At 39.1% G+C, this 252500-nt stretch overlaps 16 protein-coding genes and 1 pseudogene across 21 annotated transcripts in view; 5 read left to right on the top strand and 12 right to left on the bottom strand.

Moving 5' to 3' along the window:
• Window positions 1-7325, top strand: part of LOC140952482 (coiled-coil domain-containing protein 81-like) — a 16287-nt gene extending 8962 nt beyond the window's left edge. Inside the window, exons 7-15 of one of the 2 annotated variants that reach the window (XM_073401916.1) lie at window positions 1-195; window positions 1167-1341; window positions 1647-1721; window positions 2108-2140; window positions 2289-2372; window positions 2977-3062; window positions 3754-3832; window positions 5349-5575; window positions 6459-7325. The exon at window positions 1-195 is cut by the window's left edge and continues 94 nt beyond it. In XM_073401916.1, the coding sequence (XP_073258017.1) occupies window positions 1-195; window positions 1167-1341; window positions 1647-1721; window positions 2108-2140; window positions 2289-2372; window positions 2977-3062; window positions 3754-3832; window positions 5349-5575; window positions 6459-6723 (1219 nt within the window). In that variant the 3' untranslated portion in view covers window positions 6724-7325. Of the gene's footprint in view, window positions 196-1166; window positions 1342-1646; window positions 1722-2107; window positions 2141-2288; window positions 2373-2976; window positions 3063-3753; window positions 3833-4377; window positions 5037-5348; window positions 5576-6458 lie in introns of those variants that run through there. The other variant, XM_073401910.1, reaches the window with a different exon arrangement.
• An 11036-nt stretch (window positions 7326-18361) lies between these two features.
• On the bottom strand, window positions 18362-47893 carry LOC140952472 (WD repeat-containing protein 3-like). The gene is made up of 35 exons (XM_073401899.1): window positions 47686-47893; window positions 47148-47224; window positions 46439-46501; window positions 45250-45319; window positions 44447-44496; window positions 44119-44187; window positions 43905-43983; window positions 43344-43538; window positions 42668-42772; window positions 39574-39659; window positions 39310-39340; window positions 38733-38818; window positions 37893-37932; window positions 37374-37486; window positions 36312-36383; window positions 35015-35108; window positions 33926-34027; window positions 33216-33301; window positions 32682-32750; window positions 32164-32236; window positions 32025-32081; window positions 31304-31404; window positions 30251-30266; window positions 29739-29834; window positions 28863-28916; window positions 28315-28395; window positions 27901-27951; window positions 27146-27211; window positions 26284-26367; window positions 26077-26121; window positions 25757-25800; window positions 23158-23236; window positions 21629-21678; window positions 20235-20328; window positions 18362-19063 (listed from the first exon to the last, which is right to left on the bottom strand). Exons 1-35 carry the CDS (start codon window positions 47869-47871, stop codon window positions 18917-18919), a joined length of 2811 nt encoding a protein of 936 aa, XP_073258000.1. The 5' UTR covers window positions 47872-47893; the 3' UTR covers window positions 18362-18916.
• Window positions 47894-50168: 2275 nt separating this feature from the next.
• LOC140952463 (uncharacterized) lies at window positions 50169-57550 on the bottom strand. The gene is made up of 8 exons (XM_073401890.1): window positions 57403-57550; window positions 57193-57266; window positions 54773-54904; window positions 53934-54018; window positions 53025-53130; window positions 52503-52567; window positions 51814-51875; window positions 50169-51408 (listed from the first exon to the last, which is right to left on the bottom strand). Exons 1-8 carry the CDS (start codon window positions 57431-57433, stop codon window positions 50827-50829), a joined length of 1137 nt encoding a protein of 378 aa, XP_073257991.1. The 5' UTR covers window positions 57434-57550; the 3' UTR covers window positions 50169-50826.
• A 3649-nt stretch (window positions 57551-61199) lies between these two features.
• LOC140952448 (transient receptor potential cation channel subfamily A member 1 homolog) lies at window positions 61200-89906 on the bottom strand. Of its 2 annotated transcripts, none has more exons than XM_073401883.1 (21): window positions 89795-89906; window positions 88637-88848; window positions 85024-85201; window positions 84094-84290; window positions 81692-81859; window positions 79409-79908; window positions 78335-78518; window positions 77501-77608; window positions 76660-76748; window positions 75734-75880; window positions 74042-74153; window positions 73333-73469; window positions 72598-72713; window positions 71361-71641; window positions 70265-70555; window positions 69125-69246; window positions 68514-68724; window positions 66623-66829; window positions 65002-65070; window positions 63895-64062; window positions 61200-63271 (listed from the first exon to the last, which is right to left on the bottom strand). In XM_073401883.1, the coding sequence occupies exons 2-21, from the start codon at window positions 88784-88786 to the stop codon at window positions 63089-63091; spliced, it is 3618 nt and encodes a 1205-aa protein (XP_073257984.1). In that variant the 5' UTR covers window positions 88787-88848; window positions 89795-89906; the 3' UTR covers window positions 61200-63088. The 2 variants fall into 2 exon arrangements, with proteins under 2 accessions (XP_073257984.1, XP_073257977.1); XM_073401876.1 differs by lacking the exon at window positions 89795-89906 and adding an exon at window positions 88941-88957.
• Window positions 89907-95101: 5195 nt separating this feature from the next.
• LOC140952440 (aldo/keto reductase slr0942-like) lies at window positions 95102-130530 on the bottom strand. The gene is made up of 9 exons (XM_073401866.1): window positions 130396-130530; window positions 128098-128150; window positions 126828-127010; window positions 118426-118513; window positions 115517-115618; window positions 114710-114827; window positions 113315-113371; window positions 96029-96159; window positions 95102-95372 (listed from the first exon to the last, which is right to left on the bottom strand). The coding sequence occupies exons 1-9, from the start codon at window positions 130396-130398 to the stop codon at window positions 95154-95156; spliced, it is 954 nt and encodes a 317-aa protein (XP_073257967.1). The 5' UTR covers window positions 130399-130530; the 3' UTR covers window positions 95102-95153.
• Window positions 130531-132252: 1722 nt separating this feature from the next.
• Window positions 132253-141003, bottom strand: LOC140952429 (aldo/keto reductase slr0942-like). The gene is made up of 9 exons (XM_073401856.1): window positions 140945-141003; window positions 137965-138020; window positions 137245-137427; window positions 136618-136705; window positions 135936-136037; window positions 135271-135388; window positions 134545-134601; window positions 134082-134212; window positions 132253-132985 (listed from the first exon to the last, which is right to left on the bottom strand). Exons 1-9 carry the CDS (start codon window positions 140945-140947, stop codon window positions 132767-132769), a joined length of 957 nt encoding a protein of 318 aa, XP_073257957.1. The 5' UTR covers window positions 140948-141003; the 3' UTR covers window positions 132253-132766.
• A 10802-nt stretch (window positions 141004-151805) lies between these two features.
• LOC140938889 (peroxiredoxin-4-like) lies at window positions 151806-163414 on the bottom strand. The gene is made up of 7 exons (XM_073388418.1): window positions 163194-163414; window positions 158795-158875; window positions 157726-157762; window positions 156450-156566; window positions 154693-154815; window positions 152567-152627; window positions 151806-152164 (listed from the first exon to the last, which is right to left on the bottom strand). Exons 1-7 carry the CDS (start codon window positions 163360-163362, stop codon window positions 151985-151987), a joined length of 768 nt encoding a protein of 255 aa, XP_073244519.1. The 5' UTR covers window positions 163363-163414; the 3' UTR covers window positions 151806-151984.
• Window positions 163415-166654: 3240 nt separating this feature from the next.
• On the top strand, window positions 166655-182001 carry LOC140952407 (uncharacterized). The gene is made up of 13 exons (XM_073401839.1): window positions 166655-167414; window positions 170258-170296; window positions 171751-171903; window positions 172434-172640; window positions 173093-173131; window positions 174493-174614; window positions 174765-174890; window positions 175253-175744; window positions 176683-177159; window positions 177389-177608; window positions 178146-178481; window positions 179265-179517; window positions 180672-182001. Exons 1-13 carry the CDS (start codon window positions 166935-166937, stop codon window positions 180833-180835), a joined length of 3108 nt encoding a protein of 1035 aa, XP_073257940.1. The 5' UTR covers window positions 166655-166934; the 3' UTR covers window positions 180836-182001.
• On the bottom strand, window positions 181891-184089 carry LOC140952418 (uncharacterized). Its single transcript, XM_073401848.1, has one exon. It carries the CDS (start codon window positions 184072-184074, stop codon window positions 182644-182646), a length of 1431 nt encoding a protein of 476 aa, XP_073257949.1. The 5' UTR covers window positions 184075-184089; the 3' UTR covers window positions 181891-182643.
• A 5132-nt stretch (window positions 184090-189221) lies between these two features.
• On the bottom strand, window positions 189222-206296 carry LOC140952401 (solute carrier organic anion transporter family member 4A1-like). The gene is made up of 10 exons (XM_073401830.1): window positions 206250-206296; window positions 204248-204391; window positions 203106-203297; window positions 201952-202325; window positions 200176-200578; window positions 198736-198913; window positions 197939-198086; window positions 196081-196259; window positions 191936-192150; window positions 189222-189688 (listed from the first exon to the last, which is right to left on the bottom strand). Exons 2-10 carry the CDS (start codon window positions 204369-204371, stop codon window positions 189534-189536), a joined length of 1968 nt encoding a protein of 655 aa, XP_073257931.1. The 5' UTR covers window positions 204372-204391; window positions 206250-206296; the 3' UTR covers window positions 189222-189533.
• Window positions 206297-207009: 713 nt separating this feature from the next.
• Window positions 207010-233592, top strand: LOC140952387 (solute carrier organic anion transporter family member 4A1-like). 2 transcript variants are annotated; one of them, XM_073401817.1, is made up of 9 exons: window positions 207010-207126; window positions 221551-221742; window positions 222948-223312; window positions 225044-225446; window positions 226279-226459; window positions 228746-228890; window positions 229460-229638; window positions 231113-231327; window positions 232130-233592. In XM_073401817.1, the coding sequence occupies exons 2-9, from the start codon at window positions 221553-221555 to the stop codon at window positions 232279-232281; spliced, it is 1830 nt and encodes a 609-aa protein (XP_073257918.1). In that variant the 5' UTR covers window positions 207010-207126; window positions 221551-221552; the 3' UTR covers window positions 232282-233592. The 2 variants fall into 2 exon arrangements, with proteins under 2 accessions (XP_073257918.1, XP_073257912.1); XM_073401811.1 differs by lacking the exon at window positions 207010-207126 and adding an exon at window positions 220814-221019.
• Window positions 208452-212457, top strand: LOC140952377 (uncharacterized; annotated as a pseudogene).
• Window positions 209936-212185, bottom strand: LOC140952367 (uncharacterized). The gene has a single exon (XM_073401791.1). It carries the CDS (start codon window positions 211312-211314, stop codon window positions 210367-210369), a length of 948 nt encoding a protein of 315 aa, XP_073257892.1. The 5' UTR covers window positions 211315-212185; the 3' UTR covers window positions 209936-210366.
• Window positions 212474-214137, bottom strand: LOC140952358 (uncharacterized). The gene is made up of 2 exons (XM_073401782.1): window positions 213146-214137; window positions 212474-212946 (listed from the first exon to the last, which is right to left on the bottom strand). Exons 1-2 carry the CDS (start codon window positions 214005-214007, stop codon window positions 212474-212476), a joined length of 1335 nt encoding a protein of 444 aa, XP_073257883.1. The 5' UTR covers window positions 214008-214137.
• Window positions 233593-237098: 3506 nt separating the features above from the next.
• On the bottom strand, window positions 237099-242681 carry LOC140952342 (SH3 domain-binding glutamic acid-rich-like protein 3). Of its 2 annotated transcripts, XM_073401773.1 has the most exons (4): window positions 242513-242681; window positions 242347-242429; window positions 239157-239324; window positions 237099-237295 (listed from the first exon to the last, which is right to left on the bottom strand). In XM_073401773.1, exons 2-4 carry the CDS (start codon window positions 242392-242394, stop codon window positions 237230-237232), a joined length of 282 nt encoding a protein of 93 aa, XP_073257874.1. In that variant the 5' UTR covers window positions 242395-242429; window positions 242513-242681; the 3' UTR covers window positions 237099-237229. The 2 variants fall into 2 exon arrangements, with proteins under 2 accessions (XP_073257874.1, XP_073257867.1); XM_073401766.1 differs by having other exon boundaries at window positions 242347-242681.
• Window positions 242682-242791: 110 nt separating this feature from the next.
• LOC140952334 (SH3 domain-binding glutamic acid-rich-like protein 3) lies at window positions 242792-245501 on the top strand. Its single transcript, XM_073401757.1, has 3 exons — window positions 242792-242886; window positions 244367-244591; window positions 245259-245501. Exons 1-3 carry the CDS (start codon window positions 242836-242838, stop codon window positions 245322-245324), a joined length of 342 nt encoding a protein of 113 aa, XP_073257858.1. The 5' UTR covers window positions 242792-242835; the 3' UTR covers window positions 245325-245501.
• Window positions 245502-246567: 1066 nt separating this feature from the next.
• The window catches only part of LOC140952320 (uracil phosphoribosyltransferase homolog), a 9432-nt gene continuing 3499 nt past the window's right edge, over window positions 246568-252500 (bottom strand). Inside the window, exons 2-8 of one of the 2 annotated variants that reach the window (XM_073401742.1) lie at window positions 251276-251318; window positions 250913-250982; window positions 250210-250272; window positions 249830-249924; window positions 248988-249054; window positions 248554-248655; window positions 246568-247809 (exon numbers count right to left, since the gene is read on the bottom strand). In XM_073401742.1, coding sequence (XP_073257843.1) covers window positions 247703-247809; window positions 248554-248655; window positions 248988-249054; window positions 249830-249924; window positions 250210-250272; window positions 250913-250982; window positions 251276-251318 — 547 coding nt within the window. In that variant the 3' untranslated portion in view covers window positions 246568-247702. The remainder of the gene's footprint in view (window positions 247810-248553; window positions 248656-248987; window positions 249055-249829; window positions 249925-250209; window positions 250273-250912; window positions 250983-251275; window positions 251319-252500) is intronic. The other variant, XM_073401748.1, reaches the window with a different exon arrangement.

The raw sequence follows: 252500 nt of genomic DNA, 5'->3' as shown, positions 1-252500 counted from the left end.
TGAACGTACTTTGACGCCACCTCCACCAGCTCCAAGAAGCAGCTTCAAGGCAACTCCCCCCAAAGGAATCAGGGGATCTACAGTGTCTAAGAATGGTAGAAGTCCTAGCCAAGATGCAAGCAGACGTGAACAGTCCCCTGGTGAACAAAATCTGGACTCTCTTCAACCTCCAGTTTCTCCATCTAGACTGTTAAGGTAGAGTGCATGTCTCTTCTGCATTCTGTTCAAAGTTGAAGCGTTACAGCATGGACAGGAAAGCAATATTAAGATAATAAATGGCTTTTCTTGTCTTGGACATGTTAAAAAAGCGCTATATAGGTTTAATTAAGTCCCGTGAGGACTTTTTTTTAAGTACAAAACTAAAACCGTCAAGATAGAACAGAATAAGTTACCAGTTTTGTTGTTGTTTTTTTTTTTTTCACTCGGAGTCTTCTGTTCAAGAGTGTACAGTACGCAGTTTACAGTGCATGCGATAAGCCAGTGCCCCGTTGAAAAACTGGTGCGGACTACTCCTCTAAAAGGATACGTCATATGTCCAATTTTTTGTCAATACGTACCCTTTAAAAATTTTAAAGTAACATTGTTCACTAAAAATGCAGCAAGACCTTTGCTGAAACAGGCTATAAAAGGATGGAATTACAAAGCCTTCCACATGCAACGCGCCCTACGCAACGCTACTCCTATCCCCTTGAGTTTTGTTTATGGGAAGTTGATGACCGTTGTGATAGAAGAGTCGTGGTGAATAAAAGTGATTCAGTGTATATAAATAAATCTCTTAATTTTAAATGGGTCTTTATACAAGCGCTTTTTGTTGACAATTTTTACAACCATCATGCCAGATGATTTTGAGATTTAAACTTTATTGTGTACATGTACATAATGTCTCAAAGTTCTTTGTCTACCTGTATGGGTAGTCTTTCAAATTGGGACCATTGAAATTGCTTGCTTTTGGTAACCGTTATTTTGTTGGTACTTGTAAATTTACAGCAGCTTGCAGAGCTCCGCTTTTTTATTTGCCTCACGCGAAAAGAAAATCACGTTTCTAGGTGAAACAAAGAAATCTAATGGGAGACTTCTGCTCACTAGCCCAGTGGCTGATAAATAAATGTTAATTCTTTGTTTTAAGAAAACTGCCAATAATGAAGTTGTAAACTTTGGTCTTACAGATGCAGTCACAGTGATAAGGCAGGACAAGAGCTGTGTTACCTGTGCCACCAGCGTTCGCAGAAGAATATTCCAGTTTACTTTACTGAGGAGCGCCGTCAGCGTGAACTTGAGCAGGACCGTCTTTTGCAACAGTACCAGCAGCAGAAGGACACTGAGGCAATTTTAAAAGAACAGGTACTTACAGAACTCATCTATCTGGTAAAATCATTCAAAGGACAAAAAGAAACTGTTAGACTGCAATTGATTTTTATTCCCGTGGAAGTCACTTTTTGCAGGGCATTAAGCCCAAAGCGCTGGTATGAAACTTTCGCGCGAAACGCGCAGCTGAACGCGTGAGCCTCGTGCGCCCGTAGCCCAAAGTTTGGGTGCAGCTGCTCAGTTTCTTCCGCTCTTTTTGTGAATTATCTGGCAAGTAATAGATTATATTCGGTTTGTCATTTACTTCAAGTAGACTTAACAGACATTTTATTCTCCTACAGGCGAAGAACTCTGAAAATCGTCGTTACAACCAGAAGGTCGCCGCCTTTAACCTTGGTGTGTCTGAAGCAATTAAGGTAACTAGATAACAATTTTACTACTTTAATATAGTCTGTAAACAAAAATTTCATAAAGTGACTTGTTACAATTGCGTTTGTGTTTCATAACTGATTGTCTACGTGATCAAATTTATTATTCTCTCGTAGTGTGGTTCGTTAACTTGTTTGATAGGTGCTCGAAAGAGAGGTGAAAGTGAAACATTCTAGGGTGCGCGGGAACGCGTAGATCGCGCGAGGGAGATTCTCGCGCGCCCGACTGTTCGCTTTCCCCTCTCTTTCAAGGGAAAACAAAGAATCTGATAGAGTGGTGTTTTGTGCAATGGTCCAGTTTACTGAAAGACTGACAAAACAAAGAGAAAACTGAAAGTACCGTTGTAGACTGAATTTTGGTTTGTTTGTCACAGGGTAAACTTGGCGCAAGATCCTCAGAATTCTGTGTAAGTATCCACTATCGTATTCTCAATAATGTTTTACTGAATAGCTACTGTTATAATTTTCCAAACTTTTATTCTTTTTGCTTCATTTGCATCTTTAAACTGGAGATGTGACTAAGATGAACGAAAAGCTTATAACTTTTTTCCACAGAGATCATACTTATTCCAGAACAGGCCCTTGACCCCTCCTCGGTACATTAAACAGGATGAATACTCTAAAGATTTGGGTGGCCAGGTGAGCGTCGATTTCTTTGGTTTATTTAAAAGTAAAGGTAATGTTGAGGGAGAGTAGCTGAGAGTAATGCGAAGCAGCTGTCATCGGCTGGAGGATTCCGTTACAAGGACGAGTTAACAAATGTTTTTTTACCTCAATAAACCGTGTTCGTGGAGTCAAGCTCGTAAATGTGGTTACGTAAGATTTCCTTTTTAAAGGTGATTTTTATTGATGTAGTTGGGAGATGCCCTGCATGAGACTTAGGTCCCGTTTGCACCTTACCTTTTAGTCTTTCTCTTTGTCTCTCTGTCTCTCTCTTTTTTTCTTTCTTCTCGTTCTTCGTTTGTATCAGTTATTTAGAGATACATTTAGACCAATAAAGCGGACAAAATTTGTGGTGAAAAAACCTGCCTCTCACCAGTATGGCCAGGGTCCATATTCCACAAGCGGCTCCATAAGAGTGGGTTGAGTCTGTTGACGGTTCTCTTTCTTGTCCCTTGAGGATTTTTCCAGTGCTGATATCATGTTTCTCGCTCTAGTTATATCTTATTGAGAACCGCTTTCGCTAGATTTGTAGAAAGTAATATAAATGCATCCACTAAATATAAAATGCATGTCTCGCCAGGTGATGTCAAAATATAACAAACTCGCGAAATTGAAGAAAGAACAGGAGTTCCTTGAACGATTGGAGCAGGTGCAACTGGCAGAAGAGTAAGACGATGATTCATTCTTTAAAGTGAAAGTTCGTGTTTTATAGCATTAAGGACTTCGAAAGTGAACATTTTTCATTATTAGGTAGTTGTTGTGCCCAAATTTTTAGGTAAATCGTCTCTATAAGAGCACACAAACTTAGCCATTCAAATTTGGTAGCGTCAAGGCATATTGAGGCAAGGTGTCACTTCCGGTTGCCTCCCCGTAGACGTCCTTTGGGGTCCATTCGTCACGCATTCATTTCTCCGCCCGGATCGTGGGGGAGAAATGAATGCGTGACTAACGAACCCCAAAGGACGTCTGCGGGAATACTACACTTCCGGTTGAAGTGCCTGACTTAAAAAATCCTTATTAGCCCTTTTGGTTTTCTTTAAACTACTTCAGTTGGGTCAGTCTGAAGATGAATTCCTAAATAAGATGAAAAATACCATAAAATGCTATATAAGCGTTGATGGTCTCGTACTGTTGCCCGTTGATGCTTCTGAATAGTGGTTGTTAAGAATTACGATAGGGGATACTTCCTAGCCTGTTCCAAGCATTCAGATAGTAGAGAGCGGTGCGAAGTAAAGAAAGCGATGAAAAGTAGAGGGGGACTGGGGAGAGATTATTATTTAGACGTGTAGGTCCTAAAATCTTCTAAAAAAATCTTCTTAAAATTTTCTAAGTTACAAAAAATCACTTCTTTTTTCAGTTTGGCCATGCAACGTGAGCAGTACTTGAGGGAGAAGAAAGAAGGTAGTGAAGCTTATCGTAAAGCACTGGATACACAGGTGAGATGAATGAAGACCTCTTTTATTTACCGTAAAATTCAATGCCAAAAGAATCAAAGTGGTTCGGATTCTTGCAACTTTTATTGTCTCTTGTTACATTAATATGTACTACATTGTCGCTGTAACTCGTCTTTTCCGATTCTCTACGGTCTAGCTGCTTCGGTAGTCTTGGTTACAATCGGCTTGATGTGGCTATGATGCCCGGGCCATGATGTTCCTTTCGGGTTGTCGGCTTTGTACAGTTTGAATTTTAGCAACTTTTTAAGAGCAAAAGGGGTTTTAGCAATATATTATTCTGTCGAAGAGTTGGTAATAAATGTATGCGATGAAAAAGCTAGAAGAGGTGCTGCCAAAAAGACATACAGAGTGACGGAGAGGCAGACAGGTGAAAATAGAAAGGCAGAACAGCTGTTGTTAAAAAAGCGTATTTTGTCCGGATGCTTCGAGATGTAGCAAACCTAGAGGTAACTCTAAATACAGGGAAAGCTTTGAATCGTGGTCTGTTTGTGCTACTACAGCTGCTGAATAATATGATCTTTGTTTAGATTGAAATTAGGAAAGGTATCTCGCTGCGGGTTTCACCTGAATTGTTGCGCCTACCAAAGCCCAAGATCATTGTACCGTTCTCGCACACATTAGAGCTGCGTCTACAGGGAACTCCAGGAGGACGAATGGTACAGATAGTTTAGCTAATGCAGTTAGTTAAGTTAGTAATAAGTCGACTTGAAGCACAGGAAGATAGCAGCTTATGTTGTGTACATGTCCCTCGCTACTAAGTCAGTCTTCGTTACTGGATATTTTGGCATTTGTAGGGTGGTTTGCGGAATTTAGTTAGATAGTACAGGTGTATATAGTGAGCTAGATTTTTTGTTTTATGGGTTGGTATCTAGGTTATAGGCTAATTGTGGTGGGTGCGACTAAATTGGCTAACCATGATCCCGGTGCCGGATAATTATGGTACAACAGTGTCAACTGTATAGTTTTTCGCAAATTTCGCGAATGTTAATCCTGCCTTAAAGAATCATGAAAGAGACATTTCTTTTTTATTTGTTTTTCATTTTGGTACTATACATATTGAAGATGCTTTGTTTTGATCCGTTGCGCTGTGCGGGTCTGATAATGGTTTACTAATAGAAGCAATATATTTTAAATTTTAACGCAAACAGTACAACAGTTAGGCAAAAGCAAGTTTCGAAAGGTTACAGGAGGGTAAACATGATGTCATTTAGCTTGTGACACCTTTGGAAAGCTAGTCTCCTTTCACACTAGTTTGTAGGTTGTTCCAGGCGTTCATATAGTGGAAACGGAGCAAGTATATGTGAGAAGGAAAAACAGCGAGGGGGTGTGCCGCGCGCACTCCACTACATGAACGCCTGGCACAGGCTACACTAGTTTCTATTCACACCTCTACGATTGTGCTAGACGGTAAACAGAGTCATGCAGAGTTTGTGAGGTCACCAGGGCCAAGCACTTTGCAGTCATTTTGTACATAATATAATGTGAAGCATGTTTATAGGTGCGTTGCAAGCCCCTTCCCATCCCCGCACTAGAGCCAGACTCTAAAGCACCAATCTTTGGCGTCTCGGACGCAACAGATGAAAAGTTGATGGAGCGGAAGGCACGCGCGCAGCAGCTGTATCAGGAACAACTTGAAATGGTGGCACAGAGAAAGAGGGATGCTATTCTTAAGGATCTACGTAATCAAAAGGAAGAGTCTGATATGCTGGAGAGAACACGCAGAGAGTAAGCCTTGATAATTATCCTATTTTCGTATGTCATGGGCGCAAGTATTAAGCGTTTAATGCGTATAAGAATTCTGGACATCGCGCATAGAGAAATTTTAACAGAATTTGAGTAATAGAACTTTCCCGCATTCCTGTAAACAAAGGCTTCAACTCGAGTCTTCGGTGACAAAATACAGTGATTGGTACGAAATTGTCCACGCGAGCCTCGACTTCATTTTTTAATGTTTGCTCATTGGAGCGGAGTGCGGGAAGGGTCTATTTCCAGTGAAAAATAGCAGAGAAGCAAATTCCAGTAAGGAAGCGAACCTTCAGTAATTTTTTTGAAAACCCCCTTTAGTAGTCATGTTGATAAGACATCTTCCCAGAGATCAAAGCCCATCCATGGGTGATGAAGCACACAGATAATGTTTACGAAACTGACCACCAGACTGAGTTAATATAAATTTCACTTGAGGCTTTGACTGGGAGGATTAGGAAGGAAGAGGGGTGAATAGGGTGAAACCAAAGTTAAAGTGCGATGGGTGCATAGTCCGGCAGACTTCTTTATCTGTTTTTGTTATTTTTTATTTATTTATTTGACTTGCCCGTGCAAGTAGCAATCCTATCAATTTGAACTGACTTACAGAAACGTCCCAATAATTCATTCACTCACAATTTGTGACCCAACAAACCAGAGGATTGTGCATGGTCAGGGAGCCCTCAGCATAACGGCTTCAGCAATTCCAGTCTCATATTTGATTTTTGCCTATTTTCATTGTCAGTCTCCTGTACTTGCTATGGTGAACTACTAAAAAAATGCCAGTGACATAATTATTTGGCTTGCTCGATTTTAGCTTGTTAACTACATTTGGAATATTAATGTCTTCTCCATTCTCTTGCAGTATCATTTTGGACCGCGCCCTCCGACATCAAGAGCGTTTGGATGCGCGTCGCTCTCTGGAAGATTCCTGGGCTGTAAGCGTGAATCGTAAAAGAGATCTGGAGCTAGAGGAGTACCAACGTGCCCAGAGTCCCGGCATGTTAATTCACGAACAATGTGATAAATATCGCCGCTGTAAGCAGTGCGGCCGGCGGCCACATAATTGCGGGGAATCGAATGTATGGAGCGAATCACGGTACATCCCTGGATCTAGACTCATCGTTTAAAGGGCCCCCATCCCCCGCTGTCTATCAATGTCTTAAAACAATTTCCATGTCTATAAACACTACCAGGGCGCGTCGCCTTAACACTTCAGGAAATGCATGAACTATTATTTATTATGTAACTTTATTTGTATTATTGTGTAAATGCGGTTGATAATTGTCTACTGAACTCGCATCAACTGAAGATAAGAGGCTATGAAGTTCTTGGTCAATTTTCTAAGTCGTCAGAACTTATTTCTGATTTCTAGAATTTCCTTGTTTATTATTTCGTTTTCTACTTCCTTGAACGTGCCTTTTTCACAAAAGAAAAAAAATATTGAAAATGTAATTAAAACCGGTAAAAGTAATCTATTTGGTGAGCATTTCAGATGTGAAATAAACAATTTAGAGTGAACTTAACATCTGAGTTAACACTGATTACACAGCAAAATATCAAGTGCACCTTCTACAATGGGTATGTCTACAATATTGTAGTTTTGATAAACGCTTAGTCTCAAATGGATTATCTTTTAGAATTCTTTTCTAAAGATCTTGAGCACCGTGTGATATTAAGTTTTTTCAGCATGGGGTAAAATTGTAAATACAAAAATAAAGCAATTGACTTACTTGTCGTTTCGTCGTCTTTCAGTTTAATCTGCGTTTCTCTGGTTAGTAACCGGCGGAGGTACGAGTACTTCGGGGTAGCCATTGGGGTCCTAGTTGAGCAGGGTTTCTCAACATTTTCGGTTCAATTAAAAAATCTTAGTTATGATCCGATAGCAATCTTACCACATCCCGTTGAAGCCCCGATTTATGGCCGATTTATGGGTTTTTATTTAAAATAATAGAGAAAACCGTTTACATAAAAACCCATAAAACGGCCATAAATCGGCCCGTGGACCACACAGGAGAGACGTAACACACATTCTAAGTAAGGTAAGCTGTTTTTTATTGAAATCCTTTCATATTCGTAGGTTACAGAAACAAACGATAGGTTTTTTTCCGGTTCCTATACAAATCCTTATATTTTGAATGTTACGCAACAATGCCGATGCTCGCCAATGCTCATATTTCGAGCTTGGGCGACCTGTGGTCTTACACCTATGTTTGATCCAAAGTGGAATGTACACCGTAATGCTTTGAACGTTTAGATATGGGAAGCGCTTAATTAGTGACTACTGTTCTTTTTCGCCGAGGGGAGGAGGCACGGCGGGCTCCAAGTGAAAGAATCCAAGATATTGAACCTCTTTCTAAATTACATGTAAAGACAACTCCCGCTAGTGGTACCTGTGGAAACCTGTGGTACCTCCGCTGTGCCTGGGGGAGCTGTAATTCTCCTCTAACACAGTAAATATTATTCAAACATATGCTGCTAAGTGCCGGAATTCCTACTGCAGTTTCTCCTCCCCATAAATGGAATTATAACATTATTTTACACCACACCTAGGATTTACAAGGGGGTATTAACAATACATACAGAGCCTAGGGATATGGAGTTTGAGGAAGAGGATGTTTTGTCCACCATGTCTAAAAAACGCTCGGTAATGTAAAATGTGTTCACGAATCGTCCTTACAACTGGTTATCGGTTGATCACACGTCAAATGTGATGAGTTTCTTCTGTGACAATTTTTATACTTGCGTTAATTTATTTACAAAAAAATCATTAGTGTGTTTGAACTCACGGCTTTGAAAAGGCCAGTAACCTTTAAAGTAAGAACTCTTCTACTAAGCAATTCGACAAATTTCGGACGAGACAACGTGGGGCGGCGTATTGACGATCTCTTTCATTACGGGATAAGGCATTAAAAACTTATCAAAGGTTTCCAGATAGGAAATCTAACCAAAAAAAAAACACTTCAAAGGAACGATAAACATTTCTTTTGGTTCCGTTAAACTTAAAATTCCTGCACGGAAACTCTGAAAACTGATTTACTGGCGTAACTTGTGCTCTTATTGGTCTATTGCCGATGCCAAATAGTTTGTTGGGAATGTTTATCCTTTTAGTGCAACATCGATATGTTTAACTGTAGGATAAGTCTACAGCCCCTATTCAACATTTCTCTTTCTTAAGGACAATCTCATGTTGACAACTTCCGATTGTTATTTGACCAACTGAAATAGTATTGTACGGGAAGCTGAACCACGAGGATTTAACTGAGATGACCTGAAAACTTGCACTGATTGAGCTGAACGACTATTCTTCGGGAGGATCGCATATAAAAATGATTTCTTTCCGTCTAGCAGGTCCGCTGCAAATTGACGAGTGTGGGAAAGATTCAATTCATAACAAAACAATAAAATTAGAAGGGGATCCATATCTGACAGCCCTCAGAAAATAGGGGATTAGAATAAATTAAGATATCATTTAACCCAAACAGTCCAGTGGTGACTTCGTAGATTGATATCTCAGGCCAAGTATCGGCATGAACAAAGGTAGGCTCGATTTCCGCCATGAGTGCGGGCTCATTTTCCCGAACAGCGTCTGGTAATCGAGCCTAGAACAAAGGGAGAACAGGGCAAGTAAAAGACAGTTTTCGTTCGAAGATGGCAGAGAGGAGTCGAATACAACGCAGCAAGATCCAGAAAAACAAACGAGAGAGGGAAAGGATAAAGGCTTTAAATAAGCATTTTGCGAACTTAAAAGTGTATCTTCCAAACAGGAACCAAATCACAACGAAAGCAGAGATTCTGAAAAGTGCTGTAGAATATATTGATTTTCTAGAAGACGTGGTTCAAGATTTTCAGGAAAAAGAGTTGGAAAAAATTGAAACATCGACCGAGCCAGAAAATCGTCCGAGTTGCAGATATTCGAAGGTAAGCTTTCATGCGAGAGAAATTTTTCAGTATTCATTTACAAACCAAAGGCTTTAGGCAACAGCTAATGCCGCCTGACTCAGTTTAGACCATTGGTCCACCATGCATGGAAGTAAAACGTAGCATTACATACGTGTATTAAACAGTACTACAGCAATGTCTTATTGCTTAAGAGCTTGTATTTGAGGCGGTCACCAGAATTACGATCTCATCCACAAAGTGTATAATTAGCTAAAATTACCGCTCTACAGGTGAACAGCATATAAACCACATGAATGCTCAAGCTATGTAGGATTTCAACAGTGGTGATGTTCCCACAAAGCTTGCTCTAAAACTCGGGCGTTTATCTCTGAGGGGCGGTGCAACATTTAGTTAGACCCACATTGTAAAGTGTAGTAAACAAACTCTGAGTAAAGCGATAGGCCACTGGGTAAATGCCGAGAGAGAGATTTGAATTATATATAGCAGCTTGAGATTTGATTCTCAGACTCATAGCTGTAATAAATTAATAAGCACCGCTGTTTATACACTAAGCCTTTCTCGTAAAGCAACCTCTGTTAAAGCTGATGATAGAAAGATGAGGCACAGAAACTAAACCTAAACTCACCATAATGTAAACTTTAAAAATAGTGTAGTATAATTTGTCGCTTAAGATTTACCTGCTAGTTGGTTCTATTTGTTGACACGTCAAACCGCACCCATAAAATCTAGCATCAGTGAACAGCGAAACTCCTCGCTTTACGATTTTAATGCAAACTATAAAATAGATGGAATCTCCTATCAAATGACTTTGCATCATCAGTCTCTTTCCTGTAGGCATAGTGCACGACTTTTCAAGTTATCGTGAATGCTAAACATTCCAAGTTCCATTCATGAAAAGACGCGCTTCAAGCCATTAAGTTACGAAACAGGCAAGCAGAAATCAGTGGCGGGCGAGGCAGGAGGGTGGGACGATTTTTGTGACTAGGCATTTCGTGTTAATATGTCATTCAAAGTTTTGCTTCTTCATGACCGTGTAGTGCCCCTGATTGAGTTCAGTGGTGTGCCCCACTCTTCCAGCAGAAAAGGCGACAATAAGGAGGGGGAACTCCGTTAAAAGTGGTCTATATGACTTGGCTTGCGGCAAGTTGAACTGTTTTTAGGCTGCCCATTTCGAAAACGAAAGGGGGTTTTCATGCACCATTTTTAGACCTAAATATGATCAAACCTGGGATTACCCGGTTGGACAACTGACGTACAACAAGGTCAGTTTCAAGGAGTAAATTCTCGATAGCCATCGGCTGCCATACATTTTCAATATTTTTGTAATTCGCTACTTTTAGAACCTTACATTCACATTCAATTTCATCTGAAATTTACGTGTTCCTGTTGCTTAATATTAATTAATCATTCGGGCTTCTTTTTCACTTAATGACCCCACTCCACCCTCTTAGTAACAAGGTGACCCTTCTGTCATCGCTTGATTACGTGTTAATAAGATCTAATTGCCGGACAATAATAGGGTGTCATCAGCTTAAAAGATTTAAAATTATTTCCTCTTGATTGCGGATCATATCAGAAGATTTGTTTTTCCAGCGGTGCATATACAAGACTCGAACTTCCTTTCAAACATACACCCATTATGAACAGACCAGTCAAATTTTCGAGGCTTATCGAAACGAGACGCGTCCCGGCACTGGCTTGTCAGGACTTTTAAGGCGTTAACCTCGTAGTGGAGTTTGCTCTGTGAGTTATCCAGGCCCTTGGCGAAGTTTGTAAATAAAATAAAACCAACTAACGATGGCAGTGCTCATGAAGTACATCTATCAGAATAGACGTGGAGTAAATTCAAATTTCTTTTCTTTTCTTATTTTGTTTTCTTTGTTATTCATCTATCATTTTTGGAACGATGTCAGTGGTCATACCAGTATCTGGTTTGTAAAAATGTCTCGAGTCTTGCACAGTTTTCTTTCTTTGGAAAAAAATCTTTCCGCATACTCTTACCTCTGAACAGGTTCGTCTGGCTGCAATTTCGTTGTTGCTTCACTCGAATGAGCGACTCAATCTGCATCGCTTCTGTACAGGGACCGCGCAGCACGTTTTCGAGTGGGGGGGCTAAAGAAGAATGCGTGAAGGAAATTTTTTTGGGGGGGGCCGGGGGGGGGGGGGCATGCTTGTGGATTTCTATTCAATTTCTCTAAAGTGACGGAGAATGTGAATAACGATAAAACTATTGATTTTTTCCACATCTTCAGTGATGTTGCTATCGGGTCTGAAAATTCACCATCACTAAATTAAAATATCATAGATTGTTATGTTATACTACTGATATCAATGGGGTTAACCGATAGGCGTAAAATGGCCAAAAATTTAGTCGATAGCCGTAAAAATTGAAAAATTTTAACCGTTAGCCGTAAATTGGGTAAAAAAGAGTTAACCGTAAAAGTAATTGTTCCCTAGATTTGTTAATTTTAAGGGAGGTGCTTAACTCGCTTATGGTTGCGTTTTTTATTTTCCGGCTACTTTGACTCCGTACGCACGTTAGGCGAAAAGCCTTTTAGGTAATGACCAAGACCTAGGCTCCATTTCCGCCGCTATCTCGGGAAACTAATTTTTCCTATAGCGAAAGGGGGCTTCTTCCTGGGAATTAATATTTGCGATTTTCAGAACGTCGTGCTCTCGAAACACTAGTGAAACAACACGCAGAGCTGTTTGTAAAACACGTTGCCGATAAACAACATTTTCCTGTTTTTCTCTGACGCTACGGTAGACATCAGGGCGGATAAATGTTGGGCGGTGAAACGAGCGCTCCGCTCTTCATTTAATGTGTGATGCGGAGTAGGACTGGCACGAGCGCTCTTTCCGCGCTTCCGGTGCGCTTGAAGGCCGGCGAAATTTTCCTTTTTGCAAACCGGAAATCCTATTTTCTTTCTGTAATTTCAGGCTACAATGTTAAATAGATAAATTCGTTTCATAACAATATCAATAAACAGTTTCATATGTTTGTGTCTGTACGTCTATAAGTCAAATTTGTTGGTCGTATAATGCTAAAATTTTAGTTTAATTTGAAAGTGTTGAATACCTCCTCCTTCCACTAAATATCACCTAATCGTCTTTCGCCGTTTCGTTTGCAAAAGCTTAACACTTCTTAACCTCAATTTTTACATATGTTAAAGAAGGATAAATTTTATATAACATAACAAAAAATTGGATTGATATATATTGATATAGTAGCGTTGTACTTCTGCAAACTTTGCTTCTCGGGTGCAACGCGCCATGGCGATTCGCGCAATGCGTTGCAAATCCGGCACCCGCAGGTAAACAAAATTTATTGAGGTTAGTTGTAAGGTTTTTCGCCGTTTTTCTCTCTAAAACAAAACAAGGTAAACAGTAAAAACTGAGGGGAAACTAATTTTGAAGTTTCGAAGAAACAGAAAGACGTAGATGTTTTTTTCAAAATTAAAAAGAAGGATGATGGTGATTGAAATTAGCATAATTTCACCTTGCACGAGCTGCACGCATTTATAAAACACACGTCATCTAGTTATGAAGCACGATCTGCTGTCTTTTAGTTTTGCCATGGATGACATGGATGAGATTTTCCTTCGTGTTTTAGACAATACTTAGTTGTTTTTGTTTTGGAATAACATCGACATTGGCGAGTAGCAGAAGGAAAATATAATTCAGTGGTAGAGTCATGGAAGTAATAAAGAAACCCTTTGAAAGAGATATTTGTCTACTCCAACTAAACCTCCCGCAAAAAATAGCAACATTTGCCTCTCGGAGACAGTGTACCAGCACAAAGGAACGAGAAAGAAGTGCAAGAAAACAAATCAAGCTGCCATAATTCAGTGACAGCGGCAGTGTCTAATGTACAAACCACATCGCAAGCCCTGACCGAAGTCGAAAACAAACGACATTTCTAAGCAGAGTCCCAGTCCACTGCATCACACCTTTTTGCTCGGACGCGCTCGTTTCACCGCCCAACCTTTATCCGCCCTGGTAGACATTGCCATGCCTAGTCCCTGCATGTACGGCGTCTTGCCACGCAATCTCGGTCAAGGCATTTCGGTGGCGAACTCGCTCGGACCACGTGACCAGAAACGCATTAGCCGCGCGGAATAATGAGGTCTACCGACAAGGCAACGACAGGCAGTCGTTTTGTACAGTCCTTCGCTATCATTAAAAACACTGGACACGGAAATTTTGTTATTGGCCTTTTTCACACGAGAGCTAGAAAGGGATTATCCAGACTAGCCTGTGTACAGTCGCCCCCTCCTCCACAGCTTTAGACACCCCTTCTCCGATTTTTTCTGCGGGGAGGTTGCGGCTGTACACAGGCTACCTGTAACGGATAATCCATCTTCCGTCTTTCAAAATTGACGGATAAAGTCAGGGGGATTGTTCATTTCAATATTAAAACTATTCCATTTTCAAATTGAGACGTATTACCTATCTGACGCGAATCATCAAACGGATAACCCGTCTCACACGAATAAGCCGTCTCTAGTGTGGAATGTCGCGCCCCGGCCTTGAGTTGGGCGTTCGCGTGTCTGCTTACTGTTGGCATTTCTATGTGTAAAATAATATTAGAAGTGGAATACTTTATAAAAGTATATTGATCTATCAAATGTGAAAATTTTTCAATAGAATAGCTTATTTTATCCCGAGATGATCCGAAGGCCTTTATTTTGCTTTAAAGATACAAAAAATACAGGTTAATTAATATTTAACTTTTTGAAACAAAAGAAATTAATTTTTAACTTTTTTGTTAACCGTAACTGAAAAAAATTAACCGATAGCCGTAAAAGGGCCAAAATTTTAGCCGATAACCGTAAAAGCCACCACCCCATTGAGACCCTCTTATTACTATAAATAAGCCAGAAATCCAACGATTTTGCTTGAGCTGCCTTGAACTCAAGGCTGTATAATTACTGAGCAATTATTGCACGAGGCTGAGTATGATATGAAGAGTTATGCAGATCGAGGGGGTTATCCGCCAAAGCCTAAGGCCTGAGCCCGGTGGATAACACCCTCCGAGATCTGTATATCTTCATATCATACGAAAGCCGAGTTCAATAATTGTTTAATTATTCATTCAAAATATTTACACGGCAAAACAAAACAGTAACTGAAAATAATTTAGTGAATTAAAATTCAATTATAGATTCAGAAAAAAGTAGCAAAAATTATGGAGAGTTTACTCACCAGATAAAGAAGGTTTTCCATTTTGTTTGGAAAAGTAATCAGAAATTTTAAGAGATCTCTTCTTTGCATTACTAGTGGTATGTGAAGTCTCGTCGTTCGTATTTATGTTGCCGTGTACCATGCACTTCTTTGTTCGTAATAACCGCCGGATTGAATGTTCCTTGATGACCAGAGCTATACACAATTCTGCGGTTTAAGTATTTTCGATGACAAAATGTTTTTAAAAACAGACCGCGTTCAACAAAACTTGCAATTGGAATGCTCAACGAGCCGTGAAGCCTGACATAAAAAGACGGACTTCGCGCTGATCGAGCTAAAATCAGGACGCACAATAACAAGAGAAACAATAACTTCATGATCTTCCAAAAATCAAGGTTGAAACTCATAATGTGTGAGAATCGCCCACTAAACTAAACCCAGTTATTACTTCGGATCGAAATTGACCAATACGAAACAACGCGTTTTCCTGAGAGGTTCGCAGGAAAAAGAAGCCATTTAAAAGACGTTTACCTCTGCTAGGTTAGAAGCGAAAAAATATTTTACAATTGTAACGACTACTGCTTCATTCTGTCTATTTATCTGCTCGTTTGTCTTTGCCAGTAACTCTGGTCACTTTCGAATTAACGATTTTTTGCTATTTTTCACTCCGTTACTTTTGTTAAATTATTTTTGTTAAATTTATTTTTATTCTTGCAAAAAAGTGGGGGGGCTAAAGCCCCCCCAGCCCCTCCCTCTGCGCGGTCCCTGCTGTACCGAGATATTTCACACAATTTCTGACAAGAATGAATCGATGGCTATCCATTTACACACACAACTGTTTTCATTTCAATTTAGAACTTCTGAACGAAAGCTGAAAAGAAGCATGAGTAAATGTGACTCTTCTTTCATCGGACCGATATCTGCGGTATCCCACGTTCGTTCTGCTCTCTGTTGTTTACAGGTTAAATCGATCTTAGTATAATTCTTAAGCCATTTGTTAATATTTCCTTTTATAAAGAACAACTTATGTGGATAACTTCCGTAAATAATTAAACCTGAGGAATAGTATTGCAAACTCAAAATGGAATTCAAGAGAAGAAGGTGGGGATGGTACTCTATTGAGCTCCGCATAAAACACATTTTTTTGTTTCTCTGTGCAGTGTCACATATCGTTAAGAAGTGTGGGAAAATTTCACTTGCTTGTATTTATAGTATCTAATCAGAAATCCATCAATTTCTGATTGCCGTTGAAAAGGAAATATTTGTAAATTAAGACATCTTTCAACCTTAACAGCTCAGAGGTTTATCTGGGGTTATGATCAGCTAGATATGAGGAATGCTTAAAGGCACACTAATAACTTGAGGTTTGGGGCTAACTAGAAACCACTCGCGGCAGAATGTTACCAATGTCCCTTGGCGTGGCTGTCGCAGGGTCACTCCTTGTTACCATTTTCAAATTCTAAGGTCGCTGTTTCACAGCCATATCGCCTGTGGGAATTTTTTTACAATATATATTTTTTTTCATCAGCCCTATATCAACTTTGCCAGAGAATAATTTCAGTCCGTGCAATTTCACCACAAATTTTGACCCTCATTAAGACAAAAGACTTCAGACGCCTTCCGAAACAGGCTCACTCAGAGAGTTCATAGAAAAGAAGTGAGCCTGTACAGTATGTTGCCCAGTATCCGGACACTTCAGTTTAAGATTGCAATAACTTTCCTTAGTTAATCGTAAGAGCTCTGAAATTTGGCCCAGAGAAAATCTATCTAGTCCTTAATATGACGAAAGACAGTTTAACTTTTTTGCCTTTGTTTCCATCGCGAAATTAATATTTTTGCAGAGCTCCTATGTTGCCCAGTATCCGGACAGCTGGCCCAGTATCCGGACACAACAATAACAACGTAACTGTACATAAATTTCGACAGGCAAGCGACTTATAAGCTTCTCTTGCACTTGCAAAGTAGTCTGGCAATCGATTTCAAAAATATAACTTAGCATCGTGAAATAAAACATAACAAATGACTGGGGTATGGTGGGGAACGCTAGCGGCTGTTTAAAAAATGGTATAATTCTTACTTCCTTGTCTAGGAACTTTTTCGCCGATTTAAGGAAGGCATCCGTGGACATGCCGAAGCCGCAGTTTGCAAGCTCAATTAGCCAGTCTGCAAACGACTTTCTTTCTTCATTTTTTATTCAAAGAAAAGCTTGGGGAAGGGACCTCAACCCGACGGTCAAAGGTCACTCTCCTATTTAGTCTGACGTGCAGTGATGATTTCTTCATGCTCAGTTCCCACAATAAGCCTGCTTTTCTAGCACTAATTCCTCCTTCTTTCACATCTCTCAATCCCTTTTTGACATTTTTCAGACCGTTGCAACCCCGTTCTAGCAGTCACAACTGGGGAAAGTATGAGAATTCCAGGTTCAACTCAGACGCTTTCAGTTATATACAGGAAATGCAGTCACGCGAAACAAGCCGTGCTCACGAAATCAAGTCGCCTCTGAATGAGTGAAGAAAATTTCCATACGGAGTTCAGTAGAATTACATTTTACGACTATATCATATATCCTAAGCCTTAATTATAGTTACTGATATGAAATAAATCTAATCCGGATAATGCACACAGCTAATTCATCGATTCTGTACAGCAAAGAAAAAACTGTCCGGATACTGGGCACATGACATCAAAACTTAGTGAATGTTTCTGACCTCCGTTATTCCAAACAAATCGAATTTCAAGAAGAATTAATAAACTTTCTGAAAACCTAACTTCGTTAAGTAGCTTCACTTTAAAAATAAAACATTTTCTTTGAAAATATCACACATTACCCTCCCTTTTCTGAGCAGCACTAATTTTACTGCGCAGTAAACAACGTAAATATTAACCATGAAAAGTTTACTCACCTGAACAGAACGGCGTCTTCCTCGACTGTTTCGCAAGCTTTCAAATCGCCAAAACTTTCATGTTAAAGCTGAAATGTTCAGCTTTCATTCGAAATACTTCGTTTACCGAAAACTGAAAAGGGCGCCTCAAAAATTGAGTTTTTGTTTCAAGTGTCCGGATACTGGTACCGTCCGGATACTGGGCAACATACTGTACTGAGCAGGAAATTAAAATATAGATATTTTGGACATTTTTAAAAATTGAATTCCTACTGACACTGATGTGTTTTTTTTCCAGGAGCCAGCTGCATCATACTTAAAGCCACACGACACAAAGTCTTTGCTTGCTGACCAGTTTGCCGAGAGTAAGTAAAACGTCATGGACTCCACTCTTACACAACCAATAAGAGTTACTGGGGAGCTTAAGCAATGACGGCAGGGAAAAAGCGTCTTTCAAATTCGCTGTGATTAAGTAATGTCAAGGGGGTGAACGTTCCTGGAGTTGAATTTTTTGGGAACCGCACCTTAGTTTAGCTTCGCTTGCCGATCTTTATTTGTCGTTTCACTCCGTCTTTTACTTTTTTTCCCCACTGCCGAGCTTGGTCCTAGGCTAAGTTTAGAAACAAAAAGAAAAATTCTTATTCGTTCGTTTTGCGCATAAAAGGCGACAAACATTAAAGATAAAAACACCAGTGCTACAGTTTGTTAGAAGCTCCATAACGGAGCGCAACTTTGTCTTCTGTCCACAAATTATGACAAAATAAATTAATGAGACGTTTTTACTTGTCGATAAGATCAAAATGATTAGTAGCGGGAATGTTATTGAACGTTCTGTTATTGTACCGTCAGCTCAGAGAACCTTTATTTTTCTATTTCCTAGCACATCAAGAAATCCACTTTGAAAATGAAGAATGGAGGACACTGCTGGGAGAATGAACGAAGCAGTTTTCCACTGGAAAGACATTTATTGCCCCCACAACGAAACCGTTATTCCACAGTGGGCTGACAGGGACGAACAAGGAGCCGCCAGGAATGTTCATCTGCTAGCAATGTTGGAGGGAGAGGGAAAAACAAACTTTTCTTGTTCACCCGTATGGATATTCCTTACACAAGTCTCGTTTAATTTCCGCTAACAAATCCCAAAAAGGTAGTGTCGTTGAAGAGAATACCAGAAGTTATGGTCGCAGTCCTCTCTATTTGCCTTGCCAAACTCGTTTTTCTTCCTTATGTCTCAGGCAAAAGTTGGTTTCACCGATGAAGCAAAATACAGGACTAGGGAACGAACCGGGTCAACGAAGAAACAAAGCAAACGAACACATATTGCTGTCAGAAGAATCTCAGTACAGCGTCAAACTCACTTCACAACTTTAACGACAGCAGATTTGTGTTTCTTTCGAATTTTTTTCACTTTTTCGGTCGCGTCGGCAAAAAATGTCTCTTGTTTCGCTTCCATTTCGTTTTGAATAAAATGTAAACCAGCCAAGTTAAATCCAATATTGTCCTACAAGAAACAAGAAAATAAAAATGAACACTAACATCTACTCCCGAGAGAAGTAAGTTCACTGGCAATCCAATCCAAGGAAAGCCATTAGTACACCAAATATGGAAACAAAAAGTCAACACAGCGTCTTACTTGTACACAGTCAAAGACTTTTGGCTCATTTTACTGTCAAATGTCAAGAGACCTCGAAGTAGCTAATAAGAGCTCACTTTTTGGGGAAATTTCTACATCATAGAATGTAAAATAGTTTCACGTCCTCCAAGGGGGAGCACTTGCGTTTTTGTTCTATTGACGTTTTCATGACCGCTGCCCTTTGAACACCAAAGAGTAAAAAATTTAACACGCCCTGCTGCGAAGTCAATAAATTAATATGTAAATAAAATTTCGTTTTGTTTTTCTTTTCTTTAACAGGATGGCGTCCAGCTCTTCCCCCCGTAATCATTCTATCACTCCTTGAAGATTCCCAAAAAAACAGCTAGAGAATAAAATTTCACTTGAATAGACAACAGTCACAAGTGTGATAACAAAATCTATCGAGCGCTTAAAAAATTACAAAAATGTTTACAAAACCACTAACAACAGCGCCTCGATACATCCTAATCAAATCCTTCTTTCTACCAATCAGCTGAAAATTTCCTCTCCTCTAGACCCTTAGGAAGGCCTGATACTGGGGCTACCGTATGCACAAATTGAATTCAAAAGTTGAAACAGTCGGTTAATTTCAGCAATTTGTGCAATTTTCAGCTCTTTGCAAGCTCTTTACAGACTGATTTAGCAACAAAACGGGAACGTCAGTTGACGACGGCGCGCGCAAATTAATCAACTGGCTTGACCAATGGCACAGCGACCAATTGGGTACCGGAAGTCGTGTTTAGTACTTTCCGCGCGCTTTCCCGTCGCCATCTGACGTTCCCATCCTCAACATCGTGAGCACACAATATGTTCCTAAACGCAACCCTTTCAATCCCCTGAAAATACAAGGTGGTTGTAACTCTTGATTCCGAGGACCAACTTCGAGGATGCTACCATTTGAGATGAACAGTAGTTTGGGATCAGGAAAGTATGTTTTAAAACCACACGTTGGATTGTTTTGAATTTTGAGTTGGTCATTCTACGGGTCAAGAGGTACGAGGGGCTAAAAGAAGGAAGAACACAAAGAGGACGTACTAACCCTTAGCTGGTGGACACGAGCTTTAGCGTGTTCGCGAAGAGAATCAATCACTGGAACAAGAACTTTGTTTACGACGATTTGATTGTGATGAATCCTGTAAAATTAAAGAAAAGCAACTGATACGGAGTGATGGAGTCTTTAATTGGTGTATCTACATTTGTACCGAAAAGTACACCCTCTGATAGCCTATACGGGGAGGCTCCGCCCAAAGAAGTACCTCTTTCAGGCTTCAGGCGTATGAAAGGGTAGCGAATTCACTAGTTGAAGTACACGAAAGGGTAGCAAAATCTGTCATTACGATCCGAAAGGCCTGAGAGGGCTATCAGACGCATTTTGTGGCCATGGAAAAGTCGGGAAAACTTTCTTGTTTTGTGACTTATTCCTATTTAAAAGACAATGCATTTTCAGCAGTTAAAAGGGGTGCAAAATTCTAAACTAGGAATATGAAAGGGCTACCTTCACTGACAAAAATCGTACATAAAAGGGTGGGGTATATAAAGGGGTTGGGCTTCAGGGCGGAGCCTCCCCATATAAAACTTTGTTGAGTACCCCAGGCTTTTGTTAAATTTCTGTTTCACTCGAGTGTTGAATTTTATTGCAGTAAGATTTGGCCGTATTATTTCTCGTTTAATATTGCAGAGGTGAAACTACATTGCTAAATTTGTGAAAAAAAGGCTAATTTCAAAGCCAACAATGACATTTTATAGGCAGCAACAAAGAATAACGTTATTGCTCATCAAAACCTACTTTTCCTTGGCACCTTTCATTATAATGTACTCTTGGTTGGAGTGACCGTATTGAAGAGTTAATTGAATAGAGCGTTTTCACATGACGTCACGGCGCCCATATTGGTGTTCCAAAACAATGAAACGGCGGCCATGTTGGTGTACCAAGAAAATCCTCTGAGAGTTGAACTCTTTTCTCATGTAAATAATTTCTTTTGTTCCAATTAATTAGCATAGATACTGGCCACGTGAGTGAAAACGCTCTATAAAGGCAACATGTGGCGAGGACACATCAACAAGTTTATATTTTTGCTACGAGAACAAACCAAGGTGGCGCTAACAACAAGGTGACCGTATGGCATACTGTAGTCTGAAGTTTTGTATCGTTACACATTTTTATTGTTTTCCAAACTAGCGCGACTTTCTTAACCTACTTGGAGTAAACCCACTTATCAACCGTGACTTGTTCATTAACATTTTTATGCGCCTAACGCCTGCCAGATGAATTTTCTTTTAGTTGCGACTGGTTTTTTAAATTGCCATTGCCTACTTAAATCTGATTCGGTTAAACACTTTAACATTCAATTTACGATCATCGATATAAAAGCGCTCCATGGCCAAAGACAACCATCTTGAAGATCAGCTCGCACTTGTCTGGAATTTACTCACCGCAATAGAAATGAAAGGCATCTACAGGACAGCTCCACTTCCCAGCCACTCTAAATGAATTAAGACAAAACAAAAAAAAAATGATTGGACGCTTGGAGCTAAAGGGACTATACCACGAGGATATGGCTGTTTTGGGTCAATTCTTGGCTAAAATTATCACTTAGTGCCTTGACCCATACAGTAAAAACCCGCGGGTAAGTAAGAACCTACATTTTCTGGAGTCAGCCTACACAGGTTCTTATTTAAATGGTGGTTAACACAATTTTAGGCTATTTAGGTTCTTAAATAGGTTCTTATTTCTGTAAAAAAAAAATAATAATAAAAAAAAAAGCTACAAAAAAGGATGGTAATATCAAAAATAAGCCTATTTTTCAATCATCCCCACCCCCCTCCATCACCAGCACCACCACTCTCAAGAACATTAACATATACAACAGGATTCTTGCAGAGCTTTGCAGCTGCATTTCACTAACATGATTTTAAAAAATAAGAATCTTTTTTTCATTTTTTAGGCTTAACAGGTTCTTAATTTCCAGGTTCTTACTCGCGGATTTTTACTGTATACAAAATGCTCTTGTAGAGTTATGGAGAAGATAGTCAAACAAATTTCATCAGGGAGTACTAACCATAATAATGTTTGGTGATTTTTGCAGGCATAGATTAACAATCGAAGCGGATGTAGCTGTTTGCAGGGCAAAGGCAGTACCTTCATTTCTCAGTTACTTTATGACCCTGAGTATTGGTTCAGTATTGAACCCGCGACCTCCCGCTCTGCAGTCAAGCGCTCTACCGGCTGAGCTAATCCTGTACACTAATAAATGAGCTTTACGGGTATATTCTTGCACAATCTCGGTTAAGTATTATGAGATAGAAGAATTCTTGACAATCTTTCAAGTAATATATCAAACATGAGATGCAGTGTTTCATCACCAGATGAAACATCGAGAAGAGAGTTGAAAATACGACGCGCAGCGGAGTATTTTTGACGAACTTCGAGGTGTTTCATCTGGTGATGAAACACTGTGTCGAATGTTTGATATTTCTTCTCAAACAAAATCATTTTTGAAGGAGAAATTAAGGATGCAAATACTAAGCAGTGTTTCATCCGATTTCCAAACACTCATTAAACATTAATTTCCTTTGTATTTTCTTAATGAATTATTAATGAGTTTGAGAAGACATTTTCAAGATGAACGTGGAATGGTATTGCGCATCGATTTCCTGCAAAGGTATAAGAAGCAATTTCTTTTCGCGATCAAAAGACGTTTTCATAGATATTGCCCTTTCGAAAAATAAGAAAGAGGATGAAACCCTCTGACACACTGAGGGTATAGGCAAAGTATAGGCCTTTTTCAAAAATACCATAATACTCTTTGTTGTCCCTCCAAACTTTTGTGTAAGCATTGTTTTCAATTTTTCTTGGGACTTACAGTCGCCTCAGGAGAAATTGAAAACAATGCTTATTCAAAATTTTGGAGGGACACTATTATGGTATTTTTGATAAAGGCCTATTGTAATGTCGTAATTACCTGTAGCCAGTGATTAATTAACGTCATCATATCAGTCACAACACTAAAGGGGAGAACTATGAGAGCCTCATCTAATTCACTGTAAAAATAAAAGAAAGCTTATAATTTAATGTCATTATGATTTCAACGTATGAAACGTTACCAAATTAAGTCATAAAAATTCAAACTTGCGAGGGAAGAAAATGAATCCAACAATTTGTACATTAAGGTGGCTCCGTAATTAATACAAGAGCATTTTGCTGTGACAAATTTTCGGTCATAACTTTTTGGTTTTTAACGCGATGGCTGCGAAACTTCGCAAAAAACAACAGATATCATTCGGTAATAATACGAAATATTCCGATTTCATTGCTGGTAAATATTTCTTGAGAAATTAGCGCTTAAAAGAACCCTACTGTTCAAAGAAAATCGCGTCTAGTAAAAAAATTTGCTGATATTTTTTACTGAAATTTCTGGTATCGGCTTTAATTGATATAATAAATATGCCAGAGAAATTTCAGAAAAATCGTTGGAGCAGAAGTCCGTAACTAAAAGTCACTCAAAATTCAGCTGTGAAATTGTTTTGGAATTTCAAAAATAAATTACTATCAGGTAGAAGGAGCCACCAGTTTGAATTTTTGGGACAAGTAAATTCAGCGTTTGCTAATTCTGAAAACAAAAGCCGATTGCCTATCGTGCTATTCTTTAAAAGGTACTTTTTAGTTTTAGAAGCACTATAAATTGCTCCCAACCTTGGTCTGAAGTAGAATGACTTGTTCTTCGACAGTTTTAAAATATCCCTTGGCAGTTTTGGCTCAAACTCCCGCTGCATACATTTTGATTTATTGCAATGCATTTTCAACGACTTTTACTGCTGTTCGTTGCTTCCAAATCAGGAAAAAAGTATTCAGATTGGACGCTACCTCGTATCAGAGCTCAGAAACAACTGTCCAGCACCTTTGTTTATGACTATAAAATGAGCACGAGCGGCAGTTCTGCGAGGAATTCGCACCTCACCCAGGGGGGACGAACGACAATGATGACCATGCCTGTAAACCGAATAACATCACAGTGCAAGATAAAATTATCCCAAAAATACTGCCCGTGAATAAATTTACAACTCTGAAATTTTTGTCGTTACTCCTTCCTTCAATGAATGGGTATTTTTTTCTTGATTATTATGTTTTGCTCCGCAATACATGTTTATACGGATCGGTTCACATACATGGGCATCATTGTCATTCGTCCCCCCTGGCTGAGGTGCGAATTCCTCGCAGAGCTGCCGCTCGTGCTCATTTATGGGGTCATAAACAAAGGTGCTGGACAGTTCTATCTGAGCTTCGATACAAGGTAGCTTACAATCCCAATACCTTTTTCCCGAATTGGAAACAACGTACAGCAGGAAAAGCCGTTGAGGATGCATTGCAATACATCAAAATGTATGTAGCAGGAGTTTGAACCAAAACTGCCAAGGGATATTTTAAAAATGTCGAGGAACAAGTCATTCGACGTCAGAGCAAAGTTTGGAGCAATTTATAGTGCTTCTAAAACTGAAAAGTACCTTTTAAAGAAAAGCACGATAGGCAATCGGCTTCTGTTTTCAGAATTAGCAAACACTGAATTTACTTGTCCCGAAAATTGAAACTGGTGTCTCCTTCTTCCTGATAGTAATTTATTTTTGAAATTCCAAAACAATTTCACAGCTGAATTTTGAGTGACTTTTAGTTACGGACTTCTGCTCCAACGATTTTTCTGAAATTCCTCTGGCATATTTATTATATCAACTAAAGCCGATACCAGAAATTTCAGTAAAAAATATCAGCAAAATTTTTTACTAGACGAAATTTTCTTTGAACAGTAGGGTCCTTTTAAGCGCTAATTTCTCAAGAAATATTTACCAGCAATGAAATCGGAATATTTCGTATTATTGCCGAATGATATCTGTTGTTTTTTGCAAAGTTTCGCAGCCATCGCGTTGAAATCGAAAAAGTTATGACGGAAAATTTGTCACAGCTAAATACTCTTTTATTAATTACGGAGCCACCTTAATATCCTCTTTCCACACGGTAGAAGACAGGCCAAGCTGAGGCACTAATAACAGCGAGGGCCGCACTGGGCCGGAAAATTGTGCGCATAAGAAGGCGAGAGGACTCCCTCTTGTCTAGGCGTTTTTTAGTCAAGCGCCAAACGGAAAACAAGTCGGGCGCGAGATGAAGGGAAGATATTCTACTACGTTTCAGCGCTCCACGTTTGTCTCTGACACGTCGTGATCCACTACCTTTTCATAAAAAAACAACAACAGCACACCCCTTCGTGTTGGAAACAGTCGTTTTGCTTTCTCCCGCAACTTAAGTCACTGTTCACAAGGCGCCAAGTCACCGTTTTGACGCTCGCTCTACGCGCGCATTCTATTCCACAACCACTTCAACGAATCTACTTCTGTTATTAAGGTTTTCCCAACTAAAACACTGAAACGTGAATAAATTATTTTGTAAGGAAAGTGAGAACAGGCATGGCTCCAGAAAGCTTCAGTCTGCGAAAAATTGGAGAATTTCTGGCGACTTAATTTTTTATTTAAGGACCAACTGACCGACTGCCTAAAAAAAAACAGATACAATACCTTGAACGAATCTTCTTCAAGACTTCGAGAACATAACGAACAGGCTAGAAAGAACAAAAGGAAAGAAGAAGAATTGTAAAGGATCATTAGTTCAGACTGGCCCTTAAGAAAATTAAGACAGGAGAACACGAGAACTTATGTGATGTCACATGGTTTAGCGTGAAAATGAGGCTAGTAGCTTGCGTGAAAACGAGATAAATTTGTGATAGAAAATGGCCGCAATGCACTGTCGATTTTTATCATTCCAACTTAGACAGCGGTCTGTCCACCGCAATCAGGATCGTTGTTCTTTTAAAATAAATGTTGCACAACATTCTTACCGATATATTTCCATATGCGATAAGGACTGGGTTATTAGACGGTACCTAGAAAGAGGGGAAAAAATGCGCATTTTCACATGTGCTGCACTGTTCTTAAGTCGATTCTGTAATAGAACAGCAGTTCTTAAGTATGTTAACACTAAGCGGTGGAAAAATTAAGACCTTTGCCAACAGTTACTGCAAATGATAATCAGTATAACAAAATACCTGCTTCCTTCCACTGGCTTTTAATTCAGCTGCCTTCATTGTTTCTTCTTTGTAAAGCTCAATGGCCTCCATTAACCTCTCCGCCTAAGAGAAAACACACACACAAAGTTTGGTGCATTCTATAGCAAGTCGTAGAGAACTATGTTAAAAAGAATAGCATCATTATCATTATACACTTTTAATTAAGAGAGACGTATACAGCTTCCAAGAGAAGAACTGCTTTATGACGGTAGCCGTCAATAATACTCTAGGCACCATTGACCCTTTGATACCCATCGCGAATGACTGAGTTTACTAAGGTGGTTCTCACTGTTAAATCTGTGGTGACAATCCTATGTTGTTAACATTCATATGAAACCTCCTCACGGGAACTTTAACTTGGTACTACTTGCTTTTAAGCATTTTACAAAATGAAATTTGGAAAATTTGTTGAAAATTTTTTGAATTTTGTCACTCTCCTCAGTCATCTTTAGTACTATCAGAGACCTTCGGAACCAAGGCCATTGTCTGTAATATTGAGAAAGTGTAACGGCGAGATAGGAAACACACCTTCAGGATTAGCAACTGGATCGAGTGTGTAATAACTAGAACTGGACGCGAAGTTTGGAAGTTCGGTAACATGAAATGCAGAGAAGATCACAGTCAAACAGGTAACTTATGCAGTTGCGAAAATAAAGCCTGAAAATTTCAGGCATGCCGGGATTCGAAAATTCTTCACGCCAGAGTCAAATATATGACATTCATATATTCATCATTTCGGTCATATTGCCTGTCAGAATCTGACATGGAAAGATTCTAACTTCAGAATCGGAATTTGGTGGAACATTTTGAATAACAAGTCAATCTAATTCTGTATTCCTACCGCCTTAACGGTTTCCATTGTTGTTTTGCCAGCCTTGACCGCCTCTGCGTCTGTTTCACCTGGTATCTAAGGACAAGAAAATAAGGAAAATCCAATAAGACAAGACATCGCTCCATGTAACGGAACCCGGATACCGGAATCAGAGAAAAGTTTAGTTGGGGATTCCGGATTTCTGGGCTTTGGAATCCGGAATACAGCTCAAGGAATCCGGAATCCCACTGCGATAGGAATCCAGAATCCAAGTTCCACTGACAGAGAAGGAATCCAGTACCTTGAATCCACGGCGTGAAATCCATGCGTGAAATGATGGGTTTTTAACAGTGTGTAGGGCTGCTACCTCGTGTTTATGGAATGCAGTTTTTGTACACGTACAAAATAAATACAGCTGCTACTGAACAGACCATTTTTCAAGTCCCAGGGAGCCAGCCTCCTAAGCAGATGCCCTTTTGGCTTGTCACATAGACTGTTCACAGTCTCCTATTTTTCCGTAAGATCGTCGAGTTCGAAGACTGTGTTGACTACAGCCATCTTGGATGATTTTTTTTAAAATCTACTTTCTCGCCTCCCCCCCCTCCCCCCCCCCACCGACTGCTATAACCCCGACGCCCGGCCCCTCGGTACATATGAACCAAGATGGGCGCCCTTAACGGTAACCGCTCGATCCTGACGATTTTACAAAAAAATAGGGGACTTGTGAACAGTCTACTGCATGCGTAACCCTCAGCGGCGTTAACTGAGAAGATGAAGTTACTTACTATTTTTTCGGCGTTCTGTGCAAGACTTTCTTCATATTCTTGTTCTCGTTCCTGGACAAAAAAAAAAAGACAAAAACAATTCTTTTTGGAATTACATAGACGAGAAGACCTACACTGCGTGTCACATACACGACCAGTTACACTTCAAACACCACTTGAATTTAATGCTTGTGACTGGATTACAACATTGTCAGAACAACAGTATAGCTAAACAGGTTTTTTTTTTGTATTTCTAAAGTTTAGTTGTAGCTGGGCAAGCTCCTGTTAGCGGCCATTTAACCCTAGTGGCCACTTATGAGAACCATTGTCATAAGTGGCCAGTTCCAGTTACGGACACCTTTTTCGCGTCCGGAGGGTGTCCCCTAACGAGAACTTCCACTGTACTCTTTTACTCATTTAATAAATAAATCCAACCTGTTCTCTTTCTTCTTCAACAAACAATGGTTCATCTGTCCTCTCCCAGAGCCTCAGAGATCTGTCATGTGAGCCAGTTACCTAAAAAACCACTACAGCTTAGTAGAATGCGGCAAGAGAGCTATTCCCTTGAATTGAATACTTCTTTTGCTAAAATTTCTGCGTTTCTGTTGTTCTCTCTTTATATCATCGAGGTGTACGAATACATGGTGACAACCCTGTGATGGACCAGCATTCCATCCAGGGAGAGCATTAACCCTTTAAGCCCCAGTAGTGATCAGCATCCAATTTCTCTTGACAACAACACTGCCTGATCAAACATACACGTCATGAGAATGAACGAAATGATCACCAAAGATGAAATGTCTTGATGTTTGAACAATTCTCTCAAGCAGTGCCATACGAAGTGTATGAAGAATGGTGATGATAATGGGGCTTCAAGGGTTAATACTCCTAGTAGGCGCCTCATACAAGTAAAAACTCAATCAGCCAAAGCCATGCCGGCCTCGATGGGTTGCTGTGAGCTTTTTTTATAATGAAATACTCACCACAAAATCTCCATCTGGGCTGATGGCAAGACACCATACTTCGGCATGATGACCCTGTGAAAAGAAACATAATACTTCATACAGTCGAACCTGTATTAAGCAGTTACCCTTTGGAAATGGCTTACTGACTGCTTAATACAGGTTTGACAAACGTGAGAGTTATTCAAGAAATATCTATCCCACGACAAATTGTCCTTCACCTTTTGTTACCTCTTCTTGGGCAAAAAGAAGAAAAGCTAAAAAACACTTGACGCCACACACAGTGTGACCTGTTGCATTAGTATGGTACATCTTCTCAAAGTGACCGTTTAATAGAGGCGAAGTTGCGACCTCGGAAAAGGTGACCGCTACAGCTTAATACAGGTGAGTTTTACAGTAATTGAGGGAAATGAATTCCGGGACTTTGTTAAGTGATCACTTAATAGAGGTACGCTTAATACAGGTTTGACTGTAGTACTATCATAACGAGAAGAGGACGAGCCTTTTACTCTCCCTTACACTTGATTTGCGGTCATCAACAAAATCACAAGAGCCCGACACACGTCGAAAAAATTTATTCCGTACAATTTACTCTTTTAAAGACGTAAGATGCTTGACTGTTAATTGTATAAAAAGAATGTTAATGACTTCTCTCCAGGAGAAAGACCTGTTACATGTTCAAACTTCAAACATTTGTGTAGACTACACTTTCATTTCCAGAGTAATTATGGAGACAGGTGAGTAATTCAGCGAAATCCTGTGATGTGACCATTTAAATAAAGTAATCTCTTTGGCAGTGCTTTAATATAATACTATTAATAGTTCAGTTTATAAAACTATGACATTGTCATCTTGCTTGGTTTAGGAGAGTAACTAAGTAAAGGAACAGTTCTCCACCTGAAGTGTTGTGATGTGCTCAAACTTGTCAGCATCCCAGTATTTTAGTGTTTTGTCCTTACTCACTGAGAAGAAATAGTGGGTCTTGGGAACAAACTGCAAAAGAATGAGACATGAAAGACCCTGAGCACGATGGTGAGAATGAGAAGGCAGCGTGACAAGTGATAAGAGAACTGCCTGGACTACTCTTAATCTGGATGTCTGGGGACCAAGTCTCGTTCTAAAAGAAACTTAAAATTTGATCATTTCAAGTTGTTCGTAGTTGACTGAGAACGGCAAAGATTTGCGCCGTGGTTGCGTAAGCTTGCTAGTTTCGTGAATTCACGAGTGTTTACCGAGGAACCAAAACGTTCCTGGCCAGGCGGGAGACCGAGGGAGGTTAGAGTTAGAAAATCTTCACGTGGCGAGGAAGGAAAAAAAATGTCCCCATTTGACTTGCCAGATATTCTCACCGGAGCAAAATGATTTTAAAAATACGTCAAATATAAAAAAAAACCGAATAAGCAACCTACCTGAAGACCCATGATACTGAGAGAAAAAAGAAAAAAAAAACAGAGTCAGTTAAACGAGAACAAGAACTTGAAGTCTATAATGTGAAGTCTACGTGAACGTGAACAAGTCTATAACGCTGAAAAGGTTCCAGGTTACAACAACAAAAACACAGACTGGGATGAAACTTGAATAGTGCAAGGAAAAGTAAAAACATCCTTGGAATGGCTTATAAAAATGCCAATATCCGCTCATTATCGAAGTAACTGGGACTCAAACAAATAGTATCTTGAAAAAAGTCACATCATCATCGTCACCATCAACATTTTGTGGAGTAAAGGGATGAAACAGTCAGCTGGTGATTTAGGCACTATGCTGGCGCATGACTAAGGTATAATGGCTTGATTCTTCATCCTGATGTTAACCCACTAGTCCCCTTTTCTAAAAGGTCCCATTAACTTCTTGGACCGTAAGCCATACAGTCCAACCTCTCTACTGAGGCCACCTTGGCGACAGAGTAAGCCGCCGTTGTGGAGGTTAAAACGGATCGCCAGGTCGAAAAAAAGGCCGTTGTGTAGAGGTGGCCGTTAGTAGGTTTGATTATCATTCAGATCTCAAAGTATAAGAACTGGTTTAACGTTAAACAGTTGTGTCACGAAGTTTATCAAAATTCAAAATGAGGGAACTGTCGCCAAACTGAGTGAAACAAAAATAACTTCGCAAAACATGAAAAGAAGGAATAATTAGCACAGCAAGTACAAAAGGAGGCACAGATGGACAAACTTGAAGAAGATTGAACCGGATTACAATAAGTAGTTTTTGAAAACCGTTAGCCTAACAGCTTTTAAATGTTCAGTTTTGTTGTTTGTAACGTTTGATATTATGTTTATGGGACATTTGTTCGACAAGAACCTGTAAATTTTGCCATTCACGAGTAATTTCTCAAGTTCCATCGCGAATAAGGACGTGCAACTAGCAATATTAATAAGATGAACTAGACAGCAGCAGTGACACATGCAGCCCCTTTAGGGATATCATAAAAAGTCACAGGCATGCCCTGCTAATACTGTACTCACCTGTCGTCATGGCCAAATATAGACTTGTGACAGTCACCATAATCCAGACCCCATATCTTGATGTTTTTATCAGCTGATCCAGTGATTATGAGATTACTGTCCTGTGTTTAAAGATAGCAGCACTTTACTTACAACGCACATGTACTCACTACGTGTATAGACCAAGTCCTCTTTACGGCAGTGTACAAGGAAACCAATCCCCCCACCCCTCCTACCGAGAGTCGTTAGTGATCCCAGCGGAAATAGCGTTGCCTCTAAAGTAAATCGCGAAAAGTATCTCTCCATTTTCGAATAACCTTTGGGCGTCTTTTTCAAAGTCAGTCCTGCTGCCCTTGTTTTCATATTCACCATTTCATACTGCACATCATACACCTTGTGAACCCTCACAACCAAAATTGAAGACAATACTTGAGCAAAATTTTTGGGGGGTAAACATAGTACCTTATGGTCATTATGAAAATGGTGAATGAAAACGGATATTTATTCGTGTTCAAACAAAACTCAGTCATTTTATGTGAACGATTATGCACCAGTTGTCACTTTGATAAAGAAAGCCTCGTATTTCCTACTTTCCCTAAAAAGCGACCACAAGTTAACCATGGCCTGAAGGTAATGGTTATCTAAAAGTTGCGGTCTCTTTAGTCTGTTAAATCTGACGATGACGGGGCCATTGCGTCCGGAATTCAAGAAATACAAGATCGTTAGTAGAGTTAACACTTACCGAGGAAATGTCTAACGTCATCACCGGGAGTTTGTGACCATAAAGTGATAGAAAAAACTGTGGAGTGAACAAGAAATATTATTACACAATACAAGATCTACGACACATTCTGTTCAAAGGACTCGTTTTTTACACTAACCTTGAGCGTGTCAGCAAAGAAAATTTTAACCGTGCAGTCAAGAAGGCTAATAGCAAGTAGTCTTTGGTTCGGGCTGAAAATAAATAATGTTTTCAAGAAAATTCAAAACCTCATGAATACTTCATAAAGAAAATACATCGGAAATTAATAGTTCACGAGTGTCCCTATATCTGATATTCATGCGGGTAAAATTTTATTGGCAAATTAACTACAAATCTAAATATGTGAATGCAATAACGAATCAAAAGTTTGTGGCATACCTGTGAACTAGCTGGTGAAGTTTTTAAACTAATACATATGGCTAAGTGAATGTGCCACTTCAAATACAGTATTGTATTATGAAAAAAAGTATTGTATTGTATTGTATTGTATTGCGAACTCAGACATCATGTTTTATTAAGCATGAAACACTCCGCCTCGTGTTTTTGTCACTCCTGCACATTTATTAACCTACACTTAACATCCTCATTGTGCAGTAGAAGGACTAACTGTGATTTACATTTCAAGAGATGAAATACCTGTATTTAACACACAGCACTTCTTCTTTGAGCTTTAAAGTCTGCACGTGAGAGACACTCAATCTTTTGCTGTTGTCAGAGTGAAAAGAAAAAGAAGCGTTAGAACTGTCATAAGCCTGGAGAAACCAAGGGTTTTCTGTAACCACTGTACAGGCAGTTAGAGCCTAACAGCGATGACCTCATGAATGCAAAGACTCTAGTTGGCTATCAGATCTTGTGCCTTGATAGGCCTGGCCTTCCCTTTGCAGGAGTGGTATAAAGCGCACTAAATCTACCACTTTTTTGAAATAGAATATCATTAAACAAAGTGTCCAGTTTAACACATTAACGCTCATGACGGCATAGCCTTTTGCCTTTATCTCATGAATATAAATGCATAATAAATACCTGTGAGATTGATGAAAAGCTAGGGTTATTGATGAGTGTAAGTTTCTATCAACCAGATACCTAATCTGAGGGGGTATTGGGGTGCTTTTGTTGGTTAATTGCAGGGGGACCTAAGCTCCTTGTGAGTACAATGACTACGTTGATCACCTGACTTGAGAGTGCCCAGCATCAGACACAAGTTCAAACTCCCAGAACTTCACAGTGGAGTCACCACTTCCAGAAACAAATCCCCGCTAAACAAAGAAGCATATATTAGCTTACTGGAAATGCGGAACAATCATTGCAAGTAAGAATAACTGCTATATTAAGGTTTTTAGTGCGGTGGACTGTTGTACAATGGTCTCATGCGGCATACGTGATAAAAAATTGGCTTGAACAAAAAGGCTTGGACAACAAAGGCAAATTAGACTACTTTGCTGACAAATTGTCAAGCCAGTTTTATGCACAACAACTCGGACCCCCCACCCCAACACTTTCGTGCTCTAGCCGCTACCTGCATTCTTTACAACAGAACAGAGCACAGTCAAGGCTTCTTTATTTGTTAAATCAAGTATAAAGCTTAATTTGGACACTGTGTATTAACAAATACCATGAAAAAAGCAAGGTGCAGACTACGAGCAGCCTCTCTTTATTCTTGGTCCGTCGAGGAAAAAGGCGCGACACGCAAATTACCACGCGCAAGACTGAAGGCGTGCTCGTTTCTCGCATCTCGCAGCGAATCAACGCTGTCGCGCGCACGCACTCCCCTCACTAAATCTGAAGAAAAAGAGAGACTGCTCGCGGTCTAAGTAAGGTGTGAAAGGTGTGACAAGAAAAGGATTTGATTTTCCCACCTTTCCAAAACTATTTACAAGTACCTTGTCAGAAGCTAAAGAAAGGGACCACAGAGGACCATCATGCGCATCAACTGACTCCAAAAGCTGGCCAGATGATATATCATATATCTCGAGTTTCCCAGCCTACAAATACATTGCAAATAAAGAAAAAGGAATGATTTGCCTTCATAGCTCATAGTGTTATGCATGCAATGCAGTTAAGTGACTTTGTACAGTGCAGCTTATTTGATAGCCTGAAACAGCTATGCTGGCCATATGGTCCATTGCAAAGTATAACACTCACAGACTACTCTACTGGGAACCATCAGAGAAAAGGCACCAGGGAAGACAATGACGGAAACAGAGGTATGTTGTACAAAGAAGATCTAAGGGGGACTTCCTATTTCTTTTCACAAAGAAGTGACGGAGACTTGTATTAAGAAGATGGTATGAGTTCTGACCTACGCATAAAACGCGATGCAATTTGCGTCTCACAAGAGGGAATGGTACTTTACTTTTGACCGGCACTATACCGTATAAAGGATTGACCAGGAACTTAGAAATGTTGTTTTTTGATGAGGAGAGGCAAAAACTGAGGTGCGAACAGGAATACCTACGTACTAGAGCGACAGGGAGAATCAACAACAAACTCAATCCACATTAGCATCATCTCCAAGATCCCATTTAGCCTGGTTTTCACTAGCGCATAAGCATAAGGACATACGCACATGCAAAATGACATAATTAACTCAATTCTCAATACCAGCTCTCCTCAACGGATCCCCATGATAAACAAGATGGCGGATGAAGACGATGTCTTGTGCTTATCCTTGTGTTTATGTTGACTCCATTCTCACTAGTCAAAGCTACGACTTAAGCATAAGCACAAGAACAACGAACATGTCCGTTCTTCTTGTGCGCATGCTTATGCTTATGTCGCCGGTGTTCTCACTTGTTTACACATGTGCTTGCGTTTATGCTTAAGCGCTAGTGAAACCAGGCTTTAACCCGACCCACATGGAAGGTAAGCACTCTCACTGCTGCACCTCAAGTGAGTGACTTAAAGCTGGTACATGCCCTTTCTCATCTCTGACCAAATAGTAAAAAACTGTCTCATCTAAATTGATATACCTTAGTTCCTACAACAACATGTCTGTCACCAGGAACAAACAACGAACTTAGTGCATATCCTGTTGTAAGTGTTCTGATTGACTGCTGTGATGATCTGAAAAGAAAAAAAATCACGAATTGTTATGAAGTGTAAGGTATCACAAATAATTAGACAGTCATGTCCTGGTTACATAGGGTTGAAGATGGCCAAATCAGTCTTTCAGTAAAGAGGAAGGACCAGTTACAGCAAAGTACTCATAATACTGATGGATGCGGTGTGCATTAATTCACAAGCACATAAATCACTCACATGTGCTTGACTGAGTTTTAACAATGCCGTGAGAATTCAGTTAGTACAATGAAAAAGTACACAAAGTCAGCAAGTCATAAAATACGCTATTGACACTCTCTTTTCCTTGGGCGATTTAAGGGTAAAATGGCCTGCTAGGTGTAAATTGGATCTCAGATCCAGAACTACAGGTTCAAGATTTGGCAGTGTCATCATATTGTTTCAGAAGATACATGTAAGTCACTTTGCTTCATGCTGTCTTTCTTCACTCTGGTGTACAATGGTTACGTGGATAACCCTGTGATGGAGTAGCAACATTTCCAGAGTAAGCAGCAGGGTGTTTCAAAAGAAGCTAGCTAGAGCGATGTACCACCTGGCCACCTACTTCACCTCCCAATACTGGTCACTATCACAATAACTAAATTTCAACTCATAAACACAAAAATCTGGAGCAATGACTTCAATCTCAAAACAATAATCAAACGTGCTATTAAAATCTACCAGACGGATTAAATTTTAAGTGTTTTGGCTGTCACAAATTTCACTCAATTTCATGTCCAGATGGCTAGAAATTGCATTTCCAAGCCTGTAGTTAACAATTTTTCTGGGCAGGGGTGGGACATGCCTCCTTCTTGATAAATTTGAGGTCACAGCAGTCTACTTCACATCTTATTGAAACTCTAGGCTAGTACCAAACACATCTAAGAGCTGTGCTTATGTGTTCCTTTTATCTTGCTTTTACCCTTTACTGTAATGACAGGTCTAGGGTAGCCAGTTCCAGACTCTAAGATAGTGGGGAAGATGTGAAAGTGAAAGGGCTGCAAAAAGTTGGTGGGGCGGGAAAAAGGAAAAAGGAAGGGATTTCATGTTCGCTCTTTCTCAATTCACCTGACTATCCCGGAGCTGGGAACAGGCTAGGTCTAGGGCAAACTAACACTTACCAGAGGGATGAAAGACATGTTTAGGTTTAATGTACTGTAACAGAAAAGATAGCTGATAAAATCAAATAATCTTGTTTTAGGGATTTACCTGTTCCATATTTTAATTGATTCCTGGGCACCAGACATGAAACAGGAGCCATCAGAGTTAAAGCAGAGAGTTCTGCAAAAACAAAAACAAAAAATAAACAACAACAAAAACTCCATCTGGTTTAAAGTGTTTAAAGTAACATATATAAGCTGTTGTTACATAATACTATGGTGCAAGTCCTTGTGTGGGAGAAAACCTTTTTATAAAGGTTATAGAGTGTTCTATCCCAATCTTGCTATCTGTTGCATTGGGGATTAGAGGGCTAAATCTGCTCAATTGTAGAGTTTGAGTGGTTACTTATCTTAGTTCATAATCATCAGGAGAAAAATATCAAGGTGCCTCAATCCACACTTATCTCCTTACGGGCTTATTCATCTTCCAAGTTTTCCTTTCCCAGCAAACAAACATTAATTTTGTGTTTAATTTCAAGATAACTATCATTTGCAAAACAATAACTCCAAATATTGACCAAGCTAGTAGTATAGGAGGGTGTACAATGAAAACTTACAGGTATTGTATTAATGGACTTTCCAAATAAGAAATAATTCTGCAGTATTTTTGAGGGTATGTTAACATGGTCAAAAAGAAATGAAAAGACTGTACTAGGAACGCCATTCCCAGGTTGCCCCTAGCCTCCTTCTCAAATTGAGGGTAAGTGCAAAAAATGAACTTTGCCTTGTTTTCAAAGTCAGTGTTTTTGGAACTTGTAAATGGCCTACATGTAATGTACTCATAATGTAAACATACAGGTTTGATTCCTTTTAATACTGCTCTCTATCAGTATTTCAATCGTGGACAAAAGTCCTACCCAACAGTGATGCAGTATTCATAATTTTCTGTAATTTCTGGGCGCCTTCATAAAACAGTGCAATTTTTTGGAAAATATCTTGCACCCCACCCTATACAATGTTGAAAGTCAGGAAAATTCTGGATATATGCATCCAACGTTGTTTGTGGGATGGAGGGAGGGTTACTGCTTGGGCATGTGTGATCTGAAAAAAGCACCACAAATGAAAATTTTTCCCTAGACATGTCGGCGATTGCAGAAAGGACCATACAAACCTGATATCTGATCTGTGACCAGGAAGTGTTACAGATGACACACAAGATGAATCCACTGGCTTAAGGGTTACTGAATGAAACTGGATGGAATTATTTTGAAGTGATAACAGCACCTGTGTTAAGACATGGAAAATCATAAAATGATGGACAGTTTGAGCTTTGTTTGTTTTGTATCAGTAAAACAGGTATCTACAGTTGTCCATGACATAGATTGTTTGAAAAATCTAAAGCCCAGAGTTTTCAGTAATTTTGTAAATGAGATGATATCTTTCTAAATACACCCCTCAATCTTAAGTAATGTTAATTACAAAGTAGTGGCAGCAACTCAATTCCTAGGGAATGGCTAAACACGTAATTCACATGTTTGACAAATAACAAAATTAATTATACATTTTGTAAAGCATGAAATTTATACTTTTATATTTCTCCACGGTTTATACAATCGTATTTGGTACAGAGGAACTTACAGTGAAACATATGATACATATTACCTTACTGGAAAAAATGACCAACAATTACCTTTAATTCACCGGCCTTGTCATAATGCAAGTCAAAAGATCTATAATAATAAAACCAGTGATTGATATTGGTAATTGAACTGAGTGGAGTGCAATTTGGTCTGAAATCATACATGTGATTTTAAAATTGCACGCATTCGATTTGAAATAACAACTATGATTTCAGACAAATTGCACGACACGAAGTTCAGTTACCATTTTATTACAGCCATTTTGAAATCGCAGAATTCAGTCAGTACCAATATTCATTTGACCAAGTAGCTGGTTTGTTGTAAAGGGGAAACAAAAAGGCTTTTACATCTCATTTTGTATCCAAAACAGAAATGACACAATATAGAGCAAAAATAGGTGCGATTTAAAACAGAAATGACATGATTTAGAACATGAATGATGCGATTTAGAGAAGAGGTGATTTAGAACAAACAGTGTGATTCGTGAATAAATCACACTGCTGAGAGCCAATCAGATTACAGGGATCACCAGTGATTTCAAAATGGATATAATAAATTCAATAGCTTTTAATAGCTCCAGTAGTCAGGCCATTACTCAGCAAAGAGTTGAATTGTTTGTTTCTAACTTTAAGGAAATATTGATGTAATTATAAGAGTTTCTGAGAGGACAGAGCAATTCTGGATTGAATTGTCAATGACTTTCTGTGAGGTACATGTTTCGATATAATTATTCATTATTTCAGGGACACAAAAAATTACTGCAGAAAAATGACATAATGATGCCTGTTTTAGAATACAATGTATAATGTTATTGCTTTGTTTATTTTGCCTTTTTAAATTTCTCACAAACCAAGTTTATCTCACAATATTGAGTTCAACATTATTCTTACTTGATCTTTGAGCGTACTTTCAAAGAATGTACTCTTTGTATTTCATCCTCTACAGTTCTTGTAACTTCTGGTTCTGTTTCTGTCTCCTATCAATCAAAAACATCAAAATAATCACAACATTTATGTAAAGCAACAACAAAAATACAACAGATTTATACTTAATGAAGCATTCAGGAGAAAAGACACAACTGAAAGTGACATGCCTTGTACATGTATTTTCATTGCAGTTAACAATCTGAGCTACCAAAATTTACATTCCTTGAAGTTCTAATTTCTACAATCATTGGAGCTTTCTTTGTTACACTATCATGATGACTGTGGAAAAACCTCTCGCTTTTTCTTAAAAATTTTTAGACTAGGTTCCATTTTTTTTTCTGTGCCTTAGATCATGGTAGTAAAGCCAAAGTCACAAAAAAACCCTGAAAACATAAATTGTTTGAATGAAACATTTTACCCACAAAATTAACATTTGTGTGATGATACATTGAAGAAACAGTAGAACATTATTAGTTACATGTACTCGCTAGTTTTCAATTTACAACAAGAATAAACTTAAAACCATCAACATAAATAGTACCTGATTTGCATCTTCTTTTTTTGCCTTTTTTCTAGTGAAAGAACAAATTAATATTTGTTTATAAGGATAACACACTTCTCTCTGTTCATGATTACTTAAGGATGAAATTTAATAAGGAAGTTTATAGAAGTCATACACATTATTAATACGGATTTTCACAGAGCTGCAAATCACTGTTGAAAAGGTTAAATCATACAAATGATATGTAATGTGTAATGTGAATATGTACATTCAAACATTTAAATAAGGCACTCAAATGCAAACCTTAGCTTTTTCAGTTTCTTTTGTAAGTGCTTATGGATTTCTTCATCATTCAAAATTTTGAACAATTCCAGCTGGGAATCATTTCCCTAGAAGGTGGCAAAAGAATATACATGTAAACTACACAAAATTATTTCAAACACTAGGAAAGCATAATAGGATGTGTATAAATTGTTAATAATAGCCATTACCTGTTAATAATATTATATATTTCCCACATTCAAACATGGTATATGTCACTAACGAAAAATTCCTCACATAGGCCAGGTTTACCAGATTAACTACACATGTACATTATTAACCAAGAGTGAGGCCATAACATGGAAATCTCAGACTGAGGCCTTGATGTATTGACAGATACAAGGCTGAGGTCTGAGATTTCCCTGCAATGACCAAACAGACGAGGTTAAAAAGTTATTTATTATACGCCTTTACCGCTATTCTTAAAATGAATAATGAAAAACACAGGAAGTAATTTTCAACATCCACGCATAAGAGGTCATTCAAGGTTGTGTTCACTGAAGCAAAATGAACCTGGCGATGCCATCGAAACCACATGCAAGACACAGTTTCTTTGACAATGGGAAATTTTGGAACCGAGCCCACAATCAATTGAAAACCAACAACTGGTCTGTGGATAACTTTACAAAACACATCACCATTCATTCATTCAATTCACCATTGTCACATAGACCATAATGCACCTTGTTTACCCCCCAAAATTTTACATAACCATTGGCTTCGATTTCTCTTGGGATGACTGTAATACCCAGGAGGAATTGGAAACAATGGTTATGCAATTTTTTTTTTGGAGGGGGGGGGGGGTAAACAAGGTCCAAGAGCCTGGAATACAATCATGTGACACTGGTCAGCAGATAGCCTTTTTTGACAGCTGTCAATTGACCATAATATGAATATCGACTATCACGTTTTGTGTTTATGAACACAAATTGTATCTGCCTTGGACACGTACAGAAGCTAGCAAGTCCAGGTCATTATAAGAAATCTTTTTAAGCAGCCAATCATGGTGCATGTACTATTGGGTTGTTCCAGAAAAAATCCACACCCCCCCCGACGGATGGGATTCTGGAAATTCTCACGGGAGGGGGGGGGTTGAAGACTCCGGAAATCCAGGCGGGAGGGGGGGTTGACCTTAAAAAAGTCTTCTGCAGGGGTCATTTCGACCGATAGTTGATACAAATCAAACGTTTAGTTCGATGACACTTAAGCGCTTTCAGACCCTGAAAATAGTCAAAATGTTTTGTTCATATATTTCTCACCTGACATAAATGATAATCTAAGTTGCTTTACAGGTCCTTTTATAGCAGAAAACGCGAACAAGATACTAAAGAACGGGCCTGAAGGAACTCATCGCAACGTTGTTGTCACGAAGAGCGTCAAACGCCTGACACATTTCTACTCGTACCCAGAGCCCGCGCGAAGAGCGTGAAACGCCTGACACATTTCTACTCGTACCCAGAGCCTGCACGCCACAGTGTATAACTTTGAAATCTCGGTTGTTTGGTGTAAATAAAAATAAAAAAACAACTGATTCACGTTCACGCATTCGCACTTTGTATTTTTTAAGGTTTACTTTTTAAATTATCAGCCTAGTTTGCCTCTTTTTCAAATATTTAAAAAGTCCTTGAAAGAAAAACGTCAAATTCCAGTGTCTTTGTTGCAAGGTTTGTTTTTCTGGCTAAATAATTTCCCTCAGGTTTGTGTATTTGACCCCTCCGAGACCTCTGCTGCCGTACTAGCTTCTGCTTTAACAGATGCTTATTACTTACAGCCACAATTTATTTCGTATTTACCTTTACCAGAAAATAGAGGTTCCGCTGCGTTTACTTACTGGTCAGAGAATTCTCAGTTAGGTTGTAAATTCCGCATTTCCTATTTAGTCTAGTTCAAAACACCATTACAACTTGTTTTTTTGAGATTTTTTAAAGCCTTATGAAAAAATGTCCCCAAAAATTAATAGTTTTTTTGAGAGAACAAAACAAACAGGCGCCAAATCTGCAAGAGCCTGGTGAAGAATTTGTTCATAGCGGACTTTGTATTTGGATGAATCTGAAAGCCATCTTAATCCGGTTTTAAAATAATTCGTTGGATGAACATGTTAAAATTTCATTTCGTGAATGGGAGCTATTTCAAGTGCTTTTGTCTTGGCTGCATTCTCTTCAGCATGACTGTTGCCTCCCCGATTTAAACGAAAGCGAAACGACCTTTGTAACTATGGCGGACTAAGAAAGCTGTTTATAACGCGAATTTGAACTTCCCTTCCAGTGCACAGTAGAACTACAGATCTTGAAGGTAGGATGTGCAAATGAAGTCATCCATTCTTTAAGTTAGAAAATAATTGTAACGATTAACAAATGTAGACTTTCGTTCTTTGAAAGATTTCGTTGATTTATAACAGTTACAAAATCTCGATCTTCAGTGGACGAGACTGACACGCATGCTGCCGGCTGCCTTATGTCTCGTAAAGGAATGGATATTCATATTTAGCGCAAAGAAAGAAAAAGGTCACTGATTTTTATAAGCTAAGAAATTATGTAAACACTCGTTTAGGTGTCGTTCGCATTTTTGTTTTTTGCTCCTTTCGTTTTTAGTTCCACGCGATAGAATTCTTAGTTTAATATAAGCTGAAGCTTTAGAAATTAAAACAAAAACATTTAGACATGTTTGCGTGTATTTTCCATTAAAAATAAATTAAATTTAAGCCTTTTATTTTTTTCCCGGAAATCCAGGCGGGAGGGGGGGTCTTCCACCTTGGAAATCCAGTTGGGAGGGGGGGTCTTGTGCTTCAGGAAATCCAGGTGAGAGGGGAGGTTAAAAAAGGACCCCATCCGTCGGGGGGGTGTGGATTTTTTCTGGAATAACCCATTGTAGCCATATGATAAAGGAAATTAAAGCTTCAAGAAATTTCGGCAAATATAAAAAGTTTATGTTAATTTCTGTTAACATTAACATTTGGTTGGTTGTTATGGAGTTCGCTAGGGGAACACGCATGAGCATCCTCAAAATTTCTCCTTTCACCCTCAAAAAACCAGTACCTGCTACACAGGCTAGACTCTAACAGGAATTTTACACTTACCAGGCAGCCAAGAAATGTTTGTGATAAGTCAGTCATTACTGATACCACCCTTTCATGGCTGTGACGAAAAATGGAGCCAATAAGTGTACAGGACAGTTGGCTTCCCTGAAATAAAGATAAATACTAGAGACTTACAACCTAAGACAAAGTCTATAATATGTAATGGAAACATACAATGTAATCTGCATGGTTTGCTTACGGAGATTGGCCATTGGTGTAGAAACTGTAATTTGTGAATTTTGCGCCAAAAAAAACAGACGACTAGAGCTTTCGAATTTCTTTGAATTCCACCAAGTTTTCAGGTTCATTTTGTACACTGTATGTTTGCAACCAACATAGCGCTGTTATTACTTTTTGGACCACAACCACAGCTTGCTATAACATTTTATTAGATATTCTACCATTATTTTTTGTTCAATATGGAATCCTAGCATTTGCAAAATATTTCAGCGTGTAGATAACACTAGATTGCATTCAAGAGTACTTAAATTTTCAAAATTTTTCGGGGGGAATGCCCCTGGATCTCCCTAGCATGTCACACCTTCGGCACTCCCAATGGGTTCTAAGGCGCTGATAATGTACTGTACACTGTATCTCCCCTTAATATGCTCCACCACAGCTTACAAATGGAAAAAGCCTAGGGACACTCCTGTTAAAGGAGGTGATTGCTAGATACCTCAGCTGCATCTTCTTGGGGTTCATCATGTAACCCTGCTTCTTCGGCACTGCGTTTGCTGTTTTGTTTTTCAGTGTCTTTTGTTGATTCACTTGTTTCATTCTCAGCAGAACTTATTTTCCAGACTCTCAATTCACTATCTGAGCATCCAGTGACCAACCTTCTTTCATCTTGGACAACAGCAAATCCCCACACCTTCAGAGAGAGATATGCAGAGACATACATTGTTGAGTACATGTTATTGTGATACTCTTTCAACCAAGGCAAAAAATATTTATCAACTCATTAATATAATATTATTAATGAAGCTATTGCAACATGAAACTGTAAAGTCTTCTTCTTCTTATAGAAACGGACGCAAAAAATTCCCTGCTACTTTTTAGCTAAAAATCAATCTGCGAGCCAGCAAGTGTGAGCCTAACTAATAGAACTTACTATGCAAGCCTATATTTCTACCCCTCATAATCTTCCTGTGGTCCTATCCAGTTTTGCATGAATATACACGCATAAAATACACACAAATGCAGACACAGTTATACATATGTACATGTAGCTCCTTACCTCACTTCTGTGCCCAACAAGAGTAAGAAAACAATGCTGAGTATCAAGATCCCAGAACTTTACAAAGCTATCTTTAGAGCTGGGAAAAAAAGACAACAAACTTACTGCATAATTGACAAAGTATTTAAAAAAACATAAACATTAGAAAAAAGAAGTATTTACATATGCAATAGAGATGAAATGGTATTAAGTGTCATCATGTTTGCAAACACACCTTGTGATCAGGATGTTCTGGCTTTTCATGAAATAACACTGTGTTATTAATCCCTTGTGGCCTTTAAATCTATTTGTAAATTTAAAATGATCAAATTAATAATAAAACAACCAGGAGCCTTTCTATTCTCACAAAAGAACAAGGCATGCATGACATGGAAGCCCAAGTGTGTCTTTTGTTATTGTGTTTGCAAAAACTTTCTGTGTTTTACTAGCATTTACATGTGCTTTTCCTATGATCACTGAATTTACAGCAATTCTCTGAAAATTTTAGCCTGAATTGTATTGTCCAGGATACTGTAACATGCATGTGTACAGTGTATACCTACCGGTATAAACCAGCCTCATTAACAGTGTCCCAAACTATGACATCAGTATCCTAGAAAAGCGGGAAAAACAAGAGAATAAAATAACAGTAATTTGGTACATGAACTTGCTTGCCAATGGAAAATAAGGCCCCATGTGACTATGTTTCACACAGTCAAAAACGAGGTTAATTCAGTGAGATCTGTGAACAACAATGAACAACATCTTTAATGTATATCTATCCTGTAATGATATGTGACCTATCTGTGATAATATGTGACCTTCTCCAGGAAAATGCACCCTAATGGTTTTCTTTAGTAAAAACTAAGGGCTAACAAACAGCTTGTTAATGACTTTTCTAACACCTTGAACTGGTTGGCTAATGTTTTGAAAGAGTAGGCAGAAATTTCTAACAACTTACAATGTTCAAAAGCTTTGAACAGACTGCCTTGATTTTCCTAATGTCTTTTTTTAACTTTTCTAATGGGCAGACTAACGGCTTCATGATGAAAAAGCTATTTAACGGATTAAGAGAATGGTTCATGCAAATATTAATTAAACACTTTGAGTAACAGTTTAATATCATTCCTCTAAAAGAACAGGCCCATCCTCAGTGTAAAAACCTGCAAAACAGTTACAAGTGATGGAAAACAAACAAAACAAAGTCAACACAATGAAACCCAGGAAAACAAAAGGTGCAAAACAAAGAAAAAGTTCACAGGTTCTTACACCGAAGTAAACCTAAAAAACAGGATACAAATACCATCAAGTATATCATTAAGTCCACTATCTCTTAAATATAAGAAAGAAGAAGCCATGAGATTACCCTTGATCCAGAGACAAGCCTTCCACCAGAGCCATCAAACCTCAGAACAGACACTGCTGACTTGTGGCCGCTATTGAAAGAATAAAAAACATGTATCAAACCCTAGTCCAATAAATTTGTTTATACAAGTTTTAATGAAGATCTGTCAATACTGAGATAAAAATGCTTGGTTTCCCTTTTATTCTTTGCACACCTACAGACTCATCTTTCAAGTTAATGCTACATCATTTTACTCTCACAGGCTTGAGACAATAATTTATCAATACCAATGGAGCTGGAATTGATTTTTTTTGTGGGTTACACAACAAATCACCTATCGGATGGTCCCTTAGAAAACTACATTGTACAGATGTACATGTAGTCAATTTTGTTTCCCACAACACTAAATTCTTTACATGTGACAAAAAATGTTCCCAGGGACTGGTCATTAATTTATTATTTATTACTTCACATTTTCTCAGAGTTATTTTGAAACCCTAAATAAAAATATAATACTTTGGGAACAAAAAGGGAGGAAGGGTGGTGCAGTGGTGAGAGCACCTGCCTCCCACTTATATGGCCTAGGTTCGAATCCTGGCGTTGACGCCATATTGTGCATATCGTTGACGCCAAGTTTGTTGTTGGTTCTCTCCCTTGCTCCGAGAGGTTTTTCTCCAGGTTCTCAGGTTTTCCTCTCTCCTCAAAAACCAACACTTCCAAATTCCAATTTGATCTGAAATGAACGGACACATTTCAAGGAGTTCTTTGGGAACTCCTACAGTTGTAAGTTCTCCGTGGGTACACAAATTACAAATTTTACCATTATTACAATTTCAACTACAACCCTGAAATGTTCAGCTTTACTACAGACACCCTAACTATTATACCTCAACTACAAGTGTGTGTTTTGGGGTGTCCTGTTTGATGGCCAGGATGGAAACAGATTGCAATGTTGCAATCATTCAATATCTTTGTTTAGATTTTCAAGTATGAGAAAAGATGGATGAGACCAAAAACATGTCAAACTCACCATGACATACATGTACTAAGCCCTTTCAACGACAACCATTAAAGCTGATGACATCATTTTTAGTGCTACAGGAATTGCGATTTCACATGGTTGTGTGTTTAGAGGATTTTAGGTATCAGTATTTTGAGTATACAATGCACATATAAGGGAGTAAAAGTGATGGTAGACTGACTGATTTACCTGAAGGTCACTTGACAGAGGCTATCTTGTAATTTCCACAGTTTGACTGTTCCATCTTCATATCTTAAATCACACAAAAAAGACTATTATTCATCCAAATATTTCTACATTATATGTTTCTCCAGATTGGCTCAAGTGCCACAGCTCATTCGTCATACATGTAATAGCCAGTTAGCATTCACTATAAAATGTGAAAGACGTTTGCGATATGTGAAAAAAATGTTAATATTACAGTGTAAAAGCCAGAAAAATGGACAGTAAGCTACATGTAGTACCCCTGAGGATGAGGTTACATGGTTTTGGTAAATCAGTACAAAATGGCAAAACATTTCAAATGTTTTTCAAAGAAGAAATAGCCAAACTAGTACTACGTAAAAACATAGCAACAACAGCAAGAATGCAAGTTAACGCATGACATTTGCTATTTGGCCAACAACTGCAGAAGTAAACATCCTTTAGTTTACATGTATCTCCTGCACTTGCTGAGAAACAGACAAATGATGACCAGAACTTACATTGACCAAGGTAAGCATGTTTTAGCTTGTTTTTAAACTAGGAATTATTTTGGGTGAATAATAAAACTTGTAATTATTGGATTGAACTTTTGCATGATCTGAATAATAAGAGACCTCAGAGGGTGTTTTCCACCTTAGCTACACCCTCCTTCATCACCATAATTTTAAAGATCACACACATGTATGTGCCTTACCCAACAGCTAAAACTTGTTGGTCAGGGCTGACTTGTAGAGCAGTCACCTCATGTTTGTCACCCTTGAGCATAGCAACCTGTTTAATTTTAATTTTGCAAAAACAAACAACAAAGTAAAGTTTTACAAAAAAGATTATACGTCACTGGACGTCTCAGAAAAAATTAATAAGAGGTAATTAATAAATATAAAAATGAAGATTTTTTAAAGAAATTAGAAGAAATTGGACGTCAGATCAAAATCTTATTGACTTTGAACTGCATTTTTCTCAAACTGTGATACTGTGATACCAATGGCTTCATAATGTGGTTTGAAAAAAAGGTTGAAACGTGTATTCCAATTTTGTTGATCAGAAGTAAGCTTAAATTAGGTACATGTGATTTGTTGTATAGCCCACAAAAAGGTATATTTTTAACTTGACCCTCTTAATACGGACACCCTGATAATAACGACACATTCTATGGTCGACTCAGTGTCTTTATTAACGGGGTTCGACTGCATCTCGGCCGAGCAAGGACTTCAAACTTATTTCACACTTACCTTTTCACCTCTCCTGACATCCCAAACAATGACGCTCTCAAGCGCCGGGCATGCTGCATATTGAATGACTTGCTCCTTTGAGTTGCCAGTCCTTTTCCTGATGAAGACAACGTTGGCCTTTAGACTGCAAACAACACCAAAACAAGCGGATTGTACATATCTGAGATAAGCTTTCGTCAACACCATATTTTTCCACGTGAAGTTTTTGCTTTGGCAGTCTTTGTAACCTCTCCTAAGTCTGGAAAGAATCAACTCGTTCCAGGGATCACGGACGACGGGCGGGACGCATTTTTGGACGCGGGAAGCGCGGGAAACTAACTACTGGTAGCTGCAGCCAGCTTCAAGATGGCCGAAAAACCTTTTTGACTTTTTCAACGTTTCCACAGTTATCAAAAGGAGCTGTGTCACGAGATTTAGAAAAATTCAAACAGTGGTACACAGCAAATACAAAGGGAAGCACGGATGGACGGATTGGCGGAAATTGATTGCAATACAGTCGAACCTATTGTCCACACTTTGGGACAGAAGCGGGGACTGAAGAAAGTGGCCGTTATGGGGAGGTAGGGGTGTAATATGAAAATTTTTTTAAGGGAGTACCACGTGTTTATTGTGCTACGGTTCTTGCTTACTGTATCCCATAATAGTAATCCAATCATATATAATATACAGAAATGAATACAACCTCGTCCCAAGGCGAAGAGCGCGCTGGGGACGAGGTTGAGGAAGTACTGACCGTCTGAGATTCAGGCTACTTCTGGAAGGAGATATCGAAGTTTTCGATATGGAGTGCCGGCCCTGGCCTGTGAGCCTTGTCCTAAGCATTGCACCGACAAGTTACTGGGCTTTTTTGAGTATATAAGGAAAGTTCTATGGCTTATTTATGCCAGAACTGGAGGTAGTCACGTACACGGCTTTAAGAGTCCTTTAATTTTACAGGTAAAATAAAAGTCCTTGTACAGCGGGAAACTGAGCCAAGGGTCAGTGTAACCGCATTTAATTACTTGGTAACAAACTTGAGTTTTATTTAATAAAATCTGTCAATGTTGTTTTTTTCTTCAACAACAACAATAATCAAAGTGGAAAATTAGAAAAACCGCCAAATTTCTGAACCAAATTACGTCGGACATACATTACATCGTAATTAAATTACATTGAAAGATATTGAGATGCATATCATTTTCATCTGATACAGAAGCATAACCCTGTTCAGGGTTATACGCCGAAGCCACCAGCTACCAGCGACTAAATTTTCGCTAGGGTCTCTACAAAGACGACCGAAACAGGAAAACAGGCCTGAAAAGTCTCTGGCACCCAGAGTACTAGTCAAAATTCCTACGGACACCTCTGTCAGACAAATATCTAGGATGGCCCAACCGCTCTTTAATAATTTTCTTTGCCTCTCTGTGAGGCAGACACCTCTCTAAGGTACGATTTTTACTTGCGACTATCTTGCGTGACTAGCATACGTCATGACTTCACGACAGGTCCGACGCACGACATCCATACGACACATGTGGATGTCGTAAGTGAGAATTGTGCGCGTGTGGATGGTCGCATCCTCGGAGACCCAGGCGCAGATAATGGGGGCGAGAGAAAGTCTAAACGGGCGGGAAAATATGGCCCGTTTAGACTTTCCTTCGCCCCCACTATCTGCCCCTGGGTCTCCGAGGATGGGATGGTCGAAACTCACAGTGAACTCATGATGTATGCTAATCGCGCACTATAGTCTTGAGCAAAAATCGCACCGTCTAAATCGGCCTTAAATTAAGACGAACAAATTTTTTGTCTTGTCAGAGATAGCTGACTGTAAATTCAGTAAAACCCCCCGACTAAGAACCTGTTAGGCTAAAAGTTGCCAGTTAAACCCCCTCTATATAAGCCCCTGTTTAGCCTAAAATTTTAAAAAAATTCTTATCAGTTTCTAAAATCTATACAAAAAATTCTGTGCACTTGGGCAAATAAGTCAACATTCAGCATCCTCTTTGGAGACACAGCTGCCTTATCACTCCAATTTGCAATGTAAATGCCAATGTTTAAAATCAACCGAAATTGTTATTGATACAATAAATTTATTAGAATGGATGTATGTTAAGTTCTGAAGAAGGACTTCAAATTTCTTGAGGTCAGTGCATTAGTTTTTCTTTTTATGGTCATTTTTTACATAACTTCTAATTTGGATTCAGATTTAAAATAAGGAATAAGCTGTACAACTAAATATTCTTAGCTATACTGTATTTTTTTCTTCAGAATATAAGAACCTAAATAACCTAAACTTGTGCTAACTACCATAATATAAGAACCTGTTTAGGCTAACTTCGGAAAATCCAGGTTCTTGGTTGCAGGGTTTTACTTTTACCTTGCGGCAAACTTCTCTTTTTGAAAGCAATGAGTTGTTGCGGAATTGAAAATGATTTGTAAAATTTAATAAACCAGTTTTATCATGACTGTTATTTCACTTGTAAGACAGAAACAAAAATACCATATTTCCATCCAGTGACAATGACCATCACTATTTGTATTGCTCCCAAAGGGTGCAATCAATTCAAAATAATCATTTCTTCCCCAGAAGTTGAAAACCCAATATGAATAATATTTTTACAATTCATATCAAACTCTGAAAGCTTACAGTCAAATAATGACCTAAAAATACTAATAACAGACCCATGCAACGTAAAATTTTGTTCCCTATCTATGGAGTCATTGAATGGAAACAAGCTATGGTGTGACCATTCAAATGAAACTTGTTCAACAGTAATCTCAATGTTTGGTAATAAGTCAATGTCAATTACCTGACTCAACCTTACCACCATGAGAGAGGGAAGAGAAATAATCGTAACATTCCAATGTGAATTATTACTTTCATTTCTTTTCCTTTCTCTCATTGACATAAATACCTCAAACTACTTTCTCAAATAATCTGAGGTTAAACCAAAACTTTGCTAGCATTTTTTTTTCTAGATGAAACTGGCCTGTATTAGCTTGAAGCTGCATTATGGCTTATTAACACCGGATTGTCCACAACTCAATTATCTGCCAAAGCAGTTGCTATACACTTAAGTTATGTGGAATACGCCTAATAAAACAATAATATTGTCTTAACAGAACAGAAAACAACAGCTATAGCAACATTTTTCAGGAACATCAAGAAACCACAAAAAGTCTTCTACAGACCAAAGCAATAATAGACACTGCTAACAACCAAAGAAAAATTAGCGAGAACATTCCGCTTTGTGATATACGCGGTTGAGTGTTAACAACAACAGAATGAGTCTGTGGTACATCTCCTGCAACAGATGCAGGCTGGGTATTTTGAGTTGGAAAAGACTGATTGGTAGCAGTTCTCTGACGAATACCACCAGCTCCTGCGTTAACACTACTGTTCTGATTGGTTGCTGGAGCACTTCCAGCCTGACTTGATGAGACGGTATTGTGACTAGTCACTGGACCTGCATACGATGCATAACCCTGTGCAGCTGAGGGATTTGCAGTCATCATGTTGTACATTGGGTACCCTGTGGCATAGTAAGGGTAAGCTGATTGATATGCAGCATAGTATTGAGGAGGCACACCCATTGAATGAACACCCCATGGTGAAGCTCCAGTGGGCAATTCTGCCGTAGAGTTCACTTGACTTGGTGCTGAAGTCTGTGGTTGGCTAGTCCCACTGCCAGAAGTTGGTGTTTCTGTCCTTTCACCTGTTGCTTTTTCCTTTTCATTCTCTCCCTGTAAGAAAGTAATAATGATAAGTATGATCTTAATTTCACTCCTTGGAGAGTGTTTTGGCACGATATTAACTTTTAGATCTGTGCACAAAAACCTATTCATGCAATGTAATACCCTGGGTACCAGAGGTTCTTTCTTACGTGTGCTTGCTGCCGGCCAACAAATCTTCAGCCAAAGGCTAAAACCGCAATCAGGTGACACTATAAAGACTTACCGAAACCCAGAAACCACACATGAAAAGTCTCCAGCAGCTAGGGTAATAATGTAAGCAATCAAAAACCTCTTCAGTAGAACTTTTATATTTTTGTTCCTTTAGATAATTACAGAATTTGACTAGTGGCAATGTAAGGAGTTAAAAGAATCCCCCTTTGGATTCTAAGCATAAAATATGCCAAGTAACAGTACCTTAAAGGTGATCTGTGCTGCTAACTCAGCTGCTTCCTTCTCAGCTTCTTTACTTGATTCGCCTACAAAACAAAATAATTGCAAAATTAGACAAAATGTCTATACTTCACCTGTGGCTTAAGAATAAGCTACGAGACAAAAGGTAACTTGAAGATGACGTTTCAGCCTAAAATGATTAATGCAGACACTTCTAGTAAAGAGTAAGACACTTCAAGTAAAGAGGTCAAGATCTCTATTGCTATGACAGAAAGTTAACTCAAGGTTTTTTTGCAAAAAAAAGTTGCTCAGGGTTGTGGAGAGGTGGCTGATAGCAGAGGTTACAATGTATTTTAAAACTTCTGTAGGCAGGTGTGAGCTGCAGTACAAAACCATGCAGTTTGCTACATACATCAGTACTACAGGTACCTACAGGTACTAACAGTTACCAAAAATTTATTGACTGAGAGCAAAAAAATATAGATTCCCAGCTGACCTGACTCTAAAAAAATTTCTTTTGAATATTAATAGGCACAACATTGTTTGGGGGGGAGGGAGTGGGGGAGGGGTGGTTGATTTCTTTCCCTTTGAAGTATTGAGTGGGAAGTGCCCCTTAGGGAATTGTTTCTCAAATAATTTTTAAAACCAGATATAGGTATATAAACACAGCTATATCATCTTCAATCATCAAATTATGGTTAGAACCTGCCTACCAGTGGTTTCTAGTAAAACAGTCTTTATACACACATCACAGCCATTACATTTCCAGTCTATTGATCTAGAATTAAAAAACATTGTAAGTCTCACAAGACTACTTTGGAAAAGGAGAAAAAGCTCCTTAGATGTTATCCCTAAACTAATTTTTAAATAATTTTTTTCATTGTTTCTGGAAATGAAACAGAAACTTACAAAGTTACAGCCAGCCATTTTAATCTTTGGAAGCATCAAATACATTTTATGTATTATTTTCTTACTTTGTGAGACCTCTGTCTCCCTAGATCCCAGGGGAGGGGAGGTACTTCCTTATAAGAGGCTAATGGGGATATGCTGCTGGACGGGGGTAGGGGCTCTGAGAGGCCAGAGGCACATACACAGCGAAATATAACCCAAGTAATTCCCGCTAGGCCCTAGATGTGTATGCTCTAAATGCTCATGTGATGTTCTAAAATGTAATTTTCAAGTTGTGGTAGACAGGTAGTTTTAATTATAAATTTAATATAGTACATGCTCCTTACTTTTTAGCCAGGACCTTTCTTTCTTGTGGAGTGTAGTCAAGAGACCCTATTGCTCCTGCACCCTGGGTTGGCATGAATCCAATTATTGCCATAAGCACAGTACGAACTGTCAATAAGAACACACCCATAACAACAAATTATGTATTATTACCCTCCCTCAGAGAATGTCTCTTCGCAGCAGTAAATTTGGATGGCACCGTCTATCTTCAATTTTCCAAAATTTTGCATACATTAAACTGTTTTTTTTAAAGTAAATTTTGGTTGAAAGTGACAGTTATCATTATCTTCACTTAACAGTCAGTATAATTCCTTATGGCTGCACTTAATACACAGCCTTACTCACTGCACTGTCCTTCACTTCTCCATTTTTTTCATTTTCTGTAACAATAACCACTCAATCATCCAACACCAAATCTCAAAATTTGGCCAGGCCAGCTTAACCCATTCTCCCAGAACTGCCCGTAACCGCCCATGCAGATCCTAAAAGCTTTCCTAATCACTTTTCCCACCAAAACGCAGCCTACAGAATGCCCAGCAAAGGAAAAACATGACTTAGGCAAGAAATGCAAAAGAAGAGGGAGGAAGAGAAGAAAAAAAATAGGACTGCTGCGTCACTTTTAAACCCAAAATTGGAGAAATTATCTCAAAATTTTGCTTTTTACACATGCCCGAGCTTTGGAAGCTAATATTTTGCATCTGGATCAAAAGGCCACCAAGAGTATGACCTGCATGTAAACAGCTTTGCGGTAAGTTTTAACTCTTTATAGCCAGACAGAGACCAGAAAACAGCTGGACTAGCTTAAAATGCAGTTTTTCAGAAAAAAATTCCCCGGAGTGAATGGGTTAAGTCTTTTAGTCAAACACTTGAGTTTCAAGCACAGTATACAGTCACGATTTCAGGACACTTACTGCTCCATGATGGCTGCCAAGTTTCAGGATGATGTGCTGACATGCTAAGGCAAATTTTCTTCCCAACTTCAAACCGACCATTTGGCTGAAGACAAGAAGAGGGAATAATTTATAGCTTTCAACCATAAGTGACCAAGAAAAAAAAAATTTTAAACAAAGTTGGGATATGGTTAGCCGTTTGTAGCAAAATTCAAGAACATAGTATTTTCATTCAAGGATTTATATTTGCATTCAACAAATAAACATTCATTCAACTTCAATGCCATGTACTTTAATTCAACACAAATATTCATTCAACTTCAACTCAAACTATTTTTCTTCAACACAAATATTCATTCAACTTCAACTCAAACTATTTTTCTTCAACACAAATATTCATTCAATTTCAACTCAAACTATTTTTCTTCAACACAAATATTCATTCAACTTCAACTCAAACTATTTTCATTCAACAAAAAAATATCCAGTCAACTTCAACTCAAACCATTCTTCTTCAATACAAATATTCACACATAATTTCTGCAGTCCACCATTTCTCAAACATTTTCGTGGGCAAACCATTTGTGGCATCGTTAAATGTTGGCTGCTTTTTCAGGCCAATATTCACCTCCCCTGTGGGAAACAGTTGTATACTCAGGACTATCATTAGTAGCTGGCTTCTGTAAGAACATTACTGAGCTGTCTATTGTAGATTTTAAATTGAGTCAACCATAAAAAAAGAGGAGGATTTGTAGGGTGAATGCCTGGCTACTTTTCCTGAGAGACCAGCCACTGACAGTCCTGTATACCATTGACTCTAAGAGAGTGAACAGAATAAGTAAGTTTTAATTTAGACTCACAGTTAATAACATGATACTGGGTGGCTTCATGGGGTACTCAGGAGGCAATGTTATTCTACCATGGTAACGTCCACCTGCAAAATCGCTGTCGGGGGGGCCACGCACAGTGAAATGCCACTCAAACAAATTATCCTGCCAATCAACAACATATCTTGAGTAACCAGACCATATTGTGGTTCAGTTCTATCCTTAATGCAAATTAAATTTTTCTTTAGGTTGCCTTTCTTGTATGATGATTACTGAGATGATAATGATATTCAAACAAGCAAGATATAATTTTTACTAGGATTATAGGGTTAATTCATAACATATATCATGCAACATTCTTTGATGATGCAATATTAAACTACAGAACATTGGTAAGTTTGAAGCTAAGCAGGAATTAAAAAAAAAAACATGAGAGAAAGGATATAAGAATATAACTATCCCACCAAACTGACCCAGGTTTCCACTTTGCCCAAGTTTGTACAATTAGTTGGTCAGGTCTATTGTAAATAGGTGCTGCACAAGGGATGTTGCTACAGAAAGAGCTGGCTGCAGGCTAATTTGAAAAACATGTAGTACTGTGTCATTCACAAGTGAGAAAATTTATGTAACAGCAGCCCCAGAACATAAGCACCACTCTCAATTAAGCACCCCACTGAAAAGTAAGAAAAAATTACTGTGCATTTCACAAACATGCGAACTTTGAATTTCAAAAGCCAACTGACGATTACATGTTTCGCTGCCATCAATCATCTTAACAGACCTCTTAGGAAACAACTTTACTTTAACGGGTTCAAAAGGTTAAGTGATTGGTGGATTTCAATCTGTTTTGTGTGTTTCTGTGTTTCAAAGTTTGTTGCTTGTGATCGTAATTATGATTGACGGCAGCGAAAAACGCAATTGTGCAGGCGGCTTTTGAACTTTAGAGTTCGCATGTTTGTGAAAAGAGCAGTAATAGGCATGTGTACATTGTAATTAGGCAGTCTGATTTTGGTGCATATAACAGATAGATTTTCATGCCTACACCAAAAGCTATACAGTATAGCATAAAGGTAAAGTTTGACTGGTTTCAAACTTTGCATGACAACATGCAACAGGGTGTGCAAACAGATGCAACATATAACATCCAACAATGCTGGGAGTTGCTACAGCACAGAACTGGAACAAGCTGTTCACACACATAGAACATCAAGCTAGGATGGTTGACCAAGAGAGTTTGGTGAACTAATTCCCAGTTCTCAATCCCTTGAAACTTCCATCTCAGTGGATTACAGTCCTCGCTTCTGTTTATTCATTTCCACTACTGACAGTCCAAATACTGCACAAAAGTGTGGCACAAGACTTATCCAATATGCGATACTTCACTTTCGAGATTGGTGCCACTGAGCTTCACAGCAGCTTTAAGGTACAGTGTCAACATAGCCTAAGATTACAACTGAACATGGTCCGGTCAAACCTAAGTTCCAGGTCTTAAGCTTAGTCTGAGCATCTGTCCTGCAGGAATTGTCTTAAAACAAGTTTTTTTATACTGCCCTGATCTTTTCGTATTGGATCATTTTTGTTGTTGATGTTGTTGTTCATGAGAGATTTGAATGCTTTAGCGTGTGTTTGATTGGGAAATCTGTATTTAGATTTTAAAATCCCGATTTCAACACTGAGATCATGCTACATCATCCATTTTTACCATTCGATTGGGAAATCTGAAAAAGGATTTGAAAAACTGTCCTTAAGAACAGCAGTCTTACAAACGCATGCATAATTAACAAAAAGAACACCACTGTTCATGAGAACAGTTTTGCAAATCCTTTTTCGGATTCCCAATTGAACGGTAAAAAGGAAATCCATGAAATCCCGATTTGGATTTTTAATTGAAATCCACCCTGAGGACGGATTTCTCAGAGGTGAAATCCATTTTCGGATTTCGTGTTCGATTGCAAAATCTTAAATTTGAATTTCAAAATCAACATCTGGATTTCCCAATTGAACGCAACCCTAGTAGCATGTATCTGGATTGTTGCAATCACGATACTGAACACTTTGCCAGCTACATCAAATTGGGCTAATTGCATTCCCCAGCAGGTCGAGGAACCATTGAATTCTTCAGGGATAAGTTTATAAAGATTGAAGATTTCTTTAGGGGTTGAGTAATAATGATGGAATTCTTTGGGGTGGAGCTTTAATTTTTTCGAAATACTTCATGGGTAGGACCCTTATTCTTCAGGGGTAAACCCATATTTTATGGAAGTCTTCAGGGGTGGATGCAAAAGTATTTTATCTTCAGGAGAAAGAACAAAAGGTAGGTCCTTAACCGGGGGGGGGGGGGGGGGTACAGATATTAAATGCAATAGCCCATTCTGCAAACTTTTCAGATTACCTGTGTATTTATAAGCTCATTATCAGCTTGTGTGAAGTGTAGAATGACGGGAACTGCTTACCTCCAAAGGCTGGGCAAAATACAGCTCTGTCGGTTGACTTAGTTCCTTAGCTTCTCTCATCAAGCGTTTGACGCCTATTTTGGACGAAAATAACCAAAACAACACCTCGAATTACCACATGAATGTACGTCGACAGAAACTTTAGCAGATCTTTTCTTTTTTTCAGAGCTCGTAAGGACGGTTTTTATTCCTCCTCGGATTGACACTTACCTGGACTTCGTAGATTATATTTTGCTTCCATCTCCTAACTGATCAGAAAAGGAAAATTTACTGATGAAACAAAGTAACTTATAGAGAACCTTTCATTTTCACTTCCCAAACAAACTTCCTTCCCCCTGCATACGTGTCGAACACTACGACCAACAAGTCAGCGAACATACTCGACCCAGTCTTCCCGTCGTGTATTTGTCACGCAATGTATCACCCGCAGTCTTGAGCGAAGGTTTTTTTTTCTGTTTGCTTTCTCCATGGATAATAGAAAGTCTTTCTATTATCTATGCTTCCTCATTTCTTTTTTACATACTTCATCAGTTTGTCCTTAAACATCCGACGTTCCATTCGCTGGGTGGATAACTGAAATATTTTTGGCTCAATTTTTTAGTTTACATCGGCACGTTTTCCAGGCACCGCCTTATTTTACGATAAATTCTGGGAGAAAACGCTCTTTTCTCAATGCTATTTTCTTTGCTTTCAGGAGAAACGGTGCGCTATTTGACTTGTATGATCTAGATGGCTGGATATTGGTCGAGCCAATAAAGGCAACCCAAGGCCAAACCAACCTTCTTGACTATAAACAATCTAGTTGATTTACAAACTTTTTTAGTAGTTGGGCCCAAGAAAACTTTTTCTCGCGTCAAGGTGATGTTGCACGGGACGATTCGCAGCGACGATTTTCGGCGCAATCCAGCGTTATAATGTACTGGAACTGAATGCTGTAACCATTCGAAACATTGTCGCAACAATGTTGCAACGCTGTGTTGCGCTAAAAATCGTCGTTGCGAATCGTCTCGTGTAACATCACCTCAAAGAGCGGGAATTTCGTGCAAGATGGCACTGGCCGGCACATCGCTAACTCAGAACAATTTTATAAAATGATTTGTCTTGATCTTGCCCACCAGCGGAGCCAGCCCTATAACAGGGAGATAGCGCTCTGACCGAAAGGGATACCTTTTCAGGCCTCCGCGTCGATCCGGTATATGAAAGGCAAGGATTTCACAGCTCAAGTATATGAAAGGGGTATGTGAAAGGGTAGGAAAAGCTGTCTCTTCGGTGTCCAAAAAAGCCCAAGAGGCCTTGCTAAAACCAACCTGCGATCAGGCGTTTTCTTTTTCCCTCTTCTCCCAAACAAAAAGGGAAGAAGGACACCTGATCACAGGTTAGACTAAAGGATGCATTTTATGTCTATGAAAAAGTCGAGAAACCTTTCTTGCTTCGTTGTTTATTCATCATTTTCAAAGACAGCGCCTTTACAGCGGTTACTTTCGGTAAAGGGGATGCAAAGTTCTAAACTTGGTTTGTGAAAGGGGTACCATTTGTCAATAAAAGGTATACGAATCGGTACCTTTTCCGTCAAAAATGGTTGTATAGAATATAATAAAAAGGGTAAGGGGTTGGACCTCGGGGCGGAGCCTCCCCTGATAAAACTTAGTTGAATATCCCTGCCCCTCAAGACAATAACACGAAAATTGGCTGTTTCTAATACGGACTTCAGACAGAAGATATTTAAAAGCCGTGAACTATACGTAATTATTACGCAAAATCGCAATTTAGTTTCTGGCAACTTCAAGCACGACTATCACGTTGCGTTCCATTAAAAATTTTATTTCTTTAACGGCCCCTAGTCATAGAATGTTTTTTGCTATCACCTTAATAGTCTATAGTAGGTGATAAAACGAAAGGATGTCTAGTCAAAGCTCGGTACGAAACCGCGCAGGTTCGCGCGGAAACCAGCGTGTAGCTAGCCTGTTCCAGGCTCCGAGATGGTGGTGGAAAGTCGTTCAGTAATAAGAAATGCGAAAAACGCGCCACCGCCCCCTTTCCCAAGTGGTGCGCGTCTTATTTTCGCTTTGCTCGTTTTAATACGTTCCCACTATACTATCTGAGAGCCTGGCACAGGCTAGCATGTAGCCTGCTCGACAGACGCGCGCTCGAAAGGCCGGGAGGCTAGCAAACTTCCAGCGAAAACTCGCCTTCTCGTGCTTGCGTTATAAAGACTCGTAGCTCGATTATACCCACTTACAATAACTGCTGGACTATATCACGCATTTGCACGAAACAAAAAACGAATAAAATAAATAAAGCAACCAATTAGAGAACTGCTCAGAGCGCGCGCATCCTCTTGTTACGTTCAAGCTAATTAGTTAATCACGTGATTCAAATGCCCTTCGCACAAATATGCAGAATTTTATAAGAGAAGCATGTAACAAATAATCAAGTAGTGCGAGCGCTTGCAACATGTTACCAAGTTTATGGAATCAGAGTGGACATTCCTCTATGCTTCACAGGCTTTCGGGTAGTAATGGAAACATGCAGATTTCCACCAACAAAAAATTATCGCCAGAAACAAGAAAAGCGCAGCAGAGGGTTTTAGACTCGATGCTTGATCCTTGTTCCGTTGAAGGAATGGCAGCGATGACAGTTCAAGAGCCATGCAGGTCATCATGTTTCGCCAATCTTCAGAAACTTCGGGCTGAAATATCTAATGAGCCCGCGGTTGCAGCCACAAATAATTTTGGTAAGACAAATAAAATAATTAATGTTAGGCCAACAGAAACTGTTACGGAACAACGGAAAGATAACATCAACACACCAGAACAAGAGAAGGATAGCCGCCCGCTAAAATCTCTTCATTGGAAGGCACTTACTAGGTCCACAACAGAATACAAAAAACAACACAAGTGCGAAGGAAATTCTTGGACCTGTGAGAAATGTAGGCGTGTCAACGAAATAAAGAAGGCCACCGAAAGGTTTGAAGCAAAAAGAGCCGCTAAACAAATACTGCAAGAAAACAGAAGCAACATAAAGATCCGCAACGACGCGGAAAGTGACGAAGCTGCAGACAGAGAGCAGAAAATCAAACGAGAAGAGCGATTTTGCAGAATCTCTGCGCCTAATGCGCGAACCGTGGCTCAAAGGTCAAAAACCGCTCCGGTCGAGGGTGTTAGCTTCTTTCCAGCTGGTGGAAGCTTAAAATGGGCCCAGCCTGTCCTTAGCGAGATGCCAAAGGGTGTGCTTACAGGACGCCCTATAGACAACGACAGCCACACCGAAACGACGGTTGATGAGGATATCAAGTTAGAACGGGATGAGCCAGGTGCTCCAAGCTGCATGGCTGAACTGAAGTTTTCGCGGGACTATTTAGATGACGAACCTGATTTTGAATCCGAGAAGATAGAGTCGTGGGAACTCGCCCCTAGATCCCGAGCAAATGTCGTGTTTATCCCGCCTTGCTGGTGTGAAGAGATGTATGAGGCAGGCGGACCCCCTGAACCAAGAATTCGAATAATCGACACGAGTGATGGCGATAACGATGCTTCTTCAAACACTACTGAGGGTAGAGGTATTGCGTCGCTTCGCAAGCTTCTCTCAGGCAAAACTCAAGCTACAGAAGTCTTACAGCTCCGAACCACTGGGGATAAGGAAAGCTGGAGCGATGTTGTCATAACTTTAAAACAGTTGGACGAAACGGATAGAGTAAGGTTTGAATGCGACTCTGAGGAAAAATCTCATTCTGAGGAAAACGCACTCTGTTAAATCTGTTAAACTGCCGTAACTGCTTTGCAGCAGTAAGCTAAGAGTCTTTTTGGTAGTAAACGAATGGTTCAACTTACGCTTTTCTTGTCAATAAAAAAGAATTAAATAAGAAATACTGTGCAGTCATCTTTGTCCATTAACCATTTAAGCCACGAAATAAATAACGTACAAATTCTCTAGAATGATCTTCATACATTTCCTTAAAGAATAATCGAGAGAATTTGCTTCGAGATCAACAATTAATGCAGTTTACCTAAAGGTGATCATTTTATTAATTCTTACAGCCTTTTCTTTTTTTATACTGTTGACAAATTATTGATGTTGGTCACTCTTGCGACTTTTTTAAGGTTAAACCAGGAGAGCATAATGGGTCAGAAAGCGAATCTCAGGGCGTTGGCCGGGATATGCGAAATTCACTCAAGTTATTTTGAGAGGTTGTATTTTTACGGGTCTAATTCCTGAGACGTCCGCATTTTTGATTATTTGCAATGTCATCAAGTAGCCTCAAAGCAAACAATGCAGAATGTTGTAATGCCGAAAGTTGAATTCTCTCTTGACAACATTGAATAAAAGTTTGCAGACCGATTAATTTCAAGCGTTTTATTGGTCTAAAAATAACTTGGGAGAAATTCTCAAATCCCAAGGGCTAGCCTGGGCGTTTCCCGCCCGGCGCTTTTATTCTCTTTCGGCTCAACAGAATTTGCGAGTTGTTATGGTAACTAACTGTCATCAACTCGTCCTGGAGTGACGTAACAGGAACGATCAATGGACTTTACTCTCAGAGACGAAGCATAGAATACAATCTAAACCTCCTTTAAACACCGCGGGTGATGTGTATAAATAAGTTACGATAACTATTTCTGAATATTAAATAATTTAGAAGCACAAAGCACAACCAACGCTACTTCCGGCATGGCATGATTGTTTTAAAAACTGCACAAAAAAAGGCTTACATTATTCAGCGTATGCAGATAACTACAAACTACCTTTTGTGATTTTCTCAACAAAAGACCACAGTTAAACCTGTATTAAGCGAACCTGTATTAAGGGGTCACTTATCAAAGTTCCGAAATCATTTCCCTCAATAACTATAAAACTGACCTGTATCAATCAGTCACCTCCCTCCTATTAAGCGTTACTTAATTAAGTCCCGGGAATCATTTCCCTTCATTACAGTAAACTGAACTGTATCAAGAGGTCACCTTCATTTAGCAGTCGAGGTCACCTTTTCTCAGCTCCGAACGAGATATTCTCGCTTTTACCTCTATTTAACGGTTACTTTGTCAAGAAGCACCATTGTAATGCAAAAGATTCACTGTGTATGACGTTTAGTGGTCTTTAACTTCCTTTCTTTTGGCACAAGGGATATTTAGCTTTGACCAAACGTGAGGTCAAGTTGGCTGGATATACGCCAAGTTTTATTTTTGCGTTCTTATGCACCCTTTGCGTTCTTTTTGAGTTCTTATGAGACGAAGTCGAGGTCAATAAAAACGCAAAAAAGAACGAGGCCAATATACACCCATCTTGACAGAACAAGCTTGGTCAATAAGAGATTTATTACATGGCCAAAAAGAACTTTTTCGTGCGGTCAAATACTACCAGAAATCAGTTGAAAAAAAGCAAAAAGAGGCATCTTAAGGCCTGTATTGTTTGAAGTCTTAATAACGCCAACTACCTTTCAGTAATCGGACGTTTGTTGGCATTTCCTCGACTATTGAAAAACTTTGTAAGTTTACGACTTTCTAAACCGCAACAATTTTGCGAAACAATTTTCTGACCGCTGTCTACAGGGTGTATCGCTCTTTCTGAACCTACGATGGGCTTCTCCTAAAACCAATAGATAAAATCATCATCATTATCATTCAAGAATCCTAACTAGAAATTTCATAGAAACTAGACAGACTACCTACAAACTTGATACATTCGACTACCGCATTAATGCTCATTTACCTGTCAAAAGAGGCAGTATTATTGATATAAAATATGTCAAGGCATTATTTCTAACGACATAGCAGTAAGTGCAATTAGTAAAGACAGTTTAAGGCAGTCTCAAAAGTCTGCTTAAATTGGTCAGCAGTATCTTCTTTGAACGGAAGGTTTTGAGCCAGCTATCCTACCGACCAGCGGTAAAATGGTCAGGTGATCAAAACAGCTGATCATCATCATCGTCGTCTCCTTCCACGATAGCTTCCAGTTTCTTGACGATTCCCCCGAGCATCTTGTGCAGTTCCTCTTGATTACACTGCATTGTTTTCAAGCGGCTTTTCATAGTTTCCACAGTTTCTTGAAGTGCCTCAGTTCGATCGTTCAACTTTTCGAGAGATGACTAAACCGAAAATAAAACGAGCAAACAAGTTGAGAGAGGAACATTAATAACGTCACAAGTCTGACTGAAAACTAACCACTCCTGAAATGCCAGGAGCGAAGAACGCCTGGAGTCCTTTTTCTACAGTCTAGACACCTAACAGCTTAAAGAGTAAATGGCAGGGAATTGTTTAAGACTGTTTTTGGTCTTAAAATAGGTTTCAATAACACTTTCTTGAATTTTGGCCGTCCAAAAACTGTTTTTGCCCTTCCGAAAAGTCCCAGAGACTGGGAACGAGTAAAGGATCAAAGAAAGGCTGATGACCTCATGTGACGTCAGCTTATTTGCTCAGCCTTCGCTTTCGATTCTGGTCATTACTTTGTGTTTTGTGTATTTGACAGTAAGAAAGGTATAGCGAAGCAAACGAAGATTCTGAAGATGACTAGGGAGTTGTCGATAACGACAATCCTTCGCATTTGTCGCTATCTTGTTAATTATTCTACATTCTTGCAAATCACTCAACGTTATACCTGTTATTACTTGAATAGCGTTACTTTCCGTAATATACAAACCACAAACACTATACAACCCGTAATCCCTTGCGAAAGCGATCAAAAGAACTCTGCAATGCTTCTCAGGCCTACCTTGTTTGGTTTAAGAGCAGTTTTGACATCTTGCGCTGAGACGGGTGGCATATACCAGTAACGCTTAAACCCCGTGTATTGGTTTGGCCGAATGACTTCTCTATCCGGGAGAAGTCTCTTCCTGAATTTTCTCGGCAACGCTTTTTCTACGTCCATCGCTAGGTCAACCTTGAAGCAATCAAAAGGTAAGGTTATGATGCGATGAAAAGAATTGAGAGGCTACAACTGACCGCGCAACAAATTGAGAGCAAAGAAAGTCGGTGGGCCGGGGTCACTATATTTTTAACCTGTGAATTTTCAGCCGTATATTAGCGATTGCAGCGGCCGCCGAAAATTAGAAGGATTTGTAGGCTGGGTCTAAAGTACAGGTCACATTCCACAGGTCAAGAGTACAGGTCACTGCTCCATCGCTAAATTACCAAGCCACACAGATTCCCCTCGATCTAATAGACCATTTGATCGTGGTAGAGACTCAAAAAATTCCTCGAGAGAGTTGAATTTCTCATCATCTCATCTAATCTCATTAAATTTTCGCCCAAAAAGTTAGGGGGCGGGGTACGGGTCCCCCTCTCCACTCATACGGCCCTGTGACAGGCCAACTAATGCAAAAGGCCCATTTATATGCTATCTTGAATGGTCAACGTTGTGAGCCCCCAGTGCATGCTTAGAAGAGGGCTGCAATTGCAATTAGACTGAAGCATACAAGTTGTTAGGCGCTCGCCTAATAGAGCGGTTTTCACTTGACTGCCGAGCCAAAACCAAAGTAAATACACTAGCCAACCAAAGGGCGTAGTAAAACCAAAACCACAACCAAAACCAATAACTTTCGACAGTCAAGTGAAAACCGCTCTAAGGAACCTAAGAACGCTTACCATTAGTCATAACTGGGCGACCAGACCAGTCCACTCAAAAAGGGAATTTAATTATTAATCAGGACTGTCAGCCAGATCAGTCAACTCATGAAAGTCACGCAGTGATGAGTTTTTTCGCGAAAACTCCCGCGAAAAGCCCATTTCATTTCAAAACTGACAAATCCGGCCAGGCATGAAGAATTAAGAATCAAAGATCAAATTATCAACCGGACAGTCAACGAGACAAAGTACATACCAACATAGCTTGCCGCTCAAGGACTGCCTGGTCTTGGACACCTTTAATGTCATCTACAGCTAAACCGATCTACAGACAAAATGAATTAATAAGCATATTGAGGGTTCTAGTGCCATGAGAGTTGAAGCTTCGTCCACAGAGCTCTTATGCTCATATATAATCCACAAAGACAATACAAAGATCTTTAATTATCCTGGCAAAGTGTGTTCGCTTCAACGAGTCGAGGTTCCTTTATATCATGGTTTTCTACCATATGTTTTACTATTGCTGGGGTGAAGAACATCGCATCGTTCGTTATACCAAAGACTTCGTGAGGTTTTACTGTATAATTAGCAAGCATCGAATGAGGTTGAGTATGATGTGAAGAATTATGGAGATCGAGGAGGCTGTTATCCACCGAGGTGAAGGCCGAGGTGGATAACAGCCTCGGGAATCTGCATAATTCTCCATATCTGTTGTTCAATCAACAAGCTTACCTCCTAGACTTTCTTCTAAGCTTTGGCCTATTTCTCGGCACGGTTTCAGGATATAAGCAGATGTTTTTTTTTTCTTTCCGATACTCCTCATAAAGTAGATAACATTTATCGAGCAATATGTTTGCGTATTCTTCTTTTGCATTTCATCTGTTTAGTTTTCAGTTTTCGTCAGAAATTCATCTGCGGTCGCCGCGCCTGGAAACTAGGCTGATCGATGGTCTATTGTCCATTCCGCCTCGTTTCCAGGTAATCGATCAACCTCGTTTTCCAGTCAATATACCATCGAATAATATACCACTGATCGAATCTATGGTACATTGCTCGCTTTTTTCAAATTTGGTCAATGCTGGTTAGTTATGAGGGATTAGGCGGGGGCTTTGAGCCAATCAGAAACTGCGAAGTAGTTTGAGTGAATAATAACGAACGATACACTTCAGTAATAACAAAACATATGGAAAAGAACCTCGATCAGTATAACGAAACCTTGATATAGCGCAAACTACACGGTAAAATGGTCTATTTTCTTATTATCCTCAAATTGGCAACGGCCGTTCACGGACTGGAAATCTTCGCCGGCGACGCAATCGAGAAGAACTGGTTCGCTCAGATTACATGACCCAAAAACAAAAACATCAAAACAAAATGAGGCAAAAAAAGGAACAAGTCAGACGAGAACAGAACAATAGACTGTCAGGGCTGTCATATCTTGCTTGCCCGGGGCCACTTCTTGCTAGTCTTGGGTAATGATTTAGTTAGAGGATGACAAGCTGGACTTGCCTTGCCCACTGGGCAATTAAGGTGAGTTTTAAAGTTACTTGCCCAAGCAGGAAAATCTACTTGTCCTGGACTAGTTGACAGGACATTTTTTGAGCCCTGTCAAGGCCTGTAATATGAACGTCCCCCAAAGTCAAAGACATTTAAACACAGTGACCATCCTTTGAAGAGCTTACTCCCTAGGTATCAAGAAACACCTTCGCACCTTAGGAATAGAACCAGTGTTAGACCTCATATTAATACAGAACGCTTCAAAAGTAGCTTTTTTAATAGATTAATTTTTAAGTATAACTTAGCTATATTTTTCTGATGAATAAAGACAAAGCATAAAAAGTTAATGCATGTGAAATGAATGTCATAAAAAATCTTACCAACAAATTCATCAAGATGAGAGTCATGATAATCAAGAACACAATGAAAATAAACCATGTCACTCCAGGAACTTTCTGCTCCTGGTTCGGGTCCTGGTTCGGGTCCTGGTCCTGGTCCGGGCTGTTAAAAATATTGTCAAAATCAAACTCTCCGATCATCATAACTCCTGTTTTCACGATAGAACGGGCTGGATCTCGAAATGCCGGCTGAAAAAAATATACATATAACAGATCAGCAGGAGATTATTTTGCAAAAGCAATGACTTGTTGCTTTGTTGTATAAAGAGCTTAATTGCATGATATGATCATGCTGCTTCTATGCAAGCTAGTTAATGAAATTTTGGAAAATTACAGCACTTTCCAACCCAGCACTCAATTGACTAAAAAGTTAGTATAACCCCTTCAGAAATTGCAAAACATAACAGACAAATACAAAATGCAAAAACGGGACATGGACGAGGTAAAGGTCAAAGTTAAAGGTAAAGCTTTGATTATAGTCAGGGGCACCCAACGAGAATATAGTTCAAAACCACTTAAACATAGCATTAGTATTTAAACGGTGGATATGGGCATATTTTTATCCCCTATAAATTTTTCATCTGTTCGGATTTCCTAGCTGAAAGTCTAGTGATCCGAAAATTATAGGGATCAAAACTTACCTTTTCGAAAATTTCAGCCAGAAAAAAGGCTCCCGAAAATTTTAGGTGACCTTTTTAGGGTAAAAATCCGTTGAAAATGGGCAATTTTACCATTTTTTAGATGTTCGAAAATCTTAGGAGAGACAGGCAAGCAAGAAATTTTACAACAAATGTTCCGAAAATTCTACATCTCAAATCGTCTTCCGAACAGATATTTTTCCGAAAATTGTCGTTGGGTGCCCCTGTATAGTGGAAGTGTACTTGGCGTTTCCAGCTAGTTAATAGGAACTCCACTCAAATAAACAGAAATAAATAATCTGAATGAATCAAAACATTTTTAAAAACCCAACCCCATCTGACAGGAATCAATCAGTTTTGCTATTTATAAGCTTGGCCGAGGAATTAAACTTGGGGCTACCTAGTCTGCTACACAGCCGTTTTTAGTGTCGTCACGCAACGCTCCTCCCCACTATCGGCTGCTGAAAATCGAACCACTTTCCTTTCCCGCGATTAGCCAATTAGAATTCATCTTTGATGGGAGCATGCGCATTTATTGGTATCCAACACCTTGACGTATTCGTTTTCAAAAAAACTAGGTCCATCCTCACGGAGTGCAGAAAACGGCGTTTTAAAAATCTCGAATCTGCAGAACGTTTAGCCTGTTCCAAGCGTTCAGATAGTGGAGAGCGGTGCGAAGTAAAGAAAGCGATGAAAAGTAGAGGGGGACTGGGGAGAGAAGTGCGTTCCTTCTCTCACCTCTCCTCCTCCCTCGCTTTTATTTTTTCGCGCTCCTTTTTACTTCGCACCGCTCCCCACTATCTGAACGCCTGGAACAGGCTACAGAACGTTTTAAAAAAGATGTGTTTTCGAGATCATTTGATTAATACTCGTAACCAGTTCTCTTGACAACGTATTGTTAGGAGAAAATTGATGTTGGTCACCATTGGGACTTAAAAGGGTTAAGAACGGTAGGCCAAACCGGAGGAAATATCTCCGTTTTCAGTGGCGGATCCAGGGGAGGGGCCTGGGGGACCCGCCCCACCCACACCCCCACTTATTTTGAAACCAAACTAAGGCCCGAAGGGCCGATAAAAAAATTTTGAGACCGCCCCCCCCCCCCTTATCTCAGGGTCTGATTGACCAGCCCCCCTCCCTCCCCACCCACCCTTATCTGAAGGTCTGGATCTGCCGCTGGTTTTCAAACAAAAACAGATACGCGTGGACGGGACCTAAATGAGGCCCATGATACTGACCTGCTGGTCTTTCAACAAGGTGTAAAAGGCCAAAGCAAAAGCTACCAGGAACAGCACAAATATCAGGAAAAACTTCGTGAATGTATACATTATACTGGTAAACATCACAACGTATATTCCAAGCCTGGGAAACTTTCTTATGAACAACACCAGGGCCATCCACGCACAGAAAATTGATAATGCTCCAATGGTTTGTTTGTCTTCACTGCATCTGTGGAACACACAAGAAAATACATAAGACAGCGTCGTCTAGTTTCAATAACACCAACTTTGAAAATTCCACTAATTTTTTTTATCAGTGCCAAGCAAGTGAATAATAATGGGCAAAGTTTAAACTAAGCAGGTATTTGAGCACAGCAGAAACTAGTCATCATCGTCTAAGGTCATGGATTGCTAGGGCGCTTATTTGAGTTTGAGTGGGAGTGGGCGCTTATTCGAGGCTGGGCGCTTATTTTAACGTTTTCTGCCTTTAGGACGGGCGCTTATTCGAGGTGGACGCCAATTCGAGGTTGGGCGCTTATTTGAATAAATACGGTATGCGAGCAAATAATTATGGGGAGTTACCAGTTAAGACTGGGACAGCTTCACTGACCCATCAGTCGAAAAATTACCTGTTTACCAACGGAACGTCAAATTCATCCGCCACATAAATAATGGCCAGCACGTACACAGCCCACTCCAAAAGGTTTTCAAAAATAGAATATTGTCTGCGCTGGTAAAACATTTGGAATAACTGAAAGAAAAAAATAAAAGGCATTCCCATGTAACAATGTTAATCTAAAACATGAAAGACCACACACAGGAGAAAAGCCTAGTACATTTACTACTACGCCGGGGACACAGGCGAATCGGAATGAAAACATCTGTGACTATGATCTTCCAACAGGGTTTGAACCGTCTGCTTAACATTCCAGATGCTCTACCACTAAGCTACAAAAGACGCATCAAAGCGAACGCCAATGAACTACGTTCATATGACAGACATCCTGGGACAGGCAGAGGAAGGTATACTCTGTTTTATTACGTTTCCTGGGTTGGTTTAGATGAAGTACGTTTACCCAAGGCAGAAGGTTAAAAAGGCCACGTTCACAAATCATGAAAATAGTTCCTCTCTTCAGGTTGGGTTTTCTCAGAAGAATATCAAATATGTCGGGAAATTTTAGTACCTTTACCCGTCACCAAATGAAGAAAATATATCAAGATAATTAACGCTAACATATAAGAATACTTTAAAACGTATATGTAAGAATTACACAACAATCAGACCAAATAGCGTAATATTTCGGTTCTTATTACCAGGAGATTATTTGTTAATGGTCGTGTAATAAAGGCTGGGAACCGATATGGATTCAGTCGCCGAACCAAATGCTAAAAATCCTTATGATGTATTTAAAATCCAATGCGCATTTTTAACCTTTTGAATTATAAAAGTGTGAATAAAAATTGAATTGAATTGAATTGGTTCGGCTACAATACGGTGACAATAGAGTTCGGCGTCCGAATCAATTCAGCCGGCCTAACTCAATTTGGATCGGCCTAAATCGAATTCGATTCTACTCGTGTTTAGTAAGGTGTCTGACCCAGGCCTAACTTTCTTCATCAAGTACGATTAGTTGAAACTGTAGTCACAATACAGCGTATGACGACCTAGTCTGCTACACAGCCGCTTTTAGCGTCGTCACGCAAAGCTGGGGAGAAGCGTTGCGTGACGACTCTAAAAACGGCTATGTAGCAGACTAATGACGACCTACCTCAGAGAGTATGTGCCAGGATGCTAATGCCAAAATAACAATACGGCCAACCTCTATCCATAGAAAATACGGAACAGATTCTTTTAGGTCATTACTAACAGCAGCGTTTGTTTTATTGCAATTTGGGGCGTTATCAGTGGAGTAGACAGTATAACCAGTCAAGAAAAACAGGAAAATTATATAAAGAGAGAGCTTAAAGTAATAGATGTATCTTCCAAACGTCTGCCATTTGTAATGTAGCAGAAAGGTGACTAGGGGATGACCAAGCAACTGTTCTCTTTGGTTCTTTACCTGCAACAATGAGGAAAAACATTCGACTGTTATTCATTTTACACCATGGAGTCTTTAAAAATCGATTATGGAATTTAAAAGAGTTTGTTTTCGGGGAGATCGAGAAACGGTAGTACCAAGGAACAAAGAAAGACCCGCACGGATCACCGACGGGAGTCAACAACAAACTCAACCCACAAATGACCTCACCTCCGGCATATGAACCCAAGCCACAAAAATGGCCACACCCGGGGGTGGGGGTACAGCGGAGTGACGGGGATGATCTAATGGGGGAAAAACCGAATCCCTGCCCCCCTCCCCCCTCCCCACACACACACACACACAAATCCTCAGGACTTCAAAGGAAAACCAATAAATCACCTAGATTAAACATTTAATACCCCCAAAAAATCCCAATTTCCAAGCCCTAAAAATTTTCCATAAAGGAATAAATGATATGATACGCCACAAAAACAAAAAAGGTAGTTAAAAGTTTGGGGTTGTTTAGCCATCGTACCGCGTGAATTTTATATTTTTGTCATCTAGTAGTATAAGAACTACACGGCTGGAATACACGCGCGTTACTATACCAATCTTCAGATTGTTTCGAATAATCAAAAAAACCCTACTACATCAAGGCACCCAAAAATATATTTGCCAAATTTTCCCACCCGAAAAATCCCGGAAGGGAAAATTTCAAACCCCCAAAAATCCTTCGATCATACTTGTCCCTTTCACTCTGGACGAATCCACCTCCCCCCCCCCCCCCCCCCCACCCCCTCCACACACACACTAGGTCACAAATTATCAGAACACGTATTATCACCATAATCATCAGCGGATGGCTTTTCTTTTCTTCCAGCTGCTTAACAGCCTCTTCCATTGCAGATTTGCCTCTGAGTCTCTGATACATATCGTCTTCTGGAATTTCATCTTCCATGGAGAAACTCGCCACACTGGAAGTCTCGGATGCTGTTCCATCGTTGTCTAACCAGTCAGAGTACACGTCTTCCAAGAATTCATAATAGAGGGTGATCTGATAGTTTTCGTCTTCAGAATTAACACCACTTTCTTTGATACACCGGTTGAATACGATCTCTGCCACTTCTGAAGAGACCAGGACAAATAAAATGACCAAAAATTAGGTGCGTATAGTTTTCAGAATTTTACAGAGTAGGGAAGGAAACTCAAAGTCAAACTGGAACATCACAGGAATAGAGCCAAGGTCCGCATTTTGCATGATAGAGTTTGCTATCTTTGGGAAACAAAATCTGTCTGTGCCTGACAGGGTTCTATCTAGGATTTATCATTTGGGAGAGAAGTCCTGAGTGGCCGAAGGTTACAAGCCTCCTCGAGGGGTCCCCCCCGGAAATTTTTTGAAATAAATATGCACTGAGATGCAATCTGGTGCATTTTGAGACACAATTTTGAGAAATGTTACAGTGTGTGCACTAACCTCGTCGCGTCTTGATGATTTTTTCGATATAGTTACTTATATACTGTAATGATAACAATATTTTTTTTTTTTGGAGGGGGGGGAAGCTTCTAACCCTCAAATACCCTATAGAACCCTGCCTGAGTATCATAGACCTATTCATATGATGATTGTATGTCCTTTACTGCACAAGAAAAAGCTTGATAAGCCCGGGTACTGTTCCATCTTTCATCGATCACAAAACAAAATAGGAAGAGAATACATAAGAAATGGTGGGAACATCTCCTGTCTTTCAGTTAAAAAATGATGATTAGAGCAACTGCTCACATTATTGCAGCATTTCTTGAAAATGGTTTAAGGATCTTTAAAGAAAAGCAGTCATTTTAATTTATAATATTAAAATCCCCTCTTTACGTTAACCCTTTAAACCCTAAGATTAAAATTTGAATTCTCATTTGTTGCCTTTATCATTTCCTACAGAAGTGGTGGGGAGAGGTTGATAAACAACCAAATTCATCTTGTGTGATCATGTCCGTAATTCTCATGACCACTCTGTTTTACAAAGCATTGATATTAAAAGGAGAAATTTGATGCTGATTACTCCTAGGGTTTAAAGGTTTACACATACCAGGAAGTTTAATAATTAGTTTCCTCATTGGTGTGGTTACTCGACGTTGTTCCCAAGTCTTGTTCCGCATGGCTTGCATCCAGTTTTCGTCATTGACAATAGCGCGTGCTGCTTCCCTGAAACCAAAAAGACGCTTTAAGAAAGGATTGTGCAGCTTCATACAAAATTCAAAGAGCTGGCGTATAATTGTGAAACACAAAACAGAGGAAGCCAAGTTAGTGTACCAGGGTTAAATACTTTCAGCAAATGATACCTTTAGCAGATACGATATTGTATATCGTTGTAATGATTACGCGAGAATAGAACCGAAACACCAAAAGATTTGGAAGGAGGAAATTTCATGTTTAGGTGATATATTACACACGGAAGTGTTTTTACCCGAGGACAAAAATAATGTGATACCTAGACACTGAGAAGTAGGTTAAAATCGACATGTAGCGGCGTTTCTTTTTGCATACCACGTTCGAGTTGTCAGGGTATCGAGATGGACCATTGTATCGCGAGTATAATATAGCTCCTCAAACAAACAATCATAATTAAAGAATTCGAAGCTTAAAATTGCCTATACATATATTATAAGTTCCTTGGTTTCCCCTGCAAGACTAATTGACGAATTTGAGACCACACTCAAAAGTTATTGTAATCTATCCGATATCCACAAGACACCAAATGTTGGGAGACTGGGATCGGGTGTACTTTGCGGTGGTAACAGGTGTAACAACAATCACTTCATACTTGCGACCATTATCTATCGCTAAATCAAGACAGTTTCGTCCTGTGTGGTCTGTAAGCGTTATATCGGCTCCTTTGGACAGTAACAGGGATACAACTTCAGGGTGTCCCTCTCTTGCAGCCAAGTGCAATGGAGTAGTCTGTAAAAACAAAGACAAATTTTCATATAAACAGGGTACAGAGCTCTTACGTCAGAACTTGTCAAATCGAGAGTAAACTTCAAAACGCGACCAGCATTAGATTCGAGGACGAAAACGACTACGACTTCGAGATCTGATTTACCATTTCTTCGCGTATTGTCAAAAAATAGTTTTTCTCACCAGAAAAGTTGGCACTGTTATCTTTATTGGAGGAGATTAAACCCTCTCCCGATCGCAAAATGGTAAAACTTCTAACATTTGATAACTTATTTCCGCCACTTCGAGAATGACGACGGTTATCGCGTTTTCCGCCATAATGACGCTGGTTCAAGCGAGCGTACTACTTACTATTGAGAAAATCTCGCACTCGTGGTCGTCCTCGTTTTAGAATCTAAAGCTCTCTATTTACTCTCATATTACCACTTCGTAATAAAACTGACGCCTGGTAATTGCAGATTAGAAAGGGACGGTTGACTACTAACTAGAAGCAATAATATATAAGGGAAGATCATGGAAAATATTACTGTAACCCCAGAATACCAACAAGAAGGCATACATAATCGTTTGTTTACCTTTGCTTTATCTGTGGGATCAATAGGTGAATCAAACTCCAGCAACAGACTAGCCACTTTCAAATGGCCTTTGGCTGCAGCACAATCTAATGGGGTCCATAATGTCGAGTTCCTTCAATTAAACAGTAGAATGCAAAAATAGCGCTTATTAATGACTACTCATGCGCAACAGTTTGTCGGTATATAGGCATAAATAAAAAAATGAATTGTATTATATACATACAGCCGACTCCCGATAATTCGAACCTTCAAACGAAAAGTTCGAGTTCGAGTTATCGAGCGTAACATTGTATAGAAAACGATTTGATGGGAAATGAAAATTGCTTCGAGTTAGCGGAAGGTTCGAAATTAGAGGGTTCGAGTTACCGGGATGTCGACTGTATAAAACCTACAGTAGGCACATGCGAACAAGAGATAATATGCGGATTATTTGGACTTTTCTAAAGCACATATAACACCCGAGCAATGAAGCAATCAAGATAGTTTACTCTGTCAACCTCGTCCCCAGGGCGCTTTTCCCTGGCTTTGGAGGTGGGAAAAGCGCCCTGGGGACGAGGTTGTTACTCAATGTGACACTTGCAGTTATATTACGCCGACAGAGACAGCCATTCTTAAATAAATTCACCATTACTTAAATTAAGGTAAGAGAGAAGGAGCTAAGATTAGCTCATTATCTCTTAATTAAGGTTATATTCCTAAGCATTGCTGGAAATTAGAATTATAGCTTACCCCCCCTCCCCCCCCTCTTCAGAAGGCTACCTGGATTTAAAACAGGAAATTCAGCACGTCCTAAAGGCACTCGAGCGGGGTGACCTGCCCGTGACCCAATTTCTTAAGGACCGTCTACACACATAGACAGAATCCATCAACTACACAAAAGGGACCTTAAGATAAGATGACGGCGGCCGCAACGTGAACATCGAAAAGGCAATATGTTGACAAATGTAGATTGGCAAAACAACTACTTTGCACGTGCAGCACGTTTTTTTCTGTACGTTCTTTAGCGTCCCTGCACGACTGCGAAGTGAAAGAAGTTGAAAATGCCAAACTTAACGTTTTATTCTGGACATAAACAACCGCGACGAAATTTTCTTTCTCTTTCTGAACTTGGATATGGTTCTCTCTAGGAGAGCTCGCCTGACAAACTTAAAGCACATTAGGACAATCTTAATTAACACTGAATGAACGCAAATTGTCAAGCAACGTTTTCATCTCATCGCCGTCCTCGGATCTTAACATCCCTAATATCTGGCAGAAAGGTTACTAAACCAATACCGTTATGTGTTACAGAAGTTCTTCAGGCGCGGATCCACACCGGTTTTACGAAATCGGTCAGATTTTTCATAATATAGATATATTAAAGAAAAAACTTTCCCAGTTTTAAGGCTTCATCCGAGGAGAATAGAACTGGTTAATATCCTGTCTGAATGACTCAGAAACCCAGGAAAGGGGACTTAAGCAACTTAAAATCGAAAACATTTCTCTTGGGGGCATGCCCCTGGACCCTCCCTAGAAGCTTGCCCCTTCGGCGCTCGTTTAGGAAATCGGTCAGTATTTACCCTAGATCCGCGCCTCTTCTTATCTAAAACTAGCAAACATAACTATTGGAAAATTACTTCAATATGTTGTCTCCTTTAAACAATGTCCCAGGACCTTATTAGCTGGAGTTAAAGAAAAAACGCTCTAGCCAACCTTGCGTCCACTTCAGCTCCTCGCTCTAATAATTCTTTGCAGCACTTTAAGTGACCTTCAGTTGCCGCAAGGTGGAGTGCTGTGTTTGAGGCTTCATCTTCATCATTGATGATTGAAGGATCTTTTCTAAGGAGTTCAACTACAGTCCTGCGTAAAACATCAGCGATTTTGTTACAAATAGTTATGGTGAGTCCTGGGAATCATCTTGTGAAAAATCACGAGTCCCAGTCCAGAGCCAGTGAGTCCCAGTTAAAAAAAAACGAGTCCGAAATTGAAAATGCTGGGCCGGGGCCTTCATGTAACCAGACATTTAATCTGAAGACAGACTCCAAAACGCTGTATTGCAGTATACTGATATTAAAATATAGTCCTTCTATTTTAAAAGCACAACAAAGGCCGAAAGAAATATGCATAACTGCCACAGAAATCACACGAACGGGATATTTCTACAAATATGATGTTCAGATCTATCGTCCTACGGGACGCATGCCATGAATTATTTTGCGTCTTTGGGGATTTCTATGGATCAGGGACCCAGGACGCCAAGGTAACAAAATCACTGCAGATGAGTAACCTAAATCTGTGGAGCATTTAAATTTTGATATTATTTACTTTCTTCTCTCGTTTTAGAAACTCAGTAAATGTCAAACACCAGCCTCGTACCCAGGCCAGTTCGCGCTATCCGAGTTACCAAAGGAGGCTTGGAACCAAGTGCGAATTCTCTCGACAAGCTTGAGAGGTGACATCCTCACATCCGAAATCGCCGAGGACAACTGGGAGCGAGGCTGGTCAAACACATCAGAAACCACTTGATCGATCGCAATAATGATAAAGGTAACCTGGCGTTTATTGGAAGGTGTGCACTTAATCAAATGAATGATAGGTAAAGGGAGAAACCGGGTAAATAAAGCTGTATATAGCATTACCTTACTTTTCCATTTTCTGCTGCCAAATGCAAAGGAGTATTCTCATCCTCATTTCTTGCATCTATCCTGGCATCATGACTCAATAATGCCTAAAAATCACAATCAACAACCCAGTTTAGATGTCCGTAAAATGTTTCCCATAATCATCATTCAATGCAAACGACAATGTCACGACCTTTTTACTAATGTCAAGTAAAATTACAATTATTTTTAATGCCTTTAATTTCAACAAATTTAAAACAATTATTATATCTTCACAGATTGATTTGTTCCCAATAACACCAGGGGCGGGGGGGGGGGGGGTAATGTCTGCCCCATAACATGCCGTAAAACATTTCTTGTATAAAAATGAGCCATTTGGGCTCATCTTCCTGAGAACTTTTGCAGCCGCTTTTTGCTGAAAAATTTTCCATATTCAGTATGATAAACCAATCTATGAAGAAGTACGGTATTTTTGTTTTAAAAGCAAGAATTTAAAATTTTTATACTACTACATGAGAAACGTCTGCAATTTGATTGGTTTAGAGCAGTGGTATTTCAGCTTAATTTGAAATACCTACATGTGAAAATTACAAACCTTTTGCGGGTAGTAGTATAAACAATTAATAGCATGATTTGCACGTGATACTTGGCATAAATACCACTCGTGATATTTCAAAATTGTCTCAAATTTCACTCTCCTAACGGCTCGTGAAATTACGTACAACAATTTTGAAATATCACTCGTGGTATTTATGCCAAATATCACTACAAATCATGCTATTACCTATACAAATTTTGTGTCAAAAAGATCCATCTCACTAATATTACACGAATGCAAAAAATTTTGCAACTGTCCAACCTCAGTCACTAAGGCATATCCCTTTTTAGCAGCAACATGGAGAGGTGTATTTTCATAGAGATCGCACTCATCCACAAGAACTTTAGCATCACCGTGCTTCAGGATTTCCTGTAAAAGAAAAATTCAAAGTACTTTTCAAGCAATCATAAATTCCTTCACGGCATCCTTTTTTATTACGAAGGACTACCAAACATTTTTATTCTTTTGAAATTAATATTATATTCACAAATTTTTATAATTTTCAGCATTCTACAGTATCTCCACCATCATTTGTTGGCTTCACACTAGAGCTTCAAGTATAATGTAAGTGTACTTGGAACCTACTTTGAGTGTGACGGGCGTAAAATGTACCTACTTCAAATTTACTTGGTGACCATAAAAACGTCTGTAGTTCACAGAAGCCGAAGTTCGCCTCCAAGTATGGTCTACACCACACTTGAGAACACACTTGACCGAAAAGAAATGGAAGCCATGTGCACGATACGCACGTGTAGCGGTTCCAGGACAGCTTTTACTTCAAGTAATATACTTTGCTAACAAGTGGGAAGCCATGTTTTCTACAGAGCGACATAAGATTTCGAAGTGCACTTGAATCAGGTGCTTACTTGAACCTAACTACGCTTCTAGCGTGACGCCAACAACTGGCTTGCGGCCTTAAAGTCAAGAATTTGTCACTCAAGGTTCCACATGTTGTGGAATTATGTACAACTATGTATTGACAACGAAAATCTTTGACTAATAAGTGTCCAACCATTTGGATAAAAGGGATTGTCCACTATATGTTATTTGGTACAGTAAAAAGATAAGTACAGTCTCAAACTAAACACGTCATACCCTTAATGTATCAATGCAGTTTTCCTCGGCAGCTAAAAAAATTGCAGTTTTGTCTTGGGTATCCTTAGCCTTTAAGTTTGCTCCTCTGTTTAACAGAAGCTGTACAACATTTGTATGTCCCTCACTGGCAGCAACGAGCAGTGGAGTGTAGTTGTCTTTATCAAGGCATTCAATGTCGGCTCCTCTGCAGAAAACCAGTGAAAAATGCTTGATGTTGTAGAAATGTTATTTAACATCTCTGTCTTACTTTGTTTCCTTCTTTTTTTGGTCATGGGGGAATAAAAATTTTCATTGGAGTAAGATTCTTATTTCTTACCGACATGGAAATAACGTCTCTATTTATTCATTTTCAATTAAAGTTAATAGAAGTGCAGGGATTATTTTTCTTAAGTTTGTGCTCTATGGCCTCAACCAATAATTAACCATCTGAGCTAAAATCAAATAACTGTACAATACGGCCGGCTAAGAAATCTATATTTCTGTTGTTTGATTTCTGTTGTTTGATTGCCTTTCCTTGGCCCCTCGCTCGCGCGTTCTCGCGAGGCTCGCTTTGCTTGCCCAAATAGGAGAGCTTTCTCGCAGGCTAGCTAGGAGGAATTATGGTTAGCTTTCTAAGAAGCGTGACTCAATAGGCAAAGCAATGTAAACAGAGCATCCAAATGTACACTCCGGGTCTCTCTCAGAATTGCGCGGAATGAATGACATAAAAACTAATCGTAAGCACGTAGTCTGAAACTGAATGACAATCATTCCGTGCGCTCATTTTAGGCTAGTAAGCGCACCTTTTTTTGAAAATTTACTTTTATTTTTACCTGCTGCTTTGGAAGTACTTACATATGAAGTAACTCTTTTGCATCAGTATGACTCCACGATAATTTAATTTATGGTCAGAAAAGAATATTCTGATGTCAATAAGCAGCCTGGATTGAAAACTACTGGGCCCTTGCCCATTGGGCAAAAAAATAAGCTTTGCACTAGGTAACTTGCCCGGCAAAAAAATCTACTTCTCTCTAGACTACTGGACTTGAACTTCAAGCCCCGCTATTACTCTTACTTCACTGAATTCAGACTTACTTTTCAAGAAGGAGTTCCACCATCCTAGGTTTATTAGATGCTGCGGCTTTATGCAGGGGGGTCTCATGGTTGACATTCCGTGCTTCAATCTTGGCATGGTGTTGCATCAAGCATTTGGCAATCTCAACATGACCATTAATGGCGGCAATATGTAGTGGATGAGCAAGATTTGCTCTTCTTGACCTAACATTAGCACCCTTCTCTAAACAAAGCTGTACAATGTCAACATAACCCCCCTCCACTGCTGCATGCAGGGCTGTTTCACCATCTCTGTTCCTCTCATCTAGCATGGTAGATAGTTCACAACTTTTTTCTGCGTGTTCAAACAGAGTTTTCACGGTGTCTAGATTTCCATCAGTGCACGCAAAATGTATTGGTGTCATCTTGTCATAGTCCTTGGCTCTAGCATCTGCACCAGCCTCTAGTAATGTTTTAACAATTTCTACGGCACCATCTGTTGCGGCACAATGAAGAGCAGTACTGCCACTTGTGTCCACTGCCTGTTTTAATTATTGTAGATTAGATTTAGGAGTTAGCTCTTGGAGTTCCAGAAAAAAAAAAACCCTTCGGCAATATTATACTCCCAGTTTTCAAAATTAGAGATACCGGAATATGGGAGCATATTTGCAAAAGTCGGGAGGTTTCATTTGAAGGGTATAAACATTATTTATAGGAGACTTCGAAGTTAGAACTGCATACAGTAAACAAATTGTTCTATGTAAAAGAAGGGGTTTCACTCGAATAGTCACACCCGTGTAGGATTAAAAGTTAGAACTACAACTGAATACTGAATCAATAAAAGTACTATACCAAACTCAATAATAATAATCATCATCATCATCATCATCATTATCTTAGATTTACTCTCGGCAGGTATTTATAGCACTCATGCTAGTGGGGCCGAGCAAATGACTGAAACAAACAATTTAACTCTTTTCGGGACTACTGAGAACAAATCCAGCCAGTGTAGCGGTCATAGACCGCAAAACAGTCGGTTTTTTTCTCAAAATCAGTAAAGCGTGTCGTATTTTTAGCGTCTCTCCCCAGGTCTCGCTCTCTGTTTTCAGCCTCGTTCGAGATCTTTTGTTTGACTGCTCGCGCCTACATACGGACTGTTTTGCAGTCTATAGCGGTCAGGACAGGACTTGAACTCAGGGCCTGTGAATTGCAAGTCCAATGGTCTTATCGCTCAGCCACGCTGCCTCAGTACCGCTGATGAGGTTTCCTTTGAATGGTTAGCAACTCCATAAGATTTCATACACAGACAAAAGTTAGAACTTCATACATGTACTAAGTGAATAGTACCACGTGAAAAAATGTATTATTGTAATTTGTTTACCTACGAAGCACTTTAGGAGCTTTTAAACTCCTTTCATTTTCCAGATTGAATTGGAATTTGGAAGTGTTGGTCTTTGAGGAAAGGGGATAACCAGATTACCCAGAGAAATAAACTCTCGGAGTAGTGAAGGGAGAAAACCAACAAAAAAGTACTGTTGAAGACGTTTCATTTGAATGGTCACGCACGATAGGATTTCATCCAATTAATTTCATCATAAATAATTATTAATAAATAATATACTTATAGCTTTGGCTAGCAAGCTATTATAAATAATAATAATAATAATAATCACAATAATAATAATGATGATGATGAAAAATGATAATAATAATAAGAGTAATACAAAATGGTCTTTTGTAGATCATGTTACAGTTGAGTCGTGATAAATTTGAACCCTCATTATAACCTCACCCCTGTAAACTTGAACCAAAATTGATTTCCCCTGGATTTCCTCCATACATTTACTGTAATTTTACCCTCGGTAACTCGAACCCTCAATAACTCGAACCCCCTGGTAACTTGAACTATTTTTTTTTCCCTTCAGGTAATTTCTAAATAATTTTACCCTCAATAACTTGAACCATGTTTAATTAAGCATATGACAAGTCAAAAAAAAAAAAAAAAAAATTATATATATATATATATATATATATATATATATATATATATATATATATATATATATATATTACACTGCAGTTCGAAAGCTTTCTTGCTTAAATCCTTTTTCAAAATATCCATCAATATATCTCTTGCTGCCCTGGAAGTGAAATGTGCATGATACATGCATTCCTTCTGATCCCATTTGTTTATTTCCTTATTTCTGGTCATTTGCTTAGAACTCCCAACAAAACTCCCGATAACTTGAACTTTTTTCTATTTTCCTAGAAGGTTCAAACTGGAAATCGACTGTAATTTTTTATGTTATAGTTAAAACAACTCACATCAATTTTGATTCCGTCAAACTGCAGTAACTCTTTTACAGCAGTAAGATTTGCTTTGGACGCTGCATAATGAAGTGGTGTCATTAGATAATGGTCTCTTGCATTAACATCTGCTTTACATTGAACAAGGTATGATATCAAGGATTCAGATTCGTCTGCATCATTAACCTACAAGTGAAACAAAATGTAAAGAATTAGCACTACACAGAACCTGCATTTCCCCAAGTTACCCAAAATAGGTCTTTAAACAAAATTAACTTTTAGCAAAAATTTAGGTTCTCTCCTCCATAATAGACCAAGAGGTGCTTACCTGTTTTTCATAATTTTGAATTAACTACTAGCCAGGGAAAAGCTAAGCAGACATATTTATCAGTCAAGCAAGCTTTTTACTTAACTGTACCTAAAAAATAACCCCCATGTTTATAATTCATTGTCCAGCACAATTTGAGCTTGTTAGCTCTCATTCAGCTGGTGAAATTTGTCAACAGTTGCCTCTAAATACAGTGGAACCCATTAATACAGTCACTAATGGGCCAAAAAAATTTGGCCATATTAACGGGGTGGCCATATTGCTGGGGTAGGCTCAAATTTCATGACTTGAGCGCCATAAGACAAATACACCAGGAATACACTGCACATCACATTCACTGTACTGTTTTCATTATTCAACGACCAGAATGTAGATCTATATCGCATACAGTAATTGAAAAAACGTCTTAAAATTTTCCTTCAGTACATGAAACTCTTTTAAAATTTGGCTATAAATCGCCACAAGTGCATTTTAAGTGTACTGTAGTCTAAAAACAGTACGAGAATAAACTTAGATTAGGTCAATAAAATTGACATGTCACAGGCATTTTAATTTTCAAAATTTTGAACCAGTGGTCATTTTAATGGGGTGAAATTATAAGGGATTCTATTGTCTGGGATTTTAAAATCTGGCCGCAGGCCATATTATCGGGTGACCCTATTAACATTTTTTTTTTTTAAGTGAATGTATGGCCGTTTTGCCAGGCCGAAAAAAACTAGCAGCAATAACGAGGTGACCATATTAACAAGGTGGCCATAAGGCGGGGTTCTACGTTAGCTACATCCCAGTCAGCAGCTGGCTATCAACTGTACCTACAAAATTATACCCCCATGTTTTCATTTTCCAGCACAATTTGAGCTTGTTAGCTCTCTTTCAGCTGGTGAAATTTGTCAACAGCCCAGGGAGGGGTACCTTAAGGAATTTTTGGGTAGGGATGTGCCGCTGGGACCCTGGAACCCTTAGCCTATACTACAATACCCTTGCTACCCTATACTAGACTAAACTCCCCAAATCCCCCCTATCCTAGAGTAGCTGTTCTCCAGAAACTATTGGAGTCACTAGCAAAGTCCAGCCAAAACCAAATTGATTTTTTTGTATTTTTGAGTGGTAATTTCCGGTTTCCCTAGTCATCCATTGATCAGTTTCCTGGAAAATGATACCCTATTCTAGACCAAACCTCTCTAATAATTATTTATATACCCCATCCCAGAGTAAACTGCTCGAAAACCATACTCTCCACATTGGCACATTCCTATATACCATATATGGTAGCCCATTATGGCAACAGTTGCCTCTAAATAGCTACATTCCTGTCAGCAGGGCTGTCATTAAGATTTCAAGCAGCTGTATGTAGCAACTAAAGATTCACCCTTAACCTCGCACAAAAATTTCTAGTGCCACTTTCAAACGTGGCTTTTTACTTCGATGAATTGTAATGAGTGACTGACCTCAGCCGTAAACAGGTGTTTGTAATGGGCAGAACGAGTGACCTTAGCCATTACAGGTGTTACAGGTTAAGGCCCTTTAATTTCAGCTTGCCTGTTATTAGAATATGCCACAGGGATCCCTATAGAGAAGAAAGAACTAGGCCAGCATGCTATACAGTAGCCAGACTGTCCAACCATCCCGATCTCGTTGGGATTCTCCCAGTTTTGCTGGAAAATCCAGAAACCCGATCAATGTGCGATCGGGGTAGGAAAAATCCCGATTTTATCATCCGATTAATTCTTTTGATACTCAACAAGAACACCTAACACAGTGTTAACTAAAAAACTGATATCCAGCCCTTTAAAAGACTGCACTGTAAAAAAATAAAATAAAATCAAGTATTGGTACCCGAATTCATGCGAACATTGACAACCATGAAAATGACATTCGATTTCAGAAGCAAATATTTTAGACAAAACTTGTCCAAATAGAACACTAGAAATGGCATTTCAGAGCAAGATTTCAAAATTTTCTGAAAGAGCATGTCACCACACCCCGCTAGTGGCTCACTCCTTCGGCGCTCGAGTGATTCATCGGTCATTGAAAAATATCCCGATTTTACATACCCAAAAGGTTGGACAGTCTGTGTAGCTTTTTTCCAAACCTGCAATCCATTTTGACCTGCAATGAGACTGTTATTGCTTATAGCCTGTGCCAGAGGTGCTACAACAGAACTAACTTCACCATCAGTAGTATCTAATTGTGAGGCTTGCCGATTGGCAAGCTGTCGAGTGGCACTTGAACGAAATCTTGCTGCATAATGCAAAGGTAAAGCTCCATCTTCCCCTGGCTTGTCAATCTCTGAAAAAGTATTTTTAAAAATTCCTTCTAATCATCCCTACGTCTAAACAAGAAAAGCATGAAGAAACTAGTTGCTGATACTCTTGAAAATTATATGGTCTTGAAACAATGACAAATAAAATAATTGTTACAGTACATTTCAATCTTATTTTTCTTCCAATATACTATCATACATTAGAGCCAGATCTCAAAACAAAGGACAACTAGTCGCTTAAAGTCTTAAAATTAAAACTCTTATTATTTTAAGTTTACAAGACATGTTTCAACATACTTGTGTTCACACTGTTATGCTTAGAATATTTTGTCTATAAACTAAAAATTCAACCTATAAGGAACAGTTCAGTTCAACTGCGGATGACATGCGCAAGTCAATGTTTTTTAACTTAAAAATGTTGTTTTAATTTTGCAAATAACTTTTTCAATGGCTGTTTTCACAATCCTTGAAGGTCTTTGTACTACAGTTGATGTATGCAGACTACCCTAGCTCCACAGGTCCATTCTTGAAATACCTAGGATAACCCTTGAGCACGGTTTGATAAAGCTCAGGAATTAGGAAAGAAAGAAAAAACTCTGGCACCATGGGTAAAGAGGTCTTATCTTTGCACCAGTGCAGTCACAGCTGTTATTGAGTATTTTAAGATAATAAAATAAAATTCTTCAAAGATAACTTATAGTAGATTGGATATACAACTGCAGCACACACAACTTAACATAAATTGAAATCCTGGTTTACCTGCTCCATGCTCAACCAAGAGTTTGACAACATCTACATGGCCATATCGAATGGCATAGTGAAGAGGAGTGATGTCATGCTCATCACATTTATTTATTGCTTTCAAACGTCTTGTATTGTGTCTTCCAAATTTACGAAGCTTTTGTACAATAAGATCAATTTTGCCATCTCTTGCAGCCTATCAAAACAAACATTACCACAGAAACCATAACTAAATAGATTACTAACTGGGATAGAATGTTTGTCAGAACCACATTATCTGAGCCAGTCGTATAGTATAGTACTACTTATAGTATGTCTTTATTGTGCCTTACTCTACAAAGAGAGGCATTGGTCTAGTTACAAGGAACATTGAATAAAGCCCTTTCATGGAATAGACCCTTTCATGGTTTATTGAACTTTTGACTGGTCCCAGTTAGCGAAAATCTGTCAACATGGCTGGAAAGAACACCTTAAAATCATTAAATTTGCCAAGTTTGAAAAAGATTTGTTGAAAATTAACCAAGAGATAGTTCTGCAAAGTTGCTAAATTCTACAGACTTTGTATGGTGGAGTGAAATTTCAAGATTTTTATGGAGCAAAGTCTTTTCACTCTCTTCAAATGTATCCCCTTGAAACTTGGTAAGTTACTTTATTTTAACGCCCTCTTTCACTTGCTACTCTTTATCAAAAGTTAAAAAAAACACAGACGGGAAAATTTCCAACTGCATAGTTTACATTATTTATACGCAGAATTCTTAAATGTATAGGCAGCTGCAAATAACAGTGAACTCTACTAGAACTGCAAATTGAAATAATAATCCAAGTCTCTAGGCGATGAACACAATAGAGCATTGGATCCTTCTGTAAAATATCTGTTTGGAGAAGCAAATACTGCCTAGAATTTTCTATTACTTGAGGACGACTAAGAGTTTCTAGTTGACTCTTTCATTCAACTGCAATTTTCGAAGCTTATATCTTACAAATTCCCTACAATTTTCTGAAGTTGAATTTTTCACATTTCACTGCCCAGATTAATAAAATTAAAGGCACCCTGCCTAAAGGCCCACTTTTGAAGCAATGTTGACAAAAGAGGACGCTTTGATACCAAAAACAAATGGAACTCCAAGTTTGGAGAAACTACAAGTGGAAACAACAAAAGACACACATGCTGATACAAGGAAAATGTTATTGTAACTTAACTACTTGAAGTTAGATTGTAACATTTGAATCTGTTGGTCTGGCTTGAACGCATCAGTCCACAAACTCTATTGCTTGAAAGCGTTGATTACTTTGGAAAAAGTGAATACTTCAGTGGTCAAAAAAAAGAAGAGTCTTAATGAGCAAAACTTTGATGTTGAGGCTTTAGAATTAAGGTATCAGATCTGTTATAAACCCTTCCATTTGAAAAATTTATTTCTCAAATGATTAAGAATTTTGCAAAATAAAAATTAAAAAGGCCTATCAAGCGAGAGCAGAGCTTGCGGAAAATTGATATCGGAGGTGTCAATTTTCACACTTAAGGTGCTATTTCCGATTTATATCACAGGCTCAAAAATTCAATAATTCCACATTTCTGGCTTTCTCTTACCCCCATTTTCAAATAAGCGATTTTATAAGCATGATTATTTTTTGACTTTATAGCAGTTCTAATACCTTAAACTGGTTGGGTGTTGTAAACTTTCATTGTATGCAAATGAGTCTTGAGATGAGGTTTTTTTGGTGGTGGTTGAACTGATGCGCCATATTCATCACATTTTCGTTCTTTGGCAACGATAAAATTTATCTCAAATCAAGACCCTTGAATTTCATGTATTTATACACAAGTACTCAATCAGCTCAGAACAATTCGTCGAATACAATATAAAAAGTTAGTATCCTGAAGAACACTCGACCATCGATAAAGTAGAACGTGAAAAACTTTTAGCGAGGAAATCCTGTTTCACGTAGAATTTTTAAGAGTGTGCTTGTTATTTCAAGGGTCTTGACAAACTGCGAGCCAGCGAGCCATGCGAGTCATGAAAGGCATCAGTAAAAAAAAGGAAACACAAGTAAAAACTGCAAATTTACAGATAAGAAGTTGAGCACTCATTATACTGATTTAAGGGTTAAGCACTCATTGTACTGATTAGGGTTAAGCCTTCATTTTATGGATTAGCGTTAAGCACTCATTTTAGGGCTACGGTTAAGTGCTGTTTAGGGTTAAACATTTATTTACAATGGTTAGCGTTCAGTTAATGTTTTCTGTATTACTGTGTTCGATTTTAATGGTGTGTTTTTCAATGATTCTTTAATGGACTGCATGGCTCGCATGACTCGCTGGCTCGCATTTTATGCCCACTCTTATTTCAAGCATATTGTCTTGTGTCCAACCAGTCTGAGTACATACTTGTATGAGCTCAGTGCAGTAAGTCATACTGAACTGGGGATTTTCAGGCATGCAAGTGTACAGTGACCCTGTATGATTTTGTAGGCACACCGAAAAAATCTAGTGGCATGTTCCACCAACTGGTCGCTAACTTTGAGCGCTGTTATTTATTTCTGATTGTTTATAATCTTCCAAAATTAAGCAAAACTTAAAAAAATCACTCATTTGTAGTTTCATGTAAGTGCTAAAAGAAAAAAAATGCCTATTTTTTGCAATAATTTGGTACAGATCACAACCGTTGCTCTGTCCTCTGTATGTTATCTATTTTTATCAAACTCGACTTGCATATATTGTCCAAGGAATGTGTTTGAATGAATAATCAGCTGAATAATAATATTTAGGAAAATTTGTAACGTGAATTACCAAGGCGACCGATCAGCTTGCCATACAAAGCAAACTTTAATTACGATCGCGAAAACAAAAAAGCCGTTAAATTCTTAAACTTAGAAGAAATTAGAACGTTTTATATCGAAAACACAAGGTCCAGTATCCCACAGAGAGAATCCAGAATATTTTCCTCTCCTAGGTAAAATTTATGCATTTAATACATACAGCTACACGAAATTAATAACACTTCCAACTTGGTCTATTAAAATCAATATAGCTAATTTTGTAGCAACGGAGGATACTGGTCAATATTAGAGGAGTTGTAAACAGCAAAACAACGTTATAAAGAAAAAATAACCGTAGACTAGTGACTAATACTACATGTGAAGGAAAGACTTTACGCATTGTTTTCATTTCAATTCATTTCCCTACAGCTAAGAATTCAAGATAAACAACCAGACATAGATCATCTGGCTTGCGTAAATTCTTCCGTTAAACAGCAAGGTTAAAACTAGAAGGATGTCGACAAAAAAAGTCGAAGGATAGCAGTAAAGTACAATATTTGACCTATAGAGGTTTGTGTTTACATTTGTCTTTGCTTTATGTTAATTGCTTTTAGCTTGAAAATTCATTTCTTGCATATATTTAGATGGCAAAAATTGAGAATGATGAGTTAAATAAAGTTTTTCTGATACTGCCTGAAGACAGCATTTAAAGAAATCGAGAAAAACATTCGAGTATTCTAGGTCGCAAAGGGCAAACTTCGTACACGACATTGCCTCATGCTGTAATAAATTCTGCAAAACAGGAAAACATTAAAAGATTCATAGCAACTACAAAAAAAATTAACAGTTTAAGTAAATTGATTTTTTTTTTTACCTGATGGAAAGATATATGGGAAAAATCCTCGGTTTCTGGGACTTGCAATCCATCAATGGGTTTGGAGGGCAAAGCTGGTTCGGGGTTTACTTGGGTCATTTCGATCGGCGTGGTTCGATCATAAACATCTCCAACGAAATTGTACGACATACCGCCAAGCAAACAGGAGCCGAGAAAATAATGGAACTGAATATCTCCAGTGGAGCAGGCAACTAGGACAAATAAATGAGAACGCAAGATTATCAGCAAATCTGACAGCCTGAAAGACAAATATTGAAGGTAACGCAACTTGAATTTCACTCACTCCCTCCACAAGAAACATTTCACTCAGGTCCGGAGTGCCAACAATGCATTATGGGAATGTTATGACAAATTTTAAAAAATTTTGCGGTTGCGTTCTCATAAAATAAACGTTTCAAATTTGATTCTAAACCATCATTTTACGGATTAATGAATTATTTGGAAGTTCAAAGTATTTGAAAATGGAGAGGTCAGTTTGTTTGTCTCCGAGCAAGCGCGACAGGCTCGCATGCGAAGTGACTTCATACGCGCGCGCCGTAATGGCTTAAATTTTGGAAGAAAGGACCAACCAGCTTACCAACGTTACAAAAAAGAAGGACCGGTTCCTAATAAAGGATCTAATCAGCTATAAGTTAAAATATCGAACAAAAGAAGCAAGGTTAATTTTACAGTTGGGAATATATATTTTTTGTTACCATCGCTTGGTGCGTGAAAGTCCGAGTTACAACTCTACATGTATTATAATTTCCATCCTTTGCATTTCTACCTGGATTTTTGAAAACTGGGTTAGCAAAAAATATCAACTCATTCTACTACTTGGCAATTTAAAACAATAAAACTCATTCAAAGGCCGATTAAAAGCCTTTATCTGACGACGGGCAGTAAGTTAATGGTCCCTAGAAACATTCCAGCGAGTCCAAATTTTTAAAAAATGACACCAATTTTAGAACATTTATTCAGTAATCTGACTTCGTGAAGTTTCAAACCGGTGTCATTTTAGTCTAGAAAATGTTCAGTACAGTGAACTGCAGCGGAAGAGTGCCTGGTTGAGGCTAACATAACAACTGAAATAGTCGCGGTCCGATTAACGACAGGATTTTGCCTGGAATAGACAACAAAACTGACACAAATTATCACCTTCTTATCTCCAAAAACCGGTCTATGTTTCAATGCCATTAGAGCCCGCTGAAACTAGACCCAGATCCATGCAATTTTCCATAGTCGAGAGTTGCTTTCTCAAGGTACAATCAGCAAAGCTAAACACCGTCGTCTGGCTGGCACAGAATATTTTGGCGAAAACTGCAGTTCAACCACGCGATCACATACCTGTCAACACCATGCGGAAACCACAGAATCACACTTTCGCGGCACTGATATGACTATCCACAACCACGCATAATCTTCTCATCGAATAACTCATCATCTGCGAGCCCTATGAGAAGATGTGAGGACCTTATTTCTCAAGTTTTATTGAAAGAACTTTCCCGAGAATGTTCAAATTGTGGCACATATGTTTGCGAAACTAATCATTACCTGTCAGTCACGATCTGTCAGACGGTTGACCATTTCAAAGCCTCAGAAAAAATAAAATAAAAATAGACGAAATGTAAAGTTTATCATGTTAAAACAGAGGACGTGTGTAGTTTAGAAAGTGAACTTTTTAAGCTGAAAATTTTTCTTTTCCTTATGGCCAACAAACTATTTGGTGGCCTTACCGTCAGTGTTGTAAAAACAGGGGCACCCAGTGATAGTTTTCTGTAAAATATCTGTTCGGAGAAGTAAAAATTGCCCAGTAATTTCTATACCTTGAGGAAGGCTAAGAAATTCTAGATAACCGTTCCACTCATGTACAATTTTCGAAGCTTATCTAATAAGGTCCCTACGATTTTCTGAAGGTTGATTTTTCGCATTTCACTTCTTAGTTTCGCAGAAAAAGGAAACCTAAAATTTTCGGATTCAAAAATGCGATGGAAAGAAGAATAAAAAAATTCTCACTTTCGTCAAATTTAAAATTACATCTAAAATTTTCGGGAAAATAATACTGAAGCCCTGGTAATTTCGAAAAGACTCAAGTTTCCCGAGGATGACAGAACGGATATGAATTTTATAGTACAAACATTAACGACAAAGGACTGCAAACGAATATGCCGAATAAAGACCTGATCGGCAAAAATGAAAAGTTTTACAGCACCGATTAGAATGAATTTCTTAAAAACTAGAAGTTCTTTGAATAGCCTAAAAAGTGTTTTCAATGTATTTAGGAGGAAACTGTCTTTGGCTGCCCCTGTAAAAAGTAATCTATGTTGACATTTTTTTTAGCCTGTACACAGTAGAGTACAGTACAGTACTTTTCGTTCTTTTGGCAAACATCGGCGTGCGCGAGAGCGAGGCGAGCACGCGAGCGAGCGAGAAAGAAAAATAAATAACGACCGTCTATTTTCTTCTTCCCCCACCACTACCCTTTTGCGCTGGCGGTCAATAAATCCCCCGCGGTTTATTTTTATTCACGCGCGCTCGACGGACTTTGAAGAGAAAATAGAGGGGCTAAAAGGCTAACATTTTTCACCTTGGAAAATGGTTAACCGTCTGTTAAACCGTGAAAGATCAAATAACAGAAAGCTTTAGCAAAACGTAGAAAAAGTAGATAGTACTAGCAAAGTTATACCTCCATAGAAAGACCCGAAAATGGCCTTTCACATAGCAATATTTTGCAATCATGGTTGACCGTGTGGTTGACCGTCATAATGATAGCACGTGCGAAATAACACGTGATACGTGGCTGTGTACCCGAATGTTGAAAAATACTCTGGTTCACAACTCCAGCGTACCAATTCGGCAAGATCTATAGTGAAGAACAAGTTCTGAAAAACATTTTCCACAAGGCAGCACATTTACTTGTTCTTCTTGTCTTATAAGGTGGAAGAACGTAAATGGTGGAAGAAAGGAAGGTGGAATAACGTAAAAAAAGCTGGGTCACTTGCCAACGATTCTTCTCTTCTAATCTCCCAATGTTGTTAAGGAATAGGTTTTTGAGCTGAGTGCACTCATTTTCGGGGCCAACATTGGGGAAAAAGAAGGGAAGAACGTTGATTATTGTATGTGGGCGTTAATAAAATCATTGACCCAGGCTGTACATGTAAAGTGTCATAGGGGCGCACTTATTTCAAAGTGTTAAAGAGAAAATTATTGGTAGGAGGAAAAAAGGCCGAAAACTTGGGCGGGGGGGGGGGGGGGGGGGTAAGATAGTAATTCTGTCTACATCCACTTCTACACAAATCCCTAACTACAAAACAAGCCCCCCCTCCCCCTTGAACACCGTAAGCAAACTATTAGATAGGGGAGATTGAGAAAAATTACAAAATGTTTGCTAACCCGGGTTTTCACAACTCTAGGTAGATTTGTATTTGTGTTACCAATATTTCGGAAGGCACGGCCTTCCTTCTTTAGGTCTTACACACAATGATGAGGTTAAGCTAAGACGTTTCAATTTGAAAGAAAGGCTAGCGTAGCGTGCTTTATTACATTTCATCAATATATGAAGAACAGAAAGAAGCAAGGCTGATTTGACAGCTGGGAATATAGTTTTTTTGCCAATATTTTGAAAGGCACGGCCTTTCCTCCTAAGCGTCTTATAGACCACTTGCGTCAACTCACGCGAACTGATCTGAGGAGAAAGGGTAGGGGTCACAAGAACGAAGCCTGAGCTAACGACAGCTCGTTGTCTAGATTTAATACACTCACAGAGGGTTATTTTACATTTCGTTTCACATGTTTTCTCTTCCCGAGGGCGGTGAGCACGCCATAAGCCACAAGCCAAACGGAGTATCTAAGAATTGTATTGGCGTTGCCTTGCCTAACCCAAGAAGTACAAATTTCATCGAAACAAAGGTAGCTTTAGCAACCACGACGGCGACAGCAACGAGGACGGCAAAAAAGCAATAGGTTTAGGGCCTGTTTACATGGAGGTGCAGGACCCAAATAGGTGAGGTAACATGTGGCGGGTAACCCCACCTATCGTGTAAACATGATCAAACAAGACGCTGTGGGAGCGTATATTTGGGCGTAGATGTACAACGCGTGCGTGAAGCTTTTTTATGTGTATTAGGGATGTGAGAGTAGTGCAGTAGCGTTGTATATTTTAGGGGTTGGCTGAGATGCGTGAGGTGGAAGGCGTGGAGTTATATTGGACGTGAATTAATAATGCTGTAGTTTGTTAACGAGTGAAACTTTCTAGTAGAATTTAATATGAAGTAACATGAGAGGTAAAAGTGGTTTTAGGTGTTGCAGTGAGGTAGTTGTGGAAGTGCTAATTTGGTCATGAAGGGATAGTTTAGTTACAGTGTGTTGAAATAAAGTGGTATTTTGTATTGTTTACGTTTTCTTTCCTTGTAAGTTTTATTTGTTACTTACTTTTTCACCTTATATCTAATTCTGTAAAATATAACATTAAAGATTAATACTTTAACCGTCCTGTTTTAGTTGTCTGTCTGTTTGTTTGTTTTTCCTTTTCAAAACCATTGTCGATGTGTGCTAATATGTGCAATAGTTGATCATACTGACAAATATAGTTTTCGTCTGTTACCTTACTTTGTTTTGTAAAAAGAAAAAAAAGTTACTGATTTTTCATGGAGCATAAGCGTAAAGATAATTTAAATTGTAATTTTTGATAACTTTTGATCACTTTTATAAACTGTAATTTTGCTACTTTTTTCTAGCTTCTTTTACAATTTTTGTAATTTTTTCTTTGTATGTAAACGTGTAATAAAGTGTTGTTGAGGATAAAAAAATAATAATTATGAAAAATTAAAAAATTAAAATAATGGCGAAAAAGCTGTCGACGGCTGCAACACGGCTCTGTTTTGGGTTCTTTCGGTGTCGTGTTGATGTCTTGCAAAGTTTACTTTCACGTAGTACGATCAGCTTTGCAGAATTCAATTACCTTCTGAGAAATGGCCGAAAATTCAACTGACAGCTGAGAAATGTATAATAATTGTTAACTGAGATAGATAAATTTCCCCTAGCAATTACTTCGGGATATCGTTTAAGTTATTATTCTTACTGCGCTTTTCACAAACATACGAACTCTAAAGTTCAAGGGCCGCCTTCACAATTGCGTTTTTCGCTGCCGTCAATCATAATTACGATCACAAGCAACGAACCTTGAAACACAGAAACACACAAAACGGATCGAAATCTACCAATCACAAATCACAAACCTTGACCTTTTGAACCCGTTAAAGTAAAGTATTGTTTCCTAGGAGGTCCGTTAAGATGATTAACGGCAGCGAAAAACGCAGTCGTCAGTTGACTTTTGAACTTCAGAATTCGTATGTTTGTGAAAAGCGCAGTAATAGGCCAGTTTTAGCATTGTTAACTATAGTTAACTCTCATGGGAACACGTCGAACACCGCTATCCTTTACCTAACTTGCGCTATAAATTACATGGGAGTTACAACAAAGCCTTCCCTTTAGGCTTATTCGATACTCGCCATCTTTGCATGCACTTTAGGATTGACGTAATAAAGGCAATGTCGGCGGCAAACAAGTGAAAATCTCCATATAACGGCCCTGTATATAGCGGTAACCCTGTATGTTACGGTCACCGAGCGACTTCCGAAATTTCCAGTTGCCTTATATTATATCTTCTGCAAAGTTGACCTGTATATATAGCGGTCACCCTGTATATAACGGTCACCTTGTCATTCCCCAAGGGTGACCGTTGTACACACAGGTTTGACGGTACGAGTAATCGCGATCACGTTTGTTTACAAAACTGTATTCTCTCAAAACTAAGACGTCGATTTTAGTCAACCAACCACCCAACTGCGATGAAATTAGAAACAATAGGTACAACAAAGTAATGCAAAAAGTCTTGCAAAATGTACAGTTCCAGGTTCGACGAGTTTATTTTACATCATTATTGTTTGCTGTGAGAACATCGACTACGGGGGGGGGGGGGGGGGAGGTACTCCCTTACATAAGCCAAAAAGGTATGTGCCGCCCCAAAGGGTAGGGTTTTTGAGCCATTTTGGTCTGAAAACGGGTAAAGACTTTGCTCATTGGTCTGGAGTCGGGTATGATTTTCGAGGGACCTACGGGAGTGTATAAACGTATTTATGGTTTTAATTGGTTTCAATTACAAATGAGTAAGAATGAAAAAGAAATACGCGAATTCGAAATGGATTTCAAGAAATCGTTTTTGTAGCCGTTTAAATCTAACTAATGATGACACAATTTTTCACGGGCCAGGTCTGACAACGGGTGTGGATTTTAGAGGCCAGGTCTGAAAATGGGTGTGAACAATGCCATTTTTAGGTCTGATATAGGGTCAGGATCTGTAGAGCGGGGCGGCACACCCCCACCAAGAACTCCCAGGAGTACCCTCCCCCCCAGATCTACTATCACTCCACTGATCACTCCACTCATAATTAGCCAGTTACAGTAATTGTGTCCCATGTATTTGTCTATGTATCGCTAGGTGGCTTATTTTCTTGTCTCATTCCTCACCATCCCAGTAATTGTCAGGAACCTCCTCGGGTTTGTACATCCACCTCATAGTAAAATATCGGTGACATATCCCGATGTTTTCGATGGCCTTCATGTCATCATCATCTAGTTTTACATTAAGCGCGTCTAGGTTATCTTTAATGTGATTCTCAGAGACAGCTTTTGGAAGGACTGGAGTTCCACGCTTAATACCCCAGGCCAGAGCAACCTGCATGATGAAAAACCAATTACACCTTATTCAATTTTACTTGTTACCACCGTAACCGCGGAAATTCCCGGGACAAGTTCAGCCTTAGCTTTATGACTCGAGGCAAGGCATTTGTTTCAAGCGATCTTGTTCCGGGTGTAGGGGGGGTGAAACACATCGAGAACAACTTGGGTGTTCTTACAGTAAGTAGGGACTTTATGATCCGACGACGCGATGGCAACGAGAACGTCGGAATAGGTATCAACTTTGCGTCTGCATCACACTTTTTTTTACATTTCTTTGCCGTTTTCGAACGACTGCGATGTGAAATTGTTTAATTTTACATTAAATGGAGGACGTGAACAAGCGACGACGAAATTTTATTTCTCTTTCTGAGCTTGGATAGGATCCTATGATTCAACTCCAGGGGGTACTCCTAAAGTAAATGGGTAGGAATAGTCGCGATAAAGACTGGAAGAACGAAAATTCACCTTTCAAGCGTTTTTTTTTCACTGATATCGCGTCGTCGGATCGTAAAAGTCCCTAATAAGTCACGTTAGGCGCATCTCAGTTGATCGCGCTCCACTTTAACACTCCCGTCAGTTGGCGTAATACGAGAATCGAATAGAGCTGGGCTGAGTGCAGTTTATAAAAGATATAAATACTGTACAGCTCACCAAAGCGATCGTAGTTTTGTGTTTATCGGCGATTTTCTGCAACAGAGGATTGTCTAACACAACAGGCGCGTCTTTGTCGACAAACGGTCTATCAGGAGATCCAAGCGGAGAATAAGCAGTCACTACAATGCCTGGAATAAAACAAAAAAAACTTTGCTGGTAAATCTATCTTGAGCAAATTAAATTAACTTTCAACTAGCTACTAAAAAATCAATTATCACTGGTTTACTGCAACTCAGGTGACTGAATTACAGGTTCATTGCAAACTTATAAAGACTGTAAATATATATTGATATAAAACTTGGTAAGATTGGAATTTTAAAAACATTAAAGGTTAAAAACTTCTGCTAATAATAAAATGGTCATTTTCAAAATTACAGTCTAAAAAATGTTTATGTAATTCATTTTTAAATTTGGCCATGGTACTTAGACCTCTAATATTTCTAGCTAGATCATTCCCAAGTCTGGGGCCGTTTGCAAGAAATGTACGTTGACCAGTTTTGGTATTAAAAAAGGGACGGATAGTTCTACATTAGTTGACGCTCTAGTTTCATAATTATGCCTGGCATTGACGTAGCAAATACAATGATCGAAATAATCAGGACATTTACCATTAATGATATTGAACATAATACAAAGTTTCCTTAAGACTATGATATCATCAATGTGGATCCAGCTCAGCTGCTTGTTAAAAACGTTAACTGAGAAGGCATAAATGTTTGTGTCCAAAATTAGTCTTGAACAACGCTCTTGAATTCTGAGGAGCTTAATTGAATTATTTATTCGTAGCGTTTCCCCACACACAGCAGCAATATTCTAATATTGACTTAATCAAAGCAATGTATAATAATTTCCTAAGCGGAAGAGGCATGTATTTTAATTTGGTGATCATAGAATAAATATGATTAGTCCAGTCAAGATGCTTGTCTAGAATCACCCCAAGAATCTTTTCATTGACAGCTTCTTTAATTTTAGTTCCTCGCAAAAAAAAAAAAAAAAAGATTGAGCACCGGATTTGCACAATGAGAAATCTTTTGCTTAGTTTCAAGAAGTAACTGTTTTGTTTTCTTTGCATTTGGCATCATCTTGTTTCGGCGGGAGAACCAGTGATCTGCTTTAATGAGACTACTTTGAAGGCCATGCTGTATACTTGTAGGATCAATACTAGTCTTCCATAATGTAGTGTCATCAGCACAAATGTCTACATTGCAAGCTTTCTGATATACCAAGTGGAAGATCATTAATGTACAACAAGAAAAGGACGGGACCCAAAATAGAGCCTCGTGGGACATCTCGTGTGATGAATAATGCATAAGAAAGAGATCTATTGATACAACCCCGCTGTGATTGATCGTACAAATAAAATGCGAATAAGGTGGCGTTTGAAAAACATTATGTGCTTGTGGTCATTGTCCTGCTGGTTACCCCTGATTTTAAAGACACAATGGTAGATATAAGTACGACTAAATAGGACTGTAAGATAGAGTGGATAATACTGCTTTTCCAAGTGCCGCTTGAGGGAAAAGCCCTGGGGACGAGGTTGCAGTACAGAGTAACCGTTGAATGCTGATCGTTAAAAACATTGCGCAATTTTTACAAACACTATTAAGCGGACACTTGGGAAGGTCCCGAAGGTGTCCGCTTAATAGAGGTTTCACTGTATTTTAAATATTCTATTATTTTAATTATCTGGGCCCGCACTAATTGGCTCACGCTGTTGTGGAATCCTTGCCACTTTTTCTTTGTTATTTTGTTTGATTACCCTTATGTATTTGTATTTATATTATGTTGGCAAAGCTAATAAAATAAATAAATAAAATAAATCAATTTCGTACCGCGCTTCCATGGTTTAGTTTCAAACAGAGGTTTGGAGGCTACAAATATATATTAAAGAAACCCAATCGAACCACCCATTTAAATACATTGTTTGATTTTTTTCATATATTTTTTTTGCTATCGGCTTATTTCTCTTAATTCACACTGTTGGCCCTTTACACCTACCCTAGGTTTTGCAATAAACGTATTTTACATTTTGGAAAATACCGTAAAATTTCAAAAATAATCCCCAGGGCTTATATTTTTCAAAGGCCATTTTTGAGGGGCTTATTTTTGGAAGGGCTTATATTCGTAGAACGAAATTTACGTTTCAAAATCGCCTACGTTTATACTGGGAGGGAAATGTGTGTCTCAAAACCCATTGGGCTAGCTTATAGTTGGAAGGGTAATTTTTGTCGTTAATTTGTGGCACGTTTTTACTGAAACTCGTTTTGAGGACGTAGATCTTTCTAAAACTCAACCATGCAAGTACTTTGTCTACATGTACCGAGGAAATCAAAGCCAAGACTGAATACTGAACTGCGCAAACAGCAAAATACTGTGAAACCTTCTGACTACAATCATTTGGCACACGTAATACAGTCAAACCTCTCTAATACGGGCACCAAAGGGACAGAACCAAGTGTCCGCTTTACATAGGTGTCCGTATCATAGAGGTAGGGAATGTATGATGTTTGGTATTTCTGGGACCAAACGAACTGTCCGTAATAGAGAGGTGCCCGTAACTGTATTTCGTTGGCAAATGGAAACATTAATGTGTTACTCTACAGTTTTTGCTTTGTTTTATTTTGAATTTGAGGGCAATTTCCGAGTACAATCAATTTGGGGCTTTTCTTCGTTCCTCAAAAAAAACCTTTATTAAATATCAGACAATTGAGTACCCTGCGAGCAGTGGTTTCTCTAGGCCGGACGCTGCGCCACGAAAGGAGAGAAACCACCGCGCCACAAAACAACTATAATTCAAATATAATCCTCAATGATACGTCAGTCTTCCTCAAGCTGTTCGAGGTAAAAGGAGTAATGTGTGAATTTGAAATAGATCACATATACCATCACATAGCGTTAATACGAGTCGCTGATGGTTCATTGTTACTCCCAGTGCAACTCAATATAATATTCTCACTGCATACACAATTGGACCGTGACGTGGGAAATGAGTAACTCCTTAAAGTTTCGTCGTGTTGGGCCTGCGCGCTGGTGGGATAATGCATTGCTGCCCTTGGTTAGAATCGAACGATTTCTGCTCGCCTCTTGGCCAGTTCAACGGAGAAGTGACTTCAAAGTTTCGCCCCTCCCACCTCCCCTGGTGGCGGTTGATCTCGCATACTCTCAGTACTCTACTCTTGTCCTGGCAGTCCCTGTTTTCTCCCATAACTTAGTTCCCCGTGTCGGGACAATAGGTATGCAGTGCGAATATTATACGACAGGAACAATTTTCGCTCCCTTAGTTCTCTGCTGTTCCTTGAAGACATACTCAAGGATTATCGCGATTTGACCCCCAAATAAAAATAAATATTACTGTCGAATCTTCGTTTAATTCACCTTTCTTCTGTAAAGAATCATCCGGCCAGCAGAGCATTTCTTTCGCTTGCTCGATTTTGGCGTACTTGTGAAAGATTCTGCATGAATCGAGGAAGAGCTTTGTTGAGCATGCGCGGCACGTTGCTGAGATATAGTTTCTAACCCAGGCCTTTAGTCGTGCGCTTGCTTCAGCCGGCTGGGTTATGACGATTGGTTTAAATATAAATGGATGCTCACACTCGAAAAAAACTAGTTTGACGAGACAAAACAAGAATGAAGATTGTTTAGTCCAGAAGTTGGGGCTGCGGCGACCTCAAACCTCATTCAGGCAGAGCTTCCTTTTCTCCTCCTTAGCCAATGAGGCTCTGCTCGCGGGGTGTTGAGAACTACAATCCTGGACAAAAGGCCTGAGGAAAGCGATGCAATATTGAATTTCGTGATTCCTGTAATTTCTGGTTGTCGTAAATCGCCTTTAACGTCGCTTGTGGGGTGAAGGGAGGGGTTGGCCACATTCGACTTGAAAAAGCCTCACAACAGCAAATTTTAGCTGAAATTTGTCCCATGAACAGGCTGTTTACAGCTAGCGGTTCACGTGGTACAAAATTGCCATACTGGAGAACAAGAGATGTACTGGGACAACAAAAACAAAGAAAATTGCAATTTTCAATGATATCAGTTCTTTGTTTGTGTTGTCCCAGTACGTCCCTTGCTCTCCAACAGACTGAGACAGACTGATTCTAGACTGAGAAAACGCGACATTTCGTGACGCCACCACTGGCTTCCCTGCGAAAAGACGTTTAAGGAAAGACCGCAGACGACGCATCAGTACCCAGACCTAAGTAGTGCATCTCTTTGCGTGGTTCAAGCAAATTTCCCACGCTTCATGACCAGTAGTATTAGGTGGCCTGACGTCATCAGTATGGAGTTTCTGCAAGTCGTATACGGGAGTAGGCTAGATTACCAGTAGCCTCCCACGCAGGCGTTTTTAGGGGAGCTCGTTTTTCATCCCTCCCCACAAACGCCTGCTCAACCGAAAACAACGTTCCTTTCCCATTGTTTTATTTGCGCGGTAAGTGACCAATCAACAATTGTGCAATAAAGTGTTGACAGTATAAACACGACTGAACGTGACCCTAGAGTTACCGTTTTCCTTCTTTTCTTTCCTTCGCTATATAAGGTTATACAGTGCATGGAGTATTCTAAATTTTGACTAAATCTTATTTTTGCCGCTCTGAATCTAACATTTATTAGAGGTCAGAAAGCTTTCCCCGTGTTTAATGCAGATCGAGTAATTATCAGTCGAGATTACCTTGCGGTCAAGGTAAACTTTCCAGAATTTGGAAAGCACAATGTGATTGGCTAAGCTTGGGAAAGGAATGTTGTCTTCGCTTGAGCAGGCGTTTGTGGGGAGGGATGAAAAACGAGCTCCCCTAAAAACGCCTGCGTGGGAGGCTAGATTACCAACCTCGTCCCCAGGGCTTTTCCCTTAAAAAATGGGTGGGGTGGGAAAAGGCCCTGGCATCGGCTGGTCACGTGACAGCCTAAATATTCCTGAAAAGCTCATTTATATGCAACCCGCTGGTTTTGCGCTGACAGAAGTCGAAAACAATGGAAAATACTAACATCGCGAACTATGTCAATATTTTCGCGTGTGTGCGATTCAAAAGCTTAAAATCCATTTAATTGCGCATTATTCAAACGCTGCAAGTTTATGAAAAGGCGTACCGGCTCTACGTTATCACGTACAAAATATATCAGATGCTTCAGAGTTGAGACAAGCTGTTTATCGACTAGTACTTTGACTGAACTTCAACGTGACTGTGTAATTACTGTACGATCAAGCGGAAAGTGATTTTGTCCAATGTCAAACAAAAATACGGGCCTTTGCCTCCAGGATTCAACTTGATTGAAATAGAATTGTTCGTCAAAATGCTTTATGGAGTCTGGTCTTCTCTACAACCCGACCATGAAACAAACAAATCTCCGCACCGGATGCAAGTCACCCCTCCAGCCAGGAACGATAACAGGTCACGTTTATGAAACATTTGAAGACCTCTGATATCTTCTCTCTTCCGAGGATAAGTACAAATAGCTTGTTTTTCATTTATACCGCTCTATAAACAGAGGTTTTACAAATGTTACTCGCTGCCCCCTTCATAGAAATCGAAGGAAAGCAAAAATTACCGTGGCCAGTATCTGTGACGAAAAGGAAATCTTGTAAAACCTTTCGTTAATCATCAAGAGATATAAAAGGCCGCCCAAGATCGCGCGGTGTGAGATCACGCATAATTTTAGCTTTTCCCATAGCGCTAATTTATTACACCCAGGATTTTGGGGTGTACGAGGGGACACTTGACCAGCCGATGCCAGGGCCTTTTCCCGCTCCACCCATTTTTTAAGGGAAAAGCCCTGGGGACGAGGTTGCTAGATCACCAGCCGCTGTTCGTGAAATAAGCCCACGCTTGTTCCCGACCAGCAACCGGACGCATGAGTTTGCTATTGTCAATTTCCACCAATCAGATCGTTACCAGCTCAAATCGAGCAGGCAGCATAAGTTTGTTTTCCTGGAGCAGATTTAAAACAGCGGATGCAAGGGTGTTGTTTGATGTGGCGTGCAATCGCGTGTTAGGGCGTTTAAAGCTTAAAAAATTAAAAACATTTCCAAAGAAAAGTATTAGCTTAGAGAAACTGGCAAATGGTAGGTATGATTTTCCAGTTCAACCAACCGCAACCATGGTTGTTGACAGCTAACGTTAAAGAGACGACTGTGAAGTCCATCGGTAATGCAAGATCGATGCAAATACAATCCGTACGTGTTTCTGCTGATTTTTATGGCAAATACAAATGCGATGACGAGGCAAAGTACAACATTTGGTCGGTATTTAATGACATTTCCCATTTCCGATGCTTGGTAACGACGCATAAATTAAAATTTTGAATTTACGTCACAGACACGATAGGCCACTCAAGTGTCCAGCCGTCTCTTCTCGGGGAGGACCGAGAGAGCCGCGGAAATTGAGCCTAATACTCGAGGTCCTCATCTTGCAAAACCTCAACTGTCTCGTATGCCACTTAAGTTAAGTAACCCTTTTTGGGCGGGACCAGGAACTGGATGGGGTTCTAATCAAGAATATGTAGAGACTCCTAGTACTGTAAAAACAACGCCCAAGGTTGTGGGATTAATTTAATGAATTCAATGATCACTTTAGGCCCTAGCGTTCAAGCGCTATCCTCTGGAAAAAGATCTCTCTAGTGCATAGCGTAATTGTTTCCCCGAATATTTATCCGTTGGATAGTGATTTGTCTGGTAGAAAGCACTGGCAAACGTTTGGAAAACCAGGGGCAGGAAAATAAGCAAGGCTTTGACGATAAAAAAAAAACTGAAACGCATTTCCGATGCACACTCGTGGTGAAAATATTAACACTTTCTACGCTGTTTAATATGTAGAACATAATAGTCTAGAGAGCATTTTACATCAAACCAAACACTGTATTTTCCATTTTTGCACAAAATGAACATAACCACAAACATAAGCTAAAAGAGACTTAAAAACGGAACCAAAAAATATTTTTCTTCGTCACGAAAGCTACAGGTCTACAAGATAAGGGTACAATTAAAAATTTCAAGCGTCAAAGTTCCAAACCTAACACCGCTCCTAAATCTAAAAAAAATATATTAACAACAATGCTGCCTCAAAATTTCAGTAACCACTGATGTAATGACGCCAGCCAGCGATCAGAATCATCTATAATGACGTGATTACTGGGAAAATGACTGATAAAAAGAACTGCCTCAACACTATAACGGTTAATAGGAAATGCTTGCCAAAAAACTCAACTTATTATAAGGATAAGGCCACACAAATAGCTGCTTTGCGAGTAACGAATAATTCTCACTTCCGTGACGCCTCATCGCTAAAATCATTTTGTTACACATTCAAATTTCCTTTAAAGGCCACTCGTCAACAGAGAACGTTCTTACACACAACGCAGTATATTTTCAAACCATCAGTCTCCCGTACAACAGATCTAGATCCGCAATTTACGTTAGTTTTGCTTCGCTGTGCTTCGGCCACAAACTTTATGAGCCGAAAACAAAAAGGTTCCAAATGTAAACATTTTGCAAACGATTGACACCATAATAACTGTCTTGGTACCTTTTTCAATGAAAACAAAGCAAGAGATTCCTGAGGGTCTTCAATCCCTAAAAGCATCAATCGAACAAGCAACTAAAACTGAAATTTTTTGCAGATGATCGAAACCAAAAAAATTGACGCTAGACTGTAAATGTTAAGAAACTCTTTCCTTGTCTATTTACAGAAAACAGCTTAAGTGTCTTAAGTGTCCAAGGAGTCTCCCACCACTAAATGCACCAATCAAACCAGAAACTAAAACTGAAACTACGACCATACAAGGGTCGCGCGCTTACCAGAAATTAACTTGTAGTGGCGGTAAACGCTGCAAATGATTCGCTACAAAAAGCATAACTTTTGAACTTTTCTTAAAAGAAATCCTGGTTCGACTCCTGCTTGAAAAAACTTCCCACTTTTAACAAAACTCAGATAGTGTTTTGTGTGGAACCATTTTTTACACTCCACTTTCTACACGCCTTGAACAATAGCCTTCTAATAACATTTTACTTAAATTTTCGCGTTAGTTGAAACAAAGCAACTACGTTTTTGATACCCCCTCGTTACTGTTGAGAGTCGGTTCTAACATGCTATCAACTGAGAAGAACATTAACACTTAAAACAATTAGGAAAATTCTTTTAAGCAACCAGGAAAATTACCCAGATCCAAATTAATTTAACTTTTTGTTAATTAGCTTAAATTTACAAGGAAATATTTATAAATCATTATACAAAGTTAAGTCACAAATATTGAATACGTTGATTACATTTACGACGTTAGGTCCAGTAACCTCATATGGTCATCATAATGTTGACGAAGCAGCGGCTCGGTCTTAAACAGCCTAAGACAAATCCAACAACGGTGACTTTCTTCGTGTGCTTTAAGAGATGTGCTCCAACGAAAGGCCTTGTTACACTGCTTGCACTTGAAAGGTTTTTCACCCGTGTGTATTCGTTCATGTTCCTTCACATATCGTGCCCAGCGAAACGCCTTGTCACAATGCTTGCAATGAAATGGTTTCTCACCAGTGTGTATTCTTTCGTGTACTTTTAGATTTCCTGCTTGGCTAAAGGCCTTATTACTTTGCTTGCACTTAAATGGCTTCTCACCAGTGTGCATTCTTTCATGTACTTTTAGATTTCCTGCTCGGCTAAAGGCCTTGTTACATTGCTTGCACTTAAATGGCTTCTCACCAGTGTGTATTCTTTCATGTACTTTTAGATTTCCTGCTCGGCTAAAGACCTTGTCACAATGCCTACACTGAAATGGCTTCTCACCAGTGTGTATTCTTTCATGTTCTTTCAGAATTCCTGCTCTGCTAAAGGCCTTGTTACATTGCTTGCACTTAAATGGCTTCTCACCAGTGTGTATTCTTTCATGTTCTTTCAGAATTCCTGCTCGGCTAAAGGCCTTGTTACATTGCTTGCACTTAAATGGCTTCTCACCAGTATGTCTTCTTTCATGTACTTTCACTAAGATTTCAAGTTGCTTGGTAAATACAACAAGTAGGAAGGAAATAAAACAGCTACGGATTTCTTTTGGTTCTATTTCTCTTCTACTTTTCTATCAAAGTAGCCAAGGGGCCACGTTGAAAGTAGCTGGGGGAAATCCCCGACCCCGGCCCCGGCCCTGTAAATTAAGAGCGACTTTCTGTAAATACCACGGATAGGTGTGCAAGATGGAAAAATCGAAATCCCGCAAACTTTGTCACAAAAAAGCCCTTTGGAAACTGTTTTAGAAAATACAAGACTCATTTCGTTTGACTTAATATTTTCCAAAATAATATATATATTTTTTAATTTTCACCTTCGAGAGGCCTTGAAACCACCGAAAAATGTGCTTGATACCCTCGGTTCGTGAATGAAAACGGAAACTAATACCATGACTTTTCTTATATTAAATAATTTTACGATCCTTCCTTTCTACCTAAACGTTGTTACAATTTCAAAAGATTTCAATCTGATTTTTTCAAAATTACCCTCTAAATCAGCATTATCGGGACCATCAATTTTGCTATTTTTCAACGGCAAAAATGCCTTCCTGGTACATGGCTTTCATTGGAAAAATGGTATTCCAGAGAAAGAGCAATGCTTTCCCTATCAATCTGTGAAATAAAATTCTGGGGCAATTGAAACTGCGAGTTTTTACAACTGAAAACATTTACGGTACTCGCGTGATTTACGACCTCTGAACTTGCAGTTGTGTTGATGAATACATCGAAATACAACCGAGAACCTAGACAGCACTTGAAACACTGGCGCAAATTCGCCCCTTTTCCGCCAGTTTAAACACCAAAAACGATTTTAGATTTCACAGTGGTAAATTTTGAAAAAGGAAAAGCAATTTTATGGTGCGAAATTGTCACAGGTTGAAAAAAGGTGTTTCTGTTTCCTTTTTTTTGTAACGGTTACCTCACGGAAGCCTGAATATCCGCAGACGGAATTGTAACTAACTGTTGCGGGAAACACGTGTATACGTCATGTTTCAGTTTCCGCGGATACGCTTAAACGCATCCCTTATACTCGCGTTTCCGTCAGGTTTACTCTTGCGGAAACGCTAACTGCCGTCATGTTTCCGCATGTGCTATGAACTTCTTGACTACAAAACTTCCCTTACGTGCGTATTTGTTTACTTTTGCCGTACATATATGTACAAAACGGCTAATAGTGTCGGTAGCTAAACTTTAAAATGCTCTCATTTCTCATGAACCAAATCGTTATAGCTATAAAAAAAGGAAAACATTTTGACGTACCTCACATTATTTGACAACAGACCCGAATCCTTTACTGCCTTTAGCGAAACGAGGTTGCGTGACAAAGAACTTTGAGACCCAGGTTATACCGCGGAGACAGATACCATTCCGAAAAAGAAACACACGCGGCACCTTCTGTAGCTATAAAAGCGAAACATGTAAATAATCAAAATCCTTAGTTTCGTTGACTTATCCGCCAGAGCGACCCTGCAAACGTAACGCTAAAAAAATTTTTATACAGTGGAACCGCGATATAAAAAACCTACGAATGATTTTCTTTACCTCAATAATAGTAAAATATACCGTAAAACCTATATTAAAGCCCACTGTCAAATAAGCCCCTCCCTCTAATAAGCCCCCCTCCCCTTTTCAGGGGAAGATAAGCCCCCCCCCCCCCTCTATCAAGCACCCGCTTCCCACCCCTAATTATTCTTCACTAAATATAAATGAAAGACAGTATTAATCAATCACGACCGTAAAACTTCGTGTGGACAGATCCGGGACGGAGAACCGATATCATCGTAGTTTGCAAATTAAATATATTAAGCCCCTCCCCCTCAAATGGGCTTGAAATAAATAAGCCCCTCGGGGGGGCTTAATAGAGGATTTGCGGTATGAAAAAAAACCTCGATATAACGAAACCTCGTTATAGCGAGCAAATTTAATTTCAGGGGCACTCAGCGACTGTTTTCTTTAAAATATTTGTTCGGAGAAGTAGATATTGCCTAGAATTTTCTATAGCTTGAGGACGCTTAAAAATTTCGAGATGACCGTTCCGTTCCTGTTCAATTTTCGAAGGTTATCTTATAAATTCCCTACGATTTTCTGAAGTTTAATTTTTCACATTTTACATCCCAGGGTAGGCTAATTTTTCGTAGAAAAGAGGAAACCTAAAATGTTCGGATTCAAACATGTGATCGAGAGAGGAATCAGAAAAATTCTCATTTTCGTGATACGTTAAATTGTAAAATTTTTGGGAAAATAATACTGAAGCCCTTGTAATTTCGAAAATACTCAATGCAAGTTCCCCTAGGATGACCGAACAGGAACAAATTTTACAAGCCGCTTAGAATGCACTTCTAGAGATCTAAAAGTGCTCTGGGTACACCATTGAAAAGTGTTTTCAATGAATTTAGAAGGGAACCGTCGTTGGGTGGCTCAGAAATTTTTTTAGTCCCTTGGCCCTTCGTTAAATCGAGGCTCCACTGTAGTCTCTTGTTTTCATCACGCTCGTTTTGAAATACGATTATGAATTCCTCACTTGTATTCTTAGAAAAAAGACATTGAGGGGGAAAAAGTGCTAAGTCGTAGTCTGAAATGTCATCCGTCCCTTCCCTCCACCCCCAAGGGTCGGCAGCCCGTTTCGGGGTGGGGCGAAGACACGCATAACATTTCAGACTAGACATGGCGGGGCTAGAAAACCTGCATAACTTTAGAGCACCTCTTGTGTTCTGGCAAACTCGAACAAGTATTGCATTTCTGAGCAACGTTTTGCCAAAATATAGGTTATGGCACATGTCAAGCCAGAAAAAGTGAGCAGTTTGATAGAAAATGTCAAGTACGACTGAACCGCGCCCGTAAAAGCGCCCCTAATGACTCCGGCGAAAGGGGGAGGCTGGGTGGGGAGGGGAAACTCTGAAATTAAGCAAGGAGGACCTAGCTCTAAGCATACCGCCTGCTTTTTATTAGTTGAGCGTTTCCCTTGGCAATAAATTTTTCCTACAGTTTCGAGCAACTCTTTAAAGGAGATTGCAAGCCCGTATATGTGGGCCCGTCAGGAACGCTCAGCTGTGAAACCAAAGATCGCGCCTTCCAAAAACGTATTTGAACTTACTGAAAGCTGTTTTTTCTTGACCGATATAACCTATCGTCAGGAAAGAAGAAAAGGAATCTCATAATTAGCGTATGTATAAAACTATCAAGAAACCTTGAAATTCTGGATTTTCTAAGAGAACAAATACTTTATAAAAATTTAGGAGAAAGTCCGTGGACTGGAAATAACTCGCTATCAATTATCCGAATATCTCACTTTTCAACCCCACGTTATTAATACGCTTCATTTTTGAGGGGAGCCAACATTAGCAGCGCCACTGTTATTTTTTTGCCTCTAGGTATCTCTCACATTATGCTTACGCGTATCCGCAAGTGTGTCTTACATCCTACGCTTAAGTAAAGGTTATATACCTGGAACGATGGGGTATGTGATATATTCACCTGGTACCGCCGCGAGGGCTACGTGTGTAAGACTGTTCCTTTTCAGATTTTCAATAGCAATGCAAAAAGAATAGCTTTCAGTTAGTGCGAACCGTCTTTCCTTCTTTTTTTTTCTCAAAAAACGCGGGTTTGTTTGGTTTTTTTTTCAAGGTGTGAGGGGCGCAATCATTGGTTTCACCGCTTGAGCGTTCCAGACGGACGCAACTATACGGCTTGCAATCTTTTTTAAAGAGTTGCTCAAAAATATAAGCGAAATTCATCTCCAAGGCAGACTCACAGCTAAAGCGCAGACGGTATGCTTAGAGCTAGGTCTCCTTACATACATACATACATATATACATACATGTTTTATTTATTTGGAGTCTTATACAATAAATAGTATATCAACAAGAGACTATAAAGGGGACAGAGAGAGCATCTCCCATATACACCCTATTCCATAGGTAATTCGTCTCGAGTTATTTTTAGAATCGGGATAAAGTTACCTCGCGCGAGGCGTGGATGTTTCGTGGAGGTTTCGCATGACCAAACGCCGTGCAAAACATGTCGGGCGAGAGGCAATGAAAGCGTAAAAAGATCGAGAGCATTCCTGAATATTGAAGCGAAATGAGTCGGCGCTCACCTGGGAAAAAGGAATCGCTAGACTCTTTGACAACCCGTGAAATCAGTTTAACTCGAAGTTGTCGTAACCTCAGTGCTTTAATAAAATGAGAAATTTCGCCGGTCTATTGAAACCGGTCGTTTGTACAACTTAGGGAGTTTAAGATCCAACGACGCGGACGACAACTAGAACGTCAAAAAAACAATAGGTCTAATAAGCAAAACAACAACTTCGCACGTGCAACACACTTTTTTGTTCATTTCTTTCCCGTTTTTGCACGACTACGACGTGAAAATGCCTAATTTCGCGTTTTATGGAGGACGTAAATAAGCAACGACGAAATTTTATTTCTCTTTCTGCGCTTGAATATGGTCCCTTGAAATTCAGCTTTAGGAGGGTTCGCCTACAATTGACAAAGTAAGTGGGTAGGAATAATCGCTATAAAGACTGAAAAAAATAAACATCAAACCAGAAATTGCTCTCTCAAACTGTAAATTATAAATGATCCTTAGAGAATATTCAGTGTGTTAAGGATTTCCCTGCTCTACTGTTAGCTCTATAAAAGAGAGGAAGGGCGATTCTTTTTTAATTTCGGTTTCGCTGACACAGCTTTCGCAGAAATCTCGCTGTAGTCGTTTTCTTCGACAAAAGGAATAGCAAAATCGCTCTGTGCGTCTTCCCCCATTTTGTTCTGCGTCATTTCGTGAAGGACGCGTGGCTCTCAGCGTGGGTCATCCACGCGGAACACATTCGCGCCATGTGATTGCCTGTTGTGTAATCCCCCTTGAGATCTGTGGTGTTAAAAATAACTCGAGACGAATTACCTATGGAATAGCGTGTATATGGGGGATGCCCTCTCTGTCTCCTTTATAGTCTCTTGTATATCAACTATTTCCAAATAACTAAAATTACAAACAACAAAAAATTCCTAACCATATATGGCTAATAATAAATAATTAAGTCCTAGAGTATTTACTTTTTGCCGTCTTCCCCTTTCCTTTTTTCAAAGCATTCGAATATATGTTTTGCCACTGGTTTTTGCATTTTAGCATTTCCGCTAGGGGGGTTTATTAGACACATGAATATATTTTGTTAGGTGACATTTCAAAATCCCCCCCCCCCCCGCTGCCAGAATCATTAGGGGCGCTTATACGGGCGCCGTTCAGTCGTACTTGACATTTTCTATCAAACTGCTCACTTTTTTCTGGCTTGACATAAGCCTATATTTTCCCCAAACGTTGGTCAGAAATGCAAAAATTGCTCGTGGTTGCCAGAACTACAGAAAGCTTTGCTTTTAATACCAGAGGTGCTATAAAATTATGCAGGTTTTCTAGCCCCGACCTGTCTAGTCTGAAATGTTCTGCGTTTCTTCGCCCCACCCCGAAACGGGCTGCCGCCCCTTAGGGGGTGGAGGGAAGGGACGGGATGACCTTTCAGACTACGAATTAGCGCGCTTTTTTCCCCCTCAATGGCATTCTTCTAAGGATACATGTAAGGAATTCATAATCGTATCTCAAAATGTGTAAGCAGGCGTTTATGGAAAGTAAGAGACTATAAGGGCCCAACATGCACTTCACAGTCTCTTGTGAAAAACATTTTTTTTAGTCTTACATTTTCATAATCGCTCTAGCGGATAAGTCAGTGAAACTAAGGATTTTGATTATTTACATGTTTTGCTGTTATCGTTACAGAAGGCTCCGCGTGAGTGTCTTTTTCGGAATGGTTTCCGTTTTCGCCGTGTAACCTGGGTCTCAAAATTCTTTGTCACGCAATCGCGTTTCGCTAAAGGCAGTAAAGGATTCGGGTCTGTTGTCAAATAATGTGAGGTAGGTCAAAATGTTTTCCTTTTTTTAAAGCTATAACGATTTGGTTCATGAGAAATGAGAGCATTTGAAAGAATAGCTACCGACACTAAAGCCGTTTTGTACAAATATATACGGCAAAAGTAAACAAATACGCACGTAAGGGAAGTGTTGTAGTCAAGAAGTTCATAGCACACTTTCGTACAATAAAATTGCTTTTCCTTTTGAAAATTTACCACTGTGAAATCTAAAATCGTTTTTGGTTTTTAAACTGGCGGAAAAGGGGCAAATTTGGGCCAGAGTTTCAAGTGCTGTCTAGGTTCTCGGTTGTATTCATCAATACAACTGCAAGTTCAGAGGTAGTAAATCACGCGAGTACCGTAAATGTTTTCAGTTGTAAAAACTCGCAGTTTCAATTGCCCCAGAATTTTATTTCACAGATTGATCGGGGAAGCATTGCTCTTTCTCTGGAATACCATTTTTCTAATGAAAGCCATGTACCAGGAAGGGATTTTCGCCGTTGAAAAATAGCAAAATTGATGGTCCCGATAATGCTGATTTAGAGGGTAATTTTGAAAAAATATTAAAAAATCAGATTGAAATCTTTTGAAATTGTAACAACGTTTAGGTAGAAAGGAAGGATCATAAAATTGTTTAATATAAGAAAAGTCATGGTATTAGTTTCCGTTTCCATTCACGAACCGAGGGTATCAAGCACATTTTTCGGTGGTTTCAAGGCATCTCGAAGGTGAAAATTAAAAAAAATATTATTATTTCGGAAAATATTAAGTCAAACGAACTGAAGCTTCTATTTTCTAAAATAGTTTCCAAAGGGCTTTGTTGTGACAAAGTTTGGAGGATTTCGACTTTTCCATCTTGCACACCTATCCGTGGTATTTACAGAAAGTCGTTCTCAAGCTTACATTTAGTCGATGTCAACCGGAAACCACGCTGCTAGCTTCCAACGCTTTACTTTATCATGCTTTGCTTTGCAGCTGGTAATACAGCTTGGCAAGCTTGCTAAATATGTCTGATTTCTATACACTAAACTCTATTAATTACTTCACTTATATCTCCGGTTCGTAAAACGAACAACTAATCAGAACTAATACACGTACCTCTCAATGCCATCATCATGCATGTATAACTACCGTGTAACACGCATCAGCAAAGATGGCGACTTTCCCATGGCTTCCCATGCTCCTTTGTTTCTTATTAAAAACCCTCATTCCCAGTCCCCATCGCGTTCAAGCCGAAATATTTGTTTTATTTGAAAAGTATACACCATATTTCGTCGATTAAATGTAAACCCCCCAACTGTTTATAACATTTTTAGAGTTTCCGATACGAAGTTCATAAATCACTTACGAGAAAAAAAAAATTGAAACATTTGTAAAACAGAAAGATCTTTTAAGTTTCAATGTGTCGCTGTTTTGCTGAGATAGAATAGTCAATGTCTGGATGATGCAGATTAAAGTGTACCAAGTTTTTCATTCATAATCGTCGAATACACGCCGCATTGTTCTCATCCTCGGAGACCCAGGGGCAGTCAGTCGAGGCGGGAGAAAAGGCGCGACGAAAGTTTTCAAGCACGGGCGGGCGAGGGGCTCCTTCGTCCAGGCTTGAAAACGTTCAAAACATCGGTTCTGAATGGGCGCTGTGTTATAGGATTTTTTCCATCTGCGGAGTTTACAGTCAAGCCAGGTCAAGCGTAGCTTGTACGCCTAATCAGTCCCAACCTCGTCCCCAGGGCGCTTTTCCCTAGCTTTGCCCCACCTCCAAAGCCGGGGAAAAGCGCCCTGGGGACGAGGTTGCTGCGCAATACGAGACTCCAGGCCAAATAATGGAACGGGGTCTTGATATTTTGCTTTATAACATAACAAAAGTAAATTACGCGCTCTGATTGGTCAGATAGCCAACTACCATGCATTTGCACGTTGCCACACGCTTAGATTAAAAAAAACTCCTCTCCGGTGCGGTTTTAAATGCACCGATGAATATACAAATGAATAGTTGAATTTCAAAATAATACTCAGTTGCTGTTTTGAAGAAAAGTGTTTCTTCGCGGCTGGAAGCTCAAAAGAACAACCGATTGAGCGAGGTTTTTTGAACATTTAAGCCGGAAATCTAAGGTACATTTTGTGTTTTTATAGTAGAGAAAATTCTGTTCTGAAACGGAAATGCATCAGTTAGCATTGCGTTTTTGACTAGCTCAAGATAACTAGCAAAATACTTAAGCCAAGTGCGGAGTGGATTGTGAACAATATCAGCCAACCGATCTTGATCATGAGCTAGCCTCTATAATACCAAGTTTGATGTTTATAGGACAAATATTGGACGAGATACGAGAGCCGTATATGGTGATCTGATCAATAATCTTATTATTAATTAATTATTAATGTTCAATCTTTTCACTGAGTTTAACTCACCTTTGCTGGTACTGAACTCTAACAGCTCTGGCTGATGCAAGTATGGGTGGAGTTCCACTGTTGAATATGACACCAAACAAAAACATCAGAACATCAGAAATTTTGAAAGAGGGGTACTTGCCGTAGTATACAATAACGATGATTCAGTAGGGAGTATATGTACTATTATGGGGACTGTGCTCTTAGCATTGGCCAGTGGTCCCAGCTGGCACCTACTCTTACCCTTCGACAACCGCAAAGAAAACAAATCAGACCTCCTGAGCTCCCAGCGACAACAGGGACTCTAAAATACACCGTTTTCGCCTCCGAGTTTGACAGTTAGTAAAGCAAAAGGTTACCATGATCTCCCACTTTCGGTAATGGCACCATCATACCACTCCCGAGGGGGGTGGACTCTATTTGGCGATGTTCACAATATTGACTATTTTCAAATCCCCCATAATACTCTCTGTTTGCCCCCTCCCCCGGATTGTGCAATCGAACGCGAAATCCGAAAACGGATTTCACCTCCGACAAATCCGTCCTCAGGGTGGATTCCAATTAAGAAATCCAAATCCGGATTTCATGGATTTCCTTTTTACCTTCCGATTGGGAAATCCGAAAATGGATTTGCAAAACTATTCTCGTGAACAGTGGTCTTCTTATTGCTAATTATGCATGCGCGTGCATAACCGCTGTTCTAAAGGACAGTTTTTCAAATCCTTTTTTGGATTTCGCGTTCGATCTCAAATCCGAAATCCGGATTTTAAAATCTGAATCTAGATTTCCCAATCGAATGCACCCTTTGTTACTGTCTTCAACTGCTCTTGGGAAAATGCTCCCAGGAACATTTGAAAACAATGGTGTATGTAAAATTTGGGGGGCAAACAGAGTGTATTTTTAAAATCTACTTTCTCACCTCCCTTCCCCACCGCCACAACACTCGAACACGATAACACATAAGAACGTTACGATTTCCTTTTTTGCTTTCTGCAATGGAGCAAAGTTCCGCGCCGATTTCGCAGGTGGAGGGTCACATATCGGAGGTCCGGGGTTCAAGCCTCGCCCGTCACGTTGTTTCCTTAGACAAGGAACTTTACTCCACTTTGTGTCTCTTCACCCGGGTGTATAAATGGGTACCGGCGACATACTGCTGGGGGGTAACACCTGCGATGAACTAGCATCCCGTCCAGGGGGGAGTAGTAATACTCCTAGGCTTGCTTCATGCTACGCAAACCGGTATAAGCTCCGGCCGTTTGGGCCTTTGGCTCGTGTGCGCCTTTATGTTTTTCTTTACATATCGGATAGGTTGTGTGCTACACTTTGGTGCAGTGTAAACAGGTAATCGGACCGTTGATGAAGTGAATAAGTAGGAGCGAGGACTGGTTTTGTTGCCCAAGACACTTGGATTCGTACCTTGATTACAAGCTGGTATTATCTTGGCAGTTTCTAGAAGGGTATTTGTCTTCTTTATAGTGAAGTTTGAAATTCCAATGGCTTTACAAAGGCCTTGTTCTACAAGCTTCTCCATGGCCTGTAACAAAGAGTTTTTAAAATCACAACTACCTACTGAGACCTCTTTACTATTATCGCGATCAAACGTGTACACAGACAGCCAAGAAGTCTCTATTTAGGTTCGGTAGAATCTGAACTCTGTACTTTTTATGTATGGAAATGAACAAAGAACGTTTCAAACTCGCCCAGTCAAGAAAAAGATTGCACCTTGTTTTTTTTTTTTTCGTCTTTATTTGTTGTCTGTTTGTTTTTGGAGCCGTTTAGAAACCGTTTTGGCCATTTTTAGATAATATCGAGTTGTACTAAACAAAAGAACTTTGCTGTCTTACTTTTACCACTAACAATGACCGGCACCTAATTTCTCCTTAAAATGACACTGCTGTAGCAAATCGGCGAAGGCCATGAGAATAAATAAATTGATCCCTAAGTAACAATTGTAAGGTCCTGAATGTTAAACAAATTCGTCTCATCGCTAACCATGAAAAATGTACCGAACAGTCTAGAAAAAATACGTGTTGGTAGTAGACTTGCGTAAAAGGGCTTAGTTTCCAATCATATTAGGACAATAAATGGAGATGCGATGAAGGTCTTTAATTTAACTTCAGTATTTCAAGTCTATAAACAGTCTCGATAACAACTGCTTTGACAACACTTTTGCATTGCGCTATTTTTCATCTCTCTGAAATTTAAGGGATATATGTTTAGTACCTGCCAGGTTTGGGCAATTCCTTCAGGTGAGTAACCAATAGTCCCCTCTGCTTTACTATGAGGATAACGCACGTCTTTTTTAAACGCAATGGGCAAATGGATCTGTTGAAAGAATTAAGCGTGCAGCATGATCTTTAAATAATATTATTATTCATTCAAAATATTTCCCCGATTCTGATTGGGTAAAAGCACACGTTTAATTCACCATAGCCAGTTACTGATGACCAAATTTGGAAGAATTTTCTGTTTAACGAGGAAATGACGTCAAAAATGTAGCCCTCTAATGAACCGTTAACCGAAAAGACCTGGAGACGTCGTAATCATTAACTGACTCTCGTGAGACAAACAATGACACGCGAACCCTTTATATATCTGAATACAAGTCTTTACACGTGTATTTATGGTTGAGATGGCATCTATACATTGATTATAATAATTAATTATAATAATTAATCTAATCTAATCTAAGCGCCTTCTGAAATAATGGAGTTTTTACCATATTTACAAAATTGCTCGGTAACGAATTCTATTCTTAACTGGTTATGCAATAAAATTCGTTTCTATAGGCTTCATTCTTTGTAGTCCAGTCATTTTGTCGGTGGACCCGGAACTAATTGCAGTAGAAGCTTTCTCTGATCTTCGCCAATCATTTACTAAAAAGCCCAAAAGATTCGAGCATGGGAACAAAAATTTAACCTCATTTATTACGGGCACTTTTGGTCCCCCGGGACCTGGTCCGTGATTTCTTCTTCCTTCTATAGCTTCAACAGGATTTTGGCTATGACAATAAAAAACTGGGAGTCAATAGTAGACACGGAAGTCTGTAAATTCAAAGTGGGTCAAGTGGTAAATAACTCAGCAATACCATTTTTTTCGGACCGCCGCCATCTTGGATCCGCCATCTTGAATTAAAGCCAAGGGTAAATGATTTCAAATCGCCTCAAATTTAAACTACGTATCGGTGCTGAAAAGATATTAAGCTCGGTAAGATGATGGAAAAATAACTAACACGGTAATTAAACAGATAATTTTTTAAATCTGAACATTTGAGGAGGCTCATTTACATTACAGATACCTCCTAAGTTTGAGCATTTACTACGTCAGCATTAACAAAGATATTCGAAAAAAGTTACCACATCTGTATTGTATAGAGATGAAAGTTTGTTATGATTCATGTTTCATTGACATCGGAGTTACATTTTTTACTGCCCTTTGTATTTCGCATTACCAGGAGTTCAAGTTTCTCGAAAATCGCTTAAGGGAGCTTGTACGTCCTTTCGCTGCCTCGATTATGGCAAACTTTGAACAATTTCTATGAAAACATTTTGGAAATATTTTGGAAGGACGTTTTAAGGGGCATTAAAGCAGTGAATAACTATGCAATCGACATGATTGGCTAATATCTAAAGAAAACGATGAGGTCTGGAAAAGTAGTTCCATCTTGTAGTGGTTTCATTCCATCTCAAACTGTATAAGAAAAAAGAGGGGGAACGCTTTGGCCGATTTCGAGAAAGAACGAGAATTTGTTTAGTCTGCGTTCAGTTGCTTTTGTTATCATTTTTTGTATGCAATTTGGTCTACGTCGCAAAATTCACGATAGTTTAGAAACCGCTTGATAATATTTTTTTAAAAGCTTGTCAATCCCGAGATTAATCATCAATTTATACTGCCTCCAAGTTTCAAGCATTGAATACAAGGAAGGCTATTAAATTGGGCTTCTAATGTCACAAGTTTTCTCACCAGATTTTGTGTTCACGAGTCCTCATTATTCACCCAGGCATTGTTCTCAAGTTTTACATACACGTGTACAACTTAAGCAAAAAAAAATTCGCATTCAGAAGGACCCGTATATGCTAAATCCACACGCAACAATGACCGTTCAATAGGCCTCATTATTTAATATTTTCTCATGTAGATAACCCATCAAAGCATAAAAACATTAAACTAACTTCCATATTTTCCCTAAGTTCATCGGTTTTAGTGATCATACCACAAAAACGCCTTAAGCATAAGCGTAAAGGAAGACTTTTGACAAGCCTCGTTTCCATGCTGTGTATAGTAAACAAGGGACTCGGAAAGGTCTTCGATCCTCTCAATTAATACCGTTTTTAAGCAACTTCCCCTGCTGGGACTTTTGATACCGTAAAATTCCGAAAATAAGCCCCTCCAAATATAAGCCCCCTAAACCTGTAACGCAAGAAAACCCTCCGTTAAATCGCCCCTCCGAATATAAGCCCCCCTGGGGGCTGGTACTTGGAAATTGTCCTCAAAATACAAACTGAAACAAAGCAAAAATGGTAAATTTCCTTCTAACTATAAGCTAGACCAATCGATTTTGAAAAGCAAATTTCCCTCCGTACATAAGCCCCTCCAAAAATAAGCCCCTCAAAAAGGGCCTTTGAAAAATATAAGTACCGGGGCTTATTTTTGAAATTTTGCGGTATGTTATTAAGGATAGTGTTCTGCGTCTAAAACAATTGGAATATCTTCTTTCGCAATTAGTTCTAGGTAAGCCTACTATTTCCGCAAAATTACTGGACATGATTGCTGTTAATTCATTGAATCGAACTTGTCACTGTTGAAGGATTGTCCCTTTTTTGACATAGCTTGAGATTTCTAATCCTGATTCACCATGGATGACGAGCAGTTTTCCTTCTTTCTTGGAGAGGGGGCCAGTCCAAGTCATTAAGTAAGTTTGTGACAGTTCCAGGTGTTTGTTTCCAACAATTTTTAACAAATCATGCAAATCACCGTTGTACAGCTTCTATTTGCTTTAAAAACGTAAATACACTGTCTCCGAAAACAAACTACGTACGTAGCACTTTTACAATTATAATATTGATTTAGCTTGAAATTGGTGACTAACAACAGACTATATAGAGAAGCCCAAGACGAAAGTAAGAACTTACAAGATATAAATCAAGATAATCCAGCTGGAGGTTTTTCAGAGTAGTTTGGCAAGCAGGAAGTACTTCTTCTGGGGCATGACTGTTAGACCTGTGATTAAAACAAATAAAAAAGGCATACACGTAAAGATATGAAAGCAAACAGACCTGCGGTACTCCCCACCCGACCTTGTGTCAGCATCTTCAGAATCCACAATCATGGTGGCACATGGTCATAAGAGTACAGTAAGTCATCTTAATGAACATTTCAAAAATGTTCCTTTACAAAGCCTACAACAACAACAACAACAACAACAACAACAACAACAACAACAACAACGAACTCTCGTAATTGTCACTTTAGATTTAAAAAATTAACAGGGGCGCAGGTGTAGGTTGATCAAAGTTTTGCGAGGAAAGAAGTTTGATGTTTCGAGTCTTGCTTTCTCTTAACAAATGGGAAAGAGGTGAGCCCTGATATAAGAAAAAACGTGCAAAAGAAATAAGGAAAAGATTACCTATTCTAATGAAATTTTTTGCGGTAGTTTTAAATTAGTAGTTTTAGATCTCTCGAACTGAAAGTGTTTTGATCAAAGCGGCATGACTATAAATCAGTGCATGGAATCTTGCGTTTCCTGCTTTTATCTCACCTTACCTCAATATCAGAGTCTCACCTATACCGTGGAATAGTTATGAAAAACTTTAATACGAACCGATAGAAATAAAGAGCTACACAAAGACCAAGGACATAATTGACCAACAGCATAAACACCTATCGTGTATTACACTGAACAACAAATCACAGATCACACAACGGTTTTCGAATATGCGAGGGAAGTGTCATCTTGCCATTTTACCGTATTCTGGTATAATACCCCGAGACTCTCCAGCCGAGCACGTCTTAAAGCTTATTACTGTTTCATCATTGGTAGTAAAGGAAACTGGTTTAAAGATGCGGTAAAATTAAAAGACCGTGATTACAGCTATGCTACAGTTTATGTTAGGAGCTTCCTGGCTATGCGCCATGCATCTGTTTTGTTATTAGTTCAATAATCAATGGTTTGTTCGAAATGATAAGAATGCTTCTGAATGTTGTGCATAGTCAAGTCTAAAAAAGCTAACAAACACATATAACAAAGACGTCTGACGGGCATACCCATTTCACTTTATTAACTTTGGTTGAATGGGTGACGCTTAAAGCATAGTACCCGATTTTAAACTTTCGTAATCCGTCTCACCAGAACCCCATTGTCTGTGTGAGAGTAAGATTTAAATTTTTATTTCTCGCGGAAACTTCAGAGCAAGTACGTCTTTGTTATAGTAGTTTTTGAAACAATGGTTATGAAACCGAACGTTGGGGTCTGTCAGTCCGTCAAACAATATCGCAGACAATGCAGTCAGACATAGTGAGCCTAGTAACGCTCATAATAAAATAATAATTAGTCAGATAAGAATCGAGCACGGAACCCACGTTCGATATATTAAAATTCTAACATGACTCCGAGGCTTTCTGATCATTTTTCTATATTTGGTTTGGTTTTCTTTGTGCTCACGTCTCTTTTGGGAAAAAGAAGGCTTGAAAAATTTGCAATTTTGACCCTAAGGCCTCGAAGTCATGTTAGTGGGCTAATCCTTACACCGAAGCGTGCTTTGAGACAGTTTCTTATCAGTATAATTTCGAGAATACACCTTCAAAAAACGCCAAACGTTAAGATAAGTCGACTTTCGCACCGAAAGAGTTCCAAAGTTAAACGGAAAAAAGCTGCTCGCGTAATAGCAGACTCATCATGAATTATAACGGATTCTTCATGGTCGTTGTTTGTAGCTTGATATGGATTTCATCCGATGCCAAAGAGAAATCAAGCGAGCGAGTAGACTTACCCATACCAGGCCATAAAGACGGCCGATATCGACTAAGCGGAGCGTTTCTGTTTGTCAACTGGGATTCTTTTCAAATTTCTTGGTATCCTGAACTAACAACTATGACTGTTGGTGAACTATTTCGAAAAGCACACGCCTTTTTTCAAGGGTCGGAATTTAAGGGAAGTATCACCGTTAAGTTACCGAATGACGAAACGTATACAGTTTTCGACACCAACGGAAATTTCGAGTACTTCGAGTTTGCATCCGTTCGTTATTTCTCCGTTGAGTACACGGGTCCCTCAGCGAAGAACGTGGAAATAGCTTGTGACTTAACGGAGCAGGATGTCACATCGAAAGATGACATTGTTTGCAGTGGCGCCTACTCTTACCGCGTACGTCGAGAATCGACAGCTCAGCTGGTATCAACATTGAAAAATCAAGGATCGCTCGACATGTTAGCACTAGTTAAGCTCTTCATCAGTCGCCTTGGCTATCACAAGCTGTATGGTCCTTATGGCGCAAAGAACATGAGTGAAGTTATCGACGAGCTCCTCGAGTTTACGCAAAAGTACCCAGACATTTCAGGCGCTGACTGTATTTCTTTGATAGAAGATATACTTGGCATTTTCGTGGTTGGCTTGACTCTTGAAGAGATCAAAGATCCTGGTGCTCCTGAAGACTACAAAAGAGTGGATGATGCTTGGAGTATTTCGGCAAAAGGCTTAGGAGGTAACGAGTTATATGGCCAACTGTATCTCTTACCACAGGCCGAAATTTTTAAGGTATGTGCAGTGATGGAATCTCTAGGCATTACATGTCCTGAAACGGTGAAAGATCTCGAATTCCCGCTTATTCAAGGACCAGCATTCCCGCTATTTGACTTAAGCAGAGCTGAGAGTTCCAAAGTAGATTTTTCAATTAGCAGTGATGTAAAATATCCAGTTAGTGCATATTACAACAATAAGAAGGAACACAGTTACGTAATCTTCTCCAACCTGTGGGAAACGGACGGCGAAAGTGCACTTTCCTTTGACGACTGCTTGGCTAAAGGAAACGCTTTGGGTTTTGATCTTATTGACTGGAGTGCATCTAGCAAGCAAAAACTGAGTGAATGCTGCTTTCATGCCAACATGGGAATTTCTTTAACCAAGGAAGGAGATGTTATAAAAGATCAAGAAGCTGGCTTGGTAGAATACCAGCTTACAGGTGTGTTTGACTTTATATGCGATGATGACGGTGCAACGGGCGCATATGAACCTTACGGAACTTTCGCTGTCAGCATTGGCAACAGAGACGTCAATCAAAAATTTCAAGTATGGCACTGTGAAGCTAACGACATCTCGCTGAACATTCACACAAATTATCGTCAACCCTTTATGATCCGATTTCAAGAGAGCAAGAACTTCTTGAATAACGTCAACAGTAAAATAACTTTGCATGGACGGGTGATGGAGGACGACGACATCGACGATGACATAATCGGTAGTTTTGATGGGAAATCTTACCAAGCAAGTGAACTGAGGGAGTCAAAGCAATTAACTTTTGAAGAAGACTCGGCTGACAAAGTTACAATTACGTTACAACTTGGTCCCGTAATAGACGATGAAGAGCCCCCATCTTTAATAAACTACGTCCTCACCGTCAAATTTACGTTTTCATGTGACGATGATGGCTTGACACAACATTACTACGAACCATACGGGTCATTCTCAATAGACATTGGAGAAAGACCTCTGAATCAAGACAAACTAATATGGCAATGGTATCGCAAAGATTCCGGTTCACATGAAATACACATTGGTAAAAGTTATGAACATGAAACCGTTACAATAGACTTTATGGAAGAAGAAGGATTCATGTCCTCAGAGAGTGCAATCAACGGCAAGGTAATACTGCATGGAAAAGTGATGGAAGCAGATGGAAGCCAGTCCGCGGACGATGTTATTGGGAACTTTGATGGAGAGTCTATTGATGCGTGGACATTAACAGAATCCAAAACCTTTACCTTTTCCCACGATTCCGAGGACAGAGTTAAAATCACTTTACAGATCACGAAAGAAACAAGTGCATCAAAACTGCCGGGGCGAAAAATATACTCGGATACTGAAGCTGAGTTTGCGCGCAGGTTGTTGGCGCCAATTTTTCCCTTAAATGAGGAACCAGGCAATGATCAGGTAGCTACTGCCATGAGAGGAGAGGAATTGTAAGGAAAAGTTTTCTTTGAAACTATCGACATTTATTGAGCAAGAGTCCTCAAAATTAGTAATTTTCCTGATCTTTTCATACTCTTTCCGAATGTTGATGAGGAATTGTACTCGAAATGTTTATTTCTTGTAGAGAGTCAAGGAGTGTTTAACTTAATAAATGTTTAGCGACATGATTGAATCAGCAGTTTAGTTTTGCCACTTGTATTCAAGGCAGTTATGCTTTTTCAATACCTTTCAAATTTCGCCTTAGGGGCTTTGATTTTTGCCGCTTTGCTTTTCGATTCTGCGTTAACAATAATGAGTACACTATGCCGCAATCAGCCAAACACAAAGGCTGTTCAATTTTTTTTCATGATTTTTGTCCCTTAAAGTACTAATTGTAATGACTTTTAGAAGTACAAGTTTTTTGCATGAACACTAAGGGCCTGTTTACATGGAGTGGGGGATCCCGGTCTAGTGGGGTTGGTTTCTTTTGTTTTCACGCTCTAGGGGATACAAAACAAAAGAAACCTACCCGACTAGACCGGGGTCCCCCACTCCATGTAAACAGGGTCTAAGAAGTTGCTCATTTGAGTTCAAGAGATAATATACATTGTCTAGTTAGGAATATTCACATGTTCGCACATCTAATCGTATTTATTCGCTTGTATTCTTGTTGTATACTGTGTGTGAGATTAAAGCTTTTGATTCAGCAATTGTGAGTAACTATTGTCCTGTAGGTATAGTCCGAAGGAGTTAATCCCTTGTAATGAAATCGTGGCGTGCCTTTTTTCGTTGCAAATTTCTAGCTCACAAATGCGAAAGGCAAACAAGCAAAACTTTTCGTCACATCTTTTAGAAACGAGTTATACTTGCCCCAATACGTGGGTAAGGCCGCTTTTGTGCTTTAGATCTCAGCGAATGTACAAAAATTAATGTCCTAACAAATACTGGCTTGAAAAATGGTACCAAAAAGAAACAACAACACAAAAAATATTCGCTCGCGATGTTTATCAGCAAAGATTAAGGATCCGATGAGATTAAGAACAAGTCACTGGAGCCTGCGTCTCAACTAACCCACTTGAGATACCTCTAATATTAAATCAACATACGTACGTACGTACGTACGTACGTACGTACGTACCTACCTACCTACCTACCTACCTACCTACCTACCTACCTACCTACCTACCTACCTACCTACCTACCTACCATTCCTACCTACCTACCTACCTACCTACCTACATACATACATACATACATACATATGCTTTATTAGGACTCCATTTGCATGGCTATATGCCATAACTAATTACAATAGAGATACACTCCACTGTAAAATAGGTTTACAAAGTATAAAGTAAAATAGTAAAAAGTTTTAAAAATAGAAGATGCCAAAAACCATCACAAGAAAATGTGAATGGTTATGTACAAATATTGGGGGAAATATTAAATATATTTACATATTTCGAGAGTCTAAAAATCCTAATAATGGGTAAGGCCGCTTTTGTGCTTTAGATCTCAGCGAATGTACAAAAATTAATGTCCTAACAAATACTGGCTTGAAAAATGGTACCAAAAAGAAACAACAACACAAAAAATATTCGCTCGCGATGTTTATCAGCAAAGATTAAGGATCCGATGAGATTAAGAACAAGTCACTGGAGCCTGCGTCTCAACTAACCCACTAGAGATACCTCTAATATTAAATCAACATACGTACGTACGTACCTACCTACCTACCTACCTACCTACCTACCTACCTACCTACCTACCTACCTACCTACCTACCTACCTACCATTCCTACCTACCTACCTACCTACCTACCTACCTACCTACATACATACATACATACATACATATGCTTTATTAGGACTCCATTTGCATGGCTATATGCCATAATTAATTACAATAGAGATACACTCCACTGTAAAATAGGTTTACAAAGTATAAAGTAAAATAGTAAAAAGTTTTAAAAATAGAAGATGCCAAAAACCATCACAAGAAAATGTGAATGGTTATGTACAAATATTGGGGGAAATATTAAATATATTTACATATTTCGAGAGTCTAAAAATCCTAATCCTTCGTATTGAGGTGGGCGGACACCTTGCACCTGAATGTCTTTGGATCCTTGATAGATTTGATGTCTTTAGGGTGGGTGTTAAAACCCTATGAGCCACGGAAAGTAAAGGGGCGCTGACCAGTAGCCAATCTACATTCTGGTGGAAATATGGTCATCATACGTTAGGTTGGAGTCAATCCACACTCCCAGGTCCTTGACAAATCAAGAATTGCTATATCTTCGCACCAAAGTCTTTGCAGAAGGATCGAAGGTTAATAAGCTTCGACAGATAAAAATGCGTCTTTATCATGTAGGCTGGCTTACACCCGGCGCGTGAAAAACGAGGCTCTGAAAGAGAAGGTCGACCGCAAGGCTTCTTCCGTCAGGCAACCCGCCATCCACCGCGTCTTTAGAGCCTTCGCTGCCTTTTACTGTTGCCACGGACAACAAACGATCCTTGGTGCTGACTGAAAGGATCGCAGCCTCTGGGAACGAAGTTGAACCCAGCATGCAACGCAGACTTTAGCTACAATTTTGGAACATTGCTGAAAGACGAGCTGAATCGCGATGTTGTACGTTTTTCCACCCACGTTCGAACAATGGCAAAACGCGCAACATCGCTATTCAACTCGTTCTGCAGCAATGATGCTTAGCAAAACAAGTTGCACGTTTTTTGTTGCCCGTTTTACCGATCTTTAAGAAAAAGAAACAACAGCTACTGACAACAACAAAAACGTTCCGCATCAACCCCAGATTATTTCAGTTCTTGTGAAACAACTGCTAAAACGTAACTCAGGTGCACAAAAACGCAAAGCTTTATACAGGAGAATAAACCCTTCATTGATTTTAGCAGTTTTAATATCAGAACAAAACGTCAACAACTGTTTTGCGAACGCATAAGAGTTGTTCAGGAAGAGTCCTTAAACCACCTTAAACCTCTATTAGACTGCGAGCTCGCATTTTCGCGCGCGCGCGCGCTCTCACAGAGAGCCTGCTCGCGAGCTTCTTTTGTTATCCGGGCTGGCACGTTTTGCTTGGGTTGTCTATTGTCTCATTCTCCAATTAAAATTACCCTCCCAACCTCGTTCTATCGTTTCCTGTCACTTGCATTTTGTCAATTTGAGATGCAATTCGGCAAAGGACTATTTTTGTGACACCAGTGCGTACTGATCTATTTGCTCCTGCGGCTTTTTTGTTCCATAATATAAAGACTAGCCTGAGCTTTCGTGACGCCACCAGTGGTTTCCCCGGGAAATGACGTCGGAGAAATGGGCGCAGAAATTCCATACTGATGACGTGCCACTAACCAGATCTAGGTAGTGCTTCTGACTGGTTGGAAATTGGCTTCATCCAATCAGAAGCACCACCCAGATCTTGGTAGTGACGCGCCAATAGTAAGGAATCTCTGCGCTTGTTTCTCAGACGTTATTTCGCGGAGAAACAACCGGTAGCGTCGCAAAATATCGGCCGTTTTCCAGGCTATATTAGCCATTTCAGAGTTGCGTAGGGAACTGGGGCGAGTTTCATATTTAAACTAATCGATAAACTGACACCACCATATAAAAGGTCATGTTGAGATTGGTTATTTGACTAAGTTTGGTGCTCTAAAATTGAACAGGAATCAAGTTATGACTCTTGAAACATGGTTAAAGATCCATACAAACGTCTATAATTTTGTGACAGCATCCCACAAAACCATATAAACTCTTTAAAATTTTTCAGTTTTTCTTTTTAACTGTAAAATTCGTCATGCATCTACTACTTGGAAGCAACTAATTCGAAAATTACTGTGTTTGCCCGTTTTTAAGAACACAGAAATCGTGAAAAAAATTTTGGGGGGGACGCTGTCACAAAATTACAGCGGTTTGTATGGATCTTTATAATAACCATGTTTCAAGAGTCATAACTTGATCCCTGTTCAGCCTTAGAGCAAAACCAATCTTAACACGACCTTTTATATGGTGGTGTCAGTTTCTTGATTAGTTTGAATTTGAAACTCGCCCAGTTCCCTATGCAACTCTGAAATGGCCAATAGAGACAAAATTATCAAACCCGAGTATGAAACAGAAGCCCGTAACACCGTCACGTCTTGCAGATGTCTCTCCCACGAAACGTTCCTATATTAAAAACGGCGAAAAATGAGGCAAGAACGCTGTATTCGGAAGCTAGGAGGAGAACTTCAAATTAAAGACTTAAAATTTGTAAATAGCAGTGAGTGTACAGAGCATAAGTATCTATATGTACATTCCACCTAAGGACTAACTTAGATATAGTTTTGTAGAACGAAATTAACAAGTTCTGCTATATTTACCAGAGTTTTGATGTTATGAAAACATCTTCACGCTTAACTTTTCCTTCTTTAAATACATCAGTTAGAGTGTCGCCAATTTCATCTTCATTTCGATACGCCTCAGCACAATCAATGTGCCTGTAGCCATAGTGCAATGCAAGCTTTACAGCTTTTCCAACTTCACCTTTTTTAGATTTCCACGTCCTGCAAAGAGAAATGAAGATTTCATTCTCGTATCGGAAACAAGTCTAGGACAATAAGCCCTCAAGAATTTTCATTTTCTAAAAGGCATAACTACATAAGTTTTTAAGTACAAATATCCAAGAAAGGGCTTATTAAAAATAGATTTTATACTGATAAGTGATAACAAAAATGGTTATGGGGTATAACTTAGGGAAGTGTTCCAAATAATTGTGCACAGACAGGACCCACCAGTCCTAACGGAAGGACTTATGGTGTCCCATGGGGTTGGGGGTACTCCCTGTAATGGCAGGTGCCAATAATTACCCCTGTGAAGGGTGTTGTCTCTGTTTTGGGGGTAAATATTACCCCTGATAATGGCCTATATGGGGAAGCTCCGCCCAAAAGGGGTATGTTCTCAGGCTTCAGTTATATTAATGAACAGGGAAATCTGTCTTTGCAGTCTGTGAAAGGACCTAAAAGAGCTAAGAACCGGAGCATTTTATGGCTGTATAAAGACAAGAAAACTTTCTGGTTTAGTTATTTATTCAACTGTATTCGTACAGCAGTTAAAGAGATGCAGTGCCCTCCACCCGGGAATGGTGTCTTAATGTACCATGCTGACTGACAGACCCCCACCATAATGAAAAGGTGGTAAATACCACCATCTCTAAACCTGACTAGTATTTATAATTTCACCCATAGGAGTGATGTAATATCTCTCATACATGATCTCTCTATATATATACTGTCCCAATTCTATGGAAATACATCGATGTTGAATCTCTGCCTGCAAAGAGTTTTTCTTTTGAAAAAGGACAATGTCTGACCAGAGAGGTCACCATGTTAGTCCTGTGGACAAACCAGAAAATTTGTTGCATATATCTGGGTGGTAAATTATAATGTTCACAGTTTTATTGCTGTAATCATTAGAAAAAGTACTCCACCTCCAGTACTCCAAACTTTGCAGTGGTTAGGATTTTGTCAAACACTTGGCATGGGCAAATTTAGTTAGACATTGTAAATTGACCTGAGCCAGGTTATTTGCAACTCTAGCTTTGAATCAAAATATTAGAACAAGCAACAATATATATACAAAGATTCAACTCACCCCAAAGCAATTGAAGGCATAAAAGCACCATTGTTAAGTTTTACTGGAGATGCCTGAAAAAAAAAATCAAATTATTTTGAAACCAAATGTTTTTCTTTTTCTCAAGAAAATATCTATACTCTAACTGTGGAGAGCCCCCTCCCCCCTCCAAAAAATACACAAACATGACCTGAGGTCAAAACACAAGTCATAGAAAGCAGGTCACAGGAAAAAAATATACACCTTATTCCAACTGGTTCAACTTGAGTTTTGAACATATTATTGACATCATTTTGTAAGAGTATAGACCATGGAAGATCGTCATTGATATTTGTTTAGTAAATGAGATATAAATGCATCATGAGTCACCTAACCCTAACAGAGGCCTCCCAAGGGGAGCAGCAAACGAAACAGCTGCCCCCCCCCCTAAACTGGCAACAGTCCTCAGCTCAGAAAGCAGTAAGTCAATTGACAGAAAAGGAGGAAAGAATTGTGATGGCAACAATCCATTTTTTACGCACTGAAAGCGACATCTGTTCACTTTTGCATTTGGCTGTTTCGACAGTGAAGTACGTAACAAAATCTCTTCCTTGAGGGGGTGCAAGCGTATTTTCACGAAGCCGTGATTGACCATTGTTGGTGTCCGTGAATTGTGATGTACCAGAAGCATATAACCCCGAATTTGGGGTTATATGCTTCTGGATGTACTGAAAAACTGTTCTGTGAATTGTGATTGAAATACACTCCGTGAAACGTGAACTGCCAAAATCCTGTATACTGTTCACATCTCACACTTAAGATGAATATTGAAGAAATTAAATCATTAATTTGGCCAAACAATCTTAACTAGCATTGGCTTGGCAGCTTGACTAACTTCACTTTTGAGTCTTTTGATTGAACATCACAGTTCAGTGCACTATATAAGGCCTATCTAGTGCTGGCTCCCCTAGGGAATGTATAGCCGTGCAGAGATTACCCAAACACGTGGCCAAGATCAAATACACTACTTGTTTCATGAGTCATGAAATGCAAAATTGTTGTTTGTGAACTCGTGACGAGACTCCCCCTTGCCCCGCCTTCTCTTCCTTTAATATTCCCAAGGTTTTCTGTCATTAATTTTCTTTAGAATGTTTTCTTACAATATTAATAATTCTTTCCTGGCATTATATATACTCTAAACTGAGTATCACAAAAGTTTGTGCTGATTACCTACAGTATTATTTTTGTCCTAGCCAAAGTGTGACAGCGACATTTGTTCCTTACCTACCTGGTGACAAGCAGTCTCAGAAATGACCGACAAAGCAACAGTATACCCCCACCTCGGAAGGCCTCCCCCATAACCAATTTCAGAGTTGAATGCATGACCAGACGTACGTAAATCGCTTGAAGGTATCTTATCTTTTATCTGGAGGTCATGTGTGTTTTATTGAGTTATTTCTTGTGTTATTGACCTTGTATAGGACATGGCCTCTAGAGGATTTTTAAATTGACGCACCTCTGTTAAATTCAGTTTTAATTTTCCTATTGCTCTAATTTTCCCCCGGGGGGGGGGGTACTCCCATACATTACCTATACAGGTATGTGCCGCCCAACAGGGTCGTGATTTTGAAGCTCTTGATTTAGAATGGGGTATTCATTTCAGAGGCGTTTTCTAGAACGGGGTATAAAAAATTGTGGATCACGGCTTTATCTTCTGCTTAAAATTGTTGCTGATTATGAAGAAGCATTTATTTGATGTATAAGTCAAAGAAATAAAGAAATATCTTTTTAAAAAAACAAGGCTATTTCAATTTACAAACTTTCTGGAATGGAGTATAAAAAATTGGCCCATTTCTAGAACGGGCTATCAGTTTTAGAGCGAATTCTAGAATGGGGTATGAAAAATTGGCCCATTTCTAGAACGGGGTATCAATTTTAGGGGAATTTGTTTTTAGAATGGGGTGCCAATTTGGAGTCCCGTGCGGCACATACCCACCCAAAAAATACCCAACTGCCCCCCCCCCCCCCCCCGGGAATTTACCTTAAATTTAAACAAAGGCTTAATTTCGTTTTTTGGTTTTCTTCAACTGTCTGGATATGAAATGTTGGGTTGTCTGTAAATACTAGCTCCCCGCTATTTATGGAAACTACTGGAAATAATTCATATCCAACATTCATATCCAGGAGGCGCTGATTTTGATAAAATTGAAAACGATTCTAGCGTGCGTGCAAATTAAATTGACGCACAGCATTTGTCTGATTTGTGACGGCTAATATGGGACGGGAAAGTTTACACTCTCACCAAAAACATATTGTAGCTCAGTGTGAAATTTTACTCACCATCGTGATAACAGCGGCTTTGAATAAAGCGATCTGAGAATAGAGAACAAAGTGTAGACCAACAGACCCTAACGAATGCCACCATCACTGTGACTCAGCCAAATCGAGAGTCACGCAATTTTATCACCGTCTTTAGGAGTGGCAGAAAAATACGCTTTACAGGCGTGGGTGTGGGGGGGGGGGGATAAAGTCGATATACATAGGACTGGATAAAGTTGATATACATAGGACTGTATAAGACTCCAAATAAAACATTGTTTTGTCTTGTCTTGTCTTGTCACAAATAGAGGCTTTCTGAAGAATCGGCCACAATTGATGCTCCATATTTATGTTGAAGTTAATTTTTTCATCTCAGCTAATTTTTGTTTTTCTTTGTTTTAGGGTATGGTAATGTGTGCTAATGAAGTTGAAACAAAATTAAAAGTTCTCACTCCATACATAAGTAGCGCAACACGGAATGTGACTCTAAACCTTTAGATTCCTCCGTACTCTCATGTGTCCGAAGCGGGCATGATGCTTTGATGTCCTTCTGTTTAAATTCCGGTTTTTTCTATCTACAGGTGTATCGGTGATCATTTGGCCCGATTGGTCAAAGAAGCTTTCGTCGCCCCACCCTCCTCCCCTGGTGCCGGTTGACGGGGCCACCTTTGTCGCCCGCTACAGCGCATGCCTCTTGTTCTCAGATGCCGCCCAGGCCTCGAGTTCAACTTCGTAGACATGCCGGCGGCAAAGACCTGCGATGTTTCTTCGGGGTTTCTTGTTGCGGCGGCCTTATGTCCTCATATGTTGGAGTTATATCGCAGGCAGTTGTTGCTTTCTCCCCCTTCTTTTCTGTGTGCGGTAAATAAATATATATAGCAGAAATCGGTCACATTTCTTTATTTTTATATCCCATTTGTTTCATCGCTCTTCGCCGCTGGTGACGTTAACGTCCCCAGCGGCGAAGAGCGAGGAGGAACGGATGTATTCGCAGGCTAGCTGTGCAGGTGGTTAATATGGAAGTATAGGGCTGATTTTCAAGTTTACAGAGGCAATGAAAAAGTAGAACCTGTTTCAGTTCGTATACGCATACAAACCCGTTGTTAGGCCTTTCCGGTTTGTGCTCGTAAAATGCTGGAACATTGCTTACTAATGCCAAAAAGTTGTTAAAAAAATTGCCAAAAATCCAACAAGTTACTACTTAAATTGCAAAAGTTGCTATCGAAATTTCTGCATATTTTTTATATAAACGTCAATTTAAAGCCCTTTTTTTTCGTTCTTCATAATAATTTCTAACATCGGTCCAGAAAGTTAGCTTTAAGAGATGCTCGCAATTATGGGAGAAATCTTAAGGGCACTATTTAATTATTCATACGGCAACAATTGCCTTTTCAGGCCAGCGAAACGTTGTTATGTGTTTAAAGGTTGATAATCGTTTACAAGAGAATACAATCCTCTCGTAACTCTCGGAACGAATTCGCATGAATTGAATTTTTCTATGAAATCGTTGCTTGATATGTGCTCTAAACGTATATTTTGCTCAAAAATTGCTCAGAGGGCAACACAAAGTTGTCGAGCACAATCGGGACAGGCCTACCCGTTTTCTCTATAGTCTACATAAGAACGAGATTTATCCCCCTTGAACTTATCGGAAATTCTTAGCCGTTTTTTGACTGTTCACGAGTGGAAGCAAGCAATAAGCGAAAAAGTTCAGTTTGTATCCGAGACAAGGAGAAAACACCTTATTGCACTGAAAATGGTGGCAAAATTACTTTCCTTTTTCACTCACGTAGTTAGCTATTTTTTGCCACCACTGCATCCACTCCATTTTGATCAAGGTATATAGAAGAAAGGCACAGCAAGAAGTCAACAAGTAAATCGCACTGGATGTGCTCTGGTGGTCGTATCGTTTATTTTCTCTTCGCGCGTTCCCCAGTCTTGTCTGCATCCCTCAAATTAGCCAGTTACAATTTTAGACGAACAGCTTAATCAGTTCTTCTAATTGCATTCAGTAATTTTTTTGTATTAGTTATCCAGCTATATATTAAAAAGACAATTTTTTGCTGTCACTCTTCGCCATTCCAGTAATTTTCAGGAGCCTCCTCGGGTTTTTACATCCACTTCTGAGTCAGATACCGGTGACGTATCCCGATGTTTTCGATGGCCGTCATGTCATCATCATCTAGTTTTACATTAAGTGCTTCTAGGTTCTCTTTGATGTGCTTCTCAGAGACAGCTTTTTTTTCCCCAATCTTTGCTCTCAATTGTCTGCATCCCTCAAATTAGCCAGCTACAATTTTAGACGAAACAGCTTTATCAGTTCTTCTAATTGCATTCAGTAATTTTTTTGTATTTGTTATATAGCTATATATTAAAAAGACAATATTTGCTGTCACTCTTCGCCATCCCAGTAATTTTCAGGAACTTCCTCCGGTTTGAACATCCACTTCTGAGTCAGATACCGGTGACGTATCCCGATGTTTTCGATGGCCTTCATGTCATCATCATCTAGTTTTACATTAAGTGCTTCCAGGTTCTCTTTGATGTGATTCTCAGAGACAGCTTTTGGAAGGACTGGAGTTCGGCGCTTAATACCCCAGGCCAGGGCGACCTGTTAAAACAGCGAAAAATGCATGGCTCAACTTTACTTGTTATAATCTCACCCGGACAACCCCCGGGAAAAGTGTCCGGGGTTAGTGAATTGTCGCATGCAGCTTCTCTCCCCAGGGTACGGGGGCTAAACGAACGGGAAAAAAAACCTAATAGGTGTCCTTGCGTAAAATCAGGTAATGCCTAACCTCCTACGCAGACGTTCTTAGGGCTTAGGGCTTTGTCACCCGTCCCCCCAATCCCCCACGTGGGGTAGGAACGCGTGACGAACCCTTAAGATTGTCTGCGTGCGACAACTCAGCGCCTTTGAGAGAGAATTTTTCGAATTCGATACCACCTAGTAGGAAATACACTCTCAAAGGTAAAATCCGTATAAGAAGGTAATTTTTAGGCGTTTATTCAGAAGACAAAACTTCGGTTTAGCTATGCCGCACTGTAAGTATAAATTGTAGCGATATCTACAACAACTACTTCGACATACCGTATTTACTCGATTAAACGCCGCCCTCGAAATGCCGTAGATGAAAACGAAATCACCAATAAACGCCGCACCCAATCAGAAACAAGCCGCGTTTATTACAGCATTATAACATTAAAACTCAGTTCAACTTGGTAATCTACACCATCCAGGTAGAAAAGGTACAAAGACTTATACTTTTTACTGCCTTGCTACTTTCTTTGCAAAAATATGCGAAACATAGAACGCGACATTACGAATAAATTCTCGATAGCGAAGGGAGCGCAAATCACGAGGATGTATAGCCTGTGATGTCGCCAAGCCAAGCAAAAATAAGACACGAGTGATTTGGGCGAGGAGACGGTGGCAGAAGAAGGAGAGAAGCTCCACCGCCTCCTCTCTCACCAGACCCTGCGCGTCAGTTTTCGCATCAGTTTTCATAATCTGTGGACATTAAATCTTGAAGCATGGAACAGGCTAGATAGCGCGAGGAAGTACGCCGGAAGAGCGAAGATGTCCCTCTCGCCCAACCCCGCCCAAACCCATGGCTCTCCACTCTGACAGTCGCGTCATGATGTAAACATACGAGAACTGAATAGAGGGCTGTGAGCAGTCTATAAAAGATGTAAAGACAGCTCACCAAAGCTATTGTAGTTTTGCGTTTATCAGCGATTTTCTTCAACAGAGGATTATTTAACACAATAGGTTCGTCTTTGTTGACAGACGGCCTATCAGGTGATCCGAGCGGAGAATAAGCAGTCACTACAATTCCTGAAATAAAACAAAGACAATTTTTTTTGGCGAAAATTTGTAACTATTTCCTAACTACACAGTTACAATGAGGTCAAACCGGTACAAGAGAAGCTATTACCTCCTATAGGCCATTTTACATTTTAAATAGTGGTCGTCTGTAGAGTCTCCTGTAGCCAGGGGTAGAGCACCTGGACCTGAAGGTCTTAGGTTCGACTATTGTTGGAAGGATTAGGATTTTCTCTTCCAAGCCGTCGGTGTCAGTGAGGGAAGAAAACCTTTCTCAAGAACTATGAAGAGTCATCAATAAGACCTTCTAAATTAGTAACTTGTCCAACCTAAATTTGACTCACCTTTGCTGGTACTGAACTCTAACAGCTCTGGCTGAGGCAAGTATGGGTGAAGTTCCACTGTTGAACATGAAACCAAACAAAAACAAAAACAACACGATGATTTAATTACATCTTCAGAGCTGTGCAATAGCGACTCTAGATTTTTAAAAATGTTTTTACGCCTCTCCCTCTACTCCCCCCCCCCCCCCCCCCTCCGCGACGGCATACAGAGTCGGGTCATTTTAACTAAAGATAAATGAACTAGGTGTGAAATTCAGAACACCAAACGTCGAAATTTTCATGACACGAACCAAACTCTAATTTGAGTCGACCTAAATTAAGTTAAAATCTTCTGTTGGGCCAGACGTCGAACTTAGGACGCGTCGAGCCAATCAAATGAATCAGACCAAAAAGCAGTTTTAATAAATTTTCTCCCAAACGAGTCTAAGTATACATTATTATACAAATTTTTAATTTATTAGTTTAGTTCGTTGCATGTGAAGATCCACGTTTGTCCCGGAGACGATCTTCAGACGTTCTATCCGTCTGAAGCAGACGGATAGAACGTTTTGGACAATTCAGACTCTACGAACGTAACTGAGCCAGACGTTTAACTTTTCATGAACACTCGTGAAAATCTCGACGTTTGGACTAGGCCTAATAGAGTGTGAAAAGCTGCAAGAAATTAAGGAATTAATGAGTGTCTCTGCTAAACGTGTCCGAGAGACCTACAAGACGTGTACGTACCTTGGTTGCAAGCTGGTATTATCTTGGCAGTTTCTAGAAGGGTATTGGTCTTCTTTATCGTAAAGTTTGAGATTCCAATAGCTTTGCAAAGGCCTTGTTCTACAAGCTTCTCCATGGCCTGGAAGATCACAACAATTCTTTAGGTTCTATCGAGCGCATACATCAATCCCTGTAACAGTTCTGTAAGAGGTTCGGGGGGGATTTTATTGAAATGAAAATCCAACGATTCAAAATTCAGATCTGAACGTGTATTCATAACTAAGTGTAAGACTGCAAAGGTTATGTGTAACCCCTACATTGTATCAGTGATCTTCGTTGTTGCACGCTCATGGATTTCTGGGATGTGAACATGGGACACAGTCCTGAGAGAGCTCCTTCCACAGCACAATGCATATCAGAGTGACACTGACTAATTTGCAATGTTTGTCTGACTTTTGTTATTCCGTCATGTTAATGACAAAAGTCAGACACACATAACATTTTGATGACAAGAGACAAAAAAGTGAGGAATTCACTAATGTTAATAATTTTCAATTATTTTGTTTGTCTTATCTATAAATAGTAACTCAGTGTGCAGTTCTATAGTATAATTCTTTTGTACCATACTATTTGCTATTTCTATACTCTTTGAAGTTTAATGGTTACATGCCAGTACACTTAAGTACCTGCCAGGTTTTGGCGATTCGTTCAGGTGAGTAACCAATGATCCCGTCAGCTACACAACGAGGAAAACTTACATCTTTTTTAAATGCAAGAGGTATATGGATCTATTGAGAGAATAACAGGCAGGTGTTATTATTATTATCTCCATAGTTTAATAACACTCTTTTGGAAACACTGAATTAACTTTAATTATCTATTAGATTAAATTTAGAATGCAACTGAAGTATCGCTACTTATAAAACTAGAGAAACAAGATGCAGCTTATAAAGCATTCACTTGGGTGGATGTGATAACATGCCACAGATGGGAAGAATTAACAATAAATGAAAGGAAAATAATGTAGGGGCTAACACAAGGTTTTTAGACAAAGAAGTGCCAAGGAAGTCATGGAATTTTCAGCATTTCTACAGGTTTTGAACTATAACCATGCTGGCAAGTTGACCGGCAAAATTACTTTTCATGTGTCATTATGCATTTTTTTCACCATCAATAGTTTGTTAAAAAAACATAAAACTTATGTTATGGGGGTTACAGTACCTTCCCCTCCCCCCCCGGGTGTACATGTACAGTGGAGTTAGCAAATATTGTTACTTGTGGGCTAACAAGTGTCTTTCTTTAAAGGTGTTAGCCTCAATAATTCTGAGTAAACCTGAGCAGCTCACGGACAATGACATGACCACTTACAAGATACAGATCAAGATAATCCAGCTGGAGGTTTTTCAGAGTAGTCTGGCAGGCAGTGAGCACATCCTCTGGGGCATGACTGTTACACCTGTTCACAGTTAAAGCAAAAACAGGAAGAAGTTGGATAAGGAAGAATATATCCCGGAAAAAATGAATGTCATTCCGACACAGATGTCCCTCTCACAAAACATCCCTGTGAGGAGGGAGAAGAAACAGCTGTATCCATAGGCTAACTACAATAATGGTATTAAGCCTCTTCAATAGACCACAAGCCTAAGCTACATTTCACAATTTTTGGTTTCAAATGCATAAATATTGCAAACGAAGAGCTGCAAAGAAAAATTAATTCAACAACATCAACATGTATTTAATGTTCCAAATTCAAGTAAACATTTGAATTTACATGTACAAGGAGAATATAGTTTTCCAGAAGTAAATTGGGCCAGCAATTTTTTCCAAACACTCCTTCAAGAAGAGAGAAATTAAAAGGAGAAACTAATAACTCCTAACAGTATTATTTCACTTAGCTAATTGTAGATTAACACAAACCTCCTATGGAAATTGTCAATATACTGTAGACAATAAATAATTTGTCATTATTAGTAACAAGATATGCAAGATATTTACCATAGTTTGGAGGTAATAAAGACATCTTGACGTTTAACTTTTCCCTCTTTAAATACTTCAGTTAGCGTGTCACCAATTTCATCTTCATTTTGATACACATGAGCACAATCAATGTGTTTGTAGCCATACTGCAATGCAAGCTTTACAGCTTTTCCAACTTCACCTTTTTTAGATTTCCATGTCCTGCAAGATCAAAGGAAGATAAGTCCCCTCCCTCTGATAAGAACCCCCTTCTCAGGGGAAGAAAGTAAATAAGCCCCTCTCCCCTCCCCTGATTACTTTTCCCTAATAAATGATAGACTGTATTAATCTCTCCATTCATTTGGAACTTTGAACGGCTAGGTGTCTAAATGTTCATATGGTTAAATACAGGTCAGGTTCCACATTAAAAAAAGAACACAAAATGATTTTCAACCACAAGTCAAAAATTTGTTCGGTGCTCTGTAAACTTAGCCGTAAACTGTGAGTACAATAAAGAAACTTAAGGACATACATGAGTTAAATATTATCCACCAATAAAATTTAAATAGCATGGACTTTTAATGTGCTATTAGTCATTAGCCTAAATATTAAAATGGGAAATCGCTGCATGCCACACAATCCTGAAATATATGTAATATTATGCCATACACATACATGCATGCCAAATAATTCATACAGTTTTACATTAGAACAAGCCGCCACATACAAAGCTAGGACAACACTCAAGCCTCAACTCACCCCAAAGCAATTAAAGGCATTAAAGCTCCATTGTGAAGTTTCACTGACAGTGATGCCTGAAGGAAGCATAAAATGTACAAAACTTTAAAGGTACATGTACTGTCAGTGTCTATAACAAGCATACTGATGGAGGAAAATGAAGATAATTCCTGTAGTTTCCAAGAGATCACAGAGAGATTGTGTCAGGGGCTCTGCATGATATGCATGACATTCTAAAGCTACACATTACCTTAAATACTTGCCAACTTTTTTGAGTCAAAGGCAGTAAGGGGACTTTAATCTTAAGAGTGCCTGGATTTTCATAGAGGATCTGACTGTTCTATAGTTCTTGAGAAAATGCTTACACTGTATGCCAGCTGACTAATACAGTGTACTTTAAGGAAAACACCATCATTCACAACTGCACATCCCATGGACTTTACAGTGCAACCAGGAAAACCATGAACACTTGAAATACCTCAGGAATGTTTATTGTGTTATGACCAATCACAGCAAAGATTAGGACATGCAGACAAGCCACAAAACCACAAACTAATTAACTTTCTTGCTTGCAGTTCAGTTTTCTCATGCCTGATTGGCTTTATTCTTGCAACACAATAACACTCCAAAAATATTTCTGGTGTTCATGGTTTTCCCGGTTTGACTGTAATTCTCATACATCTGGTCTGTAGTTTACACTCCTATTTCCCTACCATGGCATGAGGTGTTCCAGAAGCACGAGACTCATGCCTTAACCCATTCGCCCCTGAACCGCCCGTAACCGCCCGTGCGGATCCAGGTCCTTTCTACCCATTGTGACATCATCAGTTTTAATGGTCAAGGACAACTTTCTTCGCTAACTTATACAGAGTGAAGAGATCTTTCAAACCATACCAGAATGAGCACAATTCAGTCAAGGACACCGGAGAAACAAGCAAAAAACCACGTGACATTGACCTGAAAATCTCCATGAAAATCTTGTTCCATTAACCACCTACCTTTCCTTTCGCCTAATCCTAAGATCCTAAAAGCTTTCCTAAAACCTCTTCCCACCAAAATCAAGCCTACTAAATGCCCAGCAAGAGAAAAAATAATGAGGCAAGAAAAGCGAAAAAAGAAGGGAGGAGAGAAAGCGAAAAGTAAAAGTCAAGACTGCTGTGTCACTTTTAAACCCCAAAACTATGTCGAAATTTTGCTTTCTGCGCATGCCCGAACTTCGCAAGCAGATATTTTGCATCTGGATCAGAAGGCAGCGAAGTGTTCGACCTGTAAACCAGTTTGTGGTAAGTTTTAGCCCTTCATAGCACGACAATGACCAGAAAACCACTCGACTAGCTTCAAAACGCGTTTTTCGGCAAAATCTCCAGGAGCGAATGGGTTAAGCAAAGGACCAAGCTTTTTGAAAAAAATCCACTTTTCAGCATAAAACAACCAAATCTGTCTATTTCATGTCAAATCAGGTGAAAAAGTTGGTAAAAGGCCATTTTTAGGTTTTTGGATTAACCCATTCGCCCCTGAACCGCCCGTAACCGCCCGTGCGGATCCAGGTCCTTTCTACCCATTGTGACGTCATCAGTTTTAATGGTCAAGGACAACTTTCTTCGCTAACTTATGCAGAGTGAAGAGATCTTTCAAACCATACCAGAATGAGCACAATTCAGTCAAGGACACCGGAGAAACAAGCAAAAAACCACGTGACATTGACCTGAAAATCTCCATGAAAATCTTGTTCCATTACCCACCTACCTTTCCTTTCGCCTAATCCTAAGATCCTAAAAGCTTTCCTAAAACCTCTTCCCACCAAAATCAAGCCTACTAAATGCCCAGCAAAAGAAAAAAAAATGAGGCAAGAAAAGCGAAAAAAGAAGGGAGGAGAGAAAGCGAAAAGTAAAAGTCAAGACTGCTGTGTCACTTTTAAACCCCAAAACTATGTCGAAATTTTGCTTTCTGTGCATGCCCGAACTTCGCAAGCTGATATTTTGCATCTGGATCAGAAGGCCGCGAAGTGTTCGACCTGTAAACCAGTTTGTGGTAAGTTTTAGCCCTTTATAGCACGACAGTGACCAGAAAACCACTCGCGTTTTTCGGCAAAATCTCCAGGAGCGAATGGGTTAAAGTTGTGAGAGTTGGCTAGACTATGTATGTTTTGCTAAAATTAAATAATGGAGATTTCTCACTGATTACTCTCTCATTCACAATTATTCCAAAGGGTAAAATAACACTTTTCTAGTGATTTTCTTTGTCCCCTCTCTTCCTGTCTTCTCCTTGTCTCTTTAGCTTAGCACCTCAGTGGTAGAGATATTGATAAGACAGATTTAAGGTTTATGCAATTGGATGCAGGAATAATCCCACCATTGCATGATAAGCAATATCTTAATCTCTATCCAAACTCAAGAATTTAATGATTGAAGCCTGGGTATAGCCCAATGGTCAAATCTTGCAAATAAAAATAATGCTTTACACAGCTCAGAATGGCAAAAAAACATTACAGATGACTAAGTTACAGGGTGACTTCTGTAACCCGGGTCACTTAGACAAAGATGACCAATCAGATTACAGGAAAATAACAATACATTCCAAGATAGAATCCAAGCTTTGAATAAGCTGTGTTGTAAAGTGTTGTTTGTCATCGGGCGAACTGACTTTAGTGCGAAACGACCACAATTCTTTTGTTCTTGGTGACGACTCCAGGGTCCAGTCCGGCTTTTAGGATAAGCATCGCTTATAGATCAGATTCACAGTTCTTCTACGAGTTTTGAATGCACAATATTTCACAAATTGTTTAAGATGATACTCGGAAAGTTTGCTTTATAAATTACTTTTTTGGGGGAGAAATATGTCGGGAGTATTGTGAAATTGCATAAAAAAGCACGCATGTAATGTGGCGGTCTTTTGCTACGTGCAAACTGCTCTGCAATGGTGACTGAGTTAATTAGAAGCGGGAAAGTTCACACACTCACACAAAACATATTATGGAAGCTCAGTGTGAAACTACACTTACCATTGCGAAGAAAAGTTTGCAGAACAAAGTAGTGAATAGCCCTCCGGCCTCCTAAAAAACCCCAGTGAAATGAACCAGTCTCACCGTGACTCAGCCTTAAATCAACAGCCGCTGTTTCGAACATATGAGCCTGCGCTCACTAGGGCTTGTCACGCAATCGTGAGATCCGGAGATTTCAGGCGATTCAGTTTTTCCATTCCTTTAAGAAAGTCTGTTCAGCTGATTTGGATATACGGTACTTTGTAGTGGGTTGCTCTCCCATCACGTCCAATTTTATAGTTGAAATGGAACAGATTTCCACAGGGGTGGTTTCTGTTAATGGTAAGGCCCGGATGTACCCCAGGTTTTGCTATAAAATAGTCCACTTAGTGGCAAAATAATTTGAAAGACTTCAACTTAGAAACGCAAATTAATAACAACATAAGAACCTCCGTAAGAAAAGAGTGTTCTTTATAGGAGCCAAGTGATGGGCTCCTGAGATCAAAAATTGGAATTACGAGCCCGATTACATTGGAATTGTACTCCACTCAGTCCTATTGCCAGTTAATTGTGTCAATAACAAAATAAGAGAATCTCAGTATTGGAATTAATGTAATCTAATGTTCTTATCACATCAGCTCACAGCTTCCAAAGCAACAGTTTTGGTGATATCGAAATTCACCACTTTTCACATTGCCCTTACCCATAATTTACTTGTTTACCATCCCCCCTCCCCACCACCACCACCCTAAAAAAACAACAACAACAACAACAACAACGAAAAACAAAAAAAACAGAAGCATTGATCTCGCCTTCTTTGGAGACAATTGTACCCTGGGTGCCAGGGACTTTTCTAGCGCGCCGGTTTCCGTTTTTTCTTCGGCCAACACCGAAAATTCCCGCCGCACGCAAGAAAAACCTCTGGTACCTAGGCCAAGACAATTGTTACACCCAGGAGAAATTCAAAACAATTATTGTGCAAATTTTTGGAGGCAAACGAGGTGCATTCTCTCTTGGTATTATATTATGGGCAATGAACTCAACCTCGTCCAAGGGATTTTAACGGCCCCTCCAATTTTCTAAGGGAAAAGCCCTGGAAACGAAGTTGTGTGAAAGTACATTGTGAATATGGCGGTCCCACTGCATGAACCTTTTTAAAATAATTTTTTTTACATCTTAATAATAAAAGTCATTGGGCTAGTCAATTTCGGCATTTTTCTTTTTAAGCTGAGACAGCGTGCTCACAGAATATTTTTTTCATCACTTATTTTGATTGGATATCAGAGGCTATGTCGCTGAACTTCATACAGTGTTGCATGTTGTAGCATTTCCTACACGATTTTCATTGGCTGTTTGACTGACCAATTTGACCTATCCGATTATAGATTCACTGTTCACGTGACCTATGGTATCCAATGTCTGTGTTCTTTTGTCATTTTATGTGGACGTCAGTTTAGCAATGTTCGACAATCCTCAGTTGATAAACCAACTTTAATGACACAAAACTTGTTTCATATATGTCAGGTAAAATCCGTTCTCGCTATAAACCAGTATTCAACATTTTTGTTTCAGAATTTTCTTTGTTTCTTAGCCCTGATTATTCAACCTACAGCAGCTTACGCGCTTATGTAGTTAAGAATAGTTACAATGTAACATGGATAACTCTTATGACCTCATATTTTTCGGAACAGAAAATAACTGCTTTTGCGTAGTACCCTGGACAAGCAAGATATTAGACGAAATGGAGAACCGATCCATATCGAAAATATCTCGATGGCCCACATTCATTATTAAATCTTCGACTTAAAATAAATAGATAAATATCGATATGTTAGATGTCAGCTTGGTATGTCAGTAACGTTTTCACATGACGTCATGTCCGCCAAGTTGCTGTTCCAAAACGGTTGTGACTAGAATGGATACCCCAAAGTAAGAATGTCATCTTCACTCAAAATGCATTATAGGAGTCTTATAATAACTTAAAGCAGTAAATAAGAGAAGAAAGAAAACAGAAGAAAACAGTAGTGGGTATGTAAGACTTGAACCTGCGTCATTTGATGTACAATCCATATTCGTATCCACCACACCATCAAGGGCTAACTGTCGACATAGTTAATTTTAACGTACTTTACATAGCACTGATCATTACATTATTGAAAGCTAACCGTTTTTAACGCAGTGCTTAACTCTAATCACTGTACTTCGGTGCTAAACCCTGTATTTAAAACTCTTTTCCTTGCACAAGAGTCTCCCTACTCTGATTTCCCATAGCGTTGTGTAATAAACCTGATTTTGAGGTACCGTAAAATTCCGAAAATAAGGCCCGGGGCTTGTATTTTCGAAGGCCCTTTTAGAGGGGCTTATTTTTGGAGGGGCTTATCTACGGAGGGATATTTACGTTTCAAAATCGATTGGGCTAGCCTTATAGTTGGAAGTAAATTAACCGTTTTAGCTTTGTTTTACTTCGTATTTGAGGGCAATTTTCCAAGTACAAGTCCCCGGGGTGCTTATATTTGGAGGGGCGATTTAACGGAGGGTTTTTTGCGTTACCGGTTTGGGGGGCTTATATTTGGAGGGGCTTATTCATGGATGGGCTTATTTTCGGAATTTTACGGTATCCATTCTAGTCAAAACCGTTCCAAAACAATAAAACGGCGGCCATGTTGGTGTTCCAAACCAATCCTGTAAGAGTTGAACCTTTTTCTTATGTAAGAACGGTTTTTTTTGCAGTAAATTTGCATTGCTGCTGGCCACGTGAGTGAAAACGTTTTTTGGGGGGGTGGAGATTGGGGTTTCTTTAATGTACTCGATCGATCAATACGCCGAACGCCCACATTCCTTTCAACAAGGAACCATCAGTATGCGACCAGGAAAAAGAAACCAACAAAAAGCGTTTGATGCGTCACTGCTAGTATTATAATAACGTCAAACACTAATCCATCTGTAAACATCGCAAAAAACAAGAATGAAATATAAAAAGAAATCTTCTGCTTACCTTGCAGTTGAGAATCAGGGGATAGGACTCCCCATATCTGGCAAAGTTTTCATCATCAGATTTTTGGTTACTGTTAAGTGTCGGCAACTTTCAGCTTACAAAATGAATGCACTTTCTTATTCTAGCTCAGGTGTTAAAACAGATACTATCGGGAACTCATTTTCACAGCAAGCGGCCACAAGCTCAGATTCTTATGTGGTGATCAGCAATGATCAAACCGTTCAAGGTTGGTACTGAAATTCTTACATTTTCTTAAAATTTTGACGTTGATGTTTTCTCCGGACATGTATAGTACTTGTTAGTGTTTTGCCTTATACATTGGTCTATAACCGTGTAACTAATTGTGTAGATAATTCCGGTGTGTAATCTTAGTTTCATACGAAGTATACTATAAAAAACGCAGAGGCATGTATGTACGTACAGGCTATTCATTTTCTCAGAAGTATACTTAACTACAACTGTTTAAACTTCAAACGCCATGTTTTTACCAAGCTTTCAAAATGTATACAGCTCATATTGTTACATGCTCACAGTCTCGCGGGAAACTTAAACTTCGCGAAAATGGAAGAGACAGATGGAACCGATGACTTAAAAACTGTTTTTTATAGGTTTGAAATCAGATGTATCGTTATAATCTTACAATCATGGTGCGAATTTGAAAGTACCAGTAAACAATCATTTTTAGCTGTTTGCGTTTAAACATAACCACTTTCTTTAAAGTTCGGCCAGGCAAATAATAGCCCAGTCGTAGCTGAGTACGACAAAAAGAGCATTAGAAAGAAGGTATAAAATTTCGCGTATTCATTAAATATACTCAATAATTTTTTTGCTCTGGCCTTTAAATTTCCTATATTTAGGCGTAGCGAAAATCGCGAAAAAAAGGTCCCTCAAATTTAGTGACGGTAAGGTATGTAAATTTCACCAGGGAAGGTGATCGATGGCGATGCTCATGTCGCTCGGCAAACCCTGACGGACGCAGTTGATATACATGACAACACGTTTCGGATGCAGGATGGTGCGGACGCCACTGTCGATCAAACACAGGGTAAGTCTATATAACAGAGGTTATCTTCTCTCGGGTAATCATAATCACTATTTTAATTTTGTTAAAGTTGCCATTTGGTATTTGCTCATTTTATAGAAATTTTTATGTAGACTCAGTTAATACCATGCATTATGGCTTACGCTCCCTTAAATTCACTGGTCCTCGCCTTTGGAACTCCTTGCCCACAAGTATAACTAATTCAAATTCTCTTAGAATATTTCGTAAAACCCTTAAGAACTCTATCTTCAATTGTTATTCTAATTAATTATCTGCCTTAGCGCATGAAGAAATACTTTTTATATATATATAAAATTTATTCTTAATTCTGTCTGTAACCGTATTTTATTGCAGGGGTGATCCAGTAGATTAGCCTTTGCTATTTGTATGATCCAAACTCGCTCTCTGTTTTGTTGTTACATTTTTCTTTTATTCCTTAGCTGTACTGTGTTTAGTTGCCTATGTAAATTTGATCTTTATGTCATGTAGAACTGAGCTGAGTTTAATAAATCCTCTTGTCTTGTCTTTTTTCTCACAAATAAAATTACTTTGGACCAAGGTTATCCTGGGTTGTGGAGTGGCACGTAAAAAAATAGATTTTACCGCGGATTAGAGCGGTTCATCTCGGAACTAAAAAAAATGACAAACGGCCTTGTAACACCCCCACGTGACAACCACGTCATTCCTTAGTGTGATTGGACAATTTTTCTTGGAGGGCAAAACAAACTTCATAATGGTCGTGTAGTTCGCTCAGATACAGATACATCTACATTTATTTCGTATTATCAGACCCTAATCAGGCCTCGACGAATAACAACCTCACATCATAAGAAAGCCGAATCCAAAAATTGTTTTTTTCATGATTTATTATTTAATCATCACAGGAGCCCATGACCACATGAGCATATGACTGAACCATGGTCATAGGATCCTGATCAAAATAATAATTCATACTTTAAGCTACTTTACAAACATGCTTTCACCAATCAATTTTAGTTCCCTTCTTCAATTGTCTGTTCCTCGTCTCTTTCTTGTTCCCAAAAGGTGTGAAATTGTCCGCTTTTTTCTCATGCTCCACTAAAACAATTGAGCTAAAGCAGCCTCATCCCCAGTGCTTCTCGGGTTGGCGCCCCTTCTCTGTTGATAGCATGTACTATTGACGTCATTTTACTGGATATCGCATTGTCTTTAAAACTTGATCAGCGTTAACTGGTTATGAAGAATTAGCCGGGGGATTTGAGTCAATCAGAAGCAGAGAAATATTTTTTAATGAATAATTATTTGAATTAAATCAAAATATCTTCTTTGATAGTACAATTTGGTAAATTATTCTTGAACGCCCCTAATGTGACAGGCTGACGCATTAGTAACCGGCCTCTTTTTGTCGATATATAGGTAGCACATTTTCCTTTTCACGTCAGACAACTACAGACGAACCAGTCAGTCGTCGACGAAGAACACGTTTTAATGAATACCAACTCCGCCAACTGGAGAGAGCTTTTAACGAGTCGCATTATCTTTTGCCCAAAAAGCGTCGAATACTATCACAAAGACTTGGGATACCAGATGAAGTTGTAAAGGTGTGTATCACAATTTACATGCACTCAACCAAATATACTAACAATCTCGGTTTGTCACTTTAAAGAAATTTGGAAGTTTATCCATTGTTGTTGTTGGTCCCTTTCTTTTTATCCCCTATCCCCTCTCTATTTTCCCTCCCCTTTCGACGCCTGTCACGCAACACGAAGGCTATAATGCGTTTTTTCCCAAAACACACCGCGGCAACAACGAACACCCTCGCCAACAAGTTTAAGTTTGATTACATTCAACTGCCGCATCAATCGCAGGGCCATCGAATGATCGATTTAATGTTTAATTCGATTCATGACTGATGGCGGGAAGACTTCCTTCCGTAGAAGTAGGAGGTGAGTGAAGGTTGCTTGAGTAGCTTACATGACGACGGCTATAACTTCTACCAAGACAGAATAACGGACAGAGAGGGAAACGCCCAGTCTAGCCTTTGGAAGATGTGAATTTCACTTAAGTTATTTTTTAGTTGATTAAAAGCTAGAAATTAATCAACAGATGGCTACAAGAGAGGTCCGCAAACTTTTATTCAGTGTTGTCAAGAGAGAATTCAACAGTCGCCTTTACAAAACTTTTACAACATGATATTCTGCATTGTTTGCTTTGACGAGGCAGTCGCGCGTGGACTTGATGAGGTTTCAAACAATCGATAAAAATGTGCGACCAACGCCCCGAGATTCACTCTCTGACTTATTATTCTCTCTTGCATCTACACAAAATCTGGCATAGACAACGGCATAATCGATTCACGACTGACCTGCGAGGATCATTTTGAACATTTTCTCTAGGGTTACTTACTAAATGTTTTTTTGTTGTGGGGAACCTGTTCTTAATACTCCTTCTCATTTTCCGTTATACCGTACGCGTTTAAACGCAAGAGCTCTGGTCCTTGGATCAGGATGCTAGCGCTGTACTGGTTAGATCTTGGGTCAGCTGGGGCCGGTTACAGCAGAGGACGTAAATAACTATATTTTAGTATAGTTTTATAAAAGACTTTATTTTTTATAGCTTAATAAAAAATAAAACAAAACAAGCGCTGATAAACATTGTGAACTTTCGCAGTTGTATATCAAGTTGACGTTTCGTACGCCGGTAGTATGAAAATTTATGTTAACTAGCATACGAAACGTCAAGTTGATATAACACTTTGAAAGTTCACAATAGGGCCATTTATACGAGGAAAAATCAGACGCGTCTTAAATAAGACGCGAACTTTCCGTATAAACGGCACATTTCGTCTAAAATAAGACGCGACTTAGGGCCCTTAACACCTGTTCTTAGATAAGCCGCGTCTTAGCTAAGACGAGAAAAACTTCGTATAAACGACCTTCGCGTCTTACATAAGACGCGAACGCATGGTACGCATGCGTTAATTTTTGGCGGGAAAATTTTCGCGCCTTTTTGGTTGCCGTTGGTACCGGCCGGTACGGGCAACATTCACATGAAAACGAGTCAAGAACAGAAATAAGACGCGACCCATTTATACGAGCTGTTCTCGTCTTAGATAAGACATGCTCGTATAAATGGTACAGTTCGCGTCTTATTTTTCCTCGTATAAATGGCCCTAATGTCTATCATCGCTCTTTGTGTTCAATTCTTACTTTCGTTTTGTTTAGTTGTCCTCGAAGTAGTCCGTCAAGCCCTTTGATGACTCTTCACAGTATTATTAATCATGTAACCAAGAAAAGCTTCAGAGTCCTTAAAAAATGTTCTTGTTACAGTGAAAGTTAAAATTCCATTCTAGAATTGGTTCAAGAATCGACGAGTAAGATGGAGAAAGGAGAATCATCCACAACAGGGACACCAAGATTTTCAAGATTACCAGAGACCGGCTGTTCCTTGTTTGTACCACTGTGGGTACACGTGTTCACATCCCGTTTTCATGCCGATGAGTGATCCCCAGATGTTGAGTAATACGTATCGCGGCATGCCTTATTAAAGGGGCTATGACACGCCACTGGATATCTTTTTAGAAGTCTAAAAATTGTCTCACATCAATTGAATTTCAAAAATAATGATCCAGTTTTGTTATTTAAGACTATAATTAGGCATTGAAACTGTTTCCTAACGCCTCTTGCAACGGATGGCAAAGATAAACACGGATTGAAATTTAAACCTTTTCAAGTTTTAAAGCAATGCCTCCCCAAATATCACCAAAAAAGTTGTCATGGTTAGGGCTTCCTGATGAAATTTGTATGATACTACAGAAGCACTTTGTGTATGGGTAAAGGAACTAAAAATGACTTCACCACAAAATTCAGGAGCACCCAACGACGATTTTCTGCCAAATGCATTGAAAACACTTTTTTAGACTATCCAGAGTACTTTTAGACCTTTACAAATGCATTCTAAGCATTATATCTGTTCGGTCATCCTAGGGGAACTTAAGTCATTTCGAAATTGCAAGGGCTTCGGTATTATTTTCCCGAAAATGTTAACTGCAATTTGGCGCATTACGAAAGTGAAAAGAATTTTGATTCCTCTCTCCATCATATTTTTGAATCCGAAAATTTTAGGTTTCCTTATTCCAGTACGAAAAATAGCCTTGCCTGAAGTGTGAAATGTGAAACATTAAACTTCAGAAAATCGTAGGGACTTTTTTAGACAAGCTTCGAAGGCTGTACACGAATGGAACGGTCATCTCGAAATTGTTAGCTGTCCTCAAGTGATAGAAAATTCTAGGCAATATTTACTTCTCCGAACAGATATTTGACAGAAAACTGTCGTCGGGTGCCCCTGAAAATTGACCTTAAACAACAATATCCTCGTCACCTAGCCCCTTTAAAACGACGGCGTTACATAAGAATTTTAAGTGTTTTTAAAAACATGTAAGATGAAGTTTTTGGATTTTGCGTTTTGATTTTGATCCGTAGAGATATATCTCCGACTTACACAAATTTATACCCTTCAGTGATATTTACAGTAATTCAACCAACAATAAAAGTTGAAAGTATAGAAGTTTGCTGCTCAAACAAAAATCACAAAAACTAATTGAGTCCCAGTAGAAATTTTAGGCCCAGTTCAAACGTTGATCTTTTCATGTACCGAACTTAATACCTAATAAAAAGTTTGACGATTGATTCAGACGTCGAACTTAATTTGTCGGGCTCAATTCATTTTCACGACGTTCAATGCTCTAAAACGCTTACAAGTGAAAATAAATTTTACAAATTTATGGATTAGGTTCGGCATATGAGAACTGAAGTTCGTCGTTTGTGACGAAGTCGCTCCACAGTCGAAATTCCCATGTGGGCTGCTCGATCTTAATTCATGAGTCGACCCAAATTAGACATTTGAACTGGGCCTTAGTCATCTCGAACGAAATAAGGTCTAGGCCAAACGTCGAACTTTTCATGAAACGAACCAAACTGTAATTTGTTTCGACCTAAATTAAGTTAAGGTGACTCGACCCAGTTTTTTTGGGGGGGTACCATCCTACTTTGAAGCTCTCTGGTATCCCCACCTTTACTTTTATCGTAAGTCTAACACATAGAATGGATAACATATAGATCAATCTACAATATAACGTAACATTTTTGGCGATCGGAGTAAATGCCACGTGGTTATAATGCCACGCCCCTTTGAGGTCTGAGTCGAAAATCTGCTGTTGCCGGCATTTTTTCGTGAAAATCTCTCGGCTACACATAGTGCACATTCGTGCCTTGCGCTGAACAGAGTTTCACCAAAATCGCAAAGACCCAATTCGAGAAATTCAGCGGTTTCCAAATTTAGCTCATAATTTATGCGAAAATGATAAGCAAACGGAACAGGATTATATCTAATAAAATATGAGATTGATCTCTTTATTTTTGGCATTGTTATAACAGATGGGTCCTTGCAAGTCAGCAAAACGCTTTAGGGCCTTGTAAATGCGCGCGATGTCGAGCAAAGCAAACATATAGAAATTATAGTTTTCGCTATTTGTTGACGTTTGTCAGCGTTTAAGAGTCCTTCTCACGAAAAAAGCATTTTCTTAAAAATTCGTAGTTTTTTTTTCCTTCAAATTTTTTCAGGGCCACAATTGATTAAGTAACTACCCGGACACTGAATTTCATTGTCATTGAAAAAGTGTGACATTATCTTCTATAAGCCCAAACTTGAGTAAACATTGAAGATTTTTAGCGTTTTGGCTGAGTTTGTGCTTTGGGAGTTGTCTATTGTTTCTAGTCTGTCATTATACAGCATTCTTGTTCAGCACGCGTGCAATGACCACGCTTGGATAACTTACTTCAGATCAGTAATAAATTTTCTCCCAAACGAAGCTAAATATACATTATCACACAAATTCTTAATTTATTAGCTTAGTTCGTTGCATGTGAAGATCGACGTTCGTCCCGCAGACGATCTTCAGACGTTCTATCCGTCTGAAGCAGACGGTTAGAACGTGCTGGACGATCCAAACTCATTCGGGCGAACTTAACTGAACCAGACGTGGAACTTTTCATGAACTTTAATTTTCTGTAAAGCTTGGTTCATCACCCTCCCCGCTCTTTTACTTGCGCCACTTTTCTCGCGATCTTTGACTCTCGTTCCTCGTTCTTTTCTCCTAAACCGCACAGAAACGCTTGCTACGCAGGCTAGGTTCATCTTATGAAAAGTTCGACGTTTGGCCTTGACCTAAATTTGTTCCCGCGAAACACACAACAGCGCCAATCACAGGCAGCGCAGACTCACAGAAAGTACATTTCGAAATTTAAAAAAAAACTCGTTAAAATGGTTACAAAGTGGAAAAGACACGATCATAAAATAACGTAAGTTTGCAAATGAGTTTAATTTACGGCTGGCCAATGGAGGGTTGTTTGCTATTTACAAAACGGTTGCAAAGTAAAAGGAACAAGACTTTTCGGGTCGTTCCGGTGGAAAATTTCTGTCAGCACCGGAACATCTAAAAAAGGTGTGCTGCTCCAAACGGAAATTCGAGTAAAATTCTTTGAAGGCAATCTTTAGTACCAGTTTCAGGCTTTCGGAGCCGTTTTTCAGAAATGATTTGCGCAAGTGGTAAACGCGATTCCGGTGCGAAATTTACCAGTCTCGAATTTTGCTAACCATTTCCGAGGGCACCCGGTGACCGAATGTTTTCAAGTTTGTCAGAAGTGTTATAAATGGTTTTCTCCATGATTTAGAAACCTGTTTGGCTAAATTTAGAGCTGTCCTAAAAACTCTTTATAAGTTCGAGGACATTAAGTGCCAAGCCGGGTACAGACTGTGTTAATGTTTTTATTACATCACTGTAAGCAGCTCTTTACGAGAACAAAGAAATACAATAAAGAGGTACTTGCCTTAAATACAGAGGACGTTATTCTAACTTTTTTCTTTTTTTTTGAAAAAACACTTCAAGACGGGACTCGCTTATAAACTGTGCGCACTAACGGAGCCACAAGTCTATTCATTCAATAAAATTTTTTAACTTCAACTAATATTTTTTCTGTAGCAAGTATTATTCCTTTTCCTTTTCGCCCTTTTCCGCTTGTTTGGCGAAGTACTTCTTCTTTTCTGTTGGGTCTGGAATGATTGTCTCTTTACCAGGCTTCCAGCCAGCCGGGCATACCTCACCGTGTTTGTCAGTATACTGGAAGGCCTGGACCAAACGTAGAGTTTCATCGACAGATCGACCGACCTAGACAATAAAAACCGTTTACGAAAGATAAATCTGCTGATGAAAAAAGTGTTGAATAACATTCAACTACAAAAAACTTGTATAGCGTAATAATCAGTAACGCGGAAAAGGTGTGCTATGTAAATGTACTGTAAATCATTTGTCAGATTCAAAGCAAGATGTGAATAGCAATAACTGTTCACTGTGGATTTATGGAAGCCTGCATTACGGGCGGTTATGTTCGTCCAACGCGCAAATGAGTGGCGAAGCCGCAAGGAGAATGGGGCGAGAAAAAAAATCGAGGTTTTCTTTTTGTCGTTCGCGCGCGTTTTGACAGCTTTTTTTCGGCCCTCGCCAAACAAACAGACAGCTACACAAGCGAGGTTTATGGTTTGAACAACATTTGATTTTATCTTGGCTTACCGGAAGGTCGTTCATGGTAATTTGACGAAGAGTTCCTCTGTCATCAATGATAAACAAACCTCTGAAGTAATAAAAAGAACAACATAAAAAACAGTAGTTAGAATAGGACAATATACCATTTCTGACGTGCCCTAAACCTGGGCTTCAAAACTAGATCACGAGTGGTCCCCCATTTTTCCTCAGGGATACTAGAGCCAGCGAAACGCGAGCGTGCGTGAAAATCACCCCACGCGAGAAGGGCGAGACGAGGGACTACTCGTAGTCTACTTCAAAACGAGGGTAATCATAACTCATTTCTACGGGAAAGATTTTGCACTTGGCCTCATAATTAAAGAAAAGACAGTGGTCCAAGTCAAACTTTTTTCAAAGGCGCCCTTTGCCAGCCTAAATTTTCATGCATAAAACGGTCGCCAGACAGTAAATATTGGTGGCCAGAAAAGACAAAAAAGACACATGGTGCAATATTCAGCGCTGCCAAACTTACAATCGAATGCTTAGAGAGTGCGTGCAACATCACAAGACTTTATTCCCAGACACAAGGGTGAAAGAGGCAAATTATATAGAAAATGGAGCGTAAGTTATATTTCATTCAAATGCTCAGAAATAGACATAGGGAGATAAACTGGGTTTCATTAAGTCACTTTGAATAATATACTGAATTGCAGAACTTTACAAATCTAAAAATATAATAAGCTAAAATATGATACATGTACGTAACATGTACAAGTAAACTGCAAGTCATGAATATATATCGCCATAGAGCTACTCTTGTTGATAAAAGTGTCCGCGAATCCCTTTGTTTTGGTTTTGTGTAGGTCGACAACTGAATCTTCTGTCCCCTTAAATAATTAATTGGCTTGCTGCACGTCTTTGGTAAAAAAATCAAGAATGTTGTTGGATGGGTTGTTAACAACTGATTGGAAAAGCCGAATGGCTATTTTCTCGTGATGGGCTCTCATCTAGTCGATACCAGCGAGACTTAAAGCATCACCGAGTGTAAGAAACCCAACGGAAGATACACGAGAGGGCTCTCTTTTGAACACCTCCAAGTTCGACTTGCAGGTACTTGGGTAACGCATAGTGGAAAATTGGCCCGCGTGCATGATTTACGGATGATCTAATACACGCGCAGTAGTACGCTACGAGATATTAGAGAGATTAAGACCCACGTTTACCGCAAACGGCAAACGTCAGAATGAAGTTGAGAATTTCTCAGAATAGAAAATGAAAAGATAAAAACAGTTCCGAACGATTCCTATGGTTAAAACTGGCATAAAACTACTTATTTCTGTGTAGAAGCAAAAAAGAGTACACGGAAAATAAGGGGAAAACTTGGTCACGCGGTACAAATTCACGTCTGCCTTTTGGCGTAAAAGTGAATCTTAATCTCTCTAATCAGAAGGAGCCTGCGCAAGTTTCAGTTGGACAAAAAAGTAGTGTTTTCCAGATGCTTTCTTCATCTCCCTTTAACTTAAGGAAGACCATAAACACTAACTATTAAAAATGCGGCGCCTTCGCCACGTTACTGCCGATCACAGGTCATCAAATGGGCGACTTTTACTGCAATTATTATTTTAGTCACCATTTCTTTTTTCTCCTCGCCATGGTGACAAAAACGGTTGCAGCTTGGAGAGCCGCAAGGTAGCAAGGTTTGGGATCACCGAACTGGCAAACTGAAATATTTCATGAGCAAAGAAAGATATTTCCATGTCACCGATAAAGGCAGTATTAAAATTAACAATATCTGTGATGTTTCAGTTCCGGCAACTTCAGTTAGTTTCTAAAGTTGTTGTTCTTGAGGTTATCAAAACGTTAGAAACAGTAACAGAGGGGCTAGACCACGAGGCTGTCAGAGTAAGGAATTAATGTAACATTCTTTCTTTTCTGCTACATCGGTAAAAGTGCTTTGTGAAGACATTTAGAATGCTGATTTGGCAAATCTTTGCTGGTATTTTAAAAACAACCGCAAGGAATGTCTTTCACCTCATCTAGTGACAGGCCGTCTTAATTAAACTACAATTATCAGATTGTACTGAAAGTAGCTGAGTATTATTCCACAATGTAACACGTGTCACTGGCAGAACAATCCGTTCACAACTTAACCGTGTACATGTAGATGGCCTTACCTCAGTGTATGACCTTCATTTTCCAGAAGCACTCCATAGTCTTTAGCAATCTGATGGTTTAAATCTGATAACAAGGGATACTGAAGCCTTCCTAGACCACCCTCTCTCCTTGGAGTGTTTATCCTAAAAGGACAGTAGGAACAAAATAAAAACAATTATAGTTATTGTACATTGTAGCTCTCCAATGTCCAAAATACAAATTCTCCAAACTGATCTCTATACATTTTCATAAAGAATGTGTTGAGAGGATTTGATAAGAGATCAAGGCACTTTCTCTTTGGTGATCATTATTAATTCTCATAACCTAATCTCTTGACAATGTATGGATATTGTTAGGAGAAAATTGATGTTGGTCACCATGGGGACTTGTCATACTTTTTGCTATCTGTTTGAAAAGTTAAAATGTGTCCTCACATCAATTGAATTCTAAAACTAATTGCTCAGTTTTGTAATTTAGGACTTTATTTAGACATTGAAACTGTTTCCTTTCATCTGTTGCCATGGATGGCAAAGATGGACATGAATTAAAACTTGAAAAAGCTGGGCTAATGGTTTCAAGTTTACATAATTTTAAATGCCATGCCTACAAAACTCTTCAAAAAAGTACTATGGTTAGTGCTCCCTGATGGAATTCGTTTGATAACTTCTTCATAATTCTACAGGAGCATTTTGTGTATGGCTAAAGGCAAAAAGTCATGACTTCAGCAGCGTTTCAAACTAACACAAAAATATCCTCATGACGTAGCCCCTTCAAAAATCTGGACACCCAATATAATAAATGTACATGTATGGACACATTTTTCAATTAATTTCTTTAAAATGTCACTACCTAATTAATTTGACACTTGGACACCTGGAAACCTTAGGCTAATGCCCTACACCTAGTGTAGTTTGCTTTGAGTCCCCCCATAGTTCAGTGACTGACAGTCCTTTTTTGGATTTAATTGCTCCTTCCTTCTTTACACCTCACAGGGGCAGATCTAGGGGGAGGGTGCAGGGGGTGCGCACCCCCCCTGAGATGGCCTGCGGTTTTCTAATACAACTTGTATTCTGCCAAAAAAAACTATGTGGTTTATTGGTGTTGAAGTAGAGCAAGAGACGAGTGCACCCCCTCCTAAAAAAAATCCTGGACCGCCCCTGCCTCAGGTTGAAATGGATTGTGTCAAGGATTCCTAGTTCATTTCGTCTATCGATGCCAATTAGGGATGGACCATTAGAAAAGTTATTGGGGAGGGGGGAATTTTCGAGCCACAGGAAATTTTTTTTGTCATCAAATTCTTGGTATGAATTTTTTTTTAGGCCATAGCATGAATATTTCTTAGGATTAATTGGCATGCAAGAATATTTTTTTCATTATTTTAATTTTCCCTTTCGCGAATATTTTTTTGTACTTCGCCCGCCCCTGATAAGTTTTCTAATGGTCTGAAATTATTTTTGAATGGGAAAATCACTGCTTTGAGTCAAGCAAATATGTTTCCCAGACACAATATCAAACATTACAAATGTACAAAACTGACCTTTGGAAAACTGGAAGGCTAACAAGTTTTCAAAAATCTCAATATTTATTGCAATCTGTTTCAATCTTCCTCTAGTTTGTATATACATACTTCCTTGTCTATTCATTATCTCATTGATAACTTCTTTTAACATTCTGAATGGTTATTTTGATGTTTCACTCAATTTGGTGGCAGTTTCCACTGTTCAAATTTTGATGAATTTCGGGACACAGCTCCTTTAAGTTAAGCTAAGATACATACCAAGCTAAATGGGTAAAAACTGAATCTACTGAGCAACCAACAACCTCTGTGTTGATTGCACGGAACTCTTCAATTCTGTCACTGAAGGCTATGATCTCTGTTGGGCAGACAAATGTACTGGAAACAAACAAAAGCTAAAGGTCATCATATCATTATGAGTGAAATGAACCATCAATTTTTCTTAAATTTAAAGAACGGGAGCATTACTTTACAATTTCAGTAAGTTTAGTTACGGAAAACATTATGGAAGATTACCAACATTTCAAATTGCAGTGCATACAGGTTGCAAATTAAGGTAGTTTTACAGCTTGGGTAAGCTGCTGCTATTTGCAGATTTCACTTTGTCAGATCAGCTGAAAAGCAGCCTTCAGTCCCACAAATTTATTGGGAATTTTCAATTTGACATGTGATACTTAAGTAAATTGGATTCCCCATAAGACTTAACTTGGCCATCGGGCAAGTTAAGAACAGAATTCACCAGCCTGATTGCAAGATCCACCAGTCCTAGCTAAAATACACTGTACACTGTATTGTACATGATGTTCGATGCATGCCGACAAAACAATATTGTTTAAAATAATAAAGCACAAGTCCTATTAGTTTTTTTTATATAATAATTGTGCCCCGTGCTTTAGTCTTAACTGCAGTTGGTGATAAGTTACTACTAACCAAATCTGCACTTAAAAAGTAATATCTTGAAATATGATGGGAGTGCAAAGAAATTTCAATCAGAAAGATTTGCATGAGACAGGGAAGTGTGGGATCCTTACAGACATGTACCAATTTCTGCGAGTGGCTTAAAAATTATTATTTATTATAACTGTTAATTACAGTCAACTCTCTCTATGAGGGAAATCATTGGGAAAGGCACAATGTCTCTATCTTAACCCTTTATGCCCCAAGATCCACATACAAATTCTCAAGACTGATCTCCATACATTTCTTTTAAGAATAGTTGAGAGGATTTGGTTTCAGATCAAAGCATTCTCCCTTTGGGTTTAGTAATTCTCATAAACTTTACTCTTGATGATCTGCCGATGTTGTTAGGAGAAAATTGATGTTGGTCACTCTTGAGACCTAAAGGGTTAATTTGGAGAGGTGTCTGCCTTGTAAAATGTCAAAAAAAAAAAAAAAAAACAGCTAGAAAACAGAAGGACAGTAGGTAGAGAGGAGTCCACCTAAAAGAGGTCTCTGTTATCAGAGCGTTGAATGTATTATTATTATTATTATTTACTAAGATCATTATTATTACATTTGCAACAACCAAGACACTTACAAGTCGAGTGGATAGAAGAAGAACACTAGGTATTTGCCTGTGTAAATAAATGAAGTAAACGAAAAATAAAGTACATGTACTGCACTGTGCACAGTGGTTGTTTGCTTAGCCCTCTATATTACCCTAATATGATGCACATCAAATTTCTCCTTCCAACAGTATTAATTAAACAACCAACAAGGTCACAAGAATTACCAAATGCTATTTGTTTACCCATGCAGGGCAAGGTGAAAAAGTTTAAAAAAATTGCTGGTCCTTTGGGCAACGTGTGGCTGAAGTTTACCAACTCAGAGTAGTCATGCAGGCCTACCAACCTCCTTTCTTGCTAACAGTTACTTTGTCACTTTTTCCAAGGAAATGTCGCTTGCATTGTGTCAGCAATTTTTAAATGTACAATAATCATTATTTTTCTTTACATTGGGGCATTAACTAGAAATTTGTGATGATGTGCTGCCTCTGAACAGGCCAACTTTAAATGCCATACAAATAAATTATGTTGGAAAAGGGATACCATACCAGCAACCCATAAAAATAAAGTCATACCAGTTAAAAGTATACATAGATTATGTGATAGTTATACTGTAGCTCGTGAGGTAACTAAATGTTCTAAGAGGGATTCTCTTGAAAAGTTCTGATGCAATGGAATTTACTTTCATTTGAGACCAATAAATTAATATTTCTAAACATACAATGTAGGCTCCCATGGGTTCATATACAGTTGTCCAAAGGGGCTGCTTAACCCTTTCAATCATAGACAACATTACTGCGGGAAAATTAGTCACTCCAACTCCAACTGTGGATGATATCCTGTGGTGTTACCATTTGCATAGAACTGTTTATTTTTTATTACTTTACAAAATGATATTTGCAATTTTAAAAGAATTTTACCACTTTTAATTCTAATTTAATTTAATTTAATTTAATTCTAATTTTAATTTTCACTATAGTGAAAGGGTTGAGGGAAGCTTTTTTTTGCATATAAATTTGGGAAGCATACAGTGTCCATGAATATTTGGAGGAGCTTATTAATGGAGGCGCTTATTTCCGAAATTCTGTGTTTATATCTCACCTTTAAAATCTGAAAGCTTTAGTTCTTTGAATTCTCCCTTAACCACAGCTGTTCCTTCCCAGTGAGGAGCGGGCTTTGAGACTAAAAAAGAAAAAGTTCAACCACCTGTTACACACTTCCTTTACCATAATTTTTTTTAACAGAATCACTTTTTGAATGATAGGATTTCATTCCTTTGAAGAGGGGGTAAATGGGGGGTCCTATGCACTTATCACAGACTATAAAAAGTAAAAATAATTCATTGCAGTGATTAAAATCCGTGTTGATGGATAGTACTAAAACGGAATGCCATTTAACCTTCCCTTGTCTGATTTACTATCCCAAAAAGAGGTAAAAGGGAAACTTAGAAGAAATTTGACTTGGCTTTGACCGTTCTTTTCTAGGAAGTGTAACTGCTCGCTGAAAACTCATTTCATCTTTATTGTTGTTGTTGTTTAATGCATAAGCTTTGCTCCCTTCTGCAGACTTTTCTTACAGAGTTTTATTTCAATCGGGGATTGTAGACCATGCTTTCTGGACTCAGATCTCAAATCAGTGTACTAAGAGATGAAACTTAAAGGGATGAATGCTTACTTTTTATGAGTATTTGAAATTATTCGTTCTTTACTTCCAAGAAAACCCATGGGATCTACATAATTCATTACTCCCTCTAATTTAAAAACTTGCTCATTCACTGTCGGCCGTTGCACCCGAGATTACCATGAAAACCCCATGCCTGTTAGCTCCAAGAAAAAAAGAGCTGAATTAGGATTGATTGAAAAATACTGACATCACGGAAATTGTTTCCCAGCTGGGGATCACAAGTACTCTTTTCTCAGCGGGTGAAACAAGAGCCAAAAAAGGGTCTTCTCTGGTAGGCTAAGTCATTTAGTACATGTATATAAGGGAATGTCTTTAAGTCCTTTAGGACTATTATAAACAAGTTCATCTGAAGGCCCACTGGCCTCAGTGTAAAATTTTTCTTCCGCTACAACTAAGTAACATATATTTTCATGAAAAAATTAGTTGAAAATCACGAATATCAGATAAAAGATTTTAAAGTTCACCTATCACGACAAGCAAACCATTCACAGTTCACGAATTTCAATTTTGTGTTTTCACCTTTCACGAAACTTAAAAACACTTCATCCGGTATCTATGGTCGTCCGAACGTTTCAAAATTCGCTAAACTTAAATTCGTTGTCGCTATCTTGAATTCGTTGTCGCTAACTTGAAGTCGTTGTCGCTAAATTCAAATTCATTGTCGCTAACTTGAAATCGTTGTCGCTAAATTTTATTTCGTTCTCGCTAACTTAAAGTCGTTGTCGCCAACTTGAAGTTGTTGTCGCTAACATTAAATTTTTCGTTGTCGCTAACATGAAGTCGTTGTCGCTAACTATCAAGGCGCTAAACTTAATTCGTTGTCGCTAACTATGAAGTCGTTGTCGCTAAAATTAAGTGAACTCGGTATCGCTAACTATACTAGGGCGCTAAAATTTACTAAGGGAGTGGAGAGAAGGGATTTATTTGAAATATCATAGGTGTTGACAAGCCTGACTCACGCTTTCCACCCACGTGTTTTAGCCTTTAAATCTCAGAGTTTAGCTTTTACGAGTATATCTTTCAGAGACCTTCCTCGTTTGTATGATATAATTGGAGGTTCTTTGTAGATCTGTCTAAGAAGAGGTTGTTTCTCTACCAGTTGTCAGTGTTTCATAAGAATGTTTTTGAGGCTGGGAACTGATGGTTGATACTGCGTGACAAAGGGCAAAATGGTTTTTTCTCTTGATGGTTTTTGTGGGAGTGCTTCTTTCCTGTTCTCAAAGTGTATTTCAGAGAGAGTTAGAGTTATTAAGTTTCGTGGATAACCTCTCTCTCTAAGGTGCTTCTGGAATTCTTCTAGTCGGTTTTGAAAGTTTTCTTTTGAGGAATTTGTTCTGAGTAACCGGAGGGCTTCGCCTTTTATAAAGCCCTTCTTGACCCCTAATTGGTGGCAAGACGTGAAATGTGTATATTGGAAAGTTTCAGTGGGTTTAAAATGCGTTTGTATGTCGAGAATTGACGTACTGTTAAACCGTATGCCTTTGTACACAATTGTATCCAGAAATGTGACTTTTTCCTCAGAGATTTCTGCTGTGAATTTAATAGTGGCGTGGCGATTATTTGCTTGTTCAATGAAGTGTGTTATTTGTTCTCTTCCGGTACCCCAGAGAGAGAAGATGTCGTCTATATATCTTTTCCAACAGATAGGCTTTATTACGCTCTTTTTAAATAACTCTGTTTCTACTTTCGCCATGAAGAAGTATATAGAGAAAAGAAATCAGAGCCGAAAACGCCGCTACAGTGAAACACTGTCAGAAGAAAGAATAATAGAACAATCAGAGGAGGCTCTAAAAGCCATGAATAGGCATTCCCAAAGAGGAACATGCCCAAAGACATTACAATACAAAGCACGAGCACGCATAAGGGCAGATGAAGCCTTTAAAACATTCTTAAAAATCGGGCAGTAAAAAGCGTAAAGAACGCAAAACCTCAAAAACACAAGCTTATAAAAGAACACAACTAGAAAGAAACAGGGGGTACATAAAGAACTTATCCAGTCAAAACATCACAGACCATGAAATAAATTTACTCTCTAAAGGGTTAAAATTCATACCTACACCATTAACAAAAGAACAACATATCAGGCGTCAACTTCTTCAGGATTTTGAGCAATTTGCGAGAAGAATGCGCCTGAAATATATCTTTCATGGGCAAAATAACAAACCACATCCTTATCACGTAAAATCAAACTGGATACCACAAGTTCAACCCTCGGTTGCACTCGAAAGTTATCTTGAAGAGGTTAAATTACAACTGGCAGAAATTAAACTGTCACAGCCAAGAAACAATCTGTCATCAAAAGAACGAGAAGCACTACAATCTTTAAAAAGAAACAAAGATCTTAATGTGAAAAAAGCAGACAAAGGTTCCTGTGTCGTTATTATGGACACAGAAAAGAAAATAAACGAAGGTCAAACGCTACTTGACAACTCGAAACACTATAGACCTTTAGATGAACCGATGGTTAAGGAAACTCAATATAAAGTGAAACAACTAATACAAGAACTACATGAAAATAACAACATTGATGACATTACAAAAAAATGGCTGTCACAAACACCGAGCCCGCCTAGAATTCCCATATTCTACACCCTAACTAAAATTCACAAGCCTACACCAGTAGGTAGGCCAATAATATCAGGCTGTGACGGACCAACAGAAAGAATCTCTGCATTTCTTGATAGGCTGTTGCAACCTATAGCACAAAGACAGGCTTCTTATCTTACAGACTCTACAGACTTCATTAATTTCATAGAAAGCACAGAAGTCCCAAAGCACGCGATCATTGTTTCAATGGACGTGACAAGTCTATATACTGCCGGTTGCTAATTTTAGCGCCTTGATAGTTAGCGACAACGACTTCATGTTAGCGACAACGAAAAATTTAATGTTAGCGACAACAACTTCAAGTTGGCGACAACGAGTTTAATTTTAGCGACAACGACTTTAAGTTAGCGAGAACGAAATAAAATTTAGCGACAATGATTTCAAGTTAGCGACAACGAATTTGAATTTGGCGACAACGACTTCAAGTTAGCGACAACGAATTTGAATTTAGCGACAACGAATTCAAGATAGCGACAACGAATTTAAGTTTAGCGAATTTTGAAACGTTCGGACGACCATAGGTATCACACAAAAACCTCCTTCACCCCTTCTTTGAATGTGTCCCGTGACTTGCGAGGCACGAAATGTAACGCAACGACTCGCCGTACCGTACACGATTTCTCGAACAGTTATCTTTTTTTGATTTTCGTTCGCCTTTATCGATGTCCATGACCTTTCAGGCGACTACACGCCAAATTAAGTCAATCTAATCAACTTCAACACCAAAACCGAAGCATTTTCCCCGACAAAAGCTAACGACGACAAAGAGATTTGTTGTTCCAACTCTACGGACGTATAAATATTCCTCGTTTGCGTTCCGTCTCACTGGTTCCCACACAAAAGCGAACATCGGTGGTCGGCTTAAACCTTTGACAGTTAAGTACTCATGAAATAAACAAGCAATGTCGGCTTTGATATCTTTGTCTTTGCAACTTCCTCTAACCAAAGACATAAATTCAGCAAAATCCGCAAAGAATATCGATTAAAATATTAACAAAAAGCTGGACTTTCAAAGGCCACGCGAATCACGCAAATCTCAATAAAAAAATTTGCAATTCAATCCAAGGCTCTATCATCGCTTCATTGCAACCCCCCAAAAATCAAGAATACGGAAATTTATTTTTTCAAAATGTTTTTCGGAGTCCATGCAAACACATGGAATTGATAATCACTGAACGGTGAAAGCGCGACATTGTGATTTGTGACTTACTTTGCGCTTTACTCCAGTGCACAGCGTGTTCAGAAATCGTTGTCTTCTCCGGATAAACTTGGCCATTAGCATAACGTCTACAAGTTTCTTCATCGTCTTCTACCTTGGTGGCGAAAATACCAGCGGGTAAAAAAGCCAAGACAACGAAAAACACAACTCCACAAGCCATTTTCCCAACAGAGGAAAATTTTACAGAGGAAATCAATCGCGTTCAGCGCCTGCGCGTTACTCTGTATTCCCAGACGTGGACCAATCAGATTTCTTTTACGATCCAGAAGGAAAAAGTGCCGCGAAGAATGACCCGCGAAGAATTTTTCAAAACTAAGGGACCGTTCATTTTTTATGAGAGAGGGGGGGCTGGTGGGATTTGGGGGGGGGGGCCACTCGAAAAAAATTGGCTTGAAAGGGGGGGCCAACCGAAAAAAATTAAGGAAAAGGGGGGGGGGCTCGGACGAAAAAATTAGATTAAAAATAGGATAAGAGATGTTTACAAATCGAAGAAAAATTGTGCTCTTTTATTTATAAAAAATATGCTAAAACAGTTCCAGGGTAACAAGAAAACTTCTCAACAGCTTTTATATTTTATAAGGACATCTCCTATAGGGAGATGCCCGAAACCATTTCCTGATCATGCCTGCCTTCTACAGTACCACTACCTTCCTTATCAGCAGACCCCAAATGAGGGGCGTGATCCAGACGATTGGCAACCAAGAGTCCAGTTGAAAAAGGCACATGCCAGTGGTAGCGTAGTTTTGTCTGACCCAGAGAGCGTAGCTAGATTTGGAGACAAATTCATTGTGAAACCAAAGTTTGTGGTTGACTATCTCCAGCATCTTGAGGTCATAGAGTTTAAAAAAAAGAAGAGACTGGCGGAAAGGGCAAGGGAAAGTAGGGAGGCAAGAGAAAAGTCCTATGATGATTATCATTGGGCTACTTTGTGCGAAGATGGCGCCAAGCTAAAAAAGCTCCGTGTGCCAGAATTGAACAAATACTTACAACATCATGGGCTATTAAAACAGCATCAGAAGAGCAGCAAGAATGACAAAGTGAAGACAATTATGGGACACTTCCTGCAGATGAATACTCTCAGAACAGGTCAAGCCGAAGTGAGAGGCAGCAATGAATCAGGTCAACTAGACAGCAGTGGTGAAAGCAGTGAGGGAGAAGAAACTGATGATGATTACAAGAGTGATGCCCCTGACTCTGAAGACGACTCAAATGATGTCGTTCTTGCTTTTATCGCCCAGACGAGGAATATGTAGACGAGCTGCCAGCTACAACACGCTCAGGACGAGCAGTAGCAAGAAGAGCTGAAATTGACTTTTCATTCTTTTGAGTGAGGATTTGTTAAAAACAGCTTTCTAGCTTTCAGCTTTCTTTCACTAAATTACGTGAAATGTAACAAAACGAAATGTTAATGCAGTAACTTTTTTAATACCTTATGTAGTTTTTTTTCATGGGGGGGGGGGGGGGGGCTTCCAAAAAATTACTCTGATGAGGGGGGGGGGGGCATGCGAAAAAAATCGGAAATTGGGGGGGGGGTCATACAATTTTCAAATTACACTCCTCCAAATCCCACCAGCCCCCCCTACCCCATAAAAAATGAACGGTCCCTAAAAGGCTAAAAGAAGACCAAAGTAGCGTAAGCATCCAGGAAGTCAGTAAAAATAGCTCGTCAGTGCGCTCTTGTCATAAATTTTCACTCATTAATTTATTTTACCTGATAGCGGGAAATCAACGCTTGTTTCTTTCCTCCAAACGACGGCTTCTTTCTGGTTAACTGCAGTCCGTGAGATCAGAGAATGAATTTTCTGACGCAGGGGAATCTCTCTTCTGGGACACCTCCAATCAGGGGAGACAAAATTTGGTCCCGGAAAAATGTTCACATACTCTTTGTAGTTAATTCCGCTGTTGAAGAAACACCTCTTTCCCGCCCAGGGACCAAGGAACACTTTTGCTGGGTCCCAAAGCCCTGGTTTGACCTCCATTCTGTCCAAGGGACACCTTAGCACTCAAAACATGACTGACCACAAAAATCTTTGATAATTTTAAAGTTACACTAGCTAGTCACAATGAGGACAATGAGGACAGCTTTCAAAACACGAACTATCGCACTTAAAGCGGTGTGCTACACTTGTGGGAATATATTCAACACACAACATCGCAGAGATACGTTAATCACGATTTTTTACACATTATCTAGCTACTTGAAATAATAACTGTACGTAGCACATTCCAAGGCAGAATAAGTAAAATATTTTATTTGTTGGTTAATTATTAACAAACCCCAGTACATATCAGACAACCTCCATTCAGGAGACACCTCTATTCAGGGGACACTTCCCTTGGTCCCGAGGGTGTCCCCTGAATAGAGGTTCCACTGTATAGTAAATAAGCCACCCTTAAGATGGGTTATTGGCTAGGGTTATGGCCTAAGACCTAATGCCCCTGGCCAGGAGGCTAACCTTCTGTTACCAGTATCCTGTGCTTGGTCATGGGGGTGCTATACAATGAAGCTGACTGACTGTTCTATTCAGTCTAGTCCCTTGAAAGGATCTGGGTCGCTCGATACCACTCATCCCTTTCACTTATTTTGCCGCTCATATCTTTCTTACATTGAAGAACACTACAAGAATTACTAGTCTTAGTAGTAGAAGAGGATACTTCTCCTTTTATCACAATAAATTGATGACGGTGTCTTGATTAATTAATTATTAGGAAGCACTACTTATAAGAGGGTCTCATTGGGGTGGTAGCCTTGACTGTTGACGGTTAATTTTTTTTCCATTTTTGAAAGCTGATAAAAATTTTACAGATTCTAACGGTTGACGGTTATTAAGTGAAAATTTAGCCCAAAAGTTAAAGTAAATATTACCTTCTGTATGAATGAATATCAACTATTGTGTTTTGGAGGTTGTTGAAAAAGGGGGACTATCGTAGTCTATGATTTTGGGGGTACTTATTGGCAATTTAGATCTCAATTTAGGGTACGTGGCTGGGTTCTTAATTTTAAGAAGGAAGATAATGGATTACCGAATTTATACAGTTTGGTAGAGTATGTTCTTCTTATTCTCAAAATTGCTTATCATAAATTAACTGTAGCCCACACATGATAAGAATCTGCTTGATCTTGCTTGTATTTTTGGGTGTGAAAGTGGCAAATTTCTGGTAAGAGATTCTTAATCCACAAGGTTCTTATTCGCGGGTGTTTACTGTACGGTGCGAGAAAGCCTGAAGCAGGAGCCCATCATAGGCTCCCGGCCTGCAGAGCAGGCGTCGTTTTTTTTTCTTCTTTTTTTTAACGAAAGCGCGACCTAGGGGTACTTTGCGTGAACCCACTTGCCATTCTTTCTTTCGGATGTGGATGCACTCTTTCAGCACGTCTCGACCTCTAAGTCCCTAGGGTCACTGAGCCGCTAATCATTTTGCGCGAGCAATTTTGTCCATTGTGATGCAAATGTTGCGCTAAAGACATTTACCGCGGCATTGAGCAATGATTACATTTTTTATTTACAAGTTTGTTTGACATCTTATTGCCCGCTAAGTACTGTATTTGCGTAAGACAGTTAGAATGAAGAGCGAAAGATGATGAAGAATGATGACCCCGCTTATCAACAGTACAGTATATCCGTCTCCGTCATGTCATGCAAGGAATCTATCCGGCAATTAGAGGAAACAGTGTATTGTTTTGAGTTTACTGTTGCCATGAGCTCATAGACTTGTCTTTTACCTTCATCTAAAATGACTAGCATCACTTCTCCCTGGGATTTCAAACATCTAGAAATCGTTGGCAGCAGAGTTTCGCGCCCAGCCGAATTATCCGATATTCGAGGCAGAATTCCTGAGTTGAAAGTCGAAACGCGTAAAAGGATCGCGGTCAAGAAGGAGCCCGAAACAGAACCGAGGAGGCCTCGCTCTCCAGCAAAGCGAGAAAGTTTGCTGCATTTTAAACCTAAGAAAGAAAAAGTTGTGGCTGTGAAAGTCGTGCTACCCAAGAAGAAATGTGAAATTACTGAGAGAAATTATTTATGCTCATGTGAACGCTATTCCAGCGGGTCCTCAAATGACGAAGAGAAAGAACCCGAGTGTGACATCGAGTTTTCACAACTTATGGACATTTTTACTAACTACAAGGAAAAACGCACAAATATAAGGAACCTTACCAATATCGCCAGAGGTTTTCATGAAAGGAGAATTTTATCTAACGACGAAGCAATAAAGGTAAGTTGAAGTGAAGTCACAATTTACCAGTACCATGATTCTGTATTCGACTGTTTCGCGGCGATTAAATCTTAAAGTGCATGTAATAACTCATGAAACTGTTAACGTGCACGTTTGGAAGATTTTGTTTGATTTTCGAAGTTTTACAAAATTTATATCTGATCATGTTTTGGATTTGGGTAGTTTGAAGGCAAGAGACTCCGCGTCTCTAACATTTTCGGTTTTATAACCTACATTGTGCAAGTGACTACATCGCAAGCTCTAGTTACGTTTTCAGTCATTTATCGTAGGGTAATGAAGTGTCAATTGGCTTTATTAACTTTTGATTTCACGATTTTGTTGACTTAAACGCGTTAACGCTTAATTTTATCATTGTGTCGAGTCGACTAAACATTTGTTCAAGCCAGACCTTGGTCAATATCTGTCTGAACAGGTCAAGGATTACAGTTAGCTAAGCAAGGCCTATAATTAAATCTAGTTATCATTATTACTTTTTTACGTTTCCTTTGTTGTGGGTATATTGTGCTTGAAATCTGGTTTGAATATTAAGTGGGGTCTTATAAATAGTTGATCGGGCCTCTGCGTGCTGCAATCGTATCGGAACCTTCGGCTTTTTAAATCCCGACAAAAAATCTCCCGCACCACTACGGTTTCGCATCCGCCAACCTACGCGGATCGGAAATGGAAATCCAACTTATTTTTTGTTCTTAATTTTCTGTTTATTACTATCACCTCCAGTTTCCAGTTGGTAGAAAAAATAATCCTTTCAGCGTTAAATACGGTGAAGAAGCGGTTTAGTGAGTTGCTTAATTGGACATGTACCTCCCGTTGGGAAGATCTGTAAGAAACGCATTGAATTTATCAGTAGGTATCTCTTCAAGCCAACACCAACCTCAATGTTTTGTCAGTGCCCAGATGTATTTTTGTGAAGTTCAATTCATTCTCTTCCGTTTGCAGAAATCAAACATGGCTCTCAATCACGCGAAAATAAATTAAAATTTGCGCTGCCCACACTGTGTCACTAATTTTATCAAGATAAAAAGGTGGGAAACGCTACCAAACAAAGTGAAACGTAAAACTAACTGCTCAAAAAGTGAAAAGAAGATATAGTAAATAAAACAGAAAACTGCCGGACGTGACACAGCCCCTTCACAGTTGTAGTCGCCCCTATCCCTATTTCCGCTATTGGTATTGGTGTCACCACTGTCTTTCCTTCCGTGCTTCTTCAGTTCTTCCTACTATATACAGGTATATCGAGAAAGGTTGTCGGAAAAAATGTGCACGCGACAATCCCGAAAGGTAATATGGGATGTGATCAATACACTGTTCCTAACGACTGTAGCTGTCGAACCTACTTTTGTTGCTTTCCTTAAGCAATCCCAAACATAACATCGCAAACATCCCGTCCCATTCTTTCAAATTTCTTTGAAGAACAGTGCACTGAAAACCACCCACAATACCTTTCGGGATTGTCGCGTGCACTTTTTCCGACAACCTTTCTCGAAATAGCTGTATACAGTATATAAACTAGACTTTCTGAAGGGTCCGGCATTCCTGTCATGTATGGTCGTGTACAGTATGTCGGCTCTCCCTCATCATTATGAGCCGGGGTGTCTTCCCGGTGGACACGGCACAAATCTCTCGGTTTCCCGTACGGATCACCTTGTCACCAAATCTCCCGAATAAAATCGACCTTTCAGCTTTTCTTTTCTTTCATTTGGAATTTCGCCCATTTTCTCAAAAGTTCAAAAATATTTTCGTTTCACAGTACGGTATAAAACGGTCTCTGCGGCGTTTTGGCAGGTCATCATCCCTGACAAATACTATCTTGTCATTACAGTAAAAAAGGTTTCTTTTTGTGGTCTTTTTTTTTCATGTACGACTTCATACAATGTTCCGAGCCACATGAATGTGGTCTCCAGAGGTTGCCATCGCTGACACCGAAGATTTTTTTATGTAATATAAAAGTGGGTGGTTTTAGGCATGACTTTGCCACTTTGCAGAGACTTCGCCGCGGTTTTATTGCTATTTTCTCAACCACTGAGTTACCCCTACATAGGTTTTATATCCTCGCGCCAGCTCTATACATGTATCAAGTAAGTCTTCCTGTCAGTAGTGGAGAAATTCGCCAAGAGAACATTCAAATGGTAGTATCTGACACTGTGTCATTCGGTTCTGTATAGTTTGTTCTTTTGTTCAAGTTTATATCAAGAGTTTCGAGTTATTGATGGTTAAGTTATAAAGAAAGTGCGACATGGCTTTATAATCGTCCTTGAAATTGTTCAATTCTTTAAGAGAGCACAAGGGAGTAAGGCATATACTGTTCTGATCCGTTAACAAAGACTGTGTTGATCTTTTTACTAGTTCCCAGGTAGGAATACAGGATTTTTAAAGGATTTCCTTGCAACAGTAAAATGAGAGAGGGTTTTAGGCAGGTGTTAGCGAGAGGTTCATGTACGTACGGTTTACCAGGGTAGGGTGGATTTGCACTGTCATGTAATTTTTTCATGCGGCACGGCAAGTATTATGCGACAGTGGAAATCCATAGTCAAGTACTAGGATCGAAGAGTATCAGACTGAACTGATTAACTACAACACGGTTCGAACAGTTCCGGAATGATTGAAAGTGTTGTGAACAGACGATTTTCTCGTGAGAACAAATAAGCAATCAAGTACCGACAACATTAAAGTAGTGCCATCGATAAAACGTTTTGGAAATAACAGTTTCTTATTATAGGTATTAGGCGGGGCTTCTTTGTTAAAAGATCGTACCACACGTTGTCGTACCACAAACTTGTTTTTTAAGTGATAAATAGTTTACAATGAAACTGTTTTTCATTTAGGTGTTAAAGTTGCTGGATGCAGACAACTGGGAAGTTAAGGTAAGTCTTCGTGTTTTCGTGTTGCGTAAAACGATGGCTGCCCTTGGTGTAAATTCACATAACTGGAATTTTAAGACTTCAATTAACAGCTTAGCTACTTTACAATCGTTAATTGTTTAATGAGTAAATTTGTAAAGGAAGCCATCAGCGACACATTTGTTGTTCTTTGTTACAATAATGCTGGTAGGACTTATCATAGCGCTGACTATAGCTTTATTATCGGCTAATTCCTTGAAGGGATTAATATATAGGGTGCCTTGTCAAACTAAGCACGACAATTGCTACAATGGCCTGGGAAAAATATTATCTTCCACTGTTACATTACAACAAGAACAAATGATTTATAACACAGATGTAAGAACTGCTACGAGATTTTGTGATGTGAGCGTGCGCATTTCTTTTTGTTTCAACATTCCCCAAGTGTCTAATTGAACGAGCTCCAGAGTAAATCTCTATGCCGCTTGAAAGGTTTTTGATTGTTTTCTTTCTTTAATGTTCTCACAGGGGAATGTCGCACCCATCTAAGATGCGCGAGATCACATCATCCATCTTTTACGTGATTTTAGCTTGCAAGAAGAAATTAGTTACTCATTGACAACGTTTAAATGCACTCATGTTCAAGAACATGGCCACTGCCCGTGCTCTTAAAGAGATGCAAGCTTCATTAACCATTTTGTGGCTGCGCAAGAGACTGGGTCTGTGTTGTGTCGAATTGCACTATGGGACTGTTTGGGGGACATGATTTTTTGACCAACCGGTTCCTGCGCAACTTCGTAATAATCAATAAAATGAGTAGCATTAGCGTCCCCAACATCTCAAACCATGCAGTCTTATCGTGTAGCGGACCTTCCACACGATATCCGCAATCTTTGTACTCACTAAAGGTGATGTTATACGAGACGATTCGCAACGACGATCTTTAGCGCAACACAGGGTTCAAATGTCGGAACAATATTGCAGCCATTAGAAACAATGTAACAACAATGTTATAACGCTGTGTTGCGCTAAAAATCGTCGTTGCGAATCGCCACGTGTAACATCACCTTAAGGACTGATCGCATAAAAGCAGTGTCACGTAGTTTCTCAGGGAAAAAAAAAAAAGAAGGACTTTTAATCTTAAAGACTATAACGGCAAATTATGGGTGGAGCTGATTACCGTGACTTTTTGGATGCAATTACGATCGTGCACATCCTCACCGCAAGCAGTTTTGATGTAAAACCCGACAAAAATCCATCTGTAAATTTTGCTTGACTACTGTAAGTTCGTTGTCTCATTTTGACGAAATAAACAAACTCGCCCGCTGTTTCTTGCATTGGCAGCTTTTAACAACAGTATGCCTCGTGAGAAACCGCATAACAAGGCTTTTATCCCATCAATCGTTAAGCGCGTGCGAAGATGGTGGGTATCATGGCGGTACTGGTTGAAACTGTCTTTCCTAATTTTGTTTAATTAGGAGAGTATCCTGTTGACGATAGGCCAACTATGTTCCAGTACGGTGAATGTCAAAAGATTCCTGGAGAATGGATTACTGGCCGAGTTAATAAATCTTATGTTGTTGGGCAGAGATGATGATATTAAGAAAGAAGCGGTGGTTTGTCTTAGCAAGGTTAGCTGGCTGTATAGCTTTTAATATTCTGATTCTAATTGAAATTCAGACTGTTTACCACTTTTCTATTTTTCGACGCAAACTAGTAAGCACGTGACAATCTAGCCTGCGTAGCTGGCGGAATTGTTACGCCCGGGTTACTTTCTTGCCTCGATCTTTGAATCTCCGAATAAGGCATGGCGGTTTGTTTATTATTTTTTTTAATTCAACTGTGAGAAGCGGACTTTTGATCGCTTGGTCTGTTCCAGGCGTTCAGATTGTGGTGACGGGGCAAAAAGACGTGAGCAGGAAAAAAAATAAGGGGATGTGGTGATGTGAGAAGTGACGTGGAGTGAGAACGCGATGTGATGTGATGTGGAGTGAGAGCGACGGAACTCTCTCTCTCTCTCCCTCTCTTCCTCCTTAATTTTTCCCCGTTCTCTTAAATCGCCTCACACTCCTCTATCTGAACGCCCAGAACACTCTTGAACGTTAATCGTTTGTTCTTTGATGCCACAAGCGGGTGAATCAGTAAAAACATGTTTTCGCAGGTTGTGGAAAAATCTGAACACGCACATCTCTGGTTGGAAGCAATGACCATATCAGGAGTTGGAGCACTCTTTGGTCTGCTGAATTCATCACCTTCTCTACAACACGCTGCACTTCTTGCAATCAAGAACCTTGCTTCTCATCCAAAAATGGCGCAGGTTTTTCTGGAGTATGGTCTTGATGGTGTCGCGCAGTTAACAACCTGCAAGGTAAGTATCTGCTAGCGTGGGACCAGGTTCCGTAGTGAGGGAAAAAGGCGAAAAAAAAAGCGATGAGCGATCGGTTCGCTTCTCTCGCTTTTTTTGCCGTTTTACTGCGTTTTTTCCTTTTTTCCCCACTGCGGAGCCTAGTCCAAGGCTCAGAGTATCTACTCTTGTTTTGCCCTGTTGTTTGAAACCAAGTAGAGTCCCTCGCTGGGGTAAAATGATAACTACAATCTTGGTCTTCATTTGAATTACGTCACAGAGCTCTGTATCAGGGCAAGTTAATTAGCAATACGTGTTGAGTATCTAGTATGACCTCGATAACGACTGATCCGCTTTGATTAGCCACTGCTACTTAAGGATCAGTCAGACTTGTAATTCAAAGTCTGGGTTTTTGTCAATCATAACTGACTCATCTCATTCGGCTTATTGCCTTCTTTCTTTTCTTTCTTATCTAGAACACTCAAGGAAAATACATTGGTGATACGGACATTCAGGTGGGTACGGGCGTTCCGATCGTTATCGGAACTGTAGGTATATAGTTATAGATTTATTTATACACGATCATGAAGCTTCTAGGGTCGTCTCTTTGGGCCATAGGTAGACGGATCGAGGGATTGAGCGTTTACCGTTTGCAGGGAGAAAACAATCAAACTAAAAACGGTCCAGTAAAACTGCTAGCCTTTATACAAACTTGAGCGAAAGCGCGCAGTAGTAGACTGCGGTAGACGTCGTGTGTGGATGGTTATATTTATGTAAGGGAATCCGGAATTTTTGGCTTTGGAATGCGGAATTTTTTGGCTTTGGAATTCGGAATATAGCTCGAGGAATCCGGAATCCCTCTTAACACTGGAATCCGGAATCCAATTTCCACCGATAAACAAACTGGATCCCATAAACCACGGCCTGGAATCCAGAATCCAAGACTGGTTAGGATTCCCTTACATGACCTTAATTACAGGGGGCGACGGTGGTGCAGGGACATAGAGCGTGACATAATCGGCAGTTATTGATTGAGGCTTGAGTAGGATATGAAGAATTCTGCAGATCGAGGAGGGTGTTATCCACCGAGGCCGAAGGCTAAGGTGGATAACACCCTCCGAGATCTGCAGAATTCTTCATATCCTACCAAAGCCGAATTCAATAATTGTTTTATTATTCATTCAAAATACAGTCGACTCCCGATAATTCGAACCTTCAAGGGAAGTGGAATAAAGTTCGAGTTATCGAGGGTAAAATTATATAGAAACTGATATGAAGGGAATTGCAAATTGCTTCGAGTTAGCGGGAGGTTTGAGTTATAGAGGGTTCGAGTTACTGGGAGTCGACTGTAATTCCAAGTTTAAAAACATGCTAAAACGTGCTTACCTCGGTCGATATTAAGTTCATATCGATAGCGCATCTTTATCGGCAATTTTAAGAGATAAAGGTCTGTTCAGGTCTGCAAATATACTCCGAATATCAAATGTCGTCCGTCGAGGTGTGTTCTTGCTGTTCTCGCTATGATTTTAGACAGTATTTCGCCGTGAAACGAGTAAAATGTTTCGTCGACTGTTCAGCCATTTTGTTCCAACAAACCTCGTCCCCAGATTTTCTCGGTTAACGGTTCAATAATCCGCAGCTTGGGCTGCACTTTTTGACGTCGTTGATTCAATATGACTAAATTCTTTCCAAATTTGGTCAACAGTAACTCTTTATGATGAATTATGCGTGTGCTTTTAGCCTATCAGAAATGGAGAAATAGTTTGAATGAATAATCCTTCCCAACAAACATGGGGAGGAACGCGTGACGAAGCCCTAAGATATCTACGTGGGAGGCTAGCTATTAACGTGATCTGATGAAACCTTGTTCTTTAAGGGCTTGGTTACTCAGGCGCTGACTAATTTGATATCCAACGACTCCTCTACTGTTGAGATGTTTCTTTCAAAGCACGCTGCTGTCATTGGAAACGTCTTGGATCTATTGCAATATAGTCCATGGTAGGTCTTTGATTACGTTTAGTTACTGTGTTTGGTAAAACGTAATTTCTGAATGGTCCAGACTCGTGTGTGACTGCGGAATACGCATACAGTGAATCAGTACAAATTACTTCATGTAATGCCATTGATTTTTTTCTTTGTATCTTGCAGTCCTCAACAACAGCAATCTGCTCGTTTCTTAGCGACTTTGGCTTATTACAAAACTGGTCTTACGTCACTGATATCTCATAATGCTACTGAACACTTGATGTGGGCAGTCACGTGTTCACAATGTAGGTAAGAGAGCAAATGGGAAAAATGCTTAGCCTTGGTCTGAATTATGTAAGCGATGTTTTCTTGACTTTGTTATTCCTCTATCCGAAAGTCCTTTTCGTATGATGCCCCGTGCACGGACGCTAGAAAGGTCAAGATTTGCACAAGTTAGACGTGGCAGTCGCAGAGTTAAAAACCAGGGCAAGCGCTTGATTTGCGCTCATGAACCTTTCTCGTTTTGGGTTGAAACCCAGGGAGCATTTTTCTGAAATTATTTAACTGTCTTGAAACTAAGCACTTAGTAAGTTTCATAATAAGGTTGTACTGTTAGAGTACAAACTTAAATTAACTTCACATATTCTAAAGATAATCTCTTTTTTCACCAGACACCTCAGAGAACAAGCAAGCATAGCCCTCAAGAATATATCCACAAACCCTGACAGAACATCCGCTTTTTCGGCTTTAAGCCAAGTAGCTACTGGAAAAGCAAACTTGGAACAAGAAGCAAGTTGCTATTCTAACAGTGCAGGGAGTTTCTCTTCTCCACCTCTAAAGAAGTCGTCACGAACCTCCGGTGATGTTGATACAGAGTTGGACAAACAGCTTACACTAAAACCCAATAAAGTCACCTCTGAATTGACTTCAGTGCTTACACTTGTTTTTCAAGGTGATTCTCTGGGGAGAAGTGGTTCCGAGAGACAATTTATGACACCTAGTTCTTCATTTCATCTGAAGTCGACAAGGCTGAAACGGTCTAATAATTTTAGTAAAAAGGAAACATATTTAAGTAGTCTACGTGTGTTAACAAATGCTCTGGTTGTGATGTCAAATCTGATACTGCTCAGTGAAAGCATGGAGGAGCTTTCTGTTGAAGACAGGTAGGAGTGTATACTGGCTCGGCAGCCGAAAATCAGAATACGTCCTTGTCTAGTCTATTGCTAGTCTATAAGTTTCCCCATCTTTAAGCCTACGTGAGTAATTATCGAAAGTTGGAGTTTACCAACTGAGTCGAAAGCAGCCGTCAAGAGATAAAAAAAATCAACGTTTTAGACTTTTCAGGAGAGGGTAAGCCATTTCAAGGATTTTTCAAGAAGAATACCTGCTTGACTTTCTTTTACACTTTCTTAGCAACTGCTCACTTAAAACGTGTATCAGTCGGTGAATTAAGGTACATGTTGCAAGTCAAAATTAAATTCGGGTTAAAATGTTTTAACCCAGGATGATACACTACATACACTATTTCCTTTGTCTTCTAGCCCTAATTATGTATGAATTAGGGCTAGGAGACAAAGGAAATAGAGAACCTAGGTTAAAAAATTTTAACCTGAATTTAATTTTGACCTGTAACGTATACGGATTAGTAAGGAACACCGATTTTGTCTCTATAAAAAGACAAGACGCAGTGTTTCATCTGATATCCACACAACAAAAATACTTTTATAGTTTGTCAAATAAAAAACAAAACTGGAAGAATATCAAAGCATCGCAATAACTAGTAGGTCCGATTATCAAACTACCTTCAAGGTAGAGATCAGCCTGTCCCAGACCCCGCACCTAGTAGGAGAAGTGGGCGTAAGAAAAAAAAACGGGCAAGGACTGGTGAGAAGGAGGGCACCCTCTCTGCTTCTTTTTCCCGCGTTTTTTTTTTTTTTGGCTTGTCCCGACTGATAATCTGGCACAGGGAAAGGAGTGATTACCTTTCTTTTATTTTATAAGTATTTCAATACTTCAAACTACTTTCAAGTAGTTTGACAAATAAATTACGCAACGTCCAGTTGATACTATGTTTTAGAATTTCTATTGTCGTTCCCTACAGGAGGTTAAACCATGTTGCGGTCATGATTCAGAATGGTGGACTTGCATTTCTTCGAGAGCTGGAGTTTCTTAGCAACAAACTGTTAAAAGTGAACCCTCCTCTGTTCCACAACATTGACCCAACCACTCTACCCCCGAAGGAAATCTCCACAACGCTGAAACATGCGCGTACAGACTTAATATTTGAGGCTGCAAATAAAAGAACACAGGATTCTACAAAGAAGTACGCGGATTTTGGATTTGAATCGACCGAAGTCGACTTTGTCAAGGTCGCAGTACAGCTGTTGTGTTTGTTTGCTCAAACAACTGCACCACAGTTTGATCCTTGTTTAGAGGACATGAAAGTGTTGGAAAGTTCACGGTCTAAGGATATCAAAAGACACATTTCGTTTCACAAGTCTGCGGTGTTAGTGAAGAACGCCTTAAGGTTGACCAAAGGAAGCGAAAGACGTAGGATAATACGGAGTAGGAGTGCTAGGTTTGTGTTCATTATATATTAAAGCGACTATACTATACCTTGTGACACATAAATGTCACATAAATGTGCGTTCCAGATGAATTGGAATTTGTTATTTACTCCTTTTAGGAACGAAATGGCTAGACTCGAACAGGTGGCAAAATGAATCGTTAAGAAGCAGATTAATTTGCAAGTAAAAATGAAACATCTCTTCTGTTGTCGTGGCTTAACTTACTCTGCTTTTTTACAGATCGTTATCAAGAAGTTTGTCTCAAGTCAGTGTAGATACTTCCACGTCATCAAATCCGTCCAAGCCCTCCTCGGCTACTGACATGTCAACACCCTCGGCTCAGGTTGCTGGTGCCCAGGATTCCCTTGAAACAACTCACTACGTAAAACAAAGCTTGCTTGACGCTAAAATCATTTACTGCTTAGCACCGTGGATAATGTGCGGCATTTACGACATCCAGGTAACTCTGATTTTTAAATTCTTAAATTTATATTACCAATTATACGAGGAAAGGGGTGAGTGTAACCCTGAGTATAACCTACACTGCAAAAGAGTCGGTTCTTTTCTCAAAATCGGATAAGTGTAGCTTAAGAATATCACACGCGCGAAGTGCGCGAGCCTCACACGCCCGTATTTTTAGTGCCTTTCCCTAGTCTCGCTCTTCGTTTTCAGCTTCACTCCAGGCCTTTTGTTTGACTGCTCGCGCGAACTTGAATACGCAAAAATATGGACTGTTTTGGAGTCTAAGAATAACCCAACCCAGATGTTTGATATGCCTTTACTATTCTACCGCCTTTTAGGCTCTATTAAAGGCTCCAGACTCTATTTGTGACTTCAATCCTTCGATTAATGCAAAACTGAAATCCTGAAAATAAAATTGAGTATTAGGGGCCGACCATTTGAATCACCCATACCCCCCCCTTCAAAAGTCAATTGGTTGGCCCCTTAGTCATTTTCTCTCCTCCTTTGTAACATTATCCTTTCTATTTCTCGTCAGAGTAACGTTTTGAAAACCATACGGTATCTTCAACATAATAAATACGCCTCATCTGGGCCAGGTACTTTCGGGAACCATGCACCGCGGGAAGCCTGGTCGTCAAAGCCAGCTCCAGCACTAATATCTCGCAGTAGCAATCTTAGCCAGCGGTCTTCAAACGCTGCCACGCCAGCTCGCATCGGCATGAACAAATCAAAGTATCTTGCAGTCACGTGTGTTCGACACGTCATTCAACACTGCGGGGGCTACTTATTGGATTCGCTAGGACCTCCTGTACCACCCACTTTAGGGATGACGACTCTGATGGTTTTACGAGAAGCTGTTATGAATGGAGAGGTGATAACACGTATATTAGGCTGATTTAGCAACAGAACGGGAACGTCAGTTGACGACGGCGCGCGCAAATCAAACAACTGGCTTGACCAATGGCAGAGCGGCAAATTGGGCACCGGAAGTCGTGTTTAGTCCTTTCCGCGCGCTTTCCCGTCGTCAAATGACGTTCCCGTTCTGTTGCTAAATCAGCCTACTATTAATTGCAGAACGACGCTGGTTGATTTCTTGAGCGCTAGCTAGTTGACCAATGTTTAGCACGCGAAACATTAACTTCAGCGACAGTCTATAGGATTAATCAACTCCTATGACAAAAGCATTCTTTGTTGTGTGGTATTATGTCTAGCTTAACAGACAATTTCTTTGTAATACGCAAGCTACAAAATATCTGTAAGGGGGTTATGTCACGAGGATATCGCTGTTTTAGGTCAATTCTGTGCTGAAGTCATTACTTAGTGTCTTTACCCATACACAAAATGCAGCTCCTGTAGATTTGTGAAAAAAATAGCAAACAAATTTCATCAGAGAGCACTAAGCATAATAATTTTTTGGGTGCAGGATAGCCTTGAATCTTAAGTTGGTCCTGGACCAATCCTTTCAAGTTTCAATCCATATCCATTCTTGCCATCCGTTGTAACAGACGACAGGAAACAGTTCGAACGCCTAAATACAGTCATACATAACAAAACTGGACCATTTTGTTTAGAATTTAATTGATAACAAATATCGTGGTATACTGCCCCTTTAAATATATCAACATACATCTCTTTATACATCTCTTACGTTTAGCACGACACGCGTCTTAAAATCATCAAGCTGGGATGTTTCGCTGAAGTGATCGACTACATCCGGGGACACGAAGATAACGAGAGACTACAAGCGCTAGGAATTGTGGTTATCAGAATCCTGGTTGGAAATGACGTTTCTTTTAAACAACTTTTTTTTGCTCATGGTGGAATGAACCTGATAATGGCTTTACATCAATATAAAGAAGGCATGGTGAAGGAGGAAGCTGCCCTTACAATGTCCGCATTCAGACGAGGTTAGTTTAGCGTTTATTCGTAACCATTCGAAAGATTAGAGACCTTTAGATTCTCAGATACGACGGCGAGGACGAGATTTTCTCAAATCTAAGTAGTGCGCGTGTGAACCAGCCTCATTTTGGCGGGAAAACGTCTGATAGCCGTCGTCATTCAACTACTACATTCAAGTACCAGTGTTGTAGCGGCGGAAACAAATTTGCTCAAACTCATTAATTATTTATGTGGTCAAACGCCAATAAATGACGACCATTTGGGACAGGTGGATGAATCTTGATACCTAATGAAACACCAGGTTTTCATGTGAGATAAAACATGTTCAAACACTTAAATCTTAATGAGATGTTTTTTTTCATTTTTTACGGCCTCGTGGTTTCATCTTTTGCTCGGTGTTTTGAACCCGTGATAATGCACTCGCCCTAGATTCTGACATATTGCATAAATGTTAGAAGTGTTATCTGTCATTTTTTCGATCGGGAGAGGGCGTAAGCTCCTTAATAAAAATAACCGTGGTAACTTTTCTGGTGAAAAAAGTACAGTGAAGCTTTCCGGAGTGTCTCTTTTGACATTATGTGAAAAAAAGTTAAATGTCACCCTTGTAACCGTCCTCGTCCTGGAATCTAAAGATCTCTATTGACTTGCTGAGTTTCTTGCAGGTGTCATGCCTAGAAATTTCTAAGGCTCGAGAAAGGCTAACCTTTCCATTCGTCTAGTCGAAGATATTCGAAGAATTAATTCAACTTACCCACAATTTTCGGAGGTTGTGTTTTCACTTTTTATTACCAAGATATTGCCATTATTTATTGATGAAAAAGATCTCCTGAAGTTTTCGGTAAGAGACAAAACATCTGATATTTTTTTTAAATAAAAGTACGGCTATCCCCTGCCCACGAACTTTCGACCGGACCGATAAGGGTAGCTAACAGTTGCGGATGAAACAAAAAAAGTCACCTTAAACTTTGGAGACGACCAAAGTTCTCCTAAGACATCTAAAGAGGGAATACTTTAAACTTTGAAGGCAGAACTAACTCAAGCAACTATTTGAGACACTTCTAACATATCTGGAATGGGTGCCCCTGTTTCTTGTTAATCTTTGACTTGTAACATTTTTTCCTCCGAATACTAACAAATGTTTTTTTTTTCTTGGAATATTGAGGTGCAAGCTCGCGAGTCCATCGAAGGTGCAGAACAGCGGATGCGAGAATCAAGAAACGACAAAAATCACATGACCATGGAGACATCTGGGACGAGGTTGGAGAGAAATGGAAAGGTCAAGATGAGGTGGTGAAAGTGTTGAAAAAATTCAACTTACGATATTAATATCTATCATTCAAGCGTCAAAATTGAAACGACAACTGGCTTGCATAGCATGGTAAACAGCGGCTGAGGAAGTTACTGCTCCGTAACGTTCGTTCAATTGAAATAGACAGTTTTACTAATAGTAAAAACCGGGAAGTTAGGTTCAGAATCTACAGACTCAAGCCTGAGGCCACGTTCACATTATGTCGAATGCTTTACGTGCCGATCCATTATCGTGTGAACAGCAACGACACAGAAGTGGAACAAGTCCTTATGATGCTAGCCTGAAATTCATCCGATTGCTTCGAGTCGTTTTCTCCTCTCAACGGGAGTAATAACGACTCGAAGTAATCGGATGAAATTCAGGCTATTATGATGCATAATTACGATTCACCACCAAACCTCATTTTGGAATAGTCCAGTTTCGAATTAAAAATTACCGCTGAATATAAACATTAACGACACATTCATACAGGGTTAGCCTCGACGTAAAGTAAAATATTCAGAAATTCTGGTAAGCAGGTGTTTGAAATTTGAATATACACAATAGACAGAGTAATAAACAGGTCTTTTTCTCGTGTAAATTTGTGAATATATTACTTCAGATTGAGGCTGAGGCTGTAGAAAATGCGTCTTCACTTCTTTAATTCAGCGGTCATAGCGAACTCGAAAATTGACTTTTGTAAACTGATCTCATGCGAAGTCAGTCTAGGATGATAACTGATGGAGTTCCCAATGCAGCAGAACTGAAAAGAAGTCTCATGCACAAACAGTGCTAATGACAAGGATTTTGTTTACAAACGGTGATATAGTGGTAAGATTTGCTCGTCTGCTGACGTAAATATTCGCAGAGGTAATATTGCCATGTCTTGTCATAGTCGATTGTACGGGGTGGCTTTGATTCCTTGATATGACTAAATATAGACTGCTCTAATTTCATTAGGAGTGCGATTGACATAGGGAATTTTACTTCTGTAAGAAAAAAATGGAAGAACTGAACCAACGACAAGAGGCAAGAAACGCAGATTAAGTCTCTCAAAGTATTATAATAGTTCAAGTTCGAAAAACTAAACAGGTCCTTGGAAATAGACGTTTATTTTTCTCTATAAACCATAGAAAAAATGCAAATGACAATAATTGTAATAATACGTTTTATAGATTAAAATAACCAGTCCAAAAACCTTTCACCAGCTGGAAACGTTTTCATGGAACGGGCTTAATAAATAGAATATACTGAGGTGTATCATGACAATACCCTGCTAGCCGGAATACTTCGGATTAATACTGAATTTAAATCAGCGAAGAATGTTTTACGTACCTTCTGATTGGCTAAAGTAAGGTATGTCGAGTAACACACAAAATTCATAAACTCCGGGTTCAGTCTGATTTTCTCCTTGTGCGAGAAACTCGAGTAACAACTTTCTCTCTTAAATTATAACTTTGGAACAAGCTCGGCACTTTATGCATCGACTGCTCTCCTGGAACAAAGGAGGCAATCTTTACGTTGTGTATTCGGGGAATTATATATAATAGTTCATTGACATCACTTCACCATACCGAAGAGTTTCGAAAGTAACCACCCTTGCTTCTTTCGGTTTAACAGCCTTTTCCTATAGCTACTTTCGGGACGAGGTTACGAAAATAATATCATGACATGTGAAAACATTCACAGTTTTTATTTGAAGAAACTTACTTCATGATATTGCTAACTATTAAGTAAAATTCAAAAGAATTGTTTGAATACTATATGGTTATTCACAGACGGATCCAGATCCTGTAGCAGGTACCCTGAGGGAGCCACAGATATACACTTCAAACGCGGCCTCTTATTATTCATCTTCGTGTTGGAAAATCCATTCTACAGGTGGAATCGGTGACTCAGGTACCCTTAAATACCGACATTTGCCTGTTCTGTCTTGATAGTACCATGAACGGTCTTGATTGATGAGATTTGAAGTTGATGGACACGTATCAGTGTTAATACAAACTCGGGGCGTGTACCGCCTCTCTTGCAGAGTGTAATTCGGCAGAAATGAGTTAGACTTCTTAGAAACCTTCACCTTTAATGTCTCTGGGCTCGCCATTGGCTGCTGGCTTCTTAAGAAAGCCTGAACCTTGCGGTCTATATCTTGCTCCGAGGTTGTAGTTAAAAGCGTTTCCTGAGAAGCTTCACCGTTCATGCTATTTGGTGTGAAGTTGACTCTTCTTGGCCGTGGACTTGCCCTTCCTTTTCTTTGTGTTACCTGCCTTCGTGACTCAGGTCCTCTTGTCATTTCCGCTTGACCCACGCTCAGACGTACAAGGTCAATATCCATACTTTGTTTTATTTTTGCTGACGATTTGGCATTATTCCGGGTTGATAAATCAATAAATTTTGAAGGAGCAGTATCATGTTGTTTGTTGTCGAAAGTGATTTCGATGATCTTGCTTTTATCATTCAATGTTTTTTTCTGTCCTTGATCATTACCCTCTGATTCCGAAGTTGGCGATGGGATAACACTTAATTTAGACTCGAGAAATCCAAGGTGAATTCCATCCGTAGATTTGTCTATGTCAAACGCTCTTGGCGACGGCGATTTCCGTGTTTTCTTTTCAAAGTTTTTTCCAACTAGTAAAAGCAATTGATTTTCATCAGTATTAGAACTTCCCAGTGATTCGTTAATTTTTGGCAAAGAATCGCGTGATTCGTCGGCCTCAGCATCGAAGTAGTTTTTCATTCGCACCGTGAGGTGTAATTTCCGCTTGGACCTCGCCATCCCTTTCGCAGTGCTAGTTCTTGAGAAAGCTCCAAATCGTTCTTTAAAAGAGACATCAGGACAAGACATTCGTCTGCTGGATATCGGGAATTTTTCGTTCAAAAAACGCTGTTCTTTAGCGTCTTTTTCGGGAGTAAGTCGACGCCTTTCCGCGGTGCCGGCTTCAATATCTCTACTCAATGTTCTCCCATTGATACGTGACCCTTTGGCGAAATCTTTGATTGGTATATGTCGTTTTGTCAATGATTTCATTGGCGATGACTTCAAGTTTAAAGCGCTGGCTGAATTAACAGGTACGTTCAAGTCTTCAGAAACGTACTCGACTTGTACGTCACTTTTTGTGACCCTGGCCACGGGACATTCTTGTGAACGGAATTGGCTCACGACCGTTGACTCATAGTTGTGGTCAGAAGAATTGCCAAATCCTGGCACGCGTATGAAGCTTCTCTTCGCCGCTATCTCCATTTGGCCGGTAGAAAACTGACGATTTCTTTCTTGATCCATTTTTGCACAAAAGACGTGCTTATTCGTCGGGGTGTCGTGAGTGATACGGAATATTAGTAGATCAAAAGTAATTATCGAAAGTCATGTAATAAATGAACCATGCGTGACTTCATCCACCGAACTTATTACCGAATTACGTAGGAAATGGGCGATGAAACCACGGAATGCTCATTTGTCATGCTTTGTCCTAATGAATAAAGTGTAATGAAAACAGTTTTTTGTTTGAAGCCAAAACAAATGCACCATCCATAGAAAGAAACTAATGCGCAACTTTAAGGTCAAATGTTTCAAATGATTTCAAACATCCAAAGGGTAATACCGTTCTGCATGCTCTTATTAGTGAAGGTCAATTTTGAAAAATTTGCATTTCATACTGGACTTAAAGCCTCTTCTTTGTACCTTGGTAAAGAAACTGTTATTAATTACTATTGCATCTCTTTTTAATTCAGTGTTTTTATTTTTTTCCAGTTTCCTTTTTAACATGACAAAAAATAGTTGAAAGAAGATTAAAATACTTGATTAATACTGGGGTGTTGGTGATAACAAGATTTAATAGAACGAATTAACTGAAGTCATATAAAACCTTATGTTTACTAATTAAACAAAAAACTAGCCCATGTCTCCAGTCACGCTGAGCCCTCAATAAACATAGGAGCTGGGTGGAGAAAGACGACTTAATAAGGAGCAAGGGGGCTGGGGTGGTAGTGATGTTTAGGGACACTTCTAGTCAAATTTGTAACTGAGAGTTATTTCTTCGAATTCCGTCTGGTCTTATCTTAAAGCCTCTCGTTTCGAAACCTACTGAACGACGCTAGTGAGATCTGGGTACCCAAAAGTTATGAAATTACGAATTAAGTTTGTAGATCCAGTTTTTACAGTTCTTCAGACACACACTGGAATTGGAGGGGGGAGGGGGGGGGGGGGGTGGATTAGAGTGTTGAGTACGGTCAAGCGCTATTCACGTCTCCATATTCGGACCTTTTCAGGAAGGATTTTGCTTGATATGATATGCCGTTTTACGAAAAACACTAATTCTTAATATCCCGTTAACACGTTAAGATATGTTGCCACCGACAACAGAGAGAAACCCGCTGTTCCGCTGTGAAGTCCTTTCGGGGGCACCCTACACATTAGGTGGGAGGTAGAAACAGCCGGCTACCGAGAACAGAATATCTGATTGCACTTATCAGAGAAGAAAACGAAAAGCTTGAAAATGTAACTTTTCGGTCGAAGTGGTTCAATGATCAAGGGATGATAAAATAACAAACCCATTAGAGGAGTTCAACGTATTGAACACAAATTGCTTAATCATCGCTTTCGATTTCATTTTCAAGGCCAATTAAACATTGTCAAAATTATAGAGACAAGGAATATACTTCTAGAGCTCAGCCGTGCTTTTGAGTCTTTAGATGAACGTTCATATTTACGATCATTAAATTCAGTGGAACTTCTTCAGTAGTTCTTTTGTAGGACATTGTTTGCCTAGTCCCTGTACGGCGTTTTCCCATTCCCACTCGGTCAATTCGTTTCGGTGACGTATCCGAGGCGAACTGGCGGGAAACATTTTCGCATGGACCACGTGACCTGAAACGCTTTGGCCGCGAGGAAAAATGAGGCCTAGGGACTAGGCAAGGACATTGTATGTCTTCTGAAAACTGATATGACTTGTGGGTAGCTAACATAACATAAGGCTTGATGGGCTAGACCGGGCTACAATAGAGAGCGCTTAGGTACCACTGGTAAGGATTTCAGCGATGTTGTGCATAGTTATTAAAGTGGAATGGTTATGAAACCCGTTAGACTCTTTTGTTATATGTTTTTGTTAGCTTTTGTGGACCTGACCGTGCACAACGTTCAATCTGTGTTCAATAGCGTTCCTATCATTTTGAACTCACTGGCCAATAGAAACATCGCAATGATTTATTCACTCACAATTTGTGAACAAAAAACCAAGGATTGTGCACGGTCAGGGAGCTTCCAACATAAACTACAGAGCCATTGTTTTCAACTTGATGTTTGCCGGCTTTCCTAACCAGTCTCCTCTTCTAAATATGATCTTGTGGTAACAACAAGTTTTCCAAATCAAAAGTCCACAAAAAATCCCAATTCATTTTTATAAAATTGACATTAACACACAAATTTTTAAAGTGGCAAATATGTTGTTGAAGACTTCATTTGGATCAGCCTCATAATAGCATTTCGTACTCAACCTCAAAACCAAGAGTCCTATTATGGCTCTTGTCAAAACTTAGAAACGTTTTTGCATCTCCATAATAAGAAGTGCGTCATAAGATGTTTTTCATCCGTTTGCCGAAAAGTCCAAATATAATGTTGTTGGTTCCTCAACTGCATCGCTCTAGCATGTAACCGCTAGTTAAAGAGCGGAACTTCAAGCTGAAACGGAACACGCTCGTGAATCGTGTAAACAAACAATGTGAAGTGTCTTCGTTCATGAAAGTGGTTTGTTTTGTTTTCTTGTTTACGGTTTAGTGACCAAATGAGACTATGATATGGGTCATACCTTTCACACACACTTAACCACACTTTGACGTGGCATATATTAATTCCCAAATAATAATAATGATGATGATAATAATAATAATAATAATAATAATAATAATAATAATAATAATAATAATAATAATGATAGTAATAATACCCTGATAATAATAATTTTAAAAGGATAAAAAGCAGCGCTATTAAACGATGACGTTTCGGCGACGACGTGTTACCGTTATCAAATGCAAATGAAAGAGACCATAGAACGATATACATGTCTATAGCCGAACGAAGGTATGAACGCAACATTAAAATTGAAGAACAAAGGAGTGAAAGGAATGGAGTCGGTTTGAGTGTTTAAGGTTGGTCTCTTTTCCTTAATAATTAACAACATCTCATAAATGACATGAAATGAGGCACTCAAATTCTTGAGGATCTTTAAACGTTCTCGGAGATTAGTTAGCTCTTGTTGGTGAAAGAAAGCCCTCTTTAATACACCATCAATGCGTTGTTTAAGAATTTAAATGTAATTCGTGTGATGAAATTATATTGGCAGTACACCAGCCGCCACCTCCATCTACCCATTGACGAGCACAGATACTCCGTAAGTGATAAACACCTCAAAGGAAAACACCAACAAGCCTCTGTCCCTGAGACGCAGAACGGACTTAGTGATTATCACGAATTTATTTTAAGAGAAATTTCATAGCACATTAGAAATAATATGTTTACAGCATTGATATACAAAAAATTACAAACACATCAAAAAAATTATTACAGTACGAAAAAATGATAGGGAAAAAACTGTTTTATGCATATTCATATCATCATCAAGTCTCATCGCGCCAGTAGGCGCGTAAGGCCTTCACAAGGTTCATGTTTTCCTTCGGCACGCATGGGTCTTTCGCATACCTTCATATATAATATAGCAATTTAAATCCCATTCCATACAGTAAACACGTACCCGCTAATAAGAAACTTCATTTTTTGAGGTGTGGCAAAAAAGATTCTCTTATTTGGGGGAAGTTATTGGTAATTTAGGCTAAATAGATTCTTAACTAGGTTCTTAATTTTTGTGAAGGAGATATGTTCGTTGACTACCAGAAAAATAATTAAATAAACTTGAGTTTGGTCCTTAAATTAACGGTATTTATTCACAACTGTACATTGTAAAATTTATTTGTGCAAGATCCATGAAAACAATTACGATCTGTACTTTTTTCAAACCTTATACTCTTATTTGTAATTGCAGTTTGGTGCAGTATCTTCTTGTAATATCAACTGGCAATCTCGAATTCCAACTCCTTAGCCGTAAAACGTTTATCTTGATTTTACTGTAACCAACACATAAGAACCTGCTTGATTTGCTTGGGTAAACAGGTTCTTATATTTTGGGGAATTAGTATAGGTAATAGCATGATTTGTAGTGATATTTGGCATAAATACCACAAGTGATATTTCGAAATTGTTATACGTAATTTCACGAGCCGTTAGGTGAGTGAAATTTGAGACAATTTTGAAATATCACAAGTGGTATTTGTGCCAAAAGTCACGTACAAATTATGCTATTATTTGTTTATACTACTACCCACCAAAGGTTTGTAATTTTCACATGTAGGTATTTCAAATTAAGCTGAAATACCACTGCTCTAAACCAATCAAATTGCAGAAATTTCTCATGTAGTAGTATAAAGTGTGGAATTTCTGTCAGCAAGTTCCCAAACCCTTTCTCCTCCCCAGAGGTCTCTTTGTGTCGTAGGGAGACTGGGGAGAAGGAAAAAAGTAAGCGCGCGGGGCAAGATGGGAGGGAGAAAGAGAGGAAGCTCCCGCTTTTCCCTCTTCCTATCGTCCCCCGCGCGCTTACTATTTTTCGATTATTGCTATTTTTTATTGGGATACCCGGCAGTAGACTTGCTACAAGTCGATCTCTTGGCGAGCGCGGCCGACCGCGAGCGACGAAGTCGCGAGAGGTCTTTCCTCCCGCTCCATATGAAATCGGACGAAGGACTTTTTTGAAAGTCTAACCCGGCAGGAGCCTATGCGGAGGAGAGAGCTCTTAAACCACAAGTTCTTATTAGCGGTTGTTTACTGTAACGTTTCTCGTTGAATATGATATGGGGTGAAGTTCAATGTCTGAAGCCCAAATGTTATCCCTTTAAAAGCGTCTGCTGCAAATTTTCAAACCTCTTGTACATGCTATTTTTTTCACTAGCTACAAAGAATCCGACGCCTATTAATAGTCAGAACTTAAAAAATAATATCACGCGAGCAAATGACAAGTACAGCAAAAAAATAAAAATAAAAAGTAAAAGAAATAAAACCTTACAGGGATGTGTAGGAAGACCACATCCTTTAGTAAGAATTCTCAAACTCATTAATAATTCATTAAGAAAATACAAAGGAAATTAATGTTTAATGAGTGTTTGGAAATCGGATGAAACACTGCTTAGTATTTGCATCCTTAATTTCTCCTTCAAAAATGATTTTGTTTGAGAAGAAATATCAAACATTCGACACAGTGTTTCATCACCAGATGAAACACCTCGAAGTTCGTCAAAAATACTCCGCTGCGCGTCGTATTTTCAACTCTCTTCTCGGTGTTTCATCTGGTGATGAAACACTGCATCTCATGTTTGATATATTACATCATCTATGAGTTCTAGTATAGTTTATCAAATAACGTAAAGAAAATCGTGAAATTGTGGCGAGAAAAATACTGTCTATGTAAAATGCAAGGTATAGGTTTTAAATTTTGACATCTGATGAAATCCTTGATTATTTCCAATCAAATAGGCTTATTGTTGCTCTACCTTGAGTGCTTTTTATAACGTTTATCTTGACTTTGACCCTTTCATTATCTCAACATTCAGATCAAGTGTGTCGGCTGTCGGTCAGTGGTCCTTCCTCCGATCACTAGATGGTCTATCCAGCTAACATTCCCTACAATTCCTTGAGACACTTTATAAAGCACTTTCTGTGCTGCCCAATGCATCACCGTTCATTGAATTGTCAGCCATATTTTCCTGGCCAATTTCTTTGCTGCTGTGATGACTTTCATTGTCGTAACTTGGTTTGCAAAACCAGAAAGAAAGGAAGTAAAGAAGTATAGAGATACCTGTAATTAAAATAAAGGAAATAAAGCTATTGAGAGACCTTGACACAGTATACACCAAGGGTGCGTTCGATTGGGAAATCTGGATTTAGATTTTAAAATCCGGATTTCGAATTTGCAATCGAACGCGAAATCCGAAAACGGATTTCAACGCTGAGATATCTGTTTTTGGATTTTCATTTTTACCGTTCGAAATCCGAAAAAGGATTTGAAAAACTGTCCTTAAGAACAGCGGTCTTGCACGCGCACAAGCAAAAAGAAGACCACTATTCACGGCAATAGTTTTGCAAATCCTTTTTCGGATTCCCAATCGAACGGTAAAAAGGAAATCCATGAAATCCGGATTTGGATTTCTTAATTGAAATCCACCCTGAGGAGGGATTTCTCGGGGGTGAAATCCGTTTTCAGATCTCGCGTTCGATTGGGAAATCCGGATTTAGATTTTGAAATCTAAATCCGGATTTCCCAATCGAACGCACCTTAAGATTTAACAATTATAATTATTGAACGAGGCTGAGTATGATCATGATGTGAAGAATTATGCAGATCGAGTTTAGCCTCGGTGGATAACATCCTCCAAGCCTCCTAGAAAGAATGATGAAGTCTCGTTAAGTGGTTGAAGCCTTTCAGTTTGTGGATGAAATCCTATGGTCTGTGATTCAAATAAAAGACTCTTTAGCAATACGTTCACATGGTAATATATATTAATTTAGTATGTATAGTTCTAACTTTTGAGTCTGTGGATGAAATCCTATGCCAGTGTGACCATGCAGTCAAATGAAACATCTTCAGCAGTACTTTCACGTCAGTGGTATCAACTATTTAGTATGCAGTGCTAACTTTTGAGTCTGTGGACATTAGTGAGCTTTAGCAACGACGACGGCGACGGCAAAGAGGACGTCAAAAAAGCAATAGGTTTATTACGCAAAATAACAACTTTGCACGTGCATCACGCTTTTTTGTACATTTCTTCACCGTCCTTGCACGACTACGACGTGAAAATGCCTCATTGCAAGTTTTATGGAGGACGTAAACAAGCGACGACGAATCTCTTTTTCTCTCTCTAAACTTGAGGGCGCTCCTCAAGAAATCAACTCCAGGGAAATTCGCCTACACTTGCCATTTTCAGCAAACTGGAATAAACGCGACAAAGATTGAAAAGACGAGAATTCATTTTAAATCTGACGTTTTCGCTGCCGTTGCCGTCGTCGATGCTAAAGCTCCCTAAAGCAACAACTACGGCGACGGCTGCAAAAACTTCACTAAACTTTATCGCGTTTATTCCATCTCGTTCAATTCGTCTTTCTTGACTTGAATTCTAAAAGACAGCTGTACTGCATCGGGGTTCAGGAAACGAAAAAGAAAGTCGTTGTCTTGTGTTACATCTTCGACAAAACGTGAAATTAGGTATTTTTATGTCGTAGTCGTGCAGCGAAGGCAAAGAAATGTACAAAGTGTGTTGCACGTATAAAGTTGTTGTTTTGGTTATTAAAGGAGCTGTGTCACGAAATTCAGCCAAATTAGGAAATTACAAAATGCCCGTTAAATTAAGTGAAACATATAAATAACCGCTCAAAACTTTAAAGGAAGGTTAAAATAACATAAGAGAAACAACAGATGCCAAGGATGGGCAAAACTGAAGAAGATTGAAACGGATTGAAATCAGTAGGGTTTTTGAAAAAGCTGTTCAGCCTAACAGTTTTTCAAAGTTGATCCCTGCTGCTTGCAACTTCAAAAATAATGCTCAGGAGACATATTTGGTTGTCTCGGATCTCTGATTTTGTTATTTGCATGTCATTTCTTTGCATACTGTAAGTTCCATAGCGACTGAGGGAGAGTAATTGGCAAAATTAAACAAAATGAACTGGACTGCCGTGACACAGCCCCTTTAAACCTATTAGTTTTTTCGCTGTTCTCATTGCTGTCACCGTCGTCGTTGCTAGTGGGACAAAACGAAAGGCTGGGATCGTCTTTTGGCAATTTGTAGTGTTTTAAAGTCAATTTCGAGGTTCGAGGTTTGGTAATGCATAACGAAATAAAAAGAAAAACCTTCAGAAGGGTGACTTGTTACTAATTATCATTTATAAACTAAGGTAATCTTCCAACCACACTAGTAAGTGTTTCTGTGATAACAGAAACGACCCTGAAATAACGGAGTATTGTAATATTTTGCGGATTGCTGATTTCATCAGAAAGCGGACTCATCTGAAACCTTCTAATGACTATCTGTCACTTTAATTAGATATTTACCTCTCATTACAAATCCAAAGATGGTTATTTTCTTGGCTATATTCCACATAGTGTATATTTGGCATCGACCTCGTCTGTTGCAACTTTCCCCCCAAAATAGACACCCCGAATCAAATATCCATCCAAAAATGATGGGCCCTGGTACGAACCCGAGCGACCGCTGGAAGATGAATTGAAATCCGAGAGAGTAAGACCTGTGATTGTCTGGTACGCACCTGATGAAATAAAATAAGGTAGGCAAATGTTGACTGAGATAGATTATGGAATATTAACGACTGAATATGTACGTACGTGTAGATATCAGCCACGTACTCTGCGAGCAGTGGCTGGACCAGGGCGGATAAATGTTGGGCGCAGGGCGGATAAAGGTTGGGCGGTGAAACGAGCGCTCCGCTCTTCGTTAATGTGTGATGCGGAGTAGGACTGGCACGAGCGCTCTTTCCGCGCTTCCGGTGCGCTTCAAGGCCGGCGAAATTTTCCTTTTTGCAAACCGGAAATCCTATTTTCTTTCTGTAATTTCAGGCTACAATGTTAAATAGATAAATTCGTTTCATAACAATATGAATAAACAGTTTCATATGTTTGTGTCTGTACGTCTAGAAGTCAAACTTGTTGGTCGTATAATGCCAAAATTTGAGTTTAATTTGAAAGTGTTGAATACCTCCTCCTTCCACTTAATATCACCTAATCGTCTTTCAGCGTTTCGTTTGCAAAAGCTTAACACTTCTTAACCTCAATTTTTACATATGTTAGAGGGGGATAAATTTTATATAACATAACAGAAAATTAGATTGATATATATTGATATAGTGGCGTTGTACTTCTTCAAACTTTGCTTCTCGGGTGCAACGCGCCATGGCGATTCGCGCAATGCGTTGCAAATCCGGCAACCGCATGTAAACAAAATTTATTGAGGTTAGTTGTAAGGTTTTTTCTCAGTTTTTCTCTCTAAAACTAAACAAGGTAAACAGTAAAAACTGAGGGGAAACTAATTTTGAAGTTTCGGACAAACAGACAGACGTATGAGATGTTTTTTTCAAAATTAAAAAGAAGGATGATGGTGATTGAAATTAGCATAATTTCACCTTGCGCGAGCTGCACGCATTTATAAAATAATGAAACACGATCCGCTGTCATTTAGTTTTGCCTTGGATGACATGGATGAGATTTTCCTTCGTGTTTTAGACAGTACTTAGTTGTTTTTGTTTTGAAATAACATCGACATTGGCGAGTAGCAGAACGAAAATATAATTCAGTGGTAGAGTCATGGAAGTAATAAAAGAAACCCTTTGAAAGAGATGTTTGTCTACTCCAACTAAACCTCCCGCAAAAAATAGCAACATTTGCCTCTCGGAGACAGCGTACCAGCACAAAGGAACGAGGAAGAAGGGCAAGAAAATAAATCAAGCTGCCATAATTCAGTGACAGCGGCAGTATCTAATGTACAAACCACATCGCAACATCGCAAGCCCTGACCGAAGTCGAAAACAAGCGACATTTCTAAGCAGAGTCCCAGTCCACTGCATCACACCTTTTTGCTCGGACGCGCTCGTTTCACCGCCCAACCTTTATCCGCCCTGCCTAACCTTTATCCGCCCTTAATATCCGCCCTGGTTGGGCGGTGAAACGAGCGCTCCGCTCTTCATTTAATGTGTGATGCGGAGTAGGACTGGCACGAGCGCTCTTTCCGCGCTTCCGGTGCGCTTGAAGGCTGGCGAAATTTTCCTTTTTGCAAACCGGAAATCCTATTTTCTTTCTGTAATTTCAGGCTACAATCTTAAATAGATAAATTCGTTTCATAACAATATCAATAAACAGTTTCATATGCTTGTGTCTGTACGTCTATAAGTCAAACTTGTTGGTCGTATAATGCCAAAATTTGAGTTTAATTTGAAAGTGTTGAATACCTCCTCCTTCCACTAAATATCACCTAATCGTCTTTCGCCGTTTCGTTTGCAAAAGCTTAACACTTCTTAACCTCAATTTTTACATATGTTAAAGGGGGATAAATTTTGAATAACATAACAAAAAATTAGATTGATATATATTGATATAGTGGCGTTATATTTCTTCAAACTTTGCTTCTCGGGTGCAACGTGCCATGGCGATTCGCGCAATGCTTTGCAAATCCGGCAACCGCATGTAAACAAAATTTATTGAGGTCAGTTGTAAGGTTTTTTCTCCGTTTTTCTCTCTAAAACAAAACAAGGTAAACAGTAAAAACTGAGGGAAAACTAATTTTGAAGTTTCGAAGAAACAGAAAGACGTATGAGATGTTTTTTTTCAAAATTAAAAAGAAGGATGATGGTGATTGAAATTAGCATAATTTCACCTTGCACGAGCTGCACGCATTTATAAAATACACGTCATCAAGTTATGAAACACGATCTGCTGTCTTTTAGTTTTGCCATGGAGGACATGGATGAGATTTTCCTTCGTTTTTTAGACAGTACTTAGATGTTTTTGTTTTGGAATAACATCGACATTGGCGAGTAGCAGAACGAAAATATAATTCAGTGGTAGAGTCGTGGAAGTAATAAAAGAAACCCTTTGAAAGCGATGTTTGTCTACTCCAACTAAACTTCCCACAAAAAATAGCAACATTTGCCTCACGGAGACAGCGTACCAGCACAAAGGAACGAGGAAGAAGGGCAAGAAAACAAATCAAGCCGCTAAATTCAGTGACAGCGGCAGTGTCTAATGTACAAACCACATCGCAAGCCCTGACCGAAGTCGAAAACAAGCGACATTTCTAAGCAGAGTCCCAGTCCACTGCATCACACCTTTTTGCTCGGACGCACTCGTTTCACCGCCCAACCTTTATCCGCCCTGGGCTGGACGCTACGCTTGGCGTCCGGCCTGTTGAAACCACTATTCGCAGGGCATCAGGAACGTGTCCCTTTGGAGCTCTTCTACAGCTAAATGGTGCACTTCTTTCAGTTTCAATTTAAGCATCACGGGACTCCCTTAAGTTAAGGTTTGATTGGCCTAGGATCAGGCTCCGCAGCTGAGGAAAAAGGCGCGAAAAAAATCGGCTAGTCCCCAGACCACAGCTCGGCTCGCTTTGCTAAGAAAGGGTGGCTACTCCTTCCCAGTCCACCGACCGGCTCCCTCCGCTCGCTGATTTTTTTTAATGCTATTTCACTCCGTTTTTGCTATTTTTTCCCCATATAGCGAAGTCCCCAACAGGATATGAACCTATGATCTTCCGAACATCGGGTATAGGGGCTTTATACACTAAGCTACGGAGAGACTCATGGAGTGAAAAGTCAAGGGAAAATGAGGGAAACCAAGGTCTTATCCTTGGTGCATATTTGTCACGCGTCCTGCAAACTGATAGGATCATGCATGTGGATAGCATGCTGTTTGGTGATAAATAAGAAAAGATGGTGATTTGATATCATCCGTAATATTTTTCGCCAAATAAACTAACATTATATCACATGTTCAACTGTTCGCAGCCAATTAATCAAATCTCAGCCAATGTTCGTAAGAAAGAGATGTCTGTATTAAGGAGAATCTAGACCCCGGGCCTCCAAGGGAGAAAAATCTGGGCACACATCAACACAATTTATACGTCAGCACTTGTTTCTTTGTCATATAGATATTTATTTACATAAAAACGTAAAGAGATTCCTTTGTCGGTACAAAAAATTGGCATTTCATCCTGAATTCCGTAAATGAGATCAAAATCTGCAATTTCTGCCCCTAAGCGAGATGGCCAATATGCCGTAACTTTAATATGCTAACCCCCCCCCCTCCCCCCTCTCACGGGGTGAATCAGCAGAATGGGTTCTTTTACTTTCATAGTTGAGAGTCATAACAGTGGTAACCTGCGTAGCTGGCGGTTTTTTTTTCTGTATGTTTTCTTTTGAGGTACATGAAGTGAGAGATGCAGCCGCGCGAAAGCTGAACCGAGATCGAACCTGGGAAAAAACGATGGGGAGGGGGTGAGGGGGGAACGCAGTAAGGATTTTCTCTCTCTTCCCCTGGCCCCCTCCCCCGTCGGTTTCCCTTTTTACCTCGCCCGCCCGTATAAGTGAAATTCACACTAGAAAAAACCGCCAGCTACTGCGGCAGGTCATCTCAGTAGAAGTGCTGCAAGCTGAGACGGAATAAGCGTTAGTAATGCTGTACTTTCTTACCGTAGAACCACTGTTTTGTTTGGTATCGCTATCAAGAAAATCGCCGAAAGCAGCAGAACATTGATCATAAGGAAGTATTTGTAATTCTTGCATCCAGATCCACGGTCGCAGTAACCTTTCTTTGCTGAACTGGTTTGAGTGTTGTTTCCCCCAAGATCAACGCAGCTACAGTTGAATGCCTGAAATCAAGAATGAAAGTACCTTTCCATGTTTTTGAATGGTTATTCCTCTACCATCCCCACGGTATTTTTTTTATACAGGGGTCTGGAATTGTTATTATTCGGTTCTTCAGAACAGCGGTTCAAGCGCAGGGTAATAAATTAAAGTAGGAAATTCACAATTTTGATCTTAAATAGGGTAACAGTTTCAGGAAGCATTTATTTCAGTATTCATTTCCGTCATTTATTTATGTATTTATCTATTTCTAGCCGAATCAGTTTTAAAAACATGCTGGAAAATGCCACAGAATATTCGCACTACCGAATTTTTAACAAGGGGCTTGCCATCTTGGTCGGTGTCATCGTTAAGCTCAGGCCGTGAGTTAACTTCCCGTTGTTTGTACGTGCTGACAGGGCTTCACGTCAATCGCCAGCGGGGGAGGGTGCTGCAAAAGCCTGATTGTCAGTAAGTGTCTGAAAAATATTCATTTTAAGCGAAAAAAAGGCATATGAAGTTAGCAAGGTCCGTGAAAAGAAAAGACGCCACCGAGTATCGAAAGCTGATCTGGACTGTTTAAAGGTCTTTAAACTTACCAACTTCTTACAAATTTATTTCTTTCAGTCTAATTAATTTTGAAATGATAAATTTACTATTACGCAAATGCTATATACCTGAGTTACCATAAGATGGAATTTCAAAAAACTTATGCCAATTTGTGACATTTCAATTAAACGTTTATTGACATTTTAAAAAAGATAGTTTCGCGTGTTTACATTTTCTCACAGCCTTATTTTATACCACCAACGGTTGAAAAACATTCATTACTACTAAAACTCAAACAACACATTAAGCAATTACGAATGGATGGAAATTGCAAAAAAATTACTCTCAGACTGGCTAAAGCAATCCACTAATTCTATAGTATATATTAGCATATTCCGATTTTTGTATCGGAAATGTACAGAGTTAACAAATGAGAAAATGCACGTTAAATTGTTGGGCTTAAGAAGAAGAAGAAGAACAAGAAGAACAAGAATCTATTAAATTGTTGGAAAAAAAAAGAGAGCGATAGCAGGTATCCAGCCAGGCTCTTTCTGGTACGAAATTTTTGCGTTAACGCCGTTTGCTACAGAACAATATAAATGATCTTACGGACGAACGGACGGACTAACAGGGCTTCTGATAGTTATGAGCCAGTGCGCGCAAAGAGAAATAAAGAAAAAAAAAAAAAAGAAAAACACGGAGACCTAATACAATTAAAGAGAATGAACACACTATAGAGCTTGAAGTGTCCTTTTAAGTCCGTAACAGAACTATAATTCATTATATGGCCACAATAGTGCGCGCACTCTGGAAATGACCGGGCCATTACGAAAATTTTTCTCGGGTCTGTGGCTCTTTTGAGTTTTGAGTAAAAGCTACGAGCTCGAGGGCGAAAGCAACAAAAAATATCGTGACAAAGTATAACTGAAAGAAAAATACTAGCACATAGATATTTCTTTACTTTGAGGGACGAAGAGAGCCACAGCGAGGGAGAGTTTGTATTGTATTCACTTTAAGAATAACGCCAAAACGGCCATGTAATAAATTATAAGTTATTAACCATCATGGTCATTACAGGGAAACCTTACCTTAATATTACCTTTATGTGTGTTTTATTTTGTTTTGTTTTTTTTCAAAAACAATATACCTTGCTTACCTTTGTTTTTGTTGTTTGCTTGCATCCTGCATGACAAGGTGAAAAGTATGTCAGCTTGTCCTGTCCACAAACGGGATTCATGCTGGCCAACGAACAACTGCAATTCATATTGCATGGAGCCAGTGGGCTGCGCGTTTCCATTAAAGAGCTGCCATGGAAGTGAAACAGTCAAATGTTTATTGAGTGGCCACCCTCGTGAAAGAGGACACATAGTCACTCTGTAGCTTTAGAGTCTCGATTGTATATATTACACCTTGCTATAGAAGCATGAAATTGAAACGTTTTCAAGGAGCTGAGAAATACATAGTAATAACAATAATCAAGAGCCATAATGGGACAATAATAATCATCATCATCGTCAACATCATGTCATCATCACCATCATCATCATCATCATCATCATTATTATCATTATAATCATCATCATTATCATTATCATCATCATCATCATCATCATCATCACCATCACCATCATCATCATCATCATCATCATCATCATCATTATTATCATTATCATCATCATCATCATCATCATCACCATCATCATCATCATCATCATCATCATCATCATCATCATCATCATCATCACCATCATCATCATCATCATCATCATCATCATTATTATCATTATAATCATCATCATTATCATTATCAACCGTATTTCTTTCCCTTCATTATTCTTTGTCCCTAATAAAAGGAATAAAAAATTGAAAACAGCCAGAATATCCCTTACCTTTTATTTTCTCTGATAGTCTATTAAATAAAAACAATCCAACTTAGTTTAAAGCAGTTCATACCTATTGTAATAAGGTTTTACTACTCCAGCTAAATTTATGTCATCGCATCCGGGAATGAGGAAAGCAATCGATGTCCAAACTGAAAGCAGCTGGATAATCAGGCAACACTTGGCAGAGAGTCTGCAAGATTTCTTTAAACTGAATCTCCTGACCAAAAAGCCACCTAAAACTATACCACCTACAGGAAAGCGAAAAGCACGGATTGTTACTAATAAATCGAAAAGTTGTACAGCCAACTCTCTTTATAGCGGATACTTTAGGGACTCGAGTTAGTGTCCTCATTAGCGGGAGTCTATTTCAGTCAAACGTCTGCAATTAATTTTTGTCTGGGATTTTGATGCTGTCTGTATTATCGGGCTGTCCGTTACACCTCCCGCCTTGCAGACACCCCATTATAACGGACACCCCTATAATATGGACAGCAGTAAAATCCCAGGCAAAAATAAATTACGGACTCTCGCTAATGAGGACACTAACTAGAGGTTTCTACAGTGTCCGCTATAAAGGGAGTTGACTATATTGGGTGTCCGCAAGGCGAGAGTTGACTAAATATGACACCCGGGGGACACTAAATCAAAGTTTAGGTAGAGGTGTTCCGCTGAGGCCCGCAAGGCCTGACCCTGCCGGTGTAAGGCCCGGTTCAGACGTCGCTCCACTCATGTGCCGAACCTAACTGATGATGAATTACCGTAAATGATCGATTAAATGATCGGCAAAAGAGCGGTGTCTGAATCGATTTAATACGGCAGTTTTAGTTAAGTGCGGCAAAGGTTCGACAGAGTCTGTCGAACAGCTTTTGTCGAAATTAACTTAGGCTCGACACACGGTGCGCCGCCTGAATCAGATGTCGCGCCAGTGTCGCTCCAAAGTCGAACTTCTTCAGTTAGGTTCGGCACATGAAAAGTTAAGAACAGCGTCTGAACGAGGCCTAAGACAAAAACTGCTTATCGTGCTACCCTTTTTAAGACGAGGGACCTTACTAATATCATGGATTAGATTCTTTTGGAAAAAAATTGTTGGTACCTCAAATGTAGACCGTTCATCACAAGCCTTCACACTCTTTTAAACGCTTCTGGTCCAAGTAGATACCCTGTTTAAGACGCTAGTTAACCAGTGAAAGGAAAAGCTTTCACAACTTGAAGTATTTTACTTAAATCGTTGAACTACACTTGTGGGAATTCGACACACAATATCGCAGAGATAAGATATTCATGAGTTGTCGTACATTACCTAGCTGCTTGAAATGATGACTGCAGCAGATTCCGAGGCAGAATAAAAAAATATATACTTTATTTGTTGATTATTTATTAACAATCCCCAACCCAACTTCAATTCAGGTGACACCTCTAACAAGTATCCAGGGAACACCTGCCTTGGTCCTGAGCTAGGGTGTGCCCTGAATAGAGATTCCACAGTGTATTCATCTGAATTTGCACGTACCTGCAGCTCCAACCATAAAGACTGTTCCAAGCGTCAGTCCAGCAACGGCGGGGTGGACACCAAAGTTTGTCTCAGCAAACTTAGCAATGAAGGGACCTACTCCACCCCCAAAGAGTGAACTTGCAGTGAGGGCAAGGGTGTTAAACAGGTACGTTGGATTTGTGATCAGTTGCAAGGTAGCTGGTAAGATATCTTTCAATTTTCGTCTCAACTTGAGATCTGTTTTTGGCAAGTGCCCCTCTTTGATGGCTTGATCACGCTTCTCTTTTGAGCCGGGTAACTCGCGGGGAAAGCCAAGGATCAAAATTGCAAATAATATCATCAGACCAGCAGACAAGACGTACCCTAGCCACCAGGCCCCTATCCATTGAGGGTCCCTTGGGGATAATTTGGCTCCCTTTGGCTAAAGATGAACAAAAGACATCTTGTTGTTACTCATTAAAAGAGCATGAAGTCTAGTCATAGTAACTTTGGGTAGGCAATAATATGCATTGCAAAGAAACAAAAGCCAGTGGCCTCCGACCCCAACCTTGACCTGGTGACCTCGAAAGTTCCGAAAAAAAAAAACTTCCGACGACATCATTCTTATTTATTTATCATGCTTAATATTTACTGTCACATTTATATTATTTCGAATCAGCGACCTATAGACATCCCAGTCTTGGGATGTCTGTCATGTTAACTTAGTTTAATGCCTTGGTTCCCACTGCTGGCATGGTTTCCTGTAGATCAGCGGTATAGAACGTTTGGAGTACAGTAACCAGGAACTCATAGGTCCGACTTCTGTTGAGAACTCCATTTTTTTCGAGTCTCTTGGGTCACTGATTGAAGGAGCTCTCACCTCTTAAGAGCTTCCGAACTTCAAAGATACTTTTAAAACTTGTGCCTTTTCCGCTCCCAGCCATCACGATGTCGTCACGTTACTCCTTTTATTAAAATTTTGCAATCTTAAGACTGTTTAAACTGCACAAGAAAAAAATATCCTGAAACGCCTTTAGAGTGGTAAAAAAAACTAGCGCAGAAGTAACCAAAGTATGATATAACTTAAACATACTGTCTTACTATCTGAAAATAAAGGTGCTGCGTAGCTGAGGAAGGAGGCCAAAAAGATGGTTTCGAACTGAACACCAAACGAGTTAATAGTATTGGTCAATTCATCACCAATGTTTCGCGCGATAGCCCTTTGTCAGGACGAATCCCGAGTCTGACTTACTGACAGTTGGAGTGATTCTTACTTAACACTGTTAGTGACTGACAATGAACATTTTGCTCCTTATTGGTATTAACGCATGCGTGACAGCAACCAGACATTAGAGAGTTTTATTAGAAATTGTACAGCGCACGTGTGGAAGGACTTGCCACGTGGTATAAATCGAGGATTGCCGTTAACTTGATTGTAAAGCTCTCTATTAATGCCATTTGACGTATAAGAGTAAAAAAAAATTGTGTCCTACAGAATTTGGTGTGACCGAATTCGGCGTTATAGAAATTGGCACACAGCATAGGATTTGGTGCAAACGAATTTGAAATCACGGCAAAGAATTTGGTGTGACAGAACGTGATGTCAAGACATCGAATTTGGCGTTATATCAGTATTGAAATTAGAAACACGGAATAGAATTTAGTGTTGTCGAATTTGATAACACAGGACAGAATTTGCTAGGGGAACGAAACGTTTAATGGCCACAATTTAGCGACATACAGAAATGAATAGATACTCCTTGAATTTTGGCGGGGATCACATAAGAGATGAAGTGGTCTTATCAGTCAACCCACCTGTTTGACGTGTATGTAAACATCACCTAAAATTGCGCCACCAACCACAAACCCAAGCCCGGGACCTGTTATGGCAGCCGCATAAAATATCCCCAAGTAAACAGGTGAGGTTTTTGGATTCACGTTTTCATCAATGTAAGCTGGCACAAGTGAGTACAGCGGAGTCGTACCAGCACCCATAATTATTTGGGCAAAGCAGAAGATAAACAGGTAAAACTTGTTTGATCCGTATCCAGAGAAACAGCTCTTACTCGTTAAGCCGGTGGTGTTACTGACCACACATTCTTCGATTTTCCGCGAGCCGGTGTCTTCTAAATTCGGCTGATATGTGTCGCTTATAACGTGAGGAAGAACGAACGTAAAACAACCAATCCCTAAGAAAAAAATACATAACTATTTTCACTTTTTTCAGCCGCGAGAGGTCATTGCTCATGTTCTATTGCACAATACCGTCACAATTATTTACAAGATTATTCCGGATTGGGCAAGTGAAAGCCTTATGAAAAAAATTCAACAGATGTTGATTTCGCCGGAGTAAGGGAATCAAGAAACCAAAGGGAAAGGTTTTCGGCTTGGAAAATTAAAAGGAACTGATCTTCGAAAATTCCAGTGTTATGAGGCCGTTCCAGTCACTCTCTCGATTTGTTGGGTATACCTGTAATCCTGCCAAACCTCAACTCGACTCAGGACTGAAAAAGCATTGCTCACAGTCTACTTAACCGAGGAATTATTATATGACATGCAAAAGTTTCAGCAGAAAAAAAAAACACTCACACTCATGTATATTAAAGAATATGTTTCTTTTTCTAACCCATTCGCCCCATGGGAACCAAGACATTCTTGGATTCTGGATTCCAAGCCGTGGATGTCGGATTGCAGGTACTGGATTCCAGTCTTAGTCAGTGGAACTTGGATTCCGGATTCCAATCGTTAGTGGGATTCCTTGAGCAGTAACCCGGATTCCAAAGCCTAGGATTCCGGATTCCACAAGCAAACATTTCCCGGATTCTGGAATACGATTTCCCTTACATGTTCCCCTTAGGTGCCTTTTGGGTCTATACATTTCACTAATCGATAAGTTTCCTCAGTTATTAAGTCTATAACTTCTTCTCCTTGTAGTAGGAGTTATTACGCATGCGCCAAACTGCACAAACCTGTTATTATAGTCCCATATCCCAGCCACTTGACCTTGTTTCCAAACTGCCCATAAAAACTAACAAAACAGATGAGCAATACAGAGGATATGTCGTTGGAAGCAGCAATAAGACCAAGTTCCTTGCTGTTAAACTGAAAACGTTTCTCAAGCGCGGAAAGACTTATATTTGTGAATCCACCAACAGTCATACCTAATGAAGAATAAGAAAAAAGACAAATTAACTGTTAATAAACAAATACAAGAAGCCTCACGCTTCACGTTAATTGACTCATATGGACATGATGTTACTAAAAATTGCCTGAAGGTAAGTCAACCAACTTCATTTTCTTTCTGTCAATCTCTTTTCTCTTTTTTCGACTTGTGTTGATGGTCTACTCGTATTAAAGTCCCCAAAGGAAGCGAGAGTGCATTTATCTGCATTTCTCTGTAAGAAACGGACTTTTACATTAGGGGTCAGGTTTGATTCCTATTTTTGTTAAGTTATGTTCACAAGGAGCAGTTTCCAATTGGATGCTTTCCGTTAACGGGCGGAGGTACGGTAGCATGTTCACACGGGATCAGTCTTGAACGCTACTTGTTTAAAGTGAGGAAAGCAGCTCTCAGTTTAAGCGTGCAGAAAGATCGAACAAAGATAATAGAGTGTTTTCACATGACGTCACGGCGACCATATTGGTGTAGGCTAAACAATGAAAGCGCGGCCATGTTGGTGTTTCAAACCTATCCTGGGAGTTGAACTCTTTTCTTATGCAAACGCTTTCTTTTGTTCCAATAAATGGCCACGTGAGTGAAAACTCTATTCACAACATTCTCGTCACCAGAACTACTCGGCTTTATTTAATTTCATCAAAAAGAAGCGAAGGGCTTTCGAAACGAGAATTAAAATATTATGAGATGATCCCTGCCCTCATAAAAGTGAATATAGATTCAGGCCTTCAAAAGAAAACATTGGGAAAGAGTAACAAGGTCAAGCACAGTGAGTGCGTTTTCTTAGAGCTACACGGTCAAGTGAGGATCACTAAAATTATGTTTGGAACAGGGTCAAATATTCATCTCTATCTTCCCTGAAAAAGATTTAGAGTCGCGGAAAATCGAAGGGATACTCCCCGAGGTGCAAACAGAAAATATGATCAGCCGACGAACCTTGAATAATGCAAATAAACACAGAAGCCATGAGAAAGCATTTGGCATTGTTAACAATCTGCAGCCATCTGGGTTTGAAAGTAGACCAGCCATATTTTAACTCACGCTCTGGCTCTTCTTCCATCTTGTACTAGCGAATACAACCTGAAAAGGATTAATGAACAGAAAAGGATTCAAAAATGCGATGGAGAGAGGAATCAGAAAATGTCTCACTTTCGTACGACAAATTGCATCTAAAATTTTCGGGAAAATAATACTCAAGCCCTTGTAATTTCGAAAAGACTCAAATTCCCCTAGGATGACCGAACAGATACAAATTTTTTCAGCGCCCCTTAGAATGCATTTCTAGAGGTCTAAAAGTACTTTGGATAGCCGTATTTTCAACGGTCTTTAGGAGGAAACCGTCGTTAGGTACCCCTGATACTCATCCTGTTAATTACTGAATGTCATCAGAAAATAAATACCAGTTTTAAACTGACTTTTAATTTTCATGACTGTTTTTCAGTCATTTAAGGAATTTTTCACGGAACGTTTAAAATTGGCTCGGTAGACGATGAGAAACGGGCCTTAAGAAAAATTTTAGGAAATGAAACGTGGCAGAAAGAAATTTGTACGAAAGTTTATGAGGCAGAAAAGTGAGAAAATAAAGCTTCCCGAACGTGAGATCGAGAAGGGCGTTTCGCGACCCAATACTAGTGTAAAGGGAATTGGTCACGCATTGATCTCCTTCGAGTCTCCACTGAAGTTTGTAAATATTAGTTTACCGGATTTGTACGAAAGTCACTCAAATAATCCCTATACAAAGTAACTTGATATTGAAAAACTTATTTCTTTATTGATCAATGTTGGGTAGTACGTTAAGAGCATGATATGCCCAGGCATGACTTACACATGAAACCTTTTCAATCCTCGAAGTGGCCACACTCAAAATAAGGCCAAATTTCCAATTTTTTTGGGGGGTAAAATGCTTAGAAGCAAATAACAGCAACTGAAACTGCCGCTGAAGAGGTTTCATTTGAATGGTCACATCGCAAGATTTCATCCACAGACTCAAAATTTAAAACTGAAATCAGCGATTCCGTCATTTACAAAGGGTGATGTGAAAAGGCATGTTGGATTGTTGAGAAAGAATGAAGCCAAGAAAATCTCAAAGCCTTGTCTCAGAAACTAGAAACTTAACCAACGACGCAGACAGCAAATCCTTGAAAAAGTAAGCGACAAAACGATTTTGTCCCAACATTGTTGGTCAATTTTCTGTTAAAGCATTGGTGTCAATAATTTCAATAATAATCTCAAGGGTCTTACGTAAAGACTTGGAGTTGAGTTAGACAGCCGGGCCGGGAGAACTTAAACGTTTTTACTTTTCCTTTAGTTAGTTTGCATGTGAGACACATTACTCCTGCTTGCATTGATATTATTTGTCTACTTTCTCTCTATTCACCCCCGCCTAGCGGGACATCGATCCTGTGGCAAACCAGACTATACAGTGCTTTATTTTCCAATCGATACCGGCTTGTACCTCATGACAGACATTTTTAATTCTGACTAAGCCGTTTCAGAAATGTTAAACAATTGTAGATTTACAAAACATTCTTGCTAGGACCACCACAGTGATATTTTTAAACTTTCCGTGATTGGCAGAAGCCTTATAAATATGCTAGTAGGAATTCTGTTAACCACAACTGCCATCGCCATCGTCTGATTGAGTAAATTAATTAAAAAAGAAGAGGCTAGAGTTTTAAAATTTAGTGAAATAAAACTTTAACCACGGCGTTAAGATATCCCTTGAAAAGTTTTTGGAGGCTTGATGATTGCAGGAGCTCATCGTACCAGATGTGACCACCCCGCCTACCGGCCCCAGATGAAATGGACGTACTTCAGTTGGGAAGAAAGAAGTATAACTGTTCAGATCGGCTTTGTACAAGAATGAACAGAAGAAAGATTTCCGTTTTGGTAAGATATTCATCAGGTAAAATGAGGAAATAAACTACTTACTACTTACAAAAGAGATGTATTGTTAACTGTAGACGTCCAGTTACGCCGTCCGTCAGAATGACCTGCAGTGTGTAGGTCACTGCTGAACAAAAGCTTTACGTTTTAATTGATACACGTAAGTATCACAGTAAGCCCTCTACGCGTTTGGCTTTCCGCCAAAAGTCACAAAACGCTGCACTTAGGGATACCGCTCCATGAACGTTATCTATTAGCGACTACTGGGATGGCTTGAGTCCAACTAAAATGAATCAAATTGAATTACAAGAGACGAAAATAGTCGAAGGCAGATTGTTTTTCATGATGTTACTCTTTCACATTATTCAGTTATGATCACGAAACATTGTACAACAAAAATAGTACTTAATGGAGACCTCATATCGATTTTCTGTTAGCTTAACATATCCACTCCATTTAACAAAAAGCATTAGAATTTAATGCTCATGTTAAAATGAAGACTGGTAGCGATAGCCAATCTATAGCTAAAGTCGTGTCACTGTTCCCAGCGTGGCCGAAAATGAGTTAACCCGATACATCGTGATTGTCTCTTCCAGCCCCATTCAGAAGAAATTTGCCAACTGTTCTATTGCCAAAGTTCTTTGATAGAGCTGTTTACCAATTATCAAGACCCAATCAAAGCTTTTTGCCAACAATCAGAAGTAGGTGACAAAGATGCAGTCCATTACCCGGCAAGAAATTAGTAAATGTTAACGCTTCATCCTGTCCATAGAAAAACTCGCCCCTAGTACTCCTCAGTTATTGAGTCACGTATCGCTGACTGCATGACGCGATCGATTTTTGGCAGCTCCGTGCACAAATCGTAACCTAACCTTAGTTAGGTCTTGCATTATCAGCGAGTTCTATCTGCAATATTGAACTTCAACAAGGTAAGTAATATCTTTTATTAAACTGCTGCAAGCGTTTTATTGGAATCAGCATTCATCTTCAATAGATCGTGATTGTAAAGCGAGATTGTCAACTGCGCGGCGTCTGAAAGCGGAAATCTTAAATTTTCTTCAATTCCACGTCGTGGAAAATCTTCGGTATATTTCGTTTTGCTTCACCAAAACTGCTTCCTTCATGCTACGATTTCTGTTACGATGATCTATAAACGTAAGATACTATAGTATACATAGAATTTGCCTTGCACTCGAACAGAGGAATCTTTTGTTTGGGAATTGAGCTGTCAAACGAACTGAAATTGTACTTATGGAAATGAGCGCTGGATTTGGGAACCATTACAATTTTATGCTGGTTATCTTAAAGAAAGAAAATCATGATTAAAAAAAATATTTTCACGAAAGTATGTTTGTCTGCAATGCCGGTCGTCTGCTATATATATATCCTATAAAATTTGCAAGTCATTGTTTGTTTTGTTCTGCAATCATGATGCGGTCACACGTAATGTCACGCCTTAGTTTTTGAGAACTTATAACCAGTCACAATGAAAATCATAGAAGAAAAAGTCAAAATGGACTGCTCTCAAGAGTAGATGGTTTTTAGGAGGGCAAAAGTTATCATCAAAACCCCAAAATCGCCGAATGCCCCGATTCACGGTGCCACCTGTGAACCGTGACGTGTTAGACAAAAGGTACCATTGTTGCTTCATTTGGTGAATGTAATTTGTGTGGTATTCTTGATTTAAGACAAATCGCATTGTTTACGGTATTGAGTATGCTGTGGTTCAGTAGCATCCTCGGTTCAATTTTGCATTTTCTTTAATGCGGTATGCCACTCCTATATGAACTTAATAAAGATTTGAACCGAGGGTAAAACTGAATCACAAAATATAACTTTTTATCAGTTTAGAGAAGGTCGGTAAAACACGGTTATAAGATGGACTACGTAATAGAATCCCCACCGTTAAATGCTTCTCTCTCTGTTTTAAACGCTTTCAGAGAGGAGAAGCCTTTTTTCCCACTCTGTCTTTACCCTGGGTTGCAGAGACTTCTCACGCAGGGTTTCCGGTTTCTATTTTTAGTGACCCGCGCGAAGAGCTTTGCCGCTCGTGGGAATTGTTTGTGCTCTTCCACCGTTCTGCGCCTTCCCCCGTCGCGCATGTCGGGCGCTCCTCGCTCGCTTGGCGCTTGCCTTCGCTCGCCTGAAAAGCGCCCAAATAGCGTCTTTCGCAGACTTTAGTCGTGGCCGACCCTGAAAAATCTCCGCACGCGAGAAAAAACCTCTGGTACCCAGGGTACTGTTCCTTCATTGCCTGATTTCATACCGTGGGAGCCTGGCACTAGTTATCGGTTTTGCCGGACGGAAGTGCACTTCAGTTTGATGGCGTAGAGATGGCGACTTACACGAAAACTTGGCATTGGAATTGTGCCAGTTCTTTGTGTACGAATAATTACAGAACTAAAGGAATAACGTACTACACTTTGCCCAGCGATCCTGAGCTTCAAAAAGGATATAGGAAAGTTCTTATGAACGAAAATATTAACTGGAGAAAACATGTTATATGCAGCGCTCACTGGAGCTCGGGGAAACGAGAGAACAAGAATCAATTGCCAGACATAATTTGTACAAAAGAATATGCTGCTAATCTGGAAAAAGAGTACTCCCAAAAACCATCTAGGGAATTGAAAAGGAAAATTGACTGTACAAAAACGGTTCTTACTTCGTCGAATGCCAATACCGTGAGGAGTACTCCTAGGAAACCCCCGAAAGACAGGAGTAAAACTCCCGTACCGCGTGTTAAAAAGCGACGGGTTTCAGCTGCGAACGTAGAAAAAGAAAATCAGAAGCTTAAAAGTCAAGTGGAAAGTTTGACGAGAGAACTAAATGGAAAAAAAGCTTTGATTGAAGATTTACAGCAACAGCTGTCAAAGACTCAAACAGAACTTGAAAAAAATGCTGCGAACAACAGTCAGCAACTCAATGCAATGAAGAAAGCACTCGAAGGCCAAACTTTTAGTTATGAAGCACTTATGAGATACCCAGATAGAATTTACTATATGACAGGATTATCACTTTCCGAATTAGATTGTCTATATGAATGTTTGGAGCCTTTCTTGCACACAATTGTTTATCCTGATTGTAACAATGACGACTCGTCCTATCTTAGAAAGCTGGACACAAAGACAGAACTTATCAGTTTCTTGACAATTTGTAGACATGCATTGGACCTTGGTGTTATTGCATGGATGACTGGTTCAAGTATATCAACTATGAGTAGAATTTTTGTAGGATGGTGTGTATTCCTGAGCACCATTTTTGAGTCTATTGACCTGACCCCAATACCTGGATTTTTGAATGACTATATGCCAAAATGTTTTATGGAGTCAGGATATGGTGATACTGCTCTCATAGGGGATGCAACTGAAATTTGGATCTCCCAATCAGAGAACTTTGATATTAATAATATTACATTCTCGAACTACAAGAACCACACCACAGGGAAGATATGTTTGTGGACCCTTCCTCCTGGTTTTTTACTCAAATGTACTGATGCATTTCCTGGCGGCATTAGTGATGCTGACATAACAGAGCAATCATGTGTGCTAGATACAGTCACAAAAGGGAAGACAGTTATGACTGACAAGGGCTTTAATATCACAGATATTTGTCATGAGAATTAGGAAATGGTAAACGTGCAGCGTGCAACCATGGAGTTATGGATGCACGCGGGAGGTTGCTAAGCAAGAAAGAAGCGTTCTTGAGTGCTTAGCAAACCTCCCAAGTGCATCCATAACTCCATGGTTGCACAGCTGCAACGTTTACCATTTCTTTTATAACATAGAGAATTAACAGCTTCCATTTCGGATAGAAATATTTATTTAATACTTGACTCCAGAGCCACTTACATGAAGTTAGAAACATACCCGCAATCGCGCGAAAATTTTCATTCAAAAAATGACAAAGCTACACCTTGGCCGTGTTTGTCGATCTCGGACAAAAAATACAATCATACAAACTGCTCAGCAAACAAAGAAAGCTATCGGTAAGGACCTTATGGGCTCAAACAATTAGTTAAATTATGAGTGGTTTTCCGACGAATTAAAGACGAACTGCACGTTTTGAATGCTGCAATCTTTAAAAAATGGAGTCACTTCTCTTGCAATATTGGAAGGAGCAGAATTTCCTTCTTGTTGTGAAGGACAGCTAACACGGACTGTGGATTGCACTTAGGAAGAAGATCTTGCGTATGAAGCTTCAGTGACTGCTAGCGCCCTTGACAGCACATCACTGCAATTTTGAAGCTGAGAAATCGACGGCCGCGAGTTGTAATGTGCCAAGGATTGCTCATTTCGATGGCCTGAAATTGACATGATGTGTCGATTAGGGACTCCAGCATTGGACCACAGGGTTATGGCTGTTGCTCGTATGCTGTGGTTTGTGTATATGGTTGAGAGCCCTGCCACTTCGCTGATTTTCTTCATCATGTTGGCGAGGGTGTTAACGCCCAAAGGCCTTTGCTCGAACCACACGATGTCTTCAGGTCTAACATTTGACTTCGGATACTGGAAAAGCGCACTGCACTTCGGGTTGATCTTTTCAAGATAGAGCTTAAGCGCCTTGTAGCCATCGTTGCTTTCGGCTGATTCGTACATTCTAGCTTCTTTCTCGTTACTGGAAGAGTCATGGACACCACCTGGATGGTTCTTCGAAGCTTCGTCATGGGCCATGGTTACAAATTTACGCCCGGCTGCATCGGTTGCAAACTTGAAGCTGTTAGTGGTGAGAGCTCTTTGCCCTTCCCGGCCTCTTCGGCAGAAGAAAAGGACAATATGGAACCATACATTTCTAAGAAGAGAAAGCGGGGAAGAAAGAGAAAAAACGCCACTGGTTTTTAGCTGTTTGAGATGCCCTTCTTCAATTGCAGGTTTGTGGGTCACATTTTCCTTTCCATTTCTTCTCAAATTGATTAGTTGGGCGTCTAACATCTGGTTTGACCGCATAAATCTGGGATCACTTGCTAACTGGAGCCCTTTGTTGTATGGAGGAGCGTTTAGATATCTTTCAATGGCATGTCTGAATCCAAGCAAGGTGGATTTACTGTATGGCTCCCCTTTTTGTGTTCGTGCTTCGGCATAAAATCGTCTCAGATTCTGGTCCAGCTGGCCAGTCGTCATGTTTCCAATCGGTGTTTGTATTGTTTTCTCTGAACACCAAGCTGAAATTCAACATGTAAGCGACTTTAAAAAACAGTATTCTTTTTTTAAACGAATCTAAAAGAACAGAAGACTGAAAATGTGGAATAAATATAAGCCGTATGTCATTGTTTGTGCATCGAGTAGTCACTCGGTGAAGCAATTTTTACAGTTTAGTTTAATGAGCGAGCAATTTTTTGCTGTTATAACCTGTCAATTTTATGATAAAAACATTAAATTCAATCTTAAAAAGACAATCGTCGTTTTCCTTTTTTTGCAACAAGAATTTAAATAAAAAAGTGTTACTTTTCTTAGCCTCAATTCATGCAGCCGATAAAAGTTAATGCACGAGTTTTGCTCGCTGACATTTAAATGGCTTTCGACGGGAGAAAATTAGTTTTCACTTCTAGCTTTACCATTTACCAATTAAGTTGTATGTCACAAAATTGCTGGAAAACATTGTGGAATTGTTACTGTAGATGGCTTACCTCGAAAAGTTGAAACAGACCAGTTTGTTGTTTTTTTGGTCTTCTCTGAATGTCTTTGTTCAACAATATGGTTCAACTCCCGCTCGCTCAAATTTGCAAATCTCTTAGCGGACTTAGACGGAGGTTCACCGAACAAGTTAAGGTCGAAATTTGGTAGTTCAACGTCGTCATGTCGAGAAGAGGCGGTAGATGTTTCCATGATTTTAGCGACAGAATAAGCTTTAAGATAAAAACTGGCGATATCGAGGAGAAAAAAAAAGATTTCCGCAAAAAAAGTAAACAAACTGACGTCAGCGTGCAACCCACTGGCAAATGGATCAGGCGTATTAGCCAATCAGAGAGCGCGATTTCTTTCAGCTATGTTATAAAGGCCTGTTACACAATAGACCTCCAATGAAATTTTCTCATCAATACGATGAGACTGAGGTAGTAAAGAACTTTGACATTGCAACATTGAGGATCTACATTGAAAACTACATAGGAAGAATCAGAGATTGGCAAATTCTAAGCAAAACATGGCCAAGCTCAAGAATTGATTTACTTGGTTGCTGTTTCCAAATATTTGCACATATTGTTAATATGTTAAAAAAACCAGTTGGGCCAAAATAAAACAACTACAACTAGTTCCAAAAAACTCTGTTGATATTACATGACTATGTTTTAACAAAGACTACCTTCTTTATATGCTTTGTCATTTGGTTTACCCACTTACGGAATTGACGTAATGTGTCAAAGCTAGGGACAGTATTTAATAAGTTCTTTCCAAGTTCAGAGAGATGGTTATTCTCTTCATAATCCCACTTACTTACAATTTTGTGATGTAAAATATGATCAGTTATTTCTTTTAAGACATCTATAAGCAGGTCATTTCTGGGTATGAAAAATATATTTGAACTTTTCTTTTCAGGGTGATAAGATTGCAAAAATACAAGATTTGCTCCTGCACAAGACATCTGAAAATTTGCTTGAATAATATGTGAGCCTGTGATTTTGTCTAATGGGGCTTCAGAGTTTTCTGCTCTTGTCTTGACCTCAACGAGAAATGCTTCTGAAATACCATCAGGACTTGCTCCATAGTTTGTGTCTGATGGATGTCTGAAAAACCCACAACTTGAGACTGGGACACCTGTAGAAAAAAATAGAAATCAATACATGATTACTCAAACTTACATTAATTTTTTTGTTTACATTTATATTCATGTAAGTGTATTCCTATTTGATTATGTTATGTACATGATTAACTGCATGATATGCTGGTAATATACTTATTTGCTAAGTTTCAGAGTATTGTGTTACTGTTAACATTTTCGAATAAACTGACTTACCAGAGAGTTTCTGAAAGTGCTCTAAAGCTTCTTTTTCATAGTAGTTTCCTCTTTGAAAGTTTCTGTATTGCTTTGGTTTACATTTACTTTCATCTATCTTGTTTAGAATATAAAACCATGATGAATCAAACTCTTTGTTTCCATGAAAACCCAGGAGTGATGGTAGTTTACTTGCTGTTATTACCCCCGTCCTCAGGTTAAGCCAATCAGAAGTGCCTTGTTGAACATCAATGTATCTTGCACTTGTAGTTAGTCTGACTTCTTTAAGCTGAGGGACCTTAACAGCTATAATCTCATCTTTAGAGTTTGTAAGCAATTCTAACAACTCTTGAGTTTTATCTGCACAAAATATTTGCTCTTGACATTCTGAAGTAGGCTGTCCCACTGTGCAATCATCTTGGTTAGAGTTGTTAGAATTGGCTATCAATGAAGAGTGCCATTTATCCTCACACTCAGAAGGTGTTTTGGAGTTTTGTTCCAGGTTTGCTGGAGGATTTAGTTTTGTGTAGTCATGTTCATTTTGAATAACTCTGTTCAGATAAGCATTTTTGTAAGACAAATGGTGATACAATCCTGAGTGTCTTATTTTAAATTTCTCTAGAGTTTTAAGAAAATGATTTGATAAATTGATTCTGCATTTAGACAGGCCATCTACTACTTGAGAGCTCATGGAGGAAATATCTCGTTTCAGCCAGTCACTGTTTTCATCACTTACATCTCTAGCTACAACTTTCTTCTTTGTTCTTTGATTTACATGTCTTGCTGATTTGGCATTTCTAAAATATTTGAGTCTGATATGAGCAGCAGCCTTCAAGTTAGCTTTTACCTCTTTCCCTTTCTTTACATTTGGTCGATGCCACATTTGAAGCTTCTCTGTACAGGTCAAAGACAAAAACAGCTTTTTATGTGTTGTGAAGTGTTCTAACTGTAGCAGTATAACGATAACATGACAACAGAGACCACACTTCCCGACAGCACATTCGCAAAAACCTTTCTTGGGAACATTGTCAATGAACAAGACAGTTGCAGTTCGTGTAACTTCAGAAGAAAAGCTTTTTAATATGCTTGACTTGACAAATAACTGGCTACCATTTTTGAAAACCTTGATGGTTTTCATTCGTCTTGAAGAAAACATTCGATGAGCTTTGCGAAATTGTGCTATCATTCCCTGTCGCTTATTAGACTGATATGTCTTGATAACGTCTTTTGAAATCTTGGGAAAGAGAGAAGTATTGCATTTCCATCCAGCTTTTGGTGGTGGGATCTCCTGTCTCGATAGGGCTGTCGTAAAGCTGTACTTCACAGAGATGTTCTTCACTCTGTTGTCGAGCAAAGCCGGGTCATCTTTAAATGGTAGCAATCTTTGTAACAATTCACTTTTAGTCCCAGAAGCTTTAAGTTTAAGACTGTTACAAAGTTCTCCCAAGTTTTTTGTGTTGAGTGATTCAAGGCAATCATCATTTATGACTTTTTTTACTGCTGCAAAAGCCATTTTGGGCGAGTCTTCTTTCACATTTCCCGCCATCTTTTTTCACTTCCGTCCGGCAAAACTGATAACTAGTGCCAGGCTCCCACGGTATGAAATCAGGCAATTGAAGAACTCTTTCTTGTTTCGTTTTCCTTAGACTGAGAGCAGTCTCTTATTTGTCTTTTGAATTACAGTGGATCGAGAGCACGCATGAGGGGCGAGCGGCGAAGCCGCGAGGAACGAGGGCTGAAGCCCGAGGAAAGAATAAATCTCTCCCCTTTTTTTTCCCATTAATTAGCATAATTTTTCTTTTACTCGCCGCGCGCGGCTCTGAGGAAAAAACGACGACCGCTCGCGGTCTGTGTTTTCTTGAGATAGTGCAATTATAAATCAGAATTCACATTCATCTACTTTCTAACATCTTTATCTTTTCGCGCATTTTAAAAAACGCCACACTGTTTACCTCCGTTTTCCAAAGCACACAGCTTGTAATATATTCCAACGTTGATGCTCGATACCGATAAAAGCTTATATATAGTTGTAATAACAGACTTTTTCAAGGTCCTTTCTTGTTTTTTTTCTGCAATCCCCAATAACGACAAGATGTCCTTGACTGTTTCTGAGCTATTCTGCTACTGCTCACTGCTCGGCGAAGTCGTTTTGCGTTGTATAAATAAAACAAGATCGGTGAATATTGAGCGCAGCTATAAAAATCGGCGTTATGACACTGCTTTCAAGCTCAGTTTAAGGCACAGTTACTCAGCATTATTAGAAGTATCAGAACACAGACATAAAAATATCGCAAGTTGTACAGATTTGGAAAGACTGGGAAAACTGAGAGTTGGAAAGAGGACTCAATCAAATATAGCTTACTAAAATAAATGTTGAGCTTTATTTATCTTACGTAAGCCATTGGTATTAAAGTACTTACACACTTTATAAATATTAGCCGAAAATGCAATCGACCTTGGTTACGGTAAATAGCAACTTAAAGTGGGAACGTAAGCATCCATTGAATTAAAGTTCGGAACTTAAAATATTAATGAGCACTCTTTCACCGCCAAGATTGCTTAATCGCTTTCCCCGCTCTCTACAATTTATTTCGAAGTAGTTTCTGTGCCGATTTAGTGCTTTGAAACAAAGTTAGGGGAAGTGGTAGAAGAGTTTTTCACACGGGTAACTGGTTGACAAATTCATTAAGGCACAATGGCGCTATTAGCAGGCCCAGGTAAGCTATAGTTATTAATATCATTCTTTCAATGAGAAGAACTGCCGAACTTAACGTTTATGAATGGTCCCTTAAAGTTAAGCCAGAAGAAGCTTACAGCGCTCTGAACAAGTTTGAATTGAACGGTTACATTGGATTAGAGTTTATCATTATTAATTGAAAGGACACCGACTGCTTTGAACAGAGACGAAGACATCGGAGTAACCTATATAGGAATACACTGCTCAGTTGCTTTTATTTGAATCAGTCCCGGGTGGAATTGGGGTTTTTGTCCACAGATTTGAAAACGTAGAACTCTGAATCTCCTTGTGACGTACGGCTTAATATTAGTACCTTATAGAGACGTATTGCTTAACAGAATTTCATTCAGTTAAATAGCCACACTTCAGGATTTCAATCAAAGGATAAAAGTGAAAACCTCTTTTTACAACATAGTAAACAGCGCCACACGAAAGCATTGCTCAGAAGCTCTTATTTAAAATGTAGAAATTAAGGATTTCATCTGCTGCTTGTATCAAATGACTAAAACATCCTCATGTAAAACCTATTGAATAGTGCCATAGGAACGTACTGCTCAGAGAAGCAGTCTCCGGCCTTTGTCTCATACCTAAGTTAAAGACCATGTGCATAAGATCTATTTTATTGTAATTCATTGTATTTTCTGAGTGGGGTAATTATTACTTTTATTGCTTCGGACGAACGTGATTGATTAACGAAGGTGGTTGATTCTGCGAATATTGCTCGTTGAAAAATATGCGGCCCTCGACTTAAGTGCCTTTAACAAAGAAGTGTTAAGTAAATATTCAATATTAACAAATTAGTTTTGAGTTTCCAAATAAATAGATTTTCTGAAAGTAGTTGGGGCAAGTGGAATGCAAGAAGGCAGGTAATCGGATCGAAGCAATCGTTTCAATTATTTTCCCTTCAAAGAGGCCCTCATACGCTTTAGAGGGAGGAAGGGAATCGGAACAGGCGACCAAGATTATCATTCAATTCTCGGGAAAGGAATATACGTCCCTCTGGTGTCACCTTTTCGTTACAGACTGGGTTCTCTTACTTCCAGTAATACAAACAACTCTGTAATGCGGGTGCTAGGCTGTTTATACCTTTAGTACTACAATTATCAAGCCTAGATTATAATCCACTGGGTTTAAGACTAGCACTGGTTTTTATGCAAAGTATACCAGTCTTGTCAGAAACTTGGCAACACGGGAGAATTATCAGGTGGCATTTTTTCGATATAGCCGTCTGGGCAAAGAAAAAATTAGATCAATATTGGGGTAAAAGTAAAATTTCCGCTTATATTTTGTATACCGTGGAATTTTACTTTTCATCATATTTGTTGTTGTTGTTGTACTTTCAACTAAAAGGAGCTCTCGGGGGAGTGTTGCATTTTTAAAACGAAACGCAGAAAAACATATCGAGAAAACTTCGTGAAAGACTGAGTAGATTTTATTAAAAAAGGCAAAGCAAGTGAAGCTAAGAATTCCTTTTTTATATATAAGAACGCTAAAACAATGGAAGTTCATGTGATAGACAGTTCGAGTTATCTGTGATCAATTCTTCATTTAAGTCTAGCAAACAGTATTTTGGATCGCGGATTTGTCCGGCGACGTGTCGTTATGACGTCTGAAGTGCTCAAACGCGCTCTGACTGGAAATCGTTTAGTTGCAAAACATCCTTAACCACCTCATAGAATTACTTGCAATTTTCACTCAAATTAATTGGATTGAATTTTACCTCATTTGAGCACGCTTTAAAACGTTTTAGGTGAAAAAACGCTATTATATAATATAAACATCTCTACAACACTCGCCAACCGTTTGTGGAAAGAACGGAAACGGATATAAACCCTTATGAAACTACAGGAGCCTACAACCTACAAAGCTTATAAAGTTATGTAACAGATGCGGTGCAATTTAAAGATTTAAAGTAGCCCTGCGCGCCGCTTTTGTTAGTCGAAGGTAGACATAACACTTTTTATTAAACGTATTTAATTTTACGGTGACCAAACTTGCAAGCTTGGTCAGTCGACAAACAATACATGTCTTCCGAACTTATCCTTGGACGGTGTTCTAACCTATCTTTAACTTCTACTACATTGATTTTAAAAATGTGTAAAAAATACTCTGTAAAAGTACAATATCTGACAATGTGACCTTCACCGCTTCTCAAACACACTCAGAACCACAACATACTGTACGTGTTGAAATAAAATGGTCTGTACTGAGAGATTCAAGCTCAACCAGGTAGTGAAATGAATTCCCCACGAAGTCGTTTCAAGCTAGACAAAAATAGCACAGATCATCGACGCGCGATAGTAAAAACTGCAACGAATAATTGTAATTGAATGAGTGAATACGGACGATACTGCTCTCCCAAAATTCTTAATCATTCGAGATTATGCCAATATTGTACGAGATGCAGGGTACTTCATATTTAATCGTAATTATACCTTCATGAACGACAATCTTTTTCAGTCTTATTTTCGATGAGAAAAAAAAAATATATATATATATATAAATATATACAGATATCCCAATTTCATCCTCTGAGCAGATATGATGTGATATTATTTTTCTTATTCATTTAGATCCATTTATTTTTAAAGAAATTTGCCCAATTTATCTTTCTGGCGTGTGATAAACGTTTTAATGGAACACTGAATGCAAAATATTAAAATTGAAGTGTTTCGATATAGTTTTACAGAGGCCATACCGATATTTTTCAATCGCTTTAAAAATGATTTTATCCTTGTCTGATCGCTATAAAATTTTCCCCAATGATTGACTATAGATTGAAATTTGTTAAAATATAGGTTTTAGTAAAATCGATATTACTATGACAACAATAAACAGAAAACTTTGAAATTGATAAACGCCTAATTTTGCGCGATCTAGACCAGCTACTGAAAATACAACACTAGGAATTGTGTTTAGCAAATACCTCCGTAAGTAGTAAAAAATTCTGTATGTTTGAATTCGACTAAAACGAAAATATCTTTCAAACCTTGAATTTTCAATAACCGTGATAGATTATTTAATAAATACGTTATAAATGACTTAAATTATTCTTAAGTAGCGTCAGAATGCTGCTTAATACCATATTTCGATGCTAGGAAATTTTGGTGTATTTTTGCGATCTTAAAAACTAACTCTTGTTCTCACCACCTGTCTAAGTGCAACTTCATTCAAAATTTGGACTTTTAGCGCTTTTTTGTATATCTCCGAAACGACTCGAATGAATTTTTGAAAAATCTCTTCACATAATTTTCATAATGTATATAATAATGTCTGAAACTTTCATCAAGATTGATTTACTGCTACACCTTGAAACTTCAAGACAAACCTATCGTACGAACCGGTCAAAAATCTGTGCTACAACATTCACTGTTTTGACGTTATGCTAATTTTTTTCCAAATTAATGCGGACAATACATATATCCATGACTAGTACATTTCAGTGTGAGTATTGTCAATGTTTTACATTCAAAAGATGCGTTTAACTCAAACTAAAATGTACTAGTCATGGAGGTATGTATAGTGCGCATTATTTTGGAAAAATTAGCGTAACGTCAAAACAGTGAATGTTGTAACGCAGATTTTTGACAGGTTCGTAGGATAGGTTTGTCTTGAAATTTCAAGATGCTGCAGTGAATCAATCTCAATGAAAGTTTCAGACCTTATTATATACATTATGAAGATTATGTGAAGAGATTTTTAAAAAAAATTCGTTGGAGTCGTTTCAGAGATATACAAAAGAGCGCTAAAAGTCCAAATTTTGAATGAAGTTGCACTTATACAGTTGGTGAGAAAACGGGTTAGTTTTCAAGATTGCAAGAACGAAAATACACCAAAATTTCCTAGCATCGAAATATGATATTAAGCATCATTCTGACGCTACTTAAGAATAATATGAGTCATTTATAACGTTTTTATCAAATAATCTATCACGGCTATTGAAAGTTTAAGGTTTGAAATATATTTTCGTTTTAGTCGAATTCAAACAGACAGAATTTTTTACTTCTTACGGAGATTGTTTGCTAAACACCAAGCTGGTCTAGGTCACACAAAATTCGGCGTTTATCAATTTTTATTCATTGTTGTCATAGTAATATCGATTTTACTTAAAACTACATTTTCACAAATTTCAATCCATAGCCAATTACTGGTGAGAATTTTATTGCGATCGGACAAGGAAAAACCACTTTTAAGGCGATTGAAAAATATCGGTATGGCTCTGAAAAACTCTATCGAAACACCTTTAAGAATTCAAATTTCATTTGATCATGTGAAAGTAGAAGAAGTACTGCCGAAGCCGATTTTGTATGAAAGTAAAATGAAGAATTTCCTTCAAACTTAACTGAGAAAATTGATTCAATCCATATTGATTATTTCAATAAAGGGTTTAGCACTCAGTCGTAATTTTGTGCTTCGAGATTTTTACCAGATGGGTAATGATCACACACACGTGTGTGGGATGAACTTCCTAGAATGATTACCTTTCAGATGGCGGACTTTCTTATTTTTAATCTAAGAGATTGTATACCCCATTTACAATGCACACACGTATTGATAACTTGTATCATGTGGATATTCTACTTCGGATAAATATACTCTACAGTCAGTACCAAAAAGTATGAATGTTAATTGAAGCTCACAAGGTGGTCATCTATGACTGGCCGCCATTTTGACGTTAAAAAGATGTGTGATTTATACTGTAAGGGCAGTGTAAAAAATATGTGCTATGGTATGTTTTTTCGTTTTAAGATAGACCACTGACTATTGTTGAAAACTCCTCGAACATTTGTGACAGAAATTGAACGAGCGATGAAAATAAAAGTGCTTCATAGATGACGTACACATACGCCCTCGTTATTCTGTTTCAGTCGTTCAGGCCTATGACCCTGGTTGTCATGACGTTTTTACTGCGTCGTTTAGTTAGCAATCAGACGGTTTAAATATCTAGTAAAACGCGAGGCTTTTTTGTAGATGAGCGAAGAAGACGCGGAGACAAAGGGCGATGCAGGTGAAGAAACTGCCCCTTTGCACATGGAAGCCAAAGACAGCAAAGAAGACCTTCGGTATGGCTGGAGAAATGTCAGGCCGCAGTGTTTGCAAGTCCTTAACAGTCCCAAATTCTTCGTGTTTGCTTTGGCAACGTTTGGTTTTGTTCAAGGTAACTAACGGAACTGTAAAGTTTGTTGGTGAAAATGATTTTTAAATCATTTCGCATGTATATAAGGATGACGTTATTTCTTGACTGATTTTGTGGCGCCGAGTGAAAAGTCAGTAAAAGCTGGCTTATCAGTGAAGTAAAATATAATCGCAAAACCTGTAGGACGACAGAGGAGTTTTAAAAATGTCGAAATCAAAATCACTTCATATAGGCCCCTCTTATCTTTGAAAACGGAGATTTCCTATTTTTCTCCGTTGTAGCCTGAATTCCTTCCTTGCGTAAACGGCGTTTCCGGGCACCAAAAACGCAGGTTTTCGATAACGGCCCCCAGAGTGGTGTTTTTTTTTTTTGCTTTTAGGTGTGAAAAGACGAAAACGGAGGTTTTGAATACGATGATGCCATACATCTTATCTAACTAGCATTACGTATGCTCTGTGAGGGATGCTATCGCATTTCGATCGTTTTAAATTTATCATTAGTTTTTTCATATAGACGGGCGAAAACTGTTCAAATTGTTTTTGGCGTTTGTAGGCATGTGTGTCAGTGGTTTTACCAATCTCTACCTGCTGACCTTGGAAAAAAGGTTTCAACTTACCAGCACTGAAGTTGGATTTGTGGCGGCGTCCAATGATATCGCGGGAATTGTGTTAACAGCTCTGGTCAGCTTTTATGGTACATATGGAAACAAGCCCAGGTGGCTTGGGTACGGCTGCGCTATAACAGGTAAACTATTCAAACTCAATTCACTAAACTGTAATCAGCATTTCAGTTGCGGAGATAGTGCTTCTAAAGCTAATTTTGTCATTATAGTTAAGTACGCTTGTCCTTGCATTTTCAATTTTGCAATCTTACGGTTGTAGGGAAAAAAGCACCTTTTCAGTCTATGGGTTTATACCATTGATACTATATTCTCAAACTCATTAATTATTCATGCAGTCAAAAGCCAATAAATGACGTGCATTTGGGTCAGGTAAATGAATCTTGATACCTAATGAAACACTAGCTAAAACACCACCAGGCTTTGAGATGAAACACGTTTTTCATCTGAGGTCAAACACTTGCATTTTAATGAGACGTTTTATTGATTAAGACAACTCAAGGATACAATGCAACATGTTGTGCAATACCAGAGGAAACATATCACTCTGCATAATTTCTTACTGTTTCATTTTGAGAACATGTAAGAAACTCAGGCTTCATGCTTCATCACTGGTTCCTTTAAATGCCTCAATGAAGCACTTTCCCTCGTTTTTGACATATTACGTCAAACCTTAGGTACCTTTGAGTTGTTGTTTAGTGAATTCCTAGAGAAAGCGGGAGAGGTTGTGAGTACCATACTCTCTACCCAGGTGAAGCCAGCCCGGGGGAGACTCTCATATGAAAGGGGCGGGGATACTTGTCGTCTCGCTTAGGGGTGTAAATTTCGGATTTTGGTCTGTCTTAGGGTGTTCTGGGCAAAACGCCATCATGTTTAGCCGTAAAGGTCTCTTTTAGGGTTGCACGCGAAGGTATATTAACAAATTTCTCATTTTCAATTCGTTTTATGTACACGATTCATGTAATCAAAGTTTAAAACGGTCTCTTTTAGGGGTCAAAAAAGGGTTGGGCCACGCCCAGATTGGTCTCCTTTAGGGGTTTAATTCAAAATTTCCGACGAGCATCCCCGCCCCTTTCATATGGAAGTTCCCCCGGGGAAGCTGGTTAGCATGAATTTGATAATAATTCACCATCCCTTTCAAAAACAAAATGAGTATCATACTCTCTACCTATTGTCCACCAAACACAATTTAGTTTCTGTAGATACTGAGACTATCAGTACAAATAGAAAGAAAAATCTTAAAAAATAAATGCTGAGATGGATATTGAATAATAAAATTTATAGATATTTAGACTATCACTATCTCTTTACGCCTCATTTTTTGTCGCAGGTCTCGGATGTCTAATATTTGTTCTTCCACAAGCTCTAGTTGGTCGTTACGAGCCTCTGTTAAACTCAAACGGATTCGGTAATGGAGAGCTTTGTCAGCTGAGCGTTAATGGTACCTCAGAATTCTGCTTTTCTAATTATGGTGGTCGATGGTATTACATATTCATCTTTTTCTTGGCACAGTTACTTATGGGTGGTGGAACAACTCCGCTGTACACTCTTGGGCCAGCGTACATCGATGAAAATGTCCATCCAAAATCGTCACCAATCTACCTGGCGGTGTTTTTCGCCTCTAGCTTGTTGGGGCCTGGTTTGGGATTCATATCTGGTGGCTCCCTGTTGAAGATCTACGTGGATGTGACTCAGGTAACTCGGTTTGTAGGTATTTTCGAACAAAGAATAAGTAGGAAAAGAATCTATAATGTAAGAGTCTAGTATTAAGCTAAAAATAGGTGTTTTTGAGAGCCAGACACTTTTCTTCAAAAAACTTTTATTTTATAACATCTTCTTTATTGTCCGGCCTGCCTTACCCGCTCAAGTTGAAAACATTAGTATAGGAGAGATGTACGATAATACCTACAACTTTTGACGTAACAGACGAAATCTTTTGATGTGAACCTTGAATTGCTTGAAATCAACCTCGCAACCAAAAAATCCCTTTATGCTATGTTATCCTTGTAAATTCCCTTTCTCTCTGTACATAAAATGTTGCATCCAGGGAAAATTTACTTCCAACCGAGGACAAAGTCATTTCTCTGTTGGAATTGCCTTGGAACCTCTATTCAGGGGACACCCTGGGACTAGGTCAAGTGTCCCCTGAATAGAGGTGTCCCCTATCCTGATTTTCAGACGATTATTTCGAGTGGTTTTTCTCACTGAGGGAGTAAAAACGACTCAAAGTAATCGTCTGAAATTCATGCTAGGTGTCCCCTAAATGGAGGTTGGGCTGGGCTTTGTTAATAGTTAACCAACAAATAAAATCTTTTTCTTTTATTCTGCCTCGGTATTAGCCTGCGAATAGCAGACGTTCGCAGGCTACCTCGGTATCTGCTGCGGTCATAATTTGAAGCAGTAGATAATGCCGTGACTTAATTATCTCTGCGATGTTGTGTATTGAATTCGATTCCCACAAGTTTAGCAAATCGATTTTAATGAGAGTTGTTCATGTTTTAAAAGCTATAACCATTTTGACTGGTGAACAATGAAACTTATCAACCCTTTTTGTGGTAAGTCACTTTTCGAGTACTAAAGTGTCTCCTGGAAGGAGGTTAAAACCAGGTTCCAGAAAAAGTGTCCCTTTTCCCCTGAATAGAGGTGTCTCTTCAACAGAGGTAACAAATATAAAGATTATGTGAACATTTTTCAGGGACCAAATTTTGTGTCCCCTGGATGGAGGTGTCCCTTGAATAGACGTATCCCAAAGGAGAAGTTCCACTGTACTTCTTTGCAGCTGGGAAAAAACGTATTGCATTGTCATAGTCTTAGGACAACATCGAGATATTGTGGTATCGTGAATACCGGAGGTTTTTTTTCTTGCATGCAGCGGGATGCTTTCGTGTCGATCGCCTCCTTGAGGGCGTCAATTAAGATCCGTGAAAGATCCTCACTAAATCTTCAAGGATCTTGAAGGATCTTTACAAAGATCTCTTTAACCCTGAAGAATCCTCTTACATTCTTAAAGATCTTGAAGGATCCTAGCTAGGTTCTAAAAGATCCTTGAGAATGTGATTTAAAGATCCTTCTAAGGATCTTCGCTAAATTTTCAAGGATCTTAAAGGATCTTTACAAAGATCTTTGCAAGGATTTTTAAAAAGATATTTGAAGGATCCTCATCATTTCCTCGAGGATCTTCAAGGGATCGTTTGGAGATCCTTATCCTTCAAGATCTTTGCAGATCTTTGACGATCCTCAAAGATCCTGAAGGATCCTGTGAAGATTTTCACCAGGGAAAGACACGAGCGGTCACAACTTTTACCGAAACCCGAATAACCGCACATGAAAAGTGGCTCTGGCACCCAGGGTAAAGAACACCCGGGGTAAAACTAAGCCCAGTAAGAATGGCTGATAAAATTCTTTTGCCTGATTATTTTCCTTTAGCCTGAAGGATCAAACCTTACTCCTGATGATCCCCAGTGGATAGGAGCTTGGTGGATCGGCTTTCTGTTCGGGGGCTTTATACTTCTTCTCATGACCGGACTTCTGCTAGGATTTCCCCGAGAGCTACCGGGTGCAAAACGCATGCGCGAAGAAGCAGCCAAGGAGGGACAAATTCCAAAAAAAGACGAAAGACTTCAAGGGAACATTAAGGACATTTTGCCGGCTACGCTTCAACTACTGAAGGCGCCTGTTTTTATTTTTAATTCCTTGGGAATAACTTCCAGTTCACTGTTTGGTGCTGGGATAGCTTCGTTCTTGCCCAAGATTCTCCAGCTTAAATATGGACTCAGTCCATTCATAACAGGAGCTGTCATTGGGACGATCTTAGTACCAGGAACAGTAGGTAGTTATCTCGGATTAACTTAGCTTTCTGGGAAACTGCCCACCTACCCCTCCCCTAAGCCAACATTTTGCCCTAAGTGAGAAGTAAGTGATGAGAAGGAACTGATAATGTTGGCTTAGGGGAGGGAAAGGTGGGCAGTTTCCGAAAAAACTTAAATTGATCCGTTATCTCAAGTTATTTGCTTGACGACTTGTCTTCCTTTGCAGTGTCTTAAAAGTAGAAAATAAAACTTAATTTGTCCACCCCCACTGAAAGTTCGTTACCGCATGCATATGGAATCTGGATATTCAGATTCCTATGATCTTTGTACTGCCAAAGTTATGATTTGATTGGTATTGTTTAAGACCCTCTGATGTGAAAAAATATAATAATTGTCCAGTTTAACTTGGAATTAGTCTATTAATCTGCCTAATCTATAAGTATGTCTTTGGCTTTTCATTATAACCAGCAAAAATTGGGCCAGCAAAGGTTTTTCGAGAACGGATCATACATTGTCATCTCCTTGAGAGAGTAGCTCAGGGTTCCTGGTCAGATGAGAAAAGATCAGCTGAGCATACTCAGTTTTTATATCAGCCCAGCTTCGACCCAAAATTGTGAAATTCACCGGAACATAGCGCCATTAATTACTTGTATGCCGTTTTGCCAAGAATGATTCTATTCTCTAGGCACTGAGACTTACAGTTCCACCAAGTGATCTCTTGGTTCCCACGCAGACGTTCTTAGGGTTTCGTCACGCGTTCCTTCCCTGATTGCGTGACGCGTGAGGAGCGAAAAGAACGTCTGTGTGGGAGGCTTCACAAAAATGATTTTTCCGTCTTTGTCTCATCTATAGGTGGTATCTTTTTGGGTGGATTTATCGTCCGGAAATTTGACCTGAAGAAGTCGTTAAAGATGGCTGCCAGGTTTTGCGTCATCTGTCAAGTCTTCACCATCATAGGATCTGGTGCATGGTTTATTCCTGGATGTGGCACCCCGGATTTAGCTGGACTATTAGTTCCGTATAATGGTGGCAGGTGAGAGGCCATTATATTCTTGTACTACTCTTTATCATCTCTATTATTGGTACTTAATTTCGCTGGTCTTTAATTTTGCGTTTTTCGCGATTGTAAAAATAGAGAAATTTTTTTACTTAAAGACCTGCGAAAAAATTCTTGCGAAATCAAGAGAGGATAAAGGGGACAGAGAAGGCATCCCCCATACACACCCTATTCCATAGGTAATTCGTCTCGAGTTATTTTTAGAATCGGGATAAAGTTACCTCGCGCGCTACGTGGATGTTTCATGGAGGTTTCGCATGACTAAACGCCGTGCAAAACATGTCGGGCGAAAGGCAATGAAAACGTAAAGAGATCCAGAGCATTTCTCAATATTGAAGCGAAATGAGTCCGCGCTCACCTGGGAAAAGAGTATCGCTAGACTCTTTGACAACCCGTGAAATCAGTTTAACTCGAAGTTGTCGTAATGTCAGTGCTTTAATAAAATGTGAAATTTCGCCGGTCTATTGAAACCGGTCGTTTGTACAATAAAGCAAGTAGGACGCCAAGTGTTATTTTTGTTGAATAATAAGAGACTTATAAAAGAATAAATATCAAACTAGAAATTGCTCTCTTAAAACTGTAAATTATAAATGATCCTGAGAGAATATTCAGCGTGTTAAGGATTTCCCTGCTGTACTGTTAGCCCTATACAAGAGAGGAAAGACGATTCTTTTTAAATTTCCATTTCGCTGACACCGCTTTAGCAGAAATCTCTCTTTAGTCGTTTTCGTCGACAAAACGAATAGCAATATCGCTCTCCGAGTCTTCCGCATTTTTTTCTGCGTCAATTCGTGAAGGACGGGTGGCTCTGAGCGGGGGTCATCCACGCGGAACACATTCGCGCTATGTGATTGGCTGTTGTCTAATCCCCCTTGGGATCTGTGTGTCTTAAAAATAACTCGAGACGAATTACCTATGGAATAGGGTGTGTATGGGCGATGCCTTCTCTGTCCCCTTTATCCTGGAGAAATATAATACCTATATAGAAAATTCAAATCACAGAAAATCAATTGCCAAGGGATGGAAGAAGGCGGGCATTAGTGAAGTAATTAATGGTTCCAAGGAACTGTCACCTGAAGATCCATTCGTAAATTTGCAATGACAAGATCATGTTTAGAAACAATGCCGCCAACTACGTACTGAGATAATGCGTATCCACGTTGTAATACAATTAAAAGTTATTTATATATATATATATATGCGTTTTGCTTCGTACAGTTTATCTACAGTAAAAAATGAAGTTGTGAACGGTTGAATTATGAAATTTAATGCCGTTTGTTCATATTTGCCTATTGAAATTGCGAACATGAAAACATGAAAATCCCGCGAAATACGGACTTAAAAGTACCATTAAGGTATTTATTTGATGACACAACGTGCACAAGTGAGTAGCTACGTAAAGAAATCATTAGTCACTTACTCGTACACAAACGTTTGATTTGCTGCGTCCCTTTGCGGAAATTTACACTTGTCGGCTTGTCCCCAAATCAGCCATTTTTGTCAGTCTTCTAAACTATTTAATCTTAAGGAAAAAAATTTTACCTCCCATACGTGTTCTTTCTTCATGTACTGCTGCTTACCGATACACCATTTCCCTCTTGTTGGCTGACCTTTTGCATTGCGCTTGCAAGAAGGGAAGAAAGTTAGAATTTCGTAAAAAGACACTTTCCTCGTATGTCCTTGAAAAGGAAATAATGGAATAGCAACTGTTAAAAGGTTCAGCTTTATCGAAAAGGTTTTTTCGTTTTAGTTGAAGAGCTTGCATTCTTCAACGGTATGTCTGATTGGTTGATTCTCTGAATCAAAAAACCACGTCCAGCCAAAAAAAGGTACCAGTTTCTTACGTCGTCCATAGACATTTCTACTTCTTTCAAAAAATCACAAACATTCGTTTTGATTAATAACTGATCGATTTAAACACATTATAAATACTTAAGGGATCATCCCGATAAGTGCGTCTCAACGAGATAATTTGAATTCATAAATGTACATAACTTGCACATGTTGCAGTTGTTCTTACTTTTTTTTTTATGCCGCAGCTCATTTAACCTCTGCTCTCTGGCCTTTTATATAGTCCTAGGTACTCTCTTTCATTTGTAACATCCCTGTTTCGTTCATTTAAGGAAATAAACCCCCATGCAGGGATTTGGGTGGGAGGTTGTCGAAGGGAATGTTAACGTGAGATGGCCGCCGTGATGGAGAGACAGTTTGTAAACGGGATTTTGTGGAATTCAGTGCACTAACAGCCTAGGTATCTTTCAGCTCCCTGGGGGACAATGGGATGACAGCCCCGTGCAACGTGAACTGTAGCTGCTCGCTAGCCACTATAAACCCCGTGTGTGGAGAGGATAACTTGGCTTATTTCTCGCCCTGTCACGCTGGATGCAAGGTCTCCCAAGATGAAAAGGTAATAGAAAAAAAAATACCTCCTTTGTTTAGTAAAACTAAACTGCAAAAAACCTCTGACCATGCTCACTGTCTTGTTCGGGTCTTGTGTGAGTGCCCGCCTTATGCGCGCTACAGGTCTAAGAGAAGAATGGCATGGAAGACGTAGCTATTTACTCCTACCCTTTTCCCATTCTTACGATTTGCCGATTTGTAACTTACGATCTTTCCCTTCATATACGAATACGAAATTGGAGAGATACTCAATGGCCCATCAAAACAGCTTGACAAAATACCTTATTTTGAATTCAAAATACTTTTCCACTCGTATTTATCTGGAAAAATGTTAGGGAGGTATTTTCCCCTCCCCTAATTCAATGTTGGTTTGCGAATTCGCGAAAGTGCCATAGCCTTGGTCAACCCTGATCAGACGCAAAAAAAACATTGATTAGGGGCGGACGTGGGAGGGGGCACAGCTGTGCTGTCTAGGCGTAAAAGTGTAGTTTTCTCAAGAGTTTTGTCCAAGATTGTCACCTATGATAAGGCTGAGCTAACTAACTTGCCTTCTGGTTTGATTTCTTTCTTTCATAGTCTTTCAAAAACTGCACTTGCATTTACCCACAAGGCAACGTAAGCGAAGGCTCAGCGGTGAAAGGGTATTGTGAGAAGAGGTCTGGATGCACGACGTACATAGCATTTATCCTGCTTCTCATTTTAGTTCTGTTTTCGGTGTTTATCACCGCCATATCCAACAAGACGGTTGTGCTTAGGTAGGTTATAATATACTCAAATATTAAATACATGAATTTTATGGACGATTTGTATAGATGTTTGATAAAAAAAATAACAACAACAATAATAACTTAATTTGTTGAACAGATATAATTACATGAAATTGGGGGAACTAGGAAACCCTTACGGGCTTTTACAAGTTTCACCTATTATTTATTAGCAGGGGCGTACCTGCCCATAGACCCGTAGGTCTACACTGAATTTTCGGTTTGATCACTCCCCTGACCGCTTGTAATAAATTATACGTTGTTGGGGTGAACTAAAAAGCTTAAGAGCTCAAAGTGTTGGTGAGGTTAGTGCGTACTAGTCATGAGTGCAATTTTCAGGATACTGTGCAAATGAAAGTCAGCTAGGCCTACAACTAGTCGAAAAGCTGGCTACGCCCCTGATTATATTTTCTTATCAGGTCTGGACGCCATATGCAGCATAACCTAACTATAATTAATTAGTTTAATACTTACTTATTTTCTTCCCACAAGGAGATACAAAGTCGACAACAGTGTTCCAAACAAATACTTCAATTATCAAACGTAACAGATTGAAAACGCCCTGCTGGTGAGCGGTGAACTAGTTGGCTATTTACGTGTCTAGCTATAGAGCGAAACTTGGGGCTTCCCTGTGAGGTCCCGGAGGTCCACTATCTCATTTTTGCGTTTGCTGTGCACGCATTGCGTGCCGCTCTCAAAAACCGTGATACCCAATACAGTCAAACCTCCTTGTGGGAAGAAAATAAGTAAGTATTAAAATAATTAATTATAGTTAGATTATGCTGCATATGGCGTCCAGACCTGATGTAAGAAAATATAATCAGGGGCGTAGCCAGCTTTTCGACTAGTTTTAGGCCTAGCTGACTTTCATTTGCACAGTATCCTGTGTGTGCGAGCACCTTCCACAAGTGACTACCTATTCAAAAGACCAAAATTTTCCCAGGCAAGCGCTATAATTAGAACCTCTTGTAAACGACCACCCCATAACCGGCCACGACCACTTTTTTATGGCGTGCACTAGTGCCACTAAATCTTCGGATTTTGGGTGGTCTCTTACGGGAGATTTCGGCTTTATACCTAAAAGCTGTAAATATAATGTAGCCAACCTCGAAACAAAATCAGTCGCAACGCATCAATTCTTGCTCTGTTTGCTCTAAGTTCGAACGTATCACTCGCCCGATGACGACTGTCATTTTTGAATAGTCTCAGTTATAGTTGTCATGGATAATTTTTTATACCGAGAATTTGTAGGATGGTAATAAGCAGTCAGTCACATTTGCGTGGTGAGGTAAGAGGTAGGATGTGGGGATGGAGGGGGAGCTGCGGGTATCCGCAATCGATAATCGAAAGATTTATTCATCTTGGAGTCATGATTTGCCATGATGGAGGTGACCACTTTCACGACATATTCACTTCACAAATAACCATACACATCTCTAACCTCAATGCACTCTTGATATTTCAGATGTGTACCGTATAATCAAAGAGCATACGCCCTCGGTTTCCAGTTCATATTACAGCGGTCTCTGGGATTCTTACCAGGTCCGATACTTTTTGGTGCCATATTCGATAGTTCATGTCTTTTGTGGGGGAGGAGCTGTGGTAAGAAAGGAAATTGTCAATTCTTCGACATGACGAAGTTGACGGACCGGCTTGGTTACGCTGGCTTTAGTTTTACAGGTTAGTTGTTTTCATGTACTTATCGGAGGAGAGAGAGAACATCCCTCCGCGCAGCTGCCTTTAATTTTCTTAAGCGGTCGGCGATTTTCACGCGTTCCTGGGTCGTTCCTGACTGCGAGAAGTCTCTCTTTTTCTCTCAGATTTAGTGATGGGAGTGGACACAAGCGCGAGTGTCGAGCGACGAAGCTGCAAGACGCGATAAACGAGGGCGGAAGCCCGAGAAGCCTCTTCTGTCTCATTCATCACTTTTTACTAGTATCAAGCATTTGGCTTCGTCAATTTCTTTTTCCCAGGTTAACGACAAACTTTACAGAAAAAGGAGCTACCTGTATTACTCAATTCGTTCTAGGCTTAATTTCCGCTGTTCTTTCGGGTGCGGTCTTGTGGGCTCATTTCCGCAACAGCGGCTCATTCTCTCGTGGCATGCGGCTGATCATCGAGCATAGATTCGCTTGGACCACCCTCGTACCCAGCGTCTTCGTTCCCCTTGACCAGCGATCGCCTTGACATGAAAAATTAACTTGTTATATTCTTGCTTGTCCGCTTTGCCGGGTTCACGCGGTTAGCCTAGGGGTTACATGGCAAATTTCCACTTAACCAGAAATCCTAGACAGTCAGGGGCTTCAACCGCGGGCACATAAATTTTGGTATTCTCTTTTACAAGGTAATACCATGTTTTAATGGTGGCATAGTCTAAAGGAAGTGTTTGAAACTTAAAAGGCAGCCTTTGAAGCCTCTAAGCCTCCAAGTAGTCCCTCTCTTCTCAATAACTGGTTATTCTTTTATGTTTACCTTCTTTCAGGCTTGTCTTTGATTTTCTACTTCTTGTCCTATTGGTTCTGTAAGCCAACCATTGAAGAAGAAGAGGAAAAACATCGACTTGAACAGCTGCCAAACAAAGAAGCAGCAGAGAATGATGACAACGCCAACGGGATGGATGAATCATCTATTTAAACAGCCAAATACAATATCCAAAAATCATTCATGAAAAAGAAATCTTTTTTAGAGGCAAAAACGCCATATTTTTTTATTCATTGTATGTTTTCTTTACAATTGAAGGCATCTGTGATTTCCTTCGTTTTAAAAGTAGGTAGGTATTAGGAAAGTTCTCTTATTTTAGATGTTTTTTAGAGCCTACGCCGATATTTTATTATGCTTTATTCAGCGGAGCAAGTTAAATGAAAGGCATATAGCTTACACCTGGGAATGAAAGATAAGCGCGCACGTCTACACTAATGCGTTTTCGTTTGATAACGCATACATTACGATTCGTTCAGTCGGGACCCCAATACTAAAACGCTGATCGTTTTCACCGAAAACGCATCGATTTGAATACGTTCTTGAAAGTGGATCAAAACAGAAACGCGTATACATATCGCATAAGTGAAGACGGTCGAAAACGGTCGAAAACGCATCAAAATGAAAACGATGAATTAAAAGATCGCAAGCGCATGTGTTCAACTTACGTCACAATGTGTAATTATCGTTTTCGAACGTTTTAGTGTGGAGAGTCGAAACCCCTTTAAAGCGGTAGTGTGGATCGAATAGATCCATGTGTAGACAGGGCCTGAGTATGAAAGAGAAACACGAGTAGTCTTTCACGATTATGAACGCCGCATTCATTGCTTTTCGTAAGCACTGAAAAAAGTAATTCCGTTATTTAACCTCAGCAGTATTTATAGCACGTATGCTAGTGGGGAGGAGCAAATGCCTGAAACAAATAATTCAAATTGAACTTAACAGGGTTAAGAATCCTAACTGGCCGGAGGCAAACCAGCTGGCTATTTACAAGCTTGGTCGAGGATTTGAACTCGGGACGTACCGTCCAGTGGTCAGGGCGGGACTTGATCTCGGAGCCTCCGAATTGCAAGTCCAGAGCTCTAACCGCTCAGCCACGCTACGTCCATAGAGGTTCTGAATTAAAAGTGGTTATCAATTTTGGATTCTATGTTTAAATCAATAAATAAATAATTCCATTATTTACCCTCGGCAGTATTTTAGCTCTAATGTTAACGGGACCGAGGAAATGACTGAAACAATATTATCTAAATCAATCATAATTGGGTTAAGAATCCCAACTGGCCAGAGGAAAACCAGCTAGCTGTTAAAAAGCGTCAGTGAAGCGTGGTCGAGGATTTGAACTTGAGACTACAGTTCCATGAACAAATCCAGCTAGCGGTAAATTTGTGAAATATTCAATGCTGAACTTTTTTATAACAGATATTTATCTTTGATAATAAAGAAATAATATTGATTTAAAGTAAACCACCAATGTCGACATGCAAAGCAAGAGGTGCTGAACTTGAAAATATGTTCTCTTCATTCTTGCTAAACATGTTTAACTGACCCTGAAGATAAACTGTATATTTATTTTGTTACAGCTCAATTTTATCTTTTTTAAAACTTTCCTTATACAGTACTTGTACTCATCGTCATACATTGTTATACCCAAAGCTTTAATAAAAAAATAAAAATTGATCCACGACATGTACCTTGCAGGCAATCGGTATTTGTGTTATAGAACACAGGGAACCTAGTGGGCACTCCGAGGCTTCGAGGGGTTGGGTGCAGGGATTGCAGGGAGGGTCGAGGGAATCCCTTTCGAAACAGGAACATAATAATTAACAATTATTGGAAAAGGTTTTTGTGATATCCTCAATAATCAAGGTCAGCCGAGCCGAAGGCCGAGGCTGATAACACTTACCGAGACCTTGATTATTTAGGATATCACAAAAACCGAATCTAATAATCGTTTTATTATACATTGTTTTGAAGAAAATAACGACAAACGCACCATAGCAAAGGAACCTGAAGTGATATTGTTATTGGAGATCATGCATTGCGTGCGCAACCTGCAGATTGGTCAGTTATCTGCTAGCAGATAACTGACAAATCTGAAGGTTGCGCTGATTTCCAAAATTAGCTGTGGGCTCTTAGCCAATGAGAAGACAGATAATGAGTACAATGTCTAATAATACAAATAACGTAAGCGCTAAGACCTTTTTACCGATACGGGGGCTATATTGAATTAATTAGAGTTAAGGAGTATTACAGGATGCCCAGGGGGCATGAGCACGATCCGATATACTCACTCAGTATATGTACGCGCGCTTTTTGGGCCAACTTTTCTTGAAGTTTTCCTTGAAAAAGATTGCAATGGGAAGAAAAGATCGTTGTGCCGTGTTTGGATGATAATGAACGCCTTTTTCCCGAGAAATATAAAGTGAAGTTCTCATTTTGCCCGAAAAGCGCGCGTAAATACTGAACAAGTGCCACCTGGGCATCCCATAATACTCCTTAAATCTAATGAATTCAATATGGCCGCCGTATCGGTAGAAAGGTCTATTGAAAATTTTGACTACCTAGAAATCGCGAACTCCCGGGGGGGGGGGGTACTCCTCTTTAAAAGTGACGGGGTTGTTCGTCGGAACATTTCGAGAACACCCTCAAAAAGGTACCAGAATCTTGTTTCATGGGCGTGTCGGACAGCAAATTGGATCAATTTTTGCCTGTGCTGGTAAAGCAGTCGACCAGAAATCTAAGCAGACCTCGTCCCCATGGCTTTCGTTTAAAAAATAGGTGTTCTTTGGATGAGATTGTGCTTTCGACAACATGCGAATCATTCTTGACCACTCGTGCTAATGCGTAGCGTGGGCGATGAGGGAGGGTACAAACTATTACTAGTAAAAGATTTTAAACAGTGTACAGGTAATGTTTGAACACCCATCAAATTAAGAAAAAATACGTTGATCTGCTACTGGGCCCGAGTTAAATCAGATTCTGGGTATACATAGGCGATACTCCTGCGTGTAAAAAATCACTCAAATGCATGTTCTACATTATTACGGATTATTATTAAAGCGATTTGGAGAATTGCGGGTACCTCTGAAAAAATCCTGGCTACGCCCCTGACGGTTTCACTCTGTAAACTTAAAATCCTTTCCCGGTACATCGTAGGCAATTCAGCGTCGAATTTGACAACTAAATAAAATGAAACAAACGGTACACTTTGCGCCATCCCCACTATCCAAACGCGGCCTGGAAAAGGCTACCCGTAACTTCGACCACCCCGTTCATATTACCACCTTTCCAGGACATATTATCACTCACCACCCCTTTATTACGCTTACCTTTTTTAGCAGTCAGTTGGAGTATCCTGCACAAAATACGTTATTTTATCTGCAGTGTTTTCAAGCGTAAGACGCGTGTGGAACTCGAGAAACGAACAACCGCAGAAGTCTTCTTTATATCTTTAACGCCTCGTAGGGTTAGGAGCAGACAAATTTTAACAAAATTGGGAGAGCGAGAAAAGCAATTCAGACCGAATGCAATGAGTTTAAGTTGAGTGTAGTTACTGAGGATTCCGAATCCGTTTCAGGATTCACGTAAAGGAACCAGAAACGCTGTTGTTATAGTTTTGTTAGATTCCATTACCCGGATTTAGATTCTGCCAAAGAAAAGCATCTATTGCCATAGAAAACACATATCTGCCGATGGTAACTGGTCAAGTCACCCAAAAGTCATCTCACCCGAAGTTTTCGCCCAAATACCGGATAGATACGCAGTCACGAATCATAGAAAGCGCCTTAAAAATTTGTAAAGACAGTGACTGCATAGGTTAGCAGCTTCAGACGACATAAATCGAGCATTGCTTGGGTGACTTAAGCATAAACCCAGCCGATACGTGAGTAGCTATGGAGGCAGCCTTTTTTCAGCTTTTTCTTATGCGTGTCCACACTAAGAGGATGGATCTCGTTTCGAATAGCATCGTGTTTTTATCGTCTGAGTGCGGACACAAGATTATAATGTCAAGTGACTGAAATCAATCAGATAAGGCCCCGACAACACGAATCGGCTGAAACTGATTACGAAAAATAATATCCGGGTTTCAACCGTCTACAAAAATTCGCAAATCAGTTGGATCCAAAAAATTACGAGCAGAGCGGTATCAAAAAGATGCGGTTTCGGTGAGTGGATTCACTGGATTCGTGCGGACTGAAGGCCGATTCGTGTAAAAAAGAATATGCGGTTACAAAAATATTCGGATTCGTGTGGACGGTCGAGGCCTAAAGGAACAACCTCCCAAAATGAATGCCCCTGATATTCTCACAAACTCTCCATGGTGTCCGGTCACCTCGCCTCCAGACTCGTACCCAGTCGCTATTTATGTGTTTTTTGGGGTGAGAGAAGATAGTTATTTTTCCTTCGTACCTTCCCATGAGACCCCGCGCGCCTCAACCTAACCCCCAATCTTGTCTACCCCCCAAAACACATAAATAGTGACTGGGTACGAGTCTGCCTCGGCACCAAGAAATGTATATCCTAATACCTATCGAAAGAACAAATCTCTAAAAAGAATTTTTTCAATTTAAATTTACAATGAAATTTAAGGAGGTAAAGGTTCAAGTGACAATATTAACCAATTTTCAAAAGAAAGGCTGTTGGATTTTAAACAAATCGCACCTCTCAAGCGATGAAAATAAGCCATATTAAGGTATTAAAAAGTCGCAATTAATCACAAAAAATAAAACTAAAGATGAGAAGTTCGACGTAAGGTGTCAATTAAAATCGACAAACTTATATTTGGGCTTGAGGAAGAACTAACAATCCCGGGTGAGTAAACAGTGTCAATAATTGCAGAGTTATTATGTGGTGGCGAGATGAACGTAAACCCTCTTCATAACTGGAAGCTGGTGTATTCCAAACGAGAGGGGAGAATTTATATTCTTCTTGAGCCTGTAGATTTAGGGTTTAGACAACAACAAAATAAATAATTTACAAATTAGTTTTATTGCCTTGAAAGTTCCCTCGGTATTACTAGTTATAGAATTAACTTAATCTGGCGACATACATGAGCTTTCAAATAAAGACTATTATATTCAGAAATTACATGGCTGTTTAATTATTTCAGTTTCAGGAACACTTCGAGCTCCTCACTTTCAACAGCTTGTTCAAACTCAGCAAAGCCCTGAAAACAGAAAAAAAGCAACAAATGATATGATTCACCAAGTTAAAAGACATATAGTTGTATTTATGCTTGTTCCAGGGTTAACGGTCGTTTCCGTACAAGTTTCAAATTCCTTCGAGGTGTAAATAGTTTTAGGTACTTGGCTTAAAGTACGAAGAATATTCACCCAAAATGTTTTTCTTGTTCAATTGGAACCTTTACTTGAAGTAATCGATATGTTTTTGCAATTTCACTGCTTGAGTTCATATTGAAACGACTTGTATCGAAACAACCGGTTTCCTTTTCCGAGGGTCCGTTTCTTGAAAGTCCCGGTAACTTTTCCGGCCCTAAATTAAATATTTGAATCAAAATCTATCAAGAAAAAAAGCGTCCTTCGAAGCTAAAAAACTGTTGAAACTTCGATCTTGAAGGTAAACGACAACAGCTTTCTGGGCCCGTTAAATATGAAGACTTTCGAGAAACGGGCCCAAGAGCGTGTTTCTCGAAAGTCCCGGTAACTTTTCGTGCCCCGAAAGCTGTTTTGTGTTTGCATTCAAGGTCAAAGTTTCAGTAATTTTGAAAATAATACAATGAAACTATCAGTTATCAAAGCAATTTGGACTGGTTTGTAGGCTAGGAACTGTGGTAATATTCAACAGGTTTTGGTTTTAAAATTTTCCTTCTGGCCCGAAAAAGCTCGAAAAATTTCCGGGTCTTTCGAGAAATGGGCTCCAGGCGTTCATATAGTGAAGTGTTGTGGCACGAAGTCAGAGAGCGGAAAAAAAAGAAGTGAGAAGGGCCTTTGCTTTGTTTACATTTTTTGTTTGAGACTTTTCACTTCTATTTTTTTCATTTGATTTTGTTGGTCTTAGCAAGTCTTTTTTTAGTAGAAATGTTCTAATCTCTCTTTCCCCCAAACAGATGATTTCACGGCTCTCTCTAACAAATCAGGGTTGTTACTAGGATGTCTAGTTGCCGGGTAAATACAAAAAGTAGACGGGGAATCAAACAGCTGGGGATTTCTTTTGGTTCTATTTCTCTTCTATTTTCCAATGAAGGTAGCTGGAGAAAATCCCTGCCCCTCCCCCCCCTTCCCCCGGCTCTTAATGACAGCCCGGCAAAGGGTCACTTAATGTTTGTTCCAAAGCTGGGCTCGAACAGAGTTTGAATTCCAGCTTGTCCTCTCACATTTCGCTTGTCCAGGGCCACTTTTTGCTGGTCTTAGTTAGTGATTTCATTGGAGGATGAGTTGTTTGGACCGTTGCCTATTGGGCAAGTAAGCTTTCAAAGTCACTTTCCCAGCAAGAAAAATGTATTTACATTCGGCGGAGCTAAACGTAGTGGCAGTGACAGAGAATGTATTAAAATACTTTCCTATTGGTATGAACGCACGTGAGCCGCTATGGCGTTAATTGACTCAATTGTTATTAGGTATATAAGGTTTTGACAGTTGTAATGTATTCATCTCAGCTCTCGAACTATCAACTTTTATTTTGTATATCTTTACTTTATTCATCTATCGATTGATTTTTTACCTTTAACCCCCAGAGGTTGTGTGACCGCATCGGTTGGGGAATACGTTCCCAATTTTTTCCCATTGGGTTTTTGGGTTTTTCGTATCAGGCGGTGCACGTGATTAGTTTAGCCTGAGTGACTTTATTTAGGAATATTTGTATATCATTCATTAGTTATGATGTTGAACTTTGTATGATATTTGGACGGCATTAAACATTCAGGCTTCATAGTTCGAGCTGCACACCCATTCCCATCTCTTAGTCGTGAATATAAATAGGAATTGGGACTTTTTTCAAGCCCTGCAAAGGAGGGAACTGTAGAGTGGCTCAACTGGTTAATTCAATTGTTAAAATCTAATGATACTCACCCCCAGATGCACATCTCCTTTTGTCAGCTGAGGTGGAAGGCCTTTTGGATCACCCATTATCTCTCTCATTTTGGCTTTGGCGGTTTCATTGCCAGCAATATCTTCTTTATCATAGTCAATTTTTTTGCTGTCTAGGATCATCTCTATTTTCTGTTGATGTTTTTTCAGCTGAGAAGGAAAATTTGAAATGCAGAGGATACTACATAAAAAAGCTGAGACAAATACTACATGTGCAATACATCTGAAACTACTTCTAACTACTATTCCCATTCACTGCAGAAGTTTTTTTGTAGTAAGAAATATTCAGCAATCATTGGATGGGGCTCAGTATGATCTGAAGAATTATGGAGACTGAGGGGCAAGCCCTAGGATTTCACGGTAACAATCATTTCCAGTATCGTATCTCTACTGCTGTCTCAAATTAAACTAACGGAACTGAAATATAGTTTCCCAGTGACATTTTCAGCCTTAGAGATCAACAGAAATTCAGAACAAAAATTCCCTATTTTTCCACAGAGATTCTACACTACTAGTGCAATTCTTTCTTTTAATATGACTCAGCTAATACATAGTTTTCTCTTGTCCGCCATCTTGATTTTTTCCCAAAGTGCATTGCATGTTACTGCTTAACGCCTATAATACCCAAGAAAAAAGTATGACGACGAAAAATTGAAACCTTTAGGGGGTGGGTTCCCAAGAATTTTTACAGAACCAAAAAATTGTTACAGATGGTTTATCCCATGATCTCTGGGCACGGAACTAAAAAATTATTTTCCATGGCATTTGAAATCCTAGGGCTTGAAGGAGGGTGTTAGCCTTCAAGGCCAATTAAAAAGGCCTAACTGTGGCATGCCATTTGCTGCAACCATTTAATTTAATCTTGCAAATAATTATGTTATAAAAATCCAAAACGCATTTAATTTAATTCTATATGTACAGTTTATTAGTTCAATTTAGTCATGACTCTTAAAAAAATACTCATTCAATCCAATCACAAAAATATTTATTCAATTCAATCACAATAGCTTTTTAATCAATCCACTTATAATTTTTTCCCAATCTATGTATGGTTTTATATCAGGCATGGACCATAAAAACTATATGAGCATGCCTTCTGCAGCCACAAAAAATAAAATTTCACAACAGTTTTGAGAACAAAATACCAAACCCGCAATATGAAATCCAGAAACGGAATCATGGAAACTGAATCGGAATACGGTATCTGTGAAAAAAGGTTCCAAGTGACTGATTTGGAAATATAATACTACTACTACTAATAATAAAAAAAATACGAACAAGAAAATAAATAAGCAGATAAAGTACAGTGTGAAGACAAAGACAATAACTTCCCAGGTCACAGGAGACTGCTGTATGACTAGAGGAGTCGATTCTGCTGAAAAGAATTTCCATCCCATTCTCATGGGATAGCAAAGCGAGAGAAAAATCCATGGCTGAGACATCACCAACAATAATTGTTGGTGATGTCTCAGCCATTTAGAAAGGGGTAAGTCATATGGAAACAGACTTTCAAATAATGCATCATGTAAAATAAGCCTCTTCAATGTATACGGACATCAATGGCAACTCAATGACACCATGATTCCATCAGCATTCAGTTTGGCAAAAAAATTGAACTTATTGCAGAAATGCTGGAAAGTGTGGCCATGTCATGGGTCGGTCATGTGTTAAGTACTGTTTGGGGACAATCACAGTGAGGTCTGAAGCCAACTACTACTACTCTTGGCATGTGCTCTGAACACATGCTAAAAAGGCAATGTTTAACTGTATTACTGTTTTACCCGTAAACTGGTCAATAAAAATAACTAGTAAAAAAACTTTTATTGGCCCTACAGTGGAATAAATCACACTATGGCACACCTATAAGGTAATATTTCCCTAAAGGAAACATATTAATAAGAATATAGAATTTAAAGACAAACTAAAACAAATTATGTTTGGATTGCACTTAAATTATGGAATGTGAACTTCTTTATTTTTCTATCATTGATACCGTATGTGATTATTCCGTATTCCGTTTCAGGATTCCATATTTTTGGACTGCCGCCTCGCGAAAAGGATCATTGCCTCTCAAGCTAAACATATAGGTACAAATTATGCTTAAAGGGACAGGTTCACGGTTCAGTGCATGCTTGTTGATCAAAATGCTATTTTCCTGCTGGGACATGCTGTATCGTCTATGAAAGCAATATGATCAATGTCATAATGTCGTCAAAGAACCAATCTGCACACTCCTCTGGCAGTCACTTGACCAACTTACTTGTAGGTGCAAATAACTGTAAATTAATTAACCGTGTTATAAGACCTTCGGGTCAACAATAAATTCAACGTTGGTAGTGTTGGCATAATCTACTGATTTTTCTGCGATATTAGTACTCCTCCATCTCACTTCACGTTACTTTGAAATACACTTCTACTTTGAAATACACTCTGAGATCGCTGAGATATATGTGAGTAGGATTATTAACCGACAGAATAAATGATAAATTGGAAAAAAAGTAATTTAATTAATGAGGATGCGCTGAACTGTGGACCTGTCCCTTTAAGCCTTTGTGGACACTCTTCGTGATTTCTATCTTGTTTGGAGTATATCCAAGTACTTGCATATTAGCATATAAATCGGAAAAAAAAATGAATACGAATAGATAAACTTGTAAACAAAAGTTATTTGCATTGTTATGAAAAAATATTGTTTTCCGCCCAGCAATTGAGATTCCCTAGCCCATATATTAAACGCCTCATTACTCTCAGTCTGCATGTATAGCTATTCACCGTTGCAGAGGTTACTTCTTATCAGAAGACCAATCAACAACACATTACTATGTCTCATCAAGGATAATACTATTCTATTGCAAATGCAGACTGCAATTTCGCATTTCGCATAAATTAAGCTTTATCCAAGAGAATCCATGTATTTGCTAATTTCCTGCTACCACTGCTACTAAACATGTACAAGAAATTCGTTTTTTCTGCAAGTTGACTTGAGATCTGAATAACAAGGACCAATCCAGCGTTTCTCTAGTTTAGCAAGCAACTAAATTGTACGGAATCGTCTATAAAATACGCTAATAAATATTTCAAATCACCAGACAAAAACACACCCCCACTCATGCGTGCCTTCCTTCGTACAACTAAATAAACATAGCGAATGAAAGTAAAATATAAGACTTACCTCCAAATTGCTGGAAACAGATGAATAGTAATATGTTATACGAGACATGGTACAGGGCTTCAGAGAATTTTATCAACTCTATACTTTGAAGATAAAATAAAGGCTTATTTCCAGCAATGCAATGCAAAAGCAAGTGTCACTCAACACCGCACGATTGCTTCTTCACCTTTTGGCACTTTTACGTCACGCAAGAGCTTCCTCCTCGACAGGTCCCAGATTTGTTAATCTTTCGACTACGATGGATATTTTCTTGCCTTTTTAATAGACGAAGAAAAACGAGATTTACATTTATAACCTTTTCCTCAGCCTCGTACACCAACTAGGCGCCTGCTCAGGAACGAAAACCTCTAGTTACCAGATTCCACGCCAAATAAAGGGAAGGAACGCCTGGTTAGAAATGTTGGGGGTGTTGTCATTATTATCTTGGATTCGATTACATGCCGAAGATTGGACATCATTCAGTGTTTCATCCGTTGGTGTATTGCAATCATGAGTGGAAAAGTTACGCTGTTTATCTCCGGTATTTCAGGGAGCAAGGAGGTATTTTTTGCTAAGTTTAATGATTTCTTACAAATTTCTCTTGGTGTCGACTTGAATAATGTGTTAATTTTTAAACAGTCGAGTGTAACCCGGGGTGTAAGTGATCTTCCATAGGAGTCGTGAGATATTGGACCGCAATAAAGTTTATAGCGGTATTTCACCGGCTTCTTATACTGTATCACTTATGATTGAGCTTTTAAATCTGTCTAATAACAGTTACCTTACAGATTTTACTTCGCGAAAGGCACTCATTTAGGTCTTTCAATCGGAGTTTGTGATCCTAACTTTACATATCAGTCACAGTTACCCTTGTGCTCTCTTCGGAGATCAATGAATTTATCTGAAATTATATCATTTGAACCGATCTTATGACATAGATAGCTTATCTTGTATCTCTGGCTCAGCGCTAGGGTCCAGAAAAGTATTTCCAAAGATTAAAGGTTATCATTTTATTTTTGAACATATAAAGTTGACTCATTTCTCGCCAGAGCATAGTTTCTTTAAAATGCTAAAGCTGTTTTGAATCTAAAACTTGACTTGTCAAGGAAATTGAGAAAACAAAGAAGTTCGCTTTTCCAGTCAGTTTCCCAAAATAAGAAGGTTCTCTTTCTCTGCAATTTATGCTTCAATCAGATTTGAAAAAACTAACTGGAAGAAAATTGAAAAGTCCATGCCTTAGTCTTTTGAATGGCCATTTATATTCTAATAAATGGAATAATTACTGACGACATATTTATTTCAGAATGAAATATTTTCCACAATTTCATTGCATGGAAAACAAGTCCAGAGCAGGATTTGGGGGTACAGGGTCCTCAATAAAATCTGGTAGATAATTTAATTTTAACCTTTTCTGACTGAACTGCTGAACACCTCCCTTCACCTACAGCATCACTAGCCTCCCATGCAAGCGTTTTTAGGGGAGCTCGTATTTCGTTCCTCCCCACAAACCCGTGCTCAACTGAGAACAAAATTCCTTTCCCATTGTTTTATTTGCGTGGTGTGACCAATCAACAGTTTTGAAATAAAGTGTTGACAGGCTAAACAAGACTCATAAGCTCGTGGTATATATATAGTGTAAATAAATATACCTTTTTCCTAATTGTTTTCTTTCCTTCGCTAAGGTTATGCAGAGCATGGAGTATTCTAAAATCTGACTAAATCTTACTTTTGCCGCCCTGAGTCTAACATTTATTAGAGGTCATAAAGCTTTCCCAGTGTTGTTTTCAAGCAGATCGAGTATTTATCAGGTTACCCTGTAGTCAAGGTAAACCATCCAGAATTTGGAAGGTACAATGTGATTGGCTTGGTTAAGCTTGGGAAAGGAATGTTGTTCTCGGTCGAGCAGGCATTTGTGGGGAGGGACAAAATACAAGCGCCCCTACAAATGCCTGCAGTAACACATGCTTGTATCATAGCCTATCCTACAAGCCAGTATCCCAAGGGATACAACTGTCATTATTTTGTTGCTTTTCTTTGCCAGATTAAAAAAAGACAGCAACACATTAGCAGCATGTTGCAGGCACAGAACATACCTTTTGAGACAGTTGATGTAGCATCTGATCCATCTGCACTGGACAGGATGAGGGAACTGGTCACAAAAGGAAAGCCAAAAATAAAGGATCCTGATGATGAAGAGGAGGATGAGGAGGAGGAGGAAGAAGTCATCCTTGCTCCTCAGATTGCAAATGGCGATGAGTACTGTGGGGTAAGGAATTTACATCATTTGAGCCGCATAGAATGCCAATTTGACATCACTGGGGAAATCAACACATTATGGATTTCCCCACTCCCACATGGGGTTGGGTTATCCCTTGAGTATTTTCCCAATGCTGGTTGGTCTGATGAATCCCAGCCCCCCAAAATCTTTTTTTTTGGTACACAAAATTAACCCCTAAAAGGTAGTTTGTGAAGTGTTTTGTTTTTTGTGCTATATTGATCTTAAAATGGGTGGACATTTCACCCATTGTGGTTTGATTAATCAGGTATGGTTTTCAATTCAATGTTAAAATGTTTAAATTTAGTGTTTGTTTAGCTCCAACATTTCATGTAAAATACTATCTTTACTGATAAGCATATTTTTTTTAATTATTAAAAAAATATGCTTATCAATTAAGAATATGCTGACTTTTCTTGGACAAGGTAATGGGTTAATAAACCATGTATAACTTTCAAAAACCAGTCTGAAAATTGATATGGGTTTTGGTCTAAAATGGGGTCAGAATTTGTAGAACTGGGCAGCACCTTAAATTATAGTTTATCTAATAATAATATTATTATTGGATATTATATTAATGAAATATTTCAGTTAATTGAAAATTTTTGTGAGTTCTTGTTAGAAAAGTGCTTATTATATATATATATTTTTCACCTAGGGTTATGAAGACTTTGAAAATGCTATTGAAATGGAGAATTTGAAAGAGTTTTTAAAGCTGAAGTAACAGGATCAGTGGATTATATCTCTTGAACTTATAATGACGCAAGTTACATACAGCTGCACAAACTTAAGTTAAGACACTATAGGTGACTTTTAAAGTCAATCGATCATCCAGCTTTAAAGTATCAAAAAAATGGACTTTTCTTTTAGTACATTTATAATAAAAAAATTATTCTTAGCAGTTTTGAGCTTCAGATTGATATAGTGGAGTAGAACATGTAACTGAAACTGTAATGATTATAAAACGCTGTTTATCATGACCTGCTGTTACTGGACTATGTTTCCAGTCCATTGTAACTCCAGTTTGTACTTAGTTAAATGGGGGCTCCAAAAACTGCATAAATTATTGGACTGAGTAACAGGATATTCTTTTTTTACGCATCATGGAATGTACATCTAGTTACTATTTTAATACCATATAATACTGCTGGAAAAATTGAAAAATTACTTAAAACAAAAACAAAGGCAGCTAAGTTAGTTAACAATATTTTGTAAACAAAAGTTATATGCAATAGTTTTTTTTATATGTAGCAAATTAAGACATAAAACGGTAAAAATGAATGATAAAATCCGATGTTTTCGGAGAAAACGAAAAATGTTTTTGATCATGCAAATTACAGCATTTAAAGCGATGTGGCACGAAAATTAACGTGTAACAGGGTGCGAAGATTATGAAAATACTTTCGTACGAATACCAAATAGCAAATTGATTATTTTATAAAGTATTTACAAAATAGTTTTCTATAATTATTCAAACAGCTCAGTCTTAAAGATAGACAAAAATTGCAATTTAAATTTTTTGCTAAGTTGCAACACATGCAAAATTAATGTGCTTACCATACAGTACAAGTTGTCATTACAACAAAATTTACAAGTTTTCCTGTATTGAGTGGATAAAACCACACAGGACCAATTTAATCACAGTTGAGCTCCCTAAGTGGACACCCATCTCAGCCACGCAGACATTGCACTTGCATGACACGCCAAAAGAATGTCTGTGTGGGAGGCTATTTAAAAGGAGAATTGTTGGTTTTCTAAGTGAGGGGAGAGTTTTTAAAACAGAGTTTTTCTCAAGGCAGTCTTAAGAAGAGCCATCTGCCTGGCCATTAAGATAGCTTTGTTTATTTGTTTTTTTCATTTTCAAAATATTTTACTGAATCCTTATAAGACACCATGTATAAGGAAAGATTGTTGTTTCTAGAGATATAAGCTTAATAACTTTAAGGCTATTGGTCAATTTTTGTATCTCCATTCAGTCAATTAATAAAATGGCAGGTCTTCACCTGTTTATACTTTGTAACTTCAAACTGACTGTAGTTATTAACTTATATGGTCTTTTTGTAGTAGGCCTAACTTGTAAGAATGTGGTTAAACAGCAGTTTTATACTACTAGTTCGGCACATTTGCCATCTTCCTTTAATGTCTTATGAACATGCTTAATGTCTTAATTACACTGGCATGTTAAAAAACATTTTGTAAACAGTTTACCAGTCCTTTTGATACAAAGTCGTTTCGATACAAGTTTATACAGTCGAGGTGTAAATTTATAGTTTTCACGTCTTTGGCGTAAAGAACAAAGAATATTCACCCAAAATGTTTTCCTTGTTCACACAAACTATAATTGGGGTGAACTAAATTTGTGTGCAATCACTGTTTGAGTTCGTATCAAAACAACTTGTATTGAAATGACTGATTTCCCTGTTAACACTCTGGTTAACACTAGAGGGGTGAATCCAGGAATTTTTTGGTCAGGAGTCTAAACTTGTGACATCATTGAAATTAGTGGTTTACAGTTGTTTATTTCTACCCTAACTTGTTGTTATAATTATTTGCAGTCAACTTAAAATATGTAGGCCTTAATTAACAAAAAGTATTTTATAAAACTCGACAAGTAAAATCCCCACACCTGAATTCTAAAAAGGTACCCTTTCAGGCAGTCTAAATCTCTGATATTTACCATCGAGTTCTCTATCTAGGTTTCAAGTGAGAGTCCGGCTACAACACAGGCTATCTTATAGGTGAATAAGGAATAGTATGCCCTTTTTCCATTTTGCACATTAATTGTAATTTTAAGTGAAACAGAATGAATCTGGCTTAAATACAATGATATTAACCTTAGTGTCCACAAGCACCTACCGGTAATCAAAAGAGATCAAAGTGGAATCGGAATTTTCAATTTCAATTATTTAAAACATTCAAAGACCTTGGCATGAAGTGTCCACAGTGGACGACAAAAAAGACCATTGATTTCAATATGCTTCAGGCATTATGGATAAGGCATTTCATGGATGGTTATGCATATCTCCCAAAACCTGCTTTAACTAACAATAATAAAATAATTATTATTTTATTCATTAGGACAAGAATATGTTTTCTTGAAAGTTAATCTGTTCCAAAATATCTCTGTCCAAAAGATGAAGGGCAATCTGAGTGAACCTCTGATGTTAATATGGTGACAGAAGGAAAATTCTTCAGCAACAGCTCAACACCTTGTCAAGAAAGTAATGATAATAAATGAATTTAAATTAATAAAAATAATTAATATAAATTCGCAAATAAAAATTACCACACAAATTTTTCCCGCAAAAATTTACTCCAGAGTAAATATTCACTAATTTCAATTTGCTACACAAATATACAGTGCTAAGAAATCGTGCCTGTTCAATCACAACTTGTCTCTTTCATTCAGAAACGACGAAATTATACTGGTTTATTGCTTGAAAATAATTATGTATTTCTAATGCATGTACTCAATAAAAACGAAACTGTTATCAATGCTGGGAACTGGGTACTTTCTGAAAATCACAAAAATTAACTCCCAGCAAGAAAAACTAATCTATTGTAATCGCAAAAATCAGTTTCTGCAAAACACAAAAAGTCGCCAATCAGTAAAAATAAACTCCCGCAAGAATTTTGTGCCACACAGTATGAATGTGCAATGAGGCAGGTGAATGTACATCCACTAAGTTACTTACAAAGTGTCTAAAATTAATTACATTTTCTTTCACTTAATTACATCTATGTATTTCTTAACCCAGGAAAAACAACTCAGATTAACTTTTTGTCTTGTTTAATTTTTTCACTGCAAAATAATAATGATAAGAATCATCAAGGGGCTGACAAACAAGCACAAGAAACTTGTAAAAACCTGCTGATTGAATGAGTTGCAAGGTATCATTGAGAGTCTGATTTTTATTCTTGTGTGGTCATTTGATAATGTTCTCATTACTTACCTTTGGGAGTTGAAAAAACATTTAAAAGGAGTATATTATTTTCCTTTACTCCATGCTCAAGTAGAACCTTTATGGCTGTTATCACTGTAGCCCCAGAATCTGCTGCAGACCAAATATGAAATTAGATCATATCTTTCTAGGAGAGACAATAATAATTTGCAGTGCTAAAACCAAAGCTATTAATTCTGCACATAATGCAGATCTCTTCCTGACAGATGTCTGTATCACCAGTAATGAAAATTCTGGAACTACAGGTTTGGTGCAGATCCCACTCTGAATTCCACTCCCATATTTTTTTTAAAATCCTGAATCCTCGGCTCTAAAAAGGCCAAATCCTGGATCCCAAAAAAAACTATTGGGGACCCTTGGTACAGTTCATGAAAATGTATGCTAATAAAAAAAATTAATATAGTGCAAATTCAACTACAGCTTACTTAGTAAAGGGTACATGAGGAGAACTCTTCTCTGTTCCATACCAGGAGGAAACTTTGCATAGTAAACCTTGCAAAAAAATATCATAATAATTAATTTTAGTATAAGCAAATAAGGCAGATCAAGAAAACTTGAATATAAAGATCTCATGGTGCAATGAGAAATAATATGGTTGTATGGAAAAAATGAAGAATTAATAATTACTGATCACAAGTGTTAATACTAAATTATTAATTTTTTCACAATTAATTAGCCTGAGAAAACAGCTGACATTTGGCAACGCCACCACTGGTTTCCCTGTCAAACGATGTCTGAGAAACGAGTGCAGAAATTCCATACTGATGATGAGTCACTACCCAGATCTGGGTAGCTGTAGCTAGCATGTACTAGCCCACAAGTCATTTCAACTAGCCTGAAAACCCTTTTTGATTAGCAGGATGGATTACAATCCTTCTGTAATTTGAATTTCCCCCAAAAACAGCTCTTGCCCATCGGGCAAGTTAAGAACAAAAATCACTAGCCGACAGCAAAATCCACTAGCCCCGGGCTATTGGACACGACTTTTTTTGCACGCTGATTAGTGCTTCTGATTGGTTGAATCGAATCTCCCACCCAGCACAACCAATCAGAGGCACTACCCAGATCTGGGTAATGACGTGTCATCAGTATGGAATTTCTGCGCTTGTTTCTCAGACGTGATTTGGCAGGGAAACCAGTGGTAGTGTCACCAAATGTTGGCTGTTTTCTCAGGCTAACAATAAATATGAATTTGTCATATATACCACTGAAGCTGTAACATGGAAAATGGAGTTTAAAACCATTCTAACCAATACTCATTATTTACCGTAGGCATCTTACTCTCCTCATTGACTTTTATAAGAATCTTTCCTATTCTTATCGAACGACAGCAATCCCGCAATCCTTTTTCCATAGCTTCACCTGAAGCATAATAAAGACACGTTACATGAACTGCATTACAGTGTATGATACATCATAATTATTTGTACAAAGCTATGCTCACAGTCCTCTGACAAAATTATTTGGCCCCTGTCCCCAACCCTATAAAATCTCCATTGACTTTTCAGAAGAGGATGCACATAAAACTTCAATGGAATTAAATGGAATGAAAATATTAATTTTACGTCATAAATGGAGCTAATTAACAACTGTTTAAAATACAGGTCCACATGTTAATAAACTGTAAAAGCATTAAGAAATGCTTACCACTTCTCATAATGCTTACACCACAGTTTCCTCGTTGAAAAGCTAATCCTTCGTACAAAGCTCCTGTGAAAAGAAGAAAAAAAATAAATGAATGGTTGTGTAAAGTCTTCAGCAGACTCCCACCGTCTCAACCCTTAGTTTCTTAAAACTCGTAGACGTAATAATCAATACTATAAGTCTTGTGGACATGGAGTTTGCCTGCTTGGGAAACAGTTTCCCCCAAATGGAGATACACTGTATTTCTTAAAGGCTAGAGAAACAATTTAATTACCAATTATTCCACAATTTTTGTGGGTCAGGATATTGGACAAATTTAACTATTTTGTTTTAAAATAGATGTTTTATTATTCTTTTACATTCAAATTACCTGTTAAACAACATTAAAGTGACTTTTCTCCATTGAAACCTGGTAAAACAATGTTAATTAGCCCTGAAAAAATGCAAAATGCCGCATAATATCTGATTTTTTTTTCGCACCCTATCAGAGGGCGTGTTATAACTACAAGCCCTATAATACATCTGCATAGCAATTGACTCATTTTTATGGTGACCATTTTCTTTTCAACTCAACTAATAAAACCATGAATGTTTTTTTTCAGCCCCACTTCCATAGCCAATGAGGGCTCTAAAGATGGCACCCATATCACGCCACACAATTTTGCTGTTGAATGCTTTACTACTAACAACAGTATTTGTATCTAACCGGTTGGTGTCGTCACAGTACAGGTTTCATAAGGAAGTTGATTCAGGCCTTCTTCAACTACTAGTCTTATCTGAAAGATAAACCAATTAATGAATTATTCTCCTTAATAATAATTATTATTAAGGAATACACAAATGTGCTACAGAAATACTGTATACAGGTGTGTAGTGTAAAAAGTGGGCAAAGTATTAACATAAACTTAAAACTTCTACCCAAAAATCATACGTTGTTTTTATAATTATTACTTCACGCATCCTTACACACATACATGTAACAAGATTAACAAGTATATAACCAGGAAGCTGAGCTCCAGGTACAGTGTATAACAGGTCAGTCAAGAATGAAATTACATGTAACACTCACTAGTCTGTCAGCATAGAAGACAAAGTCTCCCCTCTGTGTTTCCCTGCCATAATAATAATGAACAAAAAAACAGACATGTATATGTTGTGGTTCAATTTTATCCTTGGTTTAAAGTTAAAATACACAGTCACGTAAGCTGTATGTATGTGCAGATGGCATGGATCTGTGATCAGGTAGAGGAACCAGATTAAAACATATCAAAACTATACCAGAAAAGCCTTTTAGGGTGTGTTACATCTTAACTGACACAAGAAATGTGGTTGAATACAGGTAGTTTTACTTTTTGGTAGGTAAAGCATACATATGCTGTGGTGTCACTCCATTTATAGCTAACAATCATTCTTAAAAATTTTTCTTATGTTTGAATTGTAATCATCTTGCACATGCAAGTAATTTTAAAACAAAATTCCAACCAAAAGACAGACTGTTTTGACTTAGCCCTGTCATTTCAGTTAAATATAGGACATACATGAGCCAAATAGAAGCCATTTATGATAATTTACCTCTCCGTTAATTCCGTCTCAGATAAACTAATAAACACGGTGCACGTGTTAGAATAGAATGCCATTTATGTTTAACTCTCCATTACTTCCTTTTTAGATTAAAGTAACTGAAGATAGTAATTCTGAGGAGATGTAGGGAGGGGGATAAAAATTCCACTATGAGGTGAAAGTTATTTTTCTTCTAAGTGGTACATGTCAGCAGTCCTTTAGTCTAAAAATACTGCAATATCTGGCAATCCTGACAGTTAGGTTTATAGTAACACTAACTCTTCCTTATGCCTTACTCTAAGTCTGTTCATAATCAAGGCTACATGTATATAAAAAAAGTGAAAGGAAGGAATAGAAGAAAGTGATAGTGTGTAAATACAATGTACTTCTTCCACAATGCTGTGAGTGCTTCATATCCATTTATACATTCTAGAAATAAGTGTTTCTAAGAACCTTACAAGCTTTTGTGAGTGGGGACGGGGGGAGGGTTCATGAAATACTGAGAATGGAAGGGCGGGAGTATGGCGCGTTATTAGGGTCAAAATTAATAATGCAAACTTTTTTTAGGATGACTTTCGAATTGCAACTCTTGTGGCATGATCAATTGCTAATGTAGTTTCTTTTAACATTTTTTGCGAAAACTTGCTTCTTTCTGCACGTTCCATGGCGTACAAGTGTTTTTCTTTACCATTACTTTCCAATAGCAACTCTTGTTACATGGTTAATTGCCAATT

This window comes from Porites lutea, chromosome 1, assembly GCF_958299795.1.
Source record: "Porites lutea chromosome 1, jaPorLute2.1, whole genome shotgun sequence".
NCBI lineage: Eukaryota > Metazoa > Cnidaria > Anthozoa > Scleractinia > Poritidae > Porites > Porites lutea.
This window is presented reverse-complemented; position numbering and strand designations above follow the sequence as displayed.

Bases quoted from the DNA above. Each gene is read 5' to 3' on its own strand.
- LOC140952387 (XM_073401811.1), top strand. From the start codon at position 220,833: ATGAGCGAAGAAGACGCGGAGACAAAGGGCGATGCAGGTGAAGAAACT. The intron at 221,743-222,947 runs GTAAACTATTCA...TTTTTGTCGCAG, and splicing joins GTACGGCTGCGCTATAACAG to GTCTCGGATGTCTAATATTT. The intron at 231,328-232,129 runs GTTAGTTGTTTT...ACCTTCTTTCAG, and splicing joins CGCTGGCTTTAGTTTTACAG to GCTTGTCTTTGATTTTCTAC.
- LOC140952440 (XM_073401866.1), bottom strand. The intron at 127,011-128,097 runs GTGAGTTGAATC...TTCTCTTTGCAG, and splicing joins ATGCCTTCAATTGCTTTGGG to GACGTGGAAATCTAAAAAAG. The intron at 114,828-115,516 runs GTACTAAACATA...TCTTTGTTACAG, and splicing joins GAATTGCCCAAACCTGGCAG to GCCATGGAGAAGCTTGTAGA.
- LOC140952334 (XM_073401757.1), top strand. From the start codon at position 242,836: ATGAGTGGAAAAGTTACGCTGTTTATCTCCGGTATTTCAGGGAGCAAG. The intron at 242,887-244,366 runs GTATTTTTTGCT...TTTCTTTGCCAG, and splicing joins GTATTTCAGGGAGCAAGGAG to ATTAAAAAAAGACAGCAACA. The intron at 244,592-245,258 runs GTAAGGAATTTA...TTTTTCACCTAG, and splicing joins ATGGCGATGAGTACTGTGGG to GGTTATGAAGACTTTGAAAA.
- LOC140952401 (XM_073401830.1), bottom strand. From the start codon at position 204,371: ATGGAAGAAGAGCCAGAGCGTGAGTTAAAATATGGCTGGTCTACTTTC. The intron at 203,298-204,247 runs GTTCGTCGGCTG...ATTCTTCATTAG, and splicing joins GTTTATTTGCATTATTCAAG to GTATGACTGTTGGTGGATTC. The intron at 192,151-196,080 runs GTAAGAAAGTAC...TTATTTCATCAG, and splicing joins AACAAAACAGTGGTTCTACG to GTGCGTACCAGACAATCACA.
- LOC140952429 (XM_073401856.1), bottom strand. The intron at 137,428-137,964 runs GTGAGTTGAGGC...TTGATCTTGCAG, and splicing joins ATGCCTTTAATTGCTTTGGG to GACATGGAAATCTAAAAAAG. The intron at 136,038-136,617 runs GTAAGTGGTCAT...TTCTCTCAATAG, and splicing joins ATTATCTTGATCTGTATCTT to ATCCATATACCTCTTGCATT.
- LOC140952418 (XM_073401848.1), bottom strand. From the start codon at position 184,074: ATGGATCAAGAAAGAAATCGTCAGTTTTCTACCGGCCAAATGGAGATA.
- LOC140952472 (XM_073401899.1), bottom strand. From the start codon at position 47,871: ATGGTGTTGACGAAAGCTTATCTCAGATATGTACAATCCGCTTGTTTT. The intron at 37,933-38,732 runs GTAAGAATAATG...TTATTATTATAG, and splicing joins AAAGTACGCTCAAAGATCAA to ATCTTTTGACTTGCATTATG. The intron at 26,122-26,283 runs GTATTTTGTTAT...CCCTCTTTCTAG, and splicing joins AAGCCAGTGGAAGGAAGCAG to GTACCGTCTAATAACCCAGT.
- LOC140952358 (XM_073401782.1), bottom strand. From the start codon at position 214,007: ATGTGGCATCGACCAAATGTAAAGAAAGGGAAAGAGGTAAAAGCTAAC. The intron at 212,947-213,145 runs GTAAGTCAGTTT...TTTTTTCTACAG, and splicing joins GCACTTTCAGAAACTCTCTG to GTGTCCCAGTCTCAAGTTGT.
- LOC140952342 (XM_073401766.1), bottom strand. From the start codon at position 242,394: ATGTCTCGTATAACATATTACTATTCATCTGTTTCCAGCAATTTGGAG. The intron at 239,325-242,346 runs GTAAGTCTTATA...TTTCCTTCTCAG, and splicing joins CTGTTTCCAGCAATTTGGAG to CTGAAAAAACATCAACAGAA. The intron at 237,296-239,156 runs GTGAGTATCATT...TTCTGTTTTCAG, and splicing joins AAGGAGATGTGCATCTGGGG to GGCTTTGCTGAGTTTGAACA.
- LOC140952463 (XM_073401890.1), bottom strand. From the start codon at position 57,433: ATGGAAGCAAAATATAATCTACGAAGTCCAG. The intron at 54,019-54,772 runs GTGAGTCTAAAT...TCTTGTCTTCAG, and splicing joins CCAGTATCATGTTATTAACT to CCAAATGGTCGGTTTGAAGT. The intron at 53,131-53,933 runs GTAAGTGTCCTG...TCTTATTGACAG, and splicing joins TTGGCAGCCATCATGGAGCA to TTCGTACTGTGCTTATGGCA.
- LOC140938889 (XM_073388418.1), bottom strand. From the start codon at position 163,362: ATGGCTTGTGGAGTTGTGTTTTTCGTTGTCTTGGCTTTTTTACCCGCT. The intron at 154,816-156,449 runs GTATGTATCTTA...CTGTCCTTTTAG, and splicing joins GTTTTTACCCATTTAGCTTG to GATAAACACTCCAAGGAGAG. The intron at 152,165-152,566 runs GTAAGCCAAGAT...TTTATTGTCTAG, and splicing joins TTACCATGAACGACCTTCCG to GTCGGTCGATCTGTCGATGA.
- LOC140952407 (XM_073401839.1), top strand. From the start codon at position 166,935: ATGACTAGCATCACTTCTCCCTGGGATTTCAAACATCTAGAAATCGTT. The intron at 172,641-173,092 runs GTAAGTATCTGC...TTTCTTATCTAG, and splicing joins CGCAGTTAACAACCTGCAAG to AACACTCAAGGAAAATACAT. The intron at 174,891-175,252 runs GTAAGAGAGCAA...TTTTTTCACCAG, and splicing joins GTCACGTGTTCACAATGTAG to ACACCTCAGAGAACAAGCAA.
- LOC140952448 (XM_073401883.1), bottom strand. From the start codon at position 88,786: ATGTCGTACAATTTCGTTGGAGATGTTTATGATCGAACCACGCCGATC. The intron at 85,202-88,636 runs GTAAAAAAAAAA...TTGTTTTGATAG, and splicing joins CCCATATATCTTTCCATCAG to GCTGCAAGAGATGGCAAAAT. The intron at 78,519-79,408 runs GTAAGTCTGAAT...GGTTTTCTGCAG, and splicing joins GTGGAACTCCTTCTTGAAAA to AGGAGCCGACATTGAATGCC.
- LOC140952367 (XM_073401791.1), bottom strand. From the start codon at position 211,314: ATGACGACTGGCCAGCTGGACCAGAATCTGAGACGATTTTATGCCGAA.